The sequence below is a fragment of the Opisthocomus hoazin genome, chromosome Z (genome assembly GCF_030867145.1).
Source record: "Opisthocomus hoazin isolate bOpiHoa1 chromosome Z, bOpiHoa1.hap1, whole genome shotgun sequence".
NCBI classification, from domain to species: Eukaryota; Metazoa; Chordata; class Aves; order Opisthocomiformes; family Opisthocomidae; genus Opisthocomus; species Opisthocomus hoazin.
The window spans coordinates 78,463,805-78,741,362 of NC_134454.1; the positions used below are offsets into that span (position 1 = coordinate 78,463,805).

The window sequence follows — 277,558 nt, forward strand, 5'->3', positions numbered from 1 at the left end:
GGTAATATCTCCCACCTACTAAGCAAAATAGAGAAAATATTTTCACTTTCACAGTTTGTCATCTTTTCAAGATACGATGCAGGATGGCTAACACAAAGAGATAAGAAGCATAACCACCTTCCCCCTGGTTTTTAGCCTTTTTTCTCCTCACCCTCTGCTCTTTGGCACCCAAATATATCTGCAGTGACCCATACCTGCATGCTGCTGTGACCATACCACTGTCTTCTCGGCATCCTCTCCTACCTCTTTGCTGCACTGATAGACGGTCTGCTGGCTGCTCTACCGTCCCCTTTCAGGAAGTAATACCTATTTAGACCTGGGCAGACCTCAGCTGCTGCTGCAAAGTTCACTGGTATTTCTTCAGTTCCTTTCTCTTCCCTGGTTTTCCTCTGCTTCTTTCTCTTTGTTTTTTTCTGTTCTTTCTCTCTCTTCCTTGCTCTCCCAGATCTGCACTCTGTGGACCCATGGATCATCTCTGACAGCTTTGCTCTCTGAGGCTTTGCTCTGCCTACTTGCTCCTTGCTTCACACAGCATTTACAAACCAGGCAACTCTGTTAATCACAGAGGGGTTAAGAAGAATCTCCACCTCTCTCCAGTGAGCTAGATACAATATTCAGGACATATTTTTTGTTCTCTGCTATCTGGTTCTGGCTTTTTTCTGAGATGAGACACTGTTCTAGATGCCTCCTGGAGTTGAAATGGCGCGAGAAATTCCCACATTGCCCAACCCTTGTTGAGTGTTTAGCAGCTAGCTTGGATTGTGCAATATTCCTTGGAAGTAGAAGTCTCAATCCAGACAGGTTTAGTCTGGACATTCACCTGGAAGGGAACCTAGCTCACAAATGACCACACGAGGTCTTTTGAACACAAAAAGTATCCTAGGCCCAAGAGGTTCTTTAAAACCGCTGTTTTCTGCTTATTTACCCCTTCAGTCCTGCTCTGATCTCCTGAACATGTCAGTGCCGACAGCTGGAGATCTGGTGGAGCTGCCACCAAGGCACTTGGTGCAAACACAACTCTGTAGTGGGATTAAGACTATTTACAATAACTGGTTATTTGCTTTTTAATTGAAGCAGATGGAAAATGCACTGCTGAAAACGTCGGTTGTAAACGGATTAAGAAAAATCACAGTGGATACCTCTGAAGACTCCAGTGAAACATCTTAAGGAAACAAAAAAAACCCCTAACCCCCTGCCCCAACACGACGGTGGTAGTTCTTTTAAAGGTGGGGAAAGGAAGTAAGGAAAAACAATCTTCTATGTTCAGGATCACCATTAAACTTTAAAACCTCTCTGTGCATTTGTACTGAGCCTAACACAATATCTCTGACTGTGGTCTATGAGCAGTAGGATAGTATTTTAACTGTCTAAGATCTTGTGAGCTCTTCATGGATGCAGATGACCTCAGTGTATTTCTGAAGACTCAGGGGTGCCCTGTACTGCTCCTGCTCTGCAGTGTGCAGAGGTTGTGCCTTTCCACTACGGAAACGGGCTTCTGAAAGAGCCTCTACAGAGGCAGTAACCAAAGTTTGCTTCAGAGCTATTCCAGTTACCAGCAAAATGCAGAAAAGAAACTTGATTTTGTATTATAAATTTAACAACATAATTATGAATGAACTGCAGGAAAGAATGCATCTTCCTACATAAACAGCATAAACAAAACTTCTGATAAGCACTTTAAGACATTGAATTCCCCATTCTTTTCTTTGAGAGCATTCCAAAATTTAGTGTGCGACATAATCAACTTCATACGTGCTTGAGTTGGGCAAGTCAAAACTAACATGACCCTGCACAAGGAGAAGCATCCCTCGCACGAGAAATCGCATTCTGCTAATTTACTATATGTGAAAACAGTCACAGATCATTCCTACCCTGAGGCAACAGGAACATTTCAGTGTTCCCTTCACCACCACCACTGCCCTTCAGCACTTTCCAGGGAGCAAACTTTGTTCTCAGGATGGCTGTGGCTGCATGACCATTGAAGCTGAGATGAAGTTGATTAATCAAAATCACGAAACCCTCAACTTTAATGTATTCAGTGGTAATAGGGTTACCAACTGCAAAGTATGGATGTTGTTGCATGCTGCTGTTTAAACTCTCTTTTCTATCTGCTATTGATCACACTCAAATTCTTTTGTACATAAAACTTTGGGGCCTGCTTTGGTAAAGAGTTGAGTACAGGATTAGCTTCACCTGCAGGTTACCTTGTTTAAATTAATGAGGCTATTTGCATGAGTTAAATAAAAACATACGTAAGTTGCTAGAATATTTTTCATTAAGCAGGTAGTACAGTGTGTTGATACAGTGCAACGTGAGTGGCAGGCATTAAAGAAAAGGCAGAGAGATGAGTTAAGCAATTCAGATTTTGAATCAGATCTGCGTTGAACGGAAATTGTATGCTTTCTGGAAGCACACTTGTGCTAGCCCTACGTAGGGATCCTTTTAAAATCAGACTCCTTCCAAAGTCATAACGTTTGGATCTGGGTTGGAAATCATCCAGAGGATTTCAGCTCTGTGCTCAGGTATGATTCAATTTCTTTGAAAAAAATAGAGCTTTTTGGAGAGGCTGTGACCACTTCTGGCATGTGGTAAATTAAATCCTTTGTTATCTATAGACAGGCATCCCAGAGGTTACAGCAGCGCGAACCCTCAATTCGTTTCAGACCTTGTCACTGGATACTTTCCACATGGGGAGGGAGAGGGAGCATAAAGAACACGATGTGGAGACAGGTGTCTCCTGAGCGCTTGGGTCCCAGCACCCAGGTCCTGCTTTTGTTCCTGTTATCTCCCAGTCAGGGGCAGCTGTGTGAGAGAGACCAGGGCTTAGCCCTGAAAGAAACACCCAGAGTTTTTGCTGGCTTCAAGACAGCAAATCCTGTCTTTGCTTACTCATTATTTGTGTAAAGGAGAAGAAGTAATTATAGAGGAATAAACATCTCAAACATCCTCTCAACAGTAAAAGCAAAAACTAAACAAAAAAATCTGCCGTGCAGAGCTCCCTTGCTTAACTGAGCACAGGGACAGTGAGAACGCGCAGCGGCACCCAGAGCAGAGAAATACCTTGAAGCTGGCAGTTCACAGTGTGTACCGCAGACCGCGGTGACAGCGGATGCTGCGCAAGTCAGGCAAAACTCCTGACAAGCCCCAGAGTTTCCCAAGTCAAAGTCCATCCATCGTTCGCCTTCTTCTGGGTACCAGACAGCATACCAAAGGGATTAACAGCTTAATCGTAGCTGATTCATCTATGGGGACCTGCGCTATTTATTTATTTATTTATTTATTTATTTTTTGCTGTTAGGGTCTTCCTGTTACAGACGGGGGAAACTGAGGCACAGAGCAGTGAATTGACTTGTTCAAAAGTCATCTGTGGCAGAGCAAAAAGTAGAAGGAGGCGGGGGGGGTTGCTTGAGTCCTCTAATGCAGCTTTACTACTTGCGTGCTGATTTACACAGAGGAGTTGAAGTTTGTCGCTTGCGTATCCCTGAGTTTTCTGGCTGTAAGAGTACATAGTTACAGTATGTTGCTCACATATCCCTGATTTTTCTGGCTGTAAAATGAGGTTATTTATGCTACAGGTGAAAGTGCTGGTAAGGCTGAGTCGCAGACCCTCATTTCCCTGGAGCCTTTCATACTTGCAAGAAGCTATGGGGTATCCAAGGCCAATGCATCAGTCAAACACTTTGCAACAGCATTGCCGTGTTGCAGGTTTGCTTCTCTGGTCCCGGGCAGTTTAACTGTGAACACAGGATAACGTCACAGCGGGCCAGATCTGAAGCACTACTTCGTCAGAGCCTGTTGTTGTTAAATCTCTTTTTTATGGATGGGGGGGAAGTGGCAGCCATACACCAGGACAAACCGCTGTTGCAGTGGAGATGCTTTGAACCGCTCCGTTCCTCCCATTGAGGGGGCTGGGCGTGTTTAGCCTGGAGAAGAGCAGGCTGTGAGGGGACCTCATAAATGCTTATAAATATCTGAAGGGTGGGTGTCAGGAGGATGGAGCCAGACTCTTTTCAGTGGTGCCCAGCGACAGGACAAGGGGCAATGGGCACAAACTGAAGCACAGGAAGTTCCAGCTGAACATGAGGAAGAACTTCTTCCCTCTGAGGGTGACGGAGCCCTGGAACAGGCTGCCCAGGGAGGTTGTGGAGTCTCCTTCTCTGGAGACATTCAAGACCCCCCTGGACAAGGTCCTGTGCAGCCTGCTTCGGCAGGGGCGTTGGACTAGATGACCCACAGAGGTCCCTTCCAACCCCGAACACTATGTGATTCTGTTCCTTTGGGAAAGAGGTCGAAGATGAAGCCGAACCTGGAAAGCACCAGCGGCGGTGGGCCGAGGGCCGCCTCGCACCTTCCCGTCGCCCCCCGCCCCGCTCGCCCGGGGCCGCGCACCCCCCGCGCCCTTCCCCGCTCTCCCCGCGGCCGGGCCGGGGCCGGGTCCCGGGACCCCCACCGCCCCGCCCCGCCCCGCCCCGCGGCGGGGCCGCATCTGCCGGCACATCTGGGCGGCGCGCGGCCCCTCCCCGCGGGCACATCTGGCGGCGGCGGGGGGCGGCCCTCCGCCGGGGCGGGAGGAGCGGCGGGTGTCGGCGCGGCCCCGACGGCGGCCGGGGCGGGCAGAGGCGGGCGCGGCGCGGCGCGGAGGGGAGCGGCGGCCCGATGGGGCGGGCGGCCGGCAGCCTGGCCCCGCTCCGGCTGCTGCTGCTGCTGGCGCTGGGGCACGCCTGGACCTACCGGGAGGAGCCGCAGGACGGCGACAGGTGGGTGTCCCCTGGCCACCGCGGGCCCCCCGGCTCCTGCCTTCCCCCCCCCGCCCCTTTCCTTTTTTTTTTTTTTTTTAATTTTAAATAACCCGACCGCTCGCCTTGCAGGGAGGTTTGCTCCGAGAACAAGATCGCCACCACCCGGTACCCCTGCCTGAAGCCCACGGGCGAGCTCACCACCTGCTTCAGGTGAGCGCCGCGGGACGGGGGGGGGAAGAAACACGCGTGGCCGCGGCTCGGGGATCGCAGCCCGCGGGGAAGGCGCCGCGCCACCCAAGGGGGAAGGGGGGGAGTGCGGGGGACACACGCGTGTTGGTGTCGGGGACAGCAGCTGTGGCATCGGTTTGTCTACACCCCCCCCCCCCCCCCCCCCCCCTTGCTCGGTGCTAACCCACTCCAGCGTTTCTGCCGCCCCACGCACTGGGGAACAGGCAGCTCGGTCACATCGCTCTCGCCTTGGGCCATCTGCCTCGGCAAGTCCTGCTGCTGCGCCGACGAAGGGTTTTAATAACTGGCTGCAAATGTCACCTGCAAGGCATCACTGGAGAGGGTGCGTGTGGTTTCGGTTGCCGTGTCCCAGCCGTCGGTCGCTGGTACAGCAGAAGAGGCTTCCTCTGACCGGGATGTCTAGGAGTGCGTTGGAGCTGTAGCGGCATCAGTTGCAGGATAGTCAGTGAGATCGACTGGATTCGCGCCACCCGAAAGACGTTTACATTTAGGTAGATGAATCATACCCTCAGAATGAGTAACTTCTTCGGCAACCAACTCTGGGGGAGACTTCGGCAGAGGCCTCTCAAATTAACTAAGATGAATCCAATCCCGAGTTTTCATTTTTCAGCTGTGCATTTGAGATACATCATCTGTTTTTCAGAAGAATTTTAAAGCTTGTTTTAATGATGACAAATGTCCAGAACAATTGACTGTAGATGTGCTTTTGGAGAAATATACACAAAGTATGAGCACACACGTATCCCTTTACTGATGTCCTCTGATTAGTCCCATCCCCACAGAAGAGATGTTTCATCTATGAACGCTGCTTGTTCTGAGAAGTTACTGTGGGGAGGCGACTGTGCTCTGCCTGCGTGTGGCAGGGAGCCACTGATGTACACCAAACATACGATAAGGCACATTAATGCTTGCGAAAAGCATTACAGAGATCGTCCCTTTCTTCCCCGAGTGTTTTCTGTTTGGCATAAACACCAGAGAGACTCAGACACATGGTGCAGCAGTGCTGTCCCTTGGCTTAAGAGCTTGGGGCTGGTTCATGCCCTCCGGCAGCCGCAGCCACCTGGGAAGGTGTCACAATGCTGCCCAGTTCTCAGTAGCGTTGGCATCCTTACAGCCCTTGGGAAGTGCTCTGCAGGGACTGGAAACCACCCTTCCCCACTTCGCTTCTCTCTCCTCTCCCTGTGAAGGTGAGGCAGAGCCCGCTTATGAGCAGCTCTGTAGCATGCAGAAGCACTTTTTGGAGAGAGACAGTGCGTAGGTTTTGCAAGGAAGCAGAAGAGAACGCAGCGTTTCTCTGTTTTGGGAGCACTGGGGTAAGCACGGTTGTGCTAAGTGGGGAGTTACTGAAGGAAAAAGCCAGAGTAGGAGCTGCAAAAAGCAGCTCAGAGATGACTGTCCTGCTGGTTTACTGCCTGTCCCAAAATCCGTCTGAGCCAAGAGGGTCTGCTTTGTGTGTACTGGATGAGGACTTCACAGGCTCCACCGGCTGCTGTGGGCCACCGTACAAAGAAAGCCGGACCCTGTCCGGCTGCCAAGTCCCACTGGTACTTTCTTTCATCCTTGCTGAGGTACTTCTGACCTTTGGGCTCTGGTTCTTCCGAGAGCTCCCTCGCTCCCAGCTCTCCCCCCGCATAATCCCAAGTGGTATTCACCATCCCGAACCAGCACAGGCTCTGAAAGAGCTGCATTGCACCCTAGATTGTTTTAGTTCATGTTTCAAATATTTTCTACATCTATGACTGCTAGGGCTGCCTTGCTTTAAAAAAAGAAAAAAATGAATTTCCAGGTAATCGTGTGTCTTCAAGGCCTAGCCTTTAGGGTGGGGTGAGGAGGGCTCCGTCTCCCTCTCTGCGCACTGTCTTTCATGATGTTCGTATGCACAAGAGCAGGGCAGCGTCTCTGAAGCAGAGGCGTGCGGCTCAGCAGAGCAGCTCCGCACGGAGGACATACCTGTCCTGCTGGTCCTGCCCCTCAGAGGTGTGCCATGCTCCGGCGCCGACCAGCAGCATCACCCACCGTGATGGTGGACTTTAGGGGAAGGGCACCGTCCCCATTGCTCCTAATAGCAAGGTGTGCTTCCAGCAGGCACGTGGGATTAACCTCAGCAGAACATGTTTAAATTTAAGATTCATGAATATTTTGAGGTTGAGGCTGTTAACAAGTTGACAGGAAACTTGCCAGTGTTGACTGAGCCTGTGACACCTCGAGGTGGGCTTTGTTTCGTAGGACATTCGGATACTTTGGGATTCAGTTTTCATATTTGGAATGACAGCTAACATTTAAAAAGCTTCAGGCGGACAGAAACTTAGCTGTGGCTTTAGGGAACTTTCACTCCAAGTTTCTGAGAATCTTGATTTTGGTGTTCTGTTGTTTATTCTTACAAAATGTCATTTTTTATCTTCCCAGACAGCGTTTTTCACAATATTTCATCATGACAATAGCTATGAATAATATAGTAATTTATTTATATAAATTGTTAAAGCTAGTTTAAAAGGACAGTTAATGTCAGCTGCTATTTACTGTTAGTATACACACCTAATTTCTTTTCTAGGTCAAAGTACCTTTTGTGTAGAAATTAAACAAACTGACACAAAATTTACCTCATGTCGTAACATGCCAGGCATAAGGCAACATGTAGCACTACTCATGATCTTCTGTGCAATTAGCTAAATAAAAAACCAAATACATTTGAAGTCAGATGTCAAAATTCCTGAGCAAAATTAGTTTTCCAAAGCATGAATTCTTGACTGAAAGCAATTTCATCCTTTTATTCCTCCTGCTGGAATTTTTCGTGAAAATCAGTGTGTTTGCAGAGCACTTCAATAAAAATAGCACCTTCTAATCACAAAAAATATTTCATGAAAAAAAATTTTTAACCAGATTTACTCATGGATAAAGATGAGCCAAATGGAGGGCCAAGCCAAAAGTGGGGCCAAGCACTAGGATATATTGGCATTTTTCCCTGTGGTCATAGCAACCTTGTACATAATTAGATGTATTTTTCCTTTTTGAATGTGTGCAGTCTGGCCCTTGGCTTAGTTTGATTTGTATTTTTTTAGATGTTCTCTGTATTTATTTTCATAAGAGTGCAGAGGAACAGATGCAAAAAGCAGTGGGAGCTTGTACAGTATCTTTTCAGTGCAAATCTTGTTTAAGCTCTAGTATATAACTGCACAAAGTACCTGCCGCTAATGGCCTCATCATGTAGGCACAGAGCGTATGTTCTGCAGATTTATTGATAATGTAATTGTCCGGTACGACTCTGAATTCCTGCTGTATGCAAAATTCATCAAATTTTATGAAATTCGGGCAACATGAGAATACAAGGCCATGATCACGTTACTGTCTTCTCCAGCTATTTGAATGTGATGTTAATCTGTTTCCCTCTTTAGACAGACCTTCAAACAATTTGTTGGCATGTTAAATTACATGGATGTTGCTGCAGGTTTCTTCAGTGCTTCCGTGTGCTATCACTTGCATGTGACAATTCAGTTTGTACGTCTTAGCAGCAGTCCTGCCCATTACAGTCCTCTGTTCATTTTCGTTTTAAATGTTGCTACCATACATTGTTTCTGTGGTCCAGAAGGAAAAGCAGCATCTGGAATAGGCATCCTCTTGCTTTATCCTGATGGTGTAGCTGTGTTCCTGTAAGGGGATGGTGGTAGTTTTGTCACTTCCAAGTTCAGGAGGCTCAGCTTCTATCTGGTAGAATTTATTAACTGGAGTTCCTCCCTTTTTAAAAACCAGCAAAACTTGATCACCTAATTGACTGCTGTATGTTAGTACAGCTAAATATTATATTCTGTTAGAAATCAGAGGGTGTAGTGAAAATGATTCAGAAAGTCAATGTCCAGACTTACCAGAAACATTTGGTAGTGAGAAGCTGTTTGCCCGTCACCAGTTGTAGAAGATTCAAGCATGAAACAGATGGGAAAACGAGAGTATTTGTATCCCCCTGAGTTTGCAAATCTCTTTGTCTACTAGACACTTAAGCATTGTTGTAAGTTGACTTGAAAGAAATAGTTTTGCTCCTTTCCAGAAATTTTTTATGAAAATAAGCAGCTAAATTAAGGAAACCAGCATGTTGAATGAGGCATATGAAAATTTGAACCTGGATATGTGTAGCCTGGAAGCACACTTTAGCCATTGCCTTCATGGGCAAAGGGAAGTTTTTTGAGTTTTTTTGCTTTTATTCAGTTGAATCTACTAGTCTAATTCCCTCTCAACTTGCAAATAAAATTGACTGAAATAGTTGATAAAACTGATTTTTTTAAACAAATAGACTGCTGGTGTGGCGAGATAAATTATCTGTCTTTCTCTGACATCATCCTGAGCACTCTCTATTTCCTCCATTTTTTGCTGAAAATGAAGTGTGCAAGTTCCTCAAGGAACATATTACATCCTAATTATGTGTCTATAGTGACAGAGGCTGCTTCTGCTCCTTCCTTCTGCAGGACCAGCAGGGAGTAGGAGGTTTAGAAGAAGAGCGCTTGGCAGAATTAGGACTATTCCTAATGATGGTAAAATCTTTGTAAAGATGGAGCAAATCTTTACATGTTATATCTGCAAAGAAGACCCATGTTGTGGGGCTTAAATCTTGGCTGAGAAATTAATCAGTAACTTTTTGTAGTATTTCACAAGCAAAAGGCCTTTTAAGTAGGATTAACATGTTTCAGTGTATGTTGTCAGCTTCTTCTTTAGCAGCTACAAGTATTTTACAGAGGCCCTCCCTACATTTCAGGTTATAAATTTTGCTGTGAAGGATTGCTTTACACTTCGTAACAAGAAGAAAATCCAAACATATTGCAGAAGACAATGTGTGTGTACTTACATCCTACTTAATCTGATGCTAACTAGAGATCACATGCCTCAAAAAGCATTTATTTTTACTCTCTTGAATGCTGATATTGCTGGTGGAGCCCAGTATTTTTATAGACTGTATCATTTTGCACATTCTTAAAAGATAAAAGTAATTGCAAGTAAGTTGGATTGTAGCTGTTTCACAAAGAGCAGCACTTTCACTAATATGCCCATGGGGACTGTATGCAGTTCCTTCCCAGATACTCAGTGAGCACATTGCAGAGCTTTCCAACAGGAAAGAAATTGCTGTATACAATTTTGAAGCTTTCAGCTGCAGTAAGCAAGGATGACATTTTGTCATCTTATCTTCTGATTTTTCTTTTTAGAGATTTCTTTCTTATTGTTGCCGTTGTGTTTCCTCTATGAAGTTCTGCTGACCACTTCAGTTTTAATAGAATTGAAAGAGCCCCATTTGATATATTATAACAGTAAAACCAAGAAAGTAATCTGATTAGAGCAAAGTACTACTTGATCTTCAGTTATCTTGCAGGGAAATGCAATCCATGGTGGAGTTTTGCTGAAAATTTAAGAGAGGATATGATTTTGAATTTTGTTTTGGTTTTAGAAAACTAAACATATACAACAGCTGTAATTCCACATCTGCCGAAAGAGTTTTTTTACGTTTCAGTAAACTAACAATTCTTCTTTTGCACGTAGTTCAGTGGTGAAGTGCCATGAGCTGCTAGCTCTGTGCATCACTCAGGGTAGCATCAGCATCTGAAACATGCCCTTGGAGCTTGTGAGTGCTACTGAAAAGAGCTGCAGTGGTGCTTCTTGGTGATCAGATTGAAAATGAGGAGAAACAGAATTAATTAATTGATTCATCCTATCAAGAAGCCTGCAGTATGCATGTAGTATTGGGCCTTTTGAACTCCACATCAGAACATCATAATGAAAATGATGTATTCAGCTGCTCTGCAATGTGGCACATCCATGGAATGAGTGCTCCTCTCCGAGTCCCACTAGCACTAAATCTACTAATTTGTTCACTAACATGGTGTTTATGAAGAGATGCAACAAATATAAGTGTTCTCCTACTGCAAAAGTTTTTGGCTTCTGTTTTATATATATTTATCTATTTGTTTGTTTGTTTGTTTGTTTGTTTTAAAAATCTACCTGGAAATTGCCATCACTGGTAGACTTTTCTACATATGAACAAACAAAAATTAGCTTCGGTGCACTTTTTTTTTTGCAAAACAGTGTATGCTACTATGATGCTAAAGCATTTTTCCTGGCTTTCCTAGAATTTTTTTCTTACTGTTGCTTTGAAAGTAGCGCTTTCAACCATCACAGTTCTGAGTGCAGTCAGTCCTTAGTTTGATTGGATTTCCTTTGCTGTGGTTGCCAGGGGAACAGATTGCTCTCATTTCCGTGATACGTTGTGAATACCTGCCGGGTAAGAGTAACACCAATGGCACACTTGTGTCTGTAGCTTTGCACACAGCATTTGGGTGGCCATGACTTCCTGGGTCACTTTGCTGTCTCAGGATCTAAGGCTATGGATAGTAATTCTTCCTGAATTTTGGTGAGACTGGGGACACTTGAGATCTCAGCAGATGTGGATGCTACAGGTGGGAGCAAAGCCTCCGGCAGCAAAAAGCGGCGCAGCTGTGGGTTTACTGTGCAGTGTCTCCTCAGTACAGCCAGTTCACCCCAGCATGAACCAATATAATTAATGATCTTTCTAAACATTGCATAATTACTGTGAGTGGTGCACCGAGGTAGGACGTGCTACAATTAAGGGATGAGGTCTGGCAAATGGTTGTTCATGTAGTCCAGAAGTTTTTGATGTTCACATGAAAGCAGTTTGGAGAATTTTAAAACTCGCAAGACAAGAGCTTTATGATAAGTGCCCTCCTCGGTGGTTTGATCCATAATGAAATCCAGGTGCATTGCATTATGGTTTTCATCTACGGAATATAGGGTTAAATATGAACTGACTTTCCCGGGCGTGTCATCTAGCACAGAGACTCCAGACAAACAAAATAGTAGCCCCAGGGCCTCCCGTGGCTGATACAAAATATGTAATAAAAAAAGGCCTCCAAAAGGAACATGACTTTTGTAATTATCCTAAGTATTGTATATGCTCCCTAAGGTCAGGCTGCTTTGTCCTTAAAAAAGTGATTGCGGTCTCTCTTGCTAACAGCAGGACATTATTAGTACTTGTATTACTGCTCCCATTATGATAGAGACCCACTGAGCTGGGTTGGTCTGTACTGATTGCAGTCAAAATAGGCAAGGCAGAAAGGGGACGAATGGAAGGATAAAGATATGGAGCAGCAAGAAAGAGAAAGGAAAAAAAAAGCAGAGACATGGAGCAGGCAGGAGAAAAATGAATGAAGATGCAAAAAGAGAAGAATTTCATCTTGTTGGTGGTTTGTGTGACAGATACATAGGTGACAAAAGGGACGTAATCACTCCCCAAAGAAGTATAATTTAAATGCTTCCAGGCTCTATTTAAGTAGAATCCAGGAATACAACACATCAGCCAAAACCAAACAGAAACCTGCACGTATGCACCTTAGGGAGGATGCCTGCTCTCCCGACTTGGAGCTAAGTTGCAAGAGCTGATGCATCTTCCCTTGACAGCCTCTCCCCTGCTTTCCTTCCTCAGTTTGGAAAATCTCTCTCCCCCTTTGTAAAGTGCAGGTCTGTACAGGGGCAGGAGGAACATCTGACAGGCAGATATTTAAATTGCCGGTTCAGTCTTTTCTCAGTTCACATTGCCTTCACTCATTGTCATAGCACAGAATTACTGGGAAGTGGTTGAACCTTAAATATTTAAACTGCACTTTGAAGAATAGATCAAGGTTGCTAGACATCACAGATGAGACGGGCTTGCCCATATTCTGCTGCGAAAGCCATTGCCCGGTACAAAGAGCATGCAGGTGACAGGTTTTCTGAGGCTTCTGCTGTGCTTGCCTATTTTTATGTCATTCCATGTTTGGGAGAGCCATTACTGGATGTGTGCAACAGGGTCACACAAAGCAGGTGTGGGCAAGATACCTGATGTGGCCCGTCCTGCTGATTTACCGATGTGCAGAGAAACTTAACCTGGGATATATCATGTTTCAGATTGTGGTCACGCTTGTGCAATGCTGGTCATTTGGGACATGTGTGTTTTGGGGTTTTTGTTGAGATCGTGCTGAATTTTCACAACAGTGAGTTCCATCTTTTGTTTTTGTCTCCACTGCAGTGCCCTGAGATGACTTTTCTCTCAATCTGTGAGTTGCTGGGTGTTAATATCAGTGTCACTTCAGCTGGACCTGTTGGCAATGGCAGAGGGCTTGCTTTGTGCTAAGTCAGTGACAGGGAGAAGGTCTGCTCTGGAGACCTTCACTGGTGTTGCTTATGTCTCCTGTAGACCCATATCGGTCACTCCAGGGCTTTTCTCTTTAAAACTCATGCTTACTAAGAGGCTGAGACTTGTGCCTACCATCCAAATAAGCAGATCTGACATTTGATTTACAGTAAAAAAGCTTTCCCTAAATTCTGTCCAGATTTTTTTTCTCTCGGTTGTCCATTTTCTGTTTGGTTGGTTTCAGTTTTCAGCTAGTGGTGGCTTCTTTTGTAAACTACCAGTAGCAAATGTCACTCTACAGCTCTGCTTTGCCATTTCTTCTATGTTCTTCCAATTGTAAGCAGAAACAATGGAGAGCAGAATCCATACAGTGCTGACTCGGTTTCATCTTGGCCTAGGAAAAGAAAGCAATTCGTTTGCTTCTCCTTGAGGGTAGCTCTGTTTAGCAGTTGAAGAAGGAAAACAATTTCTTTTGCAGACAGTAATCTCAGAGCTTAGTTGTGTTTGGAAAATCCGTCCCGCTTAAACAGTGTTTTCCATCATGTTGTGTTGATTTCATTGTTGATCCTGGTTCAAAAAATGGAGTACGAGACCATAAAGCATTTAGTGTACATCCAGCTATTAAAAGCACGTAATTCTGTGTTATTTGTTAAACTTAAGCTCTAACCAGATCCATTTTATTTGATGATCTGTGCTGGAATTTAAATAAGGTGAAATTCAAAGTGACTGTACTCACTGTATTAATATTTGCAGCCACTCAGTAGTAAACGCACATCGAACAGAATTTTTCCTCCTTCCTTTTCAAATGGGTTGGGAGCAGTGCACACACAATGTTTTAAGTGGGCAAGAGAGGCAAAAGCAAAGCTATAATCTGATTTTTTTTAATGGGATTGTTCTTGGAGAATTAGTAGGTTTATTAGAACTCAAAGGCAAGTTAAGCTAGAGAGTTTGGAGAACTACAGGACAATATTCATCACGGCTAGCAAGTGTATGACAAACAGTGGTCTTTCTATGGAGAAATTAGTGGTGCATAGCTTCCGATGTAAAATGGCAGTGCTCATGTTGGCTTTGTAGTCTCGTTACCTTCCCTTGAGGGGGAAGGTTGACCACCTAATTCATTGTAACAAGACACGTAATTCCAAGAAGTTAGATGATGCAGTCTGCAAAATGGATGAAGAAATACATGAAGTATCATTGTAATATTTTACACGTAATGGATAAATGCTGACAGTTTAGAAATTTGTAAAAACACACAAAAAAGCATGCTCAGACTTCTTTTTATAAGAGAGAGCAAATAACTTTATTTTATGCGTTATTTCATTGTAAATAACTTCCTGCCCAGAGCTCCGATGTCTAAGTGGAATGTTAATATCTCTGTGATCCCATTCAACACATTCAATACATTGTTGTAAATCTGACATCTTGCCTATTCAACAAGATGTTATTATCGTACTTAATTTTCATTACAGAGTTTATTATCATAGCTGCAACAAAAAAACCCGGTGTCGTTTCCTAAGCATTGCTCTCTGGAATTCTGACAAACCCGTTAGTTTAGAGATTATTGCCTTTCAGAGTTGAAATGAGTTGTAGTTCAAACAAAAATAGCCAAAGGGAAAATTATTTCATCTTTGTAATAACATCTGTGGGAAGAGAAAAAAAATGTGTGAAAATGGAGTTGAAGGTCTTTGGTAGATCTTTGTGGTTAAGAAGCGAAGAGTGAGAGAGAGACGTGAGGGACCAGGGGTCACTAGAGCTACTGTTTGGTAAATGCTTGATCCTCCTGGGAATATGTCCTTTTAACTGCAGCTTCCTAAAGCAGGAGCAAGGAGCAGTGGCAGACAGGCACACTGGCAGTCTGGGCTGATCTCTGCCCACTGCTTGGAAATCAGTGGCATGATGAACCCAACTGTGGTTGGGCTGTTGGTCTGCACGATGGCCCAGACAGTCTACGGGCAAGCATTGCCTCAGACTGTGACTCTTGTGGTGCCTCAGATGTTGGCTTCTTGATATATTACATAATACGCTGCTTATATGGAAAATAGTGTATTTGCTTAGGCAGATGTGGAAAGGTTGTTTTTATTCATATTTGGATTTATAAAGCTCATTAGGTTTTGTCCACTCCACTGGACTTCCTACTCCCTGGAGGCTTCAAATGCATATCCAGAGAGCAGATTGTGAAAATGCTTTACATTTCAAAATTGAGAGTTGGGGAGCCTATAGCAAGTGCATTGTTGTTTTCTTCTTTTATTTTGAATTTTCATGGAAAAAAATCTCATTTTAAGCTTTTCTGATTTTAAAGTGAAGAAGCACAAAATGGAATGTGATTAAAAATGGAGGACACGGGATACATTTTTGTTCTACCTTGTCCTGCTTGCCTTCTAGCTTGTCTAATAGTGAAACAGAAGGTATTCAGAATGTTACCTCTGAGCATGTTTCCCTTTCCACTCTTACCCTTCAGTTCCCCACATTTGTTTCTTCCAGACAAAAAGCAGTAAATTAGGAATTAGGGAGGGAAATGGGACAACCAGACACTTCCCAGTTTTCAGACCTTTCTGTTATGAGGAGTCCAGGCTCGAGTTTGCTCTTTCTGTATATGGTTAATAGGGAGAAAGGGACAGAGTTACCCTTCAGGCCAAGTTAACATGTTCTATTTTCTCTTAGTTTTAAAACTCCTTAAAGAGAAATGAAAATTTCAGTGTGATATAACCTCAGTGAAGAGCTTTACCCACAGAAATTTTATACAGACCTGCATTCCTGCCATCTCCTCTGAGTTCAAAGTAGATTCAGAGTGCATTCAAGTGCATTCAAGCCTTCTCCTTGTATCTGATCTTAAATTAGGTCCTTTTCCTGCAGAAATTTCTCTGGTGGCACAGGAGCTCAAGATAACTACTTGGCATGCATGAATGTGTTTGCAAGACTGGTCCCTTCTTGATTATTCTTAGAAGCTCAGCTGTATTAAAGGATTGCTCTTTTGGTCCCCTGCATGGGCACTAAAGATGTTGTGTGAAAAGATTTGCGGAGGCTTGCATTTCCATAGTTCTGCTGACTTCCCTGGACCTATACCAAAGTGCGTCATTTTGGGAATTCTTCTTCATAATTCTTCTTAGCATTCCATGAAAAAAAGAACGCAAAAAGTTGTTAAAGCAGACTGAATGCATCTTACCAGCAAAGCGAGATCTCTGCTTGACTTTCCAAGCTGAGTTTGTTGGCCAGAGTCTTGTTTGTGCTGTTTGTTGTCCTCGCACTGACCCATTTTTGAGTTGCGGTTTTTACTGAGCGTTCCTGGAAGGGTCCTTGATGGTGCCCCTCCAGATTTACATCAGTGGGAGCACTGTGATCCTGGGAGGCAATGTTGTTTAACCTTAGGATGGACTTGCCAGGAGTTGAGTTGCAGTTACAGATCCTGGGCTAGATTTCTATGCTCCTCAAGGAGCTGTATCATGCCAGATTCTGCCTTCAGTTACCCACTAAAGTTTACTATGGGATGTCAGTATCAGCTACTTCTCCAGCTATAAAACGGAGGAAAAAGCCTAATTTATGCCTCAGAAAAAAAAGAACTTGATAGCTTATGCTGAAGATGTACTGTTCCTGTTACAGCAAATAAGGTCACCGTAAATCGAATCTTCAAATAACTTGCTGGACTTTGTTTGCTTATGATGATTTGCTGTCCTTCCAGTTCAACAAAATGCTACTGTTTGAGATAAGAAGAAAAAATGCTCCTCTTTTAAAGAATATTTTTTCATTTCCACCGAGAGACAAATTAGATTTTTGTGATGTTTTCTTATGTTGCAAAAATATCCAGAGTATTTCCACAGTGGGAGTAAGCTAATGGTACATCACTGGAACATCTCCAGTGAAAATAGCTGTGGCAGAGTGAAAACTGCAGCAGAAAACAAGTAGTTGGGAGCAAGAATGGCTAATATGCACACATATATTTATTTACACATCCTTGTTTGCAATATAGACTGCTGGATATTTTTAAGTACCAGGAAAAAGAGACTTCAAACATTTTCATTGACCTTACAGCTATTACAGTTATAAGTTGTTCCAATGAAAATTGTTCCAAGAAATTTTCCTTAAGGACTTGACAAAGATTTAATGCAGGACAAATATATCTTCAGGATGGAAATAGATAGGAAATGTTCCTGTGTTCAGATTCCTCTTAATTGTATATTAGGGCTGAAGACCCTGGCTGTATTCCATATTGTCCAATTTGTTGCTTTGCTCTGTACGGCTTCTCTTTTGGAAGAAAGAACCAAACAAATACAGCAATCCTTTTATTAAATGCCATCTTGACCTTGCTTCTTGGACACATAATGGCCCAGAGGATGAAAAATTACAGCAAGTGTTTATTACCAAAATCCAGTCTCAGCTGTGAGAAGATTAACTCTTTCAAAAGAGCCAGTATCCTGCCTGCTACAATGGGATGCATGTGGAAAAAGCTGTGGAGTGGCATCAGAGAACTGCAAAAGTCTGTGTACTGTCTTGCTCTCAAGGCACGCCATTGATACTTGTGGGAAATGTTTGAGAACACAAGTTTCAGAAGTGGTCTTGATCAAATACTACCATCCCTGATTGCCCTATTAGCTAACTGGGGCTGCTGTGGGGAAGACCTGGACCATGATTCCTTGCACCATCCCAAGCTGCCTGGTGATAATGGCAGAGAGAATCTGAAGCTTCCAAAATCTGGAAGTCAAGTGTCAAATGGGTGTTCTCAATAGCTGAATGAAAAGCTACTTTATTATTTTTCTTAGTAGGAAAACTGTAGTTCCTAAGCCTATTTATATAAAAAATAGTCTGTTTATAAGGAAGGCTTCTTTGGAAGAGCAGGTTCTTCATAGAATCATAGAATGGTTTGGATTGGAAAGGACCTTACAGATCACCTCGTTCCAACCCCCCTGCCATGAGCACGGACACCTTCCACCAGACCAGGTTGCTCAAAGCCCTGTCCAGCCTGGCCTTGAACACTGCCAGGGAGGGGGCATTCACAACTTCTCTGGGCAGCCTGCGCTGCGGCCTCACCACCCTCAGAGTGAAGAATTTCTTCCTTATATCTAATCTAAATCTCTCCTCTTTCAGTGTAAAGCCATCACTCCTTGTCCTGTCACTCCATGCCCTTGTAAAATGTCCCCTATGGCTTTCTTGTAGGCTCCCCTTTGGATACTGGAAGGCTGCTCTAAGGTGTCCCTCGAGACTTCTCTTCTCCAGGCTGAACAGCCCCAACTCTCCCAGCCTTTCCTCACAGCAGAGGTGCTCCAGCCCTCGCATCATCTTTGTGGCCTCCTCTGGCCCTGCTCCAACAGGTCCATGTCTGTCCTGTGCTGAGGGCTCCAGAGCTGGACGCAGTAGGTGCTAGCTTCTGTTAGAAACAGTTTTTACGCTAAAAATGGCTAACCTGCAGACTTCAAATAATTTGAAATTTTTCCTTGTTACTAGAGAAAAAATGAAGTTGTTTGTCTTTGAAGATATTTTTCCATCTTTTACCCCATAGTAGGAAGACATTCCCCATTTTGAAGACTCCCTGAAACATTTCATGATACCTTTATGAAGTGTAACTGTTAGGTTCTTGGAGAGAATAATTTTTTTTGGCACCTCTTCTTACTGAAGCATGAGTTTTACAAGTAAATGCAACATTTTTTTATTATTTGGTAGCAGCTGTAAAAATAACAAGACACATAGAGCATGGGAGCTTATTTGTCTGCTTTACTCAGACTAAATACACTGTCTTTAAAAGACTTTGAGAGGCACAGACACCTAATGTTTTTTGTTTGCATTGTTTGTTGTAAGCCTTTATTACTTTCTGTTTTTTATTATTTCCTTCTTAAAAAGCAGATTTTCCACAATGTACTTTTCTGTTAAATGCTCCAAAATAGTTCATAGGCCACAGTTGGAAGGTCAGTCATTCCCTTCATAAAGTCAATGTTTAGATGGAGGATTAGCCACATAGCCCTTAATTTTTCCTTTTGAAGCATATAGCTGAAAATTGTAACAAAAGGAAATTATTTACAAACTTAGCATCTCAGCTGTTGAAGTCTGGAATTTTCTGGCAATGTCTTAGCTGTCTGTAATGGCAGAGCATGAACTCTCTTGGAAGATATTTAGGTTGAGGTATGGCAGCATATACACATAAAAATGCTGCATAAATTACTGTCTCATCCAAGACGGCAAGGGCACCTTCTGTTTGTTTTCTGGTGCCTGTGAACAAAAATGTTGGCGAGCGTCAAAACCTATTTTGCAACACCAGTGCAAATTGGATGTAGCTCCACTGGCTTCAATTGATCTTCTCTAGATTTATGCCGCTTTAAGTGATGGCGAAAATAACATTTAGACCCTGAAATTCAGCTTTTGTGAAATGTCTCCCAGTTCCCTTCAGGATGAAGTAATCTGATTGTATTTTACAAGGATTGTCTAACTCAGCAGTTGCTGCATATGCACAATTAAGTTCTGTGTTTTTAGCACTTTTCTGTCTTACCGTAGATTTTTTAAAAATTATTTTTGATTGTGGGTAATACAGCATTTAAAAAAAAGCAAACCAATAGCCAACAAATGAAACCCAACAAAACCCAGCTTGTTTCTTGCATAGTTTGGTTAGTCAGCAGTTCTGGGCTGCTTGTAAATAAATAAATAAGAGAGCTGCAATTTTAAAAAATGTAGGAACTCTTCAATGGACTGGTGTATCTTCACTGGAAGCTATAAGCAGGCCTTTGTATTTATAGCCCTGTCTTGTCAAGATCAATGTAAGTTTGTTCTCAGCCCTGTGATGCCCTAAGGGATGCATTGTCAAACCATTTGGATGCTTCACTCCATCGATTTTGGTAGAAGTCAGATACCTACGTATCATCTGAGGACCTGTGCTCAAGTCAAGGTTATATGGAACAAAAGATTAGTGAGGATTGGTTAATTCCTGTAAATGGTAGCACTTTGTAACTTACTGATGCTCTTTCACCCTCAGATCACTCCCCCAGTTCTTCTCTGAATTCTCTTGTGTTTATCAGCATCCCTGAACTGCAGAGAGTGGAAAAGACGCTCAGTTTTAAGGTTCTGTGCGCTGCTTCCAAATGCCAAGGCAGAATATACTCTCTCTTTTCCCTTGTTAATTATCCAAGAGTCTCAGCAGTGGTTCTGATTACAGGGCTGCATTTTTTCCTTCCTAGATGTGTGACTTTAGCTCACACAGTTCTGTATGGATAGCTGCAAAGTTGCCTCAAAGTTTTTGGTTTTTATTTGCTTGCAAATATTTTAACTTTGTTAAACAGTGCTGCAAGTAAGCAGAGAGATGAAAAACACATCAGCCTTATCAGGAGTCTGGTAAGAACGTGTAAGTCTGCCAAAGCAGGAACTGGATATGTCCAGAAGGGAGAAGCACCCGCCAGCATTTGGGATGCAGAGATTTTTAACAGAAAATTAATCCTGTATCATTTTCATTCTGGGGCATGTGGAGTTGGAAATGCAGAGATGCAGGATGAGCATCGCTGAAACCCGCTTCGCTGCCACGGTGGTGAAGAGGAACAAGCGCATTAACTTGAATAAATGAGGGAAAAACAATGTCTTTGAAAACGTGCTAGAATTCAGAGAGAAACTGAAGCAGGGTTTCCCCTGGGGCACCCAGAGTCATGAGGAGGTGTTCTCAAATGCCCCTTGTTCGATTGTCTGAGAAGAGTGAAGGGGCGTGCATCGCGGGGGAGAAAACTGTGCATTTGCTGTCTGCTTTAGAGATGTCACTCCAGTCAGACTTTCTCCAGTGTTTTCCTAGAGAAATATATGCAATAGCTGGAATGTTTATGCTTTTCTAACACTCTTGCTTGGTGGATCATCGCCTCTGGTACTTATGTTTGGGAATGAGAGAAAATAAATAGTGGTCAAAACTTGGCAGGAATTGATCCCCAGCAGGGATTACCTAAACCCTTTGCTGTTCCATGTATCATTTAAAGAGGCAGTTTGTTGTAGGTAAAATAAATTTATCTGGCCCAGTGGGAGTATTGTGGCAATTGTCTCTGTCAAGAGATGATGAAGGAATTGAGAGGCTCATCAGCTGGCCAGGGCACAGGAGGAAAGGTCCGGTTATGGGACAGCCAGGAACTGGAAATGAGAAAGGCAATTGTGGTGCCACAATGTATGCAGTGAAATATTTTCAGTAGTGGTGAGAAAATTTCAATACTGCTCTGAAAAACCTTCGTGAGACCTCAGCTGGAGTAGCCTGTGCAATTCTGGTTGTTAACTTGCAGGGATGAGGAGTCACAGCTGGGACAAGGCTTTCAGAAACAGGGACAGCCTGTATGATGGGAAGAGGGAAGTAGTTTAGAGATGGAAAGAAGCAACATCCCTCTTGGAAAGGTACAAACCAGTCCTATTTTAAAAGTTTCGTAGCTATTTGAATGATGATGAGTAGCAGGCTTTAAGACATTAGTCTTAGGTGTAGTGCCATGTTCATGTGAAAATCAGCTTCTAGACTTGGAAACGCTTTGCACTGGCAGGTCTGGACATGGTGATGGGGCCTTGCAGGAATCTATATGCAAGCACCTAACTTAGAGAAGTTGTCTTCCCTCTGCTGCATAGCTCAGATGCTTTTGCTAGCTTGCAAAACTGCTTGCATTCTTACTTGTGTCTGTGCTCTAACCAACTGTCTAGTTGGCTAAGCTGAGCCAGTGTATTCCCAGCTCATGTGGGAAGTGCTAATGTCACCCTCAGGTCTGACAAACCAGCAGCCCCCAGGCTGTGGTCGTGCTTACTCCAGCCTGGAGGTGTTTGGGGTCAGCACAAGCAGGCGATCAGGGACACCAGCTCTACCACTCGCACTTGCACTAGTGCCTGTGGTTTTACCGCTGACTTCTTCTGCAGGCTGGAAATCCTCAGGCTCACAAATCATGGCCTGGTGCCTTAGAATCGAGGGCTCCTTCCTCTCTGGCGTTCTGGCTGGGCTTTTAGCTTTGTTATTGAAAGTGGTGAACGTGGGAAATCTTATCTCTTGTCTGAATGACTTCCATAGCTGTGCTTAACATCCTGTGATGGTGCTGTCTCTTTATGAACGTCTCCCTTGTCATTGTTAACGTGGAACAAAAATCCCTGGAAACAAACAAAACAAGGAAATATAGAAAATATTTGCTATAGAACAGAATGGTGTTTAAATTGAAGGTCTTCCCAAGGAGCTTACTAATAGACACGTAGAGCAGAGCATACTTTGTCTAGGGCTGAATGTTGACTTTTCCTTCTGAATCCTACTGGGATAATGTGGGGTGTTTTTTTTAAATGTCAGAATCTCTTTCATAGACCTAAATCACAAGAAGTCTTTTGTACAGAATGATTTAAAAGCTGAAATGGAGTTAGAGCCTTAATGTCACAGATGTGCATGAGTTATTGAAAAATTAGATTTTTAATTAGTTAACAGTGTTTTATTGTAGTAATTTTTGAGGGTGGAGAGAAATGTTTGAGTGTGCTTTTCTCAGTACCTGATCCACAGATCTGAGCATCAATCATATAGGATGTCCAGGGATACAGTTTTGGAGAATAGCCTGTGGTGTTGTTCAAAGAACAGAACTTTTGCTCTTTATGAAGTTGTTCAAAGTGGCAGTTTTGGGATTAGATGTCTCGAGACACGCATAAAAAGAGAACTTTTTGTATGCATGCTGCCCACCTAAATCCAATGCAGGAGCTGCTGGTGTACAGGTTGGGATATTTTGGCTTTACTTTCTTTGCTTAGAAGAGTGAAGAGGTGGATTGTCTTGTTTAGGTGCCTTTCACAGATGCTTGTTACTGAATAGTAACAGAGTGAAGACTTGACCTGGAGGTTGACTCTCCAGTGACCCTTAAAGTTGGAATAACTGAGAAAGCAGCAGTTGCACCAGTAAAAGCTTCAAATGAGCTGAGGGCTGAGAAAAGGGAGATTGTTGGTTGTAAGAAGAACTGAACTGATGCCAGCAGAAAGCTGATACAGGAGGGACATGAGTGATATTATCTTCCCAACAGACGTGACTGTGTTCCAGAGGCTGCAAGGTCAGACCTGGGGTTTGCTTAAGGGCACGTGAAGACAAAATACGTCCTTTCTATACTACTGTAAACAGGGATCTGAAACAGGATAATTAGCATTATTAGAATGAGCTCTCTGCTTCGTGGAACTTCTCCTCATATTTCTCAGCCAAGAACAGAAGAATCTTTGAAAAAATAATTTCCACCAAGTTTGAAATGACTCAATGGCCAGAAAGAGAGAGGCTGTAGCTGTACTTTCCATCACATATAGAAATTGCTCAATCTAGATGATTTTTACTAGGAATAGGATCTTGCTATGGAATGAGGATTTACAGGATGAAGTCAAGGCAAACACGTCCCAGCCATCCACTTAACTTCCAACCCAACATTTAGAGCTATTTTCTCCTGACCTTCTGTATTTAAGGGTCATTACCACAAATACCAGAGGTTTTGGGGTAGATTCTGCCCTTTTTATTATTTTGGAGGTCCTTGGGACATGAGTGAAGGGCAGCTCAATCATGAGTCACGGTGGCAGGCCATCTCCAAAGGCATTCTGATCGCTTAAATGGAAAGAAGCCCAAGCTTGCTAAATATTTAAGAGTTACTGACACATTTACTGCTAGACACAGTGATGAAGAGCTCTTTAGAAACAGCCATGACACAAGTTGGTGACTAACTGCGAGGAGGGCCCAGGGGTACTGGAAGACAATTTCAGAGTAACGCAGTTGCATAGGTACTTGGCTTAGGCATGTGCCACATGGTGGCAGTTCTGTGACTTCAGATATAAAACAAATAGAATGGAAAAAATGCATGTAAATGATACCAGAGACTTTTTCCAGATCTTTGTGTCAGTTTGACAACCTGACAAGTCTAAGGCCAGGAAGTAAAATGAGCTGGATGAAACATTTTACAGAAAAGTGAGCTAGTGGACTTTAGCTCATGGGGTTTTTTTGCTTGCATGTTTATTTTTCAAAAAAATTAGGATGCTGACATGATGAAGTTTCTAAGTTACTTGCTGTGGGTCAATGCGTCGCCAAATGCAATGTCTAACTAAACCAAATCCTGTCCCTAAAATCCCTGAGTTTTGACAGGGACTGCCCCTGGTGCTAGTGGGGACACGAGCCAGCAGCAACTGACACCTCAGTGCCACCAAGGAGCCACGCCACCTTTTGAGATGGTTCTGGTGGCTGCAAACACTTCCTGCAGTTGTATCCTAGCTCATCCTCCAATTTTTACCTTTTTTTTTTTTTCCTTAATTTGCATTCTGTTTCCCAGTAGAGAGGAATACAAATATGTACTTTTTTGTGGCACCTACCAAAGGAAGCTAGAAATAAGCCAAATATTTTTGCTGTCATTACTTGTTACAGGCTAAAAGCAGTTGCTGTGTCTGGTTCAGGATTTGAAAATATAGTTCCAGTTCTAAAGTCAATAGCCGTGTCTCATGCTGTTATTTTGGGAGGGATCTCCAGAGGGGGTACAATTTAGCAAAAATGGGTGGAGACCTCAAGGAACATTAACTTTCTTGGAAAAGTTTGAAATGACCAAATATTATGGGGAAGACTGGAAGAATACAAATTATCTCTAATCTCTTGAGAGGTATCAGAAGTAAGGTTTTCTTAGGCAGTATATGATCTCTCATATCAACCGAAACAAAAATCCAAATGTAAAATCAGGGCTGGGAAGCAATTTGTAGAATCTGACAGTCCCTGATATCCATAATTTATACCTGGCTTACAGGGAAATGTGAAACAGTATTTTAAGCTGTGACAGCTGTAAGCTTGCTGTAGTTTTTAGGAAAAGAGGAAGAGAAGAAAGATCCATAATTCTAGTGGGTTTTAGGATCTCTGCTCCACTTGTCTTGAATGTGACTTCAATGCACACTGCAGAGTGAAATCAGCACAGGAAACTCTGTGTTCTAAATAGAAACTAGGTATGCTTTCTGAAATTTCCAAACAATGCAAGATTTGGGGGGAAACAGACAACTCTAACTGGTGTAAAAATTGCTTTTTCCTCCAGTATAGATTAGTTTTTACCATCTCACAGCCTAGTCCATGTACAAGATTTTTAGACACTCATAAGGCATTTGTTTGGTTGTTTTCTTTTTTTTTTCCCCAGACTAGGCTGGTATTTTTAATATCTGTTACATAGCACTGGTGAAATAAAGGAAAACACCTCAGGGACTCTGAGGAGGCAACTGGTGTTTCGTGTTCAGGGGAAGCCGGAGGAGCTGTAAATCCTGTAAGAAGTACACAGTGAACAAAGTAACTCGTAGTCTGAGGAAAGCTGTCCCGAGCCTCCCGAAATACAACCTCTGGTCTGGGTGTGCAGAGCCCTCCCCGCCCCCCCGTCATTCCTACATCCTTCTGCACATGTCCTGTGGGAAGGTGCTGTGGGCTGCAAGCGAGGGCACATGGCGGGGACTGGATGCATCTCATTGGGGACATTATTTTTTATTTCTCAAGCAACAAGTCTGAACCATATCTGTGCCTGGTAACAGGAGCCAGCTCCTGCTAATATCAGTGTCTCCCATCAGCTGGAGTTAAAACGGACTGGGTGGGAAAGATATGGGTAGGAGGTTACGTTAAGTGCCCGCGAAGCCTTAACAGTGATCTGTTTTGAGGAACAACGTGATAGTTACTGTGGGATAAAAACCTAAATCGCTTGTGTTTTCGCTGACATTTTGCCAGTGCTGTTTTAGAGCTCAGACCACACAAGGAAAATGGTGTTCCAGGATATATTGCCTCCTTAAAGAGAGACTCTGAGACTATGACCTAATGTTTATAATTGTAGGAGTTATTGAGAGTCAATTGAAAATGAAAAATTCCCAAGTGATTGCACTTATCACTTGTGTGATTAGCATGCTTGTGGAATATAAACAGCTGAACAGATTCAAATGGTTGATGCAGTTTATCAAGAGAAAGAAAATTAAAAATATGTCAGATATTGTTGAAAATGCAGGTAAGGCATGATTTTAAACTCTGCTTAGAGAAGCTGATCAAAGGTTTTTTTTTAATGGGCTTTTCATCATTGCTGGTCCCCATAAATGCCTGGGCAAATAGAATTTACTTGGAAACTGATAGGAATATTGATAGCATCACTGTACTCAGTGGGATTTTACACATTCAGATATGAAAGCTTGCTTTATGGATTACTCGAGAGAAGGTTTGGTTTTAGCAAAATGATCGTAAGACGAGCTTTACTTTTGACATAAATGTATTAAAATATGCTAAAATATACAGTATAATGATTCTGTTGTATATAATAAACTTTATATAATGCGTATATAATCTTACATATTTGTCTCTTTTTTATATATACCTATTATTTTGTGTGTATATATAGAGAGAAATAAAATCTCTTTCTCATTCCCTAAGGCACAATTTTGTAACGTCGTATTTATGTAAGTGTAGCAAAGGTTTCTTTCTATAAGGTTACAGTCTGAAGTCTGCAGCATCTTGAAAATTGTTTTTTAATTCAGATTTCACTGTATGTAGTTGAAATTGTCATTTCTTGGATGACAGAAGGCCAGCTATTTAGTGCTGGTCTGTAAAACCTGGAAGACCTGTTTTGTTGTAGATGAAACACAATGATTTCTGCATTCTAGTTGTATCTTATTTTTACATCTTTGTTGGCTCAAGAAGAAACAGAAATTTCTTTTTTATTTGAGCTTCCTTTCAGAAAGATGTATTATTTTTAGGTATTGCCTAAAGTTGAGGTTAAGGATAGTTCCCAGCTTACTGCGTTTCAGTATGCCTGCATCCTGGAGAAACAATCTGGAAAAAGAGAGGAGAAACTAGAAGTGTAATTACAACTGAAAATCGCAGATAAATTTCATTGACTTTGTAAAAAGTTTTGCTTTATGCTGTTTTACCCCTTCTTGTTTGTACATTATTTTTAAGGCATGGCAATGTTATTTAAGAAAAATCTTTTTCTACTTTTTTTTAATAACAAGGGAATGTGTTCTCTTTTAAAGCACTCATCTGAAAAAGGATACTTAGAAAGCTGGCTTATTGGTGGTAACTACTGCCAAATTTATTATCCATACTGCTGTAATTTGGGAATGTTTCATAAGCATTGCCTTGCTTCTATATCTTCATTTGTTTGTGAACGTAAATTCTGCTGATCCAGGAGCTGTAGAGACTTCTGCAAGGCCTTCGCTGGAAACCCAGGCTGGAAGGTGCTTGTCTGGGGGGCAGCTCTGAGACAGATTTATGCAGCTTTCTGTTTGCGTGCAGATGGAGCTTGCCGAGGGGTTGGGAACACGGCTTTTATTGGTTTTGTTCTGTTTTTTTCTTTTGGCTGACTTTGCCCGTCTTCGTTCACTCAGCCCCGTGAGTGTGCTATGGCTGGGACCTTGCACTTAATTCACATCAGCAGTTTCAGTAAACACTTAGTAAATAACGAATCATGCACTGAAAAGAAGATATGTTTTGGGATGCATTTTTTTAACAGCTTTAACACCTGTATTATTGACAGTTTTTAACAACGCTGTATGTCGCATGACCTTAATCCAGGAACAGTTGTGCATCAGTTTTGGAGACAAGGGGACCTTTCCCATCTGCTCCCTTCTGCTGAGCGTCAGATCCGCCTGTTGGCATCGCTTGCATTTCGGATGACTTTTTTGTAAAACATGGGGTGATGAGGCGTTGAATGTCTCCTCTGCGCGTGGCATGTCAAATTCCCACAGTCATGGTGGCTTGTGGTGTGGGGGTCTCCCTTAAAACCACCCTCTCCTTCTACCAGCCAGGTGTCTCAGCGGGGCTCTGCGAACGTCGTGGTTTTCTCAGTAAAACCCATGACTCACATTTTCTCTTCTTAGCTTATGATTTATTCCTCAAAATGGCCCAAACACAGATTTCTTGTAAATGGCCCATAGCCTCATGAGAGCGGCTTGGCTCATCTGCTGTGGCTTTTGAAATCCTAATGACCATTTAATGGATTAAATGTGAGATAAGCTGTGAGCTAGAGCTGGTTTCATGGCTCTGCTTGCATTTAACAGTGTCATGGTCTTCAAACGATACATATCCTAAAGTGTTAAACCATCCTGCTCGTTGATGGCACTAAGCTATTTTCCACACCCACCGTATAGCTGTGCATCTGCAGCTCAGTGCAAATTGCCCTGCAGTTGGGAAGCCACAAATATCCATGTACGCTGTCTTTCGTTACACAGCTTAATGAGATTTCCGCATCCTCTGGGAAGCCAGCATGGCCTGCAGATGGGTGAAAACCACGTTATTTTTCTACTGCCACCACGTCCCCGTACTTCTGAGATCCTCTCCAAACAAAAGGCATAGTTACCTGTTAGCAGACTATAAAAAAAACAAGTTAAAACAAATGCCAATACTTCATACTGTTAAAATGTATTTTAAGGAACAGAGGGAAGGAATATATTACTTTTTTTTTTTTAAATTTTGTTTCCGTATGAGCCTCCAGGTAATGCTGAGAGGCTGATTTGTCATCTCTGTGCTAATGGCAGATGCCCAGCAGGAGATAATTACCTTTCAAGAGTGCCTGGCTTCTTTTTTAGGGACTTAAAATAACTGGCCAGCAGAAAATAAATTGTTCCAAAGTTTCATGCTTGGGAAGAGATTTCCCAAACTACAAACTTTTATCAAGAACAAACAAGATATTGAATGAATGTGCAGGGAACCACTTAAAATCTGACTAAAGGAAAATTCTGCTCCAAACAACACAAAACTACAGGAATGTTTTTTGTCAGAGTCAAGATTCATTGAACTAAAATTTCTCAGAGCTGACTGTTCTCACCATCACTTTCAGCACAAACACAGAACATATTTTTCCATTTTCAAACCCTCTAGGTCTGGAGTGTACACAGCCATCAGAGAGAGAGGAGCTTGGTTGTGTAGCTATGACAGGGAATGTAAAAGTTCTGTTAAATGTTTCTACTAATTTACATCTATGCTGTCAAAAATGTTGGGACATTTGCTAGAAATAGAGCATCAACCAGGTTACAGAAATTACAAGCAACATTCGTCCTCATATTTACAAAAGAAAAGCCCAAACCATCCCTAACCATAGAAAGGTAAATGTCATTAAACATCAGAATTATCAACTCATTGAAGATGATGAAGAAACTGTGCTCAAGACTAGCATCCTTGAACCATTTTGTATTTGCCTTTTCTTAAACACACTTTTTCATCTTTGACAAGAAACTATAGGCTAGTTAAGTCTGAAATCATGATTTGAAGTTACGAAATTTCCAAGTATTTTAAAGTGAAGAAATGTTTAGAGTATGTTCCCACAGGATGCCATGGCCAGAAGTGGGGGAGATATTCTGTTTCTCTGCTTGCACCGTGCACATCCACAGGACATCCCCAGGCAGCCAAGCACTGTCCCAGGCTGAAAATAAAATGAGACTGAGAGCTAGTATGGGTCTAATACATTGCGTATGCTTCAAGTGTTAATAATGCAACTGCATTTTCTCCGGATTAGAAATATGCTTTGCTACACGTGAGATTTTCTATGGAATTGTATTGTTTTTTTAGGGTGGGACCCCAGTATTTTTATAGTCTGCATAGTATTTTGAATATAGGTGTTTAAAAGGTGTGCGATTTGATTATTTATTTCTGGCCAAAGCATAGCGGGTGTTTTGTAACACCTGTTTTTGGTTTTGTGGTGATAAATGACTGCCTGACAGACATATGTGATAGAAAATATGGTCGTGTCCCAGACAAGCCAGGACATCCTCTCCTCTGGCATAATCAAGAGTCTGATCTCTTCCTGGTAGTGCCAAATTAATACAGAGTTAAGTTCCTGACTAGGAGGGTTTTGTGTGAGCAAGAACTTTGTGGCTTTAAATATAGCCACAGGAAATGAAGCAGTCATTAATGAATTTAGAGTAGATGAGTATACAAACTGGAAACTGAAGAGGACTCCCTGTGCTGAAAACGTTAGCCAACACTGGGTAGAAAATTATTTTGTGAGGTCTTTGGTCACACTGGAAGTTGCAACATCAACTTTCGGCTGCTGTGTTGTTACCCGAAGGGCTCGTTAATACCACACAATTAATTAAGGCTACAAATAGATCCATAATCCTCCTGTCAGAAGTGCTGCTTTTTAAAATTTTGCCTTCTGTGAATGATGTTAGTCTTTCTGTTTTTGGACAAGATTACACGCATTACAGAGTCTACTAATACTTTTCCTATGGGAGGCAAATCCTCACACACTAGTGATCTCTTGGGTGTTATTTCTCATGCAAATTCGGATTACGTATTTAAAGACATTTTTAGCCTCTAATACCGATGATGCTTGGCAAAATGACACTGCAGCGAGGAATACAGCCCATTCAGCGCTCACCCTAAACCGGCAGGGACGCCGACACGCCATTTTCTTATGCACTTTTCTTGCCTGTGGCCTGTCTTCGGTATATGAGTTAATTGTTCCAGTATTTCCTCTGATAATTATCTCAAGCTTTAACAGTTTGGTTAGGAAAGCGGTTGCACATGTAAATCAAAAGTAGCACCCATATGCTTTCAGAACTCTTGCAATTAGGCAGCAGTACTATGGTTGGCTTATCAGGAACAACAGTGGAATTTTTTCCTTCTTTGATTGAGGACGAGCTTGGCACTTGATTACTGACCTCTTGGGATTTCAAAGCCCTAAGAGAGACCTCAACTATCACACGTGCTGTGATCATTTGGTGTTTCTCGGTGATGGTAAATGAACACATTTAACCCCCAAATTTAACTGGTTCCTCAAGGATTTTTATGATCTTGAGAGAATGGCTCGGTATGAAATTCAGACTAGATCCTTAACTTGCATGGTGGGACAGCACAGTGTGTTTGACCTCAGCGGAGTTTTAGTCTCTTTTTCCTGTTGGTTTACCACAGAGTTGTGTCTTTGGTGTTGTCGGCGTGGAGGTTGCAGCCTGCCTTAAGAAGAGAGCTGCTGGCGCAGCATCCTTGCTGCTGTGGGTTTTTTTGATGTTTCATACTCTTTGAAAAGAAAGTGCATCAAAATAATGGTAAATCAATAATTCTTATAAACTAGAGGCTTTGCTTTGGTTATGATTTAGTGGTAGTATTTACACCAAAGGCTTTTATCAGCATTTAGCAGGAGTGGGGACAGCCATCACAGTATAATTAAACTCCATTTAGAGGGTTTAATTTGTGCTTTGGTGCTAAGGGAGTCGTTCCAAAGCTTAGAATTATAAAGGGGATTTAATCACAAAAGATTAAACAAATCCCAGCTACATTTGACAAGCATTTCACTCCTCAGTAAGTCATATGATCCATAATTATTCCCCAAAAGCCTAATTAGCTCCATTCCTTATTTAGATCATATCTCTTCCACAAGACTCTTCTGGCAGGGCTCGATCTGCGTTGCCTTTTTGATGCATGTTTTGCTAATCAGGCCTTTCATCCAGCCAGTTAATCAGCCCTTCCCTGCCGCGAAGCCCGGCTGCCATACTCCCTGTTCCGTTCGGCAAGATGCTTTAGACATCTCATCACCCAGCCGCAGAAAGCTTGTGTGGCCAAGTGCCCCGGGGCAGGCGATAGCAGGAGTCAAAGGCCAGCGTGATGGAAAGCAGTGTGATTTAAACCTGTCTGAAGAAACCTCTGAAGAGGTTTTTGCTGGAGGCTTTCATTCCACCTGTTGCCCTGTGACCTCCTCCGCTGGGACAGACACTCTTTATCCTCTACATAAAAAACTCTCTACGTAAATAGAAACTTCTATTTTCTTCCTTTGAAACAATACCATTTCTCTTCTGTGTTCATGGCCTTTTTTCCAAGTGGAGTTTCTAGCAGGAAAAACTCGGGGTATATTGCCCCAAGGTTAATACAGTTTCAGTATGGTACTGGGTGCATTCTGCCAAATGTACATACTTGGCTCAGGAAAAAATCAGGTCTTTTACCTAATCAAAAATTCCTCAGCCGGAGTGCATGAACTTTTCAAAATACTTGAAATTATTAATGGAGATGCCTTCTGAAGTGTAATAGCAAACCTGCATTTCCCTGTAAGCAGATATGTAATCTGTTCACATCTAATAGTGCTGGGGAACAACATTTGTCAAGGTTCATTTGGCTGCAGTTATCCCTTGTTTTTCCCCCTTTAAAACTCAGCTGCAGAATTTCCAAAGTACTTTCTGTTGAACAACAACAAAGAAATAAAGGGGCTCTCATGCATACTAATGGCTTGCATGTTTTGCCTGAAATCTTTCAGGGTGGCTGCGCTGTGCAAACGCTGTTTCCTCCAAATCAAGAACTGGTTTGAAGCTGCAGGCTAGGTCTCTGGAGAAAGGCATAGCACTGCCGTATTTTCAATGGCTAAATTCCTTAAAAGGTGGCTTAAACCTGCCCGTCTGGGTGTGTTTCTCACCCTACTTCACAAGTATCAGAGCAATTCTTTGCAGATACATCTCGATTCCACTATGCTTGATTTCACTGATCCATCATGTCCCACTGATTTTTTTTATTCTTTTATTTAACTAATTTTTTATGCTGTGATGCTCCAAGTAGGTAGCAAATAATGTAGATGTCTAGAAATCCAACCCCAATCCCGCTGTGGAGAGGAGGAGCACTAAATGGGGAAGGACTTGGGTTGTCAGGGCTGTTACTGGGTGGCTGAAGAAGTTGTTTCATTTTGTTTCATAAGATTGCTTGTTTAGACCAACCGAAAGCCCAGGCAAGGTCTGTAGTCCAGTCCATGCTTGCACAGAGGTGCAGTCTGCTCCCCTCTGCTGCTGATGTGAGGACTACAGAAGGGAATTAATGACCCATGCTTAGTAGAGGTTGCAGGTTTTTGCTGCACAGGCTCTGCACTAAAGATTGTGAGATGTCTGTTGCCAGAAACCCCTTTGGGGGTTCGTTACACCACCAGAGCCGGTGCTGACACAGACACGGGGTCTCTGACCTGACTGCAGCTCTGTACCAGACCTCCAAGGGTAAGAGCACACCCCATGAGATGGCAATTTCCATGGTTAGGACCAAGGAAGGCAAAGCTTGTTAGCAAAGCCTGGGGCAGAAGGACACCCCAGCAGCAGTGGTCTGGCAATTCAGAGCTGCCATGTGCATGGCCAGAGCTCCACTTTGATTGTTTTTCAGGGGAGCAAATCCTGACGTTTCTGTCCCAGTGTCCTGACTTCCAGGTGACATAAACTCTGCCAGCAAAAATCTCATTCAGCATACAGCAAATCATTCAAGACTGGAAAGATTCCTTAAAATCAGTCTGTGCTCTCAGACTTTTGCGTAGAGACATTTCCCAAGTGGTCACAGCAGATGCCAGATGTTCTGCTTCTAGCATCCTCACAGATTTACCCTTCCTTAAAATAGAGGCATACACCAAGATATTTTTAAAATTGCAATCCACAGGAGAGGGAAACTATTTTGCTACATTTCTGCAGCTATAATGTTTTTATGTGAAGATATGCTATGAAATCAGTTATAAATTTAAAAAAAATAATAAGAAGAAAGCCTGAGTCCTGATCCTGAAGCAGTCAGTGGCACATGGATTTAAATTCTGCTTACTCAGGTTCCCTTCGTTATCCTGTGGGTATCCTGTGGAGATAGGTCTGAAAAGCAAAATGTATGGCCAGTCCTGAAGATGAGATATATCACTGGGGAATAAAGAATGTTGGCTAATTTATATTAGAATAACTTGTGACAGGCTTTGCTAAAAACAGCTTTAAGCACGCCAAAATCTGGAACACAGTTTGATTTTTTGGAGAGGTATAAAAAAAAAAGGGAAAAAGAAAAATGTTGCCCAAGGAAACATTCTGTGTTTATAAAAAGCCACATTACTGCAGAGTGCATCTCTCGTTGTGCCTGCTCCACTTCCCTTGGCATTGGTGAGGAGCAAGGCCAGCAGCATGGACACTCAACGTTTATCCTGTGGGCCGGGGCTCCTTCTGATCCTTGTCTCGCTGGCTCCGTGGACCATCTCCTTCATTCCCCTGCACCCTGGGCTGTTGTTAGTCCCCAGCAATGAGAAGGCTCTTTACCCAGCCTGAATTAATGGCCTCGGAGTCAAGTGTGTCCCCCTCACCTCCGCCATGCTGCAGCTATTATATGTGTGCCGGGATTATGTGATTCAGCTATATCCCTGCAAAGAAGTTTGGAGACAAACAGGGACATCACCTCACCCTATTACAGCACTAGGACATGGTGTAAAGAAGGACAGTGTAGAGTGTAAGAGGCAGCAGAATTGCTAGCAGAAAATACAAATTCCCAGCTCAGGAGAGGCATCTGCATGAGAGGCACTTTGCTGCCAGACACTGCGTACCTTTGCAGCTGCAGTTTAGTCCCAAATCCTGGACAAAACTGTCAAGAAACTTGAGGTCTTTCCAAGATTTCAGGGCGTCTTTGTTAATGCACCAAAGCCTTTGTTTGACCTTTTCTTGTAATCCCCTGAGTGCAGCATTGTTTAATTAAAAAAAAGTCATTATTTTGTGAATAATTATAATAATAATAATAATTACTATGTGATTTCTTTTTCACAATTTTTAAGCCAGCAGTCATTTACCAAAAATAGTTGAGGTGTTTATATAATTGAGAGCTTTCGGAAGAGATACTAACTCATTGTCCTGGTCAGTCCAAACATTGAATGAATACTGTGCCAGAGAAAGCTACGGGACATTTGAAGTTGGGAGAGGGTAAAAGGAGATGAGTCTCACTGGCTTTGGTGAAGCCAAGATTTCCGAAGGCAGATGAAGTCTGTTTACTTAATTTTTTGGGTCTGTGGTGACTGGCAGGAGCCTGACTCTTCTGGGAGACAGTGGGGAACATTTTGAAACCCAAACCACAGGAGCCAGGACACAGAGATGTCTCAGGTCCCCAGACGAACTCTTTGCCTGAGCTGGCTGGGTGCTAGACCCCCTGATGATCAGCTTTCCTGCGTGATGGGGCAAGAATGGCAGGTTTGTTGCTGACCATGGGCGTTGGCTTTACATCAACCACGAGGGCAGTTCAGGGTGCTTTAGGCAGACAGGGCGCAGCTTCCTGGGCAGCAGCGCTGACCCCGAGCACAGCATCAGGGGGCTGCACGTCAGGCTGGAGCAGAGGCTGCTGGGGTGCTCCAACTCTACACGCTTTCTTGTCTTGAAACACCCGTACAACAAAAGACAGCGCTGGTGGTAGCTGTTAGACTCCACATTGTGGATGTCACCTCCATGGGATGCTACCTCCTTACTGCTGTAAGAGGAGGGGGATACAGGAGCAAAACCATGCAGTGCTTGGCCATTTTTGATAGTCTTTCCCTCAGCTATTGCTGGAGATAGAGCTGGGATAGATGGACTTTTCTTTTGGCCTACCTATGGCATTTTTCTGCTCTTATCATCACTGGCTATTTATGCTGCTCTTGTGTCTATTAATTTCCGAAGTAGTCTTGTTTTACAGTATTTCATTGTTCTGGGCATTTGGAGAACACATGCATGTACTTAGTGAGGTGACAGTCTAATTTAGTTTCCCAGGAACTTGGAAATAAAATATACCTCTTAAAAAATCATGAAAAATTTGAAGAGCCAATATGCTACGCTTAAAAATGGCAAAACACTCTGAAATTTGCTTTAACATTTTGGATTCACTAATACATTCCTTTTATCTCTCCTAAACTTCTTGGCTTGCTTTTAAGATTCCTGTCCAGATTGTCTCTAACAAATTCATCCTACTGATGGGTTGCACAATTAAAACCAATCTTATTTTTCTTTCTTAGGCTTTCAGTGTTATTATTGAATCCTGGATTGATTGTTGTTTTCCAATCTTAATTATCATGTCATTTTAAGTGCACAGAGGGGTTTTAAAAATAATTTGTGCTGGGATCATGACTAAAGCTGCATCTGGATTCCTAGAGAATGAGGGAAGCTTTGAATCAAACAGCTGGCAAGTCTGCTGGATAGAGAAAGGCCAGCACAGTACTCTCAACCTGTGCAGATATCAAAGGGAGCTCTTGGCTGCTGTGGCAATGTTGCTGAACCTTGCGGTTTCTTTGAGAATCTTGTATTCGAGGCTTTGCTTAACACCTGAGCTGTCAATACCTGGGTGAGAAAGCTCTGCTTGGCTGGGGAAGGGGTGGATTTTTTGCTGTCATTAGTTATTTCTAAGCTGTCATCTGCAGAGGGGCACAGGGTGAACCCAAAAGCCAAAAACAGCCTGTGCCTGCTGCAGGCTGCCTCCCTTGGCACTTTGCACTGGTGGGATCCCACTCTGGTCGGATCCCAGTCCCTCGGGGGGCTGCAGCACCCCAGAGCCGCTGTCTTTGCACCGATTGAGGTGGCTTTGTGGTTCCTGCTGTGGGGGTGTCAGGAAGCCTCTCTCATCTCAGGAACAAGGAAACTTAAAACCACGAGAAGAGGCTGCAAGCTCTGCTCGGTGCTCGTGGATTTCTGGAGACACGTCAAAGCTCTGCCCGCTCAGGTGGTACCACGTTCCTGCAAGCCCAAGTCAACCCTTGCAGCCTTAGGGTCCAAACGTAAACTGGTTGAAGATCACTTCTCTCTCTATAGCTCTGCTTGGACCTGCTTGATGTGACATACAGAATGGCCTCACTTATTGCTAGAAAAAAGGATAGCTCCGTCATGGATGGCATCATCATGAGTGTCCCATTGGAAATTCGGTGTTTGTTGTTCTGCTTGTACAAACTGGTGTTTCTCAGGCAGAGTTTCATCTGTAGTTTCATGATACAGAGTAGTTGGTGGTACTGCCTGTTTCTCGTGTCTCCCCCTCCCCTGGTGCCATCCCCGCACCTCATTGCCTCAGCTCTGCCTGCACGGCGGCTTCAGGCCGGCACCAAGAATGGATCTTGCCTTTTTCTTGTTGGGTTTGGGTTTCTTTCTTCTTTGTTTTCCTTCATTTTGTTTTTAAGCCAGAGAGATCTCTAACGCGGCTAATGGAGTGGTCTGCATCTGGGCTGGGGAAACAATATCACGGGTGCAGGAATCCCCTGCGAGTAGCAGTCAGGGAGGCTGTGCCCGCAGTCTCATTGCTGCCATTTACCCACAGACTCATATGTTTGTGCCTTCAAAAAGGATTCCTGATTTTTTTTTTTTTCAGTATGTTCACAAGGAAACCTACACTTCAAACCTCACCTGCAAGTCCAGTGTTGTTTGTTTGCGAGCAACCAGAGTGTTGCGGGGAGCACATCAAAAATTCGCTGATTACAACAAGAGTCCTGGAGCTTTATGAATTTTCCCCTAAATGATGCATGTCCAGTTCTGCCCTCCTTATCCCAGTCCTGATGTGAACAGCATGAGACAACTGAGTTAATTCCAATTATTAACATAAAAGTGAACATTACCTTTGGGGTGGCAAAGCAACACATGTATCTCTTTGCAGGAGCTACCAAGGTTACTAACATGCGTTTAGGGAAGACGTGTGTGTGCGCGTGTGTGTATACATTTAGCACATTGTATGCTAATGCTAGAAGGCATTCTGGAAGCTGGGTGAATTTGCTGCTCTTCGTGTCACTAAGTACCAAGCAGTGTTCTCCCTTAACCCCAATAGAAGAAATGCATATTTAATTCATTCATTTTTATAATCAGAAGCATATTTGATTTCAAACTTCTAATTGCTATGCAGAAGTTGAATCTGAAGTGCTTCCCAAGATTAAAAAATCGTTGTAATATCCAAAAATAGGAAGAAAAATAGCTTGTGTCCAACAATGCTTATTTATAAAGACTTTAAAAGGGGAAAAAAGAAGAAACAATGTAGTTTTTGTGACCTGAGCCTTTGGCACCCACCCAAACCCGTTTTCATGCTGAGTCTGTCCATTATACACTTTGTCAAATCTTTCATATAATCCCACTGTCTCTGGTCTTAATCTTAAAAAAATAGGCCTTTGTTTTTTATTTGACTCCAGAGGATAAAGAATAGGACACTTTCTGCAGTGTTGTCAAACCTGGGTGGGCATTTTAATGTGCCTTATACGTTTTTGTATTGTGTAAGGACATTTCCCTCCATGTGCGCGAGTCTGTTGGATGTCCATTGTTTGTATCCTCCACTGGTGCTATCTCCAAATTCCTCCTCTTCTCCAAGGGAGTAGATTTCTCCACAACAGCTTCTCTTCCAGGCACAGAAAAACCGTCTTCACCGGGCCACTGGCAAGGCACACAGCTCTGCTCGGGGGCTGCTGGGGGGTGAGTGCTCCTGCAGGGATGAAGCCTATATTAAGCGTTTTTTGAGAAATGATAGGAAAATAGTAATACTTCAGGAGGGAGGGGGATGTGAGGCTGCTCATCCAAGGGCAGACCTTGCACACCAGGCTGTGCAATCAGGAACTGAGTCTGTCAATAGACAAATCTGCAGCCTTCAGCCACTGTGATTTTAGGCTATGTTTTATGAGTTTCACTATTTTATGTAAAGCAGCACTTTGGTTTCAATAGCCACAGCAGACTCTGTGTGCAGCTGTTTATTGTTTTTTGTTGATGCAATTGGTGATGTCAAGTCCCAGTCTGTATCTTTGCATCTCTTGGGAGAGCAAGACACATTCAGCTGTCAAAATATCACATTGTGATGGGGATGGAAGAAAAGGCAACATTTAGTCTTGGATTTGTTGAAACTGTTGTTTGTCACCTATCCCCTCCATTTTAGCTCACAGTTCAAATAGCCTCCCTGTGCTCCCTGTGGTGCTGAAAAAAATGCAAGACCTTAGATGCTCTGTTATTTTAAGATTATAACAACATTGAGCTGGCCCACATTATGCAACTAAGAACTGTACTTCATAATTTAGTGAGTTTGTATACCATTAACCTTTTTTTAGCTATCTACATTCTTCTTGTTTCTTGCCAAATATCTGTAGTTCGAGGGTTATGATCATGGATATCCTGTAACAGGCGTTGGAGAAATATTCAAAATCATGGTTGGATTGGTATGGCAGTGATAAAGGCATGGATTACTCCGTGGCAGCATCTGTCCAGAAAAGCAAAAGGTATCAGCTGGTTGCCTGCAAGTCTCTTGTTGACTCATTATAGATGCTTCTTTTCTATGTAATGTAATTTCTGTTCTTTTCCCTAATAAGGGTATTGTCATTGTTCCAGGTGAAAATCTTTTATCTCTGCAACTGCAGGTGGTCCCTGGGTTCAGTCTAGGTCCTGTGTTTAACCACCTCCCTGTAATCTGGCCATACAGGGCCAGCATTGCAGTCCTATGTCCATCCCTTTTCCAGGGATGCCTGTTAAGAGGGTGATTTGCCTCTTGAGTCAGCTGATGAAACAAAACCGAACTGCAATGAAAACCATTGCCAAGAAGTATGTGAATATTGAGACTTAAACCACAAGAAAGCCAAGCCTTTGCAATGGCGGATGAGGGCAGCAGTGGCAACACCAACAAGAGTAAAAGAAACCGCTTGTTGTGGACGTGGGCTTCAGCTGTGGGATGTGTGGTAAATGTGATGTTGGGTAAAGATATTTTTACTTGTTTAACTGGAGCAGGTTCTTTGGTTCCTGTACACAGAAAGGGTCTGTGCCTGTTTGCTGGTGAATCCTTCCCTCTCCTAGGTAAATGTGCATGTGATGGGATTACTCAGGGGGCCGGGGCGAGCAGGCTGCAGCTGCTCCACACAGCCCTGTGCAATGATAATAGTTACTAACTGAGCACTTCTGGCACCTCCTGTCAACCAACCTACAATGCCACAGCCTAAAGAGCTGACTGGAAACACCAGAATCATTGAGTTGGATGATGCTGATGATCCACCAGTCCCAATACGGCATCTTCATGAGTAGCAAAGTCAGTCTCCTTAATACTCATCTGCAGTTTTTCCCCAATTTTCAACCATTGTCAGCTCAGGGACTCACAGAGCAGGAGACAGTTTCTATATGTTTAGTCAAAATAATGGATTTCTCTCCTGCAACTTTGTTCAGTTTCGCCTTTGACAGATGAAAACTTTACCATCCTTTGGCAAGCAGCTCCACAGTTCAATAGCCATTATGTGGGTTAAACTTATTATTATTCTATTTGTACCAGATTCTTACTAGCTTCATCTGATGCTCCCTGCTCCTTGTAAGGTACCACTGATGCAATATCAGATGGTACAGTGTAGTCACGCATTTTGAGGGTTTTCAGCTTGGCAGACTCCAATATGTTTTATGAACATTTATTTGTTAAAAGTTATTCCAGCAAAAAAGTTTCTTCTATAAAGTCTCTGTTTCTAATCCCTCATCTCTTAAAATAATGTTTTCCATTTAGTAAAAAGCTTTTCATTTGTAGTCGATTAGGAAAGATATTACTGAGGGACTCGCTTCTATTCAGGAGATTACCCGTTTGTAGAAGCAGGGAGGAATCATGGCCAGATTTAGCACAGGCAGGTCTGCACCTGCAAAGCTTGGGCCCTGTTTCTACCGGCACAGGGATGGTTGGCCACAGCTGTGACTCCCCAAAACCTCCTTAGATGCCTGCTAAGGATTTGTGGCAGATTTCCAGGCTTGCTCTGGCTGCCTTGTGCCGCTAAGATGATGCACTTCTTTCCCACAGCTGGTTCTCCAACCCTGATGGTGGTTTCTCTGCAAGAGCTGTAATCTGTCCTTGATCTCCAAAGTGCCTCACCTGCTTTGGGGTGATATGTGAAAGGCTCTAGCGTGCCAACAGCCCAGCTTCAGGGCTTGATTGCCAGCCCTGGGGCAGTGCTGCCTGTGTGGTCATGACTGGGGCCAGTTCCCCGCATGGGTCTAGCCCTGAAGGCAAGCACCTCCTGCCAGGGCTCTTTTCAGAAACACCAGAAAACTGTTTCACCACTTGGCTCATGCAACAGACTCAGCCTTGCCTCCTCTTTATCCGAAATGTGGCCCACAGATTACCTGCAGCTTGCCTGGTTCTCATCCCCACGGGTGGACCTGATGTTGCTGATGCCAAGAAACAGCTCTGCAGTCATTCTTCCTTAGGCTGGTGTATTGCCATGCTGGGGTCAGCAGGGAACATGGGGGCTTCTGGCCTTTGTCAGCTTTCCGGAGAGGTGGGAACCCAGCCAAGCATCTGCTGGTCACTGGGCTGGGCATGAATCACTGCCCCTGGGATGGATGCGTATGGAGAGAGAAGGCGAGCTTGTGAGTGCTGTGGCCTCTGGAGAGGTAGGCTCTGCCACAGGAATTTTCCTTAGGTGGCTTATTTACACAGAATGGGGATCATGGGATTTACTGATAAACTGTAAGAAGAGGGAGAGCTGGTGAAATGAAGGCTTCTTATCTCTGCGTGATGTGGCAAGCAACCCAGGATATAAATTACAGTTTTCACCAAGTGCTAATGGAGAGGCTGTTCCTGAAAAGCAAAGGTAAAGCCTGTGAAGCATGCTAAGCAGCTGTGTGCTTTTTAACCAAACTGTGGTAAATGACTCCTCAGATAACTACTTAGCTTGAGTATCTGTAAACTGTGGGCGTCATTTGGATGGGAAAGGTGGGAGGTTGAGAAAAGGGCTTATTTCTGTGCTTTCCAGGATATCCTTGGGGTGGCTGTGAGAGCAGATACAGGCTGGATGCTAATGACTTCAGCAGCTGCTGGGAGTGGTGTTATTTTCCCACTGTCAGCACGGATGAGCTGTTGCCAGGCTGGGTGTTTTTAAGACGATGGATACCCATGGTCTGGTGCCGAAACTCCTTGTCTTTGTGGGCTTTTTTTCTTTGCCCCTTCTAAGATTTAAACCAGGCTTCCTCTTACAGAGCCTCTTGCTTTCTTGTAAGTATTTGACATTGTAGGTGTAAAAATGTGTATTTTTTAAGCTGTTGACTGCATCTTTTAAGTTCTGGCAATGCCTAATACTAACCTTGCCAGTGGGTTGTTATCCTGATCCCTGTTACGCTGAGTACCCTAGACATGGGCTGGTGTGCCTACAGTGACTTGCAGAGCAAGTCTCACCAGGTGCCCAGATAGCAGTGGTCTCTGTCTCATGTGGACACACTCTCTTGTGGTTACAAACGATGAATATCCCTCCACAGACCAGGTTTTCTGAAAAGTTCAGGGACAAGTCTCAGTACACGTGGTTGAATCTTGTCTTGCCCTAAACAAGAGTTAGCTTTTATTGTTTCTAGTGGTTCAAGCCTATTGCTAGAATATTAATGCTACTAGTTTATCTTTCTTGAGGCGGTGTAATATTTTCTTGGCGATGTAACCAATCTTCCTGTGCAACGAACAGATGTTTCCACTGGATTCCTCGCATCTCTGAGGTCTTTTTCCTGGATGTTTTGCATTCAGTTAGAATTTATGAATGTGTAGAAGCTCCTTCTGGGATGTACTGCGTTTCTTCCCAGCAAGTTTCCCAGGGTGCTGGGATGTCTGTGCGCTTTCTGGTGTCTCTCGGAATTGTGTGAACGTAACTCTCCGGAACACTTTGTCAGCCAAGGGTCTTGCCACCTTATGCAGCTGATAATTAACAGGGTTTAATTGTTACTGACAGCCAAGACAGATCTTTATCCTACTATTTCACTTCCTTCATGTTGGAAGCTGCTAGCTTTTTCATTCTTTTTATTTTTGGACTTCTCACCCCATAACAGAACATCCAGCAATAACAGTGAATCATTAATTTTTACATCATAGTGCAGGTGAAATGATGAGGCGAGGGGGTGGTTTGCTGGTCCTTAGTCTTTCAGCTTTGCTATACCAAGGCCTGTGGGTTTTTTTGCAGGTGTAAGTATATTGCTGTACCTCTGGGTCTGTTTTGGATTTCTACCATTTACTTAAAGGTGCAGCTTTTTGGAGATGAGTATCTCATCTGTACTGTGACAGGCTTGACATGTCTGCAGTGCCCCAGGAGTAACAGCAAGTACAGCTAATCCACGCCGTTCCTTGTATGCTTTCCCAGTTGAACAGACGCAAACAATTTGAGCTGAAATTTCAGCTTGGCAAAATTTGGGTAATAGCTCTGCATATGGGATGAAGCTGTCTTCTGCTACAGGATTACCTCATGGGAGAAGTCCTTTGATTCATTTGAGTTTGGCCTTAGAAATACGTTTTGGTTTAGTTGGTGAATTTCTAAAAATGAAGTTAAGACAACTAGGGCAATGGTTTAGACAAATGATTAATGAACACTAATCCAATTATAGCTGTTCTGTGCAGCTTTTTCCTTAACCTAGCTATGGAATAAAAAAACTCCTATTTGTATGTTGTTTTACAGCACATGCCCAGAACTAATTCTTAAACTGACTGGTTTAAAAATAAATGTTAAGCTCTCGTGTTTACAATCAAATTTATCTTTTTGAAGTGGGGTTTTTTTGCATATCTTCTCTGTTTTTTTTCCCCCCTCCCCTCTCTTTTTCTGGAGGAGCGTGTGTTATGTGTTATGGAGATCATTTATCCACTCTAATGCATTAAGCAAACTTGGCAAAAGGAGGCACGAATTGCCTGCAGTGACTGCGCACAGAGGTTGTGCCTTGGTTGTCCCCTGGTCTTCATCATTTATCTCACCTGGCTGTACTGTACTGGCCCCCAACTATCAGATTGTGAGCTTTAGAGCAGTCAGGTTGGGAGCTTTTTTGTACTCAGACTTTACATTTCAGTTTTCAGAACTTCTCAGCACTCCTAAATCCCAGCCTGGAGTCAGAAAGAGACGTGCGTGCTCAGTGCTGAGAAGATGGAATGCATCTGTGTCTTGTTCAGGAAAGTGCTGCATACGTCTTTAGAAAAGAGACTGTTTGGTTCAGGAGTGGGTTGATCTTGGATCCTTCTTGGCTTAGCTACAGCTGCTGGGTGTCATTAGGCATGTTACCCTGGGCCAAGCCTGAAGGGATTTTGGTATTGCAGTGGCTGACTTCTAGGCACCCAGCCACCTAATGAAGTCCAGATTCCAAAGTCGGACATCCAGACACATCCAGGGAAAACAAAGGGCCTGCGAGAGGGAGCACCGTGAAAGCCTGTGAGATGGAGGGTGCTGGCTGAGCAGAGCAGTGTGTATTTACGTTAAGATGTTGCCCAGTGCAGCACCAGCTGCCCAGAGCCCTGTCCTGGAGCTGGGTGCTTAAGGCATTGCAGGCAACTTTTTTAAGTGGGGAAAGCAGAGAGACCCTTGTGATGAGCCTGGGTGATGGTGGGAGGTTCCCCTCTGGTGCTAGGTGCACGGGGCCTTGGTGGTGGCAGGAGCCGGACGCTGGTGCACATCCCCAGCAGAAAGGTGAGAGACCTGGGGGCAAGTGGTGGCGTTGCTGGTGTCAGAACTGGTGCTGAACTTGCACACTTGGTCCTTAATTTTATCTTGTCTTCATAGGGTGATTGGTGCTTCTTGCTAAAGGACTGCACTGGATGAAAAAAGCTACATGGAAACTAGATATTGGCAAATCAACGTTTAGATACTTGGCCTGTAAAGCTTTTTTAACAAAACTGTCTATCACGCGTAATACACTCTGTCATTTCACAAGGCTGAAATACTTCGAATAAAAAGCAGCCATACTGGCAAACGGTCTTCAAAGGTAGCGAAATAATCCCTAAGGGGAGATCTGCTTTTGTGAGGAATTCCCCAGCAGACGGCTGGGAGATCTTAACAAACAAGTCCTTTTAAACTGCCATGTACTTTGAAGCCTGAGTGAGCATTCATTCATTTGGCACAAAAAGCAGCGGGGGGGGGGGGGGGGGCAAGGAGGGGAGACAAGGGGTGGAAAGGCTTAGTCAAGGTGAAAACGAATTTGGGTCTTTACCCAAAGCCATTGTGGGTACAAATGAATTGCTTCAGCGGAGGTAATAAAAGACATGTTATCCCACATTTAATAAGAAGCAACAGTGAAAATACAAAGAGCTCATTTCAGGCTTCAGTTACCTGATGTTTACTGCACACAGTCACTTCTACCGGGATGGAGACCTGCGAAGTGTATTGCCCTTTGAAGTGTCGGCTGTGTGGCCAGTTGCCCGTTCGCTGTTTTACAGCTAAATCTGCTTAACATGATCCACTTTCATCTTTCCAGTGGCAGAGGGTTCTGTAGAGGGGAGAGGGCAGGCGGGCTTCTGGATGAGCCCCCAAATGTGCACTGAGGACGGGGCAAACCGGGGAGCGATTCACCCTGGGGTGTAGGTAGAAAGGAGGATGCGGGGTGAAGCAGAGGCTGGGCTCAATGAGATGCAGAGCACACACAGCTTCCAGCAGAAGTGGGATGCTTGGCAGGACTGCTAGGACCACAGACTTCGCAGTGAAAAGCACTGAGCAGAGCTATTGTGTAGTGCGTTTCTGTTCCCTCTGAGTAGGAATTATACAACCTGGTTGTAATTTTTGCTTATCCTGCTAGTAATTTCAACTCTTATTTGAAACCGTTGAGTTATCTCCGGTGGTTAGGTCATGGTATTTGGAAAAACAAGTTTCTTGACGGTGCATTTCCTGCTAACTGAGATATTAAAGTCTGTGAAAGAATCCCCACTAACATAAACAAGCTTTGGACTGGGGCCATAGTCCATTTCCAGGCAGTAATAAGCACTGCACATTTTTTCTATCAAAAGCAATTATTTTACAGATGAACTGTAATAAACTGGCTGAGAAGTTTACCTTTGTAATGCCATATAGGAAAAAAACATCAATAGACTTGAGTCACAGTCATGTTGAAATTTTCTTGTGTAAAATAGTAACATAATTTTAAAGCTTATCTTACAAAATATTTTTCCTTATGCTAAAGCATTTTGCACTAGCCTCACGTTTGCAAGCAAGCCCCCAAAATTTCGAGCAAATGCAATGTATGAAGATAGACTCTTTTCAAGGAATTGTGTTGTGACCATTCTTAGAATAACATCTTTCTTTCCTCAAAAAGTATATTGGTGTGCTGTGATATCATCGCAGAGTCATGACTTTGAGAAACAAACTTATTTATATTAATGAAAAATATTTCGGTTGAAAACACTGTCAAAACAATCTCCAGGAAAGTCATTGTTGTGGACTGGAAAGAATGCCACTTCACATGTGTTTAATTATTGGGGGAAAAAAATGAATCTTGCCTTGCATCACAAAAATCAATCTGCAATAACAGGAAATCCTGAGCCATTTATGTAGAGGTTCCTCTTTCATTGTAACTGACAATTGGTTCCAGCTTCTAAAACCTGTCTAATTCTCGACAGCTACAATAATACTGCTTCAGCTGGACTGTGCACAGCAATGCTCTGATCATGAGTCTGATTTAGAATTGTAAATCAAAAAAAACCCAACCAACAATGGAAATGACTTCTCAGTTCAGTGATGCTCTATTACTTTTTGGTTGTGAGCACAAAGGTCAGTAAAAATAGGAAAATGTCTAAATCCATGAGCAAGGGGCTGAATATCTTTGCTTCTTCAACCTGTGCATGCCTGCACTTACACAAGCTAAGGAAATAAGAAGTTGGGTCTGGATTGCTGTTTTCTGTGCTGCCCCAGAGCCCTGCATTCCCAGCCCCGGTGGAGGACACTGTTGCATTAGTTCCGGCACAAACACAGTGCTGGAGGAACAGCCCTTGTGTTAAAATGTTTGTGTTTTGGGGTCCAGATCAAAAGGCAGCACGATGCGGATGCAGGACACTGGGGTAGTGCCAGGAAGCCATGCGATGGTGTTGGTGGCACATCAGTAGCGAACTGTTTCAAAGCCCTTGGTGCACACAAGGGTGAGGAAGCAATCAAGGGATTACAGAGCAGCCACTGCTCCCCACGGGCCAGATGTGGATTTAAACCAAGACTGTGCAAAGTCTCCCTGCTAGTGAGCAGCATCAGCTCTCTCACCTGTGAGAGCCTCTGGTGTCTGTACGACACCTTGTTTGATACTAGTATATGCAGTGTCTATATGACACCTTTTTTGCATCTCCGTAGATCAGTTAACTAGGAAGTAATTTCACCAGCTCTCTTGTAGGGTTCAGTGTTTCTCCCATATATAACTGAACTTGTCTAGCATTGCCGCATGTATCTTGACATGGATGCTTTCAGTCTTGTCAGTTGATATGCTGTGTATTTTTTGCATTCTGCTTTTTCTTCATGTTCCTTGTTTTTCACTTTCTGATCAGTTTTCTATAACATTTTTTTTTCATCCTCCTCTAATCCATTTTTCCACCTGTCACACACACAGTTACACATAGAGTGCTTGCTTAAAAAACCCCACAAAACTAAGTTGTTTGGATCTTGGCATAGGGTAAGGCTCAGAATCAGACCCCTCAAAAAGGGCAGTCGACTGCTGCCCAGATGGTGACAGGAGGCACCACTACAGGGTTCCTTGCAGTGACCTTTCAGCGGGATGAGATGAGACTCCCCAGACTGCTGGGCTGCTCAGCTCATACAGTCCTGCTGGCCATGCTCCAGTGCATGCATGATCGATCCATTGCTACCCATTATCTTAAAACTACATACAAAACGTCTCCTACCTGCCTTAAGAATATACCAAAGGCTCTCCTTCATGACCATTTCTGCATCTGCTAGAACAACTTCTACTGGCTGTTTGCAAGTATCTTTCCTACATTCAGCTTTGGCTGCATTGGGGAGCCTCTGGGACGATCAGATTCTCCACCCTGATGTCAGTCAGCGCATTGAAGCATACAAGTGGAGTCTATCAGCTAGCCTGTGCACAGCGGGGACAGCCGGCAGGAATGTCTGGGCTGTCTGAAATCCCCACCTGGAGCCCTCTGCAGCAGAGTCAAATGCTGTGCTGTGAACCCAGCCAGGAAGTGGGTCAATCCCCAGGTCTCACCCTAGGCTCTTACCCCACCATGCAGAGACATGCTGGGGAGATCTTGGACCACCCAAGAAAGCAATGACTAAGCGCAGTGGGTGTGCACACAGGCACAGCCCCAATACTTGGCTGCACCACAGCTGCAACTACAAGACAAATTTGAATTTCATCCTTATGCCACAATTATAACTTGTTCCATAGATCTTGCCACGTGCTTTGCAGCCTCTGGATTGAAAGGCAAGCACTGGCTGCTGTCTTCCAGATCCAAGGCAGATGTCAACTTTATCACTGCTTGTTTGCTTAATAGCCAGCTGATAATTAGAAGACAAAGTAAGATAAGCAGGAGGCTTGTTGTGTCACACCCATTTGTACCTACAGCAGCTCCAGAAGAGGATGATCACTGACTTTATTTTCAGATTCATTATGAAAGACTGGCAAATGGCAAGACATGTCTGCACTGTTGCCTGCTTTTACACAGCCCATGAAGTTCATGCTCTGCATCAGCTGCCATTTAGCTGATCTTGAAGGGTCATTTTCTGGGCTGCGACATGACTCACATGCGACTTCTCTTTCCTTTGCCTGACCCGATTCCTCAGGCTCAGTGTTTGCTGTTCATTTCCTCTGATAATGTTTGTACTGAGTGTTTAGATAAGAATGTGATTGTCTCTTCCCTTCCTACATGTGAAGGCATTCTGCTTCTGCAGGGATTTTCTGAGTAGCAATCTTCCGCTTACAGGGGACGTTTTCTCTGCCTACACTTTGCCAAGGAGTTCATAGACTGGTGTCCAAACACTGATCTGCAGATCAAGCATCAGAAGCCACCATGTCTGCAGGCAGGCAAGACTAAGATAACCCTCAGCCTGGTTTTCTGCCATGGCTGGGCTGCTCACAGGGAAAACAGCGCTGATCAGAAGTATGGAGCAGTTTCCATAGGGGGAGGGATTGAACATCTGAGGATGTTTTTTTTTTAAAGAAGCAACAGAGGAGGAGTAATAGAGGTCTCTGAAGTCAGGAGTGAATCAAGCGCTGCTTTTCACAATGTAGAATCTAGATGTATTTTATTAGATGCCTATGAGATGGTAGGTTCACGGAGGATAAAGTATACGTGGCTTCAGAAGAAAATGAAGTTCAGGGAAGAAAAGTCCATCCTGGGCTCCTGGGCATCTTGAACTTAGGGACACCAACTCTGCCTTGCCCACTCTATTACTTTTGTGAATGATAACTGAGGAAAAGAGAGAGCTTTCTGGACCCAAATGCTCCTTTTGCAAATAGTGGGTAAAAACCCTGGCATGCAGACGGGAGGCTGTGGTTTATTGAGAATAAAAGAAATCAGTATAGCGACCCTGGCTGTCAGATGCCATGCCGTCTCCCTCATAGGCTCAGGGCTGGGGACTTGTTACAGGATTTGGGGCACTTGGGACTCCTGGTTTTTTCAGAGAGGGCTGGAAGACAACCCCCCTTCCAACACTGGCTGGGTATTTTGGTATTGTCATATTCAGAAAAGAGATTGGCCAACATCTTATCCTACCACTGACTGGCATGGCTTGGAGAGTTAAACTGCAGCTATAACAAGATCATGGCAGGGCTTGCCAAATGTCTTTATTCATTATTAACTTACAGAGCCCCCTTTCTAATGTTTGGATTCTGTGCTTGTTTACCCAGGGATTTATGGATTTATTTGCAACATGAATCACTGCCTGCTGTTCGGAGAGCAAATGTGCACTGCCCTGCAGTGCGCTCCGAGCTGGGTGTGCTTATGTGCACAACAACGATGGGGCGGCTCGCTGCTGAACTGCACCTACAGCTGCCGGCACTGAGCTGCTTAGTGCCTTTTTAATGCAAATTTGTTCACAGAACTACTCCATTTCAGGTCTCAGATTGAACACGTGGTGTCTGTCCATGTCACATATTATGTCCAAAAGCCTGGGGTGGCCTGAACTATTTCCATATGAACTTATCAAAATTAAATTGTCCTTTCATAAGCAAGACTGAAAAACCAGAGACATGTTTTCAGTGCCATCAATTTGTCTAGTTGATGTCCCCAGTGAGCAGCATGTCTTGGTGATTCCCTGTTGCTTTTCTGCCACGTCTGAAAACCAAACCAGAAGTAGCAGCATGGAGAAAAATGGGTGTCTGTGGTGTGTAAATGAAGCACCACTAGGTTAAAAATAACCCATGGAAACAGAACACTGTTATTTTCAGTGTATGTAAAAGTAAATCATAGCAACCAAACGGGTCAAATTGATGCTAGAGAATGCATGGACATTTTCTCTGCTGAAATCAGTAGGTGAGCTCACAGCTACATTACAAGCACTGCATATAGCAGGAAAACAGGGTTAAACTGATTGCTTCTAGAAGACAAATGCTCATTTTATTCAGGTTCTTGCAAGCAGAATGAAAGATACTCATTTTTAAGTTGAAAGATTCAGCATTCAAGCATAAATTCATCTCTTAACCCTTGCCACTGGCATTATCTGAGATATCTGGGAGTACGAAGAGCCTGGCTGTGGTTGATAGGAGTTGCACTTTTCTCAGTGCTTTGGAGAGTGAGACTTGTCATTCATCCTGTCAGGAGCAAACCCAAGGGATTTCACGTTGGTTGTGCAGCAAAGGCCAGGAGGAGAGACCAATTATACCAAAGAGTTCACGAACAAATGTGTCAGAAAACAGGAAATAACAATATTTGGTACGTGTTTTCTCCTGAATTAAGGTATAAAATAAGAATTTCAAAATATTTCAACGGCTGAAACTTTTCTGTGTAAGAAAATTTGAAATGCTCTTCAAATTACCTGGAATTTTTCTGTTGAAAATGTCATCAAAATGGACACAGTCATAGAAAACATTTGAATTGTGATTAATCCTCATTTTCCAGTTCCAGATAGGTCTGCCTGGAGTTTTTGACAGGCCTTGTTGAAGTCAGAGCAAGCCAGTTAGGATGGAGCTTCTGAAAAGTAGTTAAAATAAGTGGGATTTTCTTTTCAAATCCCATAGTTTACATGTGATGATGCAAAGGCAAAATTCACTTAATAAGTTGTTCACAGTTAATCATTTAACTGTTTCAATGTTCACACGTACGTAGATATATTTATATGAGACTAGGATCAGAATACATTGAAAATTAATAGAGATGAGTTAATTAGAGTGCAACATAAAGTCTTGCTTCTTTGTCGAGCACAATTACAGCAAATATTTCAAGCAACCCGATCCTCTCAGTTCTTGCCTGTGAGCCCTCCCATGACTTGAGTGAGTCTGAACCAGTCACATTGTGGGAAATAACCAGGTTTGGATCAAGTGAGATGAACATAATGGTGAGGGGAGGCTCTGCGAGACAGCAGGAGAGGCTAGTTTGGAATACAGCAAGTTGGACAGCATCACTGCAAAGCAGTCAGGGCAGGAGCCTGTGAATGCACCCTGCCTGCCCCATGTGGCATATTCCATGATCTCAGCATCAACAAAGTGCTATTAATAATTTTCCTGGGAGCCTGGAACACACCATTGTTCTGCATAATGAAAGGAAAAGTAAATAAAATAACTCTTCTTGTAGCTATTTTAAAATAATCCATGGAAAGCTGCTTTTTAAAAATGCTCTGGTTTGGGTTTTTCCCTCCATACGGACTGATCCTGGCACTCTTCTAGCCAGTGCTGTTCAATCAAAAATCTGGTATTGATAACACAAGAGTCATTAGGGTAACCCCTTCCCTGCTGTAATTCCACTGGTAGTAATTTCGGTATAATTAAGAATAGCTGTGGAATTTAGCTTTTTGTTTTAATTGTTGCATAGCAAATGAGGTGTTAACCAGTCCTTGAACATCCTGCTGGGTTGTGAACTTCCAGAGTGTGTGTAGCAGGGGGGGTTTCCCCTTTTTCAGTCATAATGCACGTTTAGAAGCAGTTGTGGTTCGGACACCCACATCAAGAGCTCTTCAGATGAGACAGGGAAAGAGATTAAAAATGCACCCTACTGTCTTTGAAAACAAAGGTTGTACATGGCGTCGTTGGTCTATATCACACTTAATCTCTGAGGTGTATGTGAAACTGTGGATGGCTGGCAGCTACAGCAGGATGAGAAGGGAGCGTTTCTGGCAGCCTCCGACCTGATTGAAACAGTCTGTGTGTTCACCAGAAGTCCAATCCTTTTTTATTTACTATTTTTCCTCTGTTATTTATAAAACATCACAGCAACATAAATATCCTACATGAAAAGCTTATTGCATCCTGTTTAAAATAGTTGTTTTGTTGCGTACAAGCCGTATTTCCTGGACGCTTAAAACTGAATTTGCCAGCCAATGTTCGCTAGTGCTTATAGGAAGATTTATACTGACAAATGCAGATTAATGTGCATGCATGTCTCTGAAGTGCCTGTAGTGCTCGGGCCTACACAGTGAAGTACCTTTGCTGGGGATTTCCAGGGGATGCTGGTATATGGGACTTCCGATTGACTTCGCTGGATTTTACAAAACTGAGGTAGGTCCATTGTGAATGGTGCAAGAAAGCTGCCACGGAGCACATGATATTAAATGGCTTACCAGAGAGCCTTTCTGCTGGCTGTGGTGCTCGCCTGCCTACCTCCTGGAAACAAGCACGAGAACATTTTTTTGCGAGGGGAAAAGAACAGTGTGTTTTCAGAGAAGTATCATAATTTGTCCCCTAAGGGTTCATTGAAGAATATTCTTTAGAGTGATTTTTTTTCACTGGGATAAGAAAGCCTGTAGGATTTTTAGATGTTGTGCGGGTTCTGGAAAAATCCCAGCTAGTGAACAAACTTTCTTTTCTCTTTGTGGTAAAAGCTTATTATTCACAGCAAAGAATTCAGCCCAACAGGAAGCTCAGATCTGGCTTCCATTTTAACAGTCCTCCTCCTCCTCCTCCTCCGTTCTGCTCTCCCCCAGCAGACTTTTGTGTTTCTTGCAAAGGTTTTCATTCTACCACAAGCATAATTCCAAGATGCAATGACATTGTTCCCTTTATTGGGTTGTTTTTAGTTGTTGCTTAGTTGGTAATGCAGGCTGGCGCTCCCCATCCATGCTGTGACTCGCCTCAGAAGAATGCTCTGAGTGTAGCTTTACTGGTACTGGCAGTGGCTTTCCAGCCTCGCAAGGGCATTGCAAGGTATATTTTTGTCCCTTGCATCCCCTCTGCTGCTGGCACTCTGCAGCTTCTCTGGGACTTGGGGGTCACCTGGTATATCAGTATTTTGGCTTTGATTGATAAAGGACAGCAGGAGGAAAATACCTCCAGTGCTAGACGGATACCTAACCCTTTGGGTCAGAAAGTAAGGTAGAAACGAAGAAGAAAGGAGATGGTTTTCGTCTGTCATTTCCATGGTGGTGATCTAAACCAAGCTGAAGCGGATGACGAGCATCCGACAGGCGGGCAATTGCCCCTGCCCTGCTGCCAGCCCAGGGCTCCCCTTTGCTCTTCTGCAGCGAGGCGGCTGTCGGCTGCCTCCTTCCTTACACAAACACACGGTCGCAACGGCGTGTCGTCCTCAATTACAGCCATGCAGCCGATGGCTTGCATTCATTAATCATCACTCGGGAGGAATGCCGAGGAGGGAGTTGTTGTGCAGTTCCCTCTCTCATGTCCTTGCTGATATGAGGTCTTCTCACATTCTGGTATTAAAAACATGACTCCCTCTTTATCACTGTCTGCAGACAGGGTACAGCTGCGGTCAGCAGCACCAGCCGTCCAGAGGCGCAAACAGCCTCAAAATGTGGCTCCCCTCGTCTCTTGTTTGTGGGTGCAGAGGACCACCCCACCAGTGGTTCCACAGATGGAACTATCTATCCTAAACCAGAGCAGCCATGAGTATCCCGGTCAGTGGCACAGAGCTTCAGAGAGCTTCAAAGAGAAAAGTGAAAGGTGTTGACACTCGCTGTGTCTCTTTAGTATTGGAGCAGGGAGTTTGCAACGAAGACGCTGGTTTCTGTGAGTTAATAAAAACAAGCAGAGGGTGAGTTCTGCGCGGGTCCCCAAAGACGGCTGAGCACCAGCATGTCCCCTCTACCCCACCGGGGCCTGAAACACTCAGCTCCCTGCAAGATCAGGCCCTGCCGTTAGTAAATACAGACAATAAGACTTCCCCCACTCCCCCGCCCCAGTGTTTTCACTGCCAAAACCAAACTTTATGTGTAACAGATGGAGCCAGTCTGCGAAGTCAGAGTGCGTGCTCATCTCCCAGGCTTGACCTTCGCGTGTAGAAAATGGCAGGGAGTTCATACTAGCTATTTTAGCAATTTCTGGCAGCTTGATTGATTTTTAAGTGCTACAAAACATGTTTTGCATTTAAAACAGAGTTCATTAGAATCGCTGGATTTGCTTAGCATTGCGGCAGTGTGTTTAAAAAGAAAACTAAAGAGAATCCTAATAGTATAGCTGGCTTTCTGGCTCTGCCGAAGATTCAAGAAGTGTGAAATTAAATAATGCTCTAGCACAGAGTTAACTGCTGCTCTTCAAAGCAGTACTTTATTTAAATTCACTTTGGGGTAGTGGCTATTTTACAGAGTTTTTAAAGCAAAAAAGCAATACCTTATTTAAATTCACTTTGGGGTAGTAGCTATTTTACAGAGTTCTTAAAAGCAAAAAAGAAAAACGTAGTCATCTATTGCCTTGCAAAACACTCCACCGACATGAGAAATTACTGTCCCATGGCTTATGGTTCCTGCATGTCCAACAGCATGAAGAGAAAAGAGATGGGGAGCAATGCCTGTCAGTCCTCTACATGCAGCTGTGCGAGGAAGAGAGAGAGGAAAAGGCACCCCCTTACCCTCTGCGGTGCACGAGGAGGTACCAGTGCTGCTGTCCCTGCACACGATGGTTGCACAGCAGAGCCCTTTGTGGTGGTGGTGGGTGAATGAGGCCATGCCAGGATATCTCTGCCCGCAACCAGCGTCCTGAGGAGGGGTGTCTGCCCTGGGGAGAAGGTGGGGTGGAAGATGAAATCCCCTTTTATCTGCACCCTCAGCATCCCCCTTGCTCCTCAGACCCCTTCCTCCCTCCTCCTCCCTCCTCTCAAGAGAGTTTTTTATCTGTATGACCCTTTGCTTCTGGGAATGCTGGAGGAGGACATGGAAGAATGAAGCAAGGGCTGCAGAAAGCAGAGGTTGAGGAGAGCTGGACCTCACCTTCCAGAGGTGACGCAGAAAAAATATTTGCGGCCCTCTTCTCAGGTGACAGGTGGCTAGGGACCTTGGCTTGCATTTGCTGTAGTAATGAGCACTCGCAGCTGCACCCAGAGCCAGTGGGAACCAGACTTTGAAGAGTGAGTGGTGCAAAACCTCTGAAAACTCAGCCTCTTGTGATCACAAATTGCTCCACAGTAAGTGGAGATTTTTTTATCTTAATCTCCCTGTGCTTCAGCTCCCTACCTGGCAAAGAAAGGAGGAAACTGTCCACTAACTTCACAAGAAACTGCTTATTTTTGTGTGTATCTAGAAGAGCGTGTACCTAGCTCACTACATAAAATTAGCTATGTAAAAAGTAATACCTAGTCATTAGAAAACAGCTCTTGGACAACTCATTTATCTTTCTTTTCCCAGTGGTAAAATCCTGATTCTGACTTATTCAGTCATGTTTAGTGTTTTGCGCTCAATGGAGTGTTTTTAATCCTGCAATCTTTCCTCTTGGCTTCAGTCGCTGATCTCCAATCTGAATCCTATAAAATGCTTTTTGGAAGTGTAGGCATGTTGCTGGAAATGTATGCATGCTAGTAAATTTTCTTTATCTCTCATAGCAGTAATACTTTCAAAAACTCTGTAGCACAGATAAGGATGTGCTGCACGTGAATCTGTCCTTAGCTGACATGTGGTTTCGAAGTGTATTCTTACCCCATTAGTAAGATCACTTCCAGTGTTTCCTTTGCATCTCTTTGTGCTTGCATTGATCAATAATTCATTGCAAAAGTTGAAATGTCTTTTCCAAAAATGCAAAAACACAGATCTCCAGTCAAATGCTACACAGAAGTCTATAAATACCATGCAGATCATATAATTAAAAAAGTGAATGAATCCTTTGAGCTCAGTGAACACATTGTCTGATCACTTCTGGGGGCCTTTTCATCTGTTCACTGTCCTGGACAGGGTTATTTTTTTGTGGGCTCCTCCCACCTCCTTTCTGAGGCTTTTTTTGTCACATAGGTCCAGCAGTGAAGCAGCTGCCTGCCCGAGAACCTGGCAGTAACCAGCAGCACTCCTACTGCCCTCTTTCTTCCTGCAAATCAATCCTGTCTTGTTTGTCCTGCCACTGTCTGAGTTTTGCTTTCGTCTTGCAGGACCGATAGCACAATCTTGCAAAATATTTTCAATTTTGAGAAAAAACCAGCAATGCTCCACTCCCTGTGCCATGTGGTGTGGATGTCACTGTGTCTCCTGCAAGCTACTAGCGTATCTAAAGATGCTCTAAGTCCTTGAAAGAAGCGAAATAATAAACACCACCTGGAATTAGAAATGTGCTAGTCATGGCATGGCTGCTGCCTGCAGGGTTAGCATTTTTTTTCTCTGTTTTCTAATCTGCACAAAGGACAGCCCCAGAGCAGACCTGTTTTCTTTGGCTGCCGTGCTATCGGGGGGCTTTGTCTCTTGCTAGCGTTCTCCCATGATCCAGCCCTGTTCGTCTTTTGGGTCTAATGCTTTTGTTGAATGGTTCTCCACCGCTGATACTTATGTGGGGCAGAGTGTGCTCAGGAGAGGCTGGCTGAGATTTATATCTTGTCATGTAAAGCATGTTTTTCAAAATCATGGGATAATTGACTAACAACTCCCTTCTGCAACAAGCCAGCCTATCGTGATGGTTAGCACCATGACCAAGGGCCACTGGTGAAATTTCAGCTCTTGAAAAATGACTGCTGTATTTATGACGTAGGAAAAGCTTGCCACGTGCCTCCGTTAAATTAGCAGAAGTATATTGGGGCATAAGCAGAGCTCAGCTAGAAAAGGGTGTCAGTACAGCCATTAGTTCCTCTAATGTATGAATGATTTGCTTTTGGGTGATAGTTTACAGATCATTTCTTAATTTTGTTTTATGAGCGTGTTGCTGCTAAAAATATCAGCAGTTTTCTTGGAATTTGCACTGTGTTGCGTTCTCAAGCGAAAGCTGAGAGCTGCAGATTATTTGGGAAAAACAGCAGTAGCTTGGGGATCTGAGCTGCCTGGGATTTGGGGTTGGGCAAGCACTGATTTCAGTGGTTTTTCGGGCACATTTGCCACACAAAGTGCTGGTCAGATAGAGTGCTGTGAATTGCAGGCACCGCTGCCTCTGTCTCCATCACAGTGCTCAGCAGCATGTGGTTACTGACTCGCTGTGCTGTTTTGTTTTCCCGAGTACCGAGACTCGTGACCGTGGGTGTCAGGAGGGGATGGCTGTGTCTGAGGGCAAAGACTTCATACAAGCGCCTGCTTTTTTTGCGTGCGGTGATCTGGAGTATGGGAGGTCCCTGCTGATGTGAGTGCTTTGCAGCGAGCCTTTTCATCATGCCCACTTTGTGTAAACCCGTGAGAATCGTGTTTCAGAGCTGTGCAATTGGATGCTTAACTGTGTGGGTACAAGAGTCTCTGTCTCCTGAGTTTTCTCAAGGAGAACAAGGACTTACCTGTTTTCTTATGCATTTATCTATGCCACTGACTTAATGGCCTGTGTTAGTACACACTGCTGCCTCCCTTTGAGAGCTGCTGAGAAAGACCTTTTAATTGGGGCTTTGTTTTTGGTCTTGGTCTTTCAATGCTGTCTCTCATTCCCTGTTGACATTATGTAGTGCCTGTAGCCCGTATTTTATTGCCAGTTGCATTGCCAGCACTGGCTGATTTTTAGACTTTCTGCCAGCCCTGCATTTCCACGGGTGCCATGCCGGAGGCAGATGAGATTCTGAAGGGGGTCAGCAGTGGCCAGAATGGAGGTTCACAAGCCCCGGGTGAAATCTCCTTGCTGCAGCTCTAAGGCCTTTAAAGCCCTGGTATAAAGGATTGTTGCTTGCAGAAGTGCTGGTTCGCATATCTATCTGTTCCTACGCACATATGTAGGCATATACTGTCCCACTGTGAACCCTGTCTTGTACAGTCATTCAGAGCAAATCCAAACCTAGCCCATTGTTCAGCGGGGATGAAATACAAGCCAAAGTCTAGCTTTTGCATGAAACATCTGCTGGCAAAATAAATACTAAAATAGCCTCCTCAATCCACATTTGCTTTGCACCTATAGGTTGAATTATGAAATGCAGTGAGTCTCATCGCATACTTAACACATTTCCTGTTGACAGTGAAGCAGCAGAAGCAGGCTGGTATCCATCCCTGCTGGAAACATTCATGTCAAGGTTTCATTCCAGGAAAATAATTTGAGTTGTTCTGTAAACTAAGTGAGCTGATCCATAACCTTTTGTCCAGCTGTGCCAGGGACATGTAATGCAGTAAAGGGGAGGCCTTTTCCTCTCCCCACACTTCAGAGTGCTGTCTGGGTCAGGTATGGTCTAGGAATGCAGTTGTAATCCTCGTTTGGTTAGAGGAGACCATTTAGCTTGCAGAGTGACATCGGAATTACTACTTCTTTCATGTGAGAGAGATTATGGCCATGTGGTTTTCCTTTCAGATTCAGGTTTTGGTTTCCATTTACAAGCAGTTCTTGTAAACAGAGTCTCTCTGCTTCGTTATTGCTAAAAGGCTTCTTGTCATAACACTTGGGGGGCTGCTTTATCTTGCCTTCAGATGAGCCCAGGTAGCTGGGCAGGCTGAGGGTAAGCTGCTCTTGCTCAACATTCCCGTTTACAGCAAGAGCTTCGAAGCAAATCAGAGCAGATCATGCAGCCTTGGGCCACCAGCTTTCAGCTGATAGCAATTTCTAAGCGGCTAAGACAGCGGCCATGGATCACTTAGTGAGAGCTTAGATAAAATGCTGGCAGATAGCAGCATGAAAGGAGTGCTGGGGAGGACTTCTGCTGTGCCTGCTTCCCGTCTACAGCCAGCAGCATCTCTACGCCTGCCTGTGCCAGCGGGCACAGCCAGGTTTGCCCACCCAGAATTTGTCTGAGTCCTGTGTGTACCCCTTAATCCTCTAGACTCCACCTTGCATATTTCAGTTTGGTGTTGCAAGAAAAAGAACTTGTTAACTGTTTTCTTTGAGTTTGCTCCCTCATCATTTCCTTGGGTCTTCCCTGGATTTGGCACAGTCAGGTATGGCACAGCACTGCTCCTTATCTATCTGCCTGCTCCCCACTGTTCTTGAGTTTCAACCCTCTGTTCCATCTCCCTTTCACTCTCCCTTTTTTTGTTTTCACTGAAAAGACCTTGCCTTATTTACAAGCTTCCCTTCCAGTACTGTTCCATGCTTCTGAACACCCCTGTCACTTTTCTTTGGACCTTTTACATCTGAAGATCGTCCCCTGAGTGTGCCTGTACAGGTGTCCTCTGACAAGCTTGTTGGGATTTTGTCCCAGAGCTGTAGATCCTGGGAGCCCTTTCCACCTGCTCCCAAGTTTGTGGATTACAGACCGGTCAACCCCATAACACGTTTGGGGGCTGCAGAGGAGAGAGGGCTGCTGGAGGCTGGGGTTCCTGGCAATGCTGGGTGCTGGGCAGGCAGCGTTCAACTGAGGAGTGAGGAAGGGGTACCCAGGCTCTGCCCAGCCCTTCGGGCATCCCCGTACGATGGCCCTCTGTGCTGGCTGGGAGTGGGACTGCTGGCTCCGAACACCTTGGCAGCAGGGGAAGCGGGGCACTGCAAGGAGAGAGCAGCTCTGCCATGTCACCCCAGCTGCAGGGCTGCCTCCTTGCTGTCCTGCTTTCACAAGACTGTGCCATGCATTTCTATGTCCTTTGGGAACACTCGAGCAAGGAAAGCAGGTTAGTGCCCTCTGGGACCCTTGTGCAGTCATGCAGCAGGGAGATGCTGGATTTCCATGCGGATCAAGACCCGCCTTTTCAGCTCATCCTGCGTGTGCTCCCCCACTTTCAATTCAACAGGAAACTTAAATGTTGCTTTTTTAAATTATTATTTCCCCCCTTCTTTGCGGATACCATTCCAGACCTTGTTTCTTTGCTTTCCTTTCCGCCTGTTGGCGGGACAAATCACAGAATCACAGAATCACAGAATAGTAGGGGTTGGAAGGGACCTCTGTGGGTCATCTAGTCCAACCCCCCCGCCGAAGCAGGGTCACCTACAGCAGGCTGCACAGGACCTTGTCCAGGCGGGTCTTGAATATCTCCAGAGAAGGAGACTCCACAACCTCCCTGGGCAGCCTGTTCCAGTGCTCCGTCACCCTCAAAGGGAAGAAGTTCTTCCTCATGTTCAGACGGAACTTCCTGTGCCTCAGTTTGTGCCCATTGCCCCTTGTCCTGTCACTGGGCACCACTGAAAAGAGCTTGGCCCCATCCTCCTGACACCCACCCTTCAGATATTTGTAGGCATTTATAAGGTCCCCTCGCAGCCTTCTCTTCTTCAGGATGAACAAGCCCAGTTCCCTCAACCTCTCCTCGTAGGGGAGATGCTCCAGTCCCCTCACCATCCTTGTAGCCCTCCGCTGGACTCTCTCCAGTAGCTCTTCATCCTTCTTGAACTGGGGAGCCCAGAACTGGACACAGTACTCCAGATGAGGCCTCACCAGGGCAGTGTAGAGGGGAAGGAGAACCTCCCTCGTCCTGCTGGCCACACTCTTCTTGATGCACCCCAGGATCCCATTGGCTTTCTTGGCAGCCAGGGCACACTGCTGGCTCATAGTTAATCTGTCGTCCACCAGGACACCCAGGTCCCTCTCCACAGAGCTGCTCTCCAGCAGGTCCACCCCAAGCCTGTACTGGTGCATGAGTTGTTCCTCCCCAGGTGCAGGACCCTGCACTTGCCCTTGTTGAACCTCATCAGGTTCCTCTCTGCCCAGCTCTCCAGCCTATCCAGGTCACGCTGAATGGCAGCACAGCCTTCCGGTGTATCTACCACACCTCCCAGTTTGGTGTCGTCAGCAAACTTGCTGAGGGTACATTCTAACTCTTCATCCAGGTCGTTGATGAAGAAGTTAAACAAGACTGGGCCCAGTACTGACCCCTGGGGGACAGCACTAGTTACAGGCCTCCAACTAGACTCAGCGCCGCTGATGACAACCCTCTGAGTTCTGCCATTCAGCCAGTTCTCTATCCACTTCACCGACCACTCATCCAGCCCACACTTCCTCAGCTTCCCCAGGAGGATATCATGGGAGACTGTGTTGAAAGCCTTGCTGAAGTCAAGGTAGATAACATCCACAGCTCTCCCTTCGTCTACCCAGCCAGTCATGTCATCGTAGAAAGCTATCAGATTGGTCAGGCATGATTTCCCCTTGGTGAATCCATGCTGACTACTCCTGATAACCTTCTTTTCTTCCACTTGCTTGATGATGGCCTCCAGGATAAGCTGCTCCATCACCTTTCCCGGGATGGAGGTGAGGCTGACCGGCCTGTAGTTCCCTGGGTCCTCCTTCTTGCCCTTTTTGAAGATTGGAGTGACATTGGCCTTTCTCCAGTCCTCGGGCACCTCTCCTGTCCTCCAGGACCTCTCAAAGATGATGGAGAGTGGCTCAGCAATGACATCCGCCAGCTCCCTCAGCACTCGTGGGTGCATTCCATCGGGGCCCATGGATTTGTGGACATCCAGATCGCTTAAGCGATCCCTCACACAGTCCTCCTCGACCAAGGGAAAGTCGTCCTCTTTGTAGGCTTCTTCTCTTACCTCCGGGGCCTGGGATTCCCGAGGGCCAGTCATAGCACAGAAGACTGAAGCAAAGAAGGCATTCATTAGCTCTGCCTTCTCCGCATCCTCCGTCACCAGGACACCCGCCTCATTCAGCAGCGGCCCCACGTTGTCCCTAGCCTTCCTTTTGCTGCTGATGTAGTTGAAGAAGCCCTTCTTGTTGTTTTTGACATCCCTTGCCAGCTTCAATTCCAGGTGAGCCCTGGCCTTCCTCGTCGCATCCCTGCATGCTCTCACTACATTTCTGTACTCTTCCCAAGTGGCCTGTCCCTCTTTCCACATTCCATGCACCTTTCTCTTCTGCCTGATCTCCGCTAGAAGCTCCTTGTTTAACCATGCAGGTCTCCTGCCTCCTTTGCTAAATTTCTTTCTCAGGGGGATGCATTGCTCCTGTGCATGGAAGAAGTGTTGTTTAAAAAGCGACCAGCACTCATGGACCCCCCTGCCTTCGAGAGCCCTGGCCCACGGGATTCCTCCCAGTAGCTCCTTGAAGAGGGCAAAGTCAGCCCTCCTGAGGTCCAGGGTTTTGATCCTGCTTATCGCCCTGCTTCCTCCACGCAGGATCCTGAACTCGACAATTTCATGGTCACTGCAGCCGAGTCTACCTCCAACCTTCACGTCCTCCACCAGTCCCTCCTTGTTTGTTAACACGAGGTCCAGCAGCGCGCCTTTCCTTGTTGGTTCCTCCACCACTTGCATCAGAAAGTTATCATCGATGCTCTGTAGGAACCTCCTGGATTGCGCCTGCCTAGCTGTATGGTCTTCCCAGCTGATGTCAGGGTGGTTGAAGTCCCCCATGAGAACCAGAGCCTGTGACTGTGAGGCTGCTTGCAGCTGCCTGTAGAAGGCCTCATCAACCTCCTCCTCCTGGTCAGGTGGCCTGTAGTATACACCCACCGTAATGTCACCCGTGTGAGCCTGTCCCTTAATTCTAACCCACAAGCTTTCAACTCCTTCTTCACTTGCCCCCAGGCCAAGCTCAATGCATTCCAGTTGCTCCCTCACATATAGAGCAACTCCCCCACCTCTCCTTGTTGGCCTGTCTTTCCTAAAGAGTCTGTAGCCATCTATGACAGCATGCCAGTCATGCGAGTTGTCCCACCACGTTTCTGTGATGGCGACCAAGTCGTAGCCGTCCTGCTGTATAATGGCTTCCAGCTCCTCCTGTTTATTGGCCATACTACGTGCATTGGTGTAAACACACTTGAGCTGGGTTGTCAATCTCACCCCTGGCCTTGGCACTCCAAGCCTAGGCTCATCCCTAGTGAGCTGGGCAATATCCCCTTCCCCCTTCGAACCTAGTTTAAAGTCCTCTCAATGAGCCCCGCCAGCTCGTGGCCAAGAATTCTTTTCCCCCTTTGTGATAGCTGAGCTCCACTTGTTGCCAGCAGGCCCGGTGCTGTGTATACCTCCCCATGATCAAAAAAGCCAAAATTTGACCGATGGCACCAGTCCCTGAGCCACCTGTTAACCAGGTGAGTTTTCCTGCCCCTTTCAGTGCTGTCCCCTGCCACTGAAGGGATGGAGGAAAACACCACCTGCGCCCCTGATCCCTCAACCAGTCGCCCTAGTGCCCTGAAGTCCCTTTTGATGGCCTTGGGACTTCTTTCTGCTACCTCGTCCCCGCCAACCTGCATTACCAAGAGGGGGTAGTAATCAGAAGGCCGCACCAGACCAGGGAGTTTCTTCACAACATCCCTAACCCGGGCCCCAGGGAGGCAGCAGACTTCCCTGTGGGATGGGTCCGGTCGGCAGATCGGGCCCTCTGTTCCCCTCAGAAGGGAATCACCTATGACAATGACCCTCCTTTTTTTCTTAGTTGAGGCAGAAAAAAATCACAGAATCACAGAATCACAGAATCACAGAATGGTAGGGGTTGGAAGGGACCTCTGTGGGTCATCTAGTCCAACCCTCCTGCCGAAGCAGGGTCACCTACAGCAGGCTGCACAGGACCTTGTCCAGGCGGGTCTTGAATATCTCCAGAGAAGGAGACTCCACAACCTCCCTGGGCAGCCTGTTCCAGTGCTCCGTCACCCTCAAAGGGAAGAAGTTCTTCCTCATGTTCAGACGGAACTTCCTGTGCCTCAGTTTGTGTCCATTGCCCCTTGTCCTGTCACTGGGCACCACTGAAAAGAGCTTGGCCCCATCCTCCTGACACCCACACTTCAGATATTTGTAAGTATATATTAGGTCCCCTCGCAGCCTTCTCTTCTTCAGGCTGAACAAGCCCAGCTCCCTCAGCCTCCCTTCGTAGGAGAGATGCTCCAGTCCCCTCACCATCCTTGCAGCCCTCCGGTGGACTCTCTCCAGTAGCTCTTCATCTTTCTTGAACTGGGGAGCCCAGAACTGGACACAGTACTCCAGATGAGGCCTCACCAGGGCAGTGTAGAGGGGGAGGAGAACCTCCCTCGACCTGCTGGCCACACTCTTCTTGATGCACCCCAGGATCCCATTGGGCTTCTTGGCAGCCAGGGCACACTGCTGGGTCATGGTTAACCTGTCGTCCACCAGGACGCCCAGGTCCCTCTCCACAGAGCTGCTCTCCAGCAGGTCCACCCCAAGCCTGTAGTGATGCATGGGGTTGTTCCTCCCCAGGTGCAGGACCCTGCATTTGCCTTTGTTGAACCTCATCAGGTTCCTCTCTGACCAACTTTCCAGCCTATCCAGGTCACGCTGAATGGCAGCACAGCCTTCCGGTGTGTCTACCACTCCTCCCAGTTTGGTGTCATCAGCAAACTTGCTGAGGGTACATTCTAACTCTTCATCCAGGTCGTTGATGAAGAAGTTAAACAAGACTGGGCCCAGTACTGACCCCTGAGGGACACCACTAGTTAGCAGCCTCCAACTAGACTCAGAGCCGCTGACGACAACCCTCTGAGTTCTGCCATTCAGCCAGTTCTCTATCCACTTCACCGACCACTCATCCAGCCCACACTTCCTGAGCTTCCCAGGCAGGCTGAGGTGGGGAAGGCAGGCAGGACCATCCAGCACATACTGAGCTTGGTGCAGTTGCAAAGCTCTCCCTCCACATCCAATGCACGCTGGCTAACCCAGGCTCTGCGGATGCAGGGGAAATCTGGCTGCGATTCCTTGTCTTTTTAAAAAGCCCAGCTATTTGAACGCCCTGCTGAATCCAGGACAGGCAGGTCTCCAGGGCACTGTGTATACAGTCCAGTCCAGCACCACAGTGATGGTTTTGTTTTTAACCACATTGATGATCCCATTGTGTTATATAAGGGTCTTGGCCATCTCTCTGTGTTTTCATGTGAAATGGTGCCATTCTCCTGGCTTCCTTCTCTGAACTAGACGTGCCTACATCAGAATCTGTTTGCTGAGTGAGAAGCCATTAGTGTTTCCAGAGATGTCCTCAGTGCATTGCTGGCTGATGCATTTGTTCTCTCCTCCTGTGTTTCTAAGTAGCAAAGAATGTATAAGTAAGTAATGATTTAGGGGGGAAAAACTGGTAGTGGAAAAAATAACTTGAACAAGGCTTGATAAAAATATACTGTTTTGATTCAAACTAATGGGTTACAAGCATTTCCTGCAGGCCAGTGGGAATTGGAAGACTGTCTTTGTGGGACTTTGAAATCTTAGACATTTCAAAAGTGAGACAATCTCTGTGCCTGTTGCAAAACATCAGACAGCAATCAAGCTGTATCTTAGCAAAAAGCTATTTTAGGTAGTACAACCAGAAGAATGAAATCCAGCCTCTAGCTTACAGATAGGCCAAAGCGTGAATTGCATTCCTCTTAACCTGCCATCACTTTAAGTATGTTAGTACATTTTTAACTTGTAGATTTTGAATCCATAGAGGGATTACTGTGATCTTTTAATAAGCCATGTTGACGAGAGGAGATTAACCCCTATTATTAGGAGCTGAGCTAAATCTAGGGTGAAGGCATTAAACTGAAGAGTTTAAAAGAGTGTGCCATGGGCAAAGTCCGTAAGAAACTCCCTGACTGGCAAAATGCTTCGTCTTGCTTGGATTTAAAACAGACCTGCTCTGAGGAGCATTGCTTATCAGACCTGTTTTGCCCTTACTGGTTGAATGATGGACCACAGCCGGCGGGTCCAGGACCCCCTGGCATGCTGGGAGGAGGAGGACAAGCCAGGCGATGGTGGGTGCGAGTCCCCAGCCCTGGCAGCTGAGCCTAAACCAAGCTTCAGTCTCACCCCAAAGCTCTCGGTCTGTGCAGCTGAGGAGGCTCTGAGCATCACTGGGCACTACTGGCCAAGTGGTGCCAGTGACCAGCTCCGAGATTGCCGAGCACAACTGGCTGTGCCATCATCATGGGGGTGAGATCAAAGCAGGGACAAACTGAGGTTCAAAGGCTGAACCATAAAAAAAAAAATCAAGCAATGCAATTTAAGCTTCCCCCAAAACACTTGTGCTTGGGGAGTTTGGAGTCTCCTTTTTGTCTGTGAAAAGGGGTCAGTCAATTCTGATCTGCAAACACCGCTTCTCAGTGAGGAACTGAAACACTGGTCCTCAGGTTCTTCTTATTTTTTTTTTCTTAAAATCAGTCATTTCCTGAAACAGCACTGTTGTTAGTTTTTTCCTGCCCTCCAGTGAATTGTCACCCCAAAAAAAGACGAAATTCCCCAGCTCAAAGCCCGGGTGTCCTCGAGGCCAGCGGAAGAGTCACAAGGTTTGCTGTGGCTCATCAGCCTGGAAGATGCACTTGCAGATCGGCTGGGTCCAGCCTGGTGCTTCCAGGCTGCCTGATCAGTCATGCTTAATTGCTAATTAGCTACCTCCAGCCATTTCTCTGGGAATTATCATAATGAATATAAAGAACTGTTTATTCTAAATGAGACTTCCTGAGGGTAACAGCCTCCTCGGTGGCTGTAGAAATGGAAAGCAAGCCCGAGGAAACACCAGGGCACTGTGGTTTTTGGCAACAGATGATAAACATTTCTTTGTGGATGGAGCAGAGCATGTAATTTACTGCCTGGCTCTAACAAGAGCTGTCCTGACCATTTTGCTATTCTTTGCCATTGCTGTCAAAACACAACAGCTAAATCCTGGTCAGAAACTGTGCAGTTGACGTTTTTGTAGGTAGCAGGGTAAAACCTACTGGACTTTAGCTGTGTAAAATTAATTCATCATTTTTATAAGATCTCAGATGTTCTTGTAACTGCTTCATTGCTTGTGGAAGGCCCATCGTTCTGTAGGGGACAACAGTGATGGGATCAGGTTGCACCTGGACAGTTGCGCAGATGTATTCAAGGGCAGGAGGCATCTGTTGGACTCCCTGCTAGTTTTGCATCACACCGGTAAAAGGTGATGATCTAAAGCCACTGAGCTTGCTCCTCAAGCACAAGAATCAGTCATTTTTATCAATCCCCAGCACCGTTTACTTCAAAGATCATCTCCTGACAGAACTGATCACAGATGCTGCTTTACTGCATTTTTGGTGACATCCCAGTGGGCAATAAAAGTCCAGTTGTCCCTGTTTTCTCCCCTAAGCCATAGGACAGGGGAATATATCAACATAGAGAAATGCCTGGGTAGAGTGATGGATGCAGGCAGCTGTCCTGCTGCCAGGCCCATGCTGGCACATTCAGACCTGGCTTGGGCATCTTTGAACACTACTGCACGATACTGCATTCAAACAGCGAATTGAATTAATTAAAATTCAAATATTCAAGTTGTGTGCCAGTGAGAACAGGACCTGTGCCATCTGGTACTGAACACGGGCAGTGCCCACAGCTTCCTGGCACAAGCTGTTGGAGGACCATCAGGCAAGTTAAGGTCAAGTTAAGGTCCATGCTCTGTGGTGGGGCACCCTCAGCTGGTTCCTCAAGGATGTTAAGTCAGGGACCCTGATACCACAGTAGGAGCTGCACAGTGGGCTAGAAAAGATCTGGACCTAGAGACTGGAGAGCCCATTCCCACAATTCTTTGCCTCAGCCTGTGTTTTACAGTTGTCCACCTAAGACATCCACCAACACTCCTGGGTGGTGCAGGGTCCCTGGGCTGGCACTGAGCCGCTGCGGCAGCCCACGATGTAGTGCTGTGATGCTCTGACTGGATCTTCAGGACTGCATCCATTAGACCATTGTGGCAGATAAAGTAGAAGTTGGGCATTAACTGGAAGAGTACGAGGGGCAAATATCATCTCTGATGGCTTCAGGGAGTGCTGAAAGGGAAATTGGTGTGTTGGAAACAGTGATCAAATAAAGTCACCATTGCACACAGCAGTGACCTTGTGAACATGCAAAGCACTCACAAATTAAGAAAAGCCAGTGTTAACCACATGCTTGCATAATTTTCACTGGACTTCTGTGGTTCTCTGTTATGATTCAGCATTTAATTACATGATTGTAATCTGGGGGTTTTTTTTTTTCTAATTCTGTTTCTGGAAGGGTTTCCTGAGAGGTCCAAACGCAATGAAGTTTTAGTATTGCAACATCTCCCTGGTTTGCAAAACAGCTTAATCCACAGGGAGGGTCACCAGAGCTATGCAGCTGAGGGGGCGGCTGCCCTTGTCTGCAGCTCTGCAAACAGAGTTCCCCTAAGAGCTCCCTCAAGGCCAACCTCCCTCTCTAGCAGCTCTCACAACGTTTGGCTGTCAAACCACAGGCGCACGCCCGACCTCCTGCGTGGGGTGATGTGTTTGTGCGCAGGGGTGCTCGGGTTGTCTCTTCGAGGAGGCACCTCCGCAGCATCTGCCCACCCCATCGCAGCAGGAGGGCTGCAGGCTGTGGCTGGAGACCATCAGCAGGGTGAGCAAGGAGGCAACCTCCTGCTTTTGTCTGTGGTGCAGATTTACCCTTTTACCACCTCCCGTAGCAGTAAAGCTGTGAAAGAGTTTTTGTTAAAAAATGGATTAATCTGCGGGAAAGTGGGACATTAAAGCCTAGGTTTTCCCTACCCACATTTACCGCTTAACCAAGGCACTGGCATTAGGAGATTTGCCATGCCTTTGCCAGGCTGAGCCGCTCTCCAGAAGTGCCTGTCCTTCTCTGCTGAATACAGGGGGACCTGTGCTCAGTCAGGCCCTTTGCTGTGCACACTGACAGGGTGAACAGGAGATGAAATTCATGTAGTTCACAGAAAATTTTGTATGGTTGTAACAAAGGATGTGGTGGCATCGATTTTCCTGCACTCACAATGCGCGAATGTGGGGAACGGTCCTGGTCTCCCTTCCCTGCCCTGTTATAGCTGTAGCTACCAAAATCTATTTGGTAGTAAATCTAATGAATTATCTAAGTGAGAAGCCTAAGAAATGTAAGTAAGGAACTATTGGTTTTCTTCGAGATCTCTGTATGTTGAACTTGGTTTCTATTTGCAGCACTCATACTCCAGTGGTTAACATCATGAGAGTAAAAACATATTTTACTACTACCAGCACTAATTAAGAGAGTGGAAAGGTCCAGAAATCCAAGTCAGACAAAAACATGTAATATGACACATTTCTAAATAAAGGTGTGCTTTTTATTCCAAGGAAAGGGGGGGAGCGGGATGTCAGCAAATACCACGTGAGTTATCAGTAGGACTCACAAGCTTTAGGTGCAAGCAGGAGAGAGTGGTGATGTTTTCAGGTTATGGACCCCCGTGCACATGATGACATTTATTACTGCTGAGCATCAGTGCTGGTGATTTTGCGGATCCTTCAAAGAACGAACAGAAATATGGGCTCAGCGTGACCTACTGCCCTGGCACTGAGTTGTTTCTGTGTCACTGTAACGATTGCTTCAGTATCTTCATGTTACTAAGGGCTGCACGTTTTTTCTTCTGCTTATAATGCAGTCTGCAAATTTCATCTTTAACAAAGTATTCTGCTTAACCTTGCTTGCCTTACCTTTCATTTGATTTTTATTATTGCACTTTAGAAGATTCATCCACAGGAGTGCCTGTGTGGGCAACAATAAAAAGCCCAAGATAAATTTCTTCTGAGTTATTATCTGCAGTTGTGATAGGTAATAGATACTGCATTTCTGTTAGTATTGTAATTCATTTAAATAAAAACCATATGCCCAAAGTCAGTGTCTTGGAGATAAGTCAGACATCTGGCAGAGATTCCACATTTGGGAATATAAAAGATGCAGATGGTGAGATTATAATACAAACGGTGTCTATCAGGTTATAACAGCGATGAACAAGCACTTCATTAGGTAGAAAGGTGGGGGGAAAAAAATCTAAAAACTAAGGGTGAAATTTCTCAAGGAATGTGTGTGATATTCATTTCAGTTTGGAGTTTCCATGCATGTGTTTGGGGGAGTCTGCTCTACACCGCATGCCAAACCTTTATTCCAAATATATTAGAGCATGCCAGATATAATACAGTGCTTTCAAACAACTTTGTAGAACCAGATTGATATCTCAGGCTGTAAAAATGTTGGGTTTTCTTCCTTTGAGTCTTTTGAGAATAAAAACCAACTTGTGAACAGAGTAGGAAAGAAAACAAATAGTTTGCTTTATTCTTCATAAAATATTACCTCCACAAAAGTGTAGTCGTGTGAACTGTGGAGCGGGCTCAAAGACAACACACAGGTATTACATGTAAATAAATCGGTGGGAATGTGCAAGCAGTCCAAGCTGACACAAAATGTATTCTCTGAGAGGAAAAGTGGTATGAAGGTTGTAATGCCAATCTTGTCTTTGCTGGTATTGATAGAGCCTCAGACCTAAATTTAGCACGGTCTCTAAAGGCTAACACAGACAGATGCCTTGGGTGTACAGTGTGTTTACCTGTGATACTACTTTTTGGAGATAATATGCATTTTCCAGTGAGAGCTAAAACTAACTCAGGGAGAGCCAAAGTGATTGTCGCCCATGGTTACACCAGTCATGACAAGCCAATCAGAAAAAAAATACACTGCTCCCTTATCTTCCAGACTTCATTAGCAATCACTCTGTATTGTATTTATGTAAGTACAGCATCAAGTTGAAAATGTCTGGAAGTTTAGTAATGGCAGTCATAGCATGAAACACTTTAGAGGACCATAAGTTGATAGGAAGAAATCACCCAAGCTTTCCCAAGTTGTTTGCTTTAGGTGAAGGTGGCAACTCTTGCCTATGATCAGGGTCATGGTTCGTCCTGGGCAGTTGATCAGGATGGCATCTGCCATTGCTTGTCAATGCTTCATGAAAGTGATGGGGCCCCATCCTGCTGCTGGCCAAGGCCACGGCTGTAACCTCCCTGCTGCAAAAAGCTCTTGATGCTGTCACTCATTTTATTTGGAAAATAGATTTTAAGAGCCCAAGGTACGTCATGTTCAAATGACACTTCTCCCATAATTCATCTCAGAAAAAGAGATTTTTAAAACAGTACGTGACCCTAAGATGTTGCTAGTGCAGTTGCTGTGGCTGAGGAGGATGAGGCCATTGGGCAGCCCCTTGCAGTGCACCTTCAAGATTCATCTCCTGAGTACCTACATCAGCCTGTCTTCTCTCCACCTTGCACTGAAGGGAAGATGTCTTTCCTTTTCAAATCATCCAGGTTGCTCCCTGTGGCACAAGATGCTCCTTGTGACCGTGAAGACATCTTGGAGGAGAATGGTCTCCTCTCAGCCACAAGTACTGTGACATGAAAATGCTATTTAAATACTGCATAGAGAATAGAGCAGTAGCAGAGATGAATGAGCATGTTGTAGCAGTCGTTTAAACTTCATATTAACAACACCGAGTTTGTCAAGTTTCTGGTACGGTTACAGTGAGGGCTGTGCCGGTGGGTTCAGGTCCATCCATGAGGATGCAGCCTTCCCATATTTCCTAGGTATTGGCAGGCATTACAGTAATGAGACATTTATACTGTAATACCTTAAATGCGCTAATGGTGAAGGAAGAACAAGAAACATGGCGCTGAGCATTGTCAAGAAGCAGCAGCCTGAGCTGTTCAGACAGGCGTTTTGCCCAGATGCACTAAAATTAGCCTACAAAAAAGTGACACTGTGGGAGAAATGCCAAAAGCCCATGGCAGAGCAATGGGGAGAGATGGGTTCCCACAGGCAAACAAGCCCATGCCCAGCAGCGAGTGCATCTTAAAACTGACACCCAGCAGGATGCTTGCCTTCATCGCAGCTCACGGAAATAAGGCAGACAAAGCAAAATCCAATTGCCAGAATAAAATAAACATTTGCAAGTGAGTTGAAAAGACCCTGAGGAGGCAGACGAAATCGCTGAATGCCATAACTGGGCTGGTGCACAGGACGCTTGTCCAGGGTGATCTGCGGGGTGGGGATACCTGAGGAAACGAGGAAAACTGAGGGGCATTCGTAAAGAAAATCAGTGTCTGAAGCAAGGAAAAGCTCTGTACAGGTAAGCTCTTACAGAGTGCCTGCAGAGGCAGGCTGGAAAGGTCTGAAGCCAACCATCCTCCGTGAATGCCTTTGAGGAGTCATGTTAGCCCTAGGCAACAGCACTACCTGTATATGTCCTACCCCATCTTCTGAGTAAATTGGCCAGTAATCGTGATTCTGGTCTCACTCTGGTATGACAGTTTTTTTACTTCTGAGCCCAAACTTTGAGCTTATTTGGATGCTTCAAATGCCAGAGTCGCTCCAGCGATTGCAGCTCTGAATTGTGGCATGTCACTAGAACTGCTCCACCAGCTCCAGCAGAGTCATCCCTGGTTTGCATTGGTTTGGGGAAGGGGTGTAGAAATGTAAATTTGATATGTGCTTGCAGGCACTAGTGTCTGAAAACACAACCCTGTTTCAATTGCATGCTTACTACAAGGATAATAGCACAATAGTGCAAGGCAACACGGAAGAAAGAAAAAAAAAACCCAAGGTCTTTGGTTTTGTACCAATAATACCAAAATGGCAGCTAGAAGCATCACTTGCTATTTTGCAAAGGCCTCAATAGAGCAGTAAAATTAGACCAATTGCATGAGGAAAATGAGCACTGCAGAGGAATGGAACTTCTCTTTTTAGATGAAGAGAAATAACCCAGAACAAAGCAATTACCCAAAACAAAGCACATTATAATGCAAAATATTTAAACTTGCTTTTGTATGGGCCTGACTGTCCACAAAGCCACCAGTTACATGTTGGTAATAACTTGTAGATGTAAAACACCTTCATCCAAAGCACTTTACAAATGTACATGATGGTTATTTTTTCAGGTATTTACTCACTGAGTGCATATACCCACTTGTGAAGGACAGCACGCTGGCGGATTGGGCCCACACGCCAGCACACTCCACAGTTCAAACCACAAGAAGAATACTGGATCTGTTTTGAACTTTGTGGATAATTTCATTGCAATGATAAATATTTCCCTCCTATTAAAAAAAAAAAAAAAAAAAAGTAAAATAACATTATGCAGTGGGCCTAAAAGCAAAAAATCTATCTGCTTCATTTCTTTACATAGAAATATTTATTTCTTAATAGGTAAAGTGAGAATAAATCTTTTCAAGCAATTAAAAAATACATTTTTCTGGGTGAAGCACATAGCTTCACTACCAGCTGTGCTCCGGGCCACAGTCCCATGGCTTAGTTTCTCTGATTAAGGGGCTAAACCAGCTAAAGCTGTTTTTTTCTTCCCAGGCAGCATAATATTGGCAAGGCCACAGATCCTGACAGTGCAGTTTTCATTTCTTAGGGAAGATCTGGTTTAGATGAGCAAATATTTTTAAAGATGGGTAGGATTGCGGGGTGGGTGGTTGTTTTCCAGCATCAAGCAGTGGTGTGAGAAGTTGTGCAAGTTTCCTCCCAGAATTCATCACACATGAGGGTCCCCATATGTTCTTCACAAATAATCCCCACCAGCTCGGGACCACATCTTCACCAGCCACCTGAGGATGGGAGTGTCCAGGTCTGGGTTTGTGACCTACCCCCTCACCTCCCTCACACATCCCAAAGGTTTTTGCCGTCAGGTCTTAATCCCAGCAGCAAGGGCTGCCCCACTGTGGGTTCACTCTTCCTTTGGCTCATTTCCACCCCTTCGCTCTCAGTGTTTCATAGCTGGCCCAAGTAATGTGCCTCTTACTCCTATCTCAGGCTACCCAGGCATCACGCGTGGTAGCAGAGCCCATCCCCAGTTTTGGGGGAGTGAGTTAGAGGGGGCCAGAGGGTGGAGGAGAGGCTTTCTCTCAGCTGGAGCGTGGTTGCTAATAGCAAGCATGCAAAGTGAAATTGCGGGGGGTGAGTTGATTTGATAGCATTTCACCATCTCATAAAAGTCTTGTGTTCAACCTCAGTAGGTTATTCAGGGATAAACCCATCTTCCAGCAGCAGGGTGGGAGAGAGGAGTAGCAGCCAGTGCCAGTTCCATTAAATGAGGCAATAGGAATGGGCTCTCCACAGGGCTGGGGCTGTGGTTTGCTTGGTTAGGGCATGGCATGGTCGCTTCTGCAATTAGTACTTGGCTGATGAGCGATTGACACCAAGTTTAGGCTCTGTCTGGCTTGAAAGCTGACCCCTGTGTGGGACACAGTGGGGAGATGGAAGGAAGTTTCTAAAGACAGCTTTGCTTCTTATTTTTAAAACTGGCCTCATGCCACCCATTTGCTTACAAATTAAAGGGCGGGATGCGTTGACTTTGAGTGGGCACTGCCGGTCTGGCGCTCTCTGTGCTAAAATCACTGCGCCCTACTCGTTGGCAGGACGGTGGGATGGGTAGTGCTCCTCCTCCTGCCATATTTAACACAGGAGCTAATTACCACATCAGAAAGCTGCTCATGAATTTCCCATGATCTGCTGACTGCAGTCTATGCAGAGTACCATCAGCTACGCAGGCAGCGCAGATACCACTGCCGCGTCCCAGATACCAGGCCTTCTAGCGACACCATATAAATAACAGCTCGTTCCAGTAACGCTTGTCTGCTTAGCGAATTGTTTCAGGGTTTATTCCGTCTACCCTACCCTCCAACAAATAACCTGCAGATGTGTGGCTCTAAAAATAGTCCTTGGCATTGGGTCCATGGTACAGCATCACTACATAATTCAGCAAGCTTTCGTACTGCGTTGTTTTAAAAATGAATCTTTTCTGTGTGCTGGAAGTGATTCACAGAGACAGATTCTGTCCTAACAGAGACTGCTATGTATATAGGAGAGTATTTTGCTATCAGCTCTGTGGACAACAAACATGGATCTGGCTTGCGAATATGTTATGTTAAGAATTACTTCTTTCCTTGTCCAATTCATTAAGTCTGTATACTTAATACGGAGTTTCGGCTTTTACAAGGTCTTCTCTGGGAACAGTAAAACAGAGGGAAAAAGGAGAGAAACATCTGGATCAGGGAAACACTCTTGAAATAATATATTTTGCAGTGTCTTTATAGAGATTTCCAAGGGCTTACATTAAGAAGTTAATTCCATTGCTGCTATTGATGTTGAAAATATATTAGAAGCACAATTTTAACTTAATCCTCTTGCTTAGATAGCGATCAAATCTGGCCAACTCTTTTGTTTGAAAATACTGTCATGACAAATAGCATTGTTTCTACTTCATTCAAGATTTACTACTTTTTTTCAGTTTTTCTCCTTTTAAAATTTAATTGTGAAAATTGAGAGAAGAGCGGTGAGAAAACAGTGGGAGGGGACCAAAGCTGCAATTCCATTGCAATTTAGCAAATCGCTTTTTTTTCCTTCTTTTTTTTGTTGTTTGTTTGTTTCCCATTTCTTCAATATTTTTATAGAATATCTGCTAGTGATACGTTTTGATTTGGTTACCCACAGTTTTGTACACTGATCAACAAACTGGAGGTAAGATGCTCAGGGGCTGGAGCACATTATAGTGAAGAAGAGCCCAAGGGAGCTCTGTTTGCTCAGTCGGGAGAAGAGGGAGCTAAGGGGCAAATTTAATTGGTGTCTCTAGCTACCTAATGAGGAGTTGTAGAGAAGACGAAGCCAGGCCTTCATCAAAGGTGCACTGCAAAAGGACATGAGACAAGAGCCACAAGTTGCAGCAGGTACATTGTAAGTAGATATAAAGGGGGAAAATGCACAGTGAAATAGTTAAACACTGGAAGAGGGTCCGAGAGAAGTGAAGCAGTCTCCATCCCTGAAGACATTTGAAACTCCTGTGGGCGAGTCTCTGAGCAGTTAACCCTGCTGTCGCTTGTGCTTGGATCAGATGATTTCCAAAGGTCCCTTGCAACCAAAGTTATGCTGTGAATCTATTTTTCTAAAGTTATGGGGTTTTTTCCTAGGATTTATTTCTGCTGCTTATAGGATAGCTGAAACCTTGACTTGACAAATTCCCTTGGCTGCCCTGAAGCCAGGTTGTGCCCTGGTGACTCTAACCTAGTACTGGAAGGATAAAAATCCCCAGACATAAGAGTGCCTAAGCACTCTTATGTGATTCCTAATGTATGAAATTAGATGGCTATGCTTTTTGCGCTCTTACAAAGCTTGTCCTCTGAAGAAGGTCCTCTCTGGAACAAAACAGGAGACCTGGTTACCTCAGAAGGCTGAGGTACTCAACAACATTTTTGCCTCTGTCTTCACCAGCAAGTGCTCCAGCCACACCACCCAAGTCACAGAAGACAAAGGCAGGGCCTGGGAGAATGAAGAACTGCCCATTGCAGGAGAAGATCAGGTTCGAGACCATCCAAGGAACCTGAAGGTGCACAAGTCCATGGGGCCTGATAAGATGTATCTGCGTGTCCTGAAGGAACTGGCAGATAAAGTTGCTAAGCCACTCTCCATCATATTTGAGAAGTCGTGGCAGTCCGGTGAAGTTCCCACTGACTGGAAAAAGGGAAACATAACCCCCATTTTTAAAAAGGGGAAAAAAGGAAGATGCAGGGAACTACAGGCCAGTCAGTCTCACCTCTGTGTCCGGCAAGACCGTGGAGAAGATCCTCCTGCAAACTACGTGAAGGCACATGGAAAATAATGAGGTGGTTGGTGACAGCCAACATGACTTCACTAAGGACAAATCATGCCTGAAAAAATGAGGTGGCCTTCTATGATGGAGTTACTGTGTTGGTGGATGCGGGAAGAGCAACTTACATCATCTGTCTGGACTGGTGCAAAGCATTTGACACTGTCCCACATGATGCCCTTGTCTCTATATTGAAGAGACATGGATTTGATGGATGGGCTATTCGGTGGATAAGGAATTGTCTGGATGGTCACACTTAAAGAGTTGTGGTCAACGACTCAATGGCCAAGTGGAGAAGAGTGATGAGTGGTGTTCGTCAGGGGTCAATACTGGGACTGGCACTGTTTAACATCTTTGTCGGTGTCATGGACAGTGGGATCAAGTGCACCTTCAGCAAGTCTGCCGATGACACCAAGATGTGTGTTGCGGTCAACACGCTGGAGGGGTTGACAAGCTTGAGAGGTGGGTCTGTGTGAATCTCATGAAGTTCACCAATACCAAGTGAAGAGCCCTGCGCGTGGGTCACAGCAATCCCAAGCACAAATACCAGCTGGGAAGAGAATGGATTGAGAGCAGCCCTGAGAAGGACTTTGGGGGTTGGTTGATGAGAAGCTCAACATGATGCAGCAGTGTGCACTTGCAGCCTAGAAGGTCAGCCATATCCTGGGCTGCATCAAAAGCAGCATGGGCAGCAGGTTGAGGGAGGTGATTCTGCTCCTCTACTCTGCCCTGGTGAGAGCCCACCTGGAGTCCTGTGTCCAGCTCTGGAGCCCTCAGCACAGCAAAGACATGGACCTTTTGGAGCAGGTCCAGAGAGGAGAGCCACAAAAGTGATCTGAGGGCTGGAGTATCTCTCCTCTGAGGAAGGGCTGAGAGAGTTGGGGTTTTTCAGCCTGGAGAAGAGAAGGGTCTGGGGACACTTTAGAGCAGCCTTCTGGTATCCAAAGGGGGCTTACAAGAAAGCTGGAGAGGGACTTTCTACAAGGGCATGTAGTGATAGGACAAAGGGTAATGCCTTCAAGCTGAAAGAGGGTAGGTTTAGATTAGATATAAGAAATAAATTATTTACTCTGAGGGTTGTGAGGCATGGGAACAGGTTGCCCAGAGAAGCTCTGGATGCCGCCTCCAGTGTGTTCAAGGCCAGGTTGGATGGGGCTTTGAGCAACCTGGTCTAGTGGAAGGTGTCCATGGCAGGGGAGATGGAAGGAAATGATCTTTAAGGTCCCTTCCAATGCAAACCATTCCACTATTCTGTGGTTCTGAGATAGGAGCCATTTCATACCCCTTGTCTGTAGATGGTATATAGAGAGTTCCCAGTTTCCCATTAATCTGGGACAATTCACATAAACCTCCATACTCTGAATGGTGTCTCATCCTTTCAATGCAAGTTTTCCACACCAGAGAGGCAGAGTATCCAAATGCAGACATCTTCCTCACGCTGTTTGTTATTTTCCAGCTCAGTGCTGGAAACCAAGGTGTCATCTGGACATTGTGGGTAGCCAGCGTCGAGAACAAGGTGCTCAGAGCTGCATCTTTCTTAAATTATTTTTCGATGTTATTTGACTTTCCTGAAAGCTGATGGCTTTGTGTCTTGGTCTCCCCACTTCTAGACTATTTAAATCAGAAGTGATACAAGTCCTGGCTGGACTTATTTGCTTGCTTTCTTTCCAGAGCTGAATTTAGAGAACCATTACAAATTAAAATATCTGATAAATACCTGGATTAAATATCTTTGTCTATATCTAGGGTGTAGATGGATGGTCTAGAGTGTAGATGGATGGCATGCCCATGGGGAAGTACAGGAACAGGGGTACATGTCAAATCCCAAATCCATCAAAACCAGGAAGAGGTTTGCAGCAGTTTCCAATGACAAATATCAGCCAGATTTGATGAAGTTTATGCCACAAGTGATTTTCTGAAACTGTTCTCCCAAGAAGTGCAGTTGTAGCACATCCTCAGAGCTAAGCATATGCTCACCCATCATCCTGAGTCTCAGTGTGAGCCTGGTTCCCAACCTGACACGTGTTTATCGCAAAGCTGCCAGGGATTTCTGCAGAAACAGGATCAGGCCCTCATGTAGCATCTAAGCCCTAAGTGAACGTAGGTCGAGTTGCGAGCTTGTTTCTGAAGGTTAATTGGGATTTATGTCCTGTTTGGAGAACTAGCTTTGGAAATCTGACTTCCTTGAATAGTTTCTATGATGTGTTGTTCTGTGCATGTGTGTGTAAAAGACACTTGCCTTTTATTGTTTATCAAAAGGAGTTTATCCAGCATTGCTTATGCAGCATTTTTGTGATCTTGTTGATGAAACATACTATATAAACGGGGTTGGATTGGACTGGATTCAGTAAGTCTGAGAGCTTGCCAGCAATTTATTGCTGTTTGACTCCAGTGACCGAGCACGAGCACAGCAGCCAACGAGCGAGCACAGCTCCTTGCAGCACTGCTCTGGCTTGGCCTTCCATGCTGAAGTGGAATTTATTACTCTCTATCTCGCATGGATATTTGGTAGGAAATTGGAGCTACAAAATGAAGAGTCATGGAAGTTTAAAGAAATCCAAGAGACAGGACAGATGTGCTGTGATTAGTCCTGTACTCTGGCTCACCTTAGGTTAGATAAATAATTGAATGCATGCCGTCAGCAAGACGTACTATTTACAGACTTGGAAGGAAATTTGGCTTGCAGTCCTCTAACTGGAAGTCAGAGGTGGTGGAAAAAAAGACTTTTGCTTTCTTTTTGAACTTTAAATCTCAAAGCAGTGAGTTATTTTAAAACATGGGCTCAATCTTGGCTCATTTCAATTGAGATTTAGAAGGCTTCTTGTTCTTAGAAATCACAATATGTTTATGAGGATGCATTATACTTTGCCAGTTCATTAGACTGTGTAGTAAAATTAAATAAAATTCATTATTTGTCTTCCCCTCAAATTTCACACCTGTCAAACATTAGATTCTGCAAAATACATACCAACTTCACCTGCGAAACTAAATAAAATAATTTTCTTGATACAATGCCAGAATATAAAAGATATTTGTAAGAAAAGAGAGCAAGACAAAGCTGACAGCGTGTATATAAAGCTGAGTCTAAGCAGATGAGAACAGTCAAAAGTCTTTTATTTAATCAGTCTGCTATTTTTGACATGCTGTCTAGTGATAAACCACATGAGCATTGCCTTTCATTAAGAAAAAAACAAAAAACAGTGAAACAAAAGTCCAAGAAAGAGGGAAAGAAAGTACAATCCAGCACTGAAGGAATCATGTCCATGATTTTGAGGATGATGTTCACACACACGTAAAAAACCCAGCAAATGGCTTTTCCAGTGGCAGTAGGGGTAATTACCTTTTTGAAGTTGTGCAATATTTTTCTTCTGAGAGTTTCCTTCTTTGCTTAGAGAATATTCACAGGCGGATTTTCACTTAGTCATTTTTGAACATTGGTATGCTAAGTGAGATACAAGCTCTGATGGTTACCAGTGCCGCCAGTTGGTCTGTGCTACAGGAAAAAATGCTGATTATTCTGTTGTTAGTCGACGTGTTTGCAGCACCAAGGCTCTGGCTGGGCTAGGGACTGACAAGGGCCAACGTTAGTTCTGGCCCTATAGCGCAGTGTTACAGCTTCCCCAAAAACGTGAACTTCTAGTCCGTATGGTTCACCTGGAAATCCCTGCATGACCTTTTTATTTCACTACACATCGGAAGGAAGGATCACAGGAAGCATTTCTACAAGTCTGTATTCTGCCCAGAAGACACCCAAAAAGCTGAGTCTTAGTTGCCACTTCTTCCTGCGGTGAGCAGAAGCTCATGAGCGCTCTTTTTTCTTGTGGGGCTGCCTGCAGGGTTTTCATACCAACCCCTTTCTCTGCATCCCAGAAAGTCCTAAAATAGTCCAAAAGTGATGGTTTCCTGGGGCTGCTGATTTGATGACATAGAGGGATGTGTTGGGCAAGCTGTCTGCCTGCCCAGATTTTGTTTGAGCAGCTACGCTGAACACCTCATCGCATCTCATTTACTTAAAAGAAACCACAGATCCCATCACGGTGAGATGTCATGCGCTGTGTCTGTGGAGAACAGAGTCCCTGGGACTTCTACAAAAAGAACAGACATTTTTGGTGGCTGAATTCCCCAAATCCATGAAATTTTGCTTTTTGTGCATTCTCCAGTTTCTTTCGGGTCAGCGCCTGTCATAACTCCAAGCCTCACTGACACCCACGGAGGGTGGAGGGTTTCTTGCCCCCCTTGAAGTCATTTTTTACTCTGTCATAGAGGAATGAGCTTCACACATTCAAAAATACAATGCTCTGCAGGGGCTGCAAGCCACCGTATCAGTTTGGAAGGTCCCTTCTGAGAAAAAGGAACCACAGTTTATACTCCAGCACCATAAAACTCCCTTTGACCGTAAAAAGATGACATGAAACAGCACTTTGAGGAGAGGAGGAGTCAGTTGACAGTACATTACAGTGAGAAGCAGCCAAGGAGTGTGTCTGAGAGCTTTCAAGAGGATCGGCCAGAGGCTCCCTGGGTAAGTGCTGGCACGGTTCCCTAGAGTCAACAGAGGTATGTGGCTTTCGCCAGGGGAGGATCTGGTCTCTGGCTTGTGTTCATGGAATAGGAGCCCAGGAACTGTGAATCTTATCAAAACCTTTCCATTAGCAATAACTGGATTGGGATGTCATTTCTGGTATCTGTCTTAATAACTAGAGCTAAGCAAAAGTGCAGATAGTGGGGCACTTTTTTTCTGAGAAAAAGAAAACTATTATATGTGGGTAAATTTATTTGACTTAAGTAGCTGACGGGAAACATGGCTTAGACTCAGGCAACGTGTTAATCACTGAAAATCTGACTTTCAGAAAAATCAATTAATAACTTGCATTGATTTGCTGTCAGAAGTCTGAGTTCCAGCTTTGCTGGTGAAGGATGTCTCTCTGTGGTTGTTGGGGCAAATCCTGCTTTATTTAGTCAGATAAGAGAAATAAAGAAGTGCACATGTACATACTACAGACGTCAGTGCAGCAGCATTTCCTAGGCAGTGAAAGACACGTACCGTACCTTCTGTTATTCCCTCTCAGCTGGGATCGTGACTGGAAGGGCTGGCCTTGGACCTTGCATTACACCCAAATGCGAACATAAATTATCTCTTAACGTAACTGTGAAAAAGGACTAAGTCTGGAAATCATGGCAAAGTGCATGCTGAGCAAGTGTCTGTAGGGAGGCCATCCTCTGTTACTCAAGATTTAGGTATGTATCCCACGGAAAGGCAAACAAAAATAAAGTGCATTGCTTCAGTTTAAACACCATGTTGCCATAAATCTTGTCTCCATGTGAATTACAGCAAAACTGTGCGCAGCTACTGAGCTGCTTCCTGAATACACTTGTGCTGCAGATGGGCTTTGTCTGTGCATGCTTTGGCAGACAGACCTGTCCCTCGTTTGGATTTTAGACAGAATATGATAAAAACAAGGGTTATTTTAATGTACCTTGTTGGCTTGCTTTTATAGCTGTCTCATTATTTTTTGTAAGTTAATTGCTGTATTTTATATTTGCATTTTTGCTGCACTGTGTATTTCTCAAAGTCAGGGTGATCAAAAAGAAACACTGGGCAGGCACAATAAGGAACCAGTCTAACAAAGACCCCTTTGTGCAATTAAACACAGCCGTGCCATGGCCTTTGCTGACTCAGGTCTTCAAGATACAGCACAGTGTATCTTTTGAGTTCATGTTATGACGTTGTTTGAAAAGATCTCATTAAAAATTTTTTTTTCTAACTTTTCCCAATAGGAAATTTTTTTTTTTATTGAATACATTTGCTCAACTGTATTATCATTGCTTTCTACCAGTACCAACCTGGGAGAACAGTGTTGATATATCTAAACCTACATAAAATGTTAAGAAGCTCTTGTACCCCCTAAACTGTGTCTGATCTGATGTTCATGGGTCAGAAATAATGTTTCAGAGAGGAGGGATTTGACCTGCCTGACCACCTAGGGAGCTGCTGCATCTTCCAGTGAAGCGATCTCAGGCATCAGCTGAGCTACAGAAACTGTCCACTTGTGTGCTTCCAGCCCGGATGAATGGGAGGCAAAGCGCCTCTGCTGGAATTACCTCTGTCTGGGTGGAGCCATCCTGGAGGCTGTCTGTCTGTCTGAACCCCAGCATTGTAGGGATAAAGCAAGGGTAATACTTTATCCTAAGAACTCACTTTCTGACGTGGCGTAGGGATTTCTCTGTCTGCTTTGCTCCTAGGAGGCAAATATTTCCTAGAGTGGACTCTTCTGTTTCTACTTTTGACATTTTTATCAAGAGTTTCCTTAACATATTATGTTCCTCTGAAACCAGTATGAAACTCCTCTTTTTGCCTTCCTTTCACATTTCTCCTTTGCCTTCCCTTTTTTTAATCATTGAATGGCCAACAAGTATCTTTTTCAACACCATTGTCATGACGGAGTTTCAGAGTTGCCTCTTTGCTGAAGTTAATCAGAACCTCAGTAACACATCATGCGGCTCCGACCCAGCCATCGTCACATCCAGAGTTGGTGCTGTGTTACGGCAGACAAATACAGGTTAATTCTCACTTTAAATGTTTACCCTGTTATTGTTTGCATTTCCAATGCGTTTCAGCTGCTGTAGGATGCCGAATCACTCCCCTCTCTCTCCCGCAGAAGTATTTTCTCGGTTCAGCATACCCGGTCTCGCCGGCACCGCCGCCAGCCGCGGTGTCCCGGTGCAGAGCAGGAGGTGGGCTGGGGGTGACTGCAGCCCTGCACCAGGTGGAAGCAATTACGGGAAAAAAACATGGTCTACACTGGATGAGTTACTGCTGATAGCTACCAGATAAGCTAACTTAATAAAGTGGTGGCTTAATTAAGCCACATTCCTTGCATCTTGCCTTTCGTCCTGCCTGTCTGGGGCGATGCTATCAAACAGCTACCGCTCTGCAAGATGGAGCAGGGGGTGCTGGTGCACTGCTATGTATTGGGCACAGAGGGGACCTGTGGGTGATGGGACATTGGGGTGCTCCTAGAAACCTCAGCTCCCTTCTCAGTCTGCAAGGTGATGGGCCACAGAAGCCTGCAAAGAAGGCAGATCCGCTGTTTGCCTAATCCCATCTTCTGACATTTGGTGATGCAGGAGCACCTCAACCTCCAGAGCAGAGAGGAGTTGCTCAACATCTTCCTGCTTCTCCTACAGCAGGAAAAAAGGATTACTTTACTTTGAGAGAGTCCCTGTTGCTACGGATATTCTTACAGGCAACACAAAAGCTAGACATTGCAATGATCAAAATCATGATGCCCAGAACCTTCTGCGATTCTGGGCTTGTGCATGTTCCTGAGTGAAGATTGCATGAGAATCAGAAGTTGCTATATTTTTAATAGGTGAAGCACCCCATTAAAGCTGCAACAGATAAGTCTGCCAGAAGTTTCTCCTTTTGGAAACCAGATTTAAAATTAACCAATCAACTTAATTTCCCCATAGATCCAGATTTTAGTGGTTGAGCTTCTTTCACAGCCGTGTATTAGTTTGTGTTTGATGCATGCTCACATGTAGAGCTGCATAGCAACCGCCTTGCTGAAAGTTATTCAGCAGATAAAATTATCAGTGTGGACCCCCTCTTACCTCTCATTATGTATAACGAGATCGCTGCTGTGCAACGTTGATTAGACATGTCAACCTGGAGCTGGATGTCTGAAAATGAGTATTGCTATTAAAATGCCTTTGCTAATGATCAACTCATGTGTCCATCATTTTGACAGATTTCTCTTTAAGAATGTAAAAAGCTAACGCATTCAGGAATCCCAGGGTTGCAATGTAATGTTCAGAGAAACGAGTACTGTCATATTGTATTTCCCGTGCGTTAACTCTAAAGTAGCAGTTTCCCTGGCAAAATCATGCTGATGGCTGAAGCTTGCTGTTGACTATGGGCTGCACTAAGGGATGTGTAATCTTGAATTAGGAACCAGTTGTCAGGAGGAATTGTTTTCTGGAGTGTGATCCTGAAAGCAGGGCATCCCTTGTCTAGTCCACTTCTTTAGGTGTGATTTAGAGCTTTCATGATGTGGAAGAATCTTCAGGTATTTAGAGAAGATATTTCCAAATCTCCTTACCAGTAAACCCTGGGAAAATTCAAGAAAAATTGAAAGGGAGACTGAAAACAAGGAAATGATTTCTCAAAAGTATCTCATCCTCCTGTGGAACTCATTGCTGCAAGAAGTCATTGAAGAGATGGATTTCAGCAGGGTCTTGGATATCTGCCAGGGCACCACGATTTTCCAGTTGCTTCAACTAGAGCAACCTCCAGCGAGGCTACGCAAGGCTGTGCTAGCTTCAGGGTGCCAGGGCAGTATTTAATGGCTGTAATTCAGTGTGTTGTGGGTTCACAGTGTGTGTCTGTGGGAGAGGGGGTTGATCAGGGCAAGCGGTTTGGCTATCAGGAGAATCCAGAAAGGCAGAGAAAACCACAGTTTCGGCAAGAAAGTTGTCAGCAGGTCCATCCAAAAGCTGTCTCTGGCCAAGATGAGAGGAGAGAGGCAGCTCCTGCACGGTTCCCAGCAGTCGAGGCCTTACCCAGGAGCAGGCTGTGCTGACTGAGGTCTGCATCTGTGGCCACAAGCCACTCCAAGGGTGGGAGTCCTAAGGGTCCTTAGCCTGAAAATCAGGTGGGAATTTCCAGGGAGAAGGGTAGAAATGATGAAAGCTGCTGCTCCCCCTTTCTGGTTAGTTCTGGCTGGCACAACCCCACAGGTCAGCATCTCATAGCAGGGATGCCCTCCTCTCCTTTCGCATCTCTCTCAAGCCGGGCTGTGTCTTCCTCTGAAGATCAGCTACAAGCAAGCCTTTATCAGCCTCCCTGCCTCCGCAGGCAGGAGGAGATGAATGTGCACTTGGAAAGCCATCAGCATGGCTTGCAGCACATGAACAGCCTCCCCGATGCACCTTTGAACTCATTCCTCCTGCATTTGTTTGTCTTGCAGATAAGACTTCGAAGCAGTGTTTGGAGAAAAGTCTAATGAGGGACCACTGTTTGCATAACAAAGAAAGGCTTCCTCTTCAGATGTTCAGCCTTCATTAAGCATAATTTATATTCCAGCTAATCTTTGGAACAGGGTAAAATATGGAGCCAAAGCTTGTTTTTACATAGTATGGAGTAATGCATTGTTTGTTTTAAGTGGTCAGTTGCAACTGATAGTTGATTTAAATTGAACATAATGATGATTTGTGATGGCTATGTGTTGTCTAAGGGAGTGTTGTTTCATTGACTGCCACGGCTTTAGCGCTCTTCTGCATCAGTTATTGAATTGAAGGATAAGACCAAATGGATGTTTTCCCAGTTTTGCAGATATTTCAGCATCTCCATAGGGCATGAAAAACTGTGAATTTGTAGAGTGCAGGGTTTTTTTCCCCTCAAACTCATGCAGACTTGGTAAAAGAGTGCGCTGAACAGCAGTTTGCTTCTCTTGCAGCAGTCCTGGTAGCCACCACCCCGGGACTCTTTGAAGGTCACCAGGCACCTGCACCAAGTAGCTCTGAGGGTGATAAGGGACACAGCCATTTGTAAAGGCTCCTAAGTGCTGCTAGGAGTCCTGGAGACTTGCTGTGAGTTGCTCCCTAGAAAGCAAACAGGCAGGTTTAGCTGAGTGGCTAAATATTCTTACAGGCCAGTGTGTAAGAAACATTAATTTCTCAACACTCAGACTTTGTTCGTATCATAGGCACATAAAAAGTATCTGATCGTATTGACTATTCACTGCGGTTTTGTCCTCCTGCCTGTATATGATACTCTCCCTAGCTGAAATACCCCATACATTTCACTTATCACCTTCCAGGTTTATTAAAAGATGAGAAATGACTGATAACATTTATCTTGTGTGTACTCCTCACTGAGACTTAGCCCTTTCTGCAAGTTTACATTGTAATGACGGATGTTTGAAAACACCCTTCACTGTATCATGAAAGATGACTGGAGTTGTGTATATGGACAGCACCAAGGTGTGCTACATCCTTTCAACACAAGGGAGCAGGGTTTTCAGAAATGACTTGGGATGTTGAAGGGGTCAGTATTGGGGTACCCAGCCCCAGGCTCCTCAGGCAGCTGGCCATGCTGTCATCTGAAGTGCCACATGGACTGAGTGGTGGGTTTCCCGTCTTGCGCTCTTTAATGCTGAGATACCTCCAACTGCAAAGCTCAGGATCTGACTCTCGTTTGATTAATCACATCCATCATCTACCGATGACTGTTTTTAAAGGCAGCACCAACCTTTAGAGAATATATTTATTTATTCATTATTTATTTTATTGTTTTTCAGGAAAAAATGCTGTAAGGGTTATAAGTTTGTTCTTGGACAGTGCATCCCTGAAGGTATGTGATTTCACTGTTCTTACCCCTCTTGTCACTGTGCTTTTGTCCTTGCCTGTTTGCCCTGTTCTCTGCACTGCCGGTTTGGAAGAGCATCCTGATAGGACCACAGGCTCAGCTGTATCTATCTCATGTCTCAGTGGGAGGAACTGTTTCCAAGAAATTATTGGGAAAACAAAAAGACCAGCATTTTCCAAAAGCTTCACTTAGCATACCAAGCCTTGATCCTCCCCTAAGTACACATAGGTGCACAGATCATGTACCATGACCTACTGCAAACAGAGGGATGCATTCAGCTCTTGACTGGGTACACAGGAGCCCTCTGTGCATCCAGGAGCACACCCTTCCTGGCTGATGGCTTTCACCACATACCCCTTGCATCTGGCACAGCCAGTTTGGCTTGTAATTGCACAGAGGGTGGGTGACTAGGTGAGTTAGTCCTGCCATTAGTTACCTGTTGCCCGAAGACATCAGCGAGGAGAGAGCATCGCTAATTGGCATCCCTCTTCCACCGCCTCTCCTGGTCGTGGGCACAGCTTCCTTGTCACCAGGGGCAGAGAGACACAGGGAATTACTCAGGGTAGTGCATGCAGTAGTGAAAACGGACCGGTTCTCTCCTGGCAGGGGGGACCTGCCTGTACGCTTTACAAAGGCAGTACCAGGGTCCTAATGCTCAGAGGCTGCTGCTTAGAGATCTTGTTTAAGAAAAGACTGAGCTCTGCCTACTTTAACCTAGGGGGAGGCCTCTTCTGGGTCTACCCAGCCAAAGGCTTCACGTGAGCAGTAGCAAGGTAACTGCTTCAGTTGCTGCCACCGCTTTCTGCGATTCGGATGAAATTGGCTCTGAAGTTATAGGAGAAGAGGAACTGTCAGGCAAAAGCAAATGGCCAGAGACGACAAGCTAATAAACCTTGTTTGCTCCAAAAAGCAGGTTAAAAAGTTCGTTACAGGAACATACCCTTCTGCTTGATGACATATGGAAAGCCTCTATTTGACCTGAGATTTTTCCCAGTTTGGGATAGGGGTGTTTTGAAAAGAAAAGAGACAAATTAACGTACTGGAGAGAGTCAGATGGTTTTTGACTTACAGTCTCCAGCCAACAGGGATTATAACACAGTCTGTGATCCTGCTGCTTTTTGTTTAATTTGTGTCTTCTTTGCTGCTGGCTGGAAACACTAGACCACGGGTTGCAAAAAAGGAAAAAAAAAAAAGAAAAAAAACCCCCTACATCTTCTCAAAACAAGAATTGTGCATTTGCTGCTTCCTTGTGAAGAAATGGCTCACAGTGCCAGCCCGAGCCCCCAGGGAGCTGGGTAGGGTTTGGGTGAAATCGATGCTCACAAGGAGTTCCTCCTCCGTGGTTTTGCAGTGAGTTTTGTCTCAGTGTGTGTGGCAAGAGGTGACAGCTCCAGTGTGAGACGGACACTCGGAGGAGGCGGTTGTGCTGTGTTGTACAAGGCCGTTGTGTATGAAGGGGGCAGAAGTCCTGGATCCTTTCAGGGTAGAGAGAAGCCAGGACTCTATAGTTTGGCCTCCAGCTTTTGTGTGGATTGTAACAATTCTATATGCTGGTTATTCACTGAATATAATGGATACTGCAGGAGAAGTAATAGGAGAAAAATAAAATTAGAACCATGGCAATAAATTATGTCATGCTTCTAATTTTCATCTCTTGAGGTTCTAGGTGATTATGAAAGCAGCTTTTATTGTGTACCCACTGACTTCACTTAATCCTGCCTGTTAACTGCATCTCTGTAACCTGAGAGTTTCTGCCACTAATTGAATTTCTCTGCTGGCTGTAGCTTCTCTCCCTTTTTATCTCCATTCCCCCTTTTTCAGTTCGATCTGTATTTTGCCTTGAACTTCAGAAGCCACGGCAATTGCTGTAACATCTGAGACGATCTTGGGCCATTGGTATAGGGATGAGAAACATGATTCAGTGAAGCATTCATTTCACTTACTCTGTTACAAGACATCACTTGGCTATTCACACATTGTTTTGGCATAGTCTTGACATAGTAGCTGTATGAAATGCATATCTCAACACAGACACATAAATACATTACAGATGTGAGCTTATTAGAGCACATCTGCACCTTTTAATCCAGTACTGCAAGTCAAAGCCGTGAGAAGTAGTTCAAGCCTTGTCTTCCGCATGATTTAGCAGTCGCTGCAAGATGGAGAGTTAGGAGAGGGATAGACCCTCCCTTGTCGACCCTCTTACAGCTGCCTTGGGAAGACACCGATCTCCTACTTGGACAGCTGTAATTTAAACAGGCTCTTTCCCAAAGGGTTGTGTCTTTGCCTGTGTCTATCTTTGGTTTCTGTCCCATTATTTCTCATCTGCCCTTGAAAAGCAACAGAAATCAGTGCAGTCCAGTATGGGTCCACGGCCCCAGGTTCTGCATTTCATTTGCTTTGGACTCACCTTCTTGCTCTGGGTTTCAGCTGCGGGAGCAGGGAGTAATGATCCTCAGGAAACAGGGAGAGGAGTTTGCTCTGTGTGTCAGATTCCCCCTGTAACATCTCTTCCTGCTCCACCTGACCAGCGAAGCAGGCCATAAAAGAGCTCCTCACCCTTTTCTCCTGAAAGATCTCCTTCTTTGCTTTGGAGACACACAGATCCAACCAGGTCCTGTCTCATGGTGTTACCAAGAGTAAAGCAGGGATAGATGTAGTCTGAAACAGCTTTTTTTGGATAGCGTCCTCCCTGCCACAGGTTTTGTACTTGATTTTCTTGGCTGTGGATAAATTCAAAGCAAAATACTCTATGATAGGCAAACACTAATAGATCTGCTCTTTCCTCACTAATGCTATTTCAGAAATTTCCTTGCTACAGTTTTCCATGCTGTGTTGTCATTCCTGAGTTCATTGAAATATACGTAGAGACATTTGTTATTCTTCGGCTTTTTGTATTTTATTAAAGTCTTGAACAGCCTGATCCTCACCATGTGGCTTGGAGTCATCCTCAAAGTACATTTCTTGGGCTGGGCTGGCAGTCAAGGGGCATGAACATGGGAGGGCGTGTGCATCCTTGGTTCTGTAGAGCACACGGAGGTGGTGCAGCAGCTTTGGCCATTTTCATCCCAGCTGTGAGGACTGTTCCTGAGGGAATCCATGCTATCTGGGACCAAAGCCCTGGGGACGCACAGCTCTATGTTGTGGGACCTGCCCACAGCCATTGTGTGGTTTGGGTTCACTGTGTGGGAACACAGCAGGGAGATTTTTACCTCCTGGACCATTCCCTAGCTTTGTATGAAAGTAAACGAAGCAATGGTCTTGATGGAGCTCTGCTAGGGTGGATGTGAAAACCATACTTAAAGACTAGTTACATGAAATATGGCAAAAGAGAGATGATTAAAAAGAACAGGCATTGTTTAGTCTAGAGAAAACGAGGCTGAGGAGAGACGTGATAACGGTTTTTAGGTATGTGAAAACTTGCTGCACGGGGGAAAATAAACTGTTCTTCATGTCCAAGAAGAAGAAGAAAAAAATAATGGGCTTAAATGGCTACAAGGGGAGTTTGGATTAGATGTGAATAAAAAGCTTTCAGTCTGCAAGGTTATTTGATCTTGGGAATAGGCTGCACAGTGGGGCAACTCCATCCCTCAGGGATTTCTAGGTACAGGTCAGATGAATGTCTATTAGGAAAGGCTCATGCATAGCAGATCCTTGATTGTGATGATTAGGGCACATCTATTTGTGGAAGCACAGGGAGGACAGTTTGTTTTGCCTCTGCTCTGAGTAGGCTGAACATGGCACAGGCCAAATCCAGCATCTGCATGGGCATGCTGGCTGAGGAGCAGGCATGTTCATCTCAGTGCTGGGCATACTAGCCTGCTCTCCATCTGATTTTATTTCAGCGGAAAAGACAATTGCAACCGTGCCCAGGAAAAACACCACTAATGCTTTATATTTGGGACTATTTAGTAGTGCCAAATGTAACAGGAGTTTACAGCCCCACCTAAAAAGCCCAAACTAGCCCCGAGGCTGACCATGTTTGAAAGCAAGGGCCATGTTTTTCTTCCACGGTTGTGCAAGGCTCTGCACTGTCCAGCCCTGGTTACTGCTGGGGGTCCCTGCCACTGCCATTCACTGCTGCAGCACTGCGGGCAGACTTCAGGAGTTAAAAATCAACACAGTTGTGAAGTAAGAAGGAAAGAAAAGAGGCCTGCTATTCAAAAGGTGACAAGCACAAGGGAGGAAATGCTGGGCACCATTACAATAGTGTATTTTGGTCTCAGGGGCTCTGGTGTGACATACAGCAGCTTGTTAAGTCTCATTTGGTGCTTTTCTGTACCTTGGCACACTGTCAGTTTTACCCCCAGTGCTACACATGTGCTCTGTATACTTTGTACAGCAAATGTGGTTTCGCTTGCTTTGCCATCTATTAGTTCATTTTAATTGTTTGGAAAAATCACCATACCCAGAGATGTCTGATAGTCATTAGTATGAGTCAATAACGAGTTTGGGTTTTATTTATTTTATACTGTATATATGGAAACACAGTGCATTGCTGGGAACTCGGTAGAAACACTTAGTTTTCGTTTAGATGTATTTGGTCTGGAGCAGGGACGGGATATTTCTGCTGTGGCCCGCCAGTATCCAGTCACTGGGGGGTCACAGTGACAACCACATGGATGCTGTGTGCTGGATGGTGCCCCTCTGAAACGATCACAGAAACTGCCACTTGCTTTGGCGCAAAACCCGACCTCCAGCAGAGTTTGCCTGAGCTGGTTTTGAGACTAGATGCTGCTTCAGCTCCTTTCTTCTCCTGGCAAATGTTCCCCATGGGGCTGCAAGGCCCTTGCACCCACGGCCGGGGGCTGCCCATCTCCCCCCACCCTTCCACCAGCTCGGTGCCGGGGGCAGGTATGGGGTCAGACCCTGTTTCGCTCCAGTGTCCATTCCTGGGACGGCAGCTCTGCTGCTACCTAGCAGCGAGATCAGAAACAGATTCACCCTCCTTCGGGTTTCAAACAGGAACTTCAGACAGTCTGCTGGGATTTCACTGACAAGCCTGGCCAGCAACTTACCATACCCTAATCTTCACATTGCTATTATTAAGAGTGATGATGGCTTTGTAACAATGTGTTCTTTGCTAGAAGGGTTGTATCTGGCTTTGAACAATTATTGTGTGATTTTAATTAACTTTTTCTTTATGATACAATTTCTGCACAGATTTGGCAGTTAGCCTCCGAGTGTTTCACGGCATTTTGCAAGGGAACTGTTGCTATGAGCACTTAAAAATTTGTGGAAGAAAACAGCAAAAAGCTTTTAGGTAATTTAATATTTCTGTGAGAAGAATTTTTAAGTTCTGCACACAGGAAAAGTGCCCCTTGCTTAAAATCCAACTTTAAGAAATAGTCTAACTACTGTAGAGATGTAATTAGCAACTACAATTTTACTACAACTGCTTGCTTATGTCTCATGAAAGTTTTATTTCTAGGTTTCTTCAATCCTCAAAAAAAAATGTAACTTGATTTTATTACTTAGCAGAGAGGTGAAATATTTCCTGTCATAGTATTATCCAGCCACTGCCACTGGTATTCTCCTAATCACATTTTTTTCTCCCTAGACTATGATGTCTGTGCCGAAGCTCCTTGTGAACAGCAGTGCACTGATAACTTTGGGCGAGTCTTGTGCACTTGCTACCCTGGGTATCGCTATGATCGGGAGAGGCACAGGAACAGAGAGAAGCCTTACTGCCTGGGTGGGTAGAAGTGCATGTTGAGCTCGTCTCTGGTTAATGATGTATCCTGCTCCCTCAGGTCTTTTAGGAGTCAGCTTGGATCTGGAACCTTGCTTATTCTCTTTACTATTACAGAATAAACATGGGTTTTAATTATGTGAAGGATTGGTTCCCAGAACTAAGAGATCTAAATCCCCTGAAATTATTAGGAGGTAGTACCTCAAACAAGACATATGAACCCAAACACTTTGAAGTCTTGAGCTGATGTAATTTTCCCTTTATTAATTCCTCCTGCAGGTTTTGAGTCATATCTGGGGTTTTGGCCTGAGACGAGGGACATGATTCTAACAGTAACCCTCAAAGCACTAAAACCACGCCTGACTATGAAAATAAATCCTTGGGTTTTGATGCAGATGGCCAGCATCTAATTCAGGACTGACCACTTATATGTGGTCCTTGTCCCCCCTGATTCAATAGTCCTGCCCTGCATGGTTTGCTATGCCAGGGAGCTGAGATGTACAGGATCAAGCTTTGCTTGGAAGCTTTTCAATGCAAAGAAACAGTCATGCGGTATTCACCGATAAAATGCCAGGTGTGTTAATAATAATAGTGCAGTTTGCACAGAGCTCCAGCCCAAAGCACCAGCAGTGCTGCAATTACTCATTGATGTAACCACAGAACCTCTTGATACTTTTAAAGGAAGTCTTTTATTGTATTTGAGGTCGGAAACCTCCCACTTTCGGACATTTTCGGCTCTTGCTCCTCTCCAGATATTGACGAGTGTGCCGCGAGCAATGGGACGCTGTGCTCTCAGATCTGTGTCAACACCATGGGCAGCTACAGGTGCGAGTGTCACGAAGGCTATACCAGGGAGGAGGACGGCAAGACATGCACCAAAGCAGATAAAGGTATATGCTAGTGACGGGTGAAGGTCCTGGGACAAAGTGCTGTCTGAAAGGTTGATCTCTTGTAAAGAGGAACTGCTCCCTATGCTACACTTGGAGCTGGGGGTCTGCGGCTCGGATGTAGGTGATGCCCCTGGAGACCCCAGGTTGTTCACTGGGCACCTGAGTGCCTGTGGAACAGTCCTGCCACCCACTGTCCTCCTCCTCCCCGACTTATGAGCTGCACACACAGAGCAGTAAATCAGTAGTTACATCTATAAAGAAAGAGCACAACTACACTGAAGGATGTGGAAAGCATCTTCCCCTGGAGAGGCGGAGTGGCTGATCGGTTAAGCTTGCCATTATAGCTTCCGTTAGACTATTTCTCCTTGATCCAACTGCTAAAAACTGTATTTTGCTCCCATATTTTGGGATATTTGCTCCTGTATTTTTGATCCCATATACCCGGATTATACCTAGTTTGCAGCCCAGAGCTCAGGAGACATAGGGAAAAAAAATTGCCATATGCTCACCTTTATAAGCCTTCATTAATTTCATCTGTTAATTAAATTAATTTCAGTGAGTTTAATTTGTATTTACATGCTGACATCTGAGATGAGCAAATGGCCCTGGGTTGCGTGGTTTAGTGCCTCTGGGCACTCAGAGGCTCAGAAAAGGTGTGCCTGGGAATTCCACACATCTTTCAAGCACTGCTTAAATCAGTTGCTAAGTTATGTTGAGTAACACTGAATTCTGCTGGTCTGCAATTAGCTTGTGTGTCTCGTGACTGCATTCAGATTTTTTTCTTTTTTTTATGAAATTAATATGTGATGGGAAAGGGGTAAAAGTGAGGGCTTGTTTTTGCTTTTCACTGTTGGTTTCAAGATGTGTATATGTGCTGTGTATAAATGATTTTAAAGGTTTTGACCTCATCCCAGTTATTAAATTACAGCATTTAGAGTACTGCAGCTTAAATACTGATACGACAATTTAAAAAGAAAGGAGGAAGAGAGTAACTTGTGCTCTGGGAAAAAAAAAACAACAAAAACTCTTTTGAAGAATGGTGACTTACCATAGGTTCATCAATTAATGCCAGAACACATATATCACTGGGTGCTCCAAATTCCGCTAGATGGCCATAACAATTTATAATTTTTATTTTTGTCTGAAAACACATAACTGGAGCCACTCTATTAACCTTAATTGTTCCTTGTAGTTTTAAATCTTATAAGTATGTAGAAATCATAAAGGAAAGAAGTATAACCTATATAATCCCCTTGCAAATAGTTTTTAGTTAACTTTTCCTCTGGCTAGTGCAAATTTCCTGACAGGGTAATGCCCAAAGCATTCAGAATAACCAGCCATTCAAAATATTCAAGGCTGTAGAAATTATTCTAATATTTGAAAAACACCAATTTTGCACTGAATGTACACAGCACATAAAAATGTCAGTTCTGGTAGTTAATCTGGAATTAAATACCCACCGTCTCTCAAAACATTTCCCACATCAGCTATGTGAAGCAGGGAAAGACACTTTCTGCTCTGTTACACTGCTGTGCTCCAAGTCAGTGCTACTAAGTGCAGACGAAAGAGGAGTTGGCCGTCGCTGCTTCACAGGGCTTGTGTCCGTCACTCATCCCAGGGAAAATCCGTGTTTTCGGGTCCGCGAGGAAGGGGCTGTCGCGACGCACCACCCCGCGGTCAGCCCCAGCCCTGCACCGCCCCGGGGAGCACCGCGTCCGCGCCGCAATGGCCTCCTGACAAACAGATGATTCGCGTTTCATGGTAGCTGGAACACTGAAATTCGATTTTAAAATTCAGTGTGAGAGATAGGAGAACACATGTGTCCCTCTCCAGCTTTAACCATGTTGCTTGTTTCCTGGGGGATCATTATTCACGTTTTCATCGTACCATGTCTGAGGGCTGCAATCCAGGCACTTTCTTGGCTCTGTAAGTGGGCTTGACTGAGCGCTTTGGGTTTGTGAGTGGGGCACAAGAATAGGGAGCATTTTTCCCGCATACACAGGCATGTTGCATTTGACGGAGACAATACAGCAACACGTGCAGAAGCAGGCAAATGAAACTATCTCAGCAGGCTGAGCTCAGATAATACAACACAGATGATCAACTCAACAGTCTCCATGCAAAGACCGCCCGCAGCACAGCTCCCTGCAGAGCTCACCACCGCCAGCATCTCCTGCTCTTCCAGCATCAGCAAGTCAGAGTCTCCGAGCATATGCAAAGAAAACACATTGCTCCACCGAGCAGATCTCTTATCAGCAGGCGCTGTGGAGCTCCCCGGTGTCTCGCCGAGATGAAAGGACCCCTGTCAGGGAAGCAATGTCACACATCAGCTAGACTTCGTGCTCGGGAAGCCTTCATAAAATGGGTCTGGTTTAAGCCTTTTCCGAAATCATTTTAGTCTCCTGCTGTAGGTCTGTGCAATGGAAGCAGGCTATGTAAGTGCCTTGCTCAGTGCTGGCCAAACTGACCCTGGTAGGTGACCTTCATATCCACACCATGCTTAGGTGGTCCATCTAATTGCTTCCTGCCCCCTCTGGCCTGTTCTAGGTGGCTGCTGGCTTTATCCATGCTTTATTCTGGCTTTATGCGCAGTTTGTCCTGATACAGGATCAGATGGGGGTAGAGCAAATGTTTGATGGATGACTCCTTCCCCAGGCAAATCATCACCTCTTTCTGGAATGAGCTAGGAGGATTCCACCTCTCTCCTGGGACACAGCTCATACTTGCATATGTGACGCTGTTGGACTTCTCCCTCCAACAAGTCAGTCCAACTGGATTTGCAGAAATCTCACTGGTATGATATTTCCCAAACATTAGCTGACCCCCCCTGCATTAATCTCCATGGATTGTTACAGCTCTGTTTTATCTAAAATTGACAGCCTTGTGTACTACATCCTTCTGGAAGATAAACTGGATTTTGTAATGAAACATGAGGCCAAATTGACCACTTCTCAATCTGCATGTAATTGCACTGATTGTAGTGAGATTGCATTAGGTTTCAAACAGCAGAGGCTCTGGCAGTTTCTCCCTATGACTGTATGTTGCTTTCAGCAACATTTCTTAATGCAATGTGTGCATGTTATGAGGGAACACATCTGGTAAGATACCTATTAAAAGAAATCTTGGTTAAGACTAGTACCAAATCCAAACTTTATTGGAGTTTGAAAAAAACAAGGCATTTTTTCTAATGGCTCTATATATGTGCATCTGTAAATCCTACACACATCCAAAACTGGACATGTCAAAAGACTGACTTTATTAAGGGAAGCTGAAAAATTGGAGAGGGAGGAAGAACTCCATGAGGGAGCCACAATACTGACTTGCAGTCAAGAGAAAACTTACCTTATAGAAATATCAAGAAATATCCTGATTACAGCATATCAGTTCCTTGTGAAGAGCAAAAAACCCTGTGTGTTGCAGATTCTTTGATCTGACAGGGAAAGATTTACAGGCAAAGATGGTCTGGAAGAAGTCAAAGGCAAAATTATTAGCAATAAAAATACAACAGTGAGGAAGGAAACAAGTGGATGCCGTGTATTCAGGTATCTTCACAGAAAGGCTGGAGTCCTTCTGGAAGGTAGTGTTGCAATTTGGTGAAATTCTGTTATATTTTATGCAGTGTACATTGGAAAACCCCAAGTGGTACCTTTTGGCCTTAAATCTTTGAGCCATCTGAACTCTGTATAGAAAGCTGTTCAGGTATTACCAAACGCTGTTCTGTCAATCGGAAAGCGCTGGGAAGAACCGCGTGCTTATTGCCATAAAAATGCTAAATAAAATAAAGAATAATATCGTGGGTTATTGTAATGTCAAAGAACTGCAGCTGTGAGAGTAGGCAGTTGATGAGTGGGGAAAACCCCCAAGCCTTTGCCTCCAAATCTTCTGTTCAGCACTAATACCAACGTCTTACTGCTGCTGGTCATTCCAGCGTCTTGTCCTTGCAGCCCTCACCTACCTGGTTAGGAAATAAGAGAAATAAACTTTTCATCAAATCATAGAATCATAGAATACCAGGTTGGAAGGAACCTCAAGGATCGTCTGCTCCAGCCTTTCTTGGCAAAAGCACGGTCTAGACAAGACGGCCCAGCACCCTGTCCAGCAAATCTCAAAAGTGTCTAATGTTGGGGAATCCATCACTTCTTTCAGGAGATTGTTCCAATGGCTAATTGTTCTCGTGAAAAATTTTCCTCGTGTCCAACTGAATCTCCCTAGGAGTAACTTGTACCCATACCCCTCATCTTTTCCATGTGACTCCTTGTAAAAAAGGAGTCTCCATCTTCTTTGTAGCCACCCTTTAAATACTGGAACATGGTGATAAGGTCTCCCCTAAGCCTTCTTTCCTCAAGGCTGAACAAACCCTATTCTCTCAGCCTTTCCTCATACGGCAGGCTTCCCAGTCCTTTGATCATCTTTGTGGTCCTTCTCTGGACTCTCTCTAGCCTGTCTGCATCTTTTTGATGTAGCAAGGACCAAAACTGAACACAGTATTCCAGCTGTAGCCTGGCAAGCGCTGAGGAGAGTGGGATAATGACTTCATCTCTGCTGGTGATGCCCTTGTTGATGCAGCCCGGCATCCTGTTGGCTTGCTTTGCTGCAGCAGCACACTGTTCGCTCATGTTGAGCTTGTTGTCCACCAAGACGCCCAGGTCCCTTTCCACAGAGCGGCTCCCCAGCCAGGTAGATCCCAGCCTTTGCTGCACTCCTGGAATGTCTTCTAAAAGCAAGCATACCTGACATGGCCTTATGTTCAATGGACTAAATGTACTGAAAATCAGTTTCTCCTACATTTGTGCAATGGTGGTCCACAGATGACCATCTGATGTGTGCAATGTTCCTTACTGCACCCTGCAAACATTTAAAGTCCAATACCACATAACATCTTTAGTATTAGAAAGTTCCATTTTTATTTAAAATGCTGCAGATGTTTTCAAAATCAGTACAAATTTCTGAAAAGATGAAGGACATTAAAGTGTGTGTCCAAGCAAGAAGTATAATGCAATAGCTAAGCGCATTGTAGTTGATCTTTTTTGAAGATTTTGGCTTTAACCAGGAGCATCTGCAGAGTTTTTCATTATGGGACATGCTCTGAATGGTCAGTGCGCAAACGTGTTCACTAACGCTTGCAGGCAACATCATACAAGGCTATACATCAAATGCAGGGCCTCAACACACTTGATGCTTCTCAACAACTATATGTCAAATAAAAAAAAGCTCAACTAGAGTTTGCCCATGTGTGTCACCCTGTGTTTTGGAAACCACATTTCTCTTTAAGTGGACATCTGTTAAAACAGTGCTTGTTTGTTTGTGATGCAGAAGTGTTTCACTGTGTGTGAGAATGGGAAAAAGATAAAAAAATAACATTTGCGATACCTCTTACAGTTTGAGTCATTTAATGGATTCCTGAAAAGATCCCATTCATGCATAGTATCAACAGGTGTGACCCTTTCTCTTGTGTGGACTTAAATCCTTGTCATTAATCTTAATCCCCATCTCTGGTCAGGCTGACTCCGTCACATGGAGGGATAACCGGTGATGATGAAGAGCAGGTTGTGCAAAGTGAAAGAAATGACCGTATTGCGAGGGGTTTTACTGTAACTTATAGCGTATGAAAATTTGCCCCTTTGGGGGACTGTAAATCAGTTCAGGTCTATAGGGTTAGCCTACTCTACACACAAAGATAAAAGAAGGCGTGTAACCTTTTTCAGGTATTAAATAAAAGAAATTATTTGGAGACTGTTAACTGGAAACAGCTGCTTTAAAAATGAGCTCAGAGCTGTCCCTGCAAAGTTTCTCAGCCTTACACAGCAATTCACAGTCAAAGCGTTAATAATGGCAAGATACTCTCTTCTTTTCAGAGTCTGGGGAAATGTAACGACCGTCAAGTTGCTTTTGCAACCACTTTATGAATTTCTTTGCTTTGAATCTTTATATTTGTATTGGAAACTGCTTTCTTTCAGCTGGGCTTCCTGAGAAATCTGAAAATGTGGCAAAACCGGGGACATGCTGTGCCTCTTGTAAGGAATTTCATCAAATAAAGCAGACAGTTTTACAACTGAAGCAAAAGGTATGCACATTGATCAGCTATGTCTTTACCAGACCTGCATGTTTAATGACAACTGAGATTAAATTTAAGTGTTTAGAGCTGTCACTTCCATGTGGCTCTTGTGCCCTTAAAGATGATGGTAACATATTTTAAAATCATCTAGGAATGGCATCTTTTCACTTCCTTATGCTTCTGTATTGCTTGTAAGCAGATCAAGCTCGTGGATCTGTGTTACTAAGCTCATGGTAACAAAGTCTGGCAAACACCCATCCCAGTCTGAGCCCAGGTTTCTTGGCAATCTGCGCTGGCTACAGCTTTTCATTCATTCTGAATGCACAGGAATTTGAACTTGATCCACCATTAGTGTATGCAAGTGCAAGACATTTTGCAGATACAGGAGCATGGGAGAACATGATTTTGCATTAATAGGGTGCTGATACAGGATTCTTGCCAAACAGGAGGTATGTGGCTAGACAAAAACGTCACTAGCAGATACATTACCTTTGATTGTTTAAAAAAGAAAATCCCTCAGCCCCAACCTTTTTTGTTTTCACCTGTGTCCTTGCAAGTAGACAATAACACACTTGAAAACTTCCCCTGGCCTTTAACTTTAATTGCTTCCCTGTGTGGCTCCCTTTTGCACTTGGATAGGATTAAAATAACTTGGAGACCCAGCCCAGGATTTGGAGAGCCAAGTGCAGGGGTGCAGGTGTAATGCCTTTTCTGGTGACATCTCCTTCAACCATTCAGGTTCTCTGAAATGGAAATGTTCTGCGGGAATATTCTCAGCAATGCATGTTGACGGGCTGTAATTATTTCACCTGGGGTGCTCATTTAATTTCATTGTGTCTAAACACGATTTGGTATATTCACTTGTTTCATTTAATATTCAGTGTAATTTATATTAGGAAGAAAGAAATACCCTTCACTAAAATTAAATACACTGAGGTCTGAGATGGTCTTTGTCACAGAAACCTCAAGATGTGATGTTGTCCTTCTGAATCTATATGAAGACAAATGTGGAGGTGACAGAATTTCATGTGTGATGGAAATTGTGGTTTTCAAACAGATAGCAGCGAATAGGTTAAAAAAAGGATCCATGCTTTTGAGTGGCTGTTAGTCCACCCACAGTCCTTGATGCTGAGCAGGCTCGGATTGACCCCAAGGAAGGAATCTGGGGTCACACTGTTGGCCAAGTTGTTTGCTGCAAGAACTGATGGAAACCAATGGCCTGAATTAGTGGAAAGTTTTCCGTGTCTAACTTCCACTGTTAGGTGCCTGTGTTCAAAACTCGGTCCTGGGAAACTAACACCGTCAATACCTGTCGCTGTTGGCACTTGTAACATACCTGTGGCCAAACTAAGCAGCTCACTCTTGCCTCATAGCTAAGTCCTGTCATGGTCCATAGCCTAAATTTTCCCCAAGTATCTTCCTAGTGGGACTTGGTCTATGTGGCATCCTCAGAGGGAGCCCACGAAGTTCTACCTCACACAGATAGAGCTGGAAGAGATGGTCCCCTGGTTCCCTCAGCTTTTTTTACCCCACAGAGGAGAGCTTTTATTCATGCTGAGAGGAGATCTGGCCTCATGCTGCTTCTCTGCCCAGAGTGACATGAACCCTCATGTTTCACCAGCTGCTCCCGATGGCCAGGTTCTTCTGGGGAGGATGTCTCTCAGTATCTGTGGATGAAGCTGTTCTGCTTTGCACAGAAAAATTCATTTCTGTCTGCCAGAGACACAGTTTATGGGAATGAGTCTTCAGTCTTTTGGTTAAGGCTTTCAGATTTTATGTACTTCATGCAAAATTATGTTTAGCAGACGAGCCTGTGAAGGATCCAATCCAGCAAACCCTACAATTGGGAACTGAGTATGCTTCTGGAAGTGGGAGGTGTGGTCTTCTGTCTTCTTAGGAAAGGACAAGGAGAAAACTCAAGTCCTGCTACCTCTGGTGGTGGCACTAATACCTTTTTGGAGGATTGCAACATCCATTCCAGTTCCAGGACAGAGCAGTTCTAGGATCGGAAAGAGAAAGTCACCTTGCATGGTCATCCAGGCAGCTGCACTCTCCCAATATACTAGGGGGCTGTGGGCAGCCCTAGGTTGATCTCAGACCTTGCTGGAAGGAAGAAGAGTGGAAAGTAAAAAAACTGGTGGAAAGATATCTGACATGCTGACATACAGCCAAAAATTTTTTTTAAAAATGAAGCAAGCTGGATCCCATTGCACAGATGTGTTTAAACATCTTGATTAGAAAGCCATGTTCCACATGACTCCTGTCAAGCACTGTCAAAGTCGTCTAAACCACAAATCTCCTAGAAACTCCAAAATGTACCTAAAACTCCAGATGCAGCATGCAACACAACATATGGGAGTTTTGATTCTAGTACTGGCTTTCTTTAAAATTTATCCTCGCTAATATTTGCACGCACATGGAAAAGAAAAATTATTTTCCAAGGGCCATTAAGATTTGAAGCTGCGGATGGAGAAAGCCAAGGTCACTCTGGACCAGGATCCTGGTTCAGTTAAAAGGTGAAATGGAAATTAGGCCAGTGAGTATAGCCAATCCCTAAGAGGATGTGAGTCAACATCAAAAACACATGGTTTCGCTCCAGTGTATGTAACAACCATTTTCTGGCCAGGAGATATCAAAGAGCAGTGAGCTAGACCAGAGCCTGGGTGTTTTGGCACTCCTAGCGTATGCCTCAAGTCCAGCTGACTCAGTGGGGAAGCATCTGTAGATGCTCTCACAGCAGCAGTATGATTTTTTTTCTTTAACTTACTAAGTTGTTACAACAGCCTTGCTGGCAGAAACAAGTCAATATTTAAGCAACAGAAGAGAATACATTTCCAAATCCTCTTCATGATGAGTCTTTGACACTAAATGCAATATAACTTTAAGAGTATTCGTCCAGGACTATAGTGACATCTATTTATCAGCTGCGATAGCGATAGATCCCCAAAATAGGGTCTGGTCAGAAATTTAAGTACAAGCTCTAAAGAAGACATCAATTAATCCATCACTCAACTGCAGCCACCCTAAGGAGAAACACTTACTGATGACACTGAAAATATTCTTACAAAAACTCCCCGAAAAATACAATGGTCTCAGGTAGTCACAGGATTTAACTCTGTGTCTTCGTTTGCCACAGCATGGCAGTGCTGGCACTGCAGAGCTCTTGGTTGTTTTGTCACATAATGGAAGTTTCGTAGCATGATGGTCCTTGCAACCTTTCATTCATATCCAGACGGGACCCTGCTCTGGACAGGGCGGATGCACCTCCGGGAAACAAAACTTTGCAGTGTGCTGACCAGAGCCAGCCAGTGGGCCTCCTTGTGCTGGTCTCTGGCCAGTATGGCTATGAGAGCCCCCAGCTACTGAATTTTCCTCTTCAACCCCAGATGTAAGGTGCTGTGACCCATGGAATAGCCCCTTATCTTTGGCAGTCCCACACTTTGTCTGTGCTGCAGTGGCTGGGATGTCGGCTGAGAAAGCTGCAGGGTCATTGGTAAACAAAGCAGATGTTTTTTCTCTGGAAAACCAAACATGACAATGCAAAGGGCACACCACTAGATGTACTGGTTCTCCCTTTTCTATGTGAGCAGATTCACAGAAATAATCACATAAGAAACACCCTGTGGGGCTTCTGTGAAGTGCTGACCTCATCCAGCCACTGATTTCTGAGCGGGTGGAATGAATGTACCAAATTCTTGTAAGACTTACATCATGTCGCTTAATTTGGCCTTAGTGCAGTCATCTTGTCTTTGGAACAGCGATGCTTTCCAAAACCTGAGTCACAAATGGCTGATAAATCCCTGTATTCCTGTCATCACATTTTGAATTCCAGTCTGAAAAATCAAAATGGTGTTTCAGAAATGCCACCAGGAACTGTCTCAGCATTTCTAACTTTTTTTTCCTCACTTCTGCTTCCTTCGGAACTGGTCTGGGCATCCAACCCCAAACTGCAAGCAGCACTGGCAGCCTTAACGTGCATTCCTCAGCTAGTAAGTTGTTTGCCAAAAGACATTTGCCCAATTATAGTCTGTACTGCAAGCACATAGCATTTTTTTTCTCTGTGTGTTACAAACATTAGGTTTGCACTAAGGGCAGGAGAGGATATATCAAATAATTACAGAAACAAGTAGGAGTCTTGAGAACAGTCCAGTGCAGGGAATTCCAAATAGCTGATTTAAAGCATTGTCAGAGACCAGGAGTCATCATGTGTTTTATTTAATGCAGCTCTCCCACGCAATGTTGCAAAATCCAGCATCAAATTATCCAGTGAGCCAAATTCATACAGGGAACAACAACGCTGACCCAGGGACAGATCTGCCCTGGTACTGCTGAAATACCTCTTCAGTTCAGTTTGGCAGAGCCAAATTCCCAACTCTACATGCAGCCACTTCACCACTGATAAACTTATTTCCTTGCTGCAGACCAGGCTCCTGGCTTGTCATCTCCCCTCAGCTGTCTCTGGAAAGACTAAATGTTTGCAGAATATTTATAAATACATTTAATTATTAAATGTATTCAATCTGGGAAAAATAATGCTTAGTGGATAATTAAACATCTGATGTAATGCATGATGGCATTTTGAACCATAGTGTGCAATTATTGTTACATTATCACTTACTTTAGCTTTGTGTCTCTATGCAGAGCAGATCCAGATCTGTTGGGTTAAACAGTATGGTTGAAGGGCCAGATCCATAAAGGATTTGGGGCTTGAGCAGCAATTGAGAACTTGAACATCTGAGCCAATATTGTCCTGAGAAAGGGCAGTAAATTAATAGAGGAATATTGAAATAAGGAAAAAGATGTTTCCTGAGAAGATCCAAGCAGTTATTAGACTTAAGTTTTTGACCACTTGATGCTGTGTATCTGCTGAATTTATCCTGCTTTCATAGAATCATAGAATCATAGGTTGGAAAAGTCAAGTCCAACTGACAACCAAATACCACCATGCCTACTAAACCATATCCCAAAGTGCCACATCTACACGTTGTTTAAACACCTCCAGGGATGGTGGCTCCACCACCTCCCTGGGCAGCCTGTTCCAATGCCTGACCACTCTTTCAGTAAGGAAATTTTTCCTAATATCCAATCTAAACCTCCCCTGATGCAACTTGAGGCCATTGCCTCTTGTCCTATCGCTAGTTACTTAAGAGCAAAGACCAACACCCACCTCACTGCAACCTCCTTTCAGGTAGTTGTAGAGAGCAATAAGGTCCCCCCTCAGCCTCCTCTTCTCCAGACTAAACAGCCCCAGTTCCCTCAGCGGCTCCTTGTAAGACTTGCTCTCTAGACCCCTCACCAACCTCGTTGCCCTTCTCTGGACAAGCTCCAGCACCTCAATGTCCTTCCTGTAGTGAGGGGCCCAAAACTGAACACAGTACTCCAGGTGCGGCCTCACCAGTGCCGAGTACAGGGGTACGATCACCTCCCTACTCCCGCTGGCCACGCTATTCCTGGTACAAACCAGGATGCCATTGGTCTTCTTGGCCACCTGGGCACACTGCTGGCTCATGTTCAGCCGGCTGTCAAGCAGCACCCCAAGGTCTTTTTCTGCTGGGCAACTTTGCAGCCACCCTTCCCCAAGCCTGCAGCTTTGCATGGGGTTGCTGTGACCCAAGTGCAGAACCCAGCATTTGGCCTTGTTGAACCTCATACAGTTTGCCTCAGCCCATTGATCCAGCCTGTCCAGATCCCTCTGCAGAGCCTTCCTACCCTCGAGCAGATTGACAGTGGCACCCAACTTGGTGTCGTCTGCAAACTTACTGAGGGAGCACTCAACCCCCTCATCCAGATCATTGCTAAAGTTGTTAAACAAGACCGGACCCAAAACGGAGCCCTGGGGAACACCACTCATGACCGGTCGCCAGCTGGATTTAACTCCATTCACCACCACTCTCTACATTCAGCCATTAAGCCAGTTCTTTATCCAGCGAAGCGTACACCCATCCAAACCATGGGCAGCTGGTTTCTCCAGGAGGATGCTGTAGGGAACAATGTCAAACGCCTTGCTAAAGTCCAGGCAGACAACATCCACAGCCTTTCCCTCATCCACTAGGCGCATCACCTGGTCATAGAAGGAGATTCAGGTTGGTCAAGCAGGACCTGCCTTTCATGAGCCCATGCTGGGTGGGCCTGACGCCCTGGTTGTCCTTCACATGCCTGGTGAGCGCACTCAGGACGAATCCCTCCATAATCTTGCCCAGCACTGAGGTCAGGCTGACAGGCCTATAGTTCCTGGGAACCTCCTTCCACCCTTCTTGTAGATGGGTGTTACACTGGCGATCCTCCACTCATCTGGGACCTCCCCTGTTAGCCAGGACTGCTGATAAATGATGGAGAGTGGCTTGGCCGGCTCCTCCGCTAGTTCCCTCAGCACTCTTGGGTCGATCCCATCTGGCCCCACAGACTTGTGAGTGTCCAGGTGACACTGCTTCATCATTAACTGCTTCCTCCTGGATTATGGGAGGTTTATTCTGCTCTGCTTCCCTATATTCCAGCACTAGGGGGTCACTACCCTGGGGATAACCAGTCTGACTACTAAAGACTGAGGCGAAGAAGGCATTAAGTACCTCAGCCTTTTCCTCATCCTTGGTGGCAATATTCCCCCCCTCATCCAATAAGGGATGGAGATTTTCCTTGGCCCTCTTTTGATGCATTTGTAAGAACATTTTTGTTGTCCCGTACAACAGTGGCCAGCCTGAGTTCTAGCTGGGCTTTTGCTTTTCTAAGTTCCTCTCTGCACAACCTAACGTGGTAGTGCCTCTGTGATAACATATTTAAGAAGGAGAAGAAAAAAAACTGTGGGAAACTGCAGTGAAGAGAGAGGAGAGAGACAAAGTGAGAGAAACAACTCTGCAGACTCCAAGGTCACTGGAGAAGGAGGTGGGAGGAGGTGCTGGAGACGCTGGAGCAGAGAGTCTTCCCCTGCAGCTTGTGATGAAGACCATGGTGAGGCAGGTTGTCCCCCTGCAGTCCATGAAGGTCCACAGTGGAGCAGATCTCCACCTGTAGCCCACGGAAGGGACACCACGCCAGAGCAGGGGGATGCCCGAAGGAGGCTGTGACCCCGTGGGGAGCCCGCGCTGGAGCAGGCTCCTGGCAGGACCTGTGGACCCGTAGAGAGAGGAGTCCATGCTGGAGCAGGTTTGCTGGCAGGGCTTGTGACCCCGTGGAGGACCCATGCTGGAGCAACCTGTTCCTGAAGGACTGCACCCCGTGGAACGACCCACCCTGGGGCAGTTTGTAAAGAGCTGCAGCCCATGGGAAGGACTCACGTTGGACAAGTTTGTGGACAACTGTCTCCCGTGAGAGGGACCTCACGCTGGTGCAGGGCAAGAGTGTGAGGAGTCCTCCCCCTGAGGAGGAAGGAGCGGCAGAGACAATGTGTGATGAACTGACCATAACCCCCATTCCCCGTCCCCCTGCGCCCCTCACAGGGTGAGGAGGAAGAGAAACGGGAATGAAGTTGAGCCCGGGAAGAAAGGAGGGGTGGGGGGAAGGTGTTTTAAGAACTAATTTTAGTTCTCAGTATCCTACTCTGATTTGACTGATGATGAATTAAACTCCCTTTTCTCCCCAAGTTCAGTCTGTTTTACCCATGACAGTAATTAGTAAGTGATCTCTCCCTGTCCTTATCTTGACACTCAAGCCTGTCATCATATTTCCTTTCCCTGGTCCAGCTGAAGAGGGGGAGTGATAGAGTGGTTTTGGTGGGCACCTGACATTTGTCCAGGCCAAACCAAAACAACCACGAACTAAGAACTCTATCATTTCATGGTCACTAAGCCCAAGACGGCCTCCGACCACCCTATCATCCATTTGGATTGACTTGCAGTATTTCCATGGTGAAACATCAGGATTTCCACTAGGCTGCTGGTTCTAGGGAAAAGAAAGTACCAGAATGAATAAATTCCTTAAAATCAAACGGTGTCATGTTTTTCATGTGGCATCTTTCAAGCCTGGGTGACCTCCTGGGTGTATGATACCTGAAGTGTGGATCATCTCTAGGATCCCCTACCCAGAGCTCACGCGACACACACCCCCCTGTGTGTGGAAGACAGAGGAGGGTACCGTTTCTGCAAAACCTGACTGGTCTCCGTGGGTCACACAAAATGTCCTTGGGAAAGGCATTGTAGACTGTTATTCTCCTTTACAGTGTTTTCTGAGGAGATTTCTGCAAGGTGGTCTGTCAGAAAGACGTACAAGTGAGAGTAAGAGGAGTCCCCAGGCATCCTTCCAGCTGGTTCTGACTCTCTGTAAAGAGGTCCTATCACAGCACCAGGGAGTCAGTTTTCCTTGGGAGCACAAAATATGTCAGGAGGTTCAAGAAATATTCATGTCCGTACTTGAAAAGAATCAACTTGGCTAGCTTAGGAGTAACTGATGTCACAGGCTTCAACACGGTCACATTTTTTTTCTGATGATTTCAATGAAGTATTTAAATATGCTGTTTCTCCACATTTGTCCTGGGTTCGGCCAGGACAGGGTTAATTTTCACCAGAATCCAGGAAGGGGCACAGCTGGGACGGGCTGACCCCACCTGGCCAAACAGAGCAGGGTATTCCATACCATGTGCCATCACGCTGGGTTCCGGTGGGGGGGGAGCTGGGTGGCGGGAACTCACTCGCGGCTCGGGAGCGTGCAGCAGCGGGGGTCGGGGAGAGCGGTTCTCTGGGTTGTTAGGTTTGTGTTGTGTTTTCTCCATATCTGCATCATTGTTGTTCCTGTTCGCTTTGTTTCCTGTTCTGTTAAACTGCCCTTATCCCGACTCATCGGTTTCTGCCTCTTTCTTTCCATTCTCCTCCGCACCCCGGTGGGGGGAGGGGCAGCTGTGTGGTGCTTTTGTTGCCAGCTGCAGCCAAACTATAACAACATTAAAGTTTAATCAAGAATGTAATTTATGCAGCTGAATGATGAGGAGCTTACAGTGATTTTTGGTTTTGGCAGGTTGCTTTGCTACCAAATAACGCTGCTGATCTTAGCAAGCAAATCACTGGTGAAAAAGTGCTTGCATCTAATGCGTATATTCCTGGCCCCCCAGGCCAGCCTGGCCAACAAGGCCCTCCAGGTAAGATACAGACCAGAGGGATGTGAATGTGCAATAGTGCCATGAATGAAAATTATAAGCTTCTGTCTTTCAGTGTGATATTTAATGTGTTTTGTATTTTGATTGTTGTTATTATTGTATTTGCGTTTGTGCTAAATTTAAAAACTTTCTGGTCATTATGGTCAGCCTCTGCCAACTATCTAACATCATCCATTGTGTCTTATTCTCCATGTGTTTCTTGGCATGAAAGCTGTGTTTGTCCTGTGTGCATGAAATTTCCCCCTCTCCCTGGGATCTCTCACCTACTTCAATTGTCATTTCCTGTATTTTAACTCTTGTCTTAAAACACTCTCCATTTCATTTCAGGAATACCTATTGCCTTAGCTCACTGTCATTAGTAGAGCAGAAAATGTGCTTTCAGTTTGTGGAGGTTTGTGCCGACTGTTTTATTTTTCCTCATCTGGTTTTGCAAGGATTCCTTTGTTGGTTTTATGTTGTGTTCCAGATTCAAAGGCATCTGAAGAAAAGTAAAACTCCACTCACACCTTCTTTGCTAATGTATAGCTTGAAACAATGAGAAAAGCAGAGAGTTCCTAAAGATCTAACTTAAGCCAGACACCTTGCAACCTGCAGCCAGTGATGCTAAAAATTTTGCAAATTCTGCTGAATGCGGATTTAATTTTGGGTTAGCGATAAATCCACAGAATTTTAACATCGTGCTGGGTTTCAGGAGGATTCTTACGGAGGACTAGCAGATAATTCCTTAGGAGGTTTGATTTCCTCCCTGCTGAACTACCCCCCATTTATCCCCACTTTTGCGGTCTTGCTTTGGTTTTTGAGACTTTCTCTCACTTTCTTGTGGGAGGAGCATCTTCAGTATATCGTGAGTGGGAGGGCGGTGTGGCTAGCGCTGGTGAGTCAGACCCCGCACTGCGCAGCCTTGCGACCCCTCTGACGTGGGCCGGACCCGGCCCGCCTTGCGCGGGGCGTCCCCGTCGCTGAGCTGTCCGCGGTGCTGAGGAGGAGCTGTCCGCGGTGCTGACGGGCAGCTGTCCGAGGTGCTGCAGGACTGCCTGCGCCCCTTCAAACCGTCCCTGCCGCCCCCTCCTCCGCCCCGCCGCCAGCAGCAGCGCGGCTGGGTCCTCGGGAGGAGCCCGGGAGGTTCATGGCTAAGCATCATCTTACTCCTTCCGAAAACCCTGACTGTGCACGTTCTGTCCTGCTGAACCCTTCTTACTCTCTGCCGTTCGTTTTCTATGTCTTTCACGTGCCTTCAGCGTGAAGGAAAGTGCTTTCCCCTCTAACTATAAAGCAATTCAGCTACTGACACTTCAGTGGTCTTTATTTTGTGCAACTGTTGTTTCAGGTGCCTGATTTTCTGTTTTGCTTTTCACAGTGTTTCTCTTGAGCTAAACATATGCTTTATTGCCTGTGTACTTCCTAAAAACTAACATTCTCTGCTGAGTCAGCAGAAGCTGAAAAGAATATAAAGCAAAATGGAAGAACAGAGCCTTTTTTTCGCCCCTAACACATTGGCTACCGCACTGAGCAAGAGAGGTGCAGCCCGCCACTGAAAAGGGCTTGCTTCTCTGCCAGTCATGTAGATGCCTTCAACCCAGCACTCCCATGAGTTTTTCAAGGCTTTCTTTTCATGAAGTGTTTCTCAGATGTGACTTCTTCTTTTCTTGTTTGTGTGAAAATGAGGCATTTCTGCTTTTCTTTTCATTCCCAGTCTGTGTCCCTAACCACCTGGCAGTGGCAGTCTTGGCTTTTTGTATAGACGAGGTTTAATTGTTTTGCGAAGATCTCTTGCAGCCACCATGACAAGGAGTCCTGTTATCTCAGACGACTGCTGTGTTGGTTGTGGTGTTGTGGATATGCATGTGTTAAGGCAACCAGTCCATTGGGTGGTTCAAAAAATGGTCAGTCCCCACTGCTTGTGCTGGTGAAGTGACCTGAAGGCTTTCCCTGGCAGGTAACCTTTGTTGTCGGTTGCAGGGGCTCCAGGACCAAAAGGGAGTCAAGGAGTTCCTGGGTCACCTGGACCTCCCGGACAGCCGGGCCCTCGTGGATCAATGGGACCTATGGGCCCATCTCCAGACATATCACATATTAAGCAGGGCAGACGGGGCCCCGTGGTCAGTATTCTCACCTCCTGTCACACATTGCACAATTGGCCTTAGCTCCACAACTTCTCAGGTCCTTGTGAACACTTTCTTTTCTCTTGCAGGGCCCACCGGGAGCCCCAGGGAGAGATGGTAGCAAGGTGAGGAGAGGTACTGTTTTCCATAACTTGGGCACATGCACATGCGCAGTGCAGGCTTGCTAGAGACACCCTCTACACACTTGCAGCCACACCCTTTTACCATCTTATTTCCTTTGCTAAGCTGAAAATGTCCTGTTGTCACATGCCTCCATGTCTTCCTTCTATTCTGTGCTTGCCGTTCCTTCAGTCTTGCAAATAGCCCTGCCAGGCTATCCTTCAAGCAGCCTCCTCTACTTTCTCTGCAGCCCTTTTCGCTTTTCTACGAATAAATGTTGATGCTTTAGCCCATTTCAACAGACTGCTCTTTTGTGAATTTCTCCTGTTAACTGGTTTGCTTGTTTCTGTTTAGGATAAATATCAGAAGTGCCTAACCCCGCTCCTGCTAGAATCAGTGGCCATTTCCTTGCATTCCCCCTTCACTTTCTTTCCTTTTTCTGAGAAATCGTAAGCTGATGATTCTTGATTTGGTGACAATAATTAAGGGAGTCTACAGAGGCAAACTGTGATTATTGTTTCCTTTAGTCACAGCAAACTAACTGGGGTGCTATTGATTACAGGGGGAGCGAGGCGCACCAGGACCAAAGGGGATACCTGTAAGTATTGCTGACAGGAGGAAATGTCCACAACAGAGCGATGCTGACTGCTAACAACAGGTCACCAAAAAGAAAAAAAAAAAAACCCCACCTCTCCTGTGTCAAGAGCACAGTGAAAGATACTTTACATGCACAGTTATTGGAAAGAAAGTAATTACTTGTTTTCATCCAAGTGTTTTTGCCTCCTCCCTTGCTGGGTGTGACACTGGAGGCAGTAAGTGCACCTCTGCCCTGCAACAGTGGTGGGACATCCTCAGAAGGCAGCAGCGTGAGACCCCACGCAGAGTGCTAGTTAGTACAGTTCAGCCGCTGCTCCTAATGGGAGCTGGATCCCTATTAAAATCCTGCCTCTCATCTCTCTCTGGGATTTGGCAAGCTATAGGCTTTGAGCAAGTCCTCAGGACAAGGATGAGTATTTACAATCTGTTTTCAGGTGAAATTGTTTACAAATTTATTTATTGTGGTGTTTTCTCATTCATGGAATGTATTTTTAAGAGTGTGTCCAGCAGGCTGTCCTCAGAATTAAACAGTGTACTTTACTGTGTGAAGTCAGCTAAAAAGAAATGATGATTTTCTAAAATCAGATAAAACCAGTTGGATACTCTCTACATTATAATTACCAATATATTTAGTAAGTGGTGGACAACAGCAGGGTTACCATACTGAAAAGATACCTTCGGAATGCCAGCACCCTTGAGAAAAAATTTTAAATAAATAATAATTATTGATTGATTAGTCATTCTAAGAATGTAATTTCTACCAGTTTAACAAGTAGGAACACAGGGAACCAAGAGTTATCTCCTCTGTTCACATATGGCATCAAGATACTTTTAGAGGGCAGATAGAGCCAAGGAATTGTTAAATAACAAAAGGGCCGAGCATCCTGTAAATGTAGGCTCTGTCTGCAAAAACATTTGCCTTCCTTTGAAAATTGTTTCCTGAGCAAGGTGATTCAAAAAGACACCGATAATTTCTGGCAATTGATATGAAGCAGTATTTTACTGTTACCCCTGCAAAAGTAATTATATCATCCTGTTTGAAAACTGTACGAGTGAAGTGGAATATAATTAATGACCGTGCCTTGTGACTGCAGGGCCCACCAGGTTCATTTGATTTCCTGTTGCTGATGATGGCAGACATCAGAAACGACATCGCTGAGCTGCAAGAGAGAGTGTTTGGACACAGGACTCATTCGTCAACAGAGGAGTTTCCATTACCTCAGGAATTTACAAACTATCATGATACAGTAGATTTTGGATCTGGAGAAGACTACAAACCACGGGCAGCACCCAGAAACTCCAGGACACAGAAGGCAGCCCATCCTTAGCTATGCCTACTGAAAAATAGAGCCCCTTTAGAGTTCAACATAAAAATGCACTGACAATGTAAAAAAAAAAAAAATTATATATATTATTTCCAAGTTTTCTCTCTGCTTTTCCCCAACCATGCTGCCTGTACTGTAGCTTTCCTGGTTCATGGTAGCCTCCTTGCAGTAATTCCATACCATCAAGCCTGCACTGTGCATTGTACCTAGACTACCAAGAAAACCTTTTAGTATGCAGTACAATTAAGGCATGCTCTAGCTAATGGCACAGACCACAGCGTTTCATCTGCCTGCCTTGCATTCTATGTCCAAATGACCCAGTACTCAAATTTTGCTAGGGGTAGAGGGACAGCTGAACATCTTCCCTGAATGATGTCAGTAATGAAAACCTTGGTCCATAGTTACTTTATACATGTACATATATGATACCACTGGACTCAAGTCTCCAGCTACTGTCCCTACCAGGCTTAGGAAAGTGTGAAAAGTGGCTCCCTCTCTCACAGCAGAGGCCAGCTGTAAGTGAAATGTCTTTCTGTTATGCTCCGGCATGGCAGAAAAATGCAAAAAAGTACGGTGAAGCAGCGATACTTGGGTGCTGTTTGTTGATCTGGAAATTACTTGGCTTTGTGTTGCTACAGTGTCATTCAGAGAGAGTCAAAAAGGTGCTTGTCCTAAACTAACACTACTTTTCCCTTATTATTCTCACACTGCTCGGTGTGAAGGCCAGTTCCCTTCCTCAACAGATTCATGCTGGATACAGTACACAAAGATGAGCAAGAGAACAGGGGATGTATAAAGCAGGAGAACCAAGCACAAGTGAATCAAGTAGGCTTACTGGCAAGCACAAAATCAATCCCAGCCTTGCAGAATGAGTTGGATTCTGACCTCCTGCAAGTGCATGTCTTCTGTGGTGAAATGCTGAAGTCCAAGTGAAATCAAGACCACAGAGAGGCCTCATGTTTGCAAAGAGCTTCCATCTGTTTTGTTCCTCTGCTGGGTGAGAGCGACCTAAATGGCATTGACAGAACCGGAACGCAGAGTGGCAGTATATTTGGCTGGGTATATGAGAAGTATGAGTAGGTGCAGGAGTGCACATGACAAAACATTTTAACTGGTACGAGGATGGCTAAGGTGAGGTACTGCACGTGGGATCCTGTATTTGTGAAGAGAGATGAAAGGGAGTGCCCTTTTTTTACACTGGAAAATTAGATGCACAAGTTAGACCATACCTCATGGGTGATGTATGTTACCATTTCTTTAGGATTACCGCAGCTGCTGAGGACTCTGCCATGCTTAGAAGACAAAGGAGTATATTAAGCACAAAACTTCAATGTCATATCTATGTAGCTGCTACTTCTACAGTATGTTTAGTGCTGGGTCATGTCCATGTTACAAATGCAAAGAAAAACTTCTCATTTTGTCATGTTTTTCAGGGCTTACATGTTCTAATAGAATAAATACAAGCAGAATGATAAGCAGGCCCTTTTCAGATAACCTGTAAAGGTTTGGATTCCCTTCCATATTCTCTGGGCCAAAAGATAGTTGGTGTAATCCCTACACCACCAGTAACAGGTCATGTACAAAGAGCTGGCAGCCTAGACTTTTTGTATCTTTTGTATATTACCTTAAGAGGATGTGTTCGTTCCTGTAATTGTTCCTCGCTATCACTATGCCACAAGCAAGGGCATTAGCTTTAAGAACATTAACGTTCTGTACTCCTTTTCACATTATATGTATATCAATATTTACAAAGCAGTGACTAAGTCACTGGGATAGCTTAGAAAAAATGATAGGGCTTTCACCCTGTGGTCTTTGGGCTTCTCCTCTGTGAGGAGCTCTGCCAGCAGCTGCAGATCCAAGTGGTCTTGTGAACTAGGCAACAGGGAAATCAGTGAGATTTGGGGATAACAGAGAAATCAGTGAGATTTGGGGATAATGGGGAAATCAGTGAGATTTGGGGAAGGAAACTTTGGCCAAAAGAGGGATGGTCTTATATGCATGAACTGAGGCATTTATGTCTTATTTTCTTAATTTCAAGCAGGCAACTAGGTATAAATAACATTGCTCAAGAATATACAACTTTAAGTAAATTTGTGAAGTGTCAAATGTTACATTTGTAACTCTTGCAAATTATGTAACTTTTGCATATATTTACCACCACACTCCATCACCTGCTGGATCAGGTTGATTCCCACTATAGAATTAGTAGCTGCAGTTTTTTGGTCCATCAGATACTGAATAGTGAGTTAGATAAGTGACTTCCTACATGCCAACTAAATTCTATTGCCCCCTACCCACAAGAAGATGTGTTACACAAAAGGCACTTATTTTAGTTCTAAGCTCTGCGTTTCCAAATGTAGACAGGTACCAAATGAGAAGTTCCTACAGTTTGACCATCAAATTCAGGGGTAGGTGTCAATTTACCCCACTGTGCATAAGCGTCCAGGGAAGGGAAATTCTGAGACTGCACCACAAAAGTAGATAAAATACATGTCTTGCTGTAAGTACAGAAAACTGTCCTACAGACTCCTGAACATAAAATACGGCACAAGTTTATGTGCCTTTCTGAATGGAAACCTCAGTAACTTCCCTTTCTGGAGTCTGCATCATTTATTTCCACATCCCAGAGCTGGGTTTTCCAATAGACATGCTCACTCCGTAAAAAAAGGCGAACAAAAGTGCTCCTTGGGTTTGTCCTTGAGCTTCACCCTCTCTTTCCAGACTCGCTGCCCCAAAGCTGTTGGCTGAGTCCCAGCAGCAAGGAGGGAACACTGTGGTAAGGATAAGTCCCCACCCAACATGACACAGGAATTTCTCCAGCAAGGAGAGCCCTTGTGAGCAGAGCTGGCTGGGAAGGTTCCACCTTCTGTCTGTGTCCGGCTACAATCTTTGCAGACCTTTCTCATTTTATTTCTGATTAATTGTATGATAACTTTCGTAACACATTGCATCAGACACATTTCATTAAGATTTCTGGATAAATACATACAGACACTCAGACAGAAAAGTGACATTTTCTTCAGCATGCCCGAAGTTTTATAAAGAGGAATCATTTCCAGTTTTACCGGGGAGGCAGGGAAGTCATTACCTTGTAAATTACTTATTAACTCTGTGGCCTCAGAAATAACAACTTCCCCTCAAGAATCCAAAATAATAATGTAGAAACATCTAAACTCACGCCTAGTTTCATTACTGGGCTCATGCACATGACAACTTTGTTTCATATAAATACTATGTATAATTTTATTAGAAATAAATATTATTTTGATGTTAAGATATCAACTTATAAGCAGAAGGATAATAAAGAGCTTGTTATTTTATTAGAAATATATTTAACGGAAACATTTGCAAGAGTGTGTAGTGATAGGAGAATGCTGATTGTTAATGCGTTTACCAAAATCGCAAAGCTTGGAAAATGTTTTCTCTCAACACCGTGCCAAGTACATACAGAACTGATCTTGCTTGCAAAGCTGGAATGTTGGAAAGACGAATGAGTATATTGTCAGGCTAAATCGGGAAAAGGAAAGGAAAATGGATTGTAAATGGAATTAAGGTAATGCCTGGAGTTGTTGCTGGCATTACAGCTTGAGGAACGATCTTCCTAGAAGTATTTCAGAGTTAGTACATTAAGCTTTAGAGAAGCAACAGAAGATGGGTGTGGGGTCCAAGAATTTGTTAACTTCACATTAAAGTCCATATGTTTGTTCCTATTACACATTCCAATAGCTATACTGTTCACTTTATTTATATATGAAATACTAAAATGTGTATAAAACGATTGTGATTTTATGATGTATTCATAATAACAAAGATATTTTTTCTTACGCTGTTGCGAGCTGTTTTTGTTAACACATCCTTCCTCTGAAACAGAAACACTGGCTGGAAGAGACAAGCAGCAGGAAACCTCCTGACGCTGCCTTTTAGCGTCTTCCTTGGAGCTGAACCACAGGCGCTTCCAGGAGCGGGGCCGCGGGGCAGGACCTCTGGCAGAACGGGGTGGGTTTGTGTCTCTCTGGAAATCACGCACGCACCCACCCACCCCCACCATCAGGATGGCGGCTCCACGCGGGGTGCCCGATGGTGGCTCCGGCGGCCGCACCCCAGGCCGCCATCCTACGCAGGCCCTGCACAGCCTGGCGATGCGACGTGGCGCTCCGCGCCTGGCACCCCGACACCGGTACTGGGGGAAAAGGGGCAACGAGGTACAGGCTGTGGCAGGCCTCGCCCGCCCTCAGCGGCTGCCCCAGCCGCTCCCCGCCACAGCGGGAGGGTCCTGTGAGGGCGGCGTCCCGCACCCGGTCCCAGCTGCGCTGAGGGGCAGCAGGAGGGCCGGCCGCTCTCCTTCCTCCGCGCACAGCCCAGCCCAGCCCAGCCCAGCCCAGCCCGCCCGCCACCACGGCCTCGCCCTGGTGCCGCAGAGGCGGCAGCAGGGCTATGAAACCGCCGGGGCTGGCGGCGCGGGACCAGGCCCCACCGCGGCGAGAGATGGCGGCCGGGCCCGCCGAGGGGCGGAACTACAGCTCCCAGCATGCCCCGCGGAGGAGAGCGTGCTCCTTTGCGCCTGCGCACTGCGCTTCCCGTGGTGCCCGGCGGCGGCGGCGGCGGCGGCGTTGGCGAAGGGAGGGCGGTGGGATGCGGCTGTCGGCGGCGGCTGCCATCTCGCACGGGCGCGTGCACCGGCGGTTTGGGCTGAGCCCGCGCTCGCGCCTCGACCTGCTGCGCAACCTGGTTACGGCGCTGGTGCGGCACGAGCGCATCGAGGCGCCGTGGGCGCGGGCCGACGAGATGCGGGGCTACGCCGAGCGGGTGAGCGGCCTGGCCGGGCCTCACCGGGCCTGACCGACCCGACCTCACCGGGCCTGGCCACCGGGCCTGACTGTCCAGACCTGGCTACCGGGCCTGACCGACCGGGCCTGACTGACCGGGCCTGACCAACCGGGCCTGGCCACCGGGCCTGACCGACCGGGCCTGACTGACCCGGCCTGACTGGGCCTGACTGACCGGGCCTGACCAACCGGGCCTGGCCACCGAGCCTGACTGACCCGGCCTGACCAGGCGGGTGGCAGCTATAGGACCCTGACGGCTCTTCCTGCGTCCTCCCCACAGCTCATCGACTACGCCAAGATGGGGGACACCAATGAGCGTGCCATGCGCATGGCGAATTTCTGGCTGACGGTATGTAGGCAAGCACGCACGTGCACATGCACCCCCCCTTCCCTGCCCTCCCTGAGCGCCCCACAGCCCCGGTGTGGGAGCTGAGCATGCCGCCCTGCAGGAGAAGGACCTCATCCACAAGCTGTTCAAGGTGCTGGCGCCCCGGTTCCAGCCCCACCCCGGCAGCTACACCCGCCTGCTGCAGATCCCCAACCGGGATAGCCTTGACCGCGCCAAGATGGCGGTCATAGAGCTTAAGGGGAACCCCTTCCCACCGCTCATCCGCCCGCAGCGAGACACCGAGAAGACACTGCTCAACCAGCTCCTGAAGGGCTACCGGGAGGAGATGCAGCGGGCAGCAGCCCCGCAGGCCCCTGAGGGCACTCCCGTGTAGGCATCCCCCTGCCCCGAGGGTGGCCCCCTGCGAGTGCTGCGCCAGCCCTGTCCTGGATCACGGGAAGGGAAGATGCCCCGGGAGGGCCGAGGAATGGTTACTAACCCGGAGCTGCCGTGCCGGGGGCACAAGCTCAGGGTGACTTGCTTCTTGCTGTGGCTCGAATAGAGACTCGGCAAGAGAAGGAAGTCAAACTGGGAACCCTAATGGTTGATATTCTCTGTGTAAATAAACTCTGTTCGGAAAGTGAGTTTGCTTCTGTTTGGATTGTATTCCTACCCACATGAGTTAGTAACTTACTTCAGCAGAGGCTGGGTTTTTTGCAGCATCTGGTCCAACAGCCCTGCTCTCTGGCAGCGTCTCCACTTCACTGTGAGTGAGCTACAGTGTTTTCTAGAAGCCAACATGCAGCCTTTCAGGGCGGGAAGTTCTGTGGAGAAACCATTTAGTTTTGCTGTTTCAGAAGCGCTGAATGCAAATAGGGTGGCAGCACTGAGACAGGTGTTAGAAGAGGCAGTACCAAAGGGACTTGAGTTGTAGTAAGGAGGCAACACTGGCAGGAATAATAGTTGTCTCCACAAAGAGATTGGTAGACCTCTCAGCCTCAGGCGGTGTCTTCCAAGAAATCTCTGTATTACCCTGGTAGAATGAAAATGGGTGGTAGCAGAACCTTTTCAGAGAGTGATACAACTACTGGGAGATGAGAAATTGTTAGCTTTGTTCCTAGCTGTAGCTTCTGTATAGAAAAAAAAAAAAGAACAAAAAAACAGAGATGCTGGGTGCCTTCCTCCTCTCAAGTTTCACAAACTACAACAAATGAGTAATCTTGTGTGGTGAGTTAGCTGTAGGGGAAGGCAAAAAAAAAAAAAATTAAGTTGATGTTGGAACTAGATGATCTTTAAGGTTCTTTCCAAGCTAAACCATTCTATGATTCTGACTTAAAATCTGGAAATTCTCTCTTCAGGGCATTTAATGACACAGTACTGTTGCCTTTCATCAAAATTAACTCCCAAAACACACAAAGTATGTTTAGGGAGGAGATGCTGTTTTATTCTGCACAGGGTGCGAGGTGGAAGATTTCCACAAATCAAGCACATCTGCTGGGATTCATTGTCGGATACTTATACACAAAAGTTGCAAGAAGCTCCACAGGCTGCCCAGGGAGGCTGTGGAGTCTCCTTCTCTGGAGATATTCAAGACCCGCCTGGACAAGGTCCTGTGCAGCCTGCTGTAGGTGACCCTGCTTCGGCAGGGGGTTGGACTAGATGACCCACAGAGGTCCCTGCCAACCCCGAACATTCTGTGATTCTGTGAATTATTCCACCTATCTAATGCATATTCATTATGTTGTGCAAGTAGGATCCCCTGTGCTTGCGTGGGGATAGCAGCCATCTATGCCTGTCCCAGAGGGTCTCCAGTGGTCGTATGGGGAGGAAGACCTCCTACTCATTTTGACCTTCTGTGGTCATGCGTCAGCTGAGGACACCAGAGTCATTGCTTTTTGTGCCAACTCCTTGTTTCACAGTCTCACAGCAGGTGCATGTCCTTGGTTGAGCAAGTCTGTAACCATGAGATGCTCCTTACCTGGAACACTGGCTGCCATGCAAATACTTTTCATGAGTTAGTAACTGTCTTTATAACCTTTTTCTTAACTATTAGTTCGCCTTATTAATATATGTCTACATGTACATCACCAAGGTAACAGTACCACTGCTTTTTTAGTGAATTCCAGTGAGAAACTGAAGATGCATGGTACTGTTTAAAGGAGAAGAAAGTCAAACTTCTGAAAAAGTCAGTGTTCCGGAGCGACCTCAATCTTTGTATCTCTGATGACCTTGAAATTGCTCTCCTTGCAGCTGATGACCTAATATCTTGTCCAAACAGATGTTTTCTCCCTCAGTAGAAGAGATGGGCTGAACTGCTGTTGCTGCAGAGCTTCCACATTACGAAGCTGATGTTCGTAAGAATTTAACATTAAAGCACTAACAATAGCCTATGTGTATTTCTTCCTTAAATTGGTCTTTTGCCCTGTGAAACTGAACCCTAGCGCATTACCAGCGACTGATGACTGGGAACGCCGACTGCGGCCCTCTGGAGACATCCGCTGTCCTTCAGGAGCAGAGGTGCTGCCCAGGCTCCTTGCTGCAGCATTTCAAAGCGGTAAGGCTGCTGCACAGCTTGAAGGCAAAGGCAAGTGCTGTTTCACCTGCTTCATGTCTTAGGATTCAGCTCAGAAATGTGAATGCTGTCTATGTTAGCTACCAGTTTATTTTGGATAGTTTGGCAGATTAACTTTTCCACGGTGTTGATGAGAAACTGAGAGATACGATTTTAAGCACTGGATTATGTTCCTGTGATCTGCTCACCTGTCACTTTCTTAGAGGAGGAGGGACAATAACTGTCAAACTATTTTGGTAGAAAAGTGAAGGATGTGAATGATAGCCATATGTTAAGGGAGGAAGATGACTGTGGCCCTGTAGCACTAGCTGAAAATACAGTGTTATGCACACGTTACTGTTACCCAAAACATCTGTTTTGATCAAAGGAGCCAGAAGCAAGAGCAGGTAGGTGTACACATAGGCAAATAAATGCAAAAACACTGATTTAGAAAGACAGCTGGATAAAATCATTTAATGAGGGAAAGCAAGTCAGGCTTTCTTCTGCTTGTTCTTAAATTAAGAATCTGAGGGAAAAAAAAAAGTGTAGAAAAGCTAGAAGCTTCTAAGTCAAATTGGGGAAAAGTCTTCATACACAAGAATGTCGATGTACAAATCCCTAGTGTGCATACTTATTTTTTGCAGTATCTCTATTAGGACAGCTGACAAAGTATGCATAATCTCACAAACATGCTGTGTAGTCCCTCTAAATGCAGTTCTCCTACTGTGTGTCCTTGAACATTTCCTAAGATTCTGCAGGCCTCTTCCAAGAGGGGCAGCTGTCCTGCCAGTCTGTCTGCCACTCAGGTGGGTCAGGTTTTCAGCTGTCTGTAGAGGAAAACAAAGGGGAAGTTCACTGCGAGTACATGAAATCTGTTCTTACTATTCCTTTGTATCCTGGCTGCCAGCTCTTCTTGATCAGCCTTATAAACACGTAATACAAGCAAATATACAGGTCCATATGATCATTTTTATGTTCTGCCCCCTTCCTCCTCTGGAAAATAGATGCCTACCTGACGGTGGCTGTGAGACTCCGATACCAGTCATTAATATCTTGTTGGTCGCTGGACATCAACAGCAGTGTCTTGTGTGGAAAGGAAAGCTGAAAGGCAAACAGAGTCTGGTGCCACTCTGGCATTCCTTGCCAAGGCAGCAACTCTGACAAAAAGAGAGCCATCACCATTGAACTCAACTCATCCCTGCATGCTGATTTCCACCTGCTTTTTTTTTCCCCAGATGATAGAAAAATTCAGTATTGGTACTGGGAGAAGCCAGAGGCTGACAGTATAGAGCAAGTGCCAGACGTGTCCATTGCTTCCAGCCGCAGATGGCAGCTCACTTTGCCTTAATTATCCACTACCAAATGCCCTATTAAGTTCTCAGCAGCTTTTCGTCCAGTTTTGTCCCTTACTCGAAGCTGCCCGTAGGGGTCCTTCCACCACAACCATCTACAGATCACAACTTACCTACTGAACTGCAACCTGGGAAGACCTGAAGTTGAAACTCCTACCTAAGGCATCATTCCCAAAGACCCTGCAGCCCTCAAGGAGTTGGGTAAACGAGAAGTATCTGTTCTGATAATACCCACATCTTTCTGCATTCTCTGTTTTTCAGGGTTTCCTGTAAGTTCAGTCACTGTAATGCTGTGTATTTCTTGCCACGTGACTGTGGGGCTGCCCCTCAGCTGCGCTCTGCTGAGGGGACATCAGAGTCTTCTCGGACCCTCCTCACCTGAGCTAAAAGTGAAGCAACCAGCAGCCTGTACCGCAGAGCGCCCAGGAGGGCCTGCGCCACTAAGGGAAAAGCATCTACCTCACCAAAGAAGAGATGGGCTGCCCTAACTGTCCTGGTTTGGGCTAGGACAGTTACTTTTCTTCCCAGTAGCTGGTATAGTGCTGTGTTTTGGATTTAGTATGAGAATAGTGTTGATAACATACTGACGTTTTTAGTTGTTGTGAGGCAGTCAGGGACTTTTCACCTGGGCTTCCAGGTGCATGGGAAGCTGGGAGGGGGCACAGCCGGGACAGCTGACCCAAACTGGCCAAAGGCTTATTCCATACCACACGACGTCATGCCCAGCATATAAAGCTGGGGGAAGAAGAAGGAAGGGGGGTACATTTGGAGTGATGGCGCTTGTCTTCCCAAGTAACCCTTACGTGCGATGGAGCCCTGCTTTCCTGGGATGGCTGAACTCCTGCCTGCCGACGGGAAGGAGTGAACGAATCCCTTGGTTTGCTTTGCTTGCGTGCATGGCTTTTGCTTTACCTGTTAAACTGTCTTTATCTCAACCCAGGAGTTTTCTTGCTTTTACCCTTCCGATTCTCTCCCCCATCCCACCAGGGGGAGCGAGCAGCTGCATGGTGCTTAAATGCTGGCTGGGATTAAATCACAACACTAACTCAGAGTAGTTAATTGCATTTACCATTGTCACCACTCCCACCATCTCAGTCCTGCTGCTGCCAGGACAGCTAGAGACCTGCTTTGCGAGTCTGACTCCACTAATGCTTCTGCCAGGCGGAAGCAGGAAGACTTACACTGAGGAGCCCTCCCTCGCTGTGCGTGTGGCCGAACACTTTATCCACCACGCACTGGTGAAGAGGGTAGACGGCCCGGCATGCCAGTTTGTTTGAGTTCAGCGGGTGCAGTGGGTGGCAGGGCTTTGTTGCAATAAAGATATCAGAAAAAAGGAAGAACATCCTGCGCTTCAGTTCTTCTCCCTTTGAAGGCACCACCAAAAGCCAGCCTTCCCGGATGTACCAGCGCCCTAGGCATGCAAGGGAAATAAAGACAGTTGTCAGATCGTCATTGAAGAATTAAAAAAAAAAAAAAAAAAAAAGTATGACAAGCAGGACTGTAGGTTGCCAGGTTCTAAATCACTACATCAGTTGCAGCCACTAGAAGGCACTGAATATCAACTGGGGCCAGCGCACAAGCACTGACAGCGCCCATGCAGAAGCAGTAATCAGCCCAAAACGTTCAGTGTATGAAGAGCAGACTGAAGTTGTTATAAATCTACTATGTTAATTAAGAGGGTATTTTTATATGCAAGTCTGCTTAAAGGCACCAGAACAAAAACATGGTTTGACAATAGCATGCATGCCTTTAAATTAACATAAGCCTTGAGAAAACATACCATGAACTATCTTAAATAGTGCTGCCCAATTGTTTGTCGTTAGGGATAAAACAGACATTAGCCTAAGCTTTGAACATTTATTATTTTCCCCTTGTTTTCTTTGCTTGTGCATAGCAATTTAAAAAAAAAGTTTCACAGGTCATCTAACTACATACTGACCTCCAGTAGTTAACAGATTACAGAATGCAGATTGCTGTTCTAATGAGAAGACAGCGAAGGGGATACAAAACAACATACTAAAAGGAAGGTCTGAACAGGCAGCCTTATCAACCTTCTCTTACAGAACAGGGTCCAGTGTCATCTACCCATGAAATGAATTGCAGTGAAACAAAAGGCAGAGAAATCAGCAGGAAAAAAATCAAATCAATTTGACAGATCTAGCTGCTAAGCAGCAATAAAAAAATGGCACCTACACAAAATGGAATAATGAAAGCAGTGCCTCTTACTAGAAGGATCATTGTACGAGACAGCCATCAACTCATGAGAATTATGAAGACACATGCCAGTAAAATTATCTATAAAAATTTAAAGCCATAATAAGGTATTGCCACCCAGCCTGCTCTGGGAAACACATGCCAGAGAATTCCAGACATTGTTTTTCGTGCCTTAGCTTCTGGATGAGCTAGTAAATGCCTATTAGAAAACAACACAATTTTATTTTAATTATGGATTGTGTCTTAGTATGCTACAGTCACAAAACACAGAGGCAAGTGAATTCCTGCTTAGCTTACTCCACAGGAAGCACTCCTCTTTTTGGAATAAGAAACCAAGAAAGAGTAAGGGTGAGGTGCAGGAATCAGTCCAAGCTTGAAAAACACATGAAAGGAAGGTGCCAGTAGCATGGGGCTGGACTGAGAACTGTCTCCCTCAGGCTAAGCTGTGATCGGACTTCCAGGCCTACAGTCTGAGCTGGACTGTGCTGGGAGCCATGGGGTATAGATCTGTGTTCAGGATTCACAGAAGCACTTGATTTAGAAAATTCTTGTGAAAGGAGGGCAAGCAATCATCCCTAGGGAAGCAGGGGACGACAGAGGCAGTTCTGGCTAAGATGGTGTTTGCCCTATATATGGAAGGCAGCAAGGAAAGCAGGGTCTCTTTTCACTGGGAACAGTACATCTCAGAGACGCTGCCAAATGTGAGATACCCAACTCCAAAGCTGCTTGTTTTCTCTGAATCTGTATCATTACACTTTCTCACCTCATCCCTCCTAGTAACAGGATGCAACCTTAACAGTTATGTGAAAGCTAGCTTGTTTCTGGAAAGCTGGCCCAAAACTAGCAAGCCCCAGCTGCCTTACTTTTCTGCTTCTCACATCCAATAGCACCTATTTTACTCCAGCTAACGGAAAACACAACCATCGCAACTCTCCATCCTAGATAATGGAAAGGTGTCTGTAGACCCTCAACACTTGTGCTACTACATGTCTCAGAATATTTGGAAACAAAAAAAAAGTGGACCCAACTCTTTCAAACGATGGCCAACTCTGGTCTAGCTATACTGTTTTGGGGTCATTTTTTTTTGTCCTGGGTTTATCTTTTTAGTTCTGTCATTCAGGGTGTTCTGTTTCTGGCTGGGATAGTTAATTTTCTCCCTGGTAGCTGGTGTAGTGCTGTGTTTTGGATTTGGGATGAAAATAATGTTGATAACACACTTATGGTTTTAGTTGTTACTAAGCAGGCAACGACTTTCCAGCTTCTCGTGCTGGCCTGCCAGCGAGTGGGCTGGGGGTGCACGGGAAGGTGGGAGGGGACACAGCCGGGACAGCCGACCCCAACTGACCAAAGGGTTATTCCATTCCATATGACACCATGTCTAGCCTATAAAGCAGGGGGGGATATAATATATATAAAAAATATATATATTATATAGATAGTGTATATATATATATATATATACACACTCAGACATACTATATATATTACTATATATATTATATTATAAAAGCTGAGGAAAGAAGAAGGAAGGGTGGGATGTTTGGAGTGATGGCGTTTGTCTTCCCAACTAACCATTACACTTGTCGGAGCCCTGCTTTCCTGGGGATGGCTGAACTCCTGCCTGCCGACGGGAAGGAGTGAATGGATTTGTTGGTTTGCTTTGCTTGCGCACCTGGCTTTTGCTTTACTTGTTAAAGTGTCCTTATCTCAACCCAGGAGCCTTCTCACTTTTACTCTTCTGATTCTTTTCCCTATCCACACTGGTTTTTTTCACGCAGAAATCCACATGTATGAATTACAACCACATTCACAAGTACCTGGAGGCGCATCTTGGAGGCCTTTATACACAGTGACTGCTCCAGCTGCAGCACTGTTTCTCAACGACCTCTGCAACAGCAGTGTTTACTGAGGGCACAAGTGAAGCCCCAAATGGCCATTTCACAATTGCCCAGACTGGACACGTTTCTCACTGTATTCCATATACAGCGAGGAGCATGCGCTGGGCATGCAGAGGACCCAGTCACACAAGAGGTCATAAAGAAACCTGTAATCCAATTAAATGATCTTACACACCAGTGACTGTGACTTCATATATCTCAGCTATCAACACAAATACTCTGATTTCTGGTACAGTTTAACCATGCAGATAAAAGAAGATTCCTCATGTGAAGGCTGTGAGCAGAAGTTCATGAAGCTTGTAGCTTAAGTGAAAAAACACCACAGTCCTCAGGCCCTTGACACTCAGAAATCTATGGTTCCTGCAATGGAGTAAGGACAACACCTCTACTTACGCTCTTCCAAAATTATTTAATGTCTGTCTTTCATTCTCACCCTGACCTCTTCAGGTTCCTGTTACTAACTTTCTAACTACATGCCATCAGCTCCTTCTATCTGGATGTCAGACAATGAAGGTGCTGCTTATCCTTACTCAAAAATTCTGTATTCAAATTAAAAAAAAAGTGTTTGAATTGTTAGTTATATTCCTTCACCACCTATCTATGGAATTTGGGTAGAAGGGGAAAACTGGTTAATATGAGTAGAGTCAGAGATGCAGGCAAGCATATACCTCCAGTTATCTCAACTTGGCAGAAGAAAAAACAGAGCTGTCAGTAAGACCCACCTGGAGTCAAAATCTGTGTCTTCTGTCCTTTGAGCAGTTTCTGAACCCGAAGTAGCTGCAATGAGTTCTCTCGCTTACGAACAATGTCTTGGACCCACCGAGATACCTCAGAAACAGATTTCACAGCCTCTGAAATTATAGCAGTATATTCTGAGGTTATCACAAATAAGTACATATTACACCTTATCCGTCTTGCTATGAATAGACAAGATGAAATCAAGAAGCAAATGCTCTAAACCAAGTATCAACAACAGATTTGGTCCATAATTTCAGCAGGAGATTGGACTAGAAGACCTCCAGAGGCCCTTCTCCATCCAATTTTTGTTGTTCTAGAAAACATTTATTTGCGAATGAAACATTACACAGAAGAATTTCCTGGATTTGGAAGAAAAACCAGGAAAAATGTCCCACAAGTGGTGTTAACTGCTAGTAAATATGGCATGAAGGACATTAATCATCCTACAAAATTAGGGCACAGGACCAATAGTCAGAGAATGTTCTGGGTTGGAAGTAACCTTTAAAGATCATTGAGTCCAACCTCCCTACCACGGGCAGGGACACGTTCCACTAGACCAGATTGCTCAAAGCCCTGTCCAGCCTGACCTTGTACACTTCCAGCGATCTGGCTTTGACAGCTTCCCTGGGCAACCTGTTCCAGTGTCTCACCACCCTCATCATAAAATACAGAGCTGCCATTTCTCTGACTTCACCCCTAGGCCACTTTCCCAGCCAGTTACACTCTGGTTTTAGTCCCAATGTGTTCTCAGGGACATCTTGATCAAGATGGAGAAGGGAAACAGTAATCCACTACAACTACAGAGAGAGTAAGGTTTCTCTTCCTGTGGAAGCAGACAGAAGACAAGTATGCAAATATTATAAGCAAGGAGGCTAACACAGTGATCAAAGTGGCAGCATCTACAGGTGGAATCATACTTGCAAGTTTCTGGTACTCAGCACTGTCTGGGCTGGTGTTCTCCAGCAGGTCTCTGAGGAAATGCTTGTACCTATTACGATAGGGAGAGCAGTTTTATTTCACAAAAAGATACCAAGAATAGCAGCATATCCTATTAGTGACAGAATGACGAACAACACTCCACCAGGAGACGGAGTACATACCTCTACGCCTAACCAAGCAGCTTTTGGTCACAATTCTTTGATGCCATTCATTTTATCTTCAAATTTATCAACTAAATTAACCCAAGTATTTCATACATTTGCAAGCCTTTGTCATTTGCTGGGCATCTGATAAAAGCAACCTCACATATTACTTAAGTTCATGAGATTCTCTTAGCATTCACATGAAAATGCCATCAATAACAGACAAATTTCTCTTTGAACTATTCATTTTCTTTTAATGTCTGAATGGTAGCATTCATACCATATGTTTGCTTCCCACACAAGAAAATAAAGGCATTTCTATAAGAACTAGGAGCTGCCTTTTGCTTTTTTCCTCTCCAGTCTTTACCGGAAAGGATCAGATCTCCACAAATGCTTTCTCCCAGTAAAGTCAAACTATTTTCAGTCTGACAAAATGACAGAAGGAATACCACATTGAATAAATTCACAGACTGGCAGAAGTCATATGGCCTGCAGTATATGTCACAGAGTTTCAAAGAAACTTGAACGTGAAAGAGCTAATTAACCTAACGTGTGATTTTTTCATTAAAAAGCCACCATTTTTCCAAGCAGTTGGACAGCAACAAACATACTGCTATTTCACAAGTTTCAAGAAACAATCCAAAGAGCTACAGTAAAAAGAACACTTAAGTTCATGTAACCTTTTTAATCAGCTTGGCAGATACAAAGCTACCTGGAAGATTGTGGTGTGCTCATACCGAGTTATTCTCAAAGAAACGAGGCTCTCAATCTCTCAAATTTGCTTTAGCATGGGTAAGACCATCGTTGAAGAGCAGCTACTCAATCTATAGCAGCAGCAGCTGGGTTCCCAGCAAACTACCTGTGCTCTGTATGACCCACACACCCTCCCCAAGAAAGGGCAGCCCTCGAGTGCACGCAGCACTCGCCGCATGCAGTCTGCCTGCCTCGTCGAAGGGGAGATGATGCCTCAAGGGGGAAAAACAGCAACATAGACTGGATCTGCCCAGGCTCAGACAACTGCGATCGGCACCAAATCTGAGGAAAGCATACGGCCCTGATAACCGGAGAGGGGAGAGAAGCTCAGCCCCATTCATTGATGTCACCTCTCTCCAAAAGCAACCAGCTTGCTTGAGGAGAGTCACAACGCTCCAGGTCAGCAACCCACATGGAACTGGAGCAAGGGCATCTCTGGCAGAGCGCACCAATTCTGCGGCACTTAAGACGGCTTGCTTTTTTTCAGGGCCTAACTTCAGTAGCTTACCGAGGTGATACACCACCTTTACTTCAATTCTACCCATGAGCAGATGCAGGGCTTAGGAGCCAGGGCTAAACCTAGCTACCTCTCTGCATCCTCTCCCATCCACATACACCGATTCCACTTCACAGGTGTGCCTTCAGGTCTGTTTCATAGCTGTCTATAAGCTCCACTTTTGAGACACATTAAGCCACTTCACCTTCCACAGCAATCAAGACACCATTATGTTCCTTTTTCCCCTCTTGTACTAACACCTTGAAGACTCAGAATTGCTTACTTACTGGTGCAACCTCTGCAGGGGCAAAGGAAGCAGATCCTCTAGCTTCCTCCCTTGAAACTGAGGTCGAGTCTCCTGGAGTTTCTTAAACCGTCGGAATGACTTATTTTTCCTCAATTGCTCCTGTGTGCAGCAGAACAGGCATACAGCTTTGAGACTACAGAAAGAAATATGTGCTCTAGTCTGCACTAGAGCTTGGAACTCTTGAAACTCTTAGAGTTTAGGACTCCAGTCCCAAATGCAAGCATCAACAACTTCTTTTGCGGCCACGGGCAAGCAATTCCCGTGCAATTTCTCCTGACCACCATTTCCCAGCAGGTAATGGAAGCCATACCCCCTCTTCATACATGCACAGCAGTATAAAGCTAGTATACTCAGTAAACGGAAAAGTAAAAGAAAAAAAAGGAAGGTTGACTCAGACAGGGAAACAAGTCCACTTGTGGCTTTTTTGCCACATGTTTCAAGACAACGCAATGCAGCCCCGCACTCCCATCACCTCAAGGCATGTATCCAAAATGGCTTTTTCTCTTGGGAAATCAGAAGTGTGGATACATGCACGCAAACAGAACAGAATGGAAACATCCCTGTTCGTCCTGCAGCTCGAAACAAGCATGGACAAAAACTGGAAGTCGGGTGGTTTTAATTCCAGATACAGCTGTCAGGACTTTGGAATAAAAAATATATCCTTCTGGAATTTCTTGGAAGGCAGGTTGTATTTGGAGAGGTAAGCAGGAAGGAAAAATTTTTCTTCAACCATAGAAAAAAAAAATCAGAAAGGAAAAGGAAATCCCACTGCTAGGATACAGTTAGTGGTAGTGGGAAAGACTAGGAGACCTGATAATTCTCCAGAAAGAGATCACTGTCCCCTAGTGTTCCCACTGCAAACTCTCCAGGCTCGCCAGCCAAGGAGTGGGAGTAAATAAAGAACTCTGCTGGAAAAAGCTGTGCTCAGTGTCTGCACACACGCATACAAACACGTGAAACGAGCTTAAAAATTATGAAGCTCTAAATAAGTCCAGAAGTTTTCACCATTCTGTTACGAAGACTGAGAAAACAGAAGAAAAAGGGAAGGATGTAGCTGTTTCACAGAATAGAGAAAGAGAGGGAAGAAAGAATGTGAAGATTAAAGGAGATGTTTACCTTCAAGGTTTTATTTGACTGTTCCAAATTCTCAGCGTAGTGACCATAAAGCCCCAGATTCCGACAGAAATTTTCCAACCCTAGTCCCAAACTCCCTCTCTCCAGGTGAAGCAACAGAACCCTGTGCACAAGGAGGAAAGATAGCTCGTGAGTGGTGCGTTACTGATGGCATTTTCACAGTTCCCTCTGGTTCCCTCCTATGCTGACCTTCCCTCGTCAGTCTCCAGTCACATCCAGCTTCTGTGCCAAATACGTGCTTGGTGGTCACAGAGTAAGCTAGAGAAAACATTCCTTAAACCAGTTAAGTCTGCTCAGTGGTATTTTTAAATCACTGTCCAAAGAGCGACTGAGTACCTGGATATGTGGATAGAGACCAGCAGTTTCCTGGGTACACCCGCATGTGCCACCAAAGCTAGCAGTGCTAGACACGAACGCCTGTTTTACAAGGTGTTAGTTTTATTTCCCGAAATCTGACTTTCTCACCAATATAGGCTCCTCTCCATATAATCACAGGAATGACATCAGTGTGTTCACTTACTGGCTGGCCGAATATATGGATTCCAGGGGTCCAAATATGGTTTCCAACACAGCAGGTTTCAGCGTCCCTTTGGCCTTCAAAATTGTCACGAAGAACTGAGCAGGAAAAAAGAGAATTTCAAAGAGGTAAAATACACAGGTCACTCAAATGTTATTTGTGGCACACAGCAGAAGCAGGAAGTTGCAGCCTACACACTCTTTAGCTCAAAAAATATACATATGGTGAATGCCTACCTAAAATATCTATCATTGGACGCAAGCCTTCTTGGTAACTTTGACCATAACTCTAAACACGTCAAACGGCACTACAGCACTTGTAGAGTCTGTTTCAGTATTCCTAGACGCATCCACTTTTCACCACCTTGTTCATAATCTATCCTTTTCTTGTCTGTGCCCCTGCATTTCATACACCTCAGGCATCTTAAGGAGAGTCTCCTATACAATCAGAACTTGAGATTTATGTCTGTGTACAGACCACAGCCAAGGGGCCAAACCCATGAGCTCTCAGATATGACAGAGGAGGTAAAAGAAAAACAACAAAAAAACTTTTCAGCTCCAGCTGTTGTCCCGTGCAGTAGGGATGTACCAAAGTCTGGCTCTTGACCCTTCCCCACAACAACGCAAATAAGTACGTGCTGCACCTACACATCAGTAGGGACCGAAATACTCACTGTGACCACCAAATCCAGCTGCTCAAGGTATTTGTGTTCGGTTTCCAGCAGCTCCTTGGCTGTCCGGCTGCGCTTTCTCTCCCAGCGAGCCCTCTGCTCTTCCACAGTGTTTGCTCCAGCCACAAACACCAGGGATGGGTCACTCATGGCAGCCTCAGGGCTGGTATACAGAAATGTGACTGATCCTGAAGAGCCAAAAGATGGACACAGAACAAAAGAATAACCTATGCTGCCGGGTAGGATTCTGAGCTATGAGCTCTACACTTTACTGTGAAAGAAGGGAAGTCAATTGCCAGCAACCGTTACTAACGGTTTCCTTCTGCATTCCCACCCATGGGGACAGAAGCCCTGCATCCACAGAGGAACAGAGTTAGAAAGACCAGATCGTGAAAGCAAAAGCAGCACGTTACGGTACATCTGCAAGGAAATCTCAGGGGTACAATCCCGGTCACAGACCACTGCTTCCTGTGCTTTGCCCCATTCTTCGTGCAAAGTTCCCAATAAACCCAAGGAAGTTAGTGAGTGGAAGAGGCACTGGAAGCAGGAGTAGAAAACGGCCGTAAGATTTGTATTGAGGGGGAAAGAGAAAGTGAGCACTCTCGCTTGTTTTCCCATGGAGGTTCCCAAGAAGCAAGTGGTTTGCGCTGTCATTTTCTAACAGTAGTTTGTGGTTTCAGAGGTGAAAGAAACCGAGAAACTGCTGTGAATCACACTATCCACTTGTTAACCAGCTTCCCTGCTGCTCTTCTCTTCTGCAAGAGTCTGATGGTTTTGCCACAGGGAAAAACCCTCCCTCTTTTATCAGTCTCTCAGAGAGAGGGGCATGTGTTAGCAGAGCAACGATTAAACATCGCTCCGCCTTTTGGCCAAAAGGCGGTGCAGGCTGTCGCACAGTTGCTGTGGCATGAAGTCTGCAGTTCCTCGGGAAGCTGAGCTCCGATACAGCTCTGGCTCCCACGTGGGCGAGCTACACTAATGGAGAAAGACGTGTCATCACAGAGAAGGGAATCTGTCAAACGCAGTCTTCCAGAGACATTTCAGATACCTAAATCAACGTCTGGAACAGACGTTTTCAAATCAAAGGAGAACCAAGAGTTATTTAGTGAGCCGGCAGAAGTCCAGATCGCCGATGGGCGCGCGCGGTATTTCCTAGCAGCGGGAGCTTCTCCAGAGGTTCATCCGCGTGCTCGCTCTGGGCACGACCACGAGCCGCGGCCACATCTCGGTCGCGCAGGGCAGGCCCGGCAGCGCCGCAGGGAGCACAGAGCCCAGCACCACCCCGCAGCCGCCAAGCGCTCACCGGCAACAGGCGAAAACGCAGCGCGCCTCTAGCCGGAGCAGAAGAATTGCGTGGAACTCCCGCAGAAGGATTTTGCAGCCCAGTTTCTTTTCACAAATAATAATTTAAGGATGGAAAAAAAGAAAGACACAAGAGGTTAGACCAGGTTTGACCACCTCCCTCTGGCACAAAGCGGTGCGAACGCTCCCGTTATTCCAAAACGCGTTTCACTCGGACTGTGGGGTAAGAGCTGGCTGAGCCATGGGTGGACCGGCAGGCGCTTCACCCGCGGCCGACAGAGCCGCCCCAGCTGGCTTCTCCCCCTCCTCGGACCCGGGACAGGGGCCACCGAGCGCTCCCTGCGCGGTTCCACCAGCTCACGACGCCCCGCAGGGCTTCCAAACCCTCTGCCCCAGCCTCCCCCCCCCCCGTCTTCCCCGCCTCGCCGCGGGAAGGCCCAGCCCCGGGGGCCTCCGCGCCGCCCGGGGCCGCCTTCCACCCCGGGGGGCGGCTCCAGGGCAGCCCCCGGGTCCGAGGGAGGACCCCCGGGAGGGGAAGGCGCATCCCCAACGCGGTGGCTCCGGGCTGAGCCCCCCTCTCGCACCCCGCACCCCGCGGCGAGGCCCCCGCCGCCCGTTACCTGCAGGTCCCCGCCGCCACCGCCCCGCGTTCAAACGGCGGCCCCGCCCCGGCGGGCGGTCCCCGGGGCGGAGCGGCAGCGGGGCCGGGCGGGCGGGCGGCGCGGGGAGCGGTCGGGCATGGTGTCGGCGGGGGAGCGCGGCCCGGCGGCGGGGTGGGCCGGGGACCTGGCGGCGCTGGCGGAGCTGGACGAGGCGGCTCTGCTGGGCGGGCTGCGGGAGCGGTTCCTGCGACAGCGGGTCTACGTGAGTGCGGGGGGCCGGGGCGGGGGACGGCGGCGGCGGGCGCCCGGCTGACCGGCTCTCCCCTCCCCGCCAGACCGACATCGGGGACATCCTCGTCGCCATGAACCCCTTCCAGCCGCTGCCGCTGTACGGGAGAGAGGTGAGTCCCCGCGGGCTCCCCCCCCCCCCCGCCTGCCCCCGGCCCCGCTCACTGCCCTTCCCGCACCGCTTCCCCGCAGGTCTCCGAGCGGTACCGGCGCCACGGGTCGGGCACGCTGCCGCCGCACATCTTCGCCGTGGCCAGCCGGGCCTACCACGCCATGCTGGGACGCGGGGGCGGCGGGCCCCGGAGCCAGTGCGTTGTCATCAGGTGAGCTCCGGGCCGGGGGCTCGCCGCGGCCGGGCAGAGCTCGGGGCTCTCGCTCGGGCTCTCCCCGACGAAGGTTCCGGGCGACGCTCGTCCCCGGCTGAGCCGTCAGTGAGTCCAAACCCATCTGCGCTTGGAACGCGTCGCTCTCCCGAGCTGCCTGCCGCCGTCCGCCACTGTCCCACTCTCCCGGCCGGTGGCGGACGGCGGCAGGCGGCAAACGCAGCTGGGTTTGGTGCGGCGGCTCGGACACCGATGATGGGAACGCGGCTGGGTGCGTTGGGTTTGCTGCTGGAGGGACGTGGCGTTGGGAAGGTTGAACCAGCCCAGGGGAAAGCCACAGGGCACTCTGGCCAAACAGCTCCCACCCTAACAAGTGCAATGAAGGTGATGAGCGGTGAAAGAGGAGCAATTTTGAGGAGAGAGTCCAGCGGAGGGCTACGAGGATGATGACAGCACTGGAGCATCTCTCCCATGAGGAAAGGCTGAGGGAGCTGCCCTTGTTCAGCCTGAAGAAGAGAAGGCTGCAAGGGAACCTTATAAATGCTTATAAATATCTCAAGAGTGGGTGTCAGGAGGATGGGGCCAGACTCTTTTCAGTGGTGCCCAGCGACAGGACAAGGGGCAATGGGCACAAACTGAAGCACAGGAAGTTCCGTCTGAACATGAGGAAGAACTTCTTCCCTCTGAGGGTGACGGAGCACTGGAACAGGCTGCCCAGGGAGGTTGTGGATTCTCCTTCTGTGGAGATATTCAAGACCCGCCTGGACAAGGTCCTGTGCAGCCTGCTGTAAGTGACCCTGTTTCGGCAGGAGGGTTGGACTAGATGACCCACGGAGGTCCCTTCCAACCCCTACCACTCTGTGATTCTGTGAAAGGAACCCTTTTTCCCAAAGTGGATCTTCCCATATGTAACCAAAGAGCAACAGAAAGGGAAGCAGAAGCTTTCTTGCCCAAACACCTTTGGGTATCTTGTTGGGGAAAATCTGATTGTCATGGGCAGTTCTGTGAGCTAGAAGGGAAAAAAACGGGCTCTTGTAACCAAAGAGCGTACCAGTGTCACGAACATTTCACTCCGTGATGTCAGTGTTGTTCTGCTGAAACCATGCAGGTCAGCAGATAGCATCAACTAGCAGAGAAAGCCTCAAACAGCATCCATGAGCAGAGAAAGCCTCAAACAATATCAAGGAGAAAGCCTCAAAACAATAACTGCCTGTTCTGGGCATTGTAGAGAACAGTTTAAATGTCATCACAGTTGAAATGTTAATTGTCAGCTTGTTTTATTTAATGTCTCCTTCTTTATATTGGGCTTCAGTATTTTCAGTCTACGTGGTTTGGAAATGACTTGCTGAATCACTGCTGAGTGTTGTGGTGGGACTGGGAGCTGACCTGGAGGGTCCAGCCCCGCTCGTTTCTCTAGCCTGCAAGCCATCAGTGCCTGTGCTCAACGTGGAGTGTACAACACGCAAGTGAAGTGGTGGCCGTGGAGTCAGCAGGTGGAAGAGGTGCTGCTAGTAGGGCTCTTAGGGATGGAGAGCAGTTGTAGTATTTGACCTGGGAGATGGAAGACAAGAAAGAGTAACCTGTGGGTGTTTGCCAGGAAGTCACTGGTCTGAGTGTTTTCCAGTGGTCTGACTCCTTTCTGTGAGCAGCTTGTGGTCTCAGAGACGAGAGTCTGAGCTGCTCCTGAGCATCTTGCAACCCTGTTAACTGCTCTGTGCATTGCTGTCACAGGAAGTTCATGGTTTTGCTCTCTGAGAGTGGTGAAACACTCATTCATAAGATTACCTGGCATGAGCAAAGTTGGGGTGGAGGGGGAGGATGAAGTCGCTCCTGTTAGACCACAGTTCATCAGAACAGCGTGGGGACGCACCAGGCTCTGCTATTCTTTGTGGTCTCCTTGTTCTCTTCAACTTAGTCCGGGAGGTCTGGATGGCACTTTTCAGAGTCTGATGTTGAACACAGCAGCTACCTGCAGATGAAAAGTGCTCACTGCAATCAAGTTGTCCTGTGCTGCAGATTCCACTGGCTCCACTTGCCTTCCTGATCCCAACGGACATTAGTCACAGCCTGGATATGCTGTGGTACAGCACTTTGGTCTCCTGGAGATGACTTTGCTCTTCTTCACAGCCTGGGGCAGTTACACTCTCGCAGCTGGAGAGTGTTTGCAGGACGTGGTGAAGCTGTTGTGCTTTTTGGAGGGTACAAGGACAAGCTTGAACCACGGGAGTGCTGACTAATAGTGCTTATGTGGAGGAAGGAAGTGGCCAAAAACAAAAAATGATCTTACATATGGAGCAGGGGCACTGTCTGACGGCATGTTCTTAACTGGCAAAATGGTCTTATTTTGTTTGTGCATATTTGGATGGTGATGGCCTGATCTGTGCTTGAGATCAGGTATCTGTCGTAGTATTTGATGTACTTAGCTGCCTATGACAGATACTTGATCACAAGGCACTGGGAACTACAAAGCAGTAAAGCCACACCAGATGCTCAAAGGTCGGATGTGGAAATGGAGACTTGCCCTCAGGTATAGCTTCAGCATTTCCTGCATATTTTTTTTCTGTGCACATGCTGAAGTTCACTGCTGGTGTGATGTTATCAGTCCAGGACACGTTGTCTGACTGACTGTACATTCCCCCTCCCAGGACTGAGGAAACTGGGCTTTCCAAGTGCTTCTTGTTTGACTTGGAGGCGGAGGTGCTGGGCACGCGTGACGGCAGGGTGACGTGCACCGCTGCCGCTGTGGGTGTGTGGGCAGCTCTGCAGCACTGTGCCCGCGTTCTCAACGAGTGATGTGTGTGAATGTGTGAAGCGTCTGAGATTTGAGGTTGCTGCAGTATCTCAAGATCAGTACTCGGTTGTGGGTATGAGATGGATGGGTCAAATGTCTTTGAAGAGAGAGGAAGCTGTCGATGCCAGCATGTGTGAGGGAGTCGATGTATCCAATCACTTTTGAAGGAGGCTGTTTTCCAAAGTGAGATTTATTTTTCCTTAAGAAGCAGAGTAAATGGTTCATCCGGTGCACCTCATCCGGAAGTGACGGCGTGGGGTATATCAGTACTCCCTTGCATATGGGGAAGAATTCCCCTGGGGAGGGCTCAGGGCCTCGTGGAACCCACTGTGTGAAGCTATGGTGTGAATTTGTACTCACACACGCAGTTTAGCTGAATAAGTTGTGAAACTCTTGGACACGAGAGCGCTGTCAAGTGGGGGGGGCACCAGGACATAAGGGGCAGATCGACTGTACTTTACAGCTGCTGGAATTTTCTTTGCTATTTTTTGGCAGTGGAGAGAGCGGTGCCGGGAAAACAGAGAGTACGAAGCTGTTATTGCAACACATCATGAACCTATGCAAAGGCAACTCACAGCTGGAGCAGCAGATCCTGCAGGTAAGTCATTACAAGATGGTGCTTGAAGATGCAGAAGCAACACTGATGTGAGACAATTTGCATTAGGCTCAGGGAGCCTGCTGATGAATCGCCACTGGAAGTCAGGGAGCGAAACACAAGACACATAAGAAAATAGTGGATGAGGATGGTGAAATAGCTGACCACAAATTAGAAGGGCTGGTGGGTCAGTAATTCTGTTTGCTGGGAAAGTAGTGGTATCTTAAATGGTAGAAAACTGTCGCGGTCCTGTATCATGTTCGCTGTGATGAGGGATTAGGGGAATTTTTCCCAAATGATTTCCTGTTTGATGTGGAACAAGGTTTTTCTTGAATGAAATGAAGTCTTAATTTAACAGTACATGGGAATGGGAAGTCCACACAACCTTCCGTCGCCTTTAGTTGGATACTTATAGTTACTGTCGGGCACATACCTGTTAACTGGCTGACTTCATCTGTGCTGTTTTCATATACCTTTGGTAAATGATTTTGAAAGACACTTATCTCTTTGGTATGAAGTATTTCCACGTGAGTTGCTCCTCAAGGAGTTGTGGGTTTTCGTAAACAAATCATACCTTAACCTTCCACGTGACAGGTTAAGCAGAGTGAGTTCTTGGAATGCTTCATTTTAAAGTCTGTGTTTTCAGGTTTTGTGTAGAGCCAGAGAGATCTTTCTGCATGTGGTGGGTTAACCTTGGCTGGATGCCGGGTGCCCACCCAGCTGCTCTATCACTCCCCCTCCTCAGCTGGACATAGGGAGAAAAACACGATAAAAGGCTCGTTGGTCAAGATAAGGGCAAGGGAGATCACCCAGCAGTTATCGTCACAGGCAAAGCAGACTTGACTTGGGGACAATTAATTTAGTTTATTGCTGATTAACATCAGAGTAGGATAATGAGAGATAAGAATAAATCTGAAAACACCCTTGCCCTCCCCTCTTCCTGGGCGCAATTTCACTCCCGATCTCTCCACCTCCTCCCTCCGAGCGGTGCTGGGGGGACGGGGAATGGGGATTGTGGTCAGTTCACCACATGTTGTCTCTGCCTCTCCTTCCTCCTCACTCTCTGACCCTGCTCCAGTGTGGGGTCCCCCCCCACAGGAGACAGTTCTCCATGAGCTACTCCAACATGAGTCCTTCCCACCGGCTGCAGCTCTTCACAAACTGCCCCAGTGTGAGTTCCTTCCACGGGGTGCAGTCCTTCAGGAACAGGCTGCTCCAGCATGGGTCCCCCACAGGGTCACAAGCCCTGCCAGCAACCCTGCTCCGGCGTGGGCTCCTCTCTCCACAGGTCCTGCCAGCAGCCTGCTCCAGCATGGGCTCCCCACAGGGTCACAGCCTCCTTTGGGCATGCCACTGCTCGGGTGTGGGGTTCTCCGTGGGCTGCAGATGGAGATCTGCTGCACCATGGACCTCCAGGGCTGCAGGGGCACAGTCTGCCTGACAATGCTCTGCTCCATGGACTGCAGGGGAATCTCTGCTCCAGCACCTGGAGCACCTCCTCTCCCCCCTTCTGCACTGGCCTTGGTGTCTGCAGAGTTGTTTCTCTCACATGTTCTCACTCCTCTCTACTGGCGGTTGTGCCACAGTTGTTACCTTTTCTTAAATATGTTATCACAGAGGCGCTACCAGTGTCGCTGGTGGGCTCGGCCTTGGCCATCCGTGGGTCCGTCTCAGAGCCAGCTGGTCACTGGCTCTGTCAGACATGGGGGAGGCTTCTGGCACCTTCTCACAGAAGTCACCCCTGTAGCCCTGCAGCTACCAAAACCTTGCCACATAAACACAATGCACTGTGCCATGCTCTGGGCTCTGGAATGCCATATTACTTCAGCGTGGTATCATCCACAGTGCATCGGAGGTGAATCCCTGTGCTCCACTGAGGGAACGTGACATTAATATACTGCTGACTCCACTCAGAGCTGGCTTGGGCCACACTGCCAAGCTGCTTCTGACCGGAGCAGGTTCAGGAAGCAGGACAGCCATGTTTTCTCAGCGTGGTGCCTGGCCCAGTGGACCCTGAAAGACTTGGCTGGCAATGCTTGTAGCCAGCCTGCAGTTCTTCCGTGGAAAACAAGATTCACTTCAATCCAGGTGAGCTGCCTTGGAGAACCTAGAGGTGATGGAAGAAACCATAGTCATCTTACTTGGTTCCTGTAGATATATTCAAGCGCTAAATTAGCCCTTTCGGGATTACAGTGTCATGCTGTAAAGCTGTGTTCAGCAGGCTGCCCAGCATGTGTGCTAAGGCATCGTTCTTCCAGTTGGCAGGCATTCTTTGCCCAAATATAGAAAAACTGTCATTTCACCTTGTTTGCATCCATTTTACTAAGCTGGTCCGATTGTTCTGTTAGTTTCTTTATAACTCACTGTCCTGAGTCTTATGCTGTCTAAAAGTTTCAGTAACTAAGTTACCGTGCTTACACTTACTGAGTGCTGTGTTTACCTTGTTTGTTGTTGCAGCATAGCATAGCAGTCAAATGATCTACTGAGACCATGTCGGATGCTCTGCAGAAATCTGTTATACCAACCTTATCTTTTAACCAATGTGTCAGTGATCTTACTGAGATCCACTCAGTTTGTGTTTATTTTCGGTAATCTCTTGCTGCTTAGTCTTTGTTGAACTTTGTTGAACTCTTTCAGTTCCTTTATCCACGGTATGATAAAATAGGTGCTCTGGGGTACTCAAGGATTTGTTGCTATTCCAGATGAGTGCTGGATAGTGAATGTTAAACTTCGACTTTTCCAAGTAAGTTAGCTTGGAGTACTTAATTTGAAGAATGCTGTTCTACTTGCTCGCTTGTTTTAGGTAAATCCATTGCTTGAAGCTTTTGGCAATGCCCAGACTGTGATGAATGACAACAGCAGCCGCTTTGGAAAGTACATACAGCTGCGTTTCCAGCAGAATACAGGTGAAGTCCAGTGCAGTTACTAGCCTGGGGAATGGTTAGGCACTGGAGCAAGTGGACTGAGTAACCAGAACTTGTGGAGGGTGAAATTTTGACAGCTGTCTCCATGAGGGAGGGGTGTGCAATGAAATAAAATCTTACAGCAACCACAGCTGTAGCATAAGGCCTGGGTTTGGACAGTGTGGGGGTGCAGGAAGGATATGGGGGTGACAGTGCAGGGGAAGTATCAGTAATACTCTGTGGTGCCAGAAGCCTTGGTTGCTGCTAAAGGAGGTGAACAGACATCTCTAAGGTGATGGGAAGCACGGAGAAGCCCATTTCTTGGGTGCTGGGCAGCCTAAAGATTGTTGCACACAAGAAAGTTATTTTAGACAATTCTGTGCTCTTATCATGAAAGAAGAGATGTGGGATAGCTCAGTCACCTTCGTGTCCACAAGTGTAAAGTTGACCCTGTCACCTTCTTGTGTGCAGTGCGAGGTGCAAAGCTGAGCGAGTACCTGTTAGAGAAGTCACGGGTAGTGCAACAAGATGCTGGGGAGAGAAATTTCCATATCTTCTACTACATGTTTGCTGGACTCTCTTCAGAGGAAAAGGAGATGTATGGGCTGTTGGATCCTTCACTCTACAGGTACCTCAAAGGCAGACCCTAGTTTAGTCTTCATCGTGAGGGGGTGCAGGGGAAGGAAGCATAATGGAGCCTATGCCTCTGCCCTGTGGCTCTATTTGTGGAGCCTGGTACAGGTAAACAAATGAATGGAAGCTGGAGTGGGTCTCAGTGGAGCTACCTGAAGAGATCTCATGGGTCATCGTGGAAGCTAGGAGGTCTGGAGTGTCTTCTTTGCTGCGTTACCTTGGAAAAGTTTCTTTCCCTTTCATGTCTCCACTGGTGCTGATCTGCTTTGTTCCTTTGGAGTAGGACTGACTTGCTGTGCTGGTTGTGTGACAATTTTGTATGGGATATACACTTTCTCAGGTACATAAGTGGACGATTTGGTACACAAGATGTAGCTCAACGCTGGAAGCACAAATACCAAGAGGTGTGCAATGCCCTTGACATGGTGGGCTTCCAAGAACAGGTCAGTTCTGGGGTCATTTAATTTCCATCTGTGCTTCCTGCAGGCATAGGGTTTCTTTCTGGTTGCTGTTCTGAGGCTCAGTCCTATTTCTCTCCTCTCTGGATTTTCATGTTTCTTCCAAACTGCCTGAGTCTGTCAGAGTTTGTGTAGACTCTTTTCCTACAGGCTGCCTGTGCTTTTCCCTCACATCTGCAGCTTCTGGGGCCTCTGTGTTGTATATGTTATGTGCTGACAGGTTTTCAGCTGCCTTTCTTTTGTGTTTTAGGAGCAAGTGGACATGCAGGCTATCTTGGCTGGTGTGTTGTCTCTGGGCAATGTGACCTTTGAGCCTGAGGAGAGCAGTGGGTGTGTAAAAGTGAGTGAAACCTCCCGGGGATGGCTGAAGGCTGCAGCGGTGAGTCACAAGAGCTGACAGAAACCTTATGGTTATGATGATGGTTCCCACTGGGAGGGTGACTGCAGGAGCTGTTTGTGCCGGGGATAGCAGAGGAAGTTTCTGTCTGAGAGTGTGAGGGCTCCTGAAGAACAAGGAGTTTTTTTCCAGAAATGCACAGTATGACCCCACGACTGCAGTTGTGTTCACTGCTATTCATTCCCAAAGAGACACTTCCCAGCTTCTGTTTCCCGTGGGTCTAGAACCAGTGTCTTGCAGATGGTGATATCACACATGCCTTGTTGATTTCATACAATACAAGCTTTTTAAAATTAAACGTTTTATATTACTAAGTGTGATGATGCCTTGGTGTGTTGTGTTGCCTTAAGGTGTGCAGTATCTGAACACTGGTTCTGTGTCTTCAACAGATCTTGTTCAAGGATACCACCTTCACTGCTATCAATTTTTGTTGCTTATCCAGAATTAAACTTTCTACTATTTCACGTGAAATTATCACTGATTAAGAAGTATATATTCCCCAGGACCATCCCATTTTTATTATATGGGATGGATACATTAGCCTGCTTTGTTAACAACACAGAGCAGAAAAGTGTAACATATTTCTGCCTTTTCTATGTCTTTCTATTTTCACCTATTTGAAATCGCGGCACGCTTGGTTTTTGGTTTCACTCCCATCTCTTTGCCTGTTTCCCTCCTACACCATACCTGAAACAACCAGCTGCATCTGTTCAAAAGCTAGCTTCTTTCTGTTTCTTACTTCTTAAAGTCTGCTCCTTGTTTTTTGCCCACGGGAGGGGAATTCCTGTTAAAGCCATCGCTGAGGGGTTCAGTTGTGTCCGAGTTCCCTTTGTTTCCTGTCTCTGGTGGGTTCGTGTGACTCTGAGGTCTGGAGAAGCTCCGGCACCTCAGCACCTGCACAGTCACCTCAGTGTGGTGCTGTTCAGTAAGTCATTAAACCGTTCAGCAGGGACTGGCATGGCTCCCCAAGAAGGTGGAAGGTGGCAGCACCGGGAGAGCGAAACAGAAAGCGTTTCAGAAAGAGCATAAGAGCCAGCTTGGTGGCCACAGCGGTAATGCAGATCTCGAAGCCCGCGTCTGACTCCAGTGCTGCAAAATGTTAACAGTAATACTTACCTTGCAGCGGAGCTCGAGGGCCTTAATCTGAGTCGTGGCCCCGTTACACCGGGTGTCGCACAGGCACAAGGAGGCACAAACCTCACAGGCAGAATAAGGAGAATATTGACTGTCCTCATCTATTTCCTCTCTCCCAGGGTCAGTTTGGAGTCCAAGAAGATGAACTGTTAAAATGCCTTATTTGTACGATGTCAGTGACCCGAGGTGAGCAGATACAGCGTTTTCACACCCAGCAGCAGGCAGAAGGTAAGAAACCTAATGAATTGCAGATGTGTTGGCTAGAAAGACTGACCCATATTTGATGGAAGGGTATGCCCACACATGTGCAACTTCTTGGGAACAAAGATGTCTGTCTGTGGCCCTTCATTCCTCTTGCACAGAGGCAAGTTTATCAATGTTTTTCTGTTTAGTCTCTTACTGACATGTAGGACCATGAATGCTGCTTTTGTTTGATCTCCAGTAGACTGCAGGGATTAAATGAGAAACCAAGGAATTAGCTTTGCTTTCTCCCTCAGTCCAGCCTAGAAGGAAACTATAGATAGTTGTACGAAAGAGAGGAGGGCTCCTGTTGCGGAGTGCTGGCAGTGTGCAGAGCTCTAGGCAGTAGATGAAGAAATAACTGAGAGAATCAGTGAGATTGCACTGTGTCATGGAAGGAGTGAGATGAAAGGGGAGTATGTCAAAGTAGCAAGCACAAGGTGTTATTTTCTCGTTCAGTAAGAAAGGAGAATGGATCTACGATAATCTGCACAAAAAGGCTCCGTTAAAAGATTTAAAACATAAATTTGAAAACCATTAAATCCCAGGATTTCTAGATGATTGCTTAAAATAAATGAAAGAAAAAGCTGAAAATGGAGAATTAGCTAGTTCTGTTTCCCAAATGTCTTCTCTAGCATCTCTCTAGACAAGAAAACATACACCTCCCATCATGCAGTAGGTCATGCTGATTTGGTCTCCTTCATCTTAGATGCCAGCAAGTTTTCCATCAATTGCACCCTCCCCTTGCCCACAGCATTTGAACACTTTGCAACTGTGGGCAAGGAGGAACAGAACCATTCAGTTTTCCAAGTTCAGCTTGGAGCCTCTTGCTTGGTTTAGCAGTGAGGGGGTCCATACTCAGTAGACCTGCAGAGGGGAAAGCAAGTGTCTGAATATTCTAAAAAGTGGCTGGACTCTTTTGGAAATGAAATTTTCCGTTTTAGATGGTCTCACAAGTGCCATATCTGATCTTGTAGAAAGACTGAAGATTCTGGAATGAAAGAGTTCTCTGTGAGCATGCAGAGGGCAGGGATGATCAGACAGATATCTAATGTTTATCTGATCTTTAAAATAGCTTCGTAAACTGCTAGACATTGTTACTAGACGTGAATGTGTTGAGCCATCTTGTGTGCTGTGTTGCCTACTCTCCTTGAAGCCCTTCATTGAGCTGCTGTCACCCTTGCTGTGCAGATGCTCGGGACTCCATTGCAAAGGTGGCATATGGCCGAGTATTTGGCTGGATCGTTTGCAAGATCAATGAGCTGCTGGCTGAGAACGTGGATCCTGAGGTGGAACTGAGGGAGATAGGTGAGTTCTGCCTGCCTTGCTCCTGTTCTGTCCTCAAATGTGCATCTCTCAGCTACAACGAAGGAAAGGCAGAATATGAGGTTTTGCAGAGATTGCGTGCAGGGATCCATTATCAAAGACATGATCATGTTGGAGATACTAGTCAGCAGCATGAAGTCTGTAGGGCCTCGGCCAACTCTGAGCAGCTGGCTGGTCTGAGGCAACTGTGAGGCTGTAGTTCTGGGGCACTCTGGCTTTGCAGAGGAGCCAGGGGTGGAAGTGGGGCTTCTTCTCACTAGTTCTCCAAGGGGAGTTACAGGAGGGGTGCCGCTGGTGACTTCACTGGGGTTTCCCTGCGCGACAGGAGCTGGGTGACGGGAGATTTAGCTGTGTGTTGGGGTACACAGCTATCTGCAGGGATGGTCTGCAGGCTCCATGATGTGCTGATTTTCCCACTTCTAGGTATCTTGGATATTTTTGGGTTTGAAAACTTTGCGGTGAATCGCTTTGAACAGCTCTGCATCAACTTGGCCAATGAGCAGCTGCAGCACTTCTTCAACCATGTAAGTCTGCTGTGGGTGATCTCACCTTGTGTGGTGGAGAAAGCAGAGCACTGGTCTACCTGGCATATGAAGGAGAGCTTGGGGAAAAACATTCTGTCCTGGAAGGACAGAAGTGGTGATTAGCAAAGCAGGGTAGTGCACAGCAACCTTCTCTGCTGTGGCAGAGGAGCCACTGGGGCAGGGAATGAAGAAGTAGAAGGGTCAACCAGTGACCAAAGTTGGCAGAGCAGGGACACTTGCACTTAGAGAAGTGTTTTTGTTTTACACACCAGCACCAGTGAGTGACAGGCTTACGGATGAGCACGCAGAACAGCAGTTTCATCTTGAGCCTCTCCTGCATGGGTGAGAGCGCTGTGCCTCTGTCCTCTCTTCAGGGTGGGAAGGAAGATGTTATGGGTTGTCTAACCAAGTCGGCTGGGTGCTACAGAATTTTTTTTCTCTGTTTCAGCACATTTTCCAGCTGGAGCAGGCTGCCTATAAGGAAGAAGAGCTGCCTTGGGAGACTATCACATTCAACAATAATGAACCTATTCTGGTGAGTGAATTGCTCCATCCAGCCAGGAGAGAAATCTTGCTCTTTCTGTCGCAGGGAGGAGATGCACCTGGGAAGAACTTCTTCAAAGGGTGGTGTAGGTGAGAGTGGATGCCCTACACTGCTTTAGATATGTGTAATGTGTCTCCTCTCCCACAGAATCTGCTCCTGGCCAAGCCACTTGGGCTCCTGTCTCTTCTGGATGAGCAGAGTGCATTCCCTCAGGTATGCATGAGATAGGGGGCTGAGAAAATAGTGCAGGGAATGTAGCAATAGATATCTGGGCTACAGAGAGAGCTCTTAACGTTGGAGTGTGACTTCAAAGAGCAGGATGAGCAGAAGTGTTCCCATGTGTGACCGATGAGATGGGACAGACAGATCAGGGGCAGTCTGATGATATTGGCATCCCTGTGGAGAGTCAGAGAGACACTACAGGACAAAACTGTGTCAGAGCCAAGGACACTTCCAGCACTTTGTTTTGCTTCCATGTACCCTGATCAGGTCTCTGTTGCAGCTTTATCATTTGATTATGAAATCTGCTTTCTTGCAGGCAACTGATAAGACGTTTGTGGATAAACTGAACAGCAGCTTCAAGGGGAATTTACACTTCCAGCCAGGCCGAGGCCGTGTTTTGGGCTTCAGCATCATTCACTATGCTGGAAAAGTATGTACTGTTTGCAGGAGTTATGCTGTTGTAATATATGCAGGAGCAGGAAAATACGTTGCCTGACAAATAAGGACTGTATGGTCTGACAACGATGTAGCAGAAGTGATGTGTTCCCAGGGAGCTGCCTTCTAGGATTCCCTGGGATTTTGGTAGAAGGCTTAGGAAGAGAGGACCCCTGAGGAAAGAGGGACTGCCTTTGGGAAGCATAGGGTATTAGAAGAATGTGCTGTATTCATCATCATTCTATTGGAGCTCTAGTCTTAAAATAGTCCTTTATAAAATAAAAGCCCTGCAGGCTTTACTTTTACCTGTTGGGTTCCAGAGCGTAGCAGTCATTGCTTTATTGCAAACACTGAGGAACACAATGAGGGCAGCCAGGTAATGAATGTTTCAAAAGTGGAGGCACTTATACATTTGAATGGTATCTAAGCAGCTTGGGGTTTAGGACTGTTGCGTGTAACTTTATTACCACCAATTCTGAAAGCATTGGCCCAAATATCTTGAAATAATTGGAGATAATTTTTGGAGCAGGAGCAGACATCACAGTTCGTGTATTGTCATTTTAATATGCAATTTAATAATCTAATCTCACCATTGTTGACTAAGTTATTACTTGTGACATTCTTTATTACAAAAATTAACACTTAACGTACAAAGGAGAGTGGCAGGCTGGAGATGAGAAAGGAAGGGAGCAAGAGAAACAAGGGGATGCATGAAAATAGGATGGAAGCCTATTCAGAGGGAAAAGGGGGAGAGCAAGGAAAATAGTGAAGCATAAACCAAAAGTAAATGAAACTTCATAGGCAAGGAAAGCAGAACAAGAAGAGGTGGATGTCTCAGTGTTTTGCTGCACTCCTGGGAGTCTAATGCGTCAGTGACGTCTGCAGGGTTTTGTGCCTCAGGGTTTGCATCTAAATAGGGTGCACATGCATTTACAGAATTCACTTGTGAGCCAGTGTACAGAACTGACGTGCAAGCCAGTGTGCATTGAGTTCAACAGCTGCTCCTGGCAAGCTGGTGGAGGTGGCTCTCACAGCGAGCCTGTGAGTGCTGCTGGCCTTAGTGACTTGCTGCCCTTTCCCTTAGGTACAGTACACTGCGGGGGGCTTTCTAGAGAAGAACAGAGACACCTTACCAGCCAACGTCCGTGGGCTCTTCATCAACAGTGTCACCCCCTTGCTGAGTGTGCTGTTCACAGGCAAGTCTCTCTCCTATGACAGGACATCCCACGTGAATCAAGGCCAACCTTGGCAAGAGTTAAGTGTGGGGATGAGGCAGGTTGTATCCTCTTCCAGAGAATTAGCCGCTGCTCAGATGTCTTCCAGCAGATCACATAGCCCGTCTTCTCCCAGGACTGTCTCCACTGGCCCTTTCCATATGCTCTGTTCTTGTCTAGAAGTGGACAAGGTCGTTCACACTGAAAACAGAGTGCTGTAAAGCCACAAGGAATTAGTGTAGAGATTGTCCTTTCCAAACATCTTTTGTTTTTCAGGTGCAACTTGTTTGAAAAACTCTGAGGTTGTCCATTATTTCTCTCCCACCACTACACTCCCTTTTTGCATTTACTAGCTGATAAGCCCTCAGAGTCTCCAAGGCTTCTGTGAAAGTAAACATTTAGAGAAAAGTCGGGTGGATGCTTCCTTGGAATTTGTCTGGCTGAACACAGTGCTTCTGGTGCAGATTTTTTTTTTTTTTGTCCTGTTCAGTGCATACCACTTTCTGGGATTTACAAGTAACTGATTAATTTTCTTTCTTTCTCTGCTGTGTTTTCAGCTCTTTGCTCAAGAGTATCTTTCTTAATTACCACCTCCACACTGTTATTATAGATACTTAGTGTAGTCCCAACTCTTTGAAAGTTCATAAACAGCAGAGATAACCCGTTCTCAAATTGGTTGTCCAGTCCTGGGCAGCCCCGGTTGCCCTGCTGAGCAAAGAAGTTGGCCCAGATGACCTCCAGAGGTCCCTTCCAACCTCAACCCTTGTGTGATTCTGTGATTCACACCAGGTCGTTACATCAAGGGCGTTCAGGACCCTTGTGTCACTTGATCCTTCAGTAAATTCAACTTCCCAGAATTTTTCATCTTGTCACTGAATTAGTTTTAAGGTATCTGACTTTATATAACCTCCCATCTTGACTGTTGTAGGTGAACTTCCCATCTGCTATCTGTACTTTTTTTCTGCATTGTTAGATGCCCGTTGATGATATTTCTTTTGAAGGCCGTTTAGGGTTCTTCAATAACCTGATTGCCGTGTCTCCTCAGTAGAGGAAAATAATATTGCCTGCATTGTATGCTTCATATATTTGCATTTTCTTCTCCCTTTCTTTAGCTTTTTCTTGCATTTCCACATGGTGAAACCTAACGCCCTGTCTGTGATTCAATATTTGTAGGGAGACTTGTGTGTGAAGTGAGGTTTGAATGTATAGACATAGTTGATTATGAACAAAGGTACAAAGTTAACTGTTGTCTCTGTTCTTCCAGCCACTATCTCCAGGACAGGGACACTGATGCCTCATGTGAAAGCCAAGGTATTGCACTTCAGGTCCACATGGCAATTGATAAATGATGGCACAGTTACCTGATATTTACTGAAAATGAGAGCAGACAGAAATTGGTTGAAAATAAGAGCAGACAGCAATCTGCTTGCAACAATTTCTCCTTTCTTTTTTACTGTGTGTCCTGCTTGCTTCTGCTGATATATTTAACCTGTCTTCCCTCCCCTGAAATCCATTCTCTCTCCTTTTTCCCATCTGCCTTGCAGCAGAGCTGTTTGAATGGCAATCGAGCACTTCTTCCAGGGATGATCTTTTGTTTGGGTCTGGTTTCAGGTCGTACCAGGAGCGGATGACAAGTTCAACAGCACACGAAAACAGTCCGCCGGAGCTCAGTTCCGGGTAAAGTATTGCTGTCCTCCAGTCCGCCCTGAGATGAGTGCAGTGATATTTTAGCTTTAGAGAGCTTTCAGGCTGCTAAGCATCATTGAAGCATCCAGCAGGTAGACAGAGGTTTTTCTGGGTGCCAAGCACCGCTGATTGTGGTGGGAGTGACCTGGTTGTTATCGGAGCTTCGGAAGTTGCTGTGGGCTGGGAAGACAGCTCCTGCTGCAGGATATTGCGCGCCGGGCTCCGGCAGCACTTTGTCTTGCTGTACTGTTGATCTTTCTCTGCCCTCGCCAGCATTCCCTGATGGTGCTCATGGAGAGGATGTATTCTGCCAACCCGCACTTTGTGCGCTGTATAAAGCCCAACAGCCAGAAGGAGCCAGGCGTGGTGGACAGCCAGGTGGTGCTGCAGCAGGTGAGGAGAAGCAGTGTCCTGTACAGGTAATTCTGCCACATCTCAGTGGGGAGGGCACAGCCCACTGAAAGGCTGCGGAGATAGCTGGAAGCTGACTGGTCTGAGTTTGCCCTTGCAAGAGAAAGAGTAGGCGTGCTTTTTGTGCATGTAAAGGTTCTGGGTACTTGGTTGTTTTTGTGACACAGACTGCGAGGTCCAGGTTTTGCAGTCTTCATTCTCTGCCATTTCTTTTTCGTGAATACAGTGAGATCTGCTTCTCAGGCACTAGGATTAGTCTTGCATCTCCTGGATGGGGACTGGTACGGACAGTACTCTGGAAAAAATGATGCTTCCTGGAGGAGACTGTTCTCACCCGTCAGCCAGGGCAACACTGAATAGGAACCAAGATGGGATCACTTTGATAGGAGCTGAAATGTGCTGATATGACTGTCTTTGGGTATTGTGTCAGGTCTGAGATCCAGACGCTTTAGAGAATACTGAAAATTATTAGAAGAGTTCAGAAAGCTCTGTGGCCTGTTCAATGTATGTAAGAAAGGGTAGGATTAAGAGGGAAGTTCATCTATGCCTCAGAGTACTTCTTTGTCCAGATTTGGAAGTAAAAGGCTATCCTCTAAGGGACAGAGGCAAAGCAGTACCCATAGCTGGAAGATGAAGTTATTTCAGTCATTGTTTTTTATGGTTTCCAGCTTTTAACTGAGAGTAGTTGATCATCAGAGTTACAGGATGTGGTGAACTCAGTCTCAGCTGAGTAAATTGAGGCTGAGCAAACTCAAGGAAACATTTTCAGAAAGAAACTTTTTTGCTTTGAACTAGAGAAGTTTAGGTCTGAATGAAGACATTTCTGGCTGCAGAGGAGCAAACTGGTGTCCTAATGACCTGTTTCTATTTGTTTCTCTGATTCTCTTTGTGGTGCTGCTTCAGCTCCGGTACAACGGACTGCTGGAGACAATCCGTATCCGAAGAGATGGTTTCTCCTGGAGACCCTCATTTGAGGAATTTGCTGAAAGGTTTTTAAAACCTCTGAATGTTCCTTGTTAGATATTGTTAGGGAAGCAACCCTGGTAACCAGATATGAATAAGGAGTGAACCAGCTTCTTTAAAGTTCACGTGCCTGAGATCATGGGGTTGTTTGCTGTGGGAGCCTGAATGGGAATGACAGTGATTTATTGTTGTTTGCTGTGGGGGTGACATGAGTTAGCGTATCAAGGATGTGGCTCTTACCTTGCTGTATTTGTTTTTCACAGATATGGAATTCTCCTAGTTAAACCAGATGTTTCCCTCACAAAAGAAAGGTAGGAACCCTTCCTTTGTTACGTGCAACCCAGTTTGTTCTTCAGAGACTTTGGCTCTCAGAGTAGCATAGCAGACTGAGTAAAAGGAACAAAGGATGGGTTTTTGTGGTGATGGGAACATGAATCCCTAGGCAAGGACAATTAGTGTTTAAAAAGCATTTAGTAGAATGATGAATGAAATCTTTCTTGAATTGCTATGTAGCAATTCAATTCGATTACTGTAAAGCCTTACCATCCTCTGGAATGAGAACTGACTAACGTACTTGATTTAGAGAGTCACAGTAACGGTCAAGGGTGTCCACTGAACTCAGTATGGCAGGGGCTCAGCACAGTTGTGAGCTGCCTCTCCAGGCTTTTTCCTGATAGCTTCATGGGAGAAGAAGAAGATGAAGACAATACTGAGCAAACAGCCAGCACTGAATGTCTCCCAGGCTAGAGAGGATGTTTCTAGTCCGAGAATTTGCTGTGTGTACAGGCATAATATACCCCCAGCACTTCCAGAACTTGACTGTTCCTTACACACATGAATGTGCCTCCAGCTCTGCAGTCTTACCCTGTCAGCTTTTTACTGCCTACATCTAGGGCAGCAAGTCCCCACCTCTTCTTTTCCACTTTCCCAGTCACTTCTTCCTGCCATGGTCAATTATGACTGATAGTGAAAACTAAGCATGTAGGGCAGGTGGCTGGTTTTTTGGTTTGTTTTTTTTTTGTCTTTTAAGAAAAGGATTTGAAAGTACTCCTGGAAAAATTCTCCCTGGCAGTAGCTACTCCAGCCTTCACAGAGCTTCCTGGAAGTTACTGATGATACTGGATTAATAAGAATTGTAAACCCAGTTGAGATCCAAGTCAAGAGAGAATCTCATGGATGGGAGAAAGATGATGGTAGACAGGCAGCACAGTGTGTTTTCAGACACAAAAATCATAGGATGCTTTGAGAACAGAGTTACCTTGGATATAGATTCTGACACACAGGAAGTTGACTCAGATAGAAGGAAAACCACTTTTGCTTTGCTGTGTGAGATATTAGCAAAAAATGCCACTGTGGTTTCACAGCTTGGATTTGCAGGCAGGGGGAGGAAGACTAGAGTCTGCAAAATGAAAGTGGAATTGGAAAATAGACTTTCTCCCAGAAGTCTTGCTGTGCCAACCTTGCAACTTGTGTGCTCCAAAGAGCTTGGAAGTGAAATTAGGAAGAACAGTTCTCAGAATAAAATAGGCTCTGCAGAATTGTCTCCCAGGGAGTTGAAGGAAATCTGCCTTTAGGAATCCCGTTTGCTGATGTTCCTGAGTGTGATCCGAGTTGAACCTTGAGGAGCACTACAAATTGACAGCCAGTTACTGAATGTGATCGGGTGACAGGGGACAGAGAATGCAGTGCAGAATCATTGAGGCACTTTCTCCCCCTTTGTGCACCTAAAACCACTGGCTGCATGGTGTTCACTTTGCCAGATGTTTTATTTCACTTTTTTCCTCTCTTCCAGCTGCTTGGAGATACTGCAAAGTACAGAGCTGACAGGCTGGATATGTGGGTAGGTGTGGGTCACTGTTGCTGGGAACGGGGGGCCTGAACTGCAGATACTTTATACATGTAGACTGTTGTCTGCTTCTCTTGAGGGACAACTTGGTGGCTGTAGGAAAGGCCAGTCCAGAGAATGACTGGATGCAAGTTCAGATGAACTGTTTCTCACTGCTTCTTTCTCTCCCCAACTTCTCAGGAAGTCACGACTTTTCTTTAAGTATTGGCACCAGGAACAGCTGGCAAAGTATGTGGAGCAACTGGAAAGAGCAGCGGTAGTCATACAGAAAGGTGAGCACCAGGGGAGGAGGGTCCCTCAACTTTGATCTGAGACCAGGGCAAGCGAAAACTTTTCTCCAGTCGCTGCTCCACCATTGCACCTTTGCAGATGACAGGAAGGCAGGCCAGGCACCATCTCCATGTCAAGGCCCTGTGGAGTCAGAGTGGTTATTGCAGATACCCACCTCCTCAGTGCTCATCCTCAGTCGGGGAGAGCCATCAGACAGTGTGAGCCTTGGAAAGGGAAAGCACCTGTGCAGGAGAACTGAACTGAGCAGGGCAAGCATGATTTAGCTGTGTCCCAAGATCTGGGTAGCCGTTCTCTGGAGTGAGAGCTTGTTTGTGAGTGGTGGTGAACTGAAGAGAGAGAAAAGAAGATGAGTGAAGCAGATCTCATTCCTACTTTCAGAGACAGGCAGAAGGAGCTGAGGTTTGGTTTTCGTGGGTATTTTTCCTTTCCTTTCCAGGTAGTGTCTGCTCTGGCAGCCTGTTTCTCCAGAGCAGGCACTGGGGGTAGTTTGGTACTTCCCTCTGCACAGGCTCCATCAGGACTGTGCAGCCAGGAGGAGGAGGCTGTCATGAGGCTGTCATCCTGCCTGATCCCTTTCTATTGTACTTCTCTTCTGTAGGGGTTGTTGCACTTCTGAAGCATCTGAGCAGCTTCCAGCTATGCACCGTACAGTATGACAAACATCAGACTGTCACATGCTGTGCCTGGTTTTCATCTGTGAGGAAAACATGTGGATAGTAGGAAATGAGCGAGTGTGGCTTTCAGTTCATGCACTTTAGCACCTGGTAGAGTAGGTGGGATAATGCAATGTCTCTAAAGCTCCTATGAACCTTCTGATGGCTGCTTATGGGAAAGATTGTCCTGTGGCCTGACACCAAGGAAGTCCCGTCTTCTGCATGGAAGAGCTTTGTTTTTATTGAGTAGTGTCTGAAGGGTACTGGGGAGATGGATGGTTAACAGAGACCCTTCTGTGAGGCTTTGTTTTTTAGGTATCCTGTTCCTTGGCATTAGAGATGAGAGCTCAGATCTGTAACTCAGTTTTTTTAAATCTGTGATGTGGCAGCTTAGAGAGTAGAAGGCCGTTCTCGTGGTTTTGACTGCCTGCTCAAGTAGAGTCTGCATTGCTCTTTATTAATGTGATTGAAGTGTTGAGGTCTTTGCACTATGTGAAGGAATACCACCCAATGTGCTTCCCCCAGGGGGTGACAAAGACACTATGAGCATTTTTTTTCTAACCGCAGCTTTTCTCTGAACAGTTTTCAGGGGATTTAGATGCAGGAAGAGCTACCTGAAAATGGTGGCTGAGCTGAGAGCTCAGGCACAGCGGCTACAGGAGGAAGCAGAGAGAGAAAGAAGCCGGCAGCTGGCGGTGGAAGCAGAGGCCCAGAGTGAGTTGCTCCCACTCCCACTGCCCCTGTGCGTGGCCACCCATGCAATGATCACCTCGAAGTGCTGTAAGCTCTGGGTGATGATGGCCTGCCGTCAGCTCTCCTGGGGCTGGGGTGTCCACCGACATGGTGGGCAGGGAGGTGCTGAGGTTTCAGCCGTTTGAAAACACGGCTTTCTCTGTGGGGAGCAGCAGCAGCATGGGGAATGTCGTTTGCCTGCCTGTTTTGGGAGGAGTTCCAAGCTGTGTCTTTCCCACACACTCTGGGCAGCAGAGCCTGTCCCTATCCTGGGGCATGTGGAGCATGGATCTCATGGATCTTGGATGCTGGATTTCATCTACTGCTTTCCTCTTGTTGCAGAAAGAATCTCCTTTCCAGTCCCCCTGCCACGGAAGAGGCGCCCTCAGCCTTGTCCCCATGGTGCTGATAAGCCACCACAGCCACCAGTGCCACGGCCACGCAGCAAACTAACAGAGGTAGCAATACTGACTGCTGGGGGCTCTTGATCCAGGTGTGCTGGTTCCCTGCTCCCTTCACTTTCTGCATGCACATGTTCTCCTGCATGTGGTCTCAGGAGAACATTGTCATTCTTGTTATAAGTAAGAGAGCCCTTTCCTACTGTGGTTAGTTAAAAAGCGTGGTCAGGACCTTTGAGGAACTGAAAGCAATGTTTGATAGTTGTGACTCAAGAGAGTCTGGAATGGGATCCCTTCAAAGGTCCCCTGCCTTTGACCTTGCTTTCATGCCCACCTTCCCCCTCTCCCCACTTTCAGTCCACTCCTTTTGATAATTTCTTGGACCCTTCTGCGCCTCGTCCTGTTCTGAAGACAGAGGAGCAGACTGAAGAAGAGGCAAAAATGAGGAAACTCAAGAGAGGAGCAACTTTACTCTGGTTCAAAGAGACGCAGGTCCAGAAGGTCATGCAGGATGACGGGGCCTTTCCAAGCTGGCTGCATGGGATGATCAGCCGGAGGTGAGTATTGTGGACACAATGGCCACAACTTGGGCTGTGGCAGGCAGGCAGAAGCTGATGTGTCCTGAGGAGGACCGCTTAGGTTGGATTTGCCAGGATTTGCCTCCTTAAGGAATGGGAGTGACCTGCATAACCTTTCACTTTTAGGCTGTGAACTTCAAACCCTTAGGGGGAAGCTTTGTTGCTCCCGGTCACAGGATGCAAATGCTGAAACTTTATGTGGGTCCAGGGAAGGACTGTGGAAACTCATAGGAAGTAAACCCACTGTGGGTTCCTAAATAGAGAAACTGTGGAGGGAAGGGAGCCTTGGAAGGTTCTTGGAGAGGAAATGCATGCATTTGTGCTGTTGTGGACCATTTGCAGAGGTGTGATACAAGGTGAAATTGGATTTTTTGTCTGACTTATGATGACTGTTCTCATACCTCTCTGTTTAGGTCAGGAGGAGACGTGAGTTTGCAGCAAGAGAATACAGAATTCAGTGTACATTTATGTAAAAAAAAGTGTTAAGAGGGGCTTTAGTGAGTAGCCAATAGCAAGATTCCGTCAAAGCCCTCAGAGGTGATAAAAAGAAGGCTTTTTGTTGATACCTCTGTGCTTCTAACAAGAGTGCAGCATAGGTGGATTTTCCATCCCTTTAAGCTGGGAGAGACATCCACAAAGCCTTACCTTCTAATGGAGTTGTTTACGAGACCGTGAGTTCTCAAGCTTTTCTGGGAAAACCTTTACTTAAATGCTTGAAATTTGGCTACTGGGTGTACCTCGCACTTCACTTTCTTGGCTGAGCCAAACACTACTTTCCAAGCAGTGTGATAATCAGAGAAATGCTGATTATGCCCATGGCTGGATAGGAACAAGACAGTAGGGTTAGCAGGTAGACATCAGAATTTCTGGCTCTTCCCTGCGTGCAAATTAGTCTATGGGGTGCGTGCCTGCTAACTGCCGGTGTCCCTTGTTTGGTGGGACTGGTGTGTGGGCATTGCTGCCAAGTGTGCCTGTCATTTGAACATCCTTATCACCTTGTTCCAGTTTGTAGCTTTTTTCTGTTAAAGCTGCAAGTCTTCTTCAGTCTTATTTGATCACAAGTTCCTGGATTTTGTCAGCTTATCAGTGTGAACATTACTCAGAGGCGTTATACAGCATGTTAGCTTAGTAAAGGACACTACAGTAGCTGACAACTCGCTGGTAGCTGCAGTATTTTTTTCTTTTTTTAAGATAATCAATAAGGCCCCCACCTGCATTAATGCTTTTATCAACAGATCCAAGAATGCAGGAGAGTAACTAGCGCCTGGAAGACAAAACTGTCTGAATTTGAAGATAGGCTAGCCATGAGCACTTCACAGTGAAGGGCATAGCAGATCCTTCCCAAAGACACTGACGATTAGATACTTTTTAAGTGGTGCTTCCCGTTGCTGGATTTAAGTCTCTATACAGCACTGTAAGCTCGGCCTCATATAACAGAGAAGCCAGAGCAATCCTGAACTGCACTGGTGATTTGCAGTCACCTTTAGCCTGGAGCAGGGCACATGACAAGCACAAAGCGATGCTTTGTTGGGCAGAGGGGGGGAAGACCTCCTTCCAGCAGGAAGTTTAGAGAGCCAGACTGGTGTAATCCAAGTTGGTGTTTTTCCAAGGCAGTGGGCTTACCTTGTGCTGAGCACCACTGCCCCACAGCATCCTGACTTATTCCGTCAGCCCTGGAGCGTCGGAAATGCACATGTGCTCAGCCTCCTCATCTCAGCAGTGCTCTGTAGTGTGTTCTGTGCTGGAAGGCAGCTGTTGCTATTGCACTAGTCAGACCTCTTGAGCAGGTTTGGAGCAGCCCTCCTTGGACAGGCTTTGGCTGAGAGTATTGTGCCTCCTCAGCTTGCTAATGCCTCCCTGCACCACCAAGCCTGACTCAGAAAACCTGCAGCTAGGAACGCGTGGGGCAGATGCTGGCCTCCCTGTGGACTGGGAGCTCTACCACGGTAGCACGTGAGGTGGGATGGGAATCCCTGCACAGAGGCAGCTGCTCACTGTCCGCTGAAAAACTCTTTCCTGCTTTCAGGGAAGCTGAAAACTTGCTGATTGACAAGCCTTTGGGTTGCTTCCTTGTTCGGATCAGCCAGAGCCGACCGGGCTACACCTTGACATACAGGTAATGAGCCTTGCAGAGAAGGAAAAAGAAGATCCTAAACTGAGCTATGCATAGCTGGAGGAGTTAACCTCCTCCGCAGAGGAGTCTGCTGAGGGTGACTCTCTTGTTGTGGGTGCCTCAGAGAGTTTGGAGCAGCAGACAGGACACTGCGGAGTCTGTCTCTTGCCAAAAACTAGATGTGTTTGTGAGTGGGGTGCTGTGGCTGCAGGTCCTGCCTGGGCTGTGCTGTGCAGCTGCGTGGGCAAACCAGGTTGGAAGAAGCGTTGGCTGGAGCAGAGGAGATGAGTCTAAAGAAGGGGCCTGAGGAGAGGCAATCAGAGTGCTACAAGGGCATGCTCTTTGTACAGCTTCAGGCAAGGGGTAGGGCAGAGTTTTAATGTGGACAACAGGCATGGGAGATGGTACAGTCTGCTGAGGTTTTGATCCAGCTGCCGGGGTTCTCCTGTCACTGGATTTGGTTAAATGGCTGCTTCTCCAGCACCTACTAGCACAGCGTGTGACACTCCAGTATGGTGCGTCTCCTGCATCTTTGTGATATTTGTCACTGTGGCTCCTGATCACATCTGGCCTCTTGAGGTAAGAAGTGCAGAAAGCAATGACTGGGTCCTGGAGAGACGCTGCGACCCCATGCCATGACTATTTCTGTCTGTCCACCTCCCCAGGGGTGAAGGCCGCTGCCGACACTACATGATCCAGATGCAGCCCAATGCACGCTATGTCATCCTGGGGGAAGACCGGGCTCATGCCTCACTCACCGAGCTGGTTCGGTATCACCAGACTGTGGGCATCCAGCCCTTCATGGAGATACTGACTGTTCCCTGTGGGCAGGTGAATGTCAAGGATCTGCAGCCAGAAGAGGGGATGGGTCATGGACTGTGCTCTGAGCGGATAGAGTCACTGCAGCATCTCTCTTTTGTGTTCCTGGTGGGGGTGTCCCATTCTGGCCAAGCAGCTTGGCCTCTTCTGCAGGCACTGGGAAACACTGCTGGCTGGGCACTGGGGTGTCCTGGGATGGGGGAAAAGCCCTGGTAGATGGATGAACCTCAGCCCCTGAATGTCAGCAGCGAGCACAGCTGGGTACTCCTCTTCATTGTGCTGTTTAGGGTGTGTGGAGGGTCTGCAAGCCACTGCTGAATCCACTCTTCCTTCCCTCCCTCAGAAAAGTAGTGAGAGTTTGGATTACGAAGATCTAGAGTGCCTCACGCTGGGTGCACTGGCCGCTGAGGGGGAGACCCCTCCAGAGGAGCAGCCCTGCCCCTCCAGGCCTTCCACCAGAAGACCTTCTCTGCAGTCAGGAGTGGCCGCGGTTCTCAGGCACGTGTGGTTCAGGAGGACCAAGGATTGCCAAAACCAACAGAGGCTGAACATGGGTAGCACAAAGCCAAGCTCAGACAAGGAGAGAGACAGCCAACGAGCCTTCCCTCGCCTCCACTCTTCCATACGCCTGGCAATGCAGGAAATCCAGCAGGTGAGCTGGGGCATATCTTCTGCCAAGGCTTGCCGCCCACGGCTGACCTGGGACACGTGGAGCTGCCCTACCAGGTGTGGAGCTGTCTGGGACACGTGGAGCTGTCCTACCCAGCAGCAGGAGAGAGGAGGCTTCCACAAGTAGCGCTTGGTTTCCTAGCTTCTGGGTCACAGGTTTTATTTAGTGGTCTTGGGTCAAGACTCTGTTCATTGGAAGTGGTGGGCTGGGGGAGACCCTGGCAGAGGCTCGCTGAGATGGCCAAAGAAAACTCGGCAACAGAAGGGGCTGGGATGTGGCTAGCATCCTAGTCACTGCTCCCCTAACACTGTCTCTCTGCTTCTCACTGCAGTTCTCTTCCACTCCATTGAACAGGTCTGTACAGAACTGCTGTCAGGCTCTCAGCACTGAAGATGCAGAGCCCAAGTGACATGGTAAGAGGAGGCAATACACAGAAGGAAGACAGTAATTGCAGCTTCCATGGGAAATGAAAAAGCAAAGGGGCTTTTCCCTTCCTGCTCCATCTGGAGCACCTCTTAACCACCAAATACCTAGAAACAGAGCACAAAAAACAGAGGGCAGTGGCCAGCTTCCATTCCAGGACTGCAAAGAGACCAGGAAAAGTGGGAAAAATCAGCATAAGGTTGGATTCCCAGCACCTGTGGTGCACAGTGTGCTTGCAGTACGATAGCAAGGCTGCTGGAGGGAGCTCACAGTTTGTTAGAGGCCTAGGGCTGGAAGGACAAGTACTATCAGAAAGTGTATCTGCATGCTACAGTAGTCAGCTGCAGTGGCTTAATGTTGTGGAGAGAGGCACATATCAGAAGTAGGTGCTGGGCAGAGGGTTCTGGGAGGTAGCAGAGGCAATGAGCCAAAGGCAAGGCTGAGAACCTAGGAAAAGGCAGCAGTCTGTGAGGACTTCAAACAAGGTCTCAGCAGCTAGAAACACAGCTGGTTACTGAGGCTGTAATGTACTGAGCGGGTTATAGGAGTATGTAGAGTGGGCCAGAAGGGGCCTTTCTGACACAGCTGGCTGTGCCCAGTGCATTGTCTGAAGCATCTGGTGGATGCGCAGCTCCCCTGTGCGGGCAGTGGGTAAATCCTTGTCCCATTCAGTTGCTGAAGGCAGGAGGAGGCAGTAGTGGTGCTGTTGTACACCTCCAGAAAAATCTGGATTTGTGTCAACTGGGAGTGGAGAGGGATCAGAAGATCATGCTGTTGGCTGGAGGTCCACTGCGGGGCTTGCAGCGCTGCACTGGGACTGCTGAGTTCCCTGTGTGGTTCCACTCCCAGGAATTCATGCTGGAACAAAGGTTTTTAGCTGGAGCCTGTCTTGTCTTCTTCCTGATGACTGAGAAAATCCTCTCCCTGAAGTATTTGACTCCATTGCTTCATTCCTGTAGGAGGTATTGATGTACCCAGGGGATGCTCCTTGTGTCTGAGGTTAGGCAGAAGGAATACAGAGGTGTGGAATCTGTGTAGATGTCTGCAAGCGTGTCGTACTGGGATTGCTGGATGGAGCCCTCCTTCTATGTCCTCCACTGAGTCATGTTTCTTGTCTTTCTTGCAGGTCAAAGTGGCTCAGCCCCTAGCCTCTTCCCGTGCTGCTGGGCCTTTCCTAACTGGATGAGGATGAACATATCCAGACGTACAGCAGCCTTTTTTCTTTTTGTTGTCCCCTTTTAGTTTTGCTGCACCCAACTGGCCCTGTGCCTTTAGACAGGACTGCTGCAGAAATGAACTTTCATCAGCACTCAACCACTCTCAGTGGCAGAGACTGCGGTATCTGGACTGGTCTCATCCCAGCAGAGGGGAGAGGGTGGGAACAGTCACACTCTGCACAGGCCCACAGTGCCTGACAGTCTGCGTGTCAATACTTCAGCATGCCTGGAGACCCCTCACCTCACACTGTTAATAGTCACGAACTGGCTGTCTCCAAACAACCTGTTCTCTCAGAGATACCTGTACTGATTTCCAACATGTTTCTTGTCAAGTCCTCTGTCTCTCTGTTGGTCCTGTGTTTCTTCTGCTCTGGGTGCCAAGGGAAGCCGGGCTTCGGCTTGGGAAGTGAGGAATGAAACTGTTTGTCCTTTTTGTTGAGGGCAGGAGCACTTGGAACAGGAGCTGAGGCAAGGGGCAAGAGGTGGGCCTGCGTGAACCGCATGAAGTTCAACAAGGCCAAGTGCAAGGTCCTGCACATGGGTCGGGGTAATCCCAAACACAAGTACAGGCTGGGGGGACAGTGGCTCAAGAGCAGCCCTGAGGAGAAGGACTTGGGGGTGTTGATGGATGAGAAGCTCAACATGAGTTGGCAATGTGCACTTGCAGCCCAGAAAGCCAACCGTATCCTGGGCTGCATCAAGAGAAGCGTGGCCAGCAGGTCGAGGGAGGGGATTCTGCCCCTTTACTCCTCTCTCGTGAGACCCCACCTGGAGTCCTGCATCCATCTCTGGAGCCCCCAACGTAGGAAGGACATGGATGTGTTGGAGTGGGTCCAGAGGAGGGCCATGAAGATGATCCAAGGGCTGGACTACCTCTCCTACAAGGACAGGCTAAGAGAGTTGGGGCTGTTCAGCCTGGAGAAGAGAAGGCTCTGGGATGACCTTAGAGCAGCCTTCCAGTAGTTGAAGGGCACCTACAGGGAGGATGGAGAGGGACTTTTCACAAGGGTGTGTAGTGATAGGACAAAGGGGAATGGCTTTAAACTAAAAGAGGGCAGATTTAGATTAGATATTAGGAAGAAATTCTTCACCATGAGGGTGGTGAAACACTGGCACAGGCTGCCCAGAGAAGCTGTGGCTGCCACCTCCCTGGCAGTGTTCAAGGCCAGGTTGGATGGAGCTCTGAGCAATCTGGTCTGGTGGAAGATGTCCCTGCTCATGGCAGGGGGTTGGAACCAGGTGATCTTTCAGGTCCCTTCCAACCGTTACCATTCTATGATTCTGTGATTCTATGATCTTCCTGCAGAGGGAATTTCCTGCCCTTGCATCGATGTGCTGGCACTCTGCTCCCCAGCCCTTAGCCAGAGCTCATCAGGAATCATTGGTGAAACTCTCTTGTTCATGCTGGTTGGAACTACAAGTCCAGGCTGGACAACATGCTACTTTACACTGAGGGTAGAGGGCTTGAAACATACAGGACCATGCTACTTCTGATGTATTTTCTACCGTTTAAAAGAAACCAGTTTTCTTCCTAGAAGGAGAAGCTCAGTGTTCTCTTTGTTTCTGTCACCTGCAGTCAGTTCAGCTACAGATTGCAAGTGGAGGACAACAGCTAACACATCCGAGGGCAGACACAGGACTGTGTGAAGTGCCTCAGTGGAGAAGCTGAAGGCTCATGGGCCGTTAGTCCCAGTGTACAACTGCCACCTGTAACAGTGCTCTCCCATGCCAGCTTCATCTCCCTGTGTATGCCGCGGGTGAGACCCCCCCTTTGCAGCCTGGCTCCGTGCTTCCCTGGCAGAACCCGCTGCACCCGAGGACAGCCGTGCTGCCCACGCTGCTTCACCTCTCCCTGGGAGGCACGAGTGCGGCTGAGTCCGCACAGGCTGGTGCTGTGGCCGGAGAAGCTTATTAGTGTGATACAGCACGACTGCGGCAGCGTCTTAGCGCTGACTTTAACCCCGGGGTTATTTCTCTCCCCTCCTCTGTGCTCCCTGGAGCAGCAGTGCTGCTCTGCGCTGGGTCACAAGGGAACACTGCTGGGGAGCAGGCAAGCAAGCGGTGGCCATTCCAGCCTAATGTCCTGGCTCTCCCCAGCACTGCCTTGCAGCGTGAACACACCTTTTCTCTTCCTCATGCTGGATTTTGGCAGCCGCTTTCAGGCCGTTCAGGACAGAACCAGTCCAGGCAGTCAAAGGCTGCTGTTGCAGAGCCTTCCTGGCTGAGCCCAGGGGCGTTTTGCTGGGCAGCCTTGGCCTCTGTGCCTTGGCTTCCCCCACCACCGATGCTGGGCAGCTGGAAAGCCTGCCTTCTGGGCAGCACGTAGCACAGCTTCATGGCCAAAGCATTTCTAAGAACTCGCTAGCGCACAGAGCTGAGACACGTACGAGAAATGCATTTCAGTAATGGAGCTGCTCTGTAACTTTTTCCTAGTTCCTGTGCCACAGAGTGTGGTGTAAGCCCAGGGCTAAGATCCAGCTGCAAAATGCTGTTCACTCCTGTAGCCTGGCAGGGATAATGCTGAACCGAGGGGGGGTGGTGGTGAGTTTTCCTGCATGGGTGCTGCTGCAGGCACAGCTCACAGGAGACACTGCGCAGAATGACATCGGTAGGGTCAGGGCACTTCTCTGGTGGGTGTGCATGGCACATCTCTGGGCAAGCTTCCCAAAACCAGAGCAGACTGATCACAGATTTCTTTTTCCTCCGACTCGATAGGTGGAAAGGAGAACTGCAATGTGGGCAGCCAGGAGCCTGGCACAGACCCAGGCAGCACACCTGGGTTGGCAGGTCAGGTTTCTTCCACGTCTGCTGCTTCTGCTTTTTCTGTGACATGGCAAGAGGAAACCAAGACAAGATAAGCATGACAAGCTGCTACACTGAGGAGGTTATGTAGCACTGGAGGCATTGGCATGATTTCTGCAAGGCTCTGGTTTGCAGGAGCATTAGCAAACACTCGACGCTCTGCCTATATGCAAGGTCTAGCCAAGCTTCTGGAGAGCAGTCTGGCTAGCGCTGGGCTTTTGTCGGGAAAAATGTGTGCCAGCAATGGGGAAAAGCTATGTGAAGAGCTGGGAATACAACAGGCTGCTGAAGAGTAAAATGCAGATTTGAAATATCTAGTGTGGTCTTTGCCTGCATGCTTCCAGCTCATGGCCAAAGTCAGGCACTGGAGCTTCAGCTCTGTGTAAGAGCATGAGTTATGCTAAGGATTTCTTTCATCTTGTCGCAGAAGACGATCTTCTCCGTCAAAGAGGAGCAGCTGCATGAGCAACCCTATCTCATTTCCTAGGGCAGCAGCTTGCCTTGTGGCACTTGGAAAGTTATGTCTTGTAAAAAGCAAAGAGCAAACTGTGTCGGCCAAAGTGGGAAGGCCATTCGTGTTACATCATGTTATAATTCAGCTGGCGTGTGATGAACTGAATGGGACGTACTCACATAAAAGGCAAATATCAGGCTGTCTCAGGCTGCGTGAGCAGGGGCAGGGCCCAGAAGAGGGCCTGGCAGCGCGCAGATCCCCTGAGCGCTGCATTTCAGGCCCCATGGGAGTTCAGCTGAGCTCAGAGAGGAAAGCTACGAAGAGAAGGCTGAGCATGTGGGGAGCCAGGCAGATCTGGCACCCAGGAAAGAAGGAGGAGCAGCAAGAAGGATCTGCAATCCATGGGAGCAAGGACTGCAAGTGCTAGAGGGACCTCTGGTCTTCGAGGCTTGGGAAGAATTTTATTTCATAATCTGTGCCTTGCTAGTCGCACCCCCCCCAACTCCATCCCTGCAACTGGTGCTTCAGTGTATGCTGTAGAAAGCTTCCCTAACTTGCCTCCCTGTTTCTGCAGAAGGGTTTTGTGTTGCTTTCTTATCTTCCTCTGTGCTTTACATCTGAACAATCCTGGCTGCAAAAATTTTAGCTTATCACCTCTAGGCTAAGACCTACAGCAGATCAGTCTCATTCTGTCCAAAGTAAAGCTCTGGCTTGCCTTTGGCCCTTGAGGTATCGGGCTAGCAGCTCCCCATCAGGCTGGCAAAAAAAAGAAATTTTTCTTCTTGTCTCCTTCCATTCTGAAGTCTTCTTGTTCCCCTTTTTCCCAGCTTTGCTTTTTGCTCCTGCTCCTCAGTCTGGCCATCATCTCTGAGGTAGGCTTGAGGTTTAGGAACGTGAACCTGTGACCCAAGGACCAGTATGGCTCTTAATCTCTTTTTACAAAACTGGCAGCCCTGGTGTTGTTTGCATTCTTTCTGGGCAATGCGATGGTGTATGTTGACCTATTTCCTTCCCCAAATGTGTTTTAAAGACCTACTTGGCGCTGAGCCCGGACAAGGCTCTCCATGCTGCTCTTACCCTCACTCCAGTCTATGTCCAGTGAGTCTGGAGTGTTGTAACAGCATCTCTGATATACGGTCTTTACTGTCTTCTAGCTAATTTTGTTGTCCACATCAAATGCTTGCATAGTGTGCCATTGCTTTGCAGATACACTTAGGACAGGCTGCTACACCAGGGCTTCGCTTATCCACTTGCTCCTCCTGGTGCATCACAAGAGCATAGAAACTGCTATCTGAGATGAAGGGGTCACACCAGCACAGGATCCTGAAAGTGAAGATGGCCGGTAAGGTATGCTTAGAGCAGGCTGAAGAGCAGTATAGGCATAAAGCCATGCTTCCTCTGCTACATGTTTCGAACAATACTCAGTTTAATCTTCTTCTGACCAAAGCATCCTTCTGTTTAGCAGTCCTTGCTGTGTTGCTCTTCTATAAAAGCCTCTGATTGCTTTTGATCCATTCTAGATTATTTTGCCTCCATAACAACCCTAGGAAATTGATTTCTTGGGTTTATGGTGCATAGTGAAGCAGTACTTAAATTTGTTTGGGTTTTAACCTGCTATGTCATTATTTAATCAATATGCCCTTGCTTCTGTACTATAAAACATCACAAGTAATTGTTTCCAAAACACGTCGCTCACTGCATGTGATTTTATATACATCAGCTTCTCTCCCCATCTTCTCGGTCCTGTGTATTTGATTTTCCTTTTCCCCTTTTCTGCCTCTTCTTAATTTCACTGTATCTTCCCTGAGAGGGAAGGGAGAAAACACAGAGCTGACCCCCAGGCCACTTCCCTGAGTGGGCATAACTGGTATGAATGCCCTCCGTATGCAGGTGGAGCTTCTTCTTGTAAATGACATCTACCAACTTTGACTTTAATTTGTCATTTTATCATCCAGCCATTCATTGCAAGATCTTTCTTGAACTCTGCACTGAGCACTCATTTTTACTACACTGCACAGCTCAGCCTCACCAGCAAACTCTGCCCCATCTCTGCTCACACCCTTTCCCAGACCATTTATGAATACAGCAAAAATCACAAGCCCTAGCACGGATGCTGGTGGGACAGCACTGGCACGTTCCTCCATCTTAAACACTGACCATTTTCCATTCATTGTCTTTAGCCTTGTTATTAACCATGGGAATAAAAACGTGGAGAACAGTGGTGAAGGAGATTTTGTGTGAGACCTTGCTGAAAGTGTTTTGGGCATCCAAATACATCCACATATCCAGCCACATCCGTGAACCAGGATTCCTCACTCCTTTAAGGAGTGAGACATGTCTCCCTTTTGCAGGAGTGGAGTTGTTTCTTCCCCTTTATTCCTATTTCTCTATGTGCCCAGGGATGCTATTCCTAATTATCAGTGTGGAACTCAGCTTCACAAGTCATAGGTCCCCAGATTTACCCGAAGCTCTTAAAAAAAACAAAAGCCCAACCCCGGCATCTCATCTGCCTCCTGTCATTCCTCCAGTTTCACGCTGAATTAAGCAACCGGTTGCATGTCCCATAGCAGTTGAGAGGTCTGTGTTGGGGTTCCTCCAGCGCTATGGGATAAATGCCATCTATGTCATTTACTGCTTTGTGTTATAAATTTGTTTTGAAACACACGCTGCTGATGCTTTCAGTTGAAGCAGGTTGCCTCATTTGTCCCTGCAAAAGGAGGTTGCAGCGTGGGAATTTCCCTTTGCTCCTTGCTGTTGTGGATAACTCCTTGTGCTTTTCTGCTGGCCCGCTATCTTCTCTGAATGGCCTTTCACACCTCTGATATCTGTTCACTCTATGGCGAGCTCCCAGTGTGAAAATGTTTTTTTTGGGGGGGTGATTTAGTAGGGGGTTTTTTTGGTTTTTCAGATTATCACTCTAACGGACTCTGTTATGGTTTTCCACTTCATTTGCTGTGGTTAGTTTCCTTCAGAGAATTGCAGGAGGTTGGCTTTGAGATATGACAAAGGGTGCGTCATCTTTTCCAGTATGTCTCATTTATCCTTTTGCGTGTTAATTTTGTTCTTCAGAATTTGGAGTTCCCTGGAAATCCACTAGAAAATCACATCCTATTAGCCACCTTTCTACCTCTTGCAGCCAACTTCACACAGAAGGTTACAGACCACTTAGGATTTTAGCAGTTTCACCTCAAGCTCCTTCAGAGCTGCTTTGGAGGAGGCTGGGACATGAAATATCCAATGAAGGTGCAAGATTAAAGCCCAAAACAGCACCATGGACCTGAGTGCAGCAGCAAACTTATGGCCAGTCTTTAGCCACTTCTGCACTACATTCACTCTTGAATGAGGCGCTAAACACCTACTGACACCGCTCTCATCGCATTTTGGGATGCTGCTGACTACAGGGTCACATTCACAGCAGGGTCCTTGGAGGAAGCACAGCGTTTCTGAGGCTCACAGCTGCTCTGGACAGGACAGGCTGGGTTTTCAGCTTGTGTTTTGGTCCGTGCATCGAGCTTGCCATGCCTGGGGTCAGATCTCAGCATCACAAATCCTGGCAGTTAACAGCCAGGGGAACCCCCAGTGCACCACAGATTTTGTTCCCAAAGCTGTGCTTGGCTTCCAGTCAAACAAAAACATTTGGCAAATTAAGATGTTGGAAAAGCAGGAAGAAAAACCACTTCACAGTGTCAGGAGACCTGGGAGAACATTTCAAAGGGTTTCCCCTGCCGCTTTTGTGCCTTAGAGGTGTCCACCAGCAACTGAGTCCTTCTGTGGCTGGTGTAGCGGGCATCAGCACAGCTGCTGAGTCTCTGCCACAGGCACCATCTTACCCAAATACTGTCTGGGCTGGAACGACAGCAACCACACAGCAGGGGCTTGCCGAGCTGAGGCTGCTCCAGCCTCCTGCCACCGCATGCGCTGTGCTGGAAGGAGAGCAGAGGGAAAGCAGTAGGTACTGCACAGCCCAAGGACAGCGTGGTGGCTCCCCTGGAGGAACTGAGGCCGTAATACCATGCAGATCCCTGTTAGGAGTAGGCAGTTATCACTCTTGTTTTAAGGCTGTTAGAGGCAACTTGTTTTTAAATATGCCTACAGGTTTGCTGTTATCCCAGATGCGCCGGCTCCCAGCCAGCTCTGCACCATGCTGCTCGCGTTGGCCAGGAGCGTGGGGCACCCCGTGGCCTCTGCACAGAGCTGCACAGGTGTCTTTGTGCACAATCCCCAGTGTTTTGAGGTGGAATTGCACAGATACTTGCTTCAGCTCTTGTGAAAAAGCAGCTGAGCTTTTTCTAGCCTGGAAAGCAAATTACAAAGACGTTTACTATGTCTTGGCTGTTGATGGAACAACTTCTGTGTCTTCGCATCTGCAACACGGTTAATCTACAAACTGTCCTCAAACAAGGGAGAGTTGAAGTTTCAGAGGGGACTTTGTATTTGAGATAGTGCTGCAAAACATGACCCTGTGCCATAGCCAACAGCATTCTGTAACATTTGCCTTTAGCTTTCAATTGCAGTTCTGCTCTCGTTTCATCCAAATTAAGGTGTTCCTGTTCCGGTTCTCAGTAACTAAATGCAGGACTTCCAGCTCTAGTTCTGTTTCTCCGTAACTAAATTTTTCATTCCTCTGTAACCTGTCTCAGGTAAAGAAGAAGGAAGCTTCTCTGGAAGGGCTGGATTTCTCTGACGAAGCCTCACACTACATGGGGAGTGGCATGTTTGTGCCAAGAGCTGCAAGAAGCGGTGCCATTTTTCCTCCAGACCGGTGCAATCAGCCTGTCTAGTGGATGCATCCTCTGGCTCTGTAGCTCCCACAACATGCTGCAATCACAGGCTGTTCCTCCCGTCCTGGGGTGAAGGAAACTTGGCCGCTTTTCAGCCAGATGGCTAACGGCTGGGACAGGGGACGGCGGTGCTAACACTGCATCAAAGGCTTAATGAATTCCAAAATCATGTGCTCCACGTGACAGCACTAATGCTCCCCTTCAGCAGCTCATTTGGGATTCAGTTAAAAACACATTTGTCTGACAAGTTCCCAGAGCTTGTTACTGCACTTTTGATCCTGTTATCCCCTCGTGGTTCTGCCACAGCAAGAGCGAGGGGCCGGTGCCGGGTCTCCGCTGGGCTGAGCGCTCGGTGGGCCCCACAGCTGTCCCCGGGCATTAGGCGGGCAGCGGGCGGCAGAGCACGGGGAGCAGCGCTGCCGAGGCTGCCCTGCCGACAGACGGCTCGCAGGGACCGGGGAGTCTGGCCTGGGGGGAGGGTTTCCTCGTTGTTTTGCTGAGGTTTGCTAATTTCAGTTTTTCTGTGACATATTTTTATCCTCCGCAGAGGACAGAATTTGAGAAAGAGGCCAGTCTGCCGTTTAATAATAAATAGCCTACGTTTCTCTGCAGCATGCACAGATGACTTTGCCATTTTCCAGATTTTGTATTTAACACCTGGTGCATTCTGCCTGCACTGGCCAAACTCAGTGTGATGTGTTTTACAGGTCTTTGCTACTTCCTCTGCTCATACATATGCACATATATGTAAAACAGTCATGTAGAGCTGTGTTCTTTCGAAGGTTTAGTGTTTGACATTTCTGTTCAATTTTATCTTCTTGCTGTGTTGACGCTGGTTTGTTATACTGTGTGCAATGAATGAGTCCCTCCCTACCTCTCCCCAGTCCGAAACAGCCCAGTTGCTCTTCCTTTGTCCCCTTTGTGTAAACTACATCCCTTTCTGCAGGGACTGCTACCAAAGCAGATATTTGATCTGGTTGGACTTGAGTAGGATAGGAGAGAACCTACTGTCTGCAGAGGATTTTTCTTTGGCAGCTGGGAACTGTCTTTAGGTTTGAATTTGTAGCATGAGCTTTGGCTTGGTGGAGTCCTATCTCTGCTGTCCTGGTAGGAGCTGAAAGGTCTGGCACTTCTTGGAAGCGACAGAGTCAGTCCAGATCAAAAGCAAAAGGTCTCCATCGCTCGTAAGCATTGGATGCATATAACGTCCGTCAGCAACAACAGCCAGATGTAGCACTGAGGAGCTCATCTGCAGGTAGAGCTAGATAAATTAGGGCATTAAGTCTCAGCTCTGTGATTGCCTGGCTTAATGACACTTCATTTGTTTTTCCTAAGTGTTTTGCTAACTCTTTTCCCCCCTAAGAAAATGGGATCTGACGTGTCAGACAAATAAAATGCCGGAAGACTGACTGTGGGAGGAGGAAATTACCAGCATCTGATGGAACCAAAACTGTTTTCTCTGCATTCCTGCTGTAATTGTACCCGCTCGAGAAGAGTCTCTGTGTAACAAGAAGGTCTATTTAAATTTCCGCCAGGAAAGGACTTGTCAGTTCACAGTGTATTAAGCCTGAAAAAGACCACAGGATCACCTGGCCAGACCTCTCAAATGGCCCAGGGGAAGGCTTTCATGCAGTCCTCACCACACCGTGCAAGGCCTCCTCCCGGGGCTCAGGAGGACCCAGGGTGCATGATGGCCCTGCTGCCGACTGGTGCCTCAATGTCAGCTCATTTTAGTGCCTTCCTAGACTTCTCACTTGAGGCTTTGGTGGTGCAGCAGCCTATGACAAGTGCCCTGGGCCACCTCACCACAAGGGACACCACACAGCACCTCCTGCCATGGTGGCTCTGGGTTGTCCAGCACCACTTGAGCAGCAGTGGGAACTCATTGCTCCTCTCTGCACTGTGCAGAACACCTGCCCTACTTCTGCTCATCTGGGCAGCTGTGTTCCCACCGGCTGCATCTGCTGCTGACACCACCCTTGCACCTCTCTCTCCTGGGACCACATGGCTGCAGTGCCTGCACAGACTTGCAGTCTTGCTGTTTTGGGCTTTTCCACCTGCCTGGCAGGTCAGGCCAGATGGACACTTGTGGTGTGTGGACCTGTGGGTTGTCTCCTGCTGCCCCTGATTCCCTCCGTCTTGCGTTCCTGCTTGGGGCAGCAGTACTGGTTACGCTTACCACAGTATATTACAGCATGCTCTGAGCCCCAGCCCACACCATGTCCACAGGAGCTCCTGTGGTCCTTGCCTGCATGGAGATGCAGTCCCTCTAGCAGTGACAAAGCATCCCAGGGGAGCCCGGTGCCTTCTGTTCACATTTGAAGCAAGGGATGCCTGGTCTGGAGCACGTCGGCAGGAAAAGTGATGCTAAAAAAAGTCATGAGAGGTTATGAAGGGTTTCAGGTAAGAAGGTACTGGGAGAATACTGCGCAAAGATTTGCATAGGGTCAGGTCCCCAGCTGCTTTACGAGCATTGTGGGAGCACTCTTACCACATTTTTCTGGCAGCTTCAGCTTCCTCAGGCATCACATGTGCTGGAAATCAATGTGACTGAAGAGGAGATCCAGGCACAACTGGGTCAGAAACCTGCAAGGGCCAGCTTGGTTGACAACGCTGGCGAGGTGAGCTAACGAGGCTGTAGGAGGATTTGTTAGGGAGTTCTCTCGGTCTGCAGGAGACAGAAACATTGGTTGGTCTCTAACGCAATGGTGGGGTATAGGTAGGTGTCCCTAAAGTGAGCTGTGTGGCCCTGGGACACCCCAAAGCCGCTGTGCTCAGGGAGTGCTTCCTGCAGCTCAGGGTCAGAGCTGCTGAATAACATCCCTTCTGCCTTGCGCTGCTGCCAGCCAAAAGGCACGGATTAGGGTAGTGGGGGAACCTGGTGCATGTGATACCAAGATCCTGCCAAGAAACCTGGGAAACAAAATGATTTTGTCAGAGCACCTTGGTTGGGCAGTGCTTCCCTTGTATGGCACCACTAAATGCAGAGCTTAAGCCCAGGAAAGTCAGGAGGAGGGAAGGCAGGGAGGGGCAGAACCAGCTTGGGAAAAACAGCAATTTACTAATAGATGCTGCGGTGTATTGTGACATCCTCACCTCCGCTTCTCAGTGTCCTCCCAGGAGTCATCATTGCCACCACCGTTGCGTGGCAGTGAGTAGGAGTGACACAAGGCATAGTTGGCTCACATGTGTTCCTGCTTCCTTGCACCCCGTGTCCCGCTCTAGCTGTCACCCAAATCCCGGGCGGTGGGCCCCTCCGCCCTCTTCCAGGAAGGAGCTATTCAGAGGCTGTGCAAGGGCCTGCCCAGGAGCTGCTGCCTTTGCTAGCAGCAGCACATTTCTGTAGGCTTTCCCCCCTGCTCTTCGCCATCTCAGCTCACGCTGTGCTGCTGATCACGTCCACCCGAACACCCCGCTGGCACAGTTATCTGTGGGTTTTATCGCCCAACAATGCGTGCAATGTTATTGTGCTAAAAAGAAAACAAAGCCTAATCCATTTTAAATTAAAACAGTGCCCCAGTGTCACGCAACTGATGCAGACACGGTCTGGCTGTGCAGTCGTGCCGGCTCCCCGAGGGCTTCACTCCCGAGGTGCTGGGCTGACCGCTCTGCTCCCAGCAGGGATCAGCTGCAGCCTTCAGGCTGGCAGGGCTGCTCCTCCCAGGCCCCTCTGGTCCAAAGCCTCTGGGCTCTCCTGTCTCCGAAAGAGCTGCATCATGGTGGGTGAGAGGCGAGGCGTTGCCATGGGCCAGAAGTTAGCAGCAGGCATAAACCAGTGAAGATGGAAACATCTGGGATCTTTCCATGGTGGTATAAGGTTCTCGTAGAGCTTTGGCCAGGTCTGGCCTGGAGTTTATAAAGTCTCAAATGGTCTGAAGAGGAGGTGAGCAAGGGTACAGCTTTTGCAAAGCAGGGCATCAGTCCTTTCAGCCCAAGAGACCACTTTTTGGCCATACTGCTTTTGTTCTAAGAAATTAGGTTCTATGACAGCCCTTCACAGCTGCATTTGTCGCCCAGCAATGTTACAGAGCCCGCTCAGCAGGTAAGGCTGGGCCTGGGGGTGCTTCCTAGCAGAAGCTCTTTCCCTGTTCTTCTCCTGGGTGATTTTATTCCCAGCTGATGTGTGCATGGACACTGGCCACGGATGTTGTGACGGGCAGACCCGTGCTGTCCACGCTGGGTTGCACAGTAGAAAGGAATGCTTTGTGGGTGTGAGAAGCCAGCTCACCTCTCCCTTCTCTTCAGTCCTGAATATGGCAAGATGAGTAAAGTTTCATCCCATTGTGACGGGGGACACGCTGTGCCCCAGCAGCTCCACTGTGCTGGGCAGAGCCATTTGGCTTGTTTGATCTACAGCTCTTTTATGTTTGCACTATTGTGCGGCAGTCATGGGTGTGGGCTTCACCCAGTAACCATTGCACTGCAGCCAGTCTTGGCAATGGGAGCTCTGGCTGCAAATCCCTCCTGAGATCCCTGCCTGTTTGCTCTCCTGCTGCTTGCCACTGCATGCAGGAGGGCCTGGCCCCGAGGCACGGGCTGGGGCTAGCATGTGCTGACGGGACTTATGACCCGTTAGCTTTTTAGAAGCCTGATTTGGCCAATTAGGCCAGGTGGCCATGAGTCAAATCTCTTTTGTTTGTGTGCTGCATCACTCTGCATCTGACCAGTGCCCTCCTGTGAAAGGTGCAGCCCCGTCCTCTGGCTGAGCACCCGCAGCTGGCACTGGGGAGGACAGGTGCTGGCTGGTGGGCTGGAGCCCAGCAGCCTGGGGAGCGAGCGCTGGGCTGTTCTGGGACGTGCTGCCCCAGGGAATCCTGTTCGGCACACGGCAGAGCCTCATGATTTCTGTGCGGCTTTCTCCTGGCTCTCCTCGCCTGTGTCACAACTCTGCAAGCGTCATTTGTGAAACCGACTTCCTTTTCTTCAGCCTGATTTGCCAGCTCATCTCTGAACAGAGGATGATGATTAAGAACAGAGATGAAGGAGTGTACTGAATCTCCCTCGACCCTGCGGTACCCTGGCCTGCTACGAGTTAAAGAGACCTCCTATCTTCTTTCTGCTGGCTTCCACACAAGCAACACTGGGGATGCTCAGGGCATCTGAGCTCCAGAGCTCAGCTTCTGGAGATGTTTGACAGCTGAACAGTTCCCTGCTCTTCTAAAATGCCCTGCAAGCCTGACTGTTCTGCAGAGACTGGCTCTCGGTGGGGGTAGTCTCTGTTTTGGAGGTTAACACAAGGGCCCGCTGCTAAATTCCCAGCTATGCTCAAAGGCTGGTAAAGTGTGGATTTACTGCGAGACCTGAGTGTCCTGGGTCTCTTTGAAAGCACGGTGCAGGAAAGCCAAGCGTACGGGCAGGGAGCAGGGCAGGCTTAGGAAATGAAAGAGTTTTTCCTGGAAATCCATGTGCTGGAAAATCGTCTTGAGTTGTAAAAGCAGAATGGTATGAATTCCTACCAGGATGCTGTGCCAGGAGGAGCTAATGCTTTTCCAGCCAAGGATCTTGTACCAGCAAGTGGAAACAGGGAGGGGATTCCCTGAGCAGTTTTGGTGAGGCTGGACTGACGTAAAGAGTCCTGTCCTGGTGTCCGCATCTTTGAAATAACTTTGATGGAAAATTGGAGAGGGCACAGGAAAAAATTACAGACTGCTCTAAGGCTGGGAAAATGCCCTCCAGAGAGAATTTTAAAGGGCTTAATTTGATTAATATATCAAGATGGATATTGAGAGGTTCTTCGAGTAGGATATGGGAAAATACACGGGGACAGTTCAGAATCCTGGACTAACAGCACAGCAGAACGACAACCAGCGGTGCAGGGTTTACGGTCAGACTAATGAAAAATGGATATGAAGCATGTCAGTTCAACGTCCACTGGAGGAGATTCCTAAGGGAAACCCTAAGTCCCCCTACGTCTTTGGAGCTCCGTTGTTTGCAGGTTTCTGATCAAACAGTGTGCTTCCCACAAGCCAAGACTGAATCACGCACCAGCTAGTGGGCTCAGTGCCAGGGGTGACGGCTAAGGTGGTACACAGCCAGGCAGAATAGTGAGTCTTTTCACAGCTGTGAGTCTATGGAACGTGAAATCCTCTGCTTGTTCTGCCATGGTGGTATCCTACCCCCCACCCCAGGTACTTTCTATTTCGTTTTAACTGCTTTAGGTCAATAAGAGCTGTCACAGGAATCCGAAGCAAGTATTTTTAACTTGCTGTCCCATGAGTTCCCCTTCCTTGCGATATCTGGTTTGTGGTCTTACGGCCCCACCAGAGGCTTCATAAGTCTGTTTGCCTTTTTGGAGAAGCTCTTATGGAAGAAGAAGTGACCACACAGGACACCACTCAGTCACTCCTGATGCCAGAGATCTGTCTGAGTAGCTCTAACCAGCACTTAGTATCTTCTAAGCAGTGAAACATGTTTGGTTTCTAGGGGTATGGAGTTAGCAGTTCTAGGGGAATGTTTACCAGGAAGCATTTCACAACTTTCTGTGAATTACAGACAAGATCCTCTACTCTGCTCATTTCTTAGTCATTGAGACTTCGTGTCTCTTTCGCTAATGCCAGTTCACAGTGCAGCAACAGACGGGGGAGTAGCCTGGTGGTTTCCTGTGACTATAACACAATTCAGTTTGCTAGTGGCTAGCACCAGCCACTGCTTGCTCAATTTAAACATCCAGGGTTATTAACATTGTTTCTTAGGTCTGGGGAAATTATTGTATACTAGCTGGTTACAGAAAATAACGTTGTATTGAGTGATGAAATTTTAGTTACACAAAGCAGAGGATTAACAAAGTTTACAGTTGTAATTCTTAATTTCAAGGACAGCAGTTAGAGAAATAAATCACAGAAGCTAGTTAATTAAATCGCCTGGATTGAGAAGCACGAAGACTTGGCTTGGAAGGGTGGCATGGAATTTTTTGCTCACTCAGTACAAAAGCCATCTGAAACTCGTGTCCTGAATAATGTGTAAATATTTTAGGAGGTGACTCCAGCCCTCGGTAGTTGTATAACTACGGTGAATAATACTGAGAATGAACAAAGAATCTGCTAGCAGTAGTAAAAGCGGTCAATCAGCAAAGAATGCTGTGGCTTGGAGGTGAAGGTGCACACTGAAAACCTGAGAATTGTTCTCAGCTGAGAACCTGCAGAAGAGAGTCTAATACTCCACAAAAGGGTCTTTCGTAGTATCTGAAGGAGACTGGGGGAACAACAGAAGCCCCTATGTAAAGATTAAAAATTAAACATTAGGTATAACTCCACAACTGAACAAGTATCTGCCTCCATGTTGGTAGACACAGAAACAGACGCAGAAGACACAACAACAAGCAAGTATAAGGACAGACCACCCCATCCAGAATAAAGCTTGGAGAATAAGGTATTCAAGTAGCTTGGAGTTCACAACCTGAGAGCTGAAACAAGCAACAATCAGCTTGCAGGTCTGCTGTCCAGCTGGAGGTGATGCCACACAAGACTAATATATGTACCTCCCTTTCAGTGGAGAAGAGGGATCTGGGTGTCTTTAGGAGACGGAAAGTTATAGAGGAAGCAGGAAGAAGGATAAAATGGAATACGCATTTGCCAAAAATTTTTTGTACCAAAAGAATCTATTATCTCTCTGGACAAAGGAAGTGTTCTGGGTTACTTTACCAGGATTTTAATCAGTTATTCAATGCAGTTTCAGGTGTGAGTACTAATTAAAGTGAAGAGAATAAAGACTGTAAAGTAAACATTCAATAAAACATGGAAAAAAGAGTAGGTCATCTCAAGAAAAGAGGCACTGCGCAGTAAAGAAGACATTACTGAAAAGCACTGAAGCGGGTTTTAGGACCCACTTTCATAAATACTGTCATTAGAGACCTTCACAAGGTGCAAGAATGTGCCAACAACATGAAGCTGGGAAACACTGCCACTGCAGTTGAAAGTAAGCTGTCGCAGCAGGGTTGTGAAGACTGCCTGTAGCAGCACAAAACCTCGTATTCCTGAGTTCTGATGAGCTGCTAATGAGAACTCCTGGTATAAACTACTGTAGCAAAATTAAAAAGAAGAGCAGGCAAACCACCTGATTGTGCGCTTACTATGAGCAGTTTCACCTGTAGCAGGCGAAGTATTTTCTGTACAGGTTAAATGTATAATTTAGCATGTGTACATTCAGAAAAGGTTAATTAAAACTTGCAGAGGGTTAATGCAATCAGGAGAAGAAGGGGCATTTATTTGCTGATAAGCTACACTCTTTCGGACTTCTGTCTAACCTTTCAAGACACAGTCTGAGAAGGCATAGAGTTGCTGCCTATAAACACATCAGGGAACAAATGCAGCCAAAAGGGCAGCCTCCACATAGGAACAAAGAAATATATCGTAATGTAAAAAAAAATCAAAGAAGATTCATAAATGCTGAGGTTTTATAACAAGCCCAAGGAAGTACATGGCAGGAGGAGGACGACTGCATTCCACATATAGCTTGATCAACTCATGAGGGAGGCCATGTAGTTGCTTTTTAACAAAGAAGGCTCAGTCAGTGCCCAGGCAAGTGCTGTCAGTCCTAATTTGCATATAGCTATAGGTAAAATCTTGCTCTGTTTGCTGTAATTAAAGGAATTGACTTATTCACTGCTTGAGAGAGATTGTGGTGCAGCTCAGTGCTCTGGGAAGTGTTTGCCAGTTCCAAGTTTCCATATTTTTATCCTGCTGGGACAACGCTACAGCTGGTGTTTGCCAGCAGCTGATGGGGAGTTTGCTTGGCTACCTGGAACAGACTGACACAGGGATCCAGAGGCTCCTATGCAGACCCTGCCCAAAATCAGACTTTCTAGTTTCCAGAAGTTTTGATATTTTGAAACTCAGATTTGGAAGCAAGCCTCTTAAAGTTTAAATAAAATTCAGTTTCTCATTACTCAAGGGGGTTTTTTTGGGTGTTTTTTTGCAGTTTTTACCAATAGGTAACAATGCATGTGTAAATATTACACATTATAATTGCATACAGAAACAAAAAGATGTATATTTTAAAACCATCCCTACTAGAGCTGCTAGAATTCATAGCGCCAAAGCAGCTGCCATACCACAGGGGTGGCCCTGGTCCAGGAGCTCCCAGGCCAGCTGGTTCCTCTGGCTACCTGCTTCCTCCTGTTTGGTTACAGAGAAGAACAGACCAGGATCTGGCCAGACCGAGTCTAGAGGCCCATAATCAAGAGAAACCAACAACATGCTAATTAAACTCTTACCTCAAAATGTTCCTTGCCATCCTCCTCTTAGGCACTGCAAGCTGGTTATTTGCTGGAGATTAGCTATGCACTGTGGTGGTGGAGGGCTTGGGCGGCTGATGGTACAATGAATGTACAGCTATAGAGATGAAAACAAAAACGATTCGTAGGAGACGTTTTTTGTAACTTTTGCGATTGCAAAGCAGAGCGTAATGTCAACTTGAAGGAAAAATTATTATTTAGGCAGTTCTAAAATCTCAGAAACAAAATACAAGCTGCAGGTGCCGGTGTCTGGGAGTCACCTCGGTGAACGGCATAGACCAGCCCGGTTTCATCTGGAAGCAATCCAGGGAACTTCTAAATTGTGAACAGGCACAACAACAGCACTGACGAACTAGTGCCCGCTGCTGTTACATTAACAGTAACAGACAATAAGCCCGCAAAAGAGCTCAGGAATTCATTAGCATATCCTGTGGGAAAGGATTACTGGTACAAATTTGAATCAGGCCCAGAGTCCCAAAGCTCTCCTAGACGTCCAAGACCTTCCTTAGCATGAGTTAATTTTCCTTGGAATGACGTCTTTTTCCTGAGAATAAACCCTTTTACAAGCATTTAGAGGTCATCCCTCCCCACAGCACTGGAGCTAAAACAAGACCAGCCAGTGTTTCCAGAAGTACATCCACTCTAGCTCAGCCCACTGCATCTTGTGCTACTAAGGGTGGAGAAGCTCCCTGGTACACCGGTGCTTTGCGCCTCAGGCTGGATCCATGCTGGGTTGAGCAGAGGTTTGATGCTGTGCATTTCAAGATACCTCATAGCAAAGAAGGGCACAGAGCTGGGCTGCTTACAGGGGCCTGAATCCAGCTGACCAGATCTCCTCTGACATAATTCTACCAGAGAGCCAGGGGGACACGTTTTTGTGAGGATATTACATTGGTGTGAACCTTGCACAGGACAAAAGCTGCGCTCTTCCACTTGGCCTGCAAGGCTCATGGGATGGGACTGTGATCCACAAACCTCAGCATTCCCAGAAGGCACATCCATGCAAAGTGCCCTGACGATGGAGTCATCTTTCATTCTAACAGTGTCCCCAGCTGCCACATATCATCTCTACAAAAAAGCTGACAAAGTATAAAAGATCATAGGTGGAAAGAAGACACGTGCAATTACAGCTTCTGTGATCTGATACACTCAGCCTTGGAGCGCAATGAAGAGGGATGACAAAGAAACCTAAGAAAGACAGGGCAGCAAAGGTGACAGCTCCACGATTACTCCATTTGTGCAGTCGAAGCAGGGAATGCCAGGTAACCTCTCTGGGGAAGCAAACAGAAGGGATATACTCTGGTGTGAGATGGGAACCGTGTTGAGATTGTCCTGAAGAAGGGATAGACTGAGCCTGTCCTTCCTCTGTTGTGTCCAGCTGCATTCTTCCCTTTCATGCAGGACAATGACCATTAACAAGATAAACCACAGGAACCTGAGAAGGAAAGAGCACTGGAATTGTGTTTTATGGCTTGTTTTCCTCCCACAGTCCTGTTTCCTTGAGCCTTGATAAATGAATGTCTTCTTATCTGGCGGTTCAGTTTATCTGGTGTTGGAAGTAACAAGGTGAAGCACGATAAAGTCTGGGAGTTTGGGAGTGCACTGATCCGACCTGCAGGTCACCACCGGAGCCAGGGCTCTCCGGAGAAGCCAGGAGCGAGGGAACGTCTCTGGCACAGCGGAGGGCAGGAGCCCATGGTGCCAGGTCGCCGAGGGTCAGCGGCTTGTGTTCCCAGCTGCCAGCTTTTTGGGAGAGGTTCCTTCCACTCAGCACAAAATCCAGCGCCGGCCCCAGCAGGATCTTCTGTACCGCTTGACAGGTCCCGAGCCCTCTTGCCGTGGCGGCAGGTCTGTGGATGCAGATGTATGCACAGGGGCTACGCGGGGCGCATTCACAAAGGACTGTGCTGGGATGCCCAGTGATTTGGGCTGGGAAACAGCAGGGCAAACTGGTTTAGCAGAGGCGTGGGCCCGTGGGGCACAGCACAGAGCTGGGACTCCAGCAGTGCCGTGGAGCAAGAAGTCTGGTATCTTCATGCATGTGCCCAAATTGCATGTTTGGGAAAAGGAGTTTCCCTATTCCCTTCTGCAGAACAAAAAAAAAAAAATATTTTGCTGGCTGGACGCAAACTTTGTGCTTGACGTTTTTTGTTCAATTGTGCCATAAATCTGCTGACCTGAGGGAATAAGTGCTCGTTCCCTGCTCCGCGATCCCATACAAGCCGGGATGCTACGGGCACAGACCTCACTTCACCAAGCTGGGCAGCCATGCCTGCTTTGCTCCTTCCTCGCGTGGAAGCCACCCCTGCCCTCCAACAGCCCAGGGGCCCCATGTGTGCTGTTTCTGGCTCTGTCCCTTTTGTGATGGGAGAAACAAAACAGTGGGCAATAACCGAGAGCAGGTTTCACCCCAGATTTATACAGCAGCAGGACGAGGGTATTTTGTGTTGTCCTTGGTTGCTTTCTTGATAATCCCTGATGTTTACTTCCCTTCTTTCTTGGCCAGCGGCGAGCTTGTGACTCTCTGATCTCTCCTGCAAGTGGCATTAGCTAATTTAAGTCCACCTTCACGCCGTGCTTCCTTGATTACACCGCCTGTGCATCACTTTGCATCTACCAACACGGACTGCAATCTGCTGTCAATGTGCCCGGTTGCTCAGCAGCGTTATTGGCCCCTTGAACTCTTCAAGGCAGCTTCAGTCCTTTACTGCCCTAAATTAGTGTCGCAGCTAATTCTGTCCCATCACTGCTCATGCGTTTTCCCAGAAAACTTATGATGATGCTGAAAAGCACAAGAGCTGAAAAGCACGAGTCCCAGTGCAGCGCCTGAGGAAGGCAATCTCTGGTACCTCCCTCCCCCCTGAGAGCTGACCTGCCATCTTACCTTCTGTAGCCTGCACGCTTAACCGTGGAGACCGGCATCTTATAGCACGAGATAGACCAAGGACATTTGGTGCAGGACCTCGTCCAAAGCTTTTTGGCATTCAGGTACAGTATGTACACACACTGAGCTTCACCCACACGCTTCTCGCCACCTCTGAGGAGCAGCAGAAAGGCAAGATTTCTGCCTGGAGAGGAGCTGTGTCATCATCTAGCCTCAGCAGAAAGAAATGCTTTGCTTAACTCTACATCACCAAGAAGAGGTGAAATCAGCTGCTGAGGGGTCCCTCACCCACCGCTGAGGAGAGGGAACACCCAAGGCTGAGGGGTCCCTCACCATGTCTGAAGAGAGGGGACAACCATGGCTGAGGGCTCCCTCACTGTTACTGAGGAGAGGAGACACCGTGGGTGAGAGGTTCCTCACCCACCACTGAGGAGAGGGGACACCATGGGTGAGAGGTGCCTCATCCACCACTGAGGAGAGGGGACACCATTGGCTAAGGGGTCCCTCACCGTTGCTGAGGAGAGGGGACACCCATGGCTGAGGGGTCCCTCACCCACCACTGATGAGAGGGGACACCATTGGCTAAGGGGTCCCTCACCGTTGCTGAGGAGAGGGGACACCCATGGCTGAGGGGTCCCTCACCATGTCTCAAGAGATGGGACACCCATGGCTGAGAGGTCCCTCACCCACCACTGAGGAGAGGGGACAACCATGGGTGAGGAGTCCCTCACCATTGCTGAGGAGAGGGGACACTCATGGCTGAGGGGTTCCTCACCCACCACTGAGGAGAGGGGACACCATGGGTGAGGAGTCCCTTGCTGTTGCTGAGGAGACGGGACACCACAGATGAGGGGTTCCTCACCCACCACTGAGGAGAGGGGACACCATGGGTGATGGGTCCCGCACCATGTCTGAAGAGAGGGGACACCCATGGCTAAGGGGTCACTCACCCACTGCTGAGCAGAGGGGACAACCATGGCTGAGGGGCTCCTCACTGTTACTGAGGAGAGGGGACACCATGGGTGAGGGGTTCCTCACCATGGCTGAGGAGAGGGGACACCATTGGCTAAGGGGTCCCTCACCATGGCTGAGGGGTCCCTCACCCACTGCTAAGGAGATGGGACACCCATGGCTAACGGGTCCCTCACCATGTCTCAAGAGAGGGGACACCATGGCTGAGGGGTTCCTCACTGATCACCGAGGAGAGGGGAAACCCATGGCCGAGGGGACCTTCACCCATCACCGAGGAGAGGGGACACCATGGGTGAGGAGTCCCTCACCATTGCTGAGGAGAGGGGACACCCCCTGGCTGAGGGGTCCCCCACCCACGGCTGAGGGGTCCGCGCAGCCGACGGGGTTCCCCCGCCCCCCGCGCAGGGCCCCAGGCGCGCGCCGGCGGGGGTGCCCCGGGGTGGGGCAGGGGCAGCCCCCGGAAGCGTCGCCGGTTCGAGCCCCGCGCCGGGCGGCTCACCTGGCCGGGCCGGGCCGGGCCGGTCGGCGGCAGACTTTGCCTCCCAGCCTCTATAAAAGGTAACGGCGGCGTCAGAGCCGCCGCCTCCTCCTCCCGTCGGCTCTCACGTACGCGCGGCCGGGCGGGCTCGGAGCCGTCCGCCGGCCGTCCCGCACCCACACCCGCGCCCTCGCCGGAGATGAGCCGCGCCGCGCTGCGGGTCTCCCTCCTGCTCCTGGCCGCCCTGGGCCGCGCCGGCGCCGGCAGCCAGCAGCACCAGGAGCAAGGCGGCGAGGACCTACCGCCCTCCAAGGAGAAAGGTGAGCGGGGGGGGGGGGGGGGGGTGTCCCCCGTGGGCAGGGAGCCCCCGGCGCGTGGGGCACCCCGCCGCCGGGCTTGGGGGTCCCCTGGGCGCGGGGCGTCCCGATGCGTGGCGTGTTCCCCGATACCGAGTTTGGGATCCCCGGTGCCTTGGGCAGCGCGGTGCGTGGAGCACCCCGATACCGAGTTTGGGGGTGCCCAGGTGCGCGGGGTTTCCCCCCCCCCCTTGCTGGGTCTGGGATCCGTGAAGCTTGGGGGACCCCGGTGCGTGGAGTGATGGATTTGGGATGCCTAGTGCCTTGGGGGGGCGAGGGGGGGGGGGGGGTCGCCAGCGCTGAGGAGCTCTCCCCTTGCTTGGTTTGGGGGGGGCTGCTGTACCTCCTCCTGCACCCTTTCTAGGGGCCCAAGTGTGCTCCAGTGTGGGGTGCCCCTGTGGGGCTGTGCCCCCCCAGCATTGCCCAGCTGCGGGAGCAGCCCCCCCCCAGCACGTCCCTGCCTTTGTCCCCGCTCCCGCCAACTCCGGTGCGGCCCGACCCCTGCCCAGGGGCTGGGGCCCCCCACCCTGCCGGCAGCCCTTTTCCCCCACCAAGTCTATTTTGCTTCAGAGTAGGGGGCTTCGTGGCTGCTGGTATGGGAGTCGCTGGGACTGTGCAGCGAGCTGTGCCTTGGGTGAACCCAGCGCCGGACCCCAGTGTGGCGGGATGGCAGATGGTCCCCTTTGTCCTGCAGCATGGCCTCTCCCCAGCGGGGTCCACCGTGCCTGGCCCTGCATCCGCATTGTCCCCTCCACAGCCCAGCGAGGACAGGGTCCGGCCCCGCTGGGGAATTGGTGGGGGTCTGCCCCATGGCTGACGGTGGGGAATGGGGGACGTGCCTGAACTTGGGGCTGGGTGGTGATTTGTGCCCCCTCCCCCCCCAAGAACTGTATTGCTGGTGGCATGGGGGCTTTCAGATTTCAGGGTCACTGTTTTGGGGGGAAGAGTCCTGGGTCTTTGATCTTGGTCCCTTTTCTGACTGGGGACTGTGGCACTGCCAGTGCTCAGCAGGGATTTTGGGGCAGTGCCATGAGTTTGCTCGCGTGGGTCTGAGCACTCTGCTGGGATGTTCCTGTTGCTGGCTACGTTCCTCGTTCAGGCTTTGCCTGCGGGTTTGTTTCCTGGGCTCAGCCTCGTAGCGTGTCCTTGGTTTTGCCCCCCAGCCCTGGACACTCAGCACAAGCTGGGCGGTTGTCACTGAGGCTTTGCTGTGGGGTTGCTCTCTGAGGAACTGCTGGCTTGCCCAGAGCCCCAAGTCCTGTGTGATGAGTGTCTTTGCGAAACGGTAACTGCCTTTCCCACTGCAGCCTATTCCCTCTCTCCCTCCTGTTCACACCCGTCCTGCTCTCCATGTCCTCTTCTTGCTCATCCTCCAATGCTCGCTTCTGTTGCTTAATACCCCTTATTCATCTCCTTCCCCAGCTTCAAGGAGTGATCTGTCCCCTGGGATTTCCCCATTTTTATCCCTTCTGCTGGGATGGCCCTTTCTCTGCCATGCTCCGTAATTGTTTGCTCTTTCCCCTGGCACTTGCTGTGGCAGTTGGGTTAACAGCGAGCAGGGATGTGCCCCGGAGTGAAGCCTGCCCTGTGCTTTCCTCCACCCAAGCCCTTGCCCCTCTGGGGAGAGCTGGCCTGAGCAGTCCTCCCCCAGGAACACAAAGAACAATCCCTGCAGCGACCTCTGCTACCAGGGGCAGATTAAAGGCTGATCCCAAAGGCTTGCAGTGGGTCAGAGTTTATAAACACAAAGGGGCTTTAATGCAGCCGGGCTTGGGAGGGATCAGTGCCCCCATGGGCAACGCGCGGGGTGGTGTCCCCGGGCTGAAAGGGCATGGGGTGTGCGTCTGGATGGAGAAACCAGGGCTGTGCTGGTGGAGGTAGGGCTGGAACGGCACAGCCTTCCCGTAGAGAGGCTCCTCGTGAGGCTTGGCAGAAGGATGCTCGGGTTGTGCACCCCACTTCCCTAGACACTGTGCCCTGTGCTGTGCTTGCTGTAGACTGGCCTGGAGAGTTGGCTGTGGGCAGCGTGAGCAGAGGGGCACTGGTCGGGGTTGGAAGGGACCTCTGTGGGTCATCCAGTCCAACCCTCCTGCCGAAGCAGGGTCACCTACAGCAGGCTGCACAGGACCTTGTCCAGGCGGGTCTTGAATACCTCCAGAGAAGGAGACTCCACAACCTCCCTGGGCAGCTTGCTTTCAAGGGACATAGTGCTCAGATGAGTTTCGTAGGCTAGGACCTAGCTGCTGTGGCTGGTCCCTGCTTTGGGACTTGCACTCTGTGTGCATCTCTGCATGTCCTGGTTCCTCCTGGCTCACTGAGCATCAGGAATAACACCTGGCTTCCCCTCTTCTCTGGGCCATGAGCACCACTGGTCCCCCCACAGCCTGGGACTGATCTGAAGACAGGGGCTTCTTCCTCGGGGGCACAGCAAGGTGGTCCTGCGCTGGCATCCCCTGTAACAGGCCTCATCCCACAGGGCTTTGACCCGGGTCTGGTTCAGGGCTGGGTCCCAGCAGGGACAGGAGGCTCTGGCAGGATCCCAGTGCTCTCTGTGGCTGAGCGCAGGGCATCGTGTGCCCAGCCCATGAGAGAGCAGAATGTCCAAGCGAGAAGCGAAGCCCACTGCCCTGCCCACCACACACCAGCCGTGGAACTTCTACCGGAGTTCAGGCAAGCAGGCAGCACCGGTGGCCACATTGCTGCCAGGCAGCATCCACGCTGTGAACGGCACAAATGTTTCAGTGTTGTTGAGTGCCCTGCAGCAGCTTTGGGCTGCGTACCCCCTAAAATGTGAAAAGCAGAGGATGGAGGGGGCTAGATGAATAGGGCTGACCCTCTGGTCTCCTTGCCTGGCTCTGCTAAGGGGTGCCTTTCGCTCTGTTCAAATGATCCCGAGTCCCTCGGGTGCGTGGTCCATCCCTGTGTCCCCCGGGTGAGGTCTCCTGGGAGCAGCCTGCTGCACCGGCGCCTTTCCTTCATGCGATTAGCAGCGGCCCGCGGTTGTGCTGGCTCCTCACCCTGCCGAAAGCTGCTCCTACCCTTCCTCCTGGGCTGCAGGACATGCCGAGCCGCGCGCTGGTAATGGCAGCGTCTGCCTGAGCTCGGCGGGAAAGTGTTGTTGGATGGTGTTGGATGTCAAGGAGGGAAGCGAGCCGGCGCTGTATCCCAAAATGGGAGGTCGGAGAGGGAGCGAGGAACATGGGGAGAAAGCACAAAGGAGGGAGGGAGTGAAAGGGGGAAACTCTGCCGGATCGCAGGCTGCTGGGGGTGCGGAGTGGCATTTCGAGCTCAGCTGGACCAAAGGGGCTCTGTGTGGCTGAGCATGGAGGCTTTCTCACCTGCAAGGGCAGGCAGCTCCTGGTGGTACCCTACTACGTTTTTGTGCTAGGAGTCCTCTTCTTGCGTGTTATCTCCCCATGAGCTCAGAGCAGCAGCAAGGTTGTTTCCCCCGACGTTTTTGGGAGTGCTTGGCAGTCCCCGCCGGGGCTGCGGGCGCTTGGAGGTAGGGCAGGGCGTGCGAAGAGCTGCGGCACCCACTGCCGAGGTGCAGCCGCGTCGGTCGCGGTGGGTGGCTGCCGTTCATCAGAAAGGAGACCTGGCGCCATGCAGCTTTCCGAGGGAGAAGACGTGCTCCGACGGAGAGCGTGGGAGGCAGGCTGAGGTTATGCAAATCGACATTTAGGCAGGGCAGTGGGTTAATGTTCATGGCAAAGGGCTGCGAGATTGCGAATGCCCCCACGTGGAAGGGACCGGAGCGTTGCACGGCTCCTCCGAGCCACGCTGAGGCCGGGGCAGATGCCGAGAGCCCGACCCAGTGCTGGGCTCACCGCGATGCCATCTCGCAGCGCTCGGTGCCTGCGCCAAGGGGACCTAACCCTGCGCAGCTGGGCTTGCGAGATGCCTTCCAGGTGGGTGGCCTGGCTGCGCCGTAGCTGCGCCCAGATCCACACTGTGTGGAAACACACCCGGGTGGCTTCCGTGCATGGACAAGTGCTCGCGGGTCCTCTTGGCTCTGGTGCCAAGAGACCCCTGGGGCAGTCTGAGTCGGGGTGGATGGGGCTGACTCCTGGGTGCAGCTGCAGCCTTCGGGGTGCTCCAAGCTGCTGCACTGAGCTGGCGGGAGGCTGCGAGGAGGGTCCGGAGCCCCCTTGGCTGTGGGAACAGACAGGCATGGGGGGACGTGGGAGCCTGGGGTGGGCGGCACGGTGCTGACACAGCAGGGCAGGTGCCAGCACAGTGCTATTGCACAATTTACGATGCGATGTTGGAGTTGCTTTCTGTCGAGGCAGCGTCCCTGGAGGTGAGCAGAAGGCAGGGTGCCGGGGCGGGCCGTGCCGGTTGAGGCATGTGCAGTCACTGGCTGCCCTGGGCTGCCGTGCCCTGCCTGTGCCGGGACGCGAGTGCCCCTCGGGGGTTTCCCCGTGCTGATAGCCACCCTTGTGCTGCAGGAATCCTGCCTAGGAATCCCGCCACACGTGGCTCTTGTGGGAAAGCCATGACCACCTTGTGCAGGCAGTGCCAAGTGGGGCAGGGACAGGGCGGGGAAGATGTGAGGTGTTTGCAGAGGAAGGCAGCCGTACTCTGGATTTTGGCACTTAATCGGTGTCTGGGGAGCAGGTAACCTTTGTGTGAGCAAGGTGGGCAGGATGAATCTCAGCTTGCTACAGGACAGCTGGGTGCATCCCAGGGCAGTGCTATGCAAGCAGGCATGGGGAGGGCACTGCAGCCTGTCCTGAGGCACACATGTTCCTGCCTGATACAGGCAGCCATACCTCGCCCAGCCCGCTGCTTGCTGCCCCTTCTTCATGTGCCTGTGGGAGTACCCTGTGCCTGGGCAAGTGACTCCGGACCATCACTCCTGAGCATCAGAAGCACTGCAGAGAGGAGTCACCGGCGATGCTGGAGGGAGCCCTGAGGACCTTTTCCATCTCGGAAGCTCCCGGTGCCCCTAAGCACCTTCCAGCCCTTCCCAGCCTGGTTTTGCCGTGGCCATTCGCTCTCCGGGGCAGCAGATGCACCAAAGGTCCCCAGCAGCGCCCATGCTTAGATCCTTGCTGAGAGGAGGGCAGGATCCCACTGGGCTTGGGGCCTCGCATAGGACATCTGGGCCTGGGAAATTGTGCCTCTTCCTTTCTCACCCCTGAGCTGGAATCCGCTCCTATTAATAGCAAGTGGCTGTCGATAGGGATGGGGACTGGAGCAGCGCCTGCTGAGCCTCTCCTGCATCCCTGCCAGGCTGGCATGCTTTTGGCCCTGCCAAGGGACAGAGGTGGTGTCCGGGCTGGACTGTACCTGCTAAGTGCTCGTCTGTGTCCTTGCACCCTGGTGAGCTGGTGGAAGCGGGTGTAGATGCTGCCCTTTGCTGCTGGGTGCATGAACCCCATCACCCCAAGCCTGTCCCAATCTGTCAACGTCTGCTCCAGCCCTTGTGAATTGGGATGTGCCAACAGCCTGTCTGTAATGATGAGCATGCTGGTAAGCACAAGTCAGAGGAGGAGCCCGTGAAATACCTCTTGTGCCAATCAGGGCAGGGGCATAATCCTTATGGGCCACGTTTCTCTGCTTGGGGTAAATCCAAGCCCCACATCCTTTTGCCTGGAGCTGGTTGCTTGTAGAAGGGCTGGTGATCGCTGAGGTGTTTGGTCGAGGGCATTTGAGAAGAGGCTCTGGGGCACCTCTCAGGCCATCTCCAGTGACATGCTGGGAGCCTGGGCTTTGCTGGCAGCTCCGGAGGAGAGTGATGGTGCGAGGGCTGGTGTGTGGAGCACTGTCATACCCTCAGGACCTGCCCCAGGAGGGCTTAGCTCCCTCTCGACCTGCACCCCTGGGACACCCCCAGAGCTCAGGGCACATCTCTGCCATGGCCACTGTGCCCCATGGGTGACATGGAATGTGCAGTGGTCCTGGTGTGGGATGCCCATCCACCCTCCTGCCTTTCCTAGGCAGAGGGTTTGTGGGGTGTAGGACCTTTATGCAGCTCTGGGAATTTGGGTGGTTGGGCGAGTTGGGGCAGGGGGCTGCCAGGACGGGAGCTGGGTGTTTGGTCTGACACATTTTCTTGTGGCAGTCTGCCCGCAGGGTAGGGGCACTCGCTCATGAGGAAGACAAGGTTTTGGTGCTCGCTGGCTTCCTCTGCCGTGAGTCCCAGAGCTGCTTTTCCGCGGTGGGAGGACGGTGTCTGCGTGGTGCAATGCAGCTCGCTGCCCACACTCCTCGTGGTCTGGGAGCGGCTTTTCCCTACACCCCCTCCAGCACTTCAGCATCCCAGGAGTGCCACCAGGACAGCCGATTCCCTGGCTGCTCTTGCTTACGGAGCCTGAGCAGGGAAGCTGCAGACCTGCCTCGTTAAGTGCTTTGTCTTGGGACAGTGGGAGGTTTTGGCTGCTCTGGAGTAGCTGCAATAGCACTGGTACAGCTGCTCAGTGACGGAAGCCAATATCTCTTATTTTTCCATTATAAGGTTGATAACAAAGCGTCAAGACCTGGAGCTTTCCCTCTGGCCGACAGCTGCAGGAGATCTGGCCCTGCTCAGAGGAGTCAGTGACCTCTGGGAGCATCCCCCTCACTGGGGCAGAGGGAGGAGTGAGGAACTGAAGCCAGGGAGGGGGACTGAAGGCAGTGGGAGTCCAGAGACCTGCTGCCGCGGCTGGGAGCGCTGCCTGGCAGAGGTGTGCTTGCTGCCAACCCTTCCCTTCCATTCATGTGGTTTTTTTTCTCTTTTTTTTCAAGGTACTGGCCACGGTCACTGGACCTATGATGGTAAATACCCTGCAGTTACTCCTGCTTTTTTTCTACCACCCAGCAGACCCTGGGCCTGAGCCAGACGTGGTTAATGATTACAGGGCTACTGTGTGTGCTCCACGTCTCACCCTTCCCTCCTGCCTGACCCTGACGCTTCAGTGGTGCCTGAACCTGGGCACAGATGGGCTGAAGAGCTGGTGGTTGCTCTGGCTTGAGCAGGAAGCAGCGGTTCTGCTGAGGGTTTCCCCAGTCCCCTGGGTGTGGAGGGATGCCCCTCAGGGCAGGGGTTCTCTCTGAACAGGAGGTCCCCTGATCCTGTGCCGAAGCAGGCTGGGTTCTCCAGGCTGGACTTACAGCCCATGCTGGGACTTTGACCTGCCCTGGGATTAGCTTGCATCCTCACCCCTGTCCTCTGTCACCTTCCCTCTCCGCCCTGCCTGGCCCTGCCCTCCCATCATGTTGTGGGGGGCTTGTCCACAGCACCCATGATGGGCATCGCTGCAGTGGTAGCACAAACACACCCCTTCCCGCTGCGGTGGTGGGCCAGGCCCCCGCACCTGCTCGGGACCAAGGGCTGGCTTGGACCTGCTAACACCCAGCTCCATCTTTACGGGGGTCCTGTGAGGGGCTGGGACGAGCCAGGGTTTGCACTGGCCCAAGATGTGCTAGCAGCAGCTCCGTGCAGTGCAAGGGAAGGTTTCTGGGGCATCAGCCGTGCTTATCCCAGCCATGGAACTGGGGAGAGGTGGCAGTTCAAGCAGCCATCCCAGCCATGTGAGCTGGCCCTTTGCAGGGCTGTAGCAGTGCAGTTAGCAGCCGGGAACCTGTCAGACCTGTGGCAGTGGGCTCGTGTGATCCCAGCAGTACTGTGGTACCTTGCTCAAGTACCAGCATGGGTGAAGTGGTGGGTCGATACCTGCCAGAGGCCAGGCTGTGCAAGGCAGCAAGCGTGTGATGAGCTGCAGAGCAGCAGCTCCTCAGCTTGCCAAGTCCACTTGTAAATGATCTTCTCGCACTCTTCCCAAACACCCCAAAAATAGACTTTCCTGGCAGCTCACCATGGTCCGAGACCTTTCCTGATACAGCTGTATGCAGTCACATGGTGGCAAAGAGCTGCTCCCAAGCTATCTTGATGGAAACTAACCTTGCATGCGTGGCTTATTCCCTGGCCATGCCTGTCCCCTTCCCCACCACCCACCAAACCTCCTTTTTGGCGGGCTCCTTGGCCGGGCAGTCTCACTGGCTCTCCCTCCCTTCCTCCTCATACCAGACACGGACCAGTGGGGTGTGGACTACCCGGACTGTGCGGGCAACATGCAGTCGCCTATCGACATTGACACCACCAAGACCGTCTTCAGCCCCCATCTGCGGCCAATCCAGCTCTCTGGCTACAGCCTGCCCGCCAGCCAGAAGCTCAAGCTGAGTAACAACGGGCACACAGGTGGGTGCAAAGCCACAGGCAGACACTGGGGCACAAGCAGAGCCTCCTCAGCCTCTCCCGGCAGGACTGGGCTTCTCTGACCCGCTTCCCCTGGGCTCTGGTGAGGGGATTATCTTCCAGGCTACAATCATGTTGCCTTCAAGGCCAAAAGGGAAGCATCAAGCTGTTGAGCCTTTACAGGTCCATGTGCTTTTCTGGCTGGAGGGGAGAAACCTGGAGATGGAGAACTCGCTACTCACTGCCTTTGGGAGCTGGCTCCAGGAATTTGTTAAAGGAATGCATGTTTCCTTCAGAAATGTGTCCCTGGTATTTCTAACGCAGGTTTGCAGCCACTAGTTCCTCCCCTGCATTTCACTTTCAAAGGACTAGTCAGTCTCTGATGTGGCTTAGCCTTTAAGGTACCTACCTCTCTGTTAGGACACGGCATTGGCCAACTTCTTTAAGTCTGTGTTTCAGAATACTGTCTCAAGATCTTTAAATTTTTACAGGTCTTTTGTTTCCCTTCTCCAATTTTAGAATGCTTTTTGAAAAGTCTGGACACAACTTATTCACATTATTTTAGTATCAGTCTCGCCATGCCAGGTATGGAGGAAAACTACATCTCCTTCCCACTCACCACCTTACAGCTGGGGATGGTGTGTCCTGGTTGCTACCAGCTTTTTGTGGGAGAAAGCTGAGCGTTTTGTGCATGCTGGTATCTGCCAGTCCCCAAACTAAGAAAAGGTGACGGAGAAAGCGACTTAAGAACTCGCTGATGGTGTGTTAAGGCACCTCTTTACCCTGGTAGCTAATGAGATGGAGCTGACCTGTGTATACAACAAACTCAAAAGGTCAGACTCACTGTGCATGGTCAGATTGCCTGTGCAGTGCATGTCCAGAGCTTTATATTATGGTCTCCTGCCCTAGCGTGCCTGCAGAGTTAAACTAGTTGAGCTCAGTAGTTGCTATTTTAGACACCCTGGCATCTGGTGTTGCTTGGTGTTTGGAAAAGCAGTCAGAGCATTTTCATTGGGGTGGGGGGGAAGTAGTTCCTCACATGTTTATAAGATGCCTTTTCTTATTCTAGCAGCTCCCAGTCTGCCTTATGAAAAGCCATAAATAAACAGAAAGTTGCAAGTCCAGTAAATATCTGGGCAGTTACTCCTTTTTGTAATATAAAGTGTATATGCTGTACAAGCTTTTTCAGGGCCTGAAAATGACTCAGGTAGCTAGTAGACGGAATGCAATCATTTAGATATACAAAAGAAATGTAAAAGCAGATAAATCCCCAGTCTCCCACTTCCCGTATTAGAGTTCTGTATGCCTGAACCCAGTGGCAGGTAGCACGGGAGAGGACAAATGACTCACCACAGCTGCTAACATGGTTAATCCCGGACCTGCACCATAGCTCGGTGACATGACTAAGGGACACTTCACCTATAAAGAAGGAGGAAGTAAAAGAGTTGACATGAAAAATGAGGGAAAGGTGCTTAGAAGGATAGGATGGTCTTTCTCAGGGTCCAGGGATGCTCCTGATATTTTGGTGAGTGTCCAGGTAGCTCAGCTTTAGATTTGCCACACTGCTGCATGAGTCCAGGATAGCTGGCTAAACCACATTAAAATAAAGTACAAGGCAAAAACAAGTATGTATTTACCATACCCAGAAAGGCAAAATTTTAGCTCTAAATGCTTTAAAAATATTTAATGCTTACGTGCCACCAGCTCCAGTGCTGTCAGACACTCACAGGCTGCTTTTTGTGAAAGGTCCCAGCTGGCCAAGCGCTGCAGCTCTGTCCAACCACCCTGCTCTTGCAGGTATTCACCATCCTGCCAGTATCTTTCTCCATGGATTTTGTCCACAGTCTCTTTATATTATTCTCACTTACCGAATAAATTGTTGGGTAATATTTGGCTTGGAGCTGGGCCTTGGGATTCTCTGCAGGTGAGCTATTCGCTTTCCAGCATTTTCATAGCAGCTATTTTTGAAGCTGATGTATTTATTGGGGTGTCCTACAACCTGAAGTCAAAAGCTGAACCTTGCCGCACTGGCACAGCTCTGGGTGTCAATTTGCCCATAGCCTCATGAAAGATGAAAAGCAAGTGGTTTTTTTTTTTGTTGTTGTTGTGACCAATTTCCACAAGCCTCTTTCCCTTGAGACACCTCTGCGTACCTGTGGGATGGACTTTGTGTTTTACTGACCGACCTCTTCCTTCTGCCTTTGCAGCTCTCCTCGAGCTGCCCGAGTCACTGGCCATCACCGATGGCTATGCCCAGCAGTACCGTGCCGTGCAGCTGCACCTGCACTGGGGCTCTCCGTCAGGACCCGGCTCGGAGCACACCATCGACGGCCGACGCTTTGCTGCGGAGGTAACGAGCCCTCGTGGCGACAAACGCAACCTTTCCTCTCCCGGCGCCGGGCATGGAAGGTGCTGGAGTGCTGTCTCGCTCCTAGCCGGTGGCCCTGGTTGTCACTGGGTGAACGCAGCTGCAGAGTTCAGCATAGCAGACCATGCTTTGGTGCTGAGCCAGACTCGCGCTGCAGCCTGCGGTGCAGAGGCGAGGAGGAGACCACCCTCCGGGATGCTCTGCCCGAGGTGGGCTGGGGCTGGCCGCGTGTGAGCGGTGCAGCCTGTCCCCGCGCTGCAGCCTGGTCCTGGGCTGATGGAGCAGGAGCCGCGGCCGTCCCCGGGCTGGGGGGGCCAGCTTCCCCGGGCGGCTGTGAGCAGCCTGCTTTGGGAGCTGCAGGGACTGTTTACTCTGTACACACTGTCCTCCTGCTCTGCCAGCTCCCATCTGGTATTATCCCTCCTTCTCTAGCTGCTGTCCTCAAACCGAGACCGGCTGCAGTAGGACCCCTAGTATCTAGGGCAGAGTGCCAGTTTGCTGTCCCTGACTGGGGAAGCTCCTGCGGGCAGACCTTCACGCTTGCTGCTTTGCAGCAGCACACTCTCTCAGTCCTGCCAGAATATTCCCCTCCTAGGACGCGTGCTCATCACAAATGTGTGTCTCTGCCGGCCCTTGCTCCGGCAGGCTGTAGCCCTGTGAGGGTGAGCACCTCCCGGAGGTGCCCGTCCTGCATGGGGATTGTGTGTTTCCCTTCCAGATCCACGTGGTCCACTACAACACCAAGTATTACAACTTTCAGGAGGCAATGGTCTACCCAGATGGCCTGGTTGTACTGGGAGCCTTCCTGGAGGTGAGTCCCATAGATGAGCCCTGAGCGAGAAGGGGTAGGAGCACGGGGAGGGTGGGACTGGGCAAGCAGAGTCAGGCACAGTTTTGAGGACTGTCCAAGGTGCAAATGCTCCTGGGGAGAAGGGGAGAGAGAAGGCAGTCCAGAAGGCAGAGCAGCCCCAAAAGGAGGAAGGGGTCACTGGGACAGGGTGCTTCTCACAGGGAGCGATACCTCCCTGTTGGCACTGCCATCGCCGGCCGGTCTCCATTCGGCCCCTGTCCTTGTCGTTATGGTGGGGTCTCTGTGTTGCAGGTTGGGCCGAGGGAGAACCCATACTATCAGGAAATACTTGAGCATCTGTACGATATCCAAAGAAAAGGTAAGGCCCTGTCCCACCTGGCGTTTGTCTCGGGGGCTGCAGCCCAGCAGAGAAACCTGCTGCACGGCAGAGAGACGCTGCAGCAGCCGTTTGCCGTATGCATGTGAGAAGGGGAGCGTGGCACAGCTTGTACAGAAACAGCTCTCCAAGGTGCCCTCTGCTTCCACGTGCTGTCCGCTGCCTCCGGGGCAAACCCAGTGCTCTTGCCTCAGTGCACCAGTGTAGACCCTAGCACCTGCGGTGCCAGGCTGCCCATGATCTCCATGCTGGTCCTGCCTGTTGTCCTCTAAGGGGTTGCCCCAGTCTCCCATGCTGTTTCTTCTCCTAGGTCAGCAAGTCTTGGTGCCTGGATTCAACATTGCCGGTCTGCTGCCTGCCAACCTGAAACACTACTTCCACTACAATGGCTCTCTGACCACCCCAGCCTGCTACCAGACGGTGAAGTGGACAGTCTTCAACCAGACCATGCTGCTTTCTCGTGGCCAGGTCCGTCAGGGTGATGATCTCCATGCTGGGTCTTGCCCAGGCTCTCCCTGCAAGCACACACCATGTGTGCTGGTCCCCTGGGGCTCACCTGGCTCCCAAAGGTGGGATGGGATGCACCCCGCACTGCTCATGCCGTTCTCCTTCCAGATGTCAAGGCTGCTGATGAGCCTGAGAAACGACGACAGCAAAGCTCTGCAGAATAATTACCGGCTGGCACAGGACCTGCACGGGCGACAGGTGCTGGCGAGTTTCCAGACCACCCTCTCCTCGGGAGATGACACGCGTGCTGGTAAGGAGCGCGTGAGCATGCTCAGGCTGCACCCAGCTGCAGGGGTGCAGAGACGGAGTGAGGAGCAGGAGTCAAGGCTTCGCGTCTCTTACAGAAATGCAGCATTTTCATGGGTTAGACCTGCCCGACAGGTGACTTACGGCAGCACTGGTCTTGGGGTCCTGCTCTCCTCCATTTCTGCGCTTCTGTCACCCTGTCTGGGGAAGATGGGTTTCTAGGACCTGTATTATCCTTGCCGTTGCAGAAATAAGTTGCAGGACTAATGCATACGTATGGTCAAGGGCAAACAGCTAGGTCCTAGCAACCCAGCTGTCTTCTTCATCCCCAAAAGCAATAGCTAAATTCAGTAGGACTGCAGAGGTACAGGCTTGCAGTAAGCCCCCCACCGCCAAACTTTGCAAGAAGGGCAGTGGAGGGGACCCATCCCCCTCCGACGGCTGTGCTCTGCCAGTGGGGCCACACAGCCATCCTGGCAGGGCACACAGTCCCCTGCCTGCAGCATCCCTGTCTGCCCGTCCTCAAAGGTTTCTTTTGCTCTGGTGGCTTCCAGCGACGAGTAGAAATTCCTCTGAATCCTCCGGTGTGACTATCGCTCTGCATCGCTGAATTCTTGCCTGTTGCTGCTCTCCGAGGTCACTGGGGTTTTTCTGTCTAGCATCCTGTTCCTTTTCTGTTTTGATGGCACTTCCTACACCTTGTGTCAAGGTGACTAATAGAAACAGTACACAAGCTCGGTCCCAGGCCCTTGGGCATGCCTGGGTAATCACACACCGTGGTGCAAGGCACTTCCCTTCACCGTCCCACCTGCAGCCAGATCGCTAATGGCTGCAGGCTTTTAATCACCATGGTCTTCAGCCTGGCTCACAGTTTCCCATGTGGCACTACATCAAATGCTTCAATGAAGTCGGCAGAGATAAAATCTACTGCATTTTCTTTGTCTAGAATATCACTTATCAAAGAAGGGTATCGGGTTAGGCTGGCATGCTCTATCTTTGGTAAACCTGTTAGATACTTTATCATATTTTCCATTTACCTCCAAGCCTTTCTTTTACCAGTGTCTTGCAGAAGCTGTTCCAAAGCCTCCAGCCGCTGAGGCTGGGGCAAGGGGGGGGGAGTTGCCCAGCTCACATGCCTTTTTTTTTTCTTTCCTTGCTATTTCTATTCAACAAACTCCACTTTAAGAAAGCCACGAAGCCCTTGTTCCTGGAGTGCAAGGACACTGTCCCAGTACTCCCAGATGAGGTTACTGGTTCTCTGCCTTGCATGCGTGGGGCTGTTGGGGTTTTCTCCCCACCTCGGTGCTGATAACTATCTGTTTTAGCCCCTGGGCTGCTGAGCACTGAGATGCAGTGCTGTGGGGTCACATCTTGCTTCGCTTGCAGCTGCACCTCCTGCGCCCACGCCTGTTGATCGTTCCCCAGTCACCCCCATTTCAGGAGAGCTGCTCCTGCCCCTGGCTGCTGGGCGAAGGCGGTGGCTTCCCCGCTGCAGCCGTGCAGCTGGATACGGCCCGCAGATAGTGCCACTCTGCGAGCGGTGCCGGAGCCGTGTACAGACGATAATGCAGCTGTGTAAAAGCCACGCTGTCACGTTGGGTAAATGTTTGTGTGGCACAGCTCCTGCCCCAGTATGTAGGGCCACCAAGCCACCCCCATGCAGGGTACCCTGCTGTCGTCAGCCACCGTCTCCCTGCAGGCAATTGTCCCCACCGTTGTTGCCTGCTGGGCTCACCCCCTGCCCCTCTCTGGGGTCTGCTGCGGGGTTTGGAGCAGTCATGGGGTGCTGCAGTGCTCAGCACCCTGCCTGTCTGCTTCCCAGGCAGTGGCAGCAGCACTGGAGGAGTTTCTGCTTGGGTTCAGTGAGGGTTTTGTGTGGGCTTGGTGCAGGGATCCATTTTTTTTTTTTTTTTTTTTTTTTTTTTTTTTTTTTTATCTCTCTCCCCTCGATGCATCTGGCAGGGCACCAGGGCTAGGCTTCCCGCAGCGAGACGCTGCGAGCTGCTGGGGATCCAGCAGGCAGCTCTCCCCACCTGCTCATGGGAGACGGGGAGCCTTGCAGGCTTGACACTTCCCAAGCACCTCGGGCAACCTCTTGACTGCGCTGTCTCTCTTGCAGGTGATGACGACTCACGAACAGGAGGTAGGTGAGGGGCTGGCCCGAAGGAAGGCGACTGGGGGGTGTACGTGCCTGGGAAGAGGGCTCCTGCCAGCCACGTGCTGAGCTGGGGGGGCAGGCAGCCATGGTGGGACTGCAAGGCTGCCCAAGCATCTGTCTCATCCTCTCGTCTTTGTCTCCTTTGCAGGACACCCCGGCTCTTCGTTTCACGCAGGTAAGCGTGCTCAGCCCGGGCTGCTGCCTTTGTGTCCGGGCTGCTTCAGCCTTGCCCCATCTCCCTCGGCCAGGAGCTGCAGGGGACCCTCCCCACTCTAACGTGCCTGTGCTTGGCTTACAGGGGACGTGCTGGCCGTGCTTTTCGGGGTGCTCTTTGCCATCACGGCGCTGGCCTTCCTGCTGTACCTCTACAAGCACCGCAGCCAGAACGCACGGTGAGTGATGGGGAGCTGCAGGAGGAGGGGGGCCCAGCACAAGTCTAAGACATGAGAATGGGGGGTTAAGGGTGGTCTCTCGGGCAGCAAGATGGGTTAGCAGCACCCTCCTGTGTGCTCTAACACTCCCTCTTTTCCATCCCCATCAGGCTGGACTCGCAGACCAAGTCCAAGGTCATCTACACAGCAGCCACCACCGACAACACCGCATGAGCCCCGCACCTCTGCGGCAGTCCCAGCTCAGCTGGCCACCCCACCTCCCCTCACTCCCACCCTGGGCCACGGGAGGGCAAGCGCTCCAGCACGCCTCGGCCGCACAGGCTGCCCACATGGACTGTTTGCCTGGGGCAGCATCTGGCCCCAGTAGATTTTTTTTTTTATAACAAAAGGTAAAAACATTAAAAAAAATAAAAAAACAAAACCCTCCTATGGTGCCAGCCCTCTCTGTCCTTGTGTGAAGCTGTGGGGCAGGAAAAGGCACTGGTGGAGCTGGACTTACAGCAGAGAGGGGCAGGCAGGGACCCCTTCCCTGCCGGTAGAAACATCATTGGTCTCCATACCCCGGGCAGAGCTCCAGAGCAAGCAGTGCAGGGCTCCTCGCACAGCCCAGCCCTGCCCTTCATCACTCTGGGACTTCTTCCTCCTCCTGTTTGTGCAAAGCTCTGGAAAAACATAGCTGCAGCTTGGTACGGCTGGGGAAAGGCAGAGCTGAAGGTGGCAGAGCCACCGCTTCCTCTGGCTCTACTGTAGCTGGAGAGATCCCAGATCCACGGCTGCCTCCCACCTCTCCTGGTGGCTCCAGTGCAGCTGGAGTCAAGCCCCAGGGACCTCTACAGCCACACCAAAACCAAGAGAAAGAGGCCAGGTCCAGGAGAGGGTAGGAACCTGCAGGTCTCCATCTCTCAGCCACCTCCACCCCAAAGCAGTAAAACTAGAGGATGGATAGAGCAGGAGCAAGACCTCCAGGCAACTGGGGTCTGCAACTGCCAGACCCTGTCCTGGTCACACCAGCACAAGCCACTGCCACCCTCCCCCCAAGGGCAGCACCGCCGGCCGCACGCAGCCCCACTTGTCTGTGGTACTTCTTTTTATTGGTATAAAAGCCCACTGTGGATAAAACTGCATTCTCAGCCCTGAGCCTGAATGGCAGTTCCTCCCTCCCAGCCTTGTGGCGCAGCACCAGGGCTGGTGCCCGCCTGAAAATCCCCTTTCAAGTGCAGGAGAGGGCAATGATCCACTAGCATGGCCCCTTGAACCCCCTCCCCAAGCTGTGCCGGCACCAGCTGCAGGGCTGCATCTCTTCCTGAGCTCTCCACCATGCTCCATGTCTGCTGGGTGCTTTGGGTACCATCTTTTCCCCGTTCTCCTCCTGTCGTGGGTGCTGTCAGTCCCCTCGGATCCCCGGCACCATCCTCCCTGCACCAGGATGCCAGCTCACTGCAGCTACTGCAGTCCAGGGCTGGAGCCACGGCTCCCAGGGCATGGAGGCTGGGCAAAGAGGGGCAGAAAGCAGCACCACAGCAGTCATCCCCAATCCAGAGCATGGCAGCACTTTGCAAAGCCGCTTCCTCCACCCTGCAGTGAGGTGATGCAGGCCCCCAGCTCCGGCACAGGGGACGGCACATCTTCTGCGGCGGGGGGACAAGCGATGGGTTGCTTCAGGCTCAGGCCTGCGGCAGTCCAAGGTACCATCCTTCCCAGGCAAGCTAAGTGGGGCTCTGCTCACGGCAGGGCCAGCAAAGCTGGGTCCCCCAAAACCGAGCTGTTCTCTGGGGGCTCCCAAAGGGGCATTGGAGCGAGCCAGACATGCTGGTCAGCTGGCTGCCACAGCCGGACCCCAGCGCCGGGCCTGGCCGTGGTCCCCCAGTCCAGGAGAAAAGATATTGCAGAGAAGGTGACAGCTGCTGTTGCCACCAGGATGGAGGGGAGGGCAGGGGTGACTGGGGACAGGAACATCCCACAGGGCCTCAGGATCCCGGCTGGGGGCTGGCTCCGCTCTGTAGACCTGCAGGAACCAAGAGGAGCCAGGGTCAGTTCTCACCAGACTCCTTACCCCCGTCCACTTCCCCAGGGAGGGGCAACAACCTGACCACGGCCCCGAAAGCCAGCTTCTCCTCCAGTCTGGCATCTGAGGGGATGATGCCCTTGTTCCAGCCCCAGGGACACCCTCTCTCCATCCCAGTGCTGGTCCCAGTACCCTGGGGGATGCATAGGGTGCCCCATCCCCTTTATGGAGCAGGACTTACAGAGCAGGAAGCGCCGCAGGTTCTGGGCAGATCCCCCCGAGAGCAGGTAAGCCCAGGCAGCAGCAGTGGCCATCAGCAGGTAGGAGGGCACCAGGCTGCCCACGTACAGGGGGTTGCAAAACGTCTGGGGAGAGAGACGGGAGAGAAGAGGGGTGAGCAGGCAGGAGAGGACAGGGACAGGATGGGTGGCAGTGTCACCACCTCAAGGAGCGGAGCAGGACAGGGGACACCAGCTCCAGGATTCGGTTTGTGAAGGGCCAGCTGCAAATGCCCCAAACCCAACTGCTTCACTAGTGCCAAAGGCTGTTCCCCACCCAGCACGGGGACCACACGCACCACAGCCGTCCCCAAATATAGGTCCCAGCGCAGAGCTCAGCCTCCAACTACTCACCGACCCCGAAACAGCAAGGTGCATGACAACAACCGCTGTGATCTCCCACCAGCGCCGATGCTCACAGCCGTGGAAGAAGAGGATCCCCCAGAAGGTGTGAAGGAAAATCAGCACCATGGTCATAAAAGCTGCAGGGAGCGGCAGAGGGGTGTCACCAAGGAACAAACCGCCCTAACCTGGCCTGCGGGCTTGGGGAGGGATGGAGAGGGGCCAGGAAAGGGGAGTAGGGGCACTGCTGGGCCAGACTGGGAGTGCTGGGGCAGACCACGAGCGTGGGAGGGATGGGGGAGAGGAGTAGGGAGGGTCACAGGGACTTGGCACAGAGAGATGTGACAGTGGACATTAAGGGGCTCGGCTGGGCAGAGGGTGTAGCGTGGAGGAGATAGTGTGGCATGGAGACCCCAGCCGCCCCCCGGGCCTGTCACCTCTGTGGTGGGGCAGAGACGCGAGCGCAGGGTGCCGTTGGCTCACCTGAGGTCAGGAAGTAGAGCTGCGAGTCCCCGTGGATGCCCACCGTGCCGGGCCCCAGTGCGTCTGCCAGGAGATTGATCATGGAGAAGGCGCCGCTCATGAGCCCAAAGCCCACACCAGCCACTGCCAGGACAGGGACACCGTCAGGCCCCAAGCCTTCCAGGGCCACCCCAGGCACCTCCCAGCCAGCTTCGGGGTGAGGAACCTCCCTCCCCAGGCTCACCCCCGGCCCTGCCGTCGGGGTGCCCCGCTCTGCGCAGCACTCACCATACGCCATTTGCTGGATGGAAATGGGGGAGCAGCCATCCTCGCTGAGGGCCACCAGCCCCTCGATGGCCTTCCTGGGGGGTGAGAGCACGCTGGAGCCCGCTGCAGCCCGGCCACCTCCCGGGGCACGGTGCAGCACCAGGATGGGGCAGACAGAACTGGGGCCTCACTCCGCACCATCCCACCCTCCTGGTGACCTCCTCATCACCAAGCTCCAACACCCACCACGGAGAGCGTCCGCGTGACCGCCCTGAACCACCGGACCAACCACGCACGTGAGAAACCACGCGAAGCCACAGAGAAGGATTTTCCACGGAGGAACGTGAGCGCCAGCCGGCCCCGCAGAGCCGGGTGGGGAGAGCGGGACACGGGGTGCGAAGCAGGCAGCACCCCCGCACGGAAAGCAGCCCCAGTGCGGGTGTGGGAGGCGCGTGCCAGGAGGGTTTACCTGATCTCCGCATTTACACTCAGAAAATGTCGAAGAAAAATGGAGGGGGTGCAAGGAAGAGCTCAAAGAGCTAGAAAAAATAAGCGGGGGTGAGACGCTGGGAGAGGCGGGCTTCATAATTTTTATCAGCTGGAGGTGTGGTGGGTGAGGAGGACGCCCAACGTCTCCTGCAACCGGAGATCCGCAGCGCAAATGGAACGCGGTGGTTCGCGCCGGAGGCTGCTCGGCGGAGCTCTGCTACCCTCTGCCTGCCCGCCTGCCGCCGGGAGCGGAGCGAGCCCCCGACCTTCCCCCCGCCCCTCGCCAGCGCCTGCCCAGGCTGCGGGGTACGGGGCTGCCGACCCCAGCATCGCCTCCCTTTGCCCGTCTGCCCGGCCCGGCCTCAGCGCAGCGTCCGTCCGTCCGTCCGAGCGCAGGACAGGGCGCGGCGTGGGCTCACCTGGCAGGCACGGCGGGGCCGGGAGATGCTGAGCCTGCCAGGGGACTTTGCCCCAGGCTGGCCGGGGCACCGAGCACGGGGCCGGCAGCAATGTGCCGCCCCACAGAGCCCCCAAACCACCTTCGGGGCGTCCCTGCGCGCACAAAACCGTCCCTAAGCAAGGAACAAGGCTTGCCAGGAGGCGAGGGCAGATCCTAACCCTCCTCTGTCCCCCACGCAGCAAGGCGGGCACCTCCTGGTGCCTGGCGTCCCACCGAGCTGTGGGACCACTGCTGGTGCTGGTGACCAGGGCAGAGTGGATGCAAGACACCCCACAGCAGCCCAAACCCACAGCCCACCTGTCCCAAACCCAGGGAGATGCTACCAGCCACCTCAGCCCTGCGTCCTCGGGACCTTATGGCTGCTCTGCTCCACCGCCCAAGACCCACTCAGGGTCAACATGTGGACACAGGCACCACCACCCTGCCAGGAGGACCACCCGACAGCGCCAGAGCAGGGCGGGAGATGCCCTCACCTGAGGAGCTTGTAGTAGAGGAATCGGAAGACCTCCTGCAGCAGCACGGAGAACATCACCCCAAATATCAAGAGCCCCTTCTGCAACCGCTCATCGCGGGGGTCGCTGGCCTTGACGGCGATGAACCAGACGAGGGAGGAGAGCAGCAGCGACACCAGCCAGAAGAAAGCCCTGCGAGACGGAGCGCGCCTGCTGGCACCGGTGCCGTGCTGGGACCAGTGCCGGTACCAGTGCCGCGCCCGTGCCCAGCGGCGCTGCCCCTGCACCCCCCCGTGTTGGCATCGGCAGCTCTGCCTCAGCCTTGCCCGCTCTCCCACCAGGACCACCAGCAGTGCCCGTACTGGGGCCGCTGGCACCTCCTCTGCTGGTAACCAGAACCGGCACCGGAGCCCCCACTGTGCCCGCACCAGCGCCAGGCTCACATCCGCACTGGCACCGGTTCCAGTGCCACACCCTGCCGATCCCACAGCGGTACTGGTACCAGTACCCCCGCTGCACACGTGCACCAGTACCACTACCAACCCCGCACGGGTACCGGTACCAGTGCTCCACCGACCCCACGCTGTTACTGGCACCAGCGTCCTCCCCACCAGGCCCACGCCACACAGTGACCACAGCGGCACCAGTACAAAACCAGTACCGGCGCTCCTGCCACGACCACAACCACCAGTGTGAGCACTGGTGCCCCTGATGTACCCACAGTGGCACTGGTACTGGTCCACCGCTGTGCCTCTGCCAGGGGCAGTCGCATCCCTGTCACACCCGCACTGGTACCAGTACCGCCACTGGTACCGGCACCCTAGTGACATCCATACTGGTACCAGTGCCCTGTCACACCCATGCTGCTACAAGTACCAGCACTGGTACCAGTGCCCCTCTCACACCCACACTGGTACCAGTACCGGTACTGGAGCCCCTGTCACACCCACACTGGTACCAGTACCGGTACCGGAGACCCTCTCAGACCCACACTGGTACCGGTACCGATGCCGGCACCCCGTCACGCACACACGGTACCGGTGCCGGCCCCGGTACCGCACCAGCACCGCCCCCGTCCCAGCGCCCTCCGCGGCAGCGCCCACGGCGGCGGCAGCGCCCGTCCCGGTGCCGGCGCGGGCCTGACCCGGCGATGAGGATGATGATGCGCAGCGGGTCGCGGGCGATGGTGAAGAGGAAGAGGCCGAGCGCCGGCCCGAAGGCGATGAAGGTGCACCCGAAGAACACGGCGAGCGTCATGGCGGCCGCACCGCGGGCGGCACCCGGAAGCTCGCACCGGACCGCACCGGGCCGGCGCCGCGTGACGTCACGCCGCCGGAAGCGAGGCGCGGGGCGGGGCAGGGGGCGGGCCCTGAGTCGTGGTGGGGCGGGGCTGCCGCCTGCCCTGAGAGGCTGCGGCCTGCGGCGGGAGGACGCGGCCTACTCCCGGGGGAGCCCGGCCTTGGCACCGGTGAGGGGGGACCCGCGCTGCCCCCCCGCAACCGGGCCGGCCCAGGGTGCCGGGGGTTGGGCGAGGGGTGCCGGCCGTCCCCCCGGCTGCCCTTCACCCCGCCATGGGCCTGCCTCGCTGCAGGGGGGGCTCCGGCACTGCCCCCAGGCCCGCTGCAGCCCTGCTGCGTGTGGGGCAGGGTCCGCGCATCCCCCGAGCCCTGCCCGGCTCCCCGAGGCCCCGGTGCGGGATGTGCGTAAGCCCTACACAGACGAGGCAGTGCTGCGCGTTAGCGCCCGGCTGCGTTGACCTCCGGCTGCGGGGGTCTGATACCCATGAACATCACAAAGGGCATGTGTAGGGGATGTCACCACTCCAGGTGGTCAGAGTCGTTCCACAGCCAGGGCAAGTCTTGGTTCTTTGTGAATAATGGGGGCGGTTGTAAGAGAAGAGACTCTGGAATAACCCCTTCAGGCCTTGGGAGAACAGGTATGCCAACCACAGAGATAAGGAGGCTGCAAGATGATCTCAAGACCCCCAACGATTGTAATTAATATGTATGTTAACATAGCATAAACACCTAGTAACTGTGTCTCCTTTCGGTGCACACGTTTGGAGGAGAGAGCCCCCGTGTGCCCGGCGCCGTAATGAAGAATACTGACTATTGAGTCTTCAACTCCGGCTTTTCACGGCATCAGGTCAACAGATTGGCGATACTCATTTGGACACTGGGAGGTTTGCACGGCGCCCGGGTTTAGGTGGCCTGACCAGTTCCGAAATCACCCAGAGCCCTGCATAACCCACAGCTCGGCAGCACGGCTCTTCCCGCCCTCACCCAAATGTCTCATGCTGGAAATGGAGGGTGGGACTGGGGGGTGGCAGTGGTCTGTCTCCGTCCCATCAAAGTGTTTCTGCGATGCTCTTTGTGTGGTCCTTCCCCTCCAGCACATAGTTTAAAGGTATTGAACAGGAAGGATCTGGAGATGAGGTGAAGCACCAGAGCAATGAGAAAACTGGAGAAGAGAGTGGAGGTGAAAGGCTGCCGGAGGTTAGTGTGGTGGTTTGTCGTTGGGCTGGCAGCCCGCGCCAGGGCTGAAAGCTCTTCCAGGAGATCTTCGGTCTGTCAGACCAGGATAAACAAATCCAAAGGTTGAAATTCAACAGGAGAGGGAGGGGGGAGGGAGGAAGGAGGAGATGAGCACTGTGGTCTTCACTGTGGGTCAGAGTGACGCTTTTTGGGAGGCATGCCTCCAGGTCGAGCTCCCCTGCCAGCAGCTCCACAGTGCCCCGGCCTCCCAGAGCTTCCCCCAGCCTGCAGCCTTCTGCAGGGCCGCAGAGGGAAGGAGGTGGGTGGGAAGGTGGAGAAGATGCAAAGCTTGGCTGAACCGTGAAGGATAGGCTCGTGTCTTTGGGGCAGAGCGACATCGGGGAACGGCAGCCAGGATCCCACTGCCAAACCACAGAATGTGGAAAAAAAAGGCTCTTGCAGCAGGGTGTAAACAGTTAAGTTAAAGGGACTGGTCCAAACCAGGAGGCATCAGCAGCTAATGGGGAAAAACACTGGGTGTGAAAGGGCTCTTTGTCCCAGCAGGAAGGCAAGGGCCGTGGAGGCTGGGTGCTGGGGACGCACCCTGATAGGAGCGCAGGGCAGGCTTGTCTGCAGTGCGGGGTGCAGGCTCCCAGAGGAGAGGTGGTTTTACATTCCCGTTCCTTTCGCAGCCAGACAAGCCCCTGCCTGGAAGGCTCTTTGACCAAACGGAACGGCTCAGCTGGTGTGCTGCGGTGAAGCAAGGCGGACCCGAGGAGGAGCTCCAGCCCTTGCGCAGGGCCAGCTCGGCCGGCCAGGACAGCCATGCACCGTCCTTCCCTCCAGCACGTCCAGGGCGGGAGGCTACGGCTTATGGCGGGTCTCGCACCCTTGGAGGATAACCAGCAAATGAGCACCCCATGCGAGGGGAGCCCCTTTTCCCTGTAGCAGAAGGTCTCAGAGCCACAAACCAGAGGTGCCAGGCCAGGGGGAGGGCAGGAGGCCAGCAGCACCTGGGCAGGAAAGAGAGGCAATCTCGCCACCCTCCTTTCCCGAGCTGAGAGGCGCAGCAAATAAAGGAATGCAGATAATGAAAACTATCCCTACTGGCCGCTCACTGAGGTGATGCCCCGGCTCGGCAAGGGGTCAGCGTGAATTATGTTTCCTGGCAGCATGACGCTGTGCTTTTAGAGGGATATCCGCCGGGCAGCGTGGGACAAACGGGCTCAGCGCACACCACGGAGGAGCCCAAAGCGGTGGGCAGGACTAGATCGTGACTTTGGGCATCCCCAGGAAATCCAGCCCGTTTTGGTGACAGCGATGAGGCACATCCTGCTGCTTTTCTCTTTGTGTTGGAGAGAACACAGCAAGCCAGGAGCAAACTTCCTGAGCGCTTTGGGAAGCGGTTGCCTATGCATTAATATTTGCTAGTTTATTCAGCTGTCCCTCAGGCAAGCATTCAGCAACTGGTAATAGAAAATGCAGCCAGTACACAGGGCAAGCAGCTAACCCTAGACCTGGAGAAGGCCCTGATAACAACTACTGCGTGCGTGCATGGTCACACACTCCTATGCATCGTCGGGTGGCATCATGAACATGAACCACGAAGCAGACTCCATGGGGAGGTCAAAGACCTCGTGGCTTCCCCAGCTGCCAGGCAGGTAACATGCTGGCTGTGGAAGGGGACGTGCCAGTGGCATACATCTATCACTGTGCACTTGAAGAGGACGGTGAGTTTGGACTGAGCCTGAGATGTGGAGGTTTCCTGTGCATCCCAAGGAAGCAGCAGAGATGAGGGAACGCAGCGCAAACCGTGTGTGTTACTGTTCCTAGCCTCCATGGCTGCAGAGGACATCCTTACGCCGGTCACACCCACCCTGGACCCAAGCTCCTGCGAGCCTCCTTGCGCGAACTGAGCAGGGAGACCCCCACCACATCTCCCAGAGGCTGCATCCACCCACAAAGGACCAAGCTCGGCCATCCATCTTGTCAAACTGCTTTAATATTTGGACATGAAGACAGGACAGAGCCGGTCAGGCTGTGCACAGACAAGACGCCCCCGAGCCACGGTGTCAGGCTGCAGGGCTTCCCTTCTCAATGGATGTGTGGATTTGGCCAAGACGCAGTTCAGCTGATGACGTCCCGAGCGTGCCAGTGGGGTGCACGTGTGGGGTAGGGAAGAGGGACGGGGGCTCCCCGGGGCAGCTCAGAGGTTGTTCAGCTCCAACAAGGTCTGGTCCAGGACCTGGTGGATGCCCACGTTCTCCTCTTTGGCACTGGCCAGACTCTCTGCGGATACAAGGGACACCCAGCCACGCACGCAGACACAGCCCAAGCGTACCCAGGCGCAGCCGGACCCACGCACACCACACCGAGCACAGACACACGCACACAGATGGACGTTTCAGTACAGCACCAGCCTCCAGCCGAGCAGGGCGTCCCCGCGGAGCACAGCCCACGCAAGCAGCCCCACTGCCGGCAGGGACAAGCCCAGCTGCTCCGGGACCTGCCGGGGCGGCCAGGCCAGCCGGGCCGGTCACTGGTGACAGGCAATCCCCGCTCTTCAGCATTTCCATCCTGCTCTGGTGCCCCGTTGCCCGCAGCCAGGCCCTCCGCAGCACAGGTGCTGCTGGTGGGTGCCGCTCCCTGGCCAGCCACCAGCATGTCCTGCCCCGGGCCATCACCACCGGCTGGCTGTGGGCACGTCCATATACCCTTGGCCAGCGAAAGAGGAGAGGCAGTGCCTGCTTCGTGACACAGTGGTGCTCCGTGAAGAAAAGGAGTGAGACAGCAGTCCAGGAGGGTGGGAAGAGAGGACAGCAGAGAGAGAAGGAGCAGAGCTATCAGGGCTGCAGGGATAAGCTCTGCCAGGCAGCCCAGTGCCAAGGCAGCTTCCTCCGGTGTTCGCTTCCAAATGGCATCCTCATTCCCTCTAGAGACGGGGATGGGACAAGAGCTCTGCCCAGCCAGCCGCATCTCCCACCGCTCCCTGCTAGGCTCTTCCCTGTCCCCTGCCCCAACTTTGGGGCAGCAGGTGCTGCCAGGTCCCCAGCTCCTATCCCAGCCCTCCCAGTACCCTGCAGGGACCCCGTTCCAAGGGGATCCTCCCTGCAGTTTGGGGTGACCAGAGCGAGCAGGAAGAGGCTGGCCGCTGATTCCTGGGATAAGGAGAGGAAGGCAGCGATCCAAACGACCGCATCCCTCCCCGGCAGGGCCAGGCCGATGCCGGGGGACAGCCATTACTGTGTGAGCATCCTGGGACATCACAAAAACCCTCATTCCTCCCCCAGGAAAAACCGACCAGCTCCAGACGGCTCCCTGTCCCCCCCCAAGCAGGTGGTTACCCCCGGGGGAAAAGCCAAGGCTCCACACCCCGCCTAGCCCCAGCGGGGAGCGGGTAGGGGCTCCCAGCCCCCAGCCAGCCTGGCCAAAATGGGGCAGGGAGGCTGGGCTGGGGCCGGGAGCTCTCGGCAGCTCAGTTGTTGAGTTCGTTAAGGATGACCCGCAGCTCGTTAGTGAGAACACGGTTTCTCTCGGCCTCCTGCCGGGAGCGCTCTAGAGACAATGGAGATGTCCATGCAGCAGAGGGAAAAGAGAGAGAGAAAGGCGAGTTAGCGAAAAGAGACAGCGTTCCCCAAAGCCCTCGCTGGAAATCCCGCAGCCACCCAGCCAGCAGCGGGGACGAGCTGGATGGGCAGGAGGAGGCAGCCGGTCCCAGGGCAGGGACTGGGTTGTGGGTCCATCAATTTGGGAACTGGGTTCTGGGGCAGGTGCTGAGGAAGGAGGAGGAGGAGGATGATCAGGAACCCATTTAGGGATCGCTGCTGAAGGGTAGGGTTAGCCCCTTTGTCCGGGGAGGGCGATGCAGGAGAGATGCCAGGGCCGAGACCACTGCTTGCAGGCAGTGTCTGGCAGTGGGGATGGGGAATGGACAGGACCAGGTCTAACCCTGCTGTTTCAGGCCAAAAGAGTCATGGAGAAGATGGCACGAGATGAGGAAAGCTGTGCATGAGAGCCAGGGGGGTGGCAGGGGTCGTTCCTGGGGTCGAGGCACAAAGGGCCCCGTCCTGCTCAGCCTGGCAGCGCAGGAGCTGCTTGGGGCTCAGCCGAGGGTCCCGAGAGTCCTGCAGCCACCTCCTACCACCCCACTGCTGGCACCCGCGTGAGACAGGCAGGAGGTGAGGGACAGAGCGGCATGAAGAAAATAAAGGAGAAACCAAGGAAAGAAAACGCTTTATTGAGACCAACTCAGTAACCCAGAGGGACAGAACATAAAAGAAAAGTCATGAAATGCAAACTGAAGAGCGATGTGCAACGGACAGAAGGGAAGCAGGGGTGAGGAAGGAGCCGGGGGTCTGGGGGCTGCCTGCCTGCTTCCCCCTCCATCCCCCGGGCCCGAGCTTTGGCGGTGGAGGTGCTGCTTCCCCCGTGAGGGTCCTCCCAACCCTGGGCCCAGCAAACAGCACCAGGGTCTTTGCTGGGGGGTATATGGGGGGCAGGTGGTCGCCCCCAGCGCCGGAGCTGCGGGGCTGCCGGTGCTTGTGCTGCTGGGGAGCCGAGGAGGGAGCTGGTGGAGCGAAGGGCTCCCGGGCACAGCCCTGTTCCCCACCGGGTGATGCTGGGGCACGGACCTGCAGCCACACAGCCACTGCCCAGGGCGCAGGGGTCCCAGGGGCCGCTCCCCTGCCCTGCCAAACACCCCTAAGCATCTACACCTCGTCTACCCCCAAAGAGGGGTACTGGGGAAACGCCCCAGGCCAGCTCCCATCCCAAAGGAGCGGGCAGACGGGCATGGGCGAGGAAGGACAGAGGAGGACAGAGCGGGCAGGGAGAGCGGTGGGACGGCCGGGCAGGCAAGTGGCCGAGCTGGGGAGGGGAGAGGCAGGCGGGGGGTGCAGCGCTGGTGCCCGGCGGGGGGGCTCAGAGGGAGGTGATGTCGTTAAGTGCATTGTCCAGCTCCTCGCTGATGGCTTTGTACTTCATCTTCTGCGCATACACTTCATCTGCAGGTGGGGGGGCGGGCAGGGGGCAGGCGGTGGAGCAGGACAGGGGGTGGGCAGCAGAGAGAGAGAGAGTGGCTGTGAGCGGGGGAGCCAAGGGCAGCAGGAGCGTGTGGGCACAGGCGGCGTGGATACGACCCTATTCCCCACCCGAGGGCAAAGCCCAGACCCTGGCAGCATCCAGCCTCCCCCCTCCTGGGACCACTGCCCACCCCTCCCTCACCCTGGCCAAGCCCTGTCCGGCCCTGCCGGGGTCACGTCCCAGTAAGCGCTCCCGTGGGGAGAGGGACATGGGGCCGGCAGGGACATTTTACCTTCTAGATCATCGATGGTTTTCTCCAGCTTCGCCACGGACCTCTCTGCAAACTCTGCCCGGGTCTCAGCCTGCGGGAGGACAGCGCGGGGAGGGTGAGCTGCAGGGCATGACAGGGGCGGTGCAGGCTGCACCACACCCCAAATCTGCCCCATCTGCATCCCTGGTACCCTTCTCCATGAGCACTCCCCTGGGAAAGGCAACGGACAAGGGCCCCACGGACCCCCACACCCTAAACCAGGGCAGGCTGATCAGGGGGCATCCCAGACCCAGGCATCTGCCATGCTGCGGGGCTGCAATTTGGGGAAGGGTGAGAGGACGCGGGCATAACGAGGTCAAATCCCACAGGGGATGGCAAACTTTGACCTGCACCGATGCAGTGCCGGCCCTGCACCCCTTACCTCCTTCAGTTTTTCCCCTAGAAGCTTGATTTCCTCCTCGTACTTGTCCTCCTTGGTGGAATACTGCAGAGACAGAGACAGGCACCCGTGAGCCCCATGGGACACCTCCGGCCGTCCTTCACCCCAGCAGGAGACCCCAGCACCCCCAAACCCCACACACTCTGCCCAGCCCCAGCACCTCTGCCAGGTCCTACCTTGTCAGCCTGGGCCTCCAGGGACTTCAAGTTGTTGGTGACAATTTTCAGCTCCTCCTCTAGGTCACCACATTTACTACATCCCAAGCAGGGGCCGCCAGGAGGGGGAACGGGGCCAGGGGGGCAGGAGAGGGTTGGGGGGAGCAGAAAGAGCAGGTGTGGGGAAGGAGGGAACAAAGAGAAAGAACAAGTTGAGAGAGGAGAAAACTCAGCGCAGGTGGAGAAGGAGCAGAGCCGCTGCGAGCGGGAGCTGCCGGGACGCATCCGTTCATCCGTTCCTCGTGCCTCCTCGCACGGACGCCCCGTGCATCACTGTCGGCCGGGCTCCTGCTGGCCCCACCGAGCAGGAGAGCAGGCACGGAGGGACGGAGGAGCGTGCCCAGCCTGCGCCCGCCGGAGCGGGAGGCGAGGGGAGGTCGGTGGTGGAGGCAGCGGTGCGGAGAGGAGAGAGGTGGCTGGAACGGTTCAAGAGACAGCGACAGAGAAAGGGGGGCTGCTGCACATCGCCCCACGCCCCTGAGCCAGTACCTCTTCCTCTGAGGCAATGAGGGATTTGAGAGTCTGGTCCATGGTCCGCAGCTCTTCTTCCAACTGTCTCACTCGGCTGGGGTGGCGGGAGGGCACCCCGGGGGGGGACAGCAGAGAACAGGGTCAAGGATGTGCTGCTGGCATCCCCCGGCCCCCAGCCTGCGAGCCCAGGGACCACCCCCACGGCAGACCCTGCCGCTCCCACGGAGGGACATCCCCGTCCCCACGGCTGCCAGAGATTTGGGGCAAGAGCTGCGTGGGACCCCCGCGCGCTGCCCGCCAGGAGCCCCGCTCACCTCTCCGCCACCTCTGCCCTCTCCTCTGAGCGCTCCAGCTCTCCCTCAAGGACGACCAGCTTGCGGGCAACCTGTCGATGGCAGCGAGAGGCACGTGTTGGCCCCACGCCTGCCCTGGCTAGGGGCACAGGGCTGCGAGGAGGCGGCCCCGGGTGCTGCCGGGGGTTCGGGACTGGGGGAAGGGGGCATGAGGGTGTGGGCACGCACCTCCTCGTATTTGCGGTCAGCCTCCTCCGCTATGTGCTTCGCCTCCTTCAGCTGCATTTCCTGGAGTTCCATCTTCTCCTCATCCTTCATGGCCCTGTTTTCGATGACCTTCATGCCTCTGAGGAGAGCCCAAGCCAGAAGGTGTTACTGCCGTGGGTTGAGGTGGCACCTGCACCTCCTGCCTACCCACTGTACCCATCCACCAGCTCCAGAGATGTGGGACATCACCCAGGGATTCTGCCACTCACTGGCCACCCCACGCAGTAGGGTCACACCAGTGGTACCCCAAGGATGCTCCTGCGCATAACTGAAACAGTGGAGCTGGCCCCAGGACCATGTTCCAGAGCGAGAAGTTGTGGCTATGGTGCCTCTCAACCAGGCAGGTCCTGAACCCATCACCTGGTGGGGGGGAATGTGTGCAGGCCAGGATGATACAGCTGCAACCTTCACAAAAGCAGCTCTGAGCAACCAGAGCTCAGCCCGTGCAGCAACCTTTACAAAATGCTAGAAAACAATGCACGGTGAAGTCCTTTCCCACCCAGGGATGACGCTCACAAGCACGGGGTCACTGAACATCAGCGGCAGGGACTCCTGGAGACTCTTCTCCTCTCGTTCAGATGCTATTGCTCAAACTGGTCTTTGCCAATGGGAGGAAGAGCTCACAGGCCAGGAACGCCGTGACATGTCTGGGCATTCCCGTACAACCTGAGTGCCCTCACCTGCATGGCTCCTGCCGGGGAAACCTGCTTGCTGCAAGGATGGGGCAACACATTTCGCACGGTCGTGGTTTTGAATGGGGCTGGTTCGTTCTCAAAATCTGACCTTGTTTCCCAGGCACAGATGCCCCCTCCCGGTCTGTTGTTCAGCCCTTGAGCGTAGAAGGCTCTGGGGCAGAAAACAGGCTCCAAGCACTCTCTAGATTTGGTTACAGCCTGATATTGGTGTGAACACTAGAGAAAATTTTTCAGGATTTCATGGGTGCCCTGGAAATTTCAAAACCTTTTTAAGAATGCCTGTATCTGGGGAACTTCTCAGCATTGTGACTTTGCTCTCTCCCTTCAGAATCGGCAGGAAAACCAACACAAACCCCATAAGGTCACTTCAGAGGCACCCCACTGTGAAACCAAGGGGGCTGCCTCCAATCCATGGTGACCCGATGCCACCCACGCTGTCCCTTCCCATCACACCTCTCGCTCTCATCAGCCGCCTTCTCAGCCTCCTCCAGCTTCTGCAGGGCGGTGGCCAGGCGCTCCTGGGCTCGGTCCAACTCTTCCTCCACCAGCTGGATACGGCGGTTCAGGGAAGCCACTTCAGCCTCAGCCTGGGGGAGCAGAAACCCCTTGGTCACCCCATGTCTCATATATATATATACACACATATATAAAAATATAAATGTGTATATATGTGTATAATATATATTAAAATAATATATTATTTTTATATATAAATATATTATTTATAATATTTATATATATTTTATATTTATATTTATGTATTTTATATATATAAAAATATATAATTTTCAGCGGTTCCTCCTGCATTCGTTATCCAGAACACCCCTTGGCACTGTGCAACAAGGCAGTGCTCGCTGGAATGGGATGCCTGACCACGCATCCCCTTGCCTTTCTACAGGGACAACGGAGTTTTCTCCACTCCGAGCGCCCTGTTTGATGCTGACTCCTCCCGGCCACGCAACCAGAGCTCGGCCCGTGCAGCCCCTCCACTGCATCCTCACACCTCCAGCTCCAGCCCCGGAGAGGAACGCGGTGCGTTCGCCAGGGCAGGGTGGCCGGAGCAGCCATGCCGTCACGGGGATGGTATTTGGGGTTTGCAGAGCAGTGAGTAAAGGGGGAGGAATGCCCTGTGGGTCTTCGCTCCCAAAAAGGAGATCGGAGCCGCTTGTGGATTTCCTGTTTACGGAGGCGGCGGAGCGAGCCGGGAGCCTCTCCTGAGGGAACCCCCTGGCCCTGTGCGACGGGGCAGCCCGAAGCTGAGCGTGGTCCCCTCGGATGATGCACAGCGCCGTGCCGGGGGCAATGGAGCCAGTCGCCCTCAGTGGCATGGCGGCCGCAGCCTGCGGGACCAGGGCCCCCAGCTTTCCCAGGCTCCCCACGGGCGAGGACGGGAGCTGGGGCCGGCCGGGAGCAGTGGCCCTGGCCCCCTGCCAGCCCCTCGACGCCTGCCCTCGCACTCTTTCCATTTGGTAAAGGCCTCCTGGTCCATCGCCACCGGTGGGAAACGCTGCCTCAGCAGCTCCCGGCCCCGCTCCCACCCGGGCAGCTGCGGGCAACGCCAACCCCGGGTGCAGAGCGACGGGTGGCGATGAGACCTCACCGCTGGTAAGTGGCCCTGTGCACCAAGACGCAGGCAGGCGTGCACCAACCGGGGGGACAACGTCTCCTGCTTATTCACTGGCCAGCTGCAGTGCCTGGCACTGGGAATGCCCTGAGGGACACTGGCCAAGCAGGGGGACCGTGCGTGCCCCGTGAGCACCCGCAGTCCCCCGTGGCAAGCTGGCAGGGTGGGGACAGGCGCAGCCAGCACCTCTCCGAGCGGGGCGGCCATCCCCACAGCTGGCACAACAGCCACCTCCGCCCTGTGAACACCCTTTTTACAGGATCACGGAGAGCTCGTCCCCAGCCAGACCACCCAACGGGGGGCCGGGGCTTGCCCCCACGGGGCGATGCTCGGCAGCATCCGCCTCACCTCGTTGGGAGCTTTCCTCCCGGGGAATCACCCCCGAAGCGGGTCAGAGCTGCCCGGATGGACGCTTGGGAACATGAGCTCTCTGGCAGCTCCCGGTGACCGGGGAACCCGATCTGCGGCTGCAGGAAGGGGCCATTTCCTCCGCACGCAGCCGAGTGACAACGGCCCGGGTACCGCGCCCAGCTCTGCCGCTCCCGATATGGCGAGGATGTCGAAGCGGTGGGCACAGGAAAAAAGAAAGAAAAAAAACCCCAGGCCCCGATAACAATAAAAAAGCCGAACGAGGAACAAGGTGCAGCTTGAAGACGCTGTCCCGCTGCCAGGGTGGAAACGCCGGCCTGTGGCAGCGCGAAGGGACGCCTTGTCCCCGCGAAGGGACGCGCCGGAGAGCCGAGGGCTCTGTGACCGCTGCGGCCCGGACCGCAGAGCCCGCAGGGAGCCAGACCAGAGCCCGGGCGTGGGGTTTTCGGTCGAGGGAGGGGATCCTTTCCCAGGATCTGTCCGACCCCAAGCAGAGCCACGGCGGAATCACAGACCCACCGAATGCTCGGGGTTGGAAGGGACCTCCTCGGAGCCCCGCCGCACCGAGCATCCCTCGGAGGAGGAGGCAGCAGGAGGCAGCCCGAAGCCCCCCGCCCCGGGGGCTCTGCCCAGCAGCCGAGCTCCCCCCGGGGAGGAAGGGGGGGGGGGCAGCCAGCGCGGCTACCGGCTCCGTCCTGCGGGGAATGATGCCGGCAGACCCGGTGGGGCATCCCCGGCGGGGTGGGGGTGGGGGGGCTGCCGGCCCCGCCGCTCGCTGCTCCCCCACTCCCCCCCCCGGCCCCTTACCCGCTCCCGGGCCTGGCGCTCGGCATCGGCCTCCCGCTGCAGGTGCTCGGCGCGCTCCTCCGCCTCGTCGGCCACCTGCTGAAGGCTCTGGATCTTCTTCTTGACGGCGTCGATGGAGCTGGTGCCGGCCATGGCGGGGAGGGGGGGTGGTGGTCGGGGCTGGGGAGGGGGGGAGGCCGCGGCGCCGAGCCCTTTGTGGGATCCGCCCGGCTCGGGCAGGAAGCGCTCAGGCAGCGGCCGCTCCCGCCGCCCGCCCTGCCTCCATCCCTTCCTGCTCCTCCTCCTCCTCCTCCTCCTCCTCCTCCTGCTGCTGCCGCCGCCGCCGCCCGACGCGGGCCGCCGGCTGCCCCCGGGCGGGGATGCACCCAAAAGCGTTGGGGAGGAGCGCAGGGAGTCCGCTTCCCCCGGGAAAAAGGGTCCCGGGGGGTCTGGGGGGCCGGAGCCCGGCCCCTGCACGCCCGCAGAGGCACAGGAGCGGTGTACGCATGGGTGCTCCCCAAACTCTGCCCCCCCCGCCGCCTGCTGCAGAGCTGAGGGGGGGTCGTGGGCTTTTTCCCATGGCGTGGGGCAGACGGGTCAGAGCCCACTCCTGGGCAGCCTCCCGGGGCTGGAGCCCCCGGGCACAGCCATGTCCCCGGCAGCCCCTCAGCATCTGCTCCGCCAAGCAAGGGCCTGGCCCCTGACCCGAGGGGCCCACGGAGCCCCCTGCACCCCCCAGCTGCCCCCGGGGCTCTGCCTGGTGGGTCACAGAATCACAGAATCACAGAATGTTCAGGGTTGGAAGGGACCTCTGTGGGTCATCTAGTCCAACCCCCGTGCCGAAGCAGTCACCTACACCAGGCTGCACAGGACCTTGTCCAGGCGGGTCTTGAATATCTCCAGAGAAGGAGACTCCACAACCTCCCTGGGCAGCCTGTGCCAGGGCTCCGTCACCCTCAGAGGGAAGAAGTTCTTCCTCATGTTCAGACGGAACTTCCTCTGCTTCAATTTGTGCCCATTGCCCCTTGTCCTGTCGCTGGGCACCACTGGAAAGAGTCTGGCCCCATCCTCCTGACACCCACCCTTCAGATATTTATAAGCATTTCTAAGGTCCCCTCTCAGCCTTCTCTTCTTCAGGCTGAACAAGCCCAGCTCCCTCAGCCTTTCCTCGTAGGACAGATGCTCCAGTCCCCTCATCATCCTTGTAGCCCTCCGCTGGACCCCAATGGCTGCCCTCAGCTCTGGGGCCAGGGGTCCTGGGGGGCACCCAGCCACCCCGCCGGCAGAGCCCGGCAGCCCCACGTCCCCCTGCCAAGCGCTGGCGGAAGAGGCGGCGCCGCGGGTCCCCTGGGAGCACATGGCCTTGGGCTTGGCTTCGGTCCCGGACGATCCTGCCCCGCTCCCAGCCCCGATGCCTGGGTGCTGGGAGCGCTCCAGTCCCGCGCACGGGGCCGGGTGCAAGAATGGGGGTCCCCGGCAGCCATGGGGCGGGGGTGAGCTGGCTGCAGGCAGGTGGGGGGCTGGCTGGGGGTCAGTTTTGGGGGATATTCACCCCACTCCTGTGGTGGCCAGGATGGGTGCCTCCTGCTCTGGCCCCACCCAGGGATGCAGTCACTTCCCAGCAGAACCCCGTTCCCTCCCACCGGCTCTGGGAATCGCCAAATAAGAGCAAAGTCTCGGCCGGGGAGAGCAACCGGGGCGGGAACTCAGGGCGAAGCTTTTGGGATCAAGGCCTGGGAACAGCAGAGTTTGCCCGGGTCCCACTGGGGTGGCTGGGGACAGGGCCACCAACCGGGGACACGGGGGGCTGGAGGGGGCTGCTCTGGCTAAACCTGCTGGCCCGGCTGCGCTGTGCCCAGCAGACCCTGCCCGCATCCCACCCAGAGCACCGTGGGCTGTCCCTCCGGGGGACAAGAGATGGTGGGGCCACGGTGGCCTCACAGAGCTGCTCGGAAAGGGCTGCTGATCAGGGGTCGAGGGGTCTTTGGTCCATGCCGCCGTCGGACCCCCCTCCAAGTGCCCAAGGGGTCGCATTTGCACCCCTTCGTGCAGTCCCACGGGCTTTGTGCGCTGCTGTCCAGTGGCGGAGGCAGGGCAGCGCCGGAGCAGGGGGACACGTCTTCTTTTAAGGCATTTGTTCACATTTTTGCAGAGAGCAGGAGCCTGCCTGGCTCGCTGTGATGGGCCCTGGGCTGGCAGAGGGATGGTCCATACTCACAGGCACTTGCTGTCCTGGCAGCCAAGGGGGATATGGGGGTCCCCGGGGAGGCAGGCAGGTGGGCTGCGGGGGTCTACCCTGTGCCTCCTCCGCTGGAAATGGGAGCCACGCTGCGCTTTGCCCCAGGGAGGAGGTGACACCAGCCCCGGCACTTAGTGCTGTCAGCACATTCGGGTCCCTGGCGCGGGGACCCGGTGACTCCCAGAGCCCTGCACACGCAGCAGCCTGTCCAGGTTTCGGCATGGACCCGGGCCGTCTGCGCTGGTGATGGTCTCCCAGACCTGCCTGTGGCACCCGCCTCAGCCAGCCTACCCTCCCGGACGCCGCTCCTTCATCACACTTCCCTCTCTACCCCTTCCCTGGATGGTTTGGTGGCTCCTGTCCCCAACATCTGCTGGCTTGGGACTCTCTGTGCCGAAGCCCGCAGACTGGCCGAGCTGCTGTGGCCGAGAGCAGGGACGCACGCCCTCCCTGCCCAGGACGGCACTGCACAGCCCGCTGCCGGCAGCAAACCCCTCCGCACCCCACGGCCGGCCTCTGCCCAGTGCCACCGTTTGCCCCTTCCTCTGAGACCCCCACTGGGGATGCCCCACGTGCGCTCAGGCAGACCCCACACCGAGTTTGCCCTGTCCTGCACCAGCATGGATGCAGTCAGACCAGTACGGACCCCGCTACGCGCAGCAGCCGCCCCGCCCAGCTCTAAGCGCCTGCCCCACGCCGGGGTAAATGTGCTCTTCCAGAGGACTTTCAATGGTTTAACTACTTGGTTTAGTATCTAACCAAACTGGGGCAGGTCCATAGGGTCAGCAAACAAGGCTGGGGAGCCCCTCAGCTGCTCCCAGAGGGTTCCGGGACGCCGAGGGGACTTGTGCTGCCGCTGCTCGTCCTTGTCTGCTCACCCCTGTCCTTGGCGGCCACCTCGGAGATTTGACGCATCTCCCCCATTTAGCTCCATAAACCAGCTGGGATTGAATTTTTTGTCCTCAATCCTTAAAAGCCTGGCCGTACCCTGCTGGCCATGCTCCAGCCGGCTCCCCTTTAGCTTCTCCTCCAGTTTCCAGGGTTGGTTTTCATCAAAGAAGGACTGGCTATCAAAAGGAGAATTTATTTATAGGGTGTCAAATACCCTGTGTGGCACTGCAGGTCGTTATAACCCGTTCCCGAGCGGCTCTGTGGCCGCACACAGCTGTTGCACCCTTCATCCTGGCCAGGCACAAGCCAATTTCAACACCTTCCTAACATCTCCCTGGTGGGATCCATTTCCCAGGAGAAACATCAGTCACAGCAATAAATAAAACTTTCTGGCCTTGCCCTTCCTAGGGTACAGGGTGGGCCCCAAAACGATCACACTGGGCCCCAAAACGATCAAGCTCCCCCTCACACACCCCAAGCATCCTTCCTTGCGCCCCGCACTCTGCAGCTGGCCACGGGAAAGAGCTTTTTTCATTTCTCTACTCTTTTGCTTTCCTAGCAAGCGCCGCGGAGTTTTTGCTACAAGCACTGGAGAGGCACGTGCCTGGGGACTGGCAACACGGCTCGGGACACTCGTCCCCGTTCGCTTTGGGTAGCCAGGCAGGCGGCTGCCCACGAAGCTCCAGGCAGGACTGGAGCTGGCCTGGTCCCTGCACCCGGAGCAGGATCTGTCCGGTCCCTGCCCTGCACCTCAGCCCGGTTCAGTGTCAATGTCGCAGGAATGGGATCCTGACAGTCTTCCCCACGGACACTTTCCATATAAGGCCCCCCTCTTCCTTCACCCCCCCGAGGTCCGGCGCCCGCGCAGGGGAGGAGGTGCTGGCATGCCTACGTACGTCTGTAGCTTTCTTCTCCGCCTGCTCCAGCTTCTCCTGGGCCTCCTTGACGGACTCGGAGTACTTCTCCACCTCATCCTCTGTGCCCTTCAGCTTCTTCTGCAGGCCCTGCTGTTCCTCCTCCAGCTGGGGAAGGGATGGAGGACGGGGGTCAGGGGGGATGGCAGTGCCCACAAGAGTCGGGGGGGATGGCCATCCTCCTCCCGGGGACACCCAGGCTGGGGGACAGCAGGAGCTCACAGATACGCTCCCTCTGTCAACTTTGGGGCCACATGTCCTCAGGGAGCCCTGGGTCCCCAGGGCTGGAACAGCCTCCAGCATCCCGTAGCCTGGTGGGGGTAAGAGGGTGGTGGGCTCTCACCCTGTGTAGGGGACTGGAGAGGTCCCAACTTGAGGACACAGCTCTGGGGCGCACTGAGAAGGTCCCCATCTCCGGGTGGCTGGGGTGGAAGTAGGCTGTCCCAAGGGTCTCCCCAGCAGAGGGACAGTGAGGTGGCACTGGGGTGTCCCACCGAGATGATGCATGTTTGGGGTTACTAATGAGAGTGGTCAGTGGCAACAGGCTGGAGCGCTGGTCCCTGGGGACAGGCACTGAGCAGGGAGAGGTCCCCAGGGATGGGCACCCAGCAGGCGGAGGTCCCCAGGTACAGGCACCCAGCAGGGTGAGGTCCATGAGGATGGGGACCCAGTGGGGTGACATCTCAAGGGCTGGGTGCCCCTAGAACTAGGATCCGCAAGCCAGACACCCAGTGGGACAAGGCCCCCAGGGCAGGACATCCCTAGGACCAGGGTCTACAGGCTGGACACCCAGCATGGAGAGGTCCCCAGGGCTCAGCACCCCTAGGGCAGAGGGTCCCCAGGCTGGACACCCAGCCGAACAGGGTCCCCAGGGCTGGACACACCTAGTGCAGAGGGTCCCCAGACTGGACACCCAGCATGGAGAGGTCCCCAGGGCTCAGCATCCCTAGGGCGGAGGGTCCCCAGGCTGGACACCCAGCCAGACATGGTCCCTGGGGCTGGACACACCTAGAGTGGAGGGTTCCCAGGCTGGACACCCAGTGGGACGGGGTGCCCGGGGCTGGACAACCCTAGAGCGGAGGGTCCCCAGGGCTGGACACCCCTAAAGCGGAGGGTCCCCAGGCTGGACACCCAGCTGGACAGCGTCCCCAGGGCTGGACACCCCTAGAGCGGAGGGTCCCCAGGCTGGACACCCAGCCGGACAGCGTCCCCAGGGCTGGACACCCCTAGAGTGGAGGGTCCCCAGGCTGGACACCCAGGAGGATGGGGTCCCCGAGGCTCGAGACCCTTAAGGCGGGGATCCCCGGGCAATGCCGGGGGGGTCGGTGGGACACCCACCTGCTTGCAGCGGTCCTCCGCCTGCTTCTTGTCGGCCTCCGCCTGCTCGGCGCGGTCGATGGCGTTCTCCTTGTCCAGTTTCAGCATCTGCATCTTCTTCTTGATGGCTTCCATGGCGGCGGCGGTTCGCGGGGCGGCGGCGGGAGCGGCGGGGGCGGCGGGAGCACCGGGGGCGGCGGGAGCACCGGCACTGCGCCCCCCGCCCCGCCGCGACGCCTAAGAGCCGGGGAGGGGCCGCGACGGGACGGGCCGCCCCGGCACCTCCCCCGCCGCCCGCCAGCACCTTTTAGGGACAGGCTCGCCACCGGCCGCGGCACCGAGCGGGGCGGGGGGGCGAAGGGGGGTGGGCCGCGGCACCCCCGGTCCGGCACCGGGCGAGGGACACCCCGGGGCAGTGCTGTGGGGGTACCCCGGGGGCACCGGGCGAGAGACACCCTGGTGGCACAGGGTGAGGGACATCCCTGTGCGAGGGACACCCCGGGGCACCGCAGGAGGGGTACCCCGGTGGCACTGGGTGGGGGGACATCCTCGTGGCACCGGGTGAGGGACATCCCTGTGCGAGGGACACCTCCGGGCACTGCACTAGGAGCATCCCGGTGGCACTACACTAGGGACACACTGGTAGCACTGGGTGAGGGACATCGCTGTGCGAGGGATGCCCTGGGATGTTGCAGTAGGGGTAAACCGGTGGCACCGGGTGAGGGACATCCCTGTGTGAGGGACACCCCAGGGCACTGCACTAGGGATATCCCGGTGGCACTATGCTAGGGACACACTGGTGGCACTGGGTGAGGGACATCCCAGTGGCACTGTGCTAGGTGTACCCCGGCACGCTGGAACAGGGACATCCCGGTGGCACTGGGTGAGGGACACCCCAGGCCAATGAACTAGGGGTACCCCGGGTCACTGTGCTGTGGAGGCCCAAGGGCTCTGCACTAGGCATACTCTGGTGGCACTTGGTGAGGGACACCCCAGCGGCACTACTCTAGGGGTATGCTGGGGGCACTGGACTAGAGACAGCCCAGAGGCGCTGTGCTGGGGACACCCTGGAGGCTCTGTGTGAAGGACACCCCAGTGGCACCGTGCTAGGGACACCCCAGGGGTATTGCACTAGGGACACCCCAGTGCCCCTGCCGCAGTGCTCCAGTGGCACTAGTGCCCTAGCACAGGGGCACTTCTGGTGGCACTTCTCCAGCGGTGCTGGGGGGGAGGGGGACCCCTTGTGTCCCTCACTGCTGTGGGTAACACGCCGTGTCTGGCCCTGCGCTTGGGGAGCTCGTGGGCTGGCAGTGTGCTGTTGCTGTGCCCCAGAGACACCACCAGCCATCCACACCCAGGGCATGGGACCTGCCTCTGCCCTGGTCAGAACTGTCTGTCACTACTAGAGGGTCCGTGCTCACTGGCACTGGCCTGGGGGCACCTCGGGGCCTGGCACGGCACTTGGGGAGACCCATGGGCTGCCACTGAAGTCCTGGGGACACTCAGGCTGTGATTGCACTCAGGGATGCCCACGGGCTGTGACTGCAGCTGGAGACACCCATAAGCTGTGATTGTGATTGGGGACGTCACAGGCTGGCGCTGCACAGACACCCACAGGCTGTGATTGCGCTCAGGGACACCCACGGGCTGTGACTGCAGCTGAGAACACCCACGGGCTGTGATTGCTCTTGGGGACACCATGGGCTGGCACTGCCCACGTGAGGAAGATCCCCATGGAGAGAAGCAAGCCCAGCCCCTGACCTTCTCATCCAGCTCCTGCACCACAGCGGGGCAGGAGGGCCCCAGCTCTGTGCGGGCTCCCTGGCACCCACTTCCCTGCTGAATTGCACCCCAGTGCCATCCTCTCTGGCACCCACGGGGACCTCAAGCACGTGCACGGCACATAGGGTGGCATTTCAGGGTGGCATGGGGCGCACAGGCAGCCCGCCGCCCTCTCCATCTTTCTGCTCTAAATAAACTGTATTCCACAGGCAAAAAAATGTAAGCCCTTCAGATCCTGGCTCCTCCAAAAATAACCCGTGCTTTAATAACGCTCGTAAATGCTTCTGGCACATTCCCAGCTGCAGGGTGGGCTCTGGGCTGGGGGGGCTGGAAGGAGCCGGCAGTGCCGTGCGGCACGTGGGGAGGCTGGGATGGGACGGGGACAGGGGCAGTGTGCGGGGTCCCCCAGCCCGTTACCTTGGGGCCACATCCAGCTCTTGCCTGCCACAACTTTTTGGCAGTGGTGCTCCAAGCAGAGAGAAGCAAAAAGTTTTTGAGAGCTGGAGAAAGTGGCTTTCTAGGCGCCCTCTGCCCTGGGTTGTAGGAGGGACAGGAGCAGCCGAGAACCGAGGGGCTGCTGGCGCCATGGGGAAAGCAACAGAAGAGCCGCTGCGGGACTCTGGAGAGGAGCTATTAATACTGATGAATTAGGCACATATTTGGACAAGGAGAGTGAGTAACCGCCAGCACACGGCTTCCAAGGGGAGGGGGAAGATCCGTCTCCCATCATTCCCGGGCAAGGATGGATGGTTTTCCACGAGATGCTTCAGCCTGGAGCAACTTCATGGGCTCAGTGCTTGGAATAAAGACGATGACGTGCGCAGTGTGAGCGGCCAGGCAGGACAAGGCAGGGCCAGAGGAACTGTGGCCCTCAAATACTGCTCCGAAGGATAAGGTTCCCCCTCACTGCCTGCTCCCCTTTGCTCCAGGCACCATGGCCACGTCCAACTGGCACAGCTGGGGCTGTTCAGGTGCCCAGGCCCACGAGTCTGCCCTCGAATCTGTCCTCTAGGGTGACCGCTGGGACAAGGGGGTACAGAAAGGTGTGGGTGTACATTCCTCCCATTGCTGCCCCATGCCTGGCCTCACCCCAGGATAAGGTCTCCAAGGATGGTGACCCCCCTCTGTACCCTGCTCCAGGGTCTGACTGCTCCACTGGTAAAAAGCTTGTCCTGCCATCTAAAGTAGCTTCCTGGCTGCAATCCACGCTGCATTCTCTCCCCAGTCCCTGGGCTCCCTGAGAAGTCAGGCTGCAGCTTCGCTGCTCACCTCCAACCTGGCCAGATTCAGGTTCCTGCAGAGGTGCTGGCGCCTCACAGCTGTGTTGTCCCAGCTCCGAGCCCCTCTGTGTGCTCGCCCAAACCTGCCTGCCAGAATAACCCCTTGCTCCGGCGGGTGAGATTTAGGAGACTGGGGCGAATCGCACCCCATGTCCCTCCCCCGGTGTTAGTGCCACCACCCCTTGCCTGTACCCCAGCCCGGGGGCACAGCAGTGGGTGCGCTCGCAGCCCCGTGCCCGGGGTGCCGGAGAGCCCTCGGCCCTGGGATGCCGGGATGAGGCCGGGGCCGCTGCCACACCGTGCCTGCTCACTGCCCTTGCTGGCCGCTCAAGTTGGGGCCCCATGCCCGTCCGGTACCTGGGTGAGAGCCTGGTGCTGGGTCAGGCCAGCACAGAATGTCAGGGGACAGCTGGGAGGTCTGGGATGCCTGCGAGAGCCACAAATCCACCCTTGGAGCCCGGCCAGGGGCGAACGTCCCAGGGGCGACAGCCCCTCCGGACACCCAGGGCTGTGCCCGCAAGGGGTCAGGGGGTCTCCGGCCGGGATGCTGCGGGACGCTGCCCTCGCCACTCGCGACGCTCGCGGTGCCAGCGATGGGTCCCGAAGATGGGGGACGTGTGCCAGCGCGCCCGCGTCCCCGCTCACCCCGCAGCATCCCTCGGGCCCCCCGAACCCCCGCTGAGTGACGGGGTGGGAACAGGTGGGGACACGCTTGGGGCAGCTGCTGCCCGCACAGGTCGGACCCGGGGGGCTATTTCGGGGCGTGAGCTCAGCGTCGGCAGCCGGGAGGGCTCCGGCCGCATTCCCGGACCCACAGCACGCCAAGCGCTGCTGCTGACCCACCGGTGGGCCACCAGTGACCGGTGGGACCCCCACCTGCACCACTCTAGCACCCTATCCACGGATATTTTTGGCTGGATGCAGGAATGGGGCCAGGAGCCCAGCTGCCCCCCGCCGCTGAATCCCAAATCCCCCAGCAACAAAATCCCCAGGGCCCCCTCCCGCGGCGCTGGCCCCCCGGCAGCACCTGCGAGGGCCGGCACATGGCTGGCAGCGGGGGTCTGGCCTGCCGGGTGCCTGGGGCTGGACGTGCCTCAAATATTTTCCGTGCTGTATAAGCACCCGTGCTACGCTCCCCTCTGCCCCTGCCGCGAGGGCAGGCGGACACGGCCCCCCCGCCCCTCCCTTTCTCCTGGGGGGTCCCGTTGATACCCGGGCGGCAGGAAAGCAGGAAAACCAGATTTTATTGATGAACGCTTCTTTCCAAGGCGACATCAGCATCCCCCACCCCCCCTCGGAGCCTCGGGGGGAGCTGGTTTCCTTCAATGTTTAACATGGGATGGTTAAAGTATCAAAATAGTGAGAGAAGCCTCAGCGAGTGCAAAGGGGGAGGGATGGGGGTCCTGGAGCTGAGGAGGGGTGGGATGCTGGGCCACGGGACCCCAGCGAGAGCTGGGTGTTAGTAGGCAGGGCACGAGCTGGGGCAGGGAATAAATGAACTTCGAAAGCTGCAGGCTCAATACAAGAGAAATGGAAAAGTTACAAAAATACTGCGGATCTCGGAAAACGACGCAGGCACTTGGGAAGAAGGAGCAGGGCAGAGCTGGCTGGGGCCACAGGCGGGGGCAAGCCCCGCAGGAAGGCAAAGAGCAGCTCCAGGGGTGAACCCATCGCATCCCCCCCCATCCTGAGCAGAGGCACTGTGGATTCCAGCCCCGACGCTCCCCAGAGGGGCCCAGGCTGAAGAAAAGGCTCACAGCGAGGGGGGGGGGGGCTCAGTGCCTCCCAGGGAAGCTGCGGAGGAAGAGGAAGAGAAGGAGGAGGAAGACTCAGCCAGCGATAAGGCATTGGAGGTGAAAGGCAGCTTTGTGCAAGAGCTCAGCGAGGGCCCGTGCTTCTCCCTGCACTGCTTCGTACAGGAGAGGGCAAGCCACCCGTCTCTGCCCCTCCCGCGTGGAGGGGAGAGAAGGAGCATGAGTGGGAACAACGAAGGCACGCGGCAAAATCCCCTTTAGTGAAGAGCTCTCCAGCCCCGCACCCTGAGGCTGGTGGGTGAGCCCAGCGCCGGGTGCAGCCCCGGCTCCCACTCCAGCCGGGTCCCTCCGGGCGCTCTGGCCGTGCCCGGGGTGCGTGTGGGAAGGGGGGGCTGGGCAGCGAAGCGGAGCTGCTGGTGCGGCACCGGCTCGGAGCAGCAACTGGGTTAGTCCCGGCGCTCTGGGTGCGAGCAGAGCTCTGGTCTAGGCGGGTCATCTTAAATAGGAGCGGGCGGACGGGCAGCAGTCTGTGCGGTGAGCGGCGGGAGGGCGCGGGGCTCAGTTCTGCTCCTCGTCCCGCAGCTCCGAGGGCAGGAACTTGTACTGCTGCTGCCGGATCATGGCCAGCTTCTTCCGCGCCTCCTCCAGCTCCCGCTCCTTGCGCAGCATCTCCTCCTGGGCGGCGATGATCTGCCGGGAGAGAGCCCTGGGGTGACGGCTGCCTCTGCCGCAGCGATGCTCAGCCCAGAGCCGGGCTCCCCGGCTGCTGCTTCTCCCCCGTCACAGCCGCAGCCTCCCTGGGCTGGCACGGACCCGGGCGGTGGGACCACGGTCCTCCAGAAACAACGAGGAGCAGCACAGCTCCCGGGGCTCAGCCCCGCACGCCCTGTTCTCAGCTGCAAGCCTGTGGCCAGGAGGCAGCGCTGGGGCACCCCATAGGGAGCAGCTCTCATCCCTTACCAGATGCTCAGCCCTTCACACGTGTCACGGACACTGGGATGGTGCGGGCACCACCCCGAGGAGTTAACACTCCTGGGAGCGTGCACCATCACTGCCTGTGCCCACTGCTACGCGTGGCAGGACGAGAGTGAAGCCACAGTGCTCAACTGCACCCGCAGCAGCTTTGCGAGGCTCTCCAGAGACGTGCCCGGTGCTGGTGGGTGGTAGGACACGCTCCTCCGAGACAGGCACAGACAGGTTGTGGTGGCAGCCGGAGCCACCCCTGCCCCATCGCAGCGGCCCCGCTCCTCACCTGTGCAATTCCCCCGACCATCTTCTCCTTCACCACCACCGTTTCGTCGTGGTCCTGGAAAGCAGCTGCCTTCTGCGCCGCCTTCACCAGATTGTCCGACGCTCTCTTCACCGCGTTGCCGGCGGCCTGTGGTGGGGAAGCAGCGGAGCAGCAGCCTAAGTCCCAGCCCCAGGGCACGACGGCTGCCCGGGGGCTGTGAGAGAACCCCTGCCCCAGGACAGGCTGGCAGGCCGGAGAAGGCAGCCAGGCGCGCTGGGAGCTGCAGGCAGGGATTCCTTTACATGGCTCGCTGCCTTGCCACCCGCTCATGACCATTTCAGGCGCTGCTGCTCCCAGCCGGGCTCTGTCTCCTGTCAGATCCACGGGGCAGGGACTGGGGCGAAGCCTCGCTGACCCTCCCCAGCCCCTGGGCGATGGGACCCCGTGCTAACCCCCCAGCTCACGGGCATTAACCTCGTGTGTGCCACTGCCTCTGAGGATTCAGGGTGCTACACAACTCGCCCCCCAAGCATTAACCTCTTGAATGCCAGGGATGCAGTGCGCACATTTTGGGCATTCCCGTGCCAGTTCCTCATCCCTGAACGCCGCCAGGCTCAGCAGCCCAGCATCATCCACATGCCCAGCACGCAGTGAAGTCCAAGCGACCTGGAGCCCGCGCCCCGGTGAGGTCCCCAATGACGGCACGCAGGCAGGGACCGTGAGCCCTGGGGAGCCCCCACATGCCCTCACCCCACTCCCACCCACCCCTCGAGCAGCCGGGAAGAGGCAGCGGAGGCTGGCAGGGCAGCCTGGGACTCACCTGGAGACGCTTCATGGCCTCCGAGTCGTGGTCAGCCTTCACCTTGCAGGCCACCAGGAGCTGCGCCGTGGAGGCAGCCACCTGCTTGGCTGACGAGATGAGCTTCTCCTCGCTGGCGTGGCCCTGCACCGCTGCGTTGGCCGCTTCGCACAGGTTGTTGGTGGCAGCAGCCACCATGCGTGCCTGCGGCAAGAGAGGCTGTTGGGGGGGGGTACGGGAGCCCCAAGGACGTGGTGGAACATGGGATGGCAGCAACAGCTTCCATGCCATGTCTCAGGTGGTGGGAGGGGCAGCAAGAAGCATGGATGCTTCTTCCACCAAGAAGTGCAAGGGCGGAGCAATCCCACCATTGCAGCAGGAGCCAAGAGGAGGGTTCCCCCTGCCCCTTGAGCACGACCTTGGTACTCACGGCCGAAATGAGTCCCTGGGACCACTGTCCATCATCCACTGCGTTGGCGGGGATTGCGCCCACCTGCAAGAAAGGAGTGGACGAGTGAGCCTCACCACCCCGTGCATCCCTTGCCACAGGGCACGAGGGCTGCAAGCAGCCCTGGGAGAAGGGAGAACACACCACAATCCCACATTTTTTTCTATTTTTCCCTATTCCAGCCTTACCTTTCCTTGAGCCACTAATTCTCGCTGGGCTGCTGAGGCTGCCTTCACCAGGGCACTCGTGGCTGCAGCTATGGACTTGGCAGCTTCCAGGATCTGCTCCTCAAAGTCCAGGCTCTCGTCTGCTTGCTGTGGGCAAAAGCGGGGTGTGAGTCCCAGGCAGGGGTGCTGGGACAGATGGGGCAGAGCAGGATGATGTCGGGGGGCTGAGGGCGCACACGCAGAGCCGGATTAAGGGCTGTGGGGTTGCAGGAGGGCACGGGCTGCCCGAGGAAGGTCCAGCTGGGGATGTGGGAGGCAGCAGGAGCGCAGGAAGTGGGACGAGCTGCCAGATGGGGCTTCACATCTGGCTGAAGCACAGGCAGGAGAGCCCCAGCACAGTGCAAGCTGAGCATGGGGGTCAGCCAGGGCTCAGCACCACTACCTTGGGCTTGGCCCTTGGTTTCAGCTGCTCCAGCTTTTTGGCTGCAGCCTCAATGGCAGCCGCTGCCCCCAGCAGCTCATTCTCAGCGATGACAGTGGGGTCTTCTGGGTCAACCCACTCGGTCCCTAGAAAACACGGGAAGCGAGGCAGGTCAGACCCGTGTGCAGCCCGATTTCTGACTTGCTCTACCTCCTCCATCAGCTGCTGAGCTCTCCACCCTAATCCCAGCCCTTGGTCCTGCTCCTTTGAGCAGGACCTTTCTTTACCTTTCATGGCCTCGGCTGCCTGGATGAGCTCGGTGACGGAGCTGGCCACGCGCTTGGAGTAGCCGGCCAGCTGCTGCTTCAGCTCGTGAGTCGGTTTCTGCAGGATCTGTGGGGAAGATGTAAGCACGGGAGAAAGGGGGACCTCATAGGTCTGTTTGGGGTGCGCTCCCCAAGGAATGAGGGTGGGATCCCCCAGCTCCCCTCACATATGCACACATCAGGCGTTGTCTGTGATGCTTTCTCGAGAGACCTTGGCTGGCCTCCTCTTGCCTGCAGACGGGATGAGTTTCCCCTCAGCCCTGCTGCGTCCACAGCTTCTGGGACATCTTGCAGACACAAGATCCTCAGCGCAAGCCTTGCTGCACGCAGCAGCTACCCTCTTCAGGATTTCTCCCCCCCTCCAAAGAACTGTAAGCTCCAGAAACATTTCCCCCTCGCCATCCCCACTTCGGAGATTTGTCTGCAAACACAAGCTGGGCAAAGCCAGGGGACCCTGGAACCACGTCCCAGCCCAGGAAGGCTGGCCCCACCGGGACAAAGCAGCTGGCAGAGCCATGAGGGTCCTTCACCGGGGTCAGGGGGGACACATGCACACACCACAGCACACACGTGTGCACACACACAGGGTCTGTACGCACAAGCAGAGCTCACCACTGTCCCGACTCGCACCGCACAGGCGGGAGCTGCCCATCAGCTAGAGCGGGTGTGAGTACGTACGCACACACACGGACCCTGGGGTCCCTCTGGACACACGCAAGTGCCACCCCAGCACTGGGCTGGGCACGCAGACACGCCGTGAGCAAGGCTCATGCTGAGGTTAGACACCAGCAGGCACCCCAACGTCGCCTTACTCACCGGCTGACAGGAGGGAGGGAGAAGAGAGAGAAGAAAGCAGTGAACGCCCCGGCCGGGACACGCGGGCGCTGAGGTCAGCAGGCACTGGGAGGGCAGGGGAAGGTGGGTGCTCTCCCGTGGAGGGTGAAGGGCAGCCAAGAGGAGAGGTGGGAGCGAAGGATCAGAGGTCCCGGGTGGGGAGCTGTACTCCCATCATTAGCTCATACTTCATCCTCGCAGGGCCAGGGCACTGGGAGGAGGATCCCGCGGCCGGAGGAGCCACCTACACCCAGAGCAGCCATGGAGCTGCTCTCCTCCTCGCTTCCCCTTTGCACCTTTATTTCTTCCCACCCTGAATCACTTGACTGCGGTTTTCAGCCGCTGGATCTCTCTGTTTTTGAAGGGAGAGACCAAGTCCCTGTGGAGGTTCAAATTCCTTCCCCTCCCCAGTGAAATATGCAGGCTTTCCCACTCCTCTGCTGGGAGCCACGCTTTCCATCCCGAGTCAAATAACCCTCTTTCTTGAACCCTAACCACGCCTGTTCACGCATGGTGCAAGGCACTGGTTCCCACAGGGACCCAGCGTACAGCAACAGACTTGTTGCTGCCGGGGAGTGAGGCAGCATCGCGTCCGCCATCTCCCCTCCCATTCTGCTACATCCTTCCTGCTTGCAGCTCTCCAGGAACCTGCTGGCCTCTGATAAACGGGACCCACCAACTTCATTCCTGCCTTTGCAAACCAGAGTGCTGCAGAAGCTGCGGGGCATCATGGCTTCATCCTGAACTTGTGTGAGGCCATCCCAGCAAAGTCACCGGACCTGCATGTGGCTTGGAGTCCCTGAGCCGATGGCACGCAGTGATGGCTGGTTTGCCCTCATAAGCGCATCCGGACTAAATACCACATTATTAAGTCTTCTATCTGCTCTGACAACGTGTTTTAACACCGCCAAAGGCAGCCTGGAGTCTACAAGCTTGCTAAGATGCACCTCCAGCGAACATTTCATGTGATGTACCAAGGTATGATCCTCCAGAGACGTCGCACAGCAGCTGGGCAGTTACACCCAAAATCCAGCAGAATAGCATGTTCCTGCAAGTAGGCTGACCTCGGGCACTGCTATACTAAGTCATTAGCCCAATCACCTGTTAACAACAGGTCAGCCAGAGAATTTCTCCTCAGCACTCCAGCCTTGGCTGCCATGACTTAACGTGTGGCTGAAGCATCTTCCAGACTGACATTTGATCTAGATGCACAGGATGGATAACTCCAAGTTCCCCTTGGAACTGTATCCCAGCGGTTACCTCCTTTGGATAGAACCACCCCTTGACTTCCCCTCCGTCCAGCTTCAATTTCTAGCCATTGATTCCTGCCCACGTCCTCTTTGCGCTGTCAGTGCTGGTTACCCTCTGCCTAAAGGCACTTTCCCTGCAGGAAACCACAGTCTGAGCTCCACCACCTAGTATCCGGCGAGCCTGAACAGCACACTCTCACCAAGCCCTTCTAACCAGCTCAGTGAAACCTTCCCACAAAGCCGACTCGCCCTCAACCTTTGTCTTGACTCCGGTTCGAGGGCTCTCGCAGATCTGTGGGCTGGGTCTGTGCATCCTTCCAGTGCCCTCAACTCCACCTTTGCAATCTTGCCAAGAATGCAAACCGCTGGAAGGACCTCACTCTGCAGTACTAATTTGCTTCTTGTAAACTATGCTCATCTTGTAGGACTGCTAATTAAAGCAGCCAGCTGAAGTCCTCAGTGGGGCTCAGACAGAGGAAGACCCAATCAAAAGGGTGCAGCTGGTGCCTGCAGTCATCACCTCTGCTGTCATGGGCACTGCCCATCTCCCACTCTGCTGCGAGCTTAACAAGCTCTCTTTTCACACTGCCTGAAGTCTCTCACTCCCACCCACCACTTTCACTGGAAGCTACTTCAGGATTTTGCTCCCATGTTGTCGAATTTCCAGCCTCCATCTGTTTACAGCCAGTTAATCTCTGTCTGTTGTTGGCCAAATACCTTTCTTCCGAGCCTGTTCATCTCTCTGTCATCTGCTTCCACGGCAGGGGATCGCCCACGTGCTGTGCCGGCACAGGCAGTGGAGGGGGCTGTGCAAAGACCTCAGCGGGAGGTGCGGAGCCCAGAGGACCTTGGGGATTTGGGGAGCACCCACAGGCAAGCCCCTGCCCACCCTGGGAACCGGGCCGGGGACACTCACCACCAGCACGTGCTCCAGCAGCTCCAGATAGCCGTCAGCGCACTCCTTGCCGAAGCGCAGTGCCCGCTGACGCACGTCCCCCCCCACTTCTGGGTGGTACGCGGCTTCCTGAAAGACGGAGACAGGGAAGCCCCAGTTCGCACCCAGCGCCATCGCTGACGGCACCCACAGCCCCCCAAAAAGCTTTGCTGGACCCAGGTCTCGAGCCCTCCCCACCTTGCAGGCGCGCAGCATATCCGCGATGGCACGTCGGCTCAGGTTGGCCGTGGCGATGACGTCCTCCTGCCGGCACGAGTTGCCAGCGGCCACCGCTTTGGCTGTGGCCATCGTGATGCCTTTCGTCATACGGATGAAGTCCTCTGGGGTGGAGACCCTGGCGGGAGGCACAGGGGAGGAGAAGACCTGCGAGGAGAGAGGCGGTGGTGAGGCATGGGGCGGCCGGCAGGAGGGACGGCAGCTGCAGCACCACGGCTGTACTCACTGCCAGCTCCTGGCGAATGTGCTCTATCGTGGCCTCCAGCGCCCGCGTCCCCTTCGTGGCCTCGTCCTCGACGGCCTTCACTGTCTTCAGCAAGGAAGTGACATTCGTCACCATCACCTGTGGATGGGAAAAAGACAGCCAGGTGAAGACCCGTGAAAGCTCTGGGCTGGTGTGGGCACCTGTCCCTCCCTCATGTTTTGGTGCAAAACAGCCCTGTCCCCATACTCCGCTCACAACTCCTCATCCTGTTCTCCCACCAATGCCTCCTTTGCACGCTGTGCTCCACTTTTTACGTGCCCTTTCCCGCCCTCTTGCCCTGACTGTCCCCCAGTTGTCCTCCTGCCCCCAGACAGGCAGAGAAGCTCCCCTGCTCTTTCTCCAGCTCCCACTGCCCCATCCCCCCCTTCCCATCACAACCCAGCTCAGACCTTGGCAGAGTTCTTCAGCTGGTAGACAGCAGGGTCATCGCCAGCTTTGCCAGCAGCTGCCTTGGTGGCACCGATCAGGTCTCCAAGTGCCTTGGCCACATCCTTCACAGCATTGATCAGGACCACCTGGGGAAAGCAAGACCAGGACAACAGCTTGGCTACGGTCACACCCAGACTGGGGGTGGTGTGGCCCACCAGTACAGTGAGAAATTTGGGCACCCCAGAACACACAGGGAGTCCAGCTCAGCCAGCCGAAGCCAAAGCTCAGCTGGCTCTCTCCACAACAAGTGAGATCCAGCCCAGAGCACCACACAACACCCACAACCCTCAACCCCTCCAAGCGAGCTACGAGCAGCCTCTATTTATCCTACACACCCCATCCCACCTGAGTCTCTGGGTCTTCAGATCCCAGGCTGGCAGCACCCAGCTTCACCACCTCTGCCAGGCGGGTGATAGTGGACACGGAGGACTGGGCAGCCTGGGCGAGCTTCTCCTGGCTGGCTGTGGCATTCTGCACTAACACCTTGGTGTCCTCCACCAGCGCCTTGGCTGTCTTCAGGATGCCCTCCCTGGGGAGAAGAAGGGAGTCAGAGGGGACACAGCCCTCTACAGGCACACACGGTCCTTGGGGTGTAGAGAGATTGTGGACCCTGCCTCCTGTTTGTACAAGCTGGAGGGGGAACAGAATCAGTGTGACCTGAGCTTGCAGCTCTCCTTGGGGATAGTCCACAGCTCAGAGAGAGAGCAGACCACAGAACAGAGCCTGACCTCCCATCTCTGGCTGAGCAGAGGATGGACGAGGTGCCTGGGTACCTGTGGTCAGCAAAGGTCTCCGAGTTCTCCCGGTTAAGGGTTCCTGCCGTGGCAAACATGATGGTGGTGTCGAGGTCAGCAATGATGCCAGAGACAGCGCTGGCTGCTGTGATGCAGGCTTGCGTCCCACGATTCCCAGCCTGAAGAGCTGCCAGCACGTGAGACACCTGTGGGGTACGAGTACGGTGACTAGGGTAGCAGAGCAGGTTCAGGCAACCCCCACTGCACACACCTTCTCTGATACCTCCAGAACAGAGCTACTCCATACCAAGGAGAGGAACCGGGAATCATGTGGTCTGGACGCCCTTTCTTAGCTTCCAGATATTTATTTTCACCCCGTACCTATCATATTTGGGCGTCCAGGACATATTGGACTCTACGGCAGTTTCCAAATGAATAAGGTTTGCATGATGAACATCACAACCATTCCTTCGTTATCTCCTAAACTCAATTTCTGCACTTGGGCAAGCACTCACAGGAGAACAAGTTTCCTGATGGCAAGCAATCTTGGAAAGGAAGGACCTGCAGGAGGTCCTGAGCATGCAGGCACTTGCCAGGCACAATAAACAAGAGTTTGTCTTGCTTTCGTCATTTTGCTTACAAGCACTGCTGCTCTACCCTTATCAACTGAGTGTTTTAGCCACGTTTTTATTCAGAAGTGTGCTCTTCAGACTGACTGATGGACAGGACGCTTTCCACCATGCCTGCAAAAGGTGAGGGGTAGATCGATCACCCAGTACAACCTGCAAGCTTCGCTGGAGATGCACTAAGTGCTATGCCCACCGCTGCAAGAGCTGATTTAGAGAGTCCTGGTCTGCCACCAGTGCATACATGAGTCTCCCCTGGCAGGCCACCATCAGCACGTCGGCAGGCAGCACCTGGACGTCACACCCACCCACCACAGCACCAGCTGCTGTTCTGGTTCCTGGAAAGGGGTATCCATAGAATCACAGATTGGAAAAGACCTCTAAGATCGAGTCCAACCATTCTCCACCCTGTCAGCTGGGCAGGATGAGCACGGCTGTGAGAGCCAGCAGAACCGAACAGGACCAGGGCAGCAGCTCCAAGGGCACATGGCTCAAATCAGCATCCCTCCCACCTTGCCATGCTGTCACCCCTCTCTCTGGACCACTCACCTTCTCGGAAACCTTGCGCGCACTCTCTATCAGCTCCTTCTTGGTGTAGGCATCGCTGGGGCTGCACTGCAGGGCTCCAGCCTTGGTGACCAGAGCGGCACAGCCGTGACCCAGCTCTTGCACCCGGCGCTTGATGTGGGAGCCGATCTGGAAGGGAACACATGCATGAGAAAGCCAGCACGGAACTAAGCCCTGCACTCGTGATACCTGCTGGGAAACGCCAACCACTTCCACCCAGCTCCTCTCTCCTCACCCTCCCACTCTGGAGGGGGAAAAAGGAAACACGGCTTCGCTCCACGTTTCCACACCGTGTTGCAGGGGAGGTGTGAATGTTGCCTGGCCCCATCTCCAAGGGTTCGAGCGTCCCTGTCCTCTGCTCTCATGCTCCAGCAGACCCTGATCTGCCCCTCATCACATCCAGCACTCCCCCCTGCGCTCGCACCTCCTCGTTCTCAGCCGTGAGCGCAGCCGGCTTCGCCTCTTGCGCCAGCTGCCCGTAGTCGTTGGTGAGCTGGTTGGCCAGTATGCCCAGCTCGTCCGGGTTGGTGGTGGATTTGGTGACCTGCAGATGGAAGAAGAGCAGGAGTTGGAGGGGCCCTACACTGGGACAGGCAAGCAAGGAGGGCAGTCACCTGCCTGGGGGGCAGGCAGCACTTTCTGCAGTGACAGGCCTGCTTGTACCCACCATCTCCTGCACAGTCACTGCGATGGCCTTGGCTGTCTTCACCATCGTGGTCTGGTAGTCCACAAAGGTCCCCTCTGGCTCGCCCATCGGACCCTCATCCAGCTGCAAGAGACCATCAGGAGATTCCAGCTCCAGCCCAAACACCTTGCAGGGTTTGACTCTGACTCTTCCTCTGGCCCACCCCCAGCCCTGGCCAGGTCTTCTCCACGCTCCCCTCACCTGGTTGATGGCCTGGGTGATGGAGTCCACCATGCCCCCCACAACACCCGCAGCGCTGGCTGCCTCGTTCAGGGTAGTGGTCAGGTCCTCCACCGCTTCCTTCATCATTTGCACGGCCTCCTCCAGAGCCTCCTGGGTGTGGGCAGCTTGCTGCAAGGATGAGCCAGAGTGAGGGAAGGTGGGCAGTGGCTCCCCTCCTGACCGGGATGCTGCACACTTACCTTGGGTTCCTGTGTCTGGCACACACATGTGCACCGTGCAGCACCCACACATGAAGGGGAGCACGCCACTGACATGTGCCCCTCCTGCTCACCTTGGGGTTCCCACCAGCCTCCTTGGCCGTGTACAGCATCTGCAGGGCAGACTCGGCCAGCGTTTTGGTCTGGTCCAAGAGGTTCATCTGCTGCTGGTGGTTGGGCGTTTTGGAGGCAGCACCAATTGCTGCCATAATGAGCGGCTCAAAGTACTGAGCCATCTGGGACACCTAAGGAAGAAGTGTGTCAGCACCAGCAGCTTCCAGCCCTGGCTGCCTCGCACCTCTCCTCCCACCACAAGCTTCTCCATGCACACCGAGTGCCCCATCAGCAGCTCCCCATCCCCGTGTTACCTTGTGCCCCAGCTGCGAGGCCTCAGCCCGCGCCGCGCTGGCCACGGGCTCGATCAGGTTGCTGATCTCCTGGACAGCCGTGATCATCTGGTTGTGCAAAGCCTGTTGCAAAGAGAGGGAGTCACGTGAAGCTGCAGCAGGGCTGGGGTCACCACGCGCTGCTGGGAGCCAGGGGGAAGGATGCCCATTCCCGTTCAGCTTGCAGCAGCGCGTCCCCAACCCACCTCCTGGGAGATATCTTCTCGGGGGGCCAGCTGCTGGCTGATGGCAGCGAGGGAGGCCTGGTCCACCTCCCGCATGCATCTGTTCAGCACCTCAATGGCCTCGTCGCACTCCCGCTGTCCTGGAGCTTTGTCCCTGCATGACAGACGGATCAGACCAGCGCTGGCAGGTGCTACGCCACACCTTTGCCCTCAGCCTCGGTTGGTGCTGGTGAGGGGCAGAACCCCTCTCCCAGGCTTGGGGTAACCTGGCGTCATAGACCCCAAGCATGCCAGCACGTATTCCCATCAACAGACACCAGGGCTGGAGGAGCAGCTCCCATGTAGGACAAGAGGGATGGCATCTTCTGTCCCATCCCCTGCCGGCAGCGGCCAAGGAGATGATGAACCAAAACTTCCCCGGGCACGCTCGCTCGGAGCAGGGGTACCTGCCAGCAGCGATGGGGCCACAGCCAAGCGGGCAGGACTCTCCTCACCTCATGTTGGTGATCAACTTCTTGATGGAGTCTGAGACGGTGCGAGAGTGGCCAGCCAGCACTGACCACTGCGGCGGGTCCTTGGGGTTGACGGCCAGAGAGCGGGCAGTCTGGATGAGGCCAGCAGAGCTCTCCAGCATGGTCTTGGCTGAAGAGACAATGGGCTCCATGGCTCTGCGCCCCTGCACAGGGAGACGATGGGCTGGTGAGGTGCGCAAGGGACTGTGCATGCGAAGTTACTCCCTCTCCCGTGACCCTCACCCTTGAGCAGCCCTTCGAAGCCTAAGGCTTGCTGCCACCTCCCCATCACACCCCCAAAAGGCACCAGCCCCGCACCGGGACTCCATCCCAAGCTCAGAGGGAGGCACAGCTCCTCACCACCCTTTGGCAGCCCCCATCGTGGCCAGGCCACGTCCTCCCTGACCCTGTAGCATCCCACCTCCGGGCTGATCTGGGCAGGAACGGTGGCAAACTCCGGGTTGGAGGCAAAGGCTGTCAGGTTATCCACGGCCTCGATGAGAGGGGCGGTGGCAGCACGGCACCGCTCCCGGTTCTCCTCGTTGAACTCACCATCCAGGGCCTGGTGTGGAGAGACCAGGGTAGTCATCCAGCCCCTGCCATGCCCCAAAACCCATATCCACCACTGTGCCTCGGCAGGGAGACCGCACCTTGATGGTCTTCACCAGGTTTGCTGTGCTGTTGGCCACCTCCTTGGCCGACTGGACAAACTGGCGCTTGGCCACAGGGTTGGCGGTGCGGGAGGAGGCCAGGCGGCACGTGTTGCACAGGGCCGAGGTGTGCTTCGCTACGATGGTGGCTGCTGAAAGCACCTGCAGAGAAGAGAGGGGTGAGGCAGGACCCATCGCATGTCCCCATCCCCGCAGCTCTCCTTTCCCACCGCGTGGGGCACCAGTGACCACAGGGGTCACTGGGGACCCAAAAAAGATCGCCGAAGTCCTGCATGCCCATACAGCCCCCCTTATCTGGACTGTCACCATCGCACCGAAGCTGCCAGCTGGTTCCCAGTACAGCTGATGGGGTCTGACGAGACACTAGCCATAATCTCGGCCAACGCTTGGGACACAGCTTTTCCCACTAGCCTCACCCCCTTTTGTGCAAGAAACACTTACCTGGGACTGGGTACAGGCAGGGTCCACCAGGTTCTGGCAGGCCATCTGGATGGCTTGGTTAGCTCTGGCGAACTGAGTGGGGTCTACCAAGCCCTGCTGTCCAGCCTGGCTGTTGGGGTCTGAGACCCCCACGAGGTAGGCAGCCTAGGAGCATGAGAGAGGCAGTGAGAGCTCACACACGGCGGGGAGGCTCAGAGCAGGCACGGGCTGCGGAGGAGGCTGGCAGCACAATCCCACGGGGCCAGGCTTGGAGGGGCAGGGGAGAGGGTAATGCCCAAGGCTGGGACTGAGAGCATCTCACCTGGGCAGCTGCCTCTGTCAGCCCACAGAGAGCTTTGGAGGCGGCGCTGATGGAGTCGCCGAACTCGGGCAGTTTGCTGTTCTTGGCATTCTGGGAGATGCCAGCCATGGACTCGCCCAGCACCTGTGGGACACACCACGCATCGGTTATGCAGACCACCTCCTGCTCCTGCAGTGCTCCCAGGCTGAGAGCTTGCTGTGCTTCATCAGCAGGGGAGGAACCACCTTTCCCTTTGCCCCTACATCTTTCCCAAATCCTCCCCATCCTTCCCCAAACCTCCACTCCTGGCTCAGGGCTCACCTTGGAGTTCTCCATGACACTGTCAAGGCAGTTGAAGTAGGACATGTCGTTGACGGTCTGGGTGGGGTTCTCCAACAGCTCCTTCACCGTCTGCAGGGACACAGGTGTCACATCCAAGGAAGAGTCTGTGCCCTCCGCTTGCATCTCCTCTTTGCTCACTCCTGCCCCTCGCAGTAGGGTGCAGCCCCCCCGCCCACCACCTCAGCACCCAGCCGCCTCAGCCCCTCCAACGCTTCGGCAAGACGTGGCTTCTCACCTCCAGCTCCCGCAGGGCGTTGTCACACTCCTTCTGGCCCGGCGCCTGCTGGGTGCACATGGTGATCAGCTGGTTAATGCTGTCGGTCACAGCCCTGCCGGGGACAGGGGAGAAAGACCCACGGATCAGCTTTGCCACCCGGCCCCACTGCTACAGCAAACAGCCCACAGGGAGCAGTTCCTCCTACCGTGCCGCTGCCGCCAGCTGATTTTTGAGGTTGGGGGCTGCAGGGTCAGCAGAGAGAGCCTTTGCAGCCAGCAGCAGCTTGCTGGAGGACATGGAGATGCTCTTCAAGTTCGACACCACCTGCGCCTGGTCTTCCTTGTTCTGCAAGGAGCCAAGAAGAGTTCCCTGCAGCAGGTTTCCAAGGTCCACGCCCACCTCGTGTCTTCTCCAGCGGTTTTCAAGCTGAGCTGGTTCCCTTCATCAACTCGTCCGTCAACAGCAAGGATACTGCGGCAACGCTTGCCGAACAAACCCAAGCCACTTTCTCCCTGCCACTGCGGTTTTACACAGCCCCAAACCCTACGTCACCAGCTGCGTTGGCCACAGCCACCCTAACCACCGCTGCCCAGCCACCCTGCCTGTGGTCAGGCGCCTGCCCAGGCACCCCAAACCTCCCACTGTACCCAAGATCCCCCAACGGGTGTTTGCTCTCACCGGGGACTGGCTGGCCATCTCCACTCCCGCCTGCAGGAACTCATTGAAGTCCTGCCCAAATTTGCCGGAGGACTTGGCCAGGTCTTGAGGGGTGCCACGCGACGCCTGCACCAGCTCGTTGGCGGACTGGTTGAGCCCCGCGGCCGCCCGGTTCAGCTGGCTCTGCGCCTCCTGGAAGCTCTTGGTGCTGGGAGGGAACTGGAGGCAGGGAGAGGGGTTAGCAGAGGCAGCGAGGAGGATGGAGACGGAGGATGAAGGTCTGGCACATGCTTGGGGATACGCTACAGAGCAACCCAGTGAGGACAGACCGGCTCGCATCCCTACACGGTGTCCCCTTCCCCTCCTGCCCCTGCTCAGCTCACCGAGTCTGCGAGCAGCCTCTTGCTGGCCTCTCCCACCATGCGGATGGCAGCATCCACGTCCCGCTGCCCCGGCAGGCAGTTGACGCAGCGGCTCAGGGCCTGCGACACCGCCTTGGCCACCTACGGAGAAGCAACGAGCGGTCACCGTCCCCCGGCCAGCCCCACGCCCTTCCTGCGGGCTGGCCGGGGGGGACTGGGGTCCCTGCTCCCCCTGCCTGGGCCAGACGCTGCTGGCTCTCCGGGTCTCCAGGCTTGGCCACCGCTTTCCGCGCCTCCTCGATGAGGTTGTTGGCCTTATCCATGACGTCGCTGGCGCACTCCAGCATGGCACTCTGCGCCTGCGGGTCGGGGGTGCTGGCTGCCACGCCGCGGGCAGCCTGGCTGAGCGAGCGCAGGGCCTGGGCCACCTCCCGGGCAGCGATCCCTGGAGAAAGGAGATGTCAGTCGCTGCCGGCGCGGCCCCCTCTCCTCTCCCAGTCCCAGCATGGAGGCCAGTACCTGTGTAGTTCTCATTGCCCTGAGCCACCTCTCCCAGGAGGTGAGCAATGGCAGAGCTGACGGCTTTTGTGCTGTTCCCGAGGTCCTGAGCGCACTTCTCCATCTGCAGGGGGAGAATTGGGGACATGCGGGTGGGCTGAACCTCCAGCCTCCACCCACGCCACCCCATGCCACCCTTCCCTGCACCCTCACCGTCTCTCCCGGCAGAGGCTTGAGCTTGCCATCACGGGCAGCTGCCTTGGCTTCCTGCAAGTCCCTCTCCAGGCTCTGCACCAGACCCAGTGCCGAGTCTATCTCCAGAGGTCCACACGCCTCTTGAGCCTGCGATGGGGAGAAGGGAGGGTGAGCGAGGCAACCACTGAACCCACCCTGCTGTGGCACAGACCATGACCTGCCATGGGGCCTTCCCCGCTCTCCCGCTCCTGCTCTGCGTAGCCAGTGTCCCACTGTGGAACGGGACCCAGCTTCTCACCTTCTGGGCAGCCGTGCGGAGCTCAGCCAGAGCCGCGGCCAAGTTCTTGGCACACTGGCTGAGTTGCATTGCGGAGGCTTGGTCCGTGATGGTGGGGACGGTGGCCTTGGCAGCAGCTACCATCTTCCCACCGGGCTGCCAGGTCAAAAGAGAACGCCATGAGAAGGGGACAAACAGGTAGCACCTCTCTGCCGCCCACCTGCAGGAGGTTTCTTAGCAGGGCTAGGCAAAGTAGGAAAGCTGTAAGGCCGGAGCTGGTGTGGGAGGCTGTGGGCAGCGTGGATACCTGCAAGAAGTTCTGGCTGGCAGCAATGAGAGCCAGCTGGGCGCTGGGGCTGTCCGGCTGGGACTGGCTTCCTCGCACGCCCTGCACCAGCATCGGGATCTGCTCTGCCACCACCTGCCAGAGAGGAGGGTGACTGGAGGGGCTCAGGTGGGAGGAGACAGCGCTCCCCACAGATCTAATCCAGGACCAGTGACCAAAAGACCGGCTCCCGTGAAGACCCCATGGTCCTGCTTGCCTGCTGCAGCCCAGCACGGAGCCTCGGCATGGCTGACGGGAGAAAGGACGGGGAGAGGCAGGAGACGCCAGGATCAGGCCCGGTCCCTTACCTTGCAGCTCTGCACCAGCTGCTGCTGCGCGGCAGGGTTCTTGTTGGAGGAGGCGGCGTGCTGCGCGGCGGCGATGGTCTGGGTGGCGGAGGCGGCGGCTTGCTTGGCTGCGTGCTGGCAGAGGGAGGCACGGGTTAGCACCGGCGATGGGTCAGCCTGACCCGAGCCCCCCTGCCAGGCGCTGGGGCCCAGCTCCCCCTAAGCTCCTTCTGCTGTGCCTCCACCTGCGACAGCAGAGCATCCCCAGCACCCTCCATGCCCAGGGTCCAAAGCAACACAGTGCACACCGGGGAAGGGAAGGGAGCAGCAGGAAGATCTGAAGGATGCAGCATGGACACTGAAAAGTACTTCATCCCTCTGGGAAGTGCAGGGATGCGGGGGCTCCTGGCCAGGTCTCACTCACTGACCGTGCCTTCTCTGCCTCTGCGGCCCCTTGCCAGGTGTCTCACCTCCAGCTTGTGCACGAGCTTCTTCTTGATGGCATTCTGGGCTGCAGCGTTGGTCGCCATGCGGAGCCCCTCTGCTGCCTCACGCAGCCGCTGCTGCTGCTCCTCGCTGTCTGGGTGGGCTGCGGCTCCCTGAAGAAAGCAGGAAACCCATCACACCTCGCAGGGACAACTGGATCCCCTGGCCTCCTGCAGCAGCGGCTGTGCTGCAGCCTGACGCCTTGGAGTCACCCCAAGGCAGCCTGGCCGCCTACACTGGAGATGCCCAAAGTGTCTCCAGGAGAGCTCAGCAAAGAGCTAACAGCTCCTCTGCTACCACCCACAGCTCCAGAAGCCGCATTCCACCGCACAGGTCCTCAGCTCAGTGCAGGACCTTGCTCTGGGAACTGCTCTCCCACTCAGGGGCTGCTCGTCCTCTCTGCAGCACCAAGCTGATGGTGTCAGACGGGGCTGGGGGACAAAGCCAGTGTCCATCTTCCCCCACGCCACTGACCTTCGCAGCCTCCACCATCTTGGCAGTGGCATCAGCCAGGATCTTAGCCGCACTCAGTAGCTTGCGCGAGTTCTCCAGGTCTGTCTCTCCCTCTGCATCGGCTTTGATGGCATTGACGAGGTCGGAGGTGGCCTGGGCCAGAATACGAGCCTGACGCACCATTTCCCCTGGGACAGAAAGGAAGGGTGGCCTGTCAGCAAGTCCCACAGGCTCCCCAATACCTCCCCATCCACCGCGCGCTACATCAGGTGCCATCAGCCACTCTCACCAGCATCGCCCATAGAGCTGAATATGTTCTCAGTGACGTTGAGGATGGTGTCGGTGGCCTGGTCGTAACGCCCGATGGGCTGCCCGCCCAAGGCATGCTGCTTGATGTGCTGCAGCAGGTCGTTCAGGGCCTGGGTGACGGCCGTGGCTGCCACCCCAACCTGCTTCAGGAGCTGGTCATCACTGGTGGCCGCCTTGGAGGCCTCCACGCAACCCTCTGCTGACTTGGCCACCAACTTGCCAGCCTCGATCAGCTGCTCCTGGCAGACCGGGGAGCTGATTGTGGGAGCCACTACCTGGAGGGGAGGAGAAACATTGGGCAGCGAGCGTGGTGGGCTACTTGCAGGACCTGTGCAGGTACAGCTGTCCCCAGCTTCCATTCCTCCAAAGGAGATATTCAGGTCCTGCTACACCCACAGACCCACTGTGGAGCTGCCACCGGCCAGGCGACGCTTGCAGCCCCGCCGAGGCGAGGGTTAACCTTGCTGCTTACCTTGGTGCAGGCCACCAGCTGGGAGGTGGAGAGGGCGCACTGGGTGGCAGCGGCGATCACCTGCGTCTGCAGCGCCGCATCCTCCGTTTTCTGGGCCACGTTCTTGGCTTTGAGCACCAGTGCCGCAGCAGCGCTGGCCACTGCCTTCGCCAGATGCATGAGCATGTCCTGGGGGGACAGGGAGCGTTGGCACGGGAGCCGCCACGGAGCACCAGCAGCCACCCGAGCACCGGCAGCCACCCGCCGGGCTCTCGTGAAATATTCAGCGGGGAAACGTGAGCTCTCGGGGCCCCTTCGTCCACCCTGTCCCAGCACCAGCAGCAATGATCACCTGGAGCGGCTGGCAACACCTTGACCCCATCTCTACTGTGCGCAACAGCCGGCGGTGAGGCTGTAACCTGGCCTTGAGCCACAGCCTGCACCACACCACCGCCACGGACACTGCCCGGAGCAGCTCCGGCAACGCTCCCCATCGCCCCGAACACTCACGCCCTGCGAGAAGCTGGCCGCGGCACAGCCACACCGGGGGCAGCTGCCTGCCCACGGGCTCACCCCACCTGCAAGAGGCGAGCGGGAGATGCTGCCCACAGCACTGCCGGCACGCCAGCTATTTTCTAGGTTGTTAGCGAAGGGCTAGATCTCTGCTGGCCCTCCCAGGGCTGAAGGAGAGGTACGACAAAGCAACCAGGCTCCTCTGCCCCGGGAGCAGCTGGAAGGCACGCGGCCGCCCTGCCAGCAAGCAACAGGCAGCGGCCAGCACACGGCAAACCGCTTTCCTGCAGGGCATCGGGTGTGACAGCACGCCGCAGACATCACCCTGGCACGCTGACGGCGCACCCCGCGACAGCTAAGCCTCCGGCCACCAAGTCAGGAGCATCACAGCCTCCCCTCGCCTCCTGCAAGCCAAGACTGCTCCCGTCGCAATCCACCACCTTTCCAGAGAGGAGGAGAGACCGGAGAGCGCATGCACCCAGCTCCAGAGTCCCCAGACTGCTGCACCGGAGCCCAAGGAGGGAAGCAGATACACTCGGGTCTGGCAGCTGCAGGGCAGAGCATCCAGCTGCCTATGTGCAAATTGTCTTCCAGGTCCTAAATCCACCCCTTGGGGCTTCCCTGTCCCGGCACTGCCGCCTGCCTGAGCACGGCTTCCTGCGCTGGTGCTAGCTCTCCTGGCTCCTCTTGGCTATCTGTCCAGGCTCTTCTGCTCATGTTGAAGCTGTGTGGCTGCCATGAACAGAAACCCCTTCTTCCTGCAGCCTGTTTCAGCCTATGCTATGGCTGGATCCTCCTCCCCAGCACGGTGTGCTACCTTCCTTGTACTAGAAGGAGCAGTCATGGGAAAGTAAGTCGGCTGGAAGTCAGCTCGGCCAAAATCAGCCACCCCACGAGACTCCAGCCACCCTGGGTCTCTGATGGAGGCAGGCAGGCAGCTCCCACAGGCAGGGAGCGGCAGGCAGGAGGTGAGAAGGCTGCAAGGGAGGACTCCCAGGGCAGCGCCCACGTAGGCAGTGACCCGAGTGCATGGACTTCTGAGAGCCAACCACCAGGAAAGCAGACTTTTGACAAGAGCCCTTCTCCAAAGAGTTCAGCTGATAGTCCCCAGAGGAGCACCCCTCACATCAGAGAGGGTAAGGACCACCAAGCCATGCCTACAGCTCCCTTTTACCGTCTTTGGGTCAGAGGCAGGCAGGATCCAAGCACGTCGGCTTTCTGAGATCTACATGGGAATCCACAAGATAAGATGCGTTATACCACAGTGGCTCTACGGACAGAGATGGGCAACGGCCTGTCCCCTCCCTCAGCAGTGTTACCACCAGGCACCGGCCAAGCTTCTGCCCAGAGCCCGCCTGCCAGGTACCGCGTGAAGGCCGATGGCTGTGGGGAGCGGGCGTCCCTGGGTGCTGCTGGGCACACTCACCTGGAACCGAGGGTCGGTGTCGCTCTCCCCGATCTGCTGCAGCAGCTCCCCGCTGGTCTGGCCAACGAGGCCAGCAGCCTGCAAGAGATTCTGGCGAGGCTGCAAGGAACGAGGTAAAATCAACACCAGGCTCATAAGCAAGCCCTGAAACCTCACCTGATGGCTCCCCTTTGTTTCCACCCTCCTCTCAGCTCCACAGCCCCTACTGTCTCCCACCTCAGCGCTGGCAGGCTGTGCTGTTTTCAGTAAGTCCGAGACGGCGCTTGCCAGGTTCTTGGCTGCCTGCAGAAGCTGCCGCCCGTTGCCTCCCTCGTCCTCCATCAACGCGGCCAGCAGCTTCACGCCCTTGGACATCTCCGTCAGGTTGGAAGAGATGGTGGTGACGGCGCAGCCCACGGCAGTGTAGTCTGTGTCTGCTGGATCCCCTGCACAGGGAGGAGACGAGTCAGGATGGGACGCGCTTGAGGTGATGCTCCAAGGGCATCTTCCACACCTGTCACCAGTGTGGTTCTTCCTGAGAGTGGAGGGAGACCCCCAACTCCTAAGCCTGAAAGCTGGCCGCATCACCCAAGTTTGGGCAGGAGAGCCTGGGGAAGGAGAGCTGCACTGTGCCATGGCTGTGCGTGGAGTTATGGCAACGACCAGACAACACGTTCCTGGTCCAGAGGATGGCAGGTCAGCCCAGGCCCAGGAGAAAGGACTGGGCTGGGCACAGGCAGGGATGCTGGGGCATCTAAAGGCGGGGCAAGCTGCCAGGGCACAGCTGGCTCTACAGGCACATTAGCAGCAGTCAGGGCTGATTTAGCTCCAGCTGGGGCAGGCTGGTTCCTCCTGACAGAGGGCAGGAGATACAACCTTCCACCAGACAACAGAGACCAAGCCTTCTCCAGAGATGGGGCATCTCTCTTCTCCAGCCCTCCAGGTACCTGCAGTGAGGTTGACCACAGAAGCTGTGCCGGCAGTGATAGCATCCACTTGGGAGTGGATCTCATGCTTCGACTCATCCATCTTGTTTTTGCGCCAAGCTTTGGATGCCTGAAATGTGGAGAAGAGGGTCAGGAGAAGGTGGTGGACGTGGTGGGTGGCTGCACCCATGCTCACACAGACAGATACAGGAAAGAGGAGACAAGGAAGAAGGAAGCAAGAGCTGTGACTACCCAAAACTCCCCAGCCCGTCCTGACCAAGCAGCATGACCCAGTGCCCCCTCCACTCCTGCCACCAGAGTGGGATACCACCCCGGCTCTTTGCAGGCAGCAGATCTTCCCAGGTGCTGCGTGTCCCATCTCTCCTGGGAATGCAGCCAGCCTCACCCAGCCCAGCCAACACCCTCCAGAGAGGTCCCCTGTCAGCACCCCCTCTTCACCCAGCACTCACAGCATCTTGCCCAAGGGGCGGCAAGGTCTCGAAGTCATCCAGCGTGGCCTGGGCTGCATGCACAGCCTGCATGCTGGAGTTGATGGTGCCGGTCAGGGCTTGCTGGGCTGAAGTCTGCAACACAGGGACAGACTGAGGTACGCCGGGGCCTGGAAATCTAAGCTTACATATTCAGCTCACATTCCCCCCCCTGCAATGTGGTGTAATATGCTGATGATGACAGCGCTCTAGGAAGGCACCTCCAAATGTGGGGTGCGCATAGCAAAAAGGGGCTCTCCCCTCTGCACCTCCAACTGGGAGATGCCTCGTCCCACCGTGGGTACAAGCAAGTCTCAGAGTTAACCAGCTCTCGGGGAGGAGACGCGGTGGGACTCCACAAGGCTTTTACAGCAAGCCCCACAGTAGGCTGAGTGGGGCCAAAGAAAACAGCCTCTTCGTGGCCTTTTCCAAGTGCTTCTCCAGCTGCAAAGGACATGGCAGGGCACCAAAGCCAGGGACAGGGCTCTGCTGCAAACCACAGCACTGGTGGGGCTGGCCAGGCACCGCAGCTCAGGGCAGCTCAACCTGAAGGAGACGATGCAGCCACCAGGCAGGGGAAAACGCCAGCTCAGCCGGGCCAGCGCGCACGCAACGCCAGCGGCACAGAGCCCCAGCTCTTTTCAGCAAGCCAACGCCTCACCACAGACCCAAACAGATGGGTCTACACGAGCCCAGTGGGCACCTTTCAGGGTTTGTGCCTTAGGGTGGGCATGGGGAGAGCTTACCAGCGGAGGCATGTGCCCTCGGTGCATCTGGCCACTGGTGATTTGCAGCTGAGGCTGTGGCATCGTGCCCACCTGGAAGTTTTCTGGCCCTCCAGCCCCTGTCCGCATGATGGCTGGCAGGGCCACAGAGCCCAGCTCTGCCTTGCCTACGCGGTTAAACTGCTGCTGCAAGACAGTCGACCTGAAATGGGGAGAAATACCAGGTCATTGGATGACCACAGCCCTGGCACCAGCCACCGAAGGACTGGCAGCTCTTCCTCCAGACAAGCTGTGCTGCAATGCTGCAAGCTTGGCCGGAGCCTGCTCTCCATTCAACTTCTGCTTGGCAGCTGACTTTCTCCTGGAGGACTCACTTCTTCGGTGACACGGAGTCCTCCAGCATGGTGGACTCCTCATCCCCCTCCAGGCCAAAGTGGTCTTTGCTCTTCTTCTGCAGAGGGAAAGAGAAAACGTGTCAGCCAGCACACACCTCCCAGCCCTCCCCTCCTCCTGCAGCCCAGGCACCATATGGGGGCCACAAGGTCCCCTTGCCCCATCTCCAGCAGCACCATGTGCCTCTCATCCAGAGAGGAGCCGGTTATCGGTGCCCTTCTCAGCACAGCCTCACCTTTTTGAGGATGATGTCGATGTAGCCAGCAATCAGCTGGGCAATCTGCTCCCCCTCTGTCGTCTGCACCGAGTAGTAACCATCCTGGTAATCTCCAAAATCCTGCAACGGCAGGGCACAGGGTAGCACCGGAGCAGGGCACTGGCGGCCATCCTGAGCCCCTCTGGTATGCGCTAAGCGCCCAAGCGCCAGCCTCCAAAACAGCAGCCAGGAGAGGCACCAGAGGAGGGCAAGGCTGTCCCACCACACAGCAATACCCAAGAGTGGGCTGGTGTGAGAGCAGCCCTCCACAGGGGCACCACCAGGGAAGTGGTGTGGAGGACCAGGGCCGGTTCCTACCAAAGTGAAGCTCTTGGGAGAGGCTGCCCAGCGCTTGATGTTGGTCAGGCTCCACTCCTGAATCACTTCCTTGGTTTTCTCGTCCACGCGCATCACGCACTCCTTGGTGATCCCCAGCAGACGCGGCACCAGCTTGTTCTTCCCCTTCATCTTCTCCTGCGGGTCACAAAAGAAGGGTTGTGGGCTGCCCTTGGGACAGATCCATCCAGGCAGAGACCTTTACAGGCTCCCTTGGCTACCAAGGACACCCAAGGCCATGCTTTCAGGTGGTGACAATCACAACACAGGGCTTGAAAACAGCAGAAGAAAAGCAAGGAGTGGTAAGGCAACACACGTGGAAAGCCGAGAAAAAGGAGAGTGGGGATGCAGGGAAAATTGGAGCAATGTGGGCTGAGGGGTAGCAGCTGGATGGAGACACAACAGATGGAGAGATGCTGAAGAGGAATTTCGGCCATGGGAGCTGCTGCTTTACCTTGACCAGGAAGAAGGAGACCCCGTAGGTCTTGAGGGAACGGGCAAGCTTCACGTAGCGAACTTTGGCCTCGATCTCGCTCATGTTCCCGCAGTTCTTGTGGGCCTGTGACAGCAAAGACAGAACATCACGCTAGCTCCATGGTCCCCTGGCTGTGTCACCACTGCCCTGCCACAGCCTTGCCAGGCTCTCCTCACCCCGCTGGCATCCCCTGCCCCTGCTACAGCATCCCTGTGACATCCAGGACCTCAGGAGCCGCCTCGTCTGCCCACCTACAGCTCGCTGCTCCTGTTTCTCACCCGCCAAGCTGCTATGCGTTGCTTCCAGAGACAAGAGCAGCCTCAACTTTTGGCGTGGAGGAACAAGTCCAGGTCTCAACTCCCACCCTTGCACTTACCATGAAGATCTTGCGCTCCCCTTTCTGCTTGATGTACTCCTTGGGCAGGAAATCCTTGAGTCTGCCAACAGAGAGCGAACCCAGCTGTTAGCAGCAGAGCCCGAAGCCAGTGTTTGTCTTCGACTACAAAGAGCCCCAACCCAGAGCCTCGAACAAAACGCCTGCCAGGGCACGGGCTGGGAGTTTTTGGGAGCAGGAAGGATGTGGGAGAGGTTGCTGCAGTAATGAAAGCTGCCCTGCTGAAAGTGGGGTGGAGGTCCTGAGGATGCAGCCCCTCGCACGGCACCAGGGGAGGCCGTATGGTGGGCAGGGGTCCCCCCCATCAGAGCTGGCTGCGGGGTGCCAGATGAAGCAGGATGGGGGTCTGGCACCCCTTGCAGCTGGTGTGGGCCTCCACACTTGGGCACTGAGGTGCAGGGAGGAGAGGGGTTGCGCCAGAGGCAGCAGCACCCTCGGAGTGTGCCGGTGCGGTGCTGGGGGCTGTCAAGCTGCTCGAGCCACCTGGGGCTCCTCAGGACACTCACTCCAGAAAGCCTGGCTTGTGCTTCTGTTCGTTGTGTGGCCCGAACTGGATCTGGCACTGGTAGCCAGCAAACTCGCAGGCTTTGTCGAAGGAGACAGGGTGGGAACCATTGAGAATGTCGTCGCGAGCCTGCATGGAAAGAGAAGTCACCGCCGTGGGCTGGGCAGCCATGCAGCCCTGCCACTGCTCCCCTCCGCACCGGGTAGGACCTGTATTCCAGACAGAAAAGAAGTGGCCATGAAAAAGAGGAGCATCTAGGGACAGGCTGTCCCCGACAGGGACCATTGCCATGCCTGGGAGAGGAACAGCAGCAGGACTTCAGGATGGTTCCTACCAGCTAAAAGAGACAGGGGATCCCCCAAGGAGCTCTGGAGTTTGCAGAGGGCAGGAATGGATTTCCAGCATTGGCTCTCACCCAGGGGGTAACCAGGCATCCTGACGTGCCCCCCGTGGTGGCTCCTGGCCAAAACCCTCAGCCACCAGCCCTGGCAGGGTGCTGGCACAGGGCAGCGGAGCTAGGCGCTCCAGGGAGCTGTACCTGCACATAGAGCAAGTTGAGCTGCACAGGATCTCGCGAGTCCACGTTCTGGTCGGAGTAGAAGAACTTGCGCCGCAGCAGCAGTGTTTCGTTGTCATCAATGCCTTGCTCGCGCAGGGTCCGGCCGTGGTCCAGCCAATTCACTGGAGGCAATGACAGGGTGTGAGCAGGGACGGGCACCCAGGCAGGGTCGGTCCCGGCCCCAGGGCTGCTCACGTGGAGCGAGAAACGGATATCTGTCTGGTGGATCCCAGCTCTCACCCCTCGTCCCTGGGCCTCCAGGCAGGAGACACTCCAGGCAGTGTGGGCACATGCTGCCTTGTCACTGTCCTCTCTGCCTCACTGTACTGGCTCTGCTCCTTGCAGGGGTCTCTGCTTCCCTCCCTGCTGCCCTCGGCACGGGCTGACCCCAACCCCAGTACGCGCAGGGACATACACTCGTCATCCGTGTGCAACTTCTGCTTGAGCTTCTCCATCTTCTTCTCATCTCGCAGAAGGGTCTTGTCCTTCTTGAGGGTGCCAGTAACCTCCTCCTTCTTCTCTTCCATAATCTCCCGAACAAGTGAGTACTCATCATAGTTGGTGATGCCTGCAGGAGAGCAGAAGACCAAGCTCAGCGCGACACTGCTGCCAAACACAGAGTTTGGAGCAATGAAGGGGTGCACAGCAGCATCCCCTCCCTGGCGTCACGCACCCCTTGGACATCCCCACTGTCAGGCCATCCACTGCAGAGCTGCTGCCACTCCCCCAGCACCCTCCATCAGATGCTGCCATCTCACCCCACCTCCCTTCCTCCCCACTGTTGCCACCCCCTCCTCTCACCGATCCGGGCACAGATTGTCATGAGCATGTCCGTGACAGTTTTGGAGTCATCCACCATCACTGTTTTCACTGTCCCATCCAGCATGCGGATCTTTAGGGGCCGCTGCTTCTTCTTGTACTCCATGGTGTCCTGTGGGCACAGCAGAGCACAGCTCGCAGCAGCGGCACCGGCCCGTGTCCCACAACCACACCAACAGCTCCCGTCTCCTCAGGTATGCCCAGGTGCGACGCACGGCAGCAGGGCAGGCACCTGCAGCACCTCTCCAGCATGGGCACACGCGAGGTACGTGGCAAGGCAGGTACTAGCTGGAAAAATGTGGGATGGATGCTTACCCCATTGCGAAGCATGTAGTAGTCCAGAGCCTTCCCAGCCTCCAGCCAGATCCCTTTCTTCGGGTCTTCATCCGAGAGGAACAGCCCAAAATCATTGGCTGAAAAACAGGTAAAGTCTCTCTGCCAGGGTAATCTTGAGTAGAATAAGGTCACAGGGACGCCAGCCTGCACCCAGAGATGTGCATCGGCACAGCTCAATGCGTGAAGCACAGCAGCACCATAAATGCTGGAGCCTAAACCGAATGAGTGGTCAAAGACCTGGCAAGCAAGCTTGAGGGTGCATGTTTTACCACAGTTATCTGCGGAAAAAATCATCTGAAGCACGCCTACGCATTGCTGAACTTGGAACTGACAGTCACAACAGAAGGAAAAGCTTGGAGCCGTGGTTGACAGCTCTCCGAAATCTTCGGTGCAACGTGCAGCAGCAGCCAAAGCAAGGTAGTAAAATGCTGGGCATCACCAGGAAGGGTGCTGGGAACTGGTCTATAAAACCTAGGCACATCCACACTTCGAGTACTCTGTGGTGGTACGGTCTGCACCTCCCCAGAAGTATGTGGCGGAGTTTGAAAACATACAGAGACAGACAACTTAAATGATGGGGCCTTGGTATGAGGGACTAAAGGAGCTGGGACTCCTTCGTTTGGGGAGGAGAAGGCTGAAGGAGGATGGGATCAGGCTTATTAGGTGTCAGAGGTGGTGAATTAGTTCTGTTGCCCAAATCACGTTCCCTCAGGGCTGGGGTACCTGGTGAAAGTGCTGCTGCTGGAGCCAGGGCAGTGGCATCCCAGCTCAGACCCACACGGATAGCCCCATTCTCCTGCTGCAAGAGGCCAGGACCACACCTGGCTTTGCCCTGGGAAAGGTCTTTCTCCGCCTTTCCAGCAACCCCATGCCGCAGGCTGTCTTGGCTTGCTATGTTTATAATGCGTCATCTCGTTGGCAGCTCTCTGCGGGGAGGGACAAATTCCTGAGCCGCCTCACTCCTGCTTGGCTAACAATGCCGTTAGGATCCTACTAAATAGGGAGCAGAAAAGTCACAGAGGCTTGACATTTTCTTCTTAAATTTAAAAAGTCCAACCTATTTTCAAAGCAAATTTCAAGAGGATAACTCTAAAGCACTGAAAACTGAGCAGTTTGCCCCAGATCCATAACGTGGGCAGCGAGGGGCGCTTCCTGAGAGAGAGTAAGAGCAGAGCTGGAAACCTACGCTGAAGCTCCCCCAGCCCAAAGGCGACAAAAAACACAGGGCAGCTCAAAAAGACACCCCGAACTGCCACTGGGTGAGAAGAGTAAAAAGAAACAAAAGCTGCAAGGAACTGATAGGAAAATAAAAACTGTGAGCAACTGAAAAGGAACTCAGGAATAAGCAGTTCCCTTTAAGGCTTTCCCCTTGCTTTTTTTTTTTTTTTTTTTTTTAAATGAGCAGGCTGGCTCATGCCCAGGAGCAGGAAATGCAATGCTCTTTCCAGCATTGCTACAGGCCCGCATCCACACAAACACCCAGTCCCTCTCTGAAACCGAAAGCCGCGGTCCGCCGGACGGCTGGCCAGCCGGGCACGGCGCGAGAAGGCATTTCCTTCCATCCTCAAGGAATCTGCTGCTCCCAGATGTTCCTGCACTCCCCCTCCTCTTCCCACGACTCCTGACCTCTTGTTTGCCGCTTCTCCCCTGTGGCACAGCCGCTTTCGGAGGCGGCAGGGACCCAGGAGAGCCCCCGAGATGATGTCCCAGTGCTCCAGCCCCCTCACCCGCTCCAGGGACAGGCCACGTCCGCATGGGCGTGAGTCACATCATGCGTACATGAGCCATGAGCTTAATTCCGAGCCTGGCGGCAGCAGGGAAATATTAATGCTGAGAAGGTTTAGCAAGGTAATGGAGCACCAGCACGGGTCTGGCAGAGGGCTGCTGGCGAAGGACAGACCCAGCGGAGGAGTAAATATCTCCCAGGAAAAGAAAAACTAACTCATGTGGTTCATTAACGCTCACCACAACCCCTGCAACTGTTTAAACCTACCTAGTCCTGGCTAGCGGTGATGGATGCAAGTAGGAGCGAGGAGCAGACAGAAAGGGCAGCAGGTTCAAATTGCTCGACAAGTATTCCACTTCCAAATGTGATTTCCTACCTTATAAAGCCCCAAATTTCTTCTGAAGGGTCGAGGAGGGAGCCCAAGGAGCTCAGCCCCTCACCTCAACATGGCAGGGGGACTCGGACCTTGCTTCCCCCACCCCCCAGCTGCTCTGGGGAAGCCCAGACAGGCACAGAGACAGGAGAGGAAAGGGAGACCGGTGAAATGCCACGAGCTAAGCCTGGGTGGCCCTGGCACGACAGCCATCCCCCGCCGTGGACTTACGCTGTCCCATCTGGGCCTCGGGCACCCGCTCGCGGATCATCCGGCAGGCGTCGTACACCATGGTGGAGGGCTCGAACTGCATCGTCTTCACCACATTGCCGATGCTGATCTTCAGCGAGAGGGCGACCATGGTGGCGGCTGGGCTGTCCCCACTCCTGCGTCACCTGCTGGAGGAGACAGACGGGTTACCTCTGGCTGCTGGCCCCTCCGGTGCGCAGGGTCCTTCCTCTGGCAGCACCTCTGCTCCCCAAAACCCAGAACCCAGCTGCTACTGGCAAGGAAGGGCTGCGCCCCACGTCGACGAGCCCACGAGCGGGTCCCGTTTTCCGGCTCCTTGCTGACCTCGGGGGTCTCCAGCCAGGGGTGTGACCCTCGCCTCCTTGTCCCGAGGTCCCAGAGCCAATTCTGCTCGCCTGAGGGAGTGACGGCAGCTGGCACCCGGCGGATATGCTGCCAGCGAGGAGGAAGCACGCAGGCAGGAGCACGCGAGATAAGCCAGGAGAGCACAACAGAAGGGGTTATAATTAAACCTGCTGTGACACAGAAGCCACAAAGAGGAAAACCAAGGTTTGACCCAGAGCTGGCAGGGCCCTGCTCCAGCTATCGCGGCCCCCCACGTCGCCAGCGGACGGTGCTGAGCCAGCAGCCTGAGCACAGACGGACCCGGAGGGACGGAAAAGCCCGGAGCTGCCCAGGGAGGCGAGATAAGGGCACCAGGCACCAAACCCACCCGTTAAAAAGAATTACCCGGGGAAAGCACCACTCACGCCAGGTGAGTGCTCAGAGGTCGGGGTCTGCGGCAGCAGCTGCTGCACAAACCCAGGGCCGGGGAAGCCCCCGCACAGGCTGACGTGCAGGAGGGCAAGGGACCCGCCGCTGCGGGGCTCACTGCACGGGCACGCGAGGACCGCACCACGCCGTCTGAAACTGGCCCCAAGCCGGGTCCAGCCTGGAGGATCGGCTTCCAGCTTGAAGGATTGCGTATATCAGCTTCAGAGCAACTACTTATCCACAGGGCTCCAACACACCAGCTTTAATTATACTGAATTAAAACAACGATGTTCTTATGGTGGAGCAAATTCGGAAACAAACAACAAAAGTAAAATGAGCTTTCAAATAAGCCCCCTGCTTGCCTGATGCGGCTTGTATGGCTTGCAGAGCCCATTCCTTTGGGCTTATCCACTGTGCAGCAGCTTTCAGCTCTTTCCCAGACTGCTGTGCCTCTTGGAGTCCCTGTGCTGGGTCCTTCTCCCTGCCCTTTCAGCACCCTCGGTCCCCAGCTGGCCCCAGCCCGGCACTCTCCAGCAGCGACACCCCTTCTCCTGTCCCCCAGAGCGTGCTCCTGGAGAAGGGACTCCCCTGCTCTGCCTCTACTCAGGCTCCCTTGTCCTTAAACCCCAGCTGGTGGGAGGATGCAAGAGCACAGGCGGGATGCACCATATCTGCTTGTTCTCTCTTAGATTGATTTTCTCCCACCAGGCCTCCTATTATGGCTGTCAGGGAAAGGCTGCTGGCCACGTGCATCCTCAGCCCGGTCCAGAAAGGTTCTTGGACAAGGCTTGCTGGCAGCTTCCCCTGCCTGCTGTCCACCGCAGCGGCACGCAGCGAGCCTGCGCATCCCCCCAGCTCCAATCCCCCGCAAAAGGGCGTACATGGTGCAGGCTGCTCCCAACCACGGACCCAAGCAGGCTAGGGGCAGGACCTGTGATGGACAAAGGTCTCCTGCATCCGATTTTGACCAGGAGCAAGCTGGAGGGCAGGGGTCCTGCTCCCGCAGAGCCATGCTGGCGGTGCGGGGAGAGAGGCAGGGACGGAGGAGCGTGCCGCCTCCGCCAGCACATGGAGCGGCTCCAGCTCCGCATTCCTGAGCCGTTCGGCAATGTTTCTGCGGAGGCCCGCGGCCCCCACTGGCTCCGCTGACGAGGAATGAAATGCATTTCGGGTCCGGAGCGAGGGAGCCCGGCGGCAGTGGGAAGCAGGCAGCAGAGGCACCCGCCTGTGCCTTTGCCATCCACCCAGAACCCCTCGCCACGCTGCGGAGCCGAAGGGATGAGGAACACTCTGCTGCTGAAAGGGCTTTCCGAGCATTTCATACGCAAGGCGGGCTGCTGTGGTCACCAGGCCATCTTCTCTACATCTAAAAATATTCTCGAGCTGAGCATAAAGCTGCTTTCCGTCCCTCGGCAGGAAAAGGAGAACATGCCACTGCCAGGACAAGGTCAGAGACCACGGAGGAAGGGGAGGGGAGGACGCCGGACGGCAGAGAGGAACCGAGAGGAGCCAGGCCATGCCCAGGCATTTCTGCCGCCTCCTCTTGCTCTCCCAAAGCCACCCAGAACCAGGCGCTGAGGTGGAGGTATCCCTCGGCACACCTCTCACTGCGGCCACCGCGCTTTCCAAGACCTCGCAGGAGGGTGACTGCTCACGCCTTCCTACTGCCAAGCTCCTACAAAAATAACAGAGCTCATCAAGGAAGGTGATCGCAACATCAAGCAGTCCCTCGGAAGAAAAGGAGATGCTTCATTTTAATTCGCGTGTTCTACGGAAACAGTTCAGGCTCCAGCAGCTGAATTTTGCTGACATCAATGTCTAAAGCAGAAATGCTCCCTGCTTCGTAAGAAATACACCTCATCAAACCCTGGAGCGATGCGTCAGCGAACGTGGCAATTACTCACACAGGGTCTGCAAATCTGCCGCTTCCTGAGAGGGCACCAACGCCGGCCTTGGCCCCGGCCAGCCTCTCCCCACCGGGTACCATGGGGGGAAGGGAAAAACAGACTAGACATAGTGGGTGAGACAGCGTGGGAGACGGGTGCTGCAAACCAGAAAAATAAAGGAAAAGGACGGCAAAATTCAAGCTGTCCCTCTGGAAAGAAAAAAAAAAAATAAAACCCCAAACAAACCAAGTCCTGATGAGCACACACCGAATTTCTGCGCTGGCTCGCCTCCAGAGCAAGCAAACCCGTTCTCAATCGGTTTGCAAAGGCAGATAAGGCACCGGGGCAGCGAGCCGGCCAGGCGGCAGCCAGATTAACACACTTCTGCATTTTATAGCTGCTTGTAACCCTCTGAGCCGCCGGCACGCTCCTGACCCGATCGCAAAATGAAAGCAGGGGAGGGTGGGGGGGTTCTTGACAGGGGTCCCGCTCCCTCAGGAGCCATCCCAGCTGCGTCCACCTCACCCCACGCCCAGCGAGCAAACCCGTCGCGGCGGCGGAGGTCTCCGGGCTCTGCCCAGAGGCAGGGACGGCTGCAGGCAGGCAGCGCCGCGCCGGCACGGGGAACCACCGTGTCACTGCCGGGACCACTGAGAGCGAGTTTTCCGTCACGTGACGCAACTGCTATATTGGTAGCGTCTGAGTTTGGTGCTGCGAGAACGGTTACAGAGGAGGTTTTATATCTTAAAATAAAAAAAAAAAAAAATAAAAATCCAACCAAAATTCAATAGCACACTGTCGCTGCACTCGCAGCGAGTTTCCAGAACAAGCTGCAAATCTTCAAATGCAACAATTCTGCCATTTTTAACATGACCTTTCTAAGGAAGACTCCGGATGAGGTTTGGGTTTGCTGTTGGTGGATGCTTTTTTTTTTTTTTCTTACGGCAATGCCAAACTTCACTTAGGAAAAGCCCCACTCTGGACCACCCTGGGGCTGGGATTCAGCTGCAGGAAGCTTTACCAGCTGCAAACCACCCCACTGCTGCAGCTTTCCGCAGGCACGAGGCTGCCGGCCCAACCAGCGCGGCCGGACCAGGCAGGTACCAGGCCACCACCGCGATGCCTGCCAGCGGTGGCTTTGCTGGCACGTTGGTGTCTGCGCAACACCATGATGAACCGGGTCAGAAAATAACCTGGTAAGAAGCTGCAGCAGGGTCTGGCTGGGTTCGCCAATATGGGACCAGTACGCACAGCCACAGCAGGCACTGGGGGCACAGGTGGCTCAGCCCCACGCCGACAGGATGGCTGAGATGGTGGCTGTGGCTGGTGACACTGCTGCATGCCACCAAGCCAATTCAGCCTGGTTCCTCTTTCCCAGCCGCGTGTCCGCATGGGACGGGAAGATGGTTCCTTCCAGCCAAGGCTGAGCTTGTTCTCAGTGAGGGCGAGCGGCTGGTGAGGCCGGCCCAGCCCCATGGCACCCTTGCGACCACCCAGCTGCTACCTATGGCTGGGGTGGGAGCATCCTCTCGGCCCCCCAGGGAGGTCAGCACTGCCTGGTGTGGGACACAGGCAGGGGATGGGCAGGGTGGTCACAACCGTGGCCTGCCTGCAAGCTCACTCGTGATGAGGGGAAGCAGCTCCGGACATCAACCACCAACGTTATCCACGCATCCCCAGGCATCCCACCACCACGGCTGGACCCCATCCTCATCCTTAAGTGAGCCGGCCCTCTGACACAGCACCCCAAAAGCAGAGTTTGGGGTGCAGCAGGTGCTCTCATGGCCTCTGGAGACCACCAAGTGCCCCGACACAGGCACCCGTGCTTCCCAGGGCAAGCGGCTCGCCCACCGCCATGCCACCGGCTAGGGGAGAGCGAGAGGAGAGCGTGGCTGGGTTTTGGGGGGCATCTCTCTGCCCAGCAGCTGGCAAAGCTCAGCTCCAAAAAGCAGGGTGCCCTGCAGGTCCCTGCTCCCCCTTCCCCAGGCTTCCCACTCCCCCAGATCTGCTGGGGGAGCACCAAGGGATGCACCAAGCTCACCACGCACCGTCGCCTGCTCGTTTAGCGCCTGGGGGAGGGGGTTTCACCCCACGGTCTGCGGTGGGGGTTTTCGGACCCTTTACCGGGCAACCCGCGGGCTCCGGGCAAGCCATAGATCCCAAAAATATGTCCCCTCCCCTCCCGAGCAGCGAGGCACAGGGGAGAGAGGAGAAGGGAGTAAACAATTATTTCTACCAAATATGGGTCTGAGAGCAGCGATGAAGCCACAGCAGAAGCATGTAGACATCCTGCCGGCACACTCGAAGGGCCGGGGGGACCTGGCAGGGGACCCACCGGCCTCTCCCCGGCGGGGGTCGGTCCTGCCCCGCGGCACCCACCCCAGCGCCCGGGGGTGACCTCCCCGGCCCCCACCCCCCCGCCGTCCCCACCCAAAACCGGAGATTCCCTTCCCACCCGCTTCCCCCCCCGCGAACGGGCGGGGTGGGGGAAGCTCCGCCAGCTCCGAGCCCCCTCCCCCCGCCCCGGCTCGGTCCCCGGGGATCCCCCCCCCGAGAGCCTCGGGACTGGCGAGCGGAGGCTGCGGGCCGAGGCCTGAGGCGGTGGCGGCGGCTGTTTCAGGGCAGGGATCAACGGGGCCGGGCCCGGCGTCCGTGGCCCTGCCGCCCCGGGATCCCCCGGTGCCGGGGTGCCGCCAGCCCCGGGGGGGAACGGGGCGAGCCCCCAGGGCCCGGCCAAGGCGTGACCGACCCCCGGGTCACCGCAGCCCCGGTGGGAGCAGCGTCCCCGTTACCGGAGCCTCGCTGCTCCCCCCCGACCCCCCGGTACGCGGGGAGTGGTGGTTGGGGGGGGAGCTCCCCCCGCGACATCCGTTTCCGGGACCCCCCGGTAGCCAGGGCGCTGCCGGTCACCGGGCCCCCGTGTTTCGTCGTCCCTCCCGTCCCCGGTTACCGGCGCGTCCCCGTCCCAGTCCCCGTACCTGTGCGCGGGCAGGAGCAGCGCGGCGGCCCCGCCGAGGCTGTGCGGAGCGGAGCGGGGCGGCACCGCCCGCTTCCCGCCCGCCGCCCCCCGCTGCGCATGCGCCGCGGCACCCAGCGCCGCCGGGCGGCCCGGCCCGGCCCGGCGCCCCGCGCTGCCCCGGGTCCCAACGCCCGGCCGCCCGCCCCGCACCCGGGTGCTGCCCGCTGCCCCGCGGCCCGGCACGGCTCCGCGCACCGGCGCCGCGCACCGCCCGCACCCTCGGGCCTCGGCGCGGCACGGCCCGACGCGGCACCGGGGTCCGCGCTCCCCACTGGCGCCCACGGCCACAACACCCCCTCCCCCCCCCCCCCGCCAAACCCCGCGGCCACGCCCGCCCCGCCGCGCGCTCCCACTGGGAGGGGCGGGGCCGGCGGGCGCGCGAGGCTCGCTGGGAGGCGGGGCCAGCGTCACTGCCGGTGCGGCGGGAGCGGAGAGCGTGCGTGGCGTGGCGGGGATCCCCGCCTTCGGCAGCGAAGCCTCTCGCCGTTCTTCGTCGCGGCTGAGGGACCCCCGACCCGGCGTCCGGTACCGGCGGCGAGGTGAGCAGCGGCTTGCGCTCGGCCCGAAGGCGTGTGGCGTGCTGGCGGCACTCGTGTGTGCGTGTCCAGCTATTAGCGTAATTAATAGAGGCGTGGGGAGAGGTAGAGGGTTTGACCGCCGCCTGCGTTGTCGTTTAAATCATCATTTAAATAATTTTCAAATCGCTGTTTAATTAGCAGGCTATTACTGCTTAATCGCAATTCGATTGCCGTTTCATTCTCGTTCAATTGCCAATTAATTGTCGCACGCCGGGGGTACAGGTACGGCTCCTCTGGGTTTCGGTGGAACGGCGAGGTCTTGCGTGCTCTCCACGGCGAGAAGTCTGGGGCCCTTCCACCGCTCTCCTTCCTGCAGCTTCTGAGTGGAGCAGGGCTCCTGTGGCTGGGTCTCAGTAGTGTGGTGGGGAAACTGGTGTCATGGGGCCGCCAGCGCTGGTGTGATGTCCTTGCTGGGGGAGTACTCGTGGGCTTGATAGAGGGGATTGTGAGAAACGTGAAACTGTAACAAAAGAGCCTTAATATTTTCTAGTTTTTAGCAGTCTTTAGTACTGTAACTTGTGTTCCTGCATGCATAGTGCTCTGATGATGTAACTGTTACACTAATCCCTGTTTTCTCATTAAGGAATGTAGTGGAAGGACGTGGGCACCAGCTATCACTTAGTCGTTAGACAAAATAATTAAGTGAAACTAAAGTGGTCTTGGTTCTCAGCAAATAATTGGGATAATTGTGGGATAAAAGAGACTCCTAAATAATTCCACTCCAGACAGCTCGGCCTTGGGAGGGCAAATGTGCCAAGCTACAGAGATAAGGAGGCACCAAGAGAGCAACAAGACCAGAGCCAAACAACCTGAAGGACACGATATACGTGATCCTGGAACTGAGTTTGCACAGAAACAGAGGTCAATCAGTGAACACCATGATGAGGAGGATGGGCCCTCATCTTGGGACCCCCGAAGACCACCCAAAGATGCTAACAGACACGCGTGAAAGATATTTACATATGCTCATTAGTTCTCTAACTACCCTAAGTAGTTCTTAGAAATATAATGAATATTTACATGTGTGATTGTATTTAACCTGAAGTAACAGGGTGTCTGGCGCGCATGTTTAGAGGGAAAATCCCCCGTGTGCCCGGCGCCGCAGTGAAGAATACCTGCCCAACAGAATACATGGTACTGGTAGGTTTTTCCTACCGGATCTTCGAATCAGGCTGGTCGTTGCTGCAGGGCCCTGGCTGCTGTTGCCGTTGCACGGGGAGACTTTGGGGCTGAGGGACATCTCAAAGGGGTGCTGGTGTCTGCCCCAGTGCCTGTGCTCATTTTGGATGTCCTGCTCAGATGTCGTGCCCAGAGGACCTGACTGCCCTGACAGATGAGGACCTGCTTGAATTCCTCCTGAAGGATGATACTCCCTGCCCTGAAATCCCATGGGAGGAGAACAATCTGCTGGATGACTGGGGCCTGCTAGAGTCTGAGGTGAGTTCTTTGGGAGGAATCTCTGCTGGGTTGTGGTTCGGGAGGTCTGGCTTCCTGCTGAGTAAAAGCTTTTTCTCTGCAGCTCCTCAACGAGGAGGTGGATGACTTCATCAGCTCCCTGCTGAGCACCTCTGAGGACCAGCCGGGCACACTGCAGGATTATTCACCTGCTGAGAGTGACAGTGGCGTTTCTGAGGATCAGCATCTGTCCCATAGCCCCGCCAGCGACTTTGTCGGCAGTCCTCGGAGCTCAGACATTGTGCAGGTTGATCACAACTATTCCCTCCATCAGGACTGCCCCGTGCCAGAGAGCGTGAAGTCTGAAAAGGCAGAAGGAGATGTTTCCATTGACCTTGGTGAGTGATGTGTATGGGCTCTTTCTGTCCTGGGTACAGGCAGAAAAGCAGTCCCACATTGGGGTTTTTTGGATCGGTGCCAGGCAGTGATGGAGAGAGCCGAATTTAGTGGCTTTCTGCTGCTGTAAAATTGTGGTTTCATGCTACTCAAATCTGGCTGGTCAGGTGCTGCCTCACTGAGGCCCAGCACTCGACACTCCTTTCCTTCACCAGGGACATGGATGGGTTTCGATGGCACAACCGAGGCACTGGAACAGAGCTCTGATTTCCCTGTTGCTGTGGATGCCGAACCTCAGCTTGTGCCTGAAGCCATCGTGCAGGTACTGACTACCATGCCTGTGGACCCCAGCCTTTGCTTCTCCCCTTCTCTCCTGCCTGGGCTCCTGTGGTGGATATTTCTGAGGAAGGCATGATGCTGCTTTGGAAGAGCTGATCCCTGTTCTGTGTGCTTTCCGTATGCCCTGTCTGCCCTGGGGTGTTCTCCCTTTGCTTTGCATTCTCAAGTGGGCATATTTTTGCTCTTTCCTAGGCCGACTTCCCAGAGCTGGTCCTGACAGAGGAGGAGAAGCAGCTCCTGGAGAAAGAAGGTGTTTCGTTACCAACGTGTCTGCCGCTGACCAAAGTGAGTCCTTGCTACAGCCTGTCACTCCCAAATGGACTTGGACCGCTCAAACGCCTCACCCAGAGTAGGGATTCGAAAACACAGGATGGTTCTTTGACGAGAGCATTGGTGCCCAGGTGCTGTGTTCAGGGCAGTGTGTGGCAGGGCTTGGTGTGCTTCTCCTTTCGAGGCTTGGGGGTGTCCACGTGCACAGCAGCCTTTGCTTTGCTGATGATGTATATACAAAGAGCAGTGAGACCTGGCTGCTGTCAGTGCTCTCCCTTCTCATCACTGCTTGCAGGAAGGCAGTTACACCGCAAGTGCCTCCAGTCTATTTTTGCCTCCTTGCCTGGTGGCTTGTAAGCTGCGTGCTTTTCGTCTCCCTTAGGTGTGCCTCACCCTTGCTACACAGAGAAGCTGCTGGCCTCATCAGCAGGCTGGAGTTTGCCTTGCAGCCACTGCGGCTCGTTCGGTGGTGTGAGAGCGACAGAGGACAAAAGCACGCAGTCTGAGCGCAGAGATGTACACGGGGTTTGTGAGGGCTGGATTGCCAGCGCCCTGGGTTTGCTGCTAATGAGAGATGACCCTTGCAGGCTGAAGAGCAGCTTCTGAAGAAAGTGCGTCGAAAGATCCGGAACAAACAGTCAGCCCAGGATAGTCGTCACAGGAAGAAGATCTATGTGGATGGCTTGGAAAACAGGTACAGGCACACAGCAGTGTTGCTTGACGCTGAGGGGACAGGCAGGTTCTTATAGGGGTGCCTTGCAGAATGATGATAATGCTAAATCATACCATCAATTGAAGCTTAATGTTCTTAACATAATATGATTAGTATAGCACGGATTAGAATGGTACGGGATTTCTACAAGCAGAATCAATGTAGTATGATCTACAAGCAGCGCAATACAGAGTTTATAACACAAGCTAAGTTGTAACTTCTAATCACCTAGATTCTAATGCAACTTAAATTAAGATTTCTAATCATCTGGATCCTCTGTAGATCAGGTTGGATCTTAATACATGGTTTGCTGTATCAATACAACGATCTCAATCTAGACTCAAAAGTGATAGAAAGGAATGGGAGCCACTCCATCAGTTTTGGGAGGGAGCAGACTGTGGTGGAGGTGTCCCTGGCCGGGGTGGTCCTGGGTTTCACTGTCCAGCAGCAGCTCTGCTCCAGTTTCCCCCTTAGGACTTGTAATGGCTTGATTTTGTGGACAGTGCTCTGTGTGCTGTTACGCTTCCCTGCTCTGTGACAGGGTCGTCAACAACACTGGCCTGGCCGGGTGCCTGGGACCTTCAAGGCCGGTAAGGAAGGGAGTAACCAGCCTGGCGCCCAGGAGCCTTGAGGCCGATAGGGAGGGGAAGAAGAAGTCTATTCGATTTGTCTGCTTGGTTGGTGCACAGGACCTTCATGGCCTGATAACGAGGGGAAGGGAACGAATGCGCGATGCGCTGGGTCACAGAGAACGGCTGCTTGCCTCGTAAAATGCTGACCGCGTTGCCGGGGGTGGGAGCAGGGGGTACCGGTCACAAGCAGCTGTGCTGTGCTGCTGCTGGGGTCTTACCACCCTGGGCAGAAGCTGAGGCTGACCCTGTGGGGCAGCAGCTCTCCTCAGAGGCTCGGGGCATGGCCTGCACTGCTGTCTTATACTTGGAGATAGCCCAGAGCTTGCTCATTTCAAGCCAGGTGCCAGCCGGCCAGCTGCAGAGTGTTCTCCAGGTCAGGCTAACGCAGCCTGACGTGGGTCTGCTGGACTGGTGTGCTGCTAGGAGCAAGCATCCTTGGGGATTAGTGCTTCTCTGCGGGACTGGGCAGGGCTCGCCCCTCCCCGAACCTGGTGTGAGATGTCACGCTCTGGGCTTTGCTCCATGTGGTGCCAGGTAGACCCCAGGAGAAATTTTGTCTGCCCCAGCCAGCCAGAGGTGGTGGCTAATTACTCGAGGGGAGACTCTGGTGAAGTCCCTGCTGCTGACTGACAAAACCTCTCTGTTCTTTCTCCGTGCTGCTCATCTTTGCCGGGAAGGGTGGCTGTCTGCACAGCTCAGAACCACGAGCTGGAGAAGAAGGTGCAGCTGCTGCAGAAGGAGAACATGTGAGTTCTCGTTGTTGGACACAGCGGGAGATGTGGTGGGGAAGACTGTTCCTCTTCTTGAGATTGTGGCCTGTCCTTGGCTGCGAAGCGGGGAGGAGAGGAGCATGCAGCTCGTGGCTCAGCCGCTGTGTTAACCTGCGTTGCCTGCTCTCTTGCAGGTCGCTGCTCGAGCAGTTGCGGAAACTGCAGGCCTTGGTGAGACAGTCCACCACCAAAACTGCCGCAGCAAAAACCTGCACCATGGTGAGTGGCTTCAGCCCCGGTGTCTGTGAAGGCGTCTGTGCTGTCCTTTTAGGTTTGGGAGAAAGGTGTTTGTTGCGGCTGGTGATGCCTGTCCACGTCCTTTGCTGAGGTCTGTGCTGATCCTCTTTCTCTTTCCAGGTCGTGGTTCTGTCCTTCTGCTTCATTCTCTCCCCCAGCATGTGTTTGTTTGGAAGCGAAGAGCCACAGCTGGAGCTCAGAGGTGAGTGCCTGGGGGCTGAGGTGTGGTTCCAGGTGAAGTGCTGCCCGCCGGGGCAGGGCATCTTCCTCGGAGACAGCCTGAGCTCGGATGCCTCCAGCCCAGCAGCCCCGTGCCTGGGGTCCGAGATGAACAGTTTGTTCCCCTCTCGCGGGCTCTGTTGGCCCATGTGCTCTGAGCAGGACGGTGAGGGGCTGGGAATGACAGGGCTGGCTCCACTCTCTTGCAGTGCTGTCACGGCAGATCCGCGAGTTCCCAAACCAGGTAGCACCTGATGTGCGGGAGGAAGCTGCGCTGGAGGGGTTCAGCCCAGAACCTGAGGACCCCTCGCTGTTGGGCAGCCTCAATCAATCCTGCAAAGAGGGGCAGAGTCCACCCAGCCCCGATCCCGAATCCTTCAACAGCAGCTCATCCTCTGACCCTCTGGTGTCAGCGGGCTCCCAGCTGGGGCCTTCCCAGCCTCCGGAGCCTTGCTCACAGAGCGAGCCTTTGCAGGCAGCGGTGACGTGGAAAGCCAAGAGGCAGGAGTGGGTGGAACACACTGCCAGAGTTGTCATTCAGCAGCACCGTGCTGATGAGATGTGACCGCTGCCGCCTCCTGCCTCCCAGGGTGATGGTGAGCGCCCGCTGGACAGGGGCACACAGAGCTGCGTGAACAGATAGTCTTATCAAAGCAGATGCTTCTGAATACTCTCCTGATGGCTAGCAGCTCAGAAGGTTTCCTAGGGAGGAATCATTTTGGGGTTGACTCTTTCTAACGCTTTCCTCTGTATATCTATATCTGTGTCTATAGCAGGGCTCTATCTGAGATGGGGTAGGAAGCTCTGGGAACTTTGCGGTGGCTGCCGACATGGCCCGCAGCCCGGAGCGCGTGCCGTGGCTCGCAGGGATGGGCTGCGGCGTGGAGGATGAAAGCAGTCGAGCATGAGATGCCTGTACTTGGTCGGGCAGGATGCAGTTGGTGATGGAGGCTGCTGCCCTGCTCCTTCCCTGCCCGGGTGGAGGTGAACAGGCTGAGTTCTACACTCTTAACCGTGTCTGGTGGCCGCAAGCGTCTGTCCCTTTTCCCTTCCCATTAATCCTGCAGCGTTGCCTGATTTCTAGGTGTGAGATAGCGAGCTGACCTTCAGTGCTCTCGCAGGGAGTGGTTCTGCCATTGCGACAGACCCTGTGTGTCGCCTGTTCCTGCCGGCCTTTGAGCCAAGGGCACTGCTCCTGGCCTGGCTGGAGAAGGTAATGTGGAGTCCTTCCCGAGCCGTGGGTGCTGCTTCCCTTCCGTAGGGATGGAGTCTGTCATCCCACAGCCCTGGGAGCGGGGCTTCTGGGCCTCGGGGAGAAGGCATGCCTCGAGCCAGGCTGCTGACGGGGTGTGGAGCAGGGAGCAGCAGAGCTGCTTGCTCTGCTGAAGGCTTTCCTGGCCACAGGGCAGTTTCAGAACTGTGTCCTTGTGTGCCCGAGCTTTGCTGCACGGGCCAGTGATGCAGGCAGATGGCTCTGGTTGCTCCTCACGGCTGCGCAGAAACACTTTGAGCTGGTGAGCGGTGTCTTTCCTGGGGTGCAGCTTAGTGGTACTTGCTGAGCATCCCTCCTCGTCCTGCTTCAGAACATTGCGTAGAATCGTAGAGAATGGTTTGGGTTGGAAGGGACCTTTAAAGGCCATCTGGTCCAACCCCCCTGCAGTGAGCAGGGACATCTTCAACTCGATCAGGATAATGATTAATAATTTCCCTATTAATAACATGTAAATAAATACTGATGGTGTGTAACTGTGTCCTCTGTGAGGGCTGCGCTGTGTGAGGAACCCAGGGGGGAGGCTGGGGGGTGATTGCTCTCGCACCCTAACGAAGGGGAACGCGCGCTGCCTTCCCTTCCTGTGGCTGCGGCTGTGCAGAAGGGCCTGTTGAGGCACGCTGCGAGCTCGCTGCGCCGTTGCTCTGCTCTCACCCCCCACTTCAAGGGTGCGAAAACGCTCTTGAACCGCTTTTGGAGACAAGTGGGTGCCGTGAGCACCCGGCGCCCATGTGTGACCTGCGTGCACCCGCGCCGCAGAAGCGAGCAGCGTCCCTGGTCGGAAGCACGAGGAGCCGGCGTCGTCCCCCACCGCTGCTTTCGTAACGGGGAGCTGCACAATCGCAGGAAGCGGAGCAGAGCCAGGGTGGTGCAACAGCCCCGTCCCCCCGGCCGGGGGCCGCGGGAAGGGCTGTGGTTGCTAAATCGGGGCTGGGACCTGGGTTTGGGTGGGATCACTGGGTCCGCGTGAGGCAGCGGGAGACCCTGAGCTCAGGCTGCGGGGTCTGCGGCCACGGGAGCCCAGCGAGGCGGTGGGCGCAGGCAGCAGACGGTCCTTGTGCAGGCGAATGAGGTATAGAATTGGACATTGTGTCTCTGGCTGCGGAGGCAGAGGGTGGCTCTCCCACGGCCCCAGTCTCAGGGCGTCGTAACGGGATCGGGTCGCAGCTCTGCCCTGCCCGGGGCCGGCAGCCTGCGAGCATCCCCAGGGAACCACCGGACTCTTCCACCCAGGAGCCGTGTGCGGTGGCAGGAGGGTCTAGGAGCCCGTCCTTGCTTTGCTTTCATTTTTCGCAGTTCAGGGGCTGGGTGTGTAATGCCACTGATGTCACCTGCAGTCCCTGCCCCAGCACCAGTCGATATTGTATGACTCATCCCAAATAAAATGCGGTGGTGCTGCCAGCAAAGCAGGAAGCAGCCACCGGAGCCGGTGTCTGTCCGGGGGCGATGGGGTCAGCCCCACGCTCCACAGTGGTCTGGCGTGCTTGGCCGAGTGTCGGAGGGGAGATGGCTCTGAGAGCGGGCAGGGAGCCAGGCGAGCTCAGCGGGCTCCTCATTAAACACAGCCCGACACGAGGTCCCGCTGCCGGGCGCAGCCAGCGCGGCCCCGCCATGCGGAAAGCTTGTGGCAGAGGCTGGGACGTGTCAGACCCCAGAGCTGGTCCTGGTGCTGCGCTGGGGACCTGTCCGCGCCGGGGGCTTTGGGGGTGGCTGCTCCGCTGTCTCAGCCCATGCTGCCCCAGGGCTGCTCTTTTTCATTGCTTTCTGTGTTCTCGTGCTGGTCCCACAGCGAGTATCTCTGAGCCAGCAAGAGGAAGGAAGCCCATCCTGGGCCTCACGCCTTGGGTTAAAGGGCAGCGATGACAAAAATGCCCGGAATGACTCCTTTGGCCAAGGAGGCTCTCACTTTCTTTCCATCAGGCAGAGGGACAGGAGGAGCCTGGTATTTCTGCCACCCTCCTCCTCGCTGCGGACCCTCCATGGCTTGTATTTCCCGCGCACGCTGCAGGGATCGGAGTGCAGGCTGCGTGCGCGTCGGCACTGCTTGAACACGCACATGGCCCCCCTCATGAGGGCTTGGGCTGCGTGGCCGGTACAAAACACCTCCTGTTCGTGGCTTTAAAGCAATCGAGTTTTCATTTCTTTTTAAAGGAATCAGGGTTTCTCGGAGGAGTGGGAATTTCAGTCATTAGCAGAAGTCAGACACACACTCCTTTTTTAAGGGAAACCTAAGCCCTGTGTCAGCATCCTTCCTATTTTTATCCACTAGCACCAGCTGCTGGCTGTTGGTGGAAACAGAAAAACTAGCAGAAATCTGAACGCCTGGTTAGAAGAGCGGCTGGAAATACAGTGATGGAGCCACTGCCTTCCCCCAGCTCCCAAAACCGGGCACCTCAGCCCCGGGGCTGCTGAACCCCCGAGGGAGCCAGTTGTACCGGGACCACTTTAGCAAGGTGCCTGAGGCAGAAAGCAGAGATGTTGGGCTGGGATGCCGGAAAAAAGCCCAGCCGGTGCCAGATGCGTCCTTCCCCTTTTCCCTTTCCCTGGCCACGCACAGTGCAGCGGGGGCTTGTCTGGAGACCCCCAGGTGTGCATTGCTCAGGGGACACGGCCATGCTGAGTGGTCTCCCTTGGGAGGGACTGTTTGGGAGCTTTCCCCACCCCTGGGGTGGTTGGAAGCCGGACGCTGCCGCACATCCGCCGGGTCTGGGAACGGGAGGCTGCCGGTTCTGCAAAAGCCATTTGCAGCCGCCCTGAGCATTTGAGCGCACAAGAAACTTCCTCCGCTCTGCTCGCAATGGGAAGGTTCTGCTGGAGCCCACCCTGCAGCCCTGGGACGTGCTGCCCGCGGCATCCCACCGACGCTGATCCCACTGCCTGCACACAGCCCGTTCTGCCCTGCACCCCCACGCACATTTGGGAGGGACCCTGGGGGCCAAGTTACCCACAGCAGTAGCTTTGCAGACGCAAAGTTGCATCCCCAGAGACCCTTCTGCCCTCGGCGATGCTGCACTAAGCCTCCGCATGGGAGGGCAGCTGTGGGGCAAGACGAACTCCCCTGGTTTGAGGCAGGGCAGAAATCAGAGCCAAGTTCTGCATCCCCACAGGAACCCTTTATTCTGCGCCCGGCGCCCAGCCTTCCCGCTGGGCTGAACTTGCCTGGGAAAGCATGAACCCATGGGCTGAGAGCTGCTGAAGTGCGGCATGCCAGCGCGGGCAGAGCCCGGCTGGGGGAATCGCCGTCGTCTTGTGTTTCTGGGCCTCTTGGACTTCCCTGCTTGCTGTTATTTTATCCGGGTGAAAACACTGGTGCCAATCCTGCAGGAAACCCCAAGTCACCGGTGGTTCACCCAGCCAAGATCACCTATGCTGTGGTGGAGAGTACAGAAGGGAAACCCGAGGCGGGGCACTGTGTTCCCCACTGCCTCGCTGGGTGCGGAGTGGGATGCCCAGGGCTCTCAGTGCTCGGTGGCAGAGGCTGCACTGGGTGCTGGCATCATCTCTTGCTCTCTCCTCGCTGGGCAGAGTGCAAGGAGAGTCCCGGGAGATCTGGCTGGGCCCAGAGCCCACCCTGGTGTCACCCACCCTGGAGCACACCTGGGATGCAGGAGCTGACCAGGTCACAGGGATGCTCCTTGGCCCCTCCTTGTCTCCGGTGACAAACCCATTTCACCCTCCTGATGCCACAGTGCCTCATCCCATGGGATTCTCCCCTCTCCCGCCCCAGGGTGCAGGAAAGCTCAGTGTAGAAGTGGCTGGGACCTGGTGCTCACCGGGTGGCTTTCCAGTCCTCAGCGGGGCTCTCGGCCGCCTCTCTCATGAGCCACAGGGCGTGCAGGGTCTCTTCCCCATTGGTGCCCACATAGCACTGGCCCAGGAAGGCAGTCGTCCTGGCTGTCTCCGAGTCTGGAAAAGTCCAAGGGGACATGAGCCGAGGTAGCAAGGCACAAAGCCAGCCCCCTGGGTCCTGCTGGTGTCCCTGCTGCAGGGCAATGGCCCCCTCCTGCCTACCTCGGAGCCGCCAGTGCACAGTGAAGGAGAAGGTGGGCTGTGGGACCAGTCCTGCGTCCTGCTGGGACCCCTCCAGCGGCGAGGTGAGGATTTTGGGGTCACTGGCCGCAGGACCCGGCAGATAGGAACCAGAGAAACTGCCGTCCTTGCTGAGGATGGACACGACCATCCGGCAGCCGGTGTCGCTCCGCCAGGACCCGGAGAGGATGCACTGCAAGGCCGGTGCTGTGGTTTGGGGTGCCCAGACAGGCAGGGAGGGCATCCTGCTCCCACCCTGCCACCCTGGCTCTGCCTGAGAACTGGGAGACCCTGTGCGAAGCTGGTGCCACCAACATCCCCACCTTTGCACAGGCGCTGCAGCCGCGGTGCTGACTTCAGCCCAGCCGTTGCACTGGGCTGTTTGCTGCTCCCACCCGGGGAGCAGGCAGGAGTTCCCCACGCTGAAGCAAGCTGTGTGCAAGCTTTCCCTGCATGCTTGGTGGGAAAAGGGGTTTCTCTGGAGCAAGGCTCCATTTTTTTTGCCTCTGGATGGATTCCCACAGCAAGGAGCATCCGTGCGGGAGTGGTCCCTCCCTCCCAGCCTTTCTGCAGCTTTCACCTGTGCTGGGTGGTGCTGGTTCCACCACCACCAGCATCCCAGCCCCGGCTCCCGGCCAAGCACTGCAGCCCGAGCCCTTGGGGTCTAGCGGGGTGTCAGCACTGCATCCCCATTGCCACCCGTCCCCGTACCTTCCTCTCTGTGGGGGTGGCACACGTCGCCAGGGCCAGGGCGAGGACCAGGGCGAAAGCACGGCTCCGCATGGCTGCGGGGCTGCGAAGCGCCCAGCACGGCTCCCTCCCAGCCCTGCGCCCTGGCCCCCTTTATAGGGCTGTAACCGGAGCCCCGCGGGCACGGTGGGCGTCGGGCTGGCAGCCGCCGGGCATGTAGCCGTGTGGCAGGGTGCCTGGGACAGGACAGGCGAGGTGAGGAGGTCTGCGTGACCTGGGCAGTGCTGGAGGAACGCGGGGATGAGCACGGCGGTGCAGAGAGGTGGGGGCACGAGTTGTTTTTAAGGCCGTTATAGCAGCATCAAGTACCTCCCTTGGGAATCCGCCTCCTGTGCATGCAGGCTGGAAATTATTCCCCGTTTAAACATTTAACTGTTCCCTGCTTCGCTGGTGCCACTGGCTGACCAGGGTGTCACCCGCATGGTGCCAGGGCATCCCTGTCAGAGGCACGCTGCAGCGGCACAGGGGGGAAGGCTCGCCCTGCCTTCTGTTTTAGCAGCAATAACATTTCCCCGGCATCTTCTGGATTCCAGCTGCTCGTTTTGCTGCCTTTGCTTGTACAAGAGTTAGAAGAAGAAGTAACCACAGAGAGGTGTTGGGGTCCAAGCATGCTAACCAGCCTGATATTTGCACCTCTTACTTATATTTGCTGCTTTTAAGATGTACAAAACAGAGCATACACTGTCAGTGCATTCCTGAGCTGCTACTCTGCTCCTTGCAGTGCCTGGAGCAAGCGTGGGGCTGTGGGCAACTGAAAATTAAGGTGGGATGCAGCTGCATAAACAAGTGCTGTTTCAGGGACAGCAGTGTCTGGGGGGCTGGATGGCAGCAGGGCTGTAGTGTGTGTATGAGGGGTGGTGGGGTCCCACCTGGGGTCGGCACCGCTCAGTGCCCACCATGAGCCCTGGCACACCCCAGGACCCCACTGCTGCTGCTGCTGCTGCTCAGCACCTCTCCCTCTGGTCTTGATGGCCTGAAAGGCTGGAGTAAGCAGAAATCACCCCTCTCCTAACACATCACTCCTCCTTGTCAACTTTTACAGTCCAGAACTCACAAGCTTGTCACAAGGGCCTGAGAAATCCCCCTGGGGGACCACTTGCTCTTGCCCTGGATGCCACAGTCCATCCTTTTGGCCTGACACCAGCCCCTGCCTAGCTGTGCTGTTTGGCAGGGACAAGCCACCCTGTTTGAGGTGCTTAGGGAGGTGACAGCCGTTGCTCCATGTCATGACAGCATGCACCGGCCTCACTGGGTCTGGGCCAGGCTTGACAGACTGTACAGCTAGTGTGCTGGCATCCCCGGGGCTGGGTTATATTTGCAACGCTTCCGCAAGAGACTTCATCTTCACCCATGGACCTGCCAAAAACTTTGTGTCAAAAGAGCTGACTAAGCTTGGCAGATGTCCACAGAGGCAGATAGAGTGGCAGTGCTGAAATGTAGCAGCAGGGAAGGGTAAAATCCCTGATCGTAACCTAGGAGGATGGGATGGAATGGGATGGGATGGGATGGGATGGGATGGGATGGGATGGGATGGGATGGGATGGGATGGGATGGGATGGGATGGGATGGGATGGGATGGGATGGGATGGGATGGGGTGGGGTGGGATGGAATGAGGTGGGATGGGACACGGTGGGGACTTTAACTGTGCACATTTTGCTCTGGTGCCATCCAGCACGAAGGAAGTGCTTCACCAATATCTTGCGTTTACCGATATCGTTACCTCTATCACCCAACCCTATGAGGAGTCCTGGGGCTGGACAGGCATCTGGCGGGGATGGGTGAGAAGGCACCGCAAGGAAGGCATCTGGATTCAGGATGCTGATGCCGTGTCTGACACCAGCAGGCAGGTGGGGAGTGATGGTGCAGGGTGGAAGTTGCTGTAGGATGAGGTGGGAAATGAGCCCAGGGAGCTGGATGGGGGAACCGGGTCCAGATGTCCCTGGGAAGCGCAGTGGTGAGCCCTCACCTCTGCAGGGGTACCCATGGGGACAGAAGCTGCTGCGGAGGGAGAGTGAGGGCAGTTTTTTGAAAAAGATGACCACAGCTGACGTGCCTTTTGAAATTTCTTTTTATGTGAGAGGCTGCTTTTGCTTGCCGTGGGGGTCCGGGCTGCAGCCAGAGCATGCCGTCATGGGGCAGGTGAAGCTGTGTCCTCACAGGATGGGGACAAGTTTGGTAAGATCTTTCCTTTTGGGGTGCGTTTGCGTGTGAAGATGTTTCTGCCCACCCTGCAGGAAGCAAAAAGTTCCTGTGGGACAACCCACAGATAAAACCCTCTCGGGGTGTCCCTAAATGCCCCCCAACTTGCCACGAGCAGCTGCTGGATGCCCCTGGCCAAGGCAAGCCCTTAGCCAGGAGGCATTGGCATTCCCGCTGCAAACCCATGCTGGGGGGTTCCCAGGGGTGGTCCACTCTCCCAGGGGGAAGCTTGTCATGAGGGGTCCTGGGGAGGGCCCCTCTGTGGGGCTGCTGCCCCCCATGTCCTCCCACTACCTCGTGGCTTTCCAGTCCTCCTCGAGGGACCCGACAGCTTCACGCAGCAGCCACATGGTGGTCAGCGTCTCCTTCCCACCCGTGTCCACGAAGCACTGACCCGCAAAGGCGGTGGTGGCGTCTGGGGGAAGTGCTTGCTGGGGTCTCGGTGGGGCCAGCACCTGTGCTCGCTGGCTGCTTCCCCTTCCCTGAGGTCCTACCAGCCATGTTTCCACCCCGACAGCCATGCACCCACCCAACCCACATCGGGGCGACCTGCCCTTCCCCAGCGGCCCCCTTGGGCGAGCCGGGCTCTGCAGCACTGCACCCCCCCTGCACTTATGCGGTGAGGACCCACCGTGGGCACCTTGGGCTGCCCGGCAGGGATGGGTGCAAAGACGCTGGGTGAGGAGCGGTTGCCCTGTGCCAGCCCAGCACCGTCCGTTAGCCCCACGCCAGGCAGGCACCGCTGCCTCGCTCTGCTTAGCTGCAACAAAGCGTCACCGAGCAGACGTTCCAGCAGAGGAAAAACCCTGCTGACTGCCTGCACGGCTCCCGGTGGCCCCGCGGTGCCATCCCCAAGTGTCCCAGCACTTACTGGAGAACTTGTCCCAGCGCACACTGAAGGCAAAGGTGGGCCAGCCCCCCTCGCCGGGCTGCTGCTGGGCGCCCTTCAGGGGGGAGGCGCGGGCACAGCCGCCGGCGAGGGTGACCCGAGTGAGGTATTTCCCGTGGAAGTCCCCGTTGTCCCTCACCGCCGAAATCTCCATCAGCGAGTCCTGCTCATTCCTCCATAGCCCGCTGAGCTGGCACTGAAAGGACATGGCCACAGGCCCTCTGCCGCCGCAGAGGACCCCATCCCTCCCATCTCCCCACGGCCGGAGCCACAAGCCTTGCTGCGAGCGTGACTGCGGGGCACGGCAGTCCCTGTCCCTAGTTTGGAGAAATGCTCCCCCAGCTGCTGCTGGCTGCTGAGTGGGCAGTGCAGCAGGGCCAGCGCGTCCCAGCCCGTCAGCATGCGTGGTACACCCAGACACGGACCCCGTGGGAGGGGATGCCCGGTGCGCCGTACCCCTGGGCACAGACCCCGCAGGAAGGGATGCCACGTGCGTGGTGCCCTGGACACATATCCCATGGGAGGGGATGGCCCACGCATGGTGATTCCGGGCACAGACCCCGTAGGAGGGAATGCCCTGCGCATGGTGCCCCTCTGGGAGCAAAGCTTTGTGGAGGTGGTACAAGGTGGCTGAGGGTGACCCGGAGATGCTCTGCCCATTGCCTGGACTAGGTGTTTGCAAAGCTCTCCTGCTTGCCCCAGCCTAAAATGGCATTTAAGAGAGAACCCCTGTCTGCCCACACTGCATCCCAGTGCCGTGTCCGCCACGTTCCCACCGCCACCTGTCCCCGTACCTTCCTCTCTGTGGGGGTGACACACGTCACCAGGGCCAGGGCGAGGACCAGGGTGAAACCACCGTTCTCCATGGCCACGGGTCTGCGAAGTGCCCAGCACGGCTCCCTCCCGGCCCTGCGCCCTGGCCCTCTTTATAGGGCTGTAACCGGAGCCCCGCGGGCAGCGGGCTGGCAGGGCAGGGTGCCCGGGACAGGCGAGGTGAGGAGGTCTGCGTGACCTGGGCAGTGCTGGAGGAACGCGGGGATGAGCACGGCGGTGCAGAGAGGTGGGGGTGCGGGGATGGTTTGCACATCTGCTATCCAGGAAGCTCTGCCAGCCTGTTCCTTGCTCTGTGATGGAGTCGTCGCGGTGGGCGCAGCCTGACACAGTCCCACTGCCACCGTCCCAGTGCTGACATCCAAGCACAGCACTGCGGCAAGCACAGCCCGACCAGCTCTTCTCTGCTGCACTGGAGGGTGGTGTGTCTGCCCACAGGAGCTCGTCCTCATGGTAGTCCCCTCCTGCACTACAAGTTTCTGCTGCTCTTTCTAAGCTGTTTTTTCCCCTGGCTGTGCTGGGCTTTCCCTAGGTCTGGGGACTGTGACTGTCACTGCAGCGGGAACGCTTGGGCACCCTTGAATTAATCCCCCTTGTAAGTGCAGAAGGGTTTTTCTGGAAGAGACGCAGATATTAAGATTTCCTTGTCCCCGTGGGAGGGGTTGCCCTGTGCCTGGTGTCCCCATGCACAGACTTCCTAGGAGGCAATGCCGCATGCATGGTACTTTGAGGCTGGGCAAGCTATGGGTCCATGGCAGAGCCCTGTCTGAGCCCTTAGCAAGGGATCCCTAATGGTATGAGATCGTGCTGAGGACATGCAGGTGTCCAGGGTCTGCCTGCCTCTTGCACAGGGACAGGGCACAGCCACCTCCTCTAAGGTATCTCCCCAACAGAATGAATGTATCGCTGCCAACTCTGCAGGGGACAACAGAGCTGGTGCCTGGCTGTGTCCAGGTCAGGAGGGACCTCTCCGGCCCCTGCCCAGCACAGGGACTGAGCATCTGCTTTGAGAATCCTCCAGAGACACACCTGCCCTGGGCTGGAAGGCACCAGCAGGGCCACTCTCCTTCTCCCTACGGAGCAGGATCTGGCAATGCCCATGTGCAAATAGCGCTTTGTTTTTGACTAAAAAATTATAGTAGATGCTTTCAGCTCCCATCCCTGGGATTTGCTCCAAAAGCCTTTGGGGTCCCGGCACCACTGTCCCTTATCTGCTGCCCAGATGGCTCCCAGCCCCAGCACCCACCCCCAGGGCTCAGCGCTCCCCCCGGGTGCTCCGTGCTGCACCCATGGGTGTGCATCCCAGCACAGAGCAGGGGTGGAGGAGTGCCCTGCAGCCCTGCTCTGACTGTGGTTCACGCCTTGGCTTTCCAGTCATCCCCGAGGCTGTCAGCCTCATCTTGTGTGGTCTGCACGGTCCTTACTAATTCCTTCCTGCCCCTTGTCCATGAAGCGCTGGCCCACAAGTGCTGTGGTGGAGTCTGCAGCCCGTGAAAGGGTGGGAGGTGGGAAAGGGCGCTGGGATGGGGCTTTCCCTCTCAGGCAGAGAGCTTGCCAACTTGTGAGTGGGAAAGGCTGCTTGCAGGTGAGTGATGTTTCCCTCCTAAACCTCCTGTCCTGCTGGGACCTGGGGGATGGCACTAGACAGGCGTGGGATACACCGGGCATGGGGGGATGAGCCCAGCTGAGCCTGCGTCCAGGTCTGCCCCACCTCGTTCTGGGCAGGACCTGTCTGGACGAGAGTCAGAGCTGGGAACCGGGAGGTGCCACCAGCCATGCAGCTCTGATGTTCAGGATGGGGGAGAACTGGGGACACCACAGGAGGGCAGAGGACCATCAAGGACACCACAGGGAGCACCAGGGAGCTCTGGGGACGCTACAGAGATGGGGGACCATTTGAGACACCAAAGGGGAAGGCAGAGGATGGAGGACACTACAGGCAAGGGCAGAAGGGGATCAGGGACATCTCAGTGGAGGGCAGGGGAGCTCTGGGGACACCACAGGGAGGCTGGGAAAGAAGAAACACCAACTCTAGTTGATGGTGAAGCCGAAGGTCGGCTGGGTCTTCTGGTTCATGCAGTGCTGGCACCCCTTCAGCAGTGACAGCTGGATCTCATTCATGGTGGCTGTCACGACCGTGTGGTAGGAGCTGGCAAAGTCGCCTTTTCCATTCATGGCTGCCAAGGCAGTGTTGGTAGCTCAGGTCATTGATCCGGTGCCTGGTCAGCATGCACTGGAGTGGAGTGGACTCAGTGCTGATGCTGCAGCACAGCCTGGGTATAGGCAGGGTGGCAGGAGCAGGCACCCCCGGGAGCCACATCGGGGAAGCTGGAAAAACCGTGGGTCCCCTGTCCACCCAAGGGGATGTACTGCCAAGTGTGATGAGCTCAGCTGTGGGCTGGGGAGGTGGGTCGCGTCTGGGAGGGTGCCCTGGCTCCCAGCCAGCACCAGGAAGGGCTGGGGACCTGGCCAAGGAGCCTGTCCATCCTCCCAGGATGTCAGTCTGTGCTCAGCAGGGCTGCAGCCAGAGCTGGGCCAGGGACAGAGGCTGAGGAGCAGAGCAGGGCGTGCGGTCGAGATCTGGATTCTGGCGGGAGTGGTGACCAGGCAGACACGGCAGAGGTGGCAGAAGCTATGGGACTTCATTTGTAAGTGAAGTTAGAGGCTTTAAAATCAAGTTTATTCTTACATCATCACTGCAGCATGGCTGAGTACCAGGCTGTGCCTGGACTCCCACCCAGACCAACAAGCTGTAGAGTCCCTGGGTGACTCCCTGGCTCCATCTGCTTAGGTGGGACAACGGCTGGATTGAGACAAATGCTGGGCACTGAGATGTTCAGCACTGAGAGATTTGTAAATAGTCAACAGGAACAGTACCCGCAGAAATGGTTGGACAGTCTTCTGCACACAGTTAAGACATGCAGGTGCTGTTTCCCATGTAGCTGAGATAAGCGGTAGCAATGGATCACGCATACCCTGAAACATGGCCAACAGATGGACAACAGCTGAGCAGGAGCGGTTTAGGGAGTCTCACCTGACCTCACCTGAGGTGCTGCTGCAAGGACCTCTGCAATGTAGACTCCTCCTCTGTCCAGAGAATGACTGACTGATCCCCTACGTAAGCATGACCTGATGCCAAGATACTCCCAAATAAGTTTTTTTTCTTTTTTTTTAACCTATATGCTACCTGTCAGCTCCTGTGAAACACAGATGGGCAGCAGTGATGCGCTGCCTGTGATTGCAAGCATCTCCTGCCTCCTCCAGCTCCCGATACCTCTGAAGGCATTCACAGTGTGTGAATGCCCGTGACAAAGGCTTGCCATGCAGCAGCAAAGGCTGGTTTTCCTCCCAGAGGGAGATCTGCAGTGGGGCTG

At 51.4% G+C, this 277,558-nt stretch overlaps 10 protein-coding genes across 23 annotated transcripts; 4 read left to right on the forward strand and 6 right to left on the reverse strand.

Moving 5' to 3' along the window:
* Positions 1-4,632: 4,632 nt before the first annotated feature.
* CCBE1 (collagen and calcium binding EGF domains 1) lies at positions 4,633-116,126 on the forward strand. The gene is made up of 11 exons (XM_075411439.1): positions 4,633-4,757; positions 4,869-4,949; positions 86,423-86,475; positions 92,051-92,185; positions 92,935-93,072; positions 99,030-99,136; positions 108,071-108,191; positions 110,169-110,308; positions 110,401-110,436; positions 110,994-111,029; positions 112,123-116,126. Exons 1-11 carry the CDS (start codon positions 4,657-4,659, stop codon positions 112,354-112,356), a joined length of 1,182 nt encoding a protein of 393 aa, XP_075267554.1. The 5' UTR covers positions 4,633-4,656; the 3' UTR covers positions 112,357-116,126.
* Positions 116,127-116,945: 819 nt separating this feature from the next.
* Positions 116,946-118,151, forward strand: MRPL17 (mitochondrial ribosomal protein L17). Its single transcript, XM_075410837.1, has 3 exons — positions 116,946-117,159; positions 117,460-117,528; positions 117,629-118,151. The coding sequence occupies exons 1-3, from the start codon at positions 116,986-116,988 to the stop codon at positions 117,899-117,901; spliced, it is 516 nt and encodes a 171-aa protein (XP_075266952.1). The 5' UTR covers positions 116,946-116,985; the 3' UTR covers positions 117,902-118,151.
* Positions 118,152-120,686: 2,535 nt separating this feature from the next.
* On the reverse strand, positions 120,687-132,608 carry ARHGEF39 (Rho guanine nucleotide exchange factor 39). Its single transcript, XM_009943722.2, has 10 exons — positions 132,523-132,608; positions 131,223-131,407; positions 130,553-130,647; positions 130,015-130,135; positions 128,879-128,997; positions 127,178-127,248; positions 126,245-126,373; positions 122,592-122,821; positions 121,071-121,159; positions 120,687-120,885 (listed from the first exon to the last, which is right to left on the reverse strand). Exons 2-10 carry the CDS (start codon positions 131,367-131,369, stop codon positions 120,870-120,872), a joined length of 1,017 nt encoding a protein of 338 aa, XP_009942024.1. The 5' UTR covers positions 131,370-131,407; positions 132,523-132,608; the 3' UTR covers positions 120,687-120,869.
* Positions 132,609-181,591: 48,983 nt separating this feature from the next.
* Positions 181,592-197,324, forward strand: LOC104337736 (carbonic anhydrase 9). The gene is made up of 12 exons (XM_075411702.1): positions 181,592-181,873; positions 188,639-188,668; positions 189,921-190,091; positions 192,296-192,438; positions 193,175-193,267; positions 193,559-193,625; positions 193,954-194,111; positions 194,259-194,400; positions 196,516-196,539; positions 196,703-196,729; positions 196,853-196,946; positions 197,096-197,324. Exons 1-12 carry the CDS (start codon positions 181,753-181,755, stop codon positions 197,157-197,159), a joined length of 1,134 nt encoding a protein of 377 aa, XP_075267817.1. The 5' UTR covers positions 181,592-181,752; the 3' UTR covers positions 197,160-197,324.
* Positions 197,325-198,829: 1,505 nt separating this feature from the next.
* On the reverse strand, positions 198,830-203,006 carry LOC104337735 (gamma-secretase subunit Aph-1b). The gene is made up of 7 exons (XM_075411614.1): positions 202,846-203,006; positions 201,723-201,893; positions 200,322-200,395; positions 200,055-200,177; positions 199,584-199,711; positions 199,193-199,316; positions 198,830-198,951 (listed from the first exon to the last, which is right to left on the reverse strand). Exons 1-7 carry the CDS (start codon positions 202,956-202,958, stop codon positions 198,914-198,916), a joined length of 771 nt encoding a protein of 256 aa, XP_075267729.1. The 5' UTR covers positions 202,959-203,006; the 3' UTR covers positions 198,830-198,913.
* Positions 203,007-206,159: 3,153 nt separating this feature from the next.
* On the reverse strand, positions 206,160-220,208 carry TPM2 (tropomyosin 2). 8 transcript variants are annotated; one of them, XM_075447162.1, is made up of 9 exons: positions 220,010-220,208; positions 218,654-218,779; positions 212,302-212,435; positions 211,115-211,232; positions 210,908-210,978; positions 210,612-210,687; positions 209,890-209,952; positions 209,490-209,559; positions 206,160-206,464 (listed from the first exon to the last, which is right to left on the reverse strand). In XM_075447162.1, the coding sequence occupies exons 1-9, from the start codon at positions 220,121-220,123 to the stop codon at positions 206,382-206,384; spliced, it is 855 nt and encodes a 284-aa protein (XP_075303277.1). In that variant the 5' UTR covers positions 220,124-220,208; the 3' UTR covers positions 206,160-206,381. The 8 variants fall into 8 exon arrangements, with proteins under 8 accessions (XP_075303277.1, XP_075303275.1, XP_075303281.1 ...); XM_075447160.1 differs by lacking the exon at positions 210,612-210,687 and adding an exon at positions 210,084-210,159 and having other exon boundaries at positions 220,010-220,205; XM_075447161.1 differs by lacking the exon at positions 206,160-206,464 and adding an exon at positions 208,397-209,178 and having other exon boundaries at positions 220,010-220,205.
* A 4,067-nt stretch (positions 220,209-224,275) lies between these two features.
* On the reverse strand, positions 224,276-258,712 carry TLN1 (talin 1). 3 transcript variants are annotated; one of them, XM_075446978.1, is made up of 58 exons: positions 258,627-258,712; positions 252,992-253,155; positions 250,641-250,738; positions 250,308-250,437; positions 249,922-250,074; positions 249,486-249,628; positions 248,949-249,076; positions 248,425-248,485; positions 248,028-248,132; positions 247,556-247,711; positions 247,217-247,318; positions 246,963-247,039; positions 246,610-246,790; positions 245,846-245,959; positions 245,397-245,505; positions 244,687-244,895; positions 244,471-244,569; positions 244,219-244,269; positions 242,553-242,720; positions 242,061-242,355; positions 241,793-241,959; positions 241,303-241,431; positions 240,854-240,967; positions 240,528-240,641; positions 240,242-240,376; positions 239,962-240,090; positions 239,770-239,872; positions 239,487-239,695; positions 239,272-239,391; positions 238,910-239,107; positions 238,437-238,576; positions 238,250-238,343; positions 237,994-238,083; positions 237,694-237,816; positions 237,393-237,536; positions 236,931-237,092; positions 236,702-236,842; positions 236,263-236,444; positions 235,790-235,922; positions 235,566-235,667; positions 235,272-235,442; positions 234,959-235,108; positions 234,740-234,841; positions 234,497-234,616; positions 234,055-234,201; positions 232,919-233,085; positions 232,491-232,674; positions 232,106-232,231; positions 231,678-231,794; positions 231,413-231,598; positions 231,197-231,304; positions 228,158-228,263; positions 227,892-228,016; positions 227,471-227,596; positions 227,265-227,327; positions 226,856-227,038; positions 226,057-226,182; positions 224,276-225,494 (listed from the first exon to the last, which is right to left on the reverse strand). In XM_075446978.1, the coding sequence occupies exons 2-58, from the start codon at positions 253,119-253,121 to the stop codon at positions 225,363-225,365; spliced, it is 7,677 nt and encodes a 2,558-aa protein (XP_075303093.1). In that variant the 5' UTR covers positions 253,122-253,155; positions 258,627-258,712; the 3' UTR covers positions 224,276-225,362. The 3 variants fall into 3 exon arrangements, with proteins under 3 accessions (XP_075303093.1, XP_075303092.1, XP_075303094.1); XM_075446977.1 differs by having other exon boundaries at positions 252,992-253,158; XM_075446979.1 differs by lacking the exon at positions 244,219-244,269 and having other exon boundaries at positions 252,992-253,158.
* Positions 258,713-258,993: 281 nt separating this feature from the next.
* CREB3 (cAMP responsive element binding protein 3) lies at positions 258,994-265,955 on the forward strand. Of its 2 annotated transcripts, XM_075411653.1 has the most exons (11): positions 258,994-259,206; positions 260,545-260,682; positions 260,765-261,038; positions 261,252-261,358; positions 261,568-261,660; positions 262,233-262,339; positions 262,899-262,947; positions 263,667-263,735; positions 263,894-263,978; positions 264,117-264,198; positions 264,425-264,560. In XM_075411653.1, exons 2-11 carry the CDS (start codon positions 260,545-260,547, stop codon positions 264,468-264,470), a joined length of 1,050 nt encoding a protein of 349 aa, XP_075267768.1. In that variant the 5' UTR covers positions 258,994-259,206; the 3' UTR covers positions 264,471-264,560. The 2 variants fall into 2 exon arrangements, with proteins under 2 accessions (XP_075267768.1, XP_075267767.1); XM_075411652.1 differs by lacking the exon at positions 262,899-262,947 and having other exon boundaries at positions 264,425-265,955.
* Positions 265,956-268,576: 2,621 nt separating this feature from the next.
* LOC104337659 (avidin) lies at positions 268,577-270,320 on the reverse strand. Its single transcript, XM_009943623.2, has 4 exons — positions 270,226-270,320; positions 269,497-269,707; positions 269,259-269,391; positions 268,577-268,803 (listed from the first exon to the last, which is right to left on the reverse strand). Exons 1-4 carry the CDS (start codon positions 270,295-270,297, stop codon positions 268,770-268,772), a joined length of 450 nt encoding a protein of 149 aa, XP_009941925.1. The 5' UTR covers positions 270,298-270,320; the 3' UTR covers positions 268,577-268,769.
* A 684-nt stretch (positions 270,321-271,004) lies between these two features.
* On the reverse strand, positions 271,005-274,241 carry LOC104337733 (avidin). 4 transcript variants are annotated; one of them, XR_012761902.1, is made up of 5 exons: positions 274,148-274,241; positions 273,336-273,549; positions 272,232-272,493; positions 271,986-272,142; positions 271,005-271,620 (listed from the first exon to the last, which is right to left on the reverse strand). XR_012761902.1 is itself a non-coding variant. In XM_075411044.1 (4 exons), exons 1-4 carry the CDS (start codon positions 274,217-274,219, stop codon positions 272,076-272,078), a joined length of 615 nt encoding a protein of 204 aa, XP_075267159.1. In that variant the 5' UTR covers positions 274,220-274,241; the 3' UTR covers positions 271,978-272,075. The 4 variants fall into 4 exon arrangements, 2 of the variants coding, with proteins under 2 accessions (XP_075267159.1, XP_075267160.1); XR_012761903.1 differs by lacking the exon at positions 274,148-274,241 and having other exon boundaries at positions 273,336-273,637; XM_075411044.1 differs by lacking the exon at positions 271,005-271,620 and having other exon boundaries at positions 271,978-272,142.
* Positions 274,242-277,558: the final 3,317 nt, after the last annotated feature.

What these genes read in the sequence shown, in the direction of transcription:
- CCBE1 (XM_075411439.1), top strand. Translation starts at nt 4,657, where the DNA reads ATGGGGCGGGCGGCCGGCAGCCTGGCCCCGCTCCGGCTGCTGCTGCTG. An exon ending in TGGACAGTGCATCCCTGAAG is followed by an intron (nt 86,476 to 92,050) that starts GTATGTGATTTC and finishes TTTTCTCCCTAG; the next exon opens with ACTATGATGTCTGTGCCGAA. An exon ending in TGGCCAACAAGGCCCTCCAG is followed by an intron (nt 108,192 to 110,168) that starts GTAAGATACAGA and finishes TGTCGGTTGCAG; the next exon opens with GGGCTCCAGGACCAAAAGGG.
- MRPL17 (XM_075410837.1), top strand. Translation starts at nt 116,986, where the DNA reads ATGCGGCTGTCGGCGGCGGCTGCCATCTCGCACGGGCGCGTGCACCGG. An exon ending in TGCGGGGCTACGCCGAGCGG is followed by an intron (nt 117,160 to 117,459) that starts GTGAGCGGCCTG and finishes TCCTCCCCACAG; the next exon opens with CTCATCGACTACGCCAAGAT. An exon ending in TGGCGAATTTCTGGCTGACG is followed by an intron (nt 117,529 to 117,628) that starts GTATGTAGGCAA and finishes GCCGCCCTGCAG; the next exon opens with GAGAAGGACCTCATCCACAA.
- ARHGEF39 (XM_009943722.2), bottom strand. Translation starts at nt 131,369, where the DNA reads ATGAGTGACCCATCCCTGGTGTTTGTGGCTGGAGCAAACACTGTGGAA. An exon ending in AGCTGGATTTGGTGGTCACA is followed by an intron (nt 130,648 to 131,222) that starts GTGAGTATTTCG and finishes TTTCCTGCTCAG; the next exon opens with TTCTTCGTGACAATTTTGAA. An exon ending in TCCATATATTCGGCCAGCCA is followed by an intron (nt 130,136 to 130,552) that starts GTAAGTGAACAC and finishes CCTTGTGCACAG; the next exon opens with GGTTCTGTTGCTTCACCTGG.
- LOC104337736 (XM_075411702.1), top strand. Translation starts at nt 181,753, where the DNA reads ATGAGCCGCGCCGCGCTGCGGGTCTCCCTCCTGCTCCTGGCCGCCCTG. An exon ending in GAGTAACAACGGGCACACAG is followed by an intron (nt 190,092 to 192,295) that starts GTGGGTGCAAAG and finishes CTGCCTTTGCAG; the next exon opens with CTCTCCTCGAGCTGCCCGAG. An exon ending in CGGCTCTTCGTTTCACGCAG is followed by an intron (nt 196,730 to 196,852) that starts GTAAGCGTGCTC and finishes CTTGGCTTACAG; the next exon opens with GGGACGTGCTGGCCGTGCTT.
- LOC104337735 (XM_075411614.1), bottom strand. Translation starts at nt 202,958, where the DNA reads ATGACGCTCGCCGTGTTCTTCGGGTGCACCTTCATCGCCTTCGGGCCG. An exon ending in ACCTTGCTGTTTCGGGGTCG is followed by an intron (nt 199,317 to 199,583) that starts GTGAGTAGTTGG and finishes CTCTCTCCCCAG; the next exon opens with ACGTTTTGCAACCCCCTGTA. An exon ending in CCTGCGGCGCTTCCTGCTCT is followed by an intron (nt 198,952 to 199,192) that starts GTAAGTCCTGCT and finishes TGGTTCCTGCAG; the next exon opens with GTCTACAGAGCGGAGCCAGC.
- TPM2 (XM_075447162.1), bottom strand. Translation starts at nt 220,123, where the DNA reads ATGGAAGCCATCAAGAAGAAGATGCAGATGCTGAAACTGGACAAGGAG. An exon ending in CGGAGAAGAAAGCTACAGAC is followed by an intron (nt 212,436 to 218,653) that starts GTACGTAGGCAT and finishes CTGCTCCCCCAG; the next exon opens with GCTGAGGCTGAAGTGGCTTC. An exon ending in CTGACCGCAAATACGAGGAG is followed by an intron (nt 210,979 to 211,114) that starts GTGCGTGCCCAC and finishes TGCCATCGACAG; the next exon opens with GTTGCCCGCAAGCTGGTCGT.
- TLN1 (XM_075446978.1), bottom strand. Translation starts at nt 253,121, where the DNA reads ATGGTCGCCCTCTCGCTGAAGATCAGCATCGGCAATGTGGTGAAGACG. An exon ending in TCAACTTGCTCTATGTGCAG is followed by an intron (nt 249,077 to 249,485) that starts GTACAGCTCCCT and finishes CTTTCCATGCAG; the next exon opens with GCTCGCGACGACATTCTCAA. An exon ending in ACCTGGTGAAGACCATCAAG is followed by an intron (nt 236,843 to 236,930) that starts GTGCGGTCTCCC and finishes TCTCCACACCAG; the next exon opens with GCCCTGGATGGTGAGTTCAA.
- CREB3 (XM_075411652.1), top strand. Translation starts at nt 260,545, where the DNA reads ATGTCGTGCCCAGAGGACCTGACTGCCCTGACAGATGAGGACCTGCTT. An exon ending in TGCCTGAAGCCATCGTGCAG is followed by an intron (nt 261,359 to 261,567) that starts GTACTGACTACC and finishes GCTCTTTCCTAG; the next exon opens with GCCGACTTCCCAGAGCTGGT. An exon ending in GTGGATGGCTTGGAAAACAG is followed by an intron (nt 262,340 to 263,666) that starts GTACAGGCACAC and finishes TTTGCCGGGAAG; the next exon opens with GGTGGCTGTCTGCACAGCTC.
- LOC104337659 (XM_009943623.2), bottom strand. Translation starts at nt 270,297, where the DNA reads ATGCGGAGCCGTGCTTTCGCCCTGGTCCTCGCCCTGGCCCTGGCGACG. An exon ending in CCACCCCCACAGAGAGGAAG is followed by an intron (nt 269,708 to 270,225) that starts GTACGGGGACGG and finishes CCGGCCTTGCAG; the next exon opens with TGCATCCTCTCCGGGTCCTG. An exon ending in TGTGCACTGGCGGCTCCGAG is followed by an intron (nt 269,392 to 269,496) that starts GTAGGCAGGAGG and finishes GGACTTTTCCAG; the next exon opens with ACTCGGAGACAGCCAGGACG.
- LOC104337733 (XM_075411044.1), bottom strand. Translation starts at nt 274,219, where the DNA reads ATGGAGAACGGTGGTTTCACCCTGGTCCTCGCCCTGGCCCTGGTGACG. An exon ending in GCGCTGGGACAAGTTCTCCA is followed by an intron (nt 272,494 to 273,335) that starts GTAAGTGCTGGG and finishes TGCTTCCTGCAG; the next exon opens with GGTGGGCAGAAACATCTTCA. An exon ending in CCATGGGTACCCCTGCAGAG is followed by an intron (nt 272,143 to 272,231) that starts GTGAGGGCTCAC and finishes CTCATCCTACAG; the next exon opens with CAACTTCCACCCTGCACCAT.